General features: G+C 35.9%; 8 protein-coding genes and 1 long non-coding RNA gene across 22 annotated transcripts; 5 read left to right on the top strand and 4 right to left on the bottom strand.

Annotated features, from left to right (window-relative positions):
- The first annotated feature begins 58489 nt into the window (after window positions 1–58489).
- Window positions 58490–125618, top strand: cacna1ha (calcium channel, voltage-dependent, T type, alpha 1H subunit a). Of its 3 annotated transcripts, none has more exons than XM_051103418.1 (33): window positions 58490–58597; window positions 60498–60631; window positions 60978–61075; window positions 67099–67258; window positions 69974–70277; window positions 73650–73742; window positions 74735–75515; window positions 79777–80132; window positions 92521–92672; window positions 93548–93733; window positions 94047–94164; window positions 95025–95180; window positions 97322–97409; window positions 97711–97919; window positions 100882–101259; window positions 103878–103978; window positions 104062–104179; window positions 104274–104342; window positions 104425–104609; window positions 104944–105070; window positions 105154–105279; window positions 107004–107093; window positions 107203–107416; window positions 113662–113813; window positions 114643–114752; window positions 116738–116871; window positions 116965–117035; window positions 119451–119529; window positions 120076–120197; window positions 120287–120592; window positions 122163–122331; window positions 122429–122583; window positions 122665–125618. In XM_051103418.1, exons 1-33 carry the CDS (start codon window positions 58505–58507, stop codon window positions 123628–123630), a joined length of 6600 nt encoding a protein of 2199 aa, XP_050959375.1. In that variant the 5' UTR covers window positions 58490–58504; the 3' UTR covers window positions 123631–125618. The 3 variants fall into 3 exon arrangements, with proteins under 3 accessions (XP_050959375.1, XP_050959361.1, XP_050959368.1); XM_051103404.1 differs by having other exon boundaries at window positions 58491–58597; window positions 107203–107395; XM_051103411.1 differs by lacking the exons at window positions 122163–122331; window positions 122429–122583 and having other exon boundaries at window positions 58491–58597.
- Window positions 125619–128559: 2941 nt separating this feature from the next.
- On the top strand, window positions 128560–133269 carry ccdc97 (coiled-coil domain containing 97). Of its 4 annotated transcripts, none has more exons than XM_051103451.1 (6): window positions 128560–128973; window positions 130668–130820; window positions 130907–131234; window positions 131583–131822; window positions 131907–132030; window positions 132999–133269. In XM_051103451.1, the coding sequence occupies exons 1-6, from the start codon at window positions 128881–128883 to the stop codon at window positions 133114–133116; spliced, it is 1056 nt and encodes a 351-aa protein (XP_050959408.1). In that variant the 5' UTR covers window positions 128560–128880; the 3' UTR covers window positions 133117–133269. The 4 variants fall into 4 exon arrangements, with proteins under 4 accessions (XP_050959408.1, XP_050959401.1, XP_050959392.1 ...); XM_051103444.1 differs by having other exon boundaries at window positions 130665–130820; XM_051103435.1 differs by having other exon boundaries at window positions 128560–128979.
- A 3248-nt stretch (window positions 133270–136517) lies between these two features.
- llgl1 (LLGL scribble cell polarity complex component 1) lies at window positions 136518–187339 on the bottom strand. Of its 2 annotated transcripts, none has more exons than XM_051105649.1 (23): window positions 187100–187339; window positions 185570–185667; window positions 165114–165195; window positions 164866–164996; window positions 164615–164758; window positions 161243–161405; window positions 160777–160912; window positions 157426–157480; window positions 157188–157342; window positions 155580–155797; window positions 154968–155035; window positions 154378–154531; window positions 153470–153574; window positions 151383–151675; window positions 149487–149640; window positions 149218–149359; window positions 144371–144654; window positions 144019–144283; window positions 143826–143940; window positions 141337–141416; window positions 140914–141037; window positions 140733–140834; window positions 136518–138110 (listed from the first exon to the last, which is right to left on the bottom strand). In XM_051105649.1, exons 1-22 carry the CDS (start codon window positions 187178–187180, stop codon window positions 140756–140758), a joined length of 3126 nt encoding a protein of 1041 aa, XP_050961606.1. In that variant the 5' UTR covers window positions 187181–187339; the 3' UTR covers window positions 136518–138110; window positions 140733–140755. The 2 variants fall into 2 exon arrangements, with proteins under 2 accessions (XP_050961606.1, XP_050961607.1); XM_051105650.1 differs by lacking the exons at window positions 185570–185667; window positions 187100–187339 and adding exons at window positions 166486–166579; window positions 166684–169117.
- Window positions 187340–188550: 1211 nt separating this feature from the next.
- On the bottom strand, window positions 188551–251991 carry myo15aa (myosin XVAa). Of its 3 annotated transcripts, XM_051106120.1 has the most exons (64): window positions 251855–251991; window positions 229928–230010; window positions 228948–229011; window positions 228629–228738; window positions 228383–228457; window positions 227734–227824; window positions 226301–226404; window positions 226058–226121; window positions 225860–225973; window positions 225590–225751; window positions 225359–225472; window positions 219959–220017; window positions 217524–217647; window positions 217316–217411; window positions 217088–217219; window positions 216851–216976; window positions 216673–216750; window positions 216444–216598; window positions 216280–216325; window positions 216059–216183; window positions 215860–215977; window positions 214064–214239; window positions 213900–213984; window positions 213759–213812; window positions 213509–213590; window positions 212037–212167; window positions 211852–211947; window positions 211355–211590; window positions 211090–211268; window positions 210060–210132; window positions 209605–209796; window positions 208301–208407; window positions 208113–208201; window positions 205935–206058; window positions 203566–203766; window positions 203383–203447; window positions 203199–203309; window positions 201813–201891; window positions 201297–201438; window positions 201006–201096; window positions 200731–200881; window positions 200535–200650; window positions 200373–200432; window positions 198919–198994; window positions 198702–198817; window positions 198137–198255; window positions 197889–198030; window positions 197701–197812; window positions 196200–196405; window positions 195965–196107; window positions 195788–195860; window positions 194508–194580; window positions 194335–194408; window positions 194145–194227; window positions 193920–194050; window positions 193746–193840; window positions 193203–193280; window positions 193011–193107; window positions 192012–192172; window positions 191722–191855; window positions 190911–191044; window positions 190688–190821; window positions 189292–189432; window positions 188551–189139 (listed from the first exon to the last, which is right to left on the bottom strand). In XM_051106120.1, exons 1-64 carry the CDS (start codon window positions 251978–251980, stop codon window positions 189038–189040), a joined length of 7230 nt encoding a protein of 2409 aa, XP_050962077.1. In that variant the 5' UTR covers window positions 251981–251991; the 3' UTR covers window positions 188551–189037. The 3 variants fall into 3 exon arrangements, with proteins under 3 accessions (XP_050962077.1, XP_050962078.1, XP_050962079.1); XM_051106121.1 differs by lacking the exon at window positions 203566–203766; XM_051106122.1 differs by lacking the exon at window positions 203566–203766 and having other exon boundaries at window positions 203383–203441.
- On the top strand, window positions 245577–250261 carry LOC127163091 (uncharacterized). Of its 6 annotated transcripts, none has more exons than XR_007827447.1 (4): window positions 245577–245685; window positions 245776–245869; window positions 246278–246653; window positions 248283–250261. It is a non-coding gene; the product is annotated as an uncharacterized LOC127163091 (long non-coding RNA). The 6 variants fall into 6 exon arrangements; XR_007827449.1 differs by having other exon boundaries at window positions 245776–246379; window positions 246566–246653; XR_007827448.1 differs by having other exon boundaries at window positions 245776–246386; window positions 246566–246653.
- A 404-nt stretch (window positions 251992–252395) lies between the features above and the next one.
- drg2 (developmentally regulated GTP binding protein 2) lies at window positions 252396–258040 on the bottom strand. Its single transcript, XM_051097603.1, has 13 exons — window positions 257951–258040; window positions 257605–257703; window positions 257347–257507; window positions 256220–256309; window positions 256014–256074; window positions 255837–255927; window positions 255684–255756; window positions 255103–255193; window positions 254927–255024; window positions 254489–254654; window positions 253762–253820; window positions 252785–252838; window positions 252396–252681 (listed from the first exon to the last, which is right to left on the bottom strand). Exons 2-13 carry the CDS (start codon window positions 257666–257668, stop codon window positions 252595–252597), a joined length of 1095 nt encoding a protein of 364 aa, XP_050953560.1. The 5' UTR covers window positions 257669–257703; window positions 257951–258040; the 3' UTR covers window positions 252396–252594.
- A 1159-nt stretch (window positions 258041–259199) lies between these two features.
- Window positions 259200–260899, top strand: gfer (growth factor, augmenter of liver regeneration (ERV1 homolog, S. cerevisiae)). Its single transcript, XM_051100203.1, has 3 exons — window positions 259200–259423; window positions 260053–260261; window positions 260389–260899. The coding sequence occupies exons 1-3, from the start codon at window positions 259214–259216 to the stop codon at window positions 260549–260551; spliced, it is 582 nt and encodes a 193-aa protein (XP_050956160.1). The 5' UTR covers window positions 259200–259213; the 3' UTR covers window positions 260552–260899.
- Window positions 260900–264136: 3237 nt separating this feature from the next.
- On the top strand, window positions 264137–271097 carry syngr3a (synaptogyrin 3a). Its single transcript, XM_051106700.1, has 4 exons — window positions 264137–264362; window positions 266748–266982; window positions 267197–267342; window positions 269010–271097. The coding sequence occupies exons 1-4, from the start codon at window positions 264261–264263 to the stop codon at window positions 269211–269213; spliced, it is 687 nt and encodes a 228-aa protein (XP_050962657.1). The 5' UTR covers window positions 264137–264260; the 3' UTR covers window positions 269214–271097.
- A 2944-nt stretch (window positions 271098–274041) lies between these two features.
- Window positions 274042–286394, bottom strand: znf598 (zinc finger protein 598). The gene is made up of 12 exons (XM_051106299.1): window positions 286066–286394; window positions 285207–285319; window positions 283351–283480; window positions 283047–283258; window positions 282375–282592; window positions 282170–282287; window positions 281921–282096; window positions 281727–281811; window positions 278225–279060; window positions 277982–278150; window positions 276822–276966; window positions 274042–275357 (listed from the first exon to the last, which is right to left on the bottom strand). Exons 1-12 carry the CDS (start codon window positions 286378–286380, stop codon window positions 274998–275000), a joined length of 2877 nt encoding a protein of 958 aa, XP_050962256.1. The 5' UTR covers window positions 286381–286394; the 3' UTR covers window positions 274042–274997.
- Window positions 286395–288358: the final 1964 nt, after the last annotated feature.

Genomic DNA, 288358 nt, shown 5'->3' with positions numbered 1-288358 from the left:
TTCAAGATTACAAATGATACAGCAGGTGGCAGCCTGTTCCCCAAAAGCAGTTTGGACAGGTTTCACATATTGGGGTTAGGATGGCCAATACTGTAGCTTCAGACTATTAAAATGCTGCTCGCTGGAACATCAGTCTCTCGAGTGATTCTAAGCCTCTTTATTTAAAAACAGAGACAGAGTGTGTAAGAAAACGTGTATCTTAGCAACAGTTTTCTGTATTGATATGTGTGCAGAATTTTAATCAAAGTAAAATGCAAAATTGCTCTAATCAGTGCTAATCAGTGCTCGTCAACAAAGACAAAGATGCATGATAATAATTAAAGATTTTAATTAAACTGTATTGATGATGAAACTATAATAGGAAAAATAAGATATTAACAATGCATAGCAGTCAAGAAAAGAAAAATGTATAAAGAACTTTTTTTTTCAAATCATAGTGTGTTGGGAAATAATCTGCTTTAGTTAAAGGGGACGCCGGAGGCAAAATTCACTTTTACATGGTGTTTGCATATAAATGTGTCTTGCATATAAACCACCCTTCAGTGATAAAAATCCATTCACTGCTGTTTTTTTAATCCCCAAACAACCTAACCAGTCTCAAATATAAAGCCGTGTTGATTTTCTAAGCAGTATGATGTCATATTTCTCAGGCTCTGCCCATGATTACTGACAGACTGTCCCATATTAGCATATATCCACCCTCAGCCAGTTGTACACTGTCCGCCATTTTCTCCATGCTCAAGCAGCTGTAGCGTCAATGTCTCGTAAGCAATGCAGGTGTTTTGTAGCTGGATGTAAAAGCGAACACAAGTCTTTATTTTCTCCCAACATCAGAGTTACTAAGGACGCAGTGGATTAGTTTTGTTTTTGATAGTAACGCGTCGCTAAATACACAAAAAAAACGAAGAGATGGGTGGAGTCAGCAGTAGCACATTATCATTTGAGATACGCACTGAAACGGGTCACTGTGAAAAGAGCTGTTTTTGACAAGATAAAAAGGTGGTGTTTTAACCAAAGTATGTTGCAGACATTTCATGAAGTCCCTAATGAATCATACCAACATGTAGAAAGTAGGCGTCTGACATCCCCATTGAGAGCTGGTAAACTGAATTGCTTTGCTAACTGGTTAGCATATTCAAACACATGCTGTAAGAGACAAATAAGATAGCACCCACATACTTGCTTTTCAGCAAATCAGTGCGCTTATCACATCAAATAATTAATATTCTAGTGTTAATTTTAATATTTATGTTCTGGATATTTTATATAATAATTTCTATACTTTATATAAATGTGCTGTATGTTATGCATTTGAGTAAACTAAATAACCAGCTAGCAACCCAGTAGGCACACAATGTCATAAGATTTTAATATTTGGTTACATTTCAGTTGCAAAGTCGGGTGACCAAAATTCAATGGCACGTCTAATGTCAACATTAATTTGATGTCCAATACCGACGTCAGCTGACGTTAATATTTTGTTGTTTTTAGGTTGTGTAACCAAAATCCAACATCAAATTGACGTCAAATACTGATGTCCGGTGGTGAAAAAGTTGCACTAGAACACAACAGACAGACTACAGCCAGCAGCCAACTAGTGTGTGCTTTCTGCGCTTGTTTGAGAGAACATAACTCTTCCATACCAGCAGGTGGCAGTAGTCTGCATTTAGCATTCAAACGGCGAAACCGGAAAAGCTAGAACTGTGGATATACAAAGCAATCAGCCATTACTTTTACCATTTTTTACACCAGCCATGCTTATTACTGACAGATTTGTGTAGCTTTTTGCAATCATGTCTGCTAAGTTGCAAATGGCATTGGTGGTCATCTTGTGGATAAAGAAAGAAACAGAATGTCAATGGTTTGCTTTGGTCAGTTCTGTTTTTTTTTCTTGTGCTCTCGTTTGCTAAGCTGAAAAGCCAATTGGAATTCTCTTTAACCAATTTGACGTGCAAAATCTTCTGAAAACTTCAAAAACGCCCAAAAACCACCCTACATTGGCTTGGTGTGTCCCGGGCTGAGCCTGCTTTCCAGTAAATCCTGGCACCTATCGCATAATTAATATTCATAGTCAATAATGTCCCCCTGCTTTTTGTTCCTCTGCTTCTGATTAAATATGCAATTCCTGTTGACTATGAAAACACATTTAAGTATTTAAAAGGCTGAAGTCCACCTGTGCATTCATTACATTGTAAATGCCCAATTAAGTTCTAATATTATGTTTATGTTGTGGATATTTTATGGAATCTCTTGTGTATAGAATGTGAACTAAATAACAGTCTAGCAAAATGGTATCATTTACTGGAATTTTTCTAAAGTAGATCAATCCCTGCTATGACTAGCATCTACTTACCTGCTTTTTAGCAAATCAAGACGCATGTCACATCACATCATTAATATTTATGAGCAACGTTATAGATTTTACTAAATCCTCTTGATTAACAACATGCAATCCTGATGACTAGGAAAAAAACGTTTGAGTATTTAATAGCCTGTTGCATATTTTATTAACGTATTTATGAGTGAGCTTGAAGCACTGGGGCCAACAGGTCCCACAACAAGACAAAATCCTCTCTACTCACTCGATCAACAACAGCCAATGTATATCCTACGTGTCACAGTCTCCAAGGTGTTGTTGATCTCAGCTGTTATTGATTTGGTCATGTAAGGTGTGGTGCAATAGACTCGTGTGATTTATTCTCAACAGACGGTTATAAACAAAAGGCAGAGAAGCAAAGGGCATAATTGAAAAACTAAGTGGCAATCGATTTTGAAGGCTGCCATGGACGGGTCCCTCTGGTGAACCTCAAATCCACCTGGCTCTGTGAAGTGTTTATACGAGGTGAGAACTGAAAGGATGATATTTGAGTGGCTGGTGGGAGGTGGCTGTTTAGGTCGCAATGGACCTCCCTGGGGAGCGGCGGCCAGCTGGGACCCGCTCCATTTGAGGGGGACGGATATATTCTAGCCTCATGAAAGCATGGAAAAATTTCCCATCTGTGGAAATGAAAAGCGAGTCTTAAAAAGCAAGCAAAACTATCTTTTTCTCAATAGCACTCCTGCTTTTTGTTATCTGATGGCTCGTGTCTGTATTTGAGTTTCTATAAGTCTTGCTTATAATGCCAGTTGTGACAGGAGCCACTTCTGAAGCATTCGTTCCCAAATCCCAGCGTGCTGTCGAGCCGGTCTCCTGTCTCTGACAGAAATGTTTCACTATTGTGTTGATTCAGCTGCCACCTCATACTTTGAATGTAGACCACACACAAATGACAGTGTGTTAAAAGCCGCGGATCAGGTGTTGATGTGAGTTTGAAATGTATATTGAGTGACAATTGGACACAAGGAGGGCAAAGCTCAGTTGATAGAAGATGACAATAAAGCATTGTTTTACATTTCTGGTTCAGCAGATGTTAAATGCACTCTGCCCTAAACATGCCGAGAGTAAATTGTGATGTAAATTGAGTTTTGCGGTTATGTTTTCATCCTTCTCCCTTTTATTTATCTTGGGATTTCTGTGTGGATAATGAATAATGCCCTTTTTATGCAAGATAACTCTTGACTTCTAAATATGCAGTCTTATGGTGTCAAGCTTATGAAAATAATATGAATTTTTAAAGCTGCCTGTGTGTTTTTTGGAGTCGCTTTGTGCGGCATTAAATCTACTGTCAGAGATATCAGAGTTCAAAGTAGTCCATGCTGATCTTTCCTGTTGTGATGAAATATCTGTGCATCTGATATCATTTCCTTTGGCCTTACCCTGAAATTAAATTATTAACGATTACCGCACTGCTTATATGGGAAGGAATGATTTGCTTGGGTGAGCAACATATTAAATCTGCACTTTAGCATCTTTCTTGCATTTGCATCAAAATTACATCAACCTCATGTTGCTCCAAATTTGTGTGAATGTATTTCTTCTATCAAACATAAAAAATATATATATTTTGAAAAATGTCTTAGTTTGGGGGTGTGTGTTAAAAACAAAAATGATGTCCATTTTCTGGAATTTTGTCAATAATGATAATTAGATGATATTTTGCTGAGCATTTCATTTTGGTAGGTTTAGGACTGCCATGGACAGCTGACTCCCAAAGCTTTTGATGTTCTTCATATTGTTGCAGGAGTAATAGAAATAACTTTTCCAATAAGTTTAAACTGATTTTTAACGTTTCCGGGTATTTTACCTTTATCAGGCCAATTTTTTTTCCAATTCAACAAAAAAGAAATTTGTTAAATTCTTAAATTTCATCAATAAATTAAAATAGTAGGACACTATAGGGCTGTTACCAATCAAATGGAATCAGTAACAATACAATTTGAAGCTGCATCTGAAGTGGCATTTAGATGCATTTACTCAGGCTCTTTATTGCAGGGTATGAATAAAGAAAAAAGAGAAAATATACTTTAAATGTAAACCTAAAATCACCATTGCAGTCATTAGTCATTCATTCAACCAATTTGTTCAAACGGCTGATTGATTTAGTAATGAAACACCTTTGTGTGTTGCTCGGAGATGCAAAACAGTTCTGCTGTGGCTTTGTTTGTAACTATTTTTGCTGATGAAATAGAGCAAAAACAGAAAAAAGGAGAAAATATACTTTAAATATTAGGGATGTCACAATACTCAATATAATATTGAACCATTTGGTACGACATCCACGGCTCAGTACACGCTGGTGAATTGTGGTTTTTCGGTTTTGCATTTAAATAATTTCCTTCTTTTCTCTCGAAATTTGCAGTGTGTGTGCCCGTGATTTCACGTGCTGAGAAGAGGAAACACCTCCCTGTTTATACTTGAAAAAGCAACACTTGCAGAGCATCTTCCCTTCTAATGAAATGCAATGATAAGCCTTTCTAAACCTGTTGTCCAACAAAAGAGAACAGTATAACTTATTTTTACTTCACATCAGTCGAGTGTTTGAAATAACTTCCTTTTGTGATCTGATGTGGATTCTTATCGTAGAATGAGGCAGACAATATATTCTACAGTGTCGATTAGCAAAGGCTTACAAATATACTTACTGTGATCATTATGAAAATACCAGAGATGGCTTGAAGAACACAGATAAACCATATATTATTGCAGATTAGTGTTTATTGTCCTTGCATTTCAGCATTCAAAATGTTTAACGTTATATCTTGTTCTTATTCAGTTTCAGCAATAGCGATGCCTTTATCCAGTTTAGAGATTTCCTTGCTGGAACGTCATCAGTGTTATCTCTTTGACACGTATGTGGATTTTCTGCACGAGGGCATCCTCTGGCGTCCAGTATGAATGAAACTCATCCTATTTTGCGTAAAAATTGGAAAAATAATACCTCTCTCAAAATAAATATTAAGCAGACATATAATAATCCACACTTTTTCCAGTGTACAGAGCTTTACAGGAGTATTTTGTTGTTAATTAGATGCAAAAAAAAAAAAAAAACACTGATGTGACAAGCTATCAGAACCGAAACAAAAAACGTGGTTAAAAACCGAGGTGCGTATTGAATCGTGGACTAACTGTATTGTTGCATCCCTATTAAATATAAACCTAAAATCGCCCTTGTGAGTCACTGAGTCATTCATTCAACTGATTTGTACGGGAAAAATATTTGTAGTACTATAGACTGCTAAAAGTTATAACAAATCAAGGAGAAGAGTGCAGTTCGAGGGACAAAATGCATTTGTGGTTGGCCAAACTGAACCAGGATTTCCAGGGCAAGAATCTTGACAACATTCATGTTTGTTCTTATCATTTCCAGTTAGGTAGGTGAAATATTAGGCTAATATCTTAATTAATACTGCTCGTTACCACCTATTACCTTATTTGTCCTACAACAACAAACACGATATCGCAGATATATTTCACGCACCCCTAGTTCTCAGGACCCCACTTGCTTTCACTGTATAGATGAAAACAATTCCTCAAAATATGTACGTTCGTAAATGATGACAGAATGTTCATTTTTGGCTGGAATATCCTTTTAAAATAATTCAAAGATTTAAAAGAAGTGCATTTTCTTGCTTGTATAAGAAGAGGCCCAGTAATTTCGTAGTCAGATATAAACTATGAATAATGTTCTTTGTTGGGCAACGTTCCCCACATCTTCACACCTGCCTCAACCGGTCTTGCTGTTTTATGTAAGCTACAGCTCCTGCTTGGCTGTCAATCATGTGAGTTTGTGCACTGCATTCTCTGTGCACGATGAAAGCAGAAACTGATGAATAAATAAAAACTGCATTGCAAAAACTGGTGCTAACGGCAAGGTCTTTGTCCGCCACACTGAGGTTGTCATGGCAATGTGGACCATTAGTTTATATGGGGCTTATGAGGCATGTTCTCAGCGCAGCTGCGTATTTTGCCGCATGACAGAAAGACAATGTCCGCTCTGTATTTAGATCTATTCTAAAATAGCTTTTATGTGATGACACATTAATATGTGAAATTCCCACGATTCTATTACAGCAAAAAAATTTAGATGGTGCGTACGTGCAGTATTTGCACTGGAAATTAAGTATTAGGTAGTTTCATAAAAGGTAAGTGGGGAGGGGCCTGTGGGCGGCACTTTGGGCTTTCACTGCATTATAGTATGAGGGGATTTCTCTGAGGAGAAGCACTTACTAGGAACTACCTGGTTGCCAGGCAACAGACGAGCTCATGCCTCACACTTCAAGAGAAAGTACAGCACCCCTTCATCCCGAAAGTATGGGCTTTGCTGAGTCAATATTATACATTATTAATGACCTGGGTTATGAGATGGTGTGAAGAGGGGGCAAAGGGGAATTGGGGTGGGAGTGGAAAAGATGGAAAATGAAAATTCCATTTGGTCCAATTTATACCCGCCGTGTTAATTTGTGTCGGTCAAGCAAACAATAAACCGTGGGAGATCCTTCAGATTTGAACTCTTAAGGGCTCACGAAAGGTCTCTAGAGTCGTGTACCTCAGTGTAATCATTGATGGGATAATGTGCTGTCAGGTGTTTTACTCCAAACGCTAGTTATCAGAAATTAGACTTCATACTTTTCAGCAGCCTCGATTCCGGAGGTATTTTTCCTATTCATTTTCTCCATAGGGATATCAGTTAATTTCCTAATAAAGAGTTTAAGTCAAGAATTCTGAAATGAATCACATTACAAATGTTAAACTGGAGCACCTTTATAATACCTTTTATTTGGGAATGAACTATGTATCCCATGAAACATTGCAAATAAAGTAGTTGACTCATGACAGCTGTTGAATATAATATATTTGAAATATATTGCAAAATATTAAAATACATACAAATACAGTATACAGCATTCCACAAAAGGCTCTTAATGGTGGAAAACATTATTAAAATGTTGTTCAAGCTAAGAAAAAAAAGGACTGTTTACTAAAGGTTCTTTCTGAAACCAAAAATGTTATATGGCAATTGCTGCAAAAACACTTTTTTTGGAACCTGTATTTTTAAAGTTTATAGTGAAAGCCAGTGGGACATTTTATGTCAAACTTGACAGTTACGCTCCACAGTCAGACCTTCAGCAGTCTGACATTTCGATGGCTTAGAGATAAAAAAAAAAAAAAAAAAAGCTGAAAAATCTGAGTTCATAACCAAGTTGCAGGTTCAAACCACAAATGAAGTGGTCATTGAGTTGACCTATTTTGACACTGAGCAAGGCACTTGACCCAAGGAGACTCCAGGGAGGAAGTCTTTACATTACTTGACTCCGTCTTAAAAACTCATTCCAGTAGTCATGGTCCTGTTGTAGTAAATACAGTTACATTATAGTTAAATATAGTATTTCTCACAGCGAGTGTCATGGCGGACACCCAAATAATTTTATAATTTAACCCACTATAATTTTAAACATAATACTGTTTTTGTGTCACAGAATGTAGTTTCAAGAGTTTTTTAGGCGGGAATGTACTTGTTTAGACTTTAAATGTGCGGTTTGTTAATAAAGACAATGTCTATTTGAAAAATTGCTTCAATTGCTTCAATTGCTTCAATGCTTTTCGAGCTCCAGGGCATCAGCGGGCATTCAGCGCTCATGAACCCCCCAAGAGCAGCTTTACCTCAGCCAAATCTTCTGGAATTTGCCACTGGCTCTGATGTCTTTATAGTGGCTAAAAGTGAGATATAATTCGTTTTGGGTAAATTTAGCAGGATGTCTTTGTTCTCATTAATCTATAATTTGTTCCAGAACAAATAGTTTTGGGTGAGGGCAAAATATATATCAGAGTATATCAGATGTGCTGCCTTTGTCCTGCTGACTGAATTGCCTAGCAATTTTTATGATGGCTATTGTTGTTTATTAAATATTCCTATTCAATAAGTAATATTTTATATAAATAATAGTAGTACTCAATAGTATTTCGAATTGAGAAACGGTGTGTCTGTTTGTGATTTTAACATTATTTTGCCATTAGATGGTGACAAAAGACAAAAAGTTTTTACGAGTGAGTCAGCAGTAAAGACTTTTATGGTGAAAGAGACTGAAACAGGGTTGTAAACAAAAAAGTTATATTTACTTTCAACAACAGCTTGTAAGACGCACCCAACAAATGCACTGAGCAGTCCTGTCATCAGAAATCACTCTTAACAGATGAAAGGATAGTACGACAAAGATATCGCTTTCCTCAGTGGATATTCAAACTAATGTTTTATTGTGAATATGAGATTGAGCTGAAGAATGAATGCTGTATCAGATGTAGGTAATCAGTCCATCTCTCTCTCATAATACTCTGCATAACACAGTGAACTTTTAATACAATAATACAATAAGCTGTCAGTGATGAAGCTCAGCGATCCTTCGTTACTAGTTCTAAAGTGACATTTTCTAATTAGTAACTGAGGCTTGGGCTCAACTGTCAAACTGAGATTTAAATCCATGGTGGAAAGAAGTAGTTCACGTTTTTTAAAGACACTCCATTGTTGTTTCTTGCCTAAACGCAATATCACACTCGTAGCCGCACGATATAGCTGTATAACGACATGCTGCGATTCAGCCATGCTGATATACAGCCATATCGCACTGATACTCATGCGATATTGCTCTTATTCATTTATGTGAACTTTTAAGTTCAATTTAAAGTGATGTCTTAAAATGATGTTTAATTGTTTTTGACCTTGTGAATTAGCATACTGCTTCAGTGAAGCAAATCCTACGTTTACCCAGAAATCTGTGTGGTTTGGCTCGCTGGATATCTGAAATTATAAAGCAACACTTATGCAGGGTAAGCAGCCCCACAGAGAGACTTGTAATGGCTGGCATTTTGTGGTAATTCGATGGTGTTTAAATTGCCATTTAAAAGCACATTAGCTAATGTCAATGATGTAATGAAAAAAATGTTGATACTCATTAGCCTTCCCACTAGGCCAGATGGAGCTTTATTAGTACTGTATAAAAGAGCTCACATTTGCCAGCTCGGTCTACCATGATCCACTTGTATATGATAAAAAGCTTTTTGAAATGGACCAAAAACAACCAGCGATTGTGCAATAAATGGCTTATTTTAGCTGAAGTGGCTTGTAAGTTGCTGATAGCGATATGTTTGAAGAGGCAGATGCAGTCGTCTTATCTGTGGAAGCGCTTGAGAGAGCTGTGCTGATGTTTCGGGTAGCCATGAGGTACAGCTACACGCCACAGAGCATATATTAGCTTATCTGACAGGACGCCTACGCTTATGCCCTGATCTTGTTTGTTCCATTTCATGGCCCTGAAGTCAGTCCAGTGCTAACACTTCCTGTCTTGACCGTGTGCTGCCCATCTTGTTGTTTAGCAAAGAGAGACGGCCAAAGTTAATGATCTGTCATCATATGCAACAAAGAAACTTCACTATTTCCGTCTGCCCCTCATGACAGTGTGTCTCTGCTTGTTATCATCTAAGGATATCAGATGTTGTATTTTAAAATATAAAATAAGTTCTTCATGGAACTTAAAAATTAAAGCAACAGTTTACATAGCCTTTTTTACGGAAACGTGTTTCTGTCACACGAAAAAAAGCCTGCTTTGGTAAAGTTGAAATTGAGATAAAAAGTCAAAAAGTTGAAACTGAAAGTCATAATTATTGCATAATTAAAATTTATATGTCATAATTATGACTTTTTATGCCAGTTTCAACTTATAAGTATGACTTATCTAATCATTTTGACCTTATATGTCATAATTGTTAGTTTTTTAATAAAATGTATTATTTCTTATCATTTTTATATTATGTGGTTAAAATTATGTGTCAAATTAAAATCCTTAGTAAATTGTTCCCTTTATTTACGTGGTTTTAAATTGTTCAGTATTGTGTTTCATCTCACAAGACAATCATTAACTAAATGTGACAAAATTGTCACAGTTACATAAAAATGTACAGAAAACAGAAAAACAACATTAAGCATACAGTACTTAAATTTTGTTTCAATTTGTTTCAATTTATATTTTTTATTATATTTTATGTTATTTTTTTTTAACTCTGAAAATAAGATTATATATATATATAATATTATAATATATTATAATGAGATACTAAGTTATACTTACATAAAATGTTGAAACTGGCATAATTCATAATTATGATATTAATATTATATTATTAATATTATAATATTATATAATATCGTATTATGACTTTCAATTATAACTTTGTCATAATTTTAACTATTAATCTTATAATTGTGATTTAGAATGTGATATTTTTTGACCTATGTCATAATTTAAACTTTTTATGTCATTATTATGACTTAGTATGTCATAATTAAAACGTTTTGTCCTAATTTTGGACTTTTTATTTCAATTTCAACTTATATATGAAGAGTTCAGATGCAAAAGCCTCTAAATCCATCTGATGTATTTCTTTAAAATTGCCATTTCTTTCTGGCTACTTTGTATAGGTTTCTATATAAGTACTGGCACTTCTGATTGGGCTGAGGCTGGAATTTAGCGAGTTTGAAGTAAAAGTATTTGATTGACGTATGCTATGTGTCATTATTATGATTTTTTTTTTTTAGCTGGTTTTGCATCTGAACCTTTCATATATAGATGACAGTTGTATGTCAGAAAATTTAGTCAAACCAAAAACTACAATTAATATATGTGACCCTGGACCACAAAACCTGTCATAAGGGTCATTTTTTTAAAACTGAGATTTATACATCACCTGAAAGGTGAATAAATAAGCTTTCTATTAATGTATGGTTTGTTTAGGACAGGACAATATTTGGCCGAGATACAACTATTTGAAAATCTGGTATCTGAGGGTGCAAAAAATCAAAATATTGAGAAAATCAAAAGTTGTCCAAATGAAGTTCTTAGCAATGCATATTACTAATCAAAAATTAGGTTTTGATATATTTCATTTGGAAATTTAAAAAATATCTTCATGGAACATGATCTTTACTTAATGTCCTAATGATTTTTGGCATAAAAGAAAAATTGATCATTTTTACCCATACAATGTATTTTTGACTCTTGCTACAAATATACCCACGCTAAGACTGGTTTTGTGGTCCAGGGCCACATATATATTTTTGACATTATATATGTGATCTAAGACTCATGTTTTACAGAATAGAGTGGCTAGATTATATCAGTTACACGTGGGATCGCAGCAGTGGACGTTTGTTAAGATGATTATGAGGGCAGAAAAGAAATACCCTGTGAAGCCATGTCATAATTCATCTTAGTGGTGCGAGTAACAGAAATGTCCTATGGCAGTGAGAGCTATTTTAATACAGCTGTCATATTTGCTCATATTTAACGACATACTTGCTGTGCTTCCTCGTGCTTTACCTTGTTATTAGCAGAACTATCTCTATTCGAGTCTTCCGCACCTCAGTGTGTGCCACAGCCAAATTAGAGCGTATGACCTTAACATTATGTATAAATAGCTCACATTCGGCCTATTCATAATCACAGGTTAATGACGAATGGGAGATACTTTAGAGGGATTGCGACATACTGATTTATAGAGGTTGACTTTAAAATCAGGCCTTTGAGAGGCCACACAGGTGGACGGTCCTTAGTTGGCACCCTTACTATACGGCGCTATAGCGTATCTCGGCCGATTTACAACGAGACCACCCGGGGGGCTTCAGAAAACACAGGCAAACGGCTCAGACTGCTTGTTTTGCAGTTGCTCGGCATCAAGGCTGTATTTACACACGTGTGTTTGTTGTTTTTCATTCGGCGCGGCTGGATGTTTGCATGACGGTCAGGATTCAATTCCTAATTAGGTAAATTATCAGAGCGTGTTAGCGTGTTATAAATGTAAAATGCCAAGGTATCAGAAAATAAATCTTCCCTTACTCTAAACGCCACATTCCTTTGTCTGTGCTGAGTATAGAGTGTTACTGTTTGTAAGCATTCCTCCCCCAAGCGCTCTGGCAGGCTGTCCAAATACAAGCGACCTGCGCCGGGAAGGAAGGATGAGGGCTTTCCATGAAGCCTCGCATACATGCAACTTTCACACAGCTGCTGAAATATGACGTGCCCTCGTGTGTTGTTTATGATTCTCGATTTGAGCCCACCTTATTCACTTACCTTTCAAGAGCTCTCTCAAGTTTAGAGTGCATGTCATGCTCAGTTTAGACTTACATAATGGAGAGGAGTCATCTGAGGGCCAGCGCTCGAAACTTATGAAACTCCATGAGAGAAGACAGAGGAACATTCCCACTGTGTTTATATCCTGTGAAGTACAGATTGTTAATCCTCGCTGTGAAGAATCTCTCCGTTAGGGCCAAATGTTTATGTATTTGTATTGTTTTACACGGACGAATGTGAAAAAGCCATTGACGGATTGGATCGTGTGCTGGGAGGGTTTGCGAAAAATGACAATTAGGATGGAGATTTATCTTTACATACTTTTTGAGTAGCCGCTCTCCACGGTCTGATTACCTTGTAATTGAATCCTGTAAAAATAATGAGGAGCTGGAATGATTGTTCATAGTTGCAGTGATGGCTGGATTGTAGCCCAGACGGGCCCGTGATAGTTCTGGATCACGCTCTTTATGAATTCTTCCCGATACTCCTGTCATTAAAAGAATCTCGGCAGCAGACGCTCTTTCAAGGTAAAGGGAGAAAAAAAGTGTTAGAGACGTTCGCAGAAGGATTCGGCAGGTCGGTCTTTGTGAAAACAGATGTTTTGAAGGTGCGGACTTTCTTTGTGTGCCAAAAAAGACCAAGTTGTATGGAAAAAGCTTGATTACTGTTGTACTGTCTTTCTTTTTAAAATAGGCATAGAGCAATATGTCATTTTTATATATATATATATATATATTTGCTTACTCACCTAAACTGTTTGAACTTCGTCAGTCCACTGCCCTGACATCAGGGTCAGAAATGAAGTAAATTAGTGGCTGAACTCTTTAAAAACTAAATTATATATATATGTGTGTGTGTGTGTGTGTTTCTGTGTGTATGGGATAATAGAATACAGCCCTTTTCCACCACAAAATATAGTAAATATTCATAAATAATATATTTTATTTAAAAAATGACATATAAAGTCAAAATTATGAAATACTAAATCATACTTGTATAAAACGTTGAAACTGACATAAATCATAATTATGACAAACATTTAATTTGTGTAATAATTATGACTTTTCATTTATATTTAATTTCAACTATTAATCTCACAATTATGACTTTTTATCTCAATTTAGATTTCTCTATATAGATGAAAGTTGTATGTTGGAAAACTACTATACATTTAGGTATGTATAGTAACTAAAACTGAGTGACTCACCGATTTGTCAGTCAGTCTGTAACTTTATAAGGACAAAATAGAACATTTATGAATTGTAGAAAAAGGTAAAAAGTACATGGAAAAAACCCACAAAAGATTATTTAAAGATTTTGTGCCAAATGAGAGAGTGTAGGCATAGTAAATTGTACCTTTAAAAAGATATACAGTATTTTTTTTGATTCAACATAAAATTTATTACAAATAAACATTTAGTCTGCAATGGCCTAACATAAACTATGGCGCATAAAAGACGATAATTTGAGAAACATCTCAGGATTTTTTGTTCATGTGATGTAAGTCATTGGTAACCAAAACAGCTTTGTCTTCAAAATACCTTCTTTTATGTTCCACAAAAGAAAGGTTTGAAATGACATGAGGGTGAGTAATTGATGACAAAATGTGAACTATCCCTTCAATGTTATTATTATTATTATTATTATGAAATGAAATGATACTCTAAATCAGGGGTGCCCAACCCTGTTGCTGGAGATTGACCTTTCTGCAGAGTTTAGTTCCAACCCTGATCAAACACACCTGTCTGTAATTATCAAGTGCTCCTTTAGATCCTAATTGAACTCTGAACTCTGCAGAAAGGTCGATCTCCAGGACCAGGGTTGAGCACCCCTGCTCTAAATAAACTAAATCTGCCAGCAGGTGGCAGTAAATGTCTTTGAGTCATTCATTCATTTAATTCCTTCAAAACGCAGATTCATTCAGAAACTAAACACCACTGTGTAGCTCAGAGACTTGCAACAATTCTGCTATGGCTTCAAAAGTAATATGTTCTCTTGAAATTAAGCAAAACCCCATAATATTGTGTTTAAAATACGACACAATATCAACTTCTTATTTACTAAAACCATTGTATAAAATCACATTTAATCTTGTGATAGATTGGGACAAAATCAGCTCTCGTGTCATATTGCGCTTGCTGCCCGTGTGATGGAGCTGTTGACCTGTATCATATTTGTCAACAGTCAACTGTATGAAATATAAGATGACGTACAGGTCTGGGGACAGGGCCAAATATTTTATAAATATTTTTCATAACTAATCAATTAACGCGTTAAACTGAAAAGAACAGCATTTATTTGAAATAGAAATCCCATTATAAATGTCTTTACCTTCACTTTTGATCAATTTAAAGCTGCCATTCTGAATAGCATCAATTTTGAAAAAAAAAAAAAAAAAAAAAGATTTTTTAGTAGTGTAATAATGTAATAACGGCTTGTAAACCATCTTGCTGAAATGTTTATTTTGGCCCTGTAGATATCAGATACCTAATAAACTGACAAAATTAGGATAGGAATACAAAGAGGAGTTGAGAGGGAACAGAATAAGAAAATGTCAAAAGCTGACATAAACTTTTATCACCCATATGAGCACCATGGCTCATTGCTTTACACTTACTTCCAGGCTGTTTCTCCAGCAAAGGTGCTTTGTTTTGTTGATGCTGCTGCCTTTATCTTAAAATACTCCAAATAGTGCCTATCGCTCTGAAGAAGAACCTAGTCTATTCTGGGATGACCTGCGCCTCTAGAGTGAGCCGCTTCTCCACAGACAGCAGCAGACAGCACTTCCTGTTCTTCCAGGTATTAAAAAATGCTGGCATTATGAAGATCCCAATTCTGCCATATAAGGTTCGGTAAGTAATGGAACTCAGAGATGACTTCCAAACTGCTCATAGTACAACCTCAGGATCCGTAATAATGGAAATTCCCTGTGGAGACGGAGCAGAATGCTTTTATCCGTGTTCCGTCCCAAGCATGATGTGCAGTGCTCTGCTCTGTGTCAGCTCACATATCTCAAACGCTGCGTCTTTATATGCAGCCCCTCAGTTATGAGAAGATTTATTCACCCATCAGAAACAAAGCTGTAACTGTGTCAACGCTGAGCGGCGGTCACTTGTGTCACCCTAAGATGACTGTGTTTTATCGCGGCTGCATTTCGCGTTGACTTACACATTGTCGACCAGTAATGGTTGTTGGGGGTGGAAAGATAGGTGCACTTACGGAGCACCGAAATGAACAAAGGAATGGCTGGAAACCCCTAGATACTCCTCATTTAATATAATAATGTGCAGCGCAGTGGAACGTCTGAGCAGCACCATTTCTCCTGCCGCGGAAATGTAATTAAGAGGCCAGACTCCGCTGCCATGGCTTCTCACACACTCACAGCTCTATTTCATGCTCAGGTAGTCAAAAGCATTTGTTTTCTGATGGTTAGGGCCGGTTGGGTAATGAACGCTTCGCATCATTTCCACTCTTGGTGCTGTTTAGGAGGTGTTGTTTATGTTTATGTTGTTGTAATTATCCAGAGGACACAATAAGTTAAATGAAGTACACCAGTTTGTTGTAACTTCCTTGCTCGGAGGGTAATGTATGCATCATTATGTGTTGCAATGGCTTGGAAGAACACTTGGAATGCCTACGTGGATTTTTTTATGGAATATGGCTTGAAAGTCTTTTAGTTTTGTGTGCCACTCCACACAATGTCAGAGGGCCCTTCTGCTCACTACTTCCTGCTGTGCTTTAAAGGGCTTGAGAGGAGTACTCTGTTGGGATTCTCATTTGTCATTTTACTCTCATTTTTGTTGTCCGTCGAGGCGTGGAGTGGAGCGAAATCGCAGGCAGCTCCTAATTTGAGTGTCTTTACTCTCTAAGGACATTAAAGTTGAAGAGTTTTATGAACAGTCACATCCTGAGAATGTTCTGCTCAAGCCCATATTTAGGCACTCGAATAAAACCACAAAATTGTGTAACGGGAATTTATTACAGCACAAAAATCCTGTTCTTAATCCTACGTTTGTGCTGTGTTCTTCCAGTAAAAAAAAAGGAAGTTATACATAAAACAATATTAAAATTTACTTGTAATTTCCACAGAGAAAAATTGCATAAGATATTAAAACTTATTTTTAGAGAGCTTATATTTTTAATTTGATGCACACTAAATATGTGATTTTACTTATTTTATAACAGCCATTTTACAGTGTATAATGAATTCTTATTCATTTTTCAAAATATAGGTTATACTTTTGGAGCATTTTAGTTATTCCCTTGAAGTCCAGTTACTAACACTAATCTTGTTAGTTAAGGTAACCTTTTAGACTCCTGTATCCTGTAGATGGTTTGTTTTGATTAGCTGACCTCCACATAATGTTATATGATTAATATATTATATAATATTCAGTACATGGAGGTGGTTAGCCAGACAAAGCAGAGTCCATTTACATATAGGAACCTGTTTTTGTGCAAGACACCCTGCCATAATGATTAAGATGACTTAGTAATCTTAATATATATATATATATATATATATATATATATATATATATATATATATATATATTAAAAAAATATACAAAATGGACACTGTATTAATTATTTTTCTATGTTAAACAACAGATATTAACCAGAAATGACCATGTCATTTTTCTTATTTATTTTATATTGAATATACATTTATTATTATTATTATTTTAAATGGACACAGCAATAATTATTTTTCCATGTTAAACAGCAACTATTAATCAGGAATTACCATGTTATTTTATTATATTATTTCTATTAAATTTATTATTGTATTGTATTATATTATATTATATTATATTATATTATATTATATTATATTATATTATATTATATTATATTATATTATATTATATTGAATATAAATTAGCACAGCTATCATGGGAATTTAAAACAGATGCTACATCAATTATTTTAAACGTTAAACAACAAAAATTAATCCAAAATTACAATGTCATTTTTTTATGTTATATTAATTTTCATAGCTATTTGCATAGCTAGTATAGATTATTATATTATATTATATTATATTATTGATTATAAATTAGCATAGCTGTATTATATTATATTATTGATTGTAAATTAGCATAGCTTTATTATATTATATTATATTATATTATATTATATTATATTATATTATATTATTGATATAAATTAGCATAGCTGTTATGGGAATTTTAAAAAGCGCTGTTAACGATAATGTTATTGATCAGAAATTAGTATGTTATTTTTCCTATATTATATTATATTATATTATATTATATTGAATATAAATTAGCACAGCTATCATGGGAATTTAAAAACAGATGCTACATCAATTATTTTAAACGTTAAACAACAAAAATTAATCCGAAATTACAATGTCATTTTTTTATATTAATTTTCATAGCTATTTGCATAGCTAGTATAGATTATTATGTTATATTATATTATATTATATTATATTATATTATATTATATTATATTATATTATTGATTATAAATTAGCATAGCTGTATTATATTATATTATTGATTGTAAATTAGCATAGCTTTATTATATTATATTATAGTATATTATATTATATTATATTGAATATATATTAGCATAGCTGTTATGGGAATTTAAAAAAGCGCTGTTAACGATAATGTTATTGATCAGAAATTAGTATGTTATTTTTCCTATATTATATTATATTATATTATATTATATTATATTATATTTTGTATTGTATTGTATTGTATTATATTATATTGTATTATGTTATACTGAATATAAATTAGCACAGCTGTCATGAGAATTTAAAAACAGATGCTGCATTAATTATTTTAAACGTTAAACAAAATATTATATAATATTATTAATATATATAATTATAAAATATATTATATTATATTATATTATATTGTATTATAAAGCTGTTATGCAAAGATGGCTAGTCCTATGTGCTCATGGTTATGAAGTTAATGCCTGTAATAAAAGCTCATTTAAGATTATTTTAGTGTACATCTACGTCATGCATCTTTTATGTCTAAAGTGCAGGGAAATATTTTGTTGTCTGTGATACAGTATGTCAGCTTTGAACAATACAGTAATAGTGTGTAGCAATGAAAATAACGTGTGTATGTGTTGAATGTAGCCTCGGCGCTCTCAGTCCTTTATCTGTGTAGCGCGGGAGGGCGGCGTGTCTTCCAGCTGCTGCTCTGTGCTACTCTCTGACAGGCTTGTCAGGCTACGGACACCAGCAGCTCTAATGGTGACGGGGGAATTCTCCGCTCCCCTGGAACCTTAAAGAAAGCTGCCTTAATTGGACCCTAGGCAAGAGTAGCCAGATCTGCCCTGATTCAAACGCTCCGAATCCGGCACCGCTGCCGCAGTCTGCCGAGCTCGTAACCAAGGCAACGTTGGGATAAAAGTTAGCGACGGAGCTCTCGCACACACAGACTCGGCTTCGGCCACGATAGTAACGAGTTCTGCTGTAGCTGCAGGCCATTTCTGAAGTTTACCTGGGCTCGTGTGCGATTAGTCAGACCGCAGAGAGCTTCTCACAGTACACTAGCGTGTGTCGCCACGTCTGCTGTGGACGCATGCCAGAGAAGAGCCTGTAATGAGTCAACTCGCACTGGATCACAGACTCCAGATCAGCCACATTTTCTTTTACCTCTAATAAAGGGGAAAAAAGCACCAGATCTCAGCCAAGAGGCCTGCCTGTCTCTATTTGTTCTGGAAGCGCTCATGCTCAGATGAAATATGCATAAACAACTTCTCAAGTGCTGTTTCGTTTTGGATCCTGAAGGGACGAGCTTTGGATGAGGAGCTCCTCGCTGCATCCTCCTCAATCTGCCTGTGTCCTTACTTGGAGGGCAACGTGAGCACAGGAAGTGAGAAAATATCACTTTCTGAGAAGTACGGGGGCTGCTCTGAAATGCTTCACCGGGAAGTTAAATCTGGTTGACAGAGGGAGATATATTTGCGGCACCTCTGTGAATGGATCCGGCAGCAAACTATTAACACCCTGCTAGCATAAGGCAGTCCTCCGCTCAGAGACGGGACGAATCTGAGAATGAAGCTTTCTGCAGATGCGTTTTGCACTTGAAAAGGTGCAAGCGACCCCGTGGTTGTGTGAAAGATCCTGACCGTGAGCACACAGCAATCAATGGCGGCCTCGTTTCATAGCATGTTATGTGAAAACACTTTCACAGGCCGTCTTATCATTTTAACGGTGGTTCACATTGTAAGCGTTTGCCTTGTTATTTGATACAAGTGCCATAAAATCAAGTGTGCAGCATTGTGTTGTTGCTCGTATTGAATTACATATTTATGCTTCCATATTTTCAGTAAGCCACTAAAGGGAACAACAAACAAATGCAGTCAAGTGGAAATGATTAGGCCAGCTAAAAGCTGTTGAGTAATGAATGCTGCAGTATACATCTTGCACTGTGAGTATTATGGTGTACACTGTTACCTGTAAAAGAAAAATAAGACATTTCCATTCATCTCAGTGGCGGTTGTGGACCCTTTGGAAGTATTGAATTTGTAATCTCAAAAGTGTCATGTGATTTGGCTGATCAGTAAAAAAATCTTTATTAGCGACAATTTTGAGTGAAATTCCTGAGCTGTGGTGTGAAAGGTAGTAGAAGATGGAATAATGGAATAATAATAAAGTCACTTTTGAAAACCCTCCAAAAATAATTGGACATTGGTAAAATATCTGCTTTAATAAAATTAAATATTTGTTATCCATATCCCCCTTATACTTCAGTGGGAAAGTAAGCCTATGGGAGAGACTTCCGGTTCATTAGTCGCTGTAGGGAAATAACGAGAAGAATAACATAGTGCAGTAAACAGTAAAACAGTTTGCGCTACAAACCAATGTGTCATAATTAAGATAATACATTAAAATAATATGGTAAGACACACCAATTTGCAATATCAAGATAAAAACAAGCTGTTTTGTATAGCTAAAAATAGCTAGATGCTGATGAAACCGGATGCCAGACCCATAAAATGTACAAATGGCCATGCCCGCTCTTATGGCAAAAATAAGTGGGATATTGCTTTCAATACATTTTCATCATAATATACTGTATGGCTATATTTCGAAGAGAAATATGCTTTTTGGAGTCAAATGGTGTATTTGCGAAATCTATCAGGAAGGGCCAACTGTATTCTAACTATACTAACTTCTTGTCAAATGATTTCAGAATGCATCAGTGGTCATTAAAAAATAATACAATCTGCATCTATATAGTATAGTATCTAGCTAACAGTTTTATTATTATTATTATATATATATATATATATTTTTTTTTAGCAAAAGTTCACTAGATGCTACCTGATCTCATGACGAAAACGTACCTGTGGGAACTTTTCACAAGACACAAAATTATCCCTGCTGAAAAAACAGCTGAAACCAGCCTAAGTTGGTTGGCTGGTTTTAGCTGGTCATCCAGCCTGGTCTTAGCTGGTCAGCAGGTTTGTTTTAGAGGGGTTTTAGCCATTTCCTTAGCTGGTCAGACTGGGAGACCAGCTTAAACCAGCTAAGACCAGCCAACCAGCTTAGGCTGGTTTTAGCTGTTTGTTTTTTTTTTCTTTTCAGCTGGGTAAGTGTAGTATCACTGGTAAAACAGTAAGCATTTGTTATCATTTTTGTACACAGTTATGATTACAGCTCCATATGCATAGCTTTCTGTTTTTTTAGGGTTAGATGTCGGAGAGGGGTGTTTGGCAATCATGTAGCGATTTCAATGAGAGGGGGGTAATAATTTGGCAGTGGGTCGAAAGTGGACACAACACCAAAGGTAACAAGCTTGCTCGGTAGCTCAGCTGGCACGGAATTGGATTTAGGATGTAGAATCCTTGGGTATGAATCTTGTGAAAAACATGACTCATGATGAAAGAGCCGAAAGATGAGAGATCAAAAAACAAGCTAAAATGGCATGCTTGCAACTGGGTTTTTACATCACACGCACATTTGTTCATACTCTCTGGTAGGTTTAGGTGTAGGTTATATGGTATGTTATTTTAAAACGTGACGGAGCATTAGAGTTATAGCGCCAACTAATGGACATTTCAAGTCAGAACTGTGGTGACATGTACAAAACCAATGTCACATAAAACAAACCACTCGTGTCTTGCGAAAAAGTTCCTACAGGTACGTTTTCATCATGAGATCAGGTTGACTCAGGTTGAATTCCAGGGATTTTGTTAATCTACAGATCGAACTTGTGCAGTTTTGTATGGGGGTTATGTGCAACAGACTTCCATGTTCTGTAAAACAGGTCTTGTACATGCTTCGTTAAATGTTTTACTGAAGATGCCTTCAAATGAGATACCAAAGACGATCATAACCAATGCCCATCACATATGCAAATTGATATCTTTTCAATAACATTTTGATATTAAAAATAAAACAACGATAAAAACAACTGTCTGGTTAGGTGATTACCTTAAAAATCCATAGATATGGACATTAGTTCATACTGCTTTTACAATACTTTCTTTGACTAGCGAATGCAGAGAGACCTATTCTCACCCACAAATTGTCAGGTCAACAGCAGGGCGGCGCCACAAGCAAAAGCGATTTTTGGCATAAGGGAACACCACAGCACTTTTTTTTGTTTTCTCTATTCATGTAGCACCAATTTTATAAATTGTTTTGCCTTTCTACTGCTTAGACAGCCAAGTTTATTAAAATCTTGTCAAACTTGCCATCTTGCCAGTGTGAATTACCCCTTTAAGCAGGTACTTTAAGCTTAAATTGCTCCTGTGGTGGGAAAATTCATTATTGTGGAAATTACATGCAGGTCAGGGCACATGAAACTTTTTTTTTATCAGATATATTTTTTAAATGTTTAATCACTCTAAATTAGCAGGTTAATTTGACAGTTAAATTATTATGCAATGGCTTGGCCTGCGGACATGTGTTTCATATTTGAAAGGACTTTTTTTTTTTTTTTTTGGAGAGGTGCATAGAGACGTGTCCGCTCTGATTAATCACAAGCAGTTTGGGGCGGTCTGACAGGACTGACCTTTCAGCATACTACACTAATATTTTGCGCCGCAGGGAGCCCATTTGCTGGGGGTTGGGAGATGGGTGCGGTTGAACAGAGAAAACGTAAATGTTGATGTGGTTATTATCTGACAGCTGAAATGGGAGAGGAGTGGGCCGTCTAGGCATCCATCACACAGTGCTCATGCTTGTGTACCTGTGATTAACTGAGAATACCAGTGAGAACTAGCCCAGGGCAGCACACACGCCTTCGGGAGCACATAGACATCGTCTGAGTACGTCACGACAAACTGCACCTGTTCTGGGAACATTAGTGCTCAGTGATGCTACACCTTATGCAATGACCATTACCATTCCAGCACACTGAACAACACAGCTGCCTACAGTACCTCAATGAAATGGATATATCAGACATGCATAATAAGGATCTAGTTAAAGGTATAGTTCACCCAAAAATTATCATTCTATCATTTATTACCTGTAAGACCTTCATTCATCTTCGGAACACAAATTAAGATATTTTTTATGAAATTCTGAGAACTTTCTGACCCTGCATAGACAGCAACACAGCTGACACATTCAAGGCCCAAAAAGTTAGTAAGGACATTGGTAAAATAGTCCATGTGACATCAGTGGTTCAACCTTAATTTTATTGAGCTACGAGAATATGTGCACCGGGAACTTGTTGAATAAAGTCGCTATTTTGTTCAGCAAAACTGAAAAAACGTACCTATATGTACGAATCACTGCAGTTTCCAGTTAAAATGAACACTAGAGGCAGTAAAACTGTCAACTTTTATTCCTCTTCACACGAAGTATGATTTACAGGTACAGAGCTTTGCTTAATAAAGCCTAATTTTTACAAAATTACTTGCAGAATGTTATGTAATGACTTCAAAACAATTTTAACATCCTGTGCATTTTGAAAACTGATACTTTTAAATGTTGTCGTCACATATACAGTAGGGCTGCACGATTAATCGCATGCGATTGTCATGCGTATCTTGTCAGTAAAGCAGGTTCTATAATCAGTAGTAAATCACATGCTTGCTTTCTGATAAAGCAGCATTTACTACACAGAGCAAAACCATGTTCATAATCGCAGATGATATAATGGCACGATTATGAAATCATTCTACAATAATGAAAGTTACCTTCTCTACACAACTATGGCTATGTGTCGCAAATGCTGCTCCTTCTGAAAGCACGTGAAAATACCACATTTAATAACGTTTTTACTCCAAACTCACTTCATGATGTCAGTCGAGTATTTGAATCCTTCTGTGAAGTGATGTTGCTTCTTACACTGAATAAGGCACGCAACATATTTAATAGTATTCTATGCAGTGATAAAGATTATATTGATTAGCATTGCATTATTATATACTTATAAAGAAAATTATAAGAAGAACTCAGATAAATTATTATATTATTATATTGTCGTAGTCGTGTGTTTATTATTAGTCATGTTGAATCAATGAAAGCAGTTAAATTTTCTGTTTATTCAGCTACTGCTATAGTGATTTCCTGGATTTCTTCTGTGGGGAGTTTTCGCACAAGAGCTCCCTCTGGCCTTTGGATGAAGATTTACTACTGACCACAGAACCAGTGCTTCACTGACAAGATGCGCATGACTATCGCGGCTTTTGCCTAAGCATCGAGTGCGATTTCATTGCGATTTATCGCAATTTATCACGCATCCCTAATATACAGCCTCATATGCATGAGCAAGTTTGCTCGATAGCTCACATGATACGGCATTGCACTTGAGTGATAAAGAGCTCCGGTACAAACCCTGTGAAACTATGGTCAAGCAGCATAATAAAAACGCAGCAATACATGCCTGTGCCACCATAATAAAAACGTGCCACTGTGTTTTAGTGCTACTCTCTGGACATTTCACTTTGAAACTGCCGCGAAACGTGCAGTAAGGTACAGAATTATGGTGTTGCAGAAATGTATAGTAGGGTGACCATAAGTCCTCTTTTCCCTGGGCATGTCCTCTTTTTGGACCTACAAAATGCGTCCAGCTGGGATTTCTAAATTGCCCAAAATGTCTGGGATTTGGCTTTTGCTTTCTACAGTTGCCATTCATTGTGTGCGTTTTTGTATTAAAGCCTTGCCCGCAAACTCCCGCAAACATTCTGATATTGAATATAATTTTCACACATCAGGGAGTCGTTATCAATAGGCATAGTATTTCAGTCGCTTTGGATGCAGCTTGTGTTGGATGTAAGGTTGCCAAATGTAAGGCTGATTTTAAACGGTTGTGGTGGTTTGATTTTCTCCCATGGGTTAAAGGTTTGAAATATTAATTACTTTTGACTGAAATGCTTGTATTAAAACATTTAGCATTTTACCTATGATAAAACTTTGGTAGACATACGTTTTGTAAAGGATGGCCATTGTGGTAGGAAGCTTTTTAGCTGTGTTTATGATCAATCTGCATAATGGTGGCTGTAAAATATGTAGGTATGGAAATGACATATTTTGAGTCTTGATATGGGATATGGTCACGGCCCGTCCTCTTTTTTGAAAATTAAATTATGGTCACACAAATATAGAGGCACGTATTTTCATAAGACTGGGTTGAACGTGGTAGTTGCGTTGCTGTCTATGCAGGGTCAGAAAGCTCTCGGATTTCATAAAAAATATCTTAATTCGTGTTTGAAGATACACGAAGGTCTTATGAGTTTTGAACGACGTGAGGGTGAGTAATCAGTGACAGAATTTTAATTTTTGGGTCAACTATCCCTTTAATAGTGAGAATTGGTCCCTAATTTAAAGTGTAACTGCTTTCCAAAACAATTCCGTGTAAAAACTGTCAGCCCGCATTTTTCAGTCGAGGATTATCCCCATTTTTTAAGCAATAGAACATAACACTGGAAAATGTGAAGATTTATACAGACATTTCTTCAGTTTTCCTTTCAGAAATCTGGTCACCTTAATAAAAATATACTGCGCATGAGGCAGACAGTACAGAAAAAGCAGTGCCAGCTTTTGAATGCAAAAGTCAAAGAGCAAAAGAGATTAGCAGGGTTAGCACAGATATACACAGCACATTCACACGCTTTTCTCTGCCCAGACTGAGCTTCTCTGTGTCGGAGCGGTGTTATCTAACCATGCGCCAAATCTCCACAGGTGATCCTCTGTAGATCTCAGGTCCTGCGCATGGTGCCGCTGAGTGTGGAGGTGGCATTGGCACCGTCGCTCTGCCACACACCCATAATTAGCCTTGCAAACTGCATGACCAAACTTGACCACCCATACTATTTTGTGTGGGTTTTGCTGGATGGAATGTCTAGGGGAAAAAAAACAAGGTTTTGTTACACCATCTAACAGGAAGTTCCTAATTGGCTGCAGAAATCATAGTGCTAGCATTGCATAATGTCTGTCACAGTGCTACAGAGAATGACCGAGTCTATCAGAATTCAAGATTACAGCGATGAGCTGCATCACGTTAAACGTATATTGGTTTCATACAGTCATAAATTTGCATAAGCCTTAGAGGAAGACTGCAGGATTTTGTGTATTATGAACTGTTGTACATTGTAGTAGATGAATTTTAATCTGCTCTGTGTGAGTTTATCTGTCTACCTTAAAGGTTTTACACACTGCTAAAATGCAAATGAAAACTCTTGTGTGATTCAGACCGCAGGAATATGTTAATGGTAATCCTTGAGCACCTCTTGTAGGGCGTTTTGCGAGCTTGCTTTGTGACGGCTATAATGAGTTTTAAGATTGTGCGTGGTGCTGGAAAAGTGGTTTTGGTTGCGGGTTAGTCCATCAAGTGGGGTTTGACAATCTGCAGTGACGCACTCTTGGAGTCCTGTCAATAGAGTAATCAGAAAAATAGAGCCCGGGGAAACCCTGTCCATTTGAATGCATGGCAGTGTCTGTCTTGGCTTTGAGCTGCAGGATATGACACCCATGTGTCTTGGCCTCTGTCATAAGAAAGAATGTGACAAAACGCAGACCACTGAACACACCACATACTTAGAGCTAATGCTTTACTTCATCTGTGCCTAAAGGGGGAAATCAAATCATAATCTTGCCCGTTGCTGTCAAATAAAGGATGACAAACAATATTATCAATTAGCGGCTGGGCAAATTCAGTTTGTACAATGTAATCAGTGTCAAGTAATGTTGCCCAGTGCAATGTGTAGCGGTAATACTGCTTAGATTAATAAGTACGTACTGCTACGTTACTGCGTAGCATTTAATAATGTGTTCACAATATAAAACTGTCCTAAAACAATATAAATTGAATGTGAATATTCCATGAAAATAATACTAAAGATTATGTTTTAGTAAAATTAAAAGTATTTGAACAGTAAGATTTTTAATGTTTTTAAAGAAGTCTCTTCTGCTCACCAAGCCTGCATTTATTTGATCCAAAATACAGCAAAAACAGTGACATTTTGGAATATTTTTTTCTATTTCTATTTCTAAAATGTTATTTATTCCTGTGATTTCAAAGCTGACATTTTAGCATCATTACTTCAGTCACATGATCCTTCAGAAATTATTCTAATATTCTGATTTGCTGCTCAAAAACATCTATCTATCATCTATCTATCTATCTATCTATCTATCTATCTATCTATCTATCTATCTATCTATTTATCTATCTATCTATCTATCTATCTATATATCTATCATCTATCTATCTGTCTATATATCTATATATCTATCTATCTATCTATCTATCTATCTATATGTCTATCTATCTATCTATATATCTATATATCTATCATTTATCTATCTGTCTATCTATCTATTTATCATCTATCATCTATCTCTGTCTATCTATCTATCTGTCTATCAGCTATCTGTCTATCTATCTATCATCTATCATCTATCTATCTATCTATCTATCTATCTATCTATCTATCTGTCTGTCTATCTGTCAGCTATCTATCTATCTATCTATCTATCTATCTATCTATCTGTCTATCTATCTATCTATCTATCTATCTATCTATCTGTCTATCTGTCAGCTATCTATATGTCTATCTATCTATCTATCTATCTATCTGTCTATCTATCTGTCTATCTATCTATATATCTATATATCTATCATCTATCTATCTGTCTATCTATCTATCTATCTATCTATCTATCTATCTATCTATCTATCTATCTATATATCTATCATCTATCTATCTGTCTATATATCTATATATCTATCATCTATCTATCTATCTATATGTCTGTCTATCTATCTATCTATCTATCTATCTATCTATATGTCTGTCTATCTATCTATCTATCTATATATCTATCTATCTATCTATCTATCTATCTATCTATCTATCTATCTATCTATCTATCTATCTATCTATCTATCTATCTATCTATCTATCTATATATCTATCATCTATCTATCTGTCTATATATCTATATATCTATCATCTATCTATCTATATGTCTGTCTATCTATCTATCTATCTATCTATCTATATGTCTGTCTATCTATCAGCTATCTATCTATATATCTATATATCTATCTATCTATCTATCTATCTATCTATCTATCTATATGTCTATCTATCTATCTATATATCTATATATCTATCATTTATCTATCTGTCTATCTATCTATTTATCATCTATCATCTATCTCTGTCTATCTATCTATCTATCTATCTATCTATATATCTATATATCTATCATCTATCTATCTGTCTATCTATCTATCTATCTATCTATCTATCTATCTATCTATCTATATATCTATCATCTATCTATCTGTCTATATATCTATATATCTATCATCTATCTATCTATCTATATGTCTGTCTATCTATCTATCTATCTATCTATATATCTATCTATCTATATGTCTGTCTATCTATCTATCTATCTATCTATCTATATATCTATCTATCTATCTATCTATCTATCTATCTGTCTATCTGTCAGCTATCTATCTATGTCTATCTATCTATCTATATATCTATATATCTATCATTTATCTATCTGTCTATCTATCTATCTATCTATCTATCTATATATCTATCATCTATCTATCTGTCTATATATCTATATATCTATCATCTATCTATCTATCTATATGTCTGTCTATCTATCTATCTATCTATCTATATATCTATATATCTATCTATCTATCTATCTATCTATCTGTCTATCTGTCAGCTATCTATCTATCTATATGTCTATCTATCTATCTATCTATCTATATATCTATATATCTATCATTTATCTATCTGTCTATCTATCTATTTATCATCTATCATCTATCTCTGTCTATCTATCTATCTATCTATCTATATATCTATATATCTATCATCTATCTATCTGTCTATATATCTATATATCTATCATCTATCTATCTATCTATCTATATGTCTGTCTATCTATCTATCTATCTATCTATATATCTATCTATCTATCTATCTATATATCTATCATTTATCTATCTGTCTATCTATCTATTTATCATCTATCATCTATCTCTGTCTATCTATCTATCTATCTATCAGCTATCTATCTGTCTATCTATCTATCTATATATCTATCATCTATCTATCTGTCTATCTATCATCTGTCATCTATCTATCTATATATCTATCATCTATCATCTATCTATCTGTCTATCTATCTGTCTATCTATCTATCTATCTATCTATCATCTATCTATCTGTCTATCTGTCTATCATCTATCTATCTATCTATCATCTATCTATCTGTCTATCTATCTATCTATCTATCTATCTATCTATATATCTATCATCTATCTATCTATCATCTATCTATCTATCTATCTATCTATCTATCTATCTATATATATATATATCATCTATATATCTATCTATCTATCTATCTATCTATCTATCTATCTATTTATCTATCTATCAATCTATCAATCTATCAATCTATCTATCTATCTATTAGTGCTGTCAAACGATTAATCGCGATTAATCGCATCCAAAATAAAAGTTTTTGTTTACGTACCATATGCATGTGTACTGTGTATGTTTATTATGTATATATATAAATACACACACATGCATGTATTTATTTAAAAAATATGTTATGTTTTATATTAAATATATGTATATAGAATCTGAATTATATGAATAAAAATATATACATATAAATTAGGGCTGTCAGTCAAATAAAAGTTTTAATCTAATTAGTTACATGATGTTTTCATTAATTAATCTAATTAATCGTAAATTAATCGCATATCAAATTTGGCTGAGAAATTACTCCCAAAAGATCATTTAAAATCACTGTTGTGTAAAGTATCAAACAGACATTACAAAAAGTAGCTTCAGCAAGAAATAATTTATTTAAAAAAAATATTTTATTTGATTCAAAATGGAATTTATTACACATAAACATTTAGGCTGGAACTGCGGCCTTGTATTGAATAGAAACTATGAAAAAGAAGATAAATTGAGAAACATCTCAGTATTTTTTGTTCATATGATGTAAGTCATTGGTAACCAAAACAGCTTTGTTACCAACTGTCTTCAAAATACTTTCCTTTATGTTCCACAAAAGAAAGGTTTGAAATGACATGAGGGTGAGTAAATAATGACAGAATTAATTCACTTTTTTTTTTTTTTTTTTTTGGAGAACTTTCCATTTAATGTTTTTATTTTTATTCTTCTTGTTTTTTAGTTATTTATTATTATTTATTTATTCATTTATTTATTTTTGATACTCTAATTCTGGCGGTAAATGTCTTAATAATGAGTCATTCACGTTTCGTGGATTCATTCAGAAACGTGAAACACAGAGACATGGAACAGTTCTGCTATGGCTTCAAAAGTAATATGTTTTCTAGTAAAAACATGTAATATTGTGTTTAAAATATAACACAGTATCACTTCTTATTTACTAAACTGTTGTATAAAATCACATTTAAGCTTGTGATAGATTGGGACAAAATCAGCACTCGTGTCATATTGCTCTTGCTACCCGTGTGATATCGTGTGATATGCGATATATGAATATGAGACAAAACACATACTGGGCATTTTTTGCACCAGTATCTTGAATTTTAGGGAATAACTGCATTTATATTTGTCAACAGTCAACTTTATGAAATATAAGATGACGTACAGGTCTGGGGGCAGGGCCAACGCGTTAACTGCGTTAAATTATTTTTAATTGCGTTATTTTTTCATAACTAATTAATTAAGTTAATGTGTTAAGCTGACAGCCCTAATATAAATATAAATATATATATGTAAATATTTTTTTAAATATATACTGTATTTGTGTGTATTTAAATATACATAATAAATATGCACAATATACACACATATACTATGTAAACAAAAATGATTATTTTGAAAGCAATTATTCACTATCTATCTATCTATCTATCTATCTATCTATCTATCTATCTATCGATCTATCTATCTCTCTATCTGTCGGTCTATTTGTCTATCTGTCTGTCTATCTATCTATCAGTGCTGTCAAACGATTAATCGCGATTAATCGCATCAAAATAAAAGTTTTTGTTTACATAATATATATGACCCTGGATCACAAAACCAGTCATTTCAAATCATCTGAAAGCTAATTAAATAAGCTTTCCATTGATGTATGGTTTGTTAGGATAGGACAATATTTGGTCGAGATACAACTATTTGAAAACCTCGAATCTGAGGGTGCAAAAAATCAAAATACTGAGAAAATTGCCTTTAAAGTTGTCCAAATAAAGTTCTTAACAATGTATATTACTAATCAAAAATTAAGTTTTGATATATTTACAGTAGGAATTTTGCAAAATATCTTCATGGAACATGATCTTTAGTTAATTTTCTAATGATTTTTGCCATAAAAGAAAAATCTATAGTTTTGATCCATACAATGTATTTTTGGCTATTGCTACAAATATACCCCAGCGACTTAAGACTGGTTTTGTGGTCCAGGGTCACATATGTGTGTACTGTGTATATTTATTATGTATATATAAATACACATGCATGTATATATTTAAGATATTTTTTAGATTATAAATTATATGAATATAAATATAAATATATATGTAAATATTTTCAATATATATACTGTATGTTTGTGTATTTATATACACATAATAAGTATTCACAATACACACGCATATATTATGTAAACAAAAATGTTTATTTTGGATGTGTTAATCATGATTAATTGTTTGACAGCACTACTATCTATCTATCTGTCTATCTATCTATCTAAGTATGTATGTATGTGTATGTTTGTTTGTATAATTATTTTACTTAATAATTTTACTTAACTAATAACTTTCCAAAATTTTAATTTACCCTTTGTTTAAAATCATGTACAACATAATGTCATATAGGTTAAATTATATTGATAAATATTTAGTCACACCAGTAGCCTAATAAAAGATGCAAAACTGACTCACATGGTCACATGCTAAGATCGCATGACTTGATCTGAATATCACTCCGTAACTTCCTGTAACTGGTCACTTTCACACACAGAAAAAATGAATCATGTCTGACAGTAAATAGAAGTAACAATGGAATCGGTAACTGAAAACATTCGTGATGCATCCACTTTTCCAGGTCTCATATGACTACCATATCGACCAACACAACATAAATAAAAACTGCTGAGCGAGCCTTTCAACTAATCATAAACACTTTCAGCGCTTGAACGCAGTGATGAAAGAAGTTTAAAATTTTATTGCAAGCATCAAAGTAAAAGACAGAGACGTGTCTTTGCTGACAAGCTCAGCTTGAGCATGGATTTCGTCTGCTCTGCCTTTTAAGTCTTTACCTCATCAGCATTCTGACAGAGTTAATAATATCAGCGTTTTCCGTTTAGTCTTTGTCTTTGTTTTCTGAGACAGCTTAAAGTGTCTCTTTTAACATCGTGACAAATTATGTAATCATGTTCTAATGGAGTGTATCGCCTCCCCCCAGTCCAACCGAGAACTTCTGTGCCACCGTCAGGAAAACGAGCGTGTTGCTGAACACACACTTGCTCGCATGCCGACAGCATCTTCCAGTCGTGACACATTCGTGACCGGCATGTAACTATGTAATTTGACAGTTTAGGACATGAAAAAAGTAAAAGAGAAAAGTGCTGTGCAGTAGTCACAAGGACGTATCATAGTCACTTGCACACAGATTCCGTATTTTCATATTTGCACCTCGTATTGCTGCTTTGGTGCAATGAACTAATAACCTGAGATAAAGTAGCTAGGCGAAGAGAAGGAGATAAAACACATCTATGATGTGTACTGGAGGCTGTTTGAGCACAAATATTTGATAAAGGCTCTAAGTTATTTATTAACCTTGTTTCATGGTGCCTTGGAACCCACATTATTCTGAGGCTCATTACAGAGCTGTGCTGCGGTAGATTGACTGTCGAGACGGCAGATAGTCCACCCACAGAACCAAACCTGAGACTTTTGTGCAGTTTGACGTCCCTTGTTACAAAGCAGTGCTGCCCTTCTTTTTGTTTAATTTGTTTCACAAGTTTTTAAATAGTAGTGAGTATACAGTTAGCAGAAAGAAGACATCTGAAGACTCTCATGACTGTGTGTTGTCAGAAACTAAACTGATCAGAATTTGACATTTTTTTCATTCAAATTTTTATTCAACTTTATTTCACGTTGTTCAGTGTGATGCATTGTCAATCTCCAAAAACCAGATGATATTAGTACATTTAGAATATATATTTACTAATATATAATTTGTAAAATAATTAACAATTCATAATATTTGTTAAAAAAGTATATAAAAATCTATCCTTTTTAAATAATACAGTTTACTATATTGCCAGCAAGTATTTTTCACTGTAAACATACAAAAAGGATATTATATAGTAAAAAAAAAAATCTTTATTATATTATATATTCCAATAAAAATTATATATTTTTAAAAGTATATCAAAATATTTTCTTTTTCAAATAAATATATCTCTTATACATTTGATATATTTTGGTTTATTCCAACAAGTATTTTATTGAAATATTAGATATTTTCAGACATATTCACATACTCAGAAGAGCCGTTTTTATGATATATCTGTTATATATTATATATTCCAATAAAAAAGGAGATTTTGTTAAACAGTGAATACTGCTGTTCAAAATTTTGGGATCAGTAAAATTTTTAATGTGTTTTAAAATATCTGGTCAAACATACAGAAAAAAATAGTGGGGTTTTTTTTTTTAAGATTTTTTTTTTTTTTTTTTTGGTGTTTTTGCCTTTTTATTGATAGGACAGTAGAAAGACAGGAAATGAAGTGGGAGAGAGAGGGGGACGGGACTGGGAAAAGTCACAGAGCTGGGATTCGAACCTGAGGCGCAACAGCGCCGCATGTCGAAGCACTGCCCACGAGGCCATCGGCGCCAGTTTCAACATCTTTAATAACAACTGTAATTCATAGGAAAAGGTGTGACTGAGTTTGATCACATTTTGAAACATGAATGGTTTATTTCTACCGCAGTGTTGTAGAGAACCATTTCATTTCACTACAATAAGGCAGCTTAATTATCAAAAATAATTCAAAATCCATTCAAAAACTGCATTCAAAATCCACTCAGAAATCGGAGGGGGCACGTACCCTCTCAGCTGGAATGATCATGATGCTTTTGCCCAAGTGGGGTGTCTTTTTTATCAGCTCGGCTTGAAACTCAACCCACTGCGGGCACCGGTCTCCCTCAGCAGTCTCCAGAGCCTGAAAGGGTAGCGCTCAGGGTGATGATGCCTCTATTTGAAAGCCCACGCCGGTTCCTCTGTCCTCTCATCCTCTGGTGTGGCTTACAGCTGGGATTGACCGCAGAAGCCCATTCATCCCGACAGGCATAAAAGGATGAGATCTTGCCTGGAACATCAAGGCAGAACCGTATAGGGAGTGTCAGCTGTGTAACACAGCTGCTCTTAGACACTCGGGAGGGATAAATCCAGCATTTTACCTGCTTAATTTCCTGCGTATGCACGTGTGTATGCATTTTCATGTGAGTGAGTTTCAGAGAGGCTTAACTAAATCTAGGTCTAAAGAAGATGTATCGTCGCTAAGTCAAAGGTTGGGGCAGTACATTAAGGAAAGCAAATCATCGCAAATTACACTCTTAAAATGAAGGAGAAATAAAGGAGAAAGTTTTGGCAGACTCCACAGCTTGGGTTTTATTATCTGCACGAGTGCAATCGTAGATCTGGACACCATTTTGGAGAGTATTTGGAGGAGTGCGAGACGTGACAGCACCTGCCAAACGTCTCTCCTGTGTGATCGACTCATGTGTGCATCCGCTGGAAGAGAAACCCCAAGCCACGCTTCGTGATTAATACAGTCTGAGTCGCCACAAACCGTTATCCTCTCGTCCCTAGAGGGTATATGTGACTGAACAGCCAAAAAAAAAAAAAGTTCTACAGTTGTGAAAATGCAGGAGTTGGACTGCGTCGCATCGCCACAGACTTTGTGGATCTGTCAGGGTGCTAAAATACGCAGGGGAGCTTTCAAACAGCTCAAAAGATACGTGGGCGTTTTAACGGACTGTGGAAACGGAATTTCTCATTCAAGCAGATGCACAGTCACATATCTCCATGGCAACCGGGAGTCGTGCTAATTGCGTGTCTATGTGATTCCCATCCACTGCGCTAGTTCTAGTGGGAGAACTTACTGCTCAAACGTAGCCTCGGACCAATCGGATTCAGAGCTGAAGATGCGCTGGTATTGATCGAGTGCAGCCGTTTAAATATTTATTTACTGAGCAAAACTTGTGATCAAGTTGAAGAAGCTGTTGGGGCACTTAGTTTTAAAGATTAATGGGTGTTTTATTTACATAACCTTTGCATTAAAGCACATGATGGAAGGTAATGGAGTAGTGTTGATGTGAGTCGGAAACATAAGCAGAAGTAGCCTAAACAAAACAAGAGTTGTGAACAGTGAGCCCAAATAAATACATTTGAATTGTTAAAAAATATTCATTTCAATCCCTTATTTACACGTGGTGAGCTATCAGAACTAAATATTTGCAAATTGTGAAAGTTTGTATATCACACCTAAGCCAAAAATGAAAATTTGCCAAAATGTACTGAGGTACTGAGGCCCTGAGGCCATGCAAAATGTTTGTTTCTTTATCACAACAGATTTGGAGAAATGTAGCATTACATCACTTGCTCAGCAATGGATCCTCTGCAGTGAATAGGTGCCGTCAGAATGAGAGTCCAAACATCTGATAAAAACATCATAATAATCCACAAGTAATCCACAAGACTCCAGTCCATCAGTTAGAGAGAAAATCCATAATAATGCTTCCTCAAGTGTTTTCCTCTCACATCAAAATCCACTGATATATGTGTTTAAAACTGTTTGGGACTTCTTTTGCTTATAAATTGTGCTTCATTTGTGCATGTTTCTCTCCTGATTCAGACAGGACAACTTTTTTTAGTGGAGGGAACAATATTATGGATTATGGATTTTAGCTTTTTGGGCTCTCATTCTGACGGCACCCATTCACTGCAGAGGATCCATGGTGAATTAAGAAACAAAATCATCTACACCGTAGACTGCCTGAGTGTGGGTACATTTTCAGCAAATGTTTTCAGCATTTCTAGATGGACTATTTTTTTAATGCTTAAAATACAGATGATTTTATGTAAGATTAAAATAATTTTTATTATATACAAAATCATTCGTTATAATTCACTACAGACTTGCATTGTGTTTACTGATCTCTATATAAAAGGGGCACAGGAGGAACCTTTTTTCATAGTTCCTAGAACTATTGGCGGAATTTCTTGCTTTTTGGTGTGTTCGCACCACAGGATCTAGGAAGGGTTTTACTTCTAGGAACTTCATTTGGAGGAACTAAATTAGCTCCTATTTCAGAGTAGGGTCTAAAACAGTTTTATAGGAACTGCCAGTGATGTAACTGTATGCTGATTTGCCAAACGCATACAGTACGAAACACGGGCTACCCAACATTTTCAAAAAACCCTGTAAACATATTTACTCCACTAACATGGAAAACGGTAATAACGGCATTTAGCTACCTGTTTTCTGCAGCATTGTTTTTTTCTCAGCCTCGATAATACTGCTGAGGTCAAAAGTTTACATACACTTATTTTTTCATTTAATAATTAATTTAATGTTCACGAGTCCCTTGTTTGTCCTGAACAGTTAAACTGCCTGCTGTTCTTCAGAAAGATCCTTCCGCTCCCACAAATTCTTTGGCTTTTCAGCATTTTTGTGTATTTGAACCCTTTCTAACATTTTTTGACACTGAGGACACTTGAGGGACTCATATGCAACCATTACAGAAGATTCAAATGCTCACTGATGCTCCAGACAGAAAAAATAATGCATTAAGAGCTGGTGGGTGTAAACTTTTTGAATTTGAAAATCAGGGTAAACTTATTTTATCTTCTGGGAAGCATGTACGTATCTTCTGTAGCTTCAGAAGGGCAGTGCTAAATGAAAAAAATATGATATTTATGCAAAAATTCTGTTCAAAAGTTTACACCCCTGGCTCTTAATACATATTTTTTCCTTCTGGAGCATATGAGTCCCTCAGTTGTCCTCAGTGTGAAAAGATGGATCTCAAAATCATACAGTCATTGTCAGAAAGGCTTCAAATACACAAAAGATGCTGAAAAACCAAGGAATTTGTGGGACCTAAAGGATGAAGAACAGCGGGCAGTTTAACTGTTCAGGGCAAACAAGGGACCCATGAACAACTATCACTCAACAAGGAAAATTACAAAAGTTACAGTATGTACACTTTTAAAACACTGTCATTTTTATGAATTCAACTATTATTTTTTTCTTGTAGACTGCATGTAAACATCTTGTATGTGAAACATCCTATTCAGTACTAAATACATACAAGGTGTATGTAAACTTTTGAACTCAACAGTATGTAACACTGCAAGTTGTCACAGGAGATTTAATCAGACTTTCATGCTTGTTTAATCACGTAAATTGTGCGTTTACATTACATCTCAGTTATCATGAAACCCACACAACAAAAACAGCTCTGATCACGGCGTTCTCCATTCACTGGCCGTTGACGTTTGTAAAAGCTGTAAAGACGCTGCTGTCGGCTGCTTCAGAGTTCCTGCTGTTGATGGGAATGATCCCGGAAAAACGGCATGGAACCACCACGCTGGCTAGCTGAGTTCCTGGAACTAAGCTGTGATAAAGCCCCTATAGATTATAGATATATTATATAAACCATATATATTATACATCAGTGTTTTTGCCATGTTTCAAATCGACAAGGTACTTCCACAACACTCATTGGTAACTCATGTATTATCTAGAGTTTCCCACTTGAAAATATGACTTCATTTGGTCATTCATGTGCTGAGAATTTGTAGTTATGAATATCCCAACTCCACTTGAGCAGTGCATTTGTTCCTGCTTTGAGTACCCTGGGTTTGGTTTCCCTAAATGTTGCTTGTTTATGGAAAGCTTCAGCTAACAAGAGGTTACTATTTGTGTAATATTTGTGAGTGATATCTGCACCTGCTTCTTTTTTTTATCATTTGTAGTGGCATACTGTATTATGCGAACTGGTCCATGGCACAGCGTTGCTTCTGAAATGCTTGAATTAATGGTGCACAATAATTAGGCTGTCCTTTCCATCTCTGAACCATTTGTAATTATGTTACATAAGTTGCTAATTTCCACACACCAATCAGGCAGGGGACATACGGAAATATTGTTTATCGTCAACAGATGTGGGACAAAATATAGAGAGCGCTTTCATCTCCCACAGACTTTCTACACCGCTGTTGTGCCTGTCCCACTTTTAAAAGACTCTTAAAGTGCACAAGCCAGGATGTGACAAATCTTTTGTCTGGCTAAAATTCAATCTGCTGCGCAAAATGGATCCCACTCTCTTTCAGAGGGGTTACATTTATAGTCACGAAAGTACATTCTGTACATTCTGAGGAATTCATTGTGTGCAAAAAATTTTGATCACTTGCCATAAACATTCAACACTAGAAATTGTTGCTAATCTATTAATCTGTCAAGTCACTTCAAATCCATAGACAGTTGAAGATGTAGATATGAAGTTTGAACTATTTTACAAATTTATTTGACCATTTGAATTGGTCACCAATTCAAAAATATACTAAAATGTATTGAGGTACATTTATTTTGTGCTAAGTATACTACAAATACATTTACATATTTATGCTTAATAAAATACCCTGCAATTGTACTTTTAGTGTACTAAACTGGTATTTTTTAAGTCTGCAACTAATTTTGTACTAAATGAGCTTTAATTCTGTGGAAGTAGTGCTGAGGTTTAACTAAAGATATGTTTGTGCAAAAGTGGAACTGTTGCAAGTATCCTTCATGTACACTTTAGATACTATATCTTGCATTTGAAGGAAAAGTCCACTTCCAGAACAACAATTCACAAATAATTTACTCACCCCCTCATGTCTTTCTATCTTCAGTCGTGAAGAAATTATGGTTTTTGAGGAAAACATTTCAGGGTTTTTCTTTATTTGATGGACTTCATTGGTGCCCCGATTTTGAACTTCCATAATGTAGTTTAAATGCAGCTTCAAAGGGCTCTAAACGATCCCAGCCGAGGAAGAAGGGTCATTTTTTTCTGAAAATATTTTTTTAAATACTTTTTAAGCACAAAAGCTTGTGTAGCACGTGCTCTGGGATGCGGGTTCATGATGCTACGTACTATTAAATCAAGTCGAAAGGTCACACGGAACGTAGGCGGAACTACAGACCCGGTGTTTACAAACCGAACGCACAAAGACTAAGAAAGTGAAGTCAAACGCTGTTTACAAACAAAAAGGTACAACGATGTCCTCCTCTCAAGTTGTAGGAGAAAATAAGATGGAGTTTATCACCATACTCAGTACGCCAATACACAGACGATGAACTTACATGTGATTCGTAATAGTGATGGGAAGTTCGGATCATTTTACCGACTTTTGAGTCTCGTTCAGCAAAATGAACGAATCTTTTTTTTTTGAGTCATTTTGTTAATTTTAGCAAAATATAATTAAAATGTTATGTGTTATTTCCCTAACACATCTACTGCTTACACAACTTTGATCACACTACAAACAAGACAAAACTATAATGCTATAAAAAATAGAAAAGATTAATTCTTTAGTCTTTAGTCTATGATTAGCTCATCTCACTTTTTATCTGACAAGTTTTCGGATTTGAGTCATTCGCTCATCACGTGACAGCCCCATAAGCTCAACCAATGCAGTGTGAGCCGGAAAAAGAAGAATTGATTAGTTCATCTCTCGAGTCTTTGGGTTCGAGTTGTTCGTTCATTACGTGACAGCTCCATATGAACGAACGACTCGAAAACCCGAAGAGTCGAAACAGGTGAACTAATTCCAGTACAGAACCTAATAGGATGTTGTGCATGCGCGACTGAACGAATCACTCCCTGAGACGACTCGTTCTTCCCGAGTGACACTGAAGATTTGTTCAAAATAAAAGAATTGTTCAAGAATGACCCATCACTAATTCGTAGCATCGTGAACGCACATCCCAGAGCCTGTGTTACACAAACTTTTGTACTTGAAAAGTAGTTTTTTTAATAAAATTTTTATTTTTTTATTTTTTTTCGAAAAAAAAAAAAGACCTATCGTTTTGCTAGATAAAACCCTTCTTCCTCAGCTGGGATCGTTTAGAGCCCTCTGAAGCTGCATTTAAACTACATTTTGGAAGTTCAAAATCTGAGCACTAATGTAGTCCATTATATGGAGAAAAATCCTGAAATGCTTTCCTCAAAAACCATAACTTCTTCACGACTGAAGACAGAAAGACATGAACATCTTGGATGACAAGGGGGTGAGTAAATTATTTGTAAATTGTTGTTCTGGAAGTGGACTTCTCCTTTAAAGACTGAAATTATACAGAGATCATGCAACCCTTATTAATAGTGATATCAAAACACATTTCATGCATAATATTAAGAAATGTGCATTGTGCAATAAAGAAATACTCCAAATAAAGCTGAATTATAATTTTATATCAGTAAGTCTTAAGTGATATTTCAATAAATATGTTAATAGATTTGAAGTACACTTAGTATGAAATAAAAGTATTTTAAGTAAATTATGGCATAGTTTTTTTTTTACTAGGGTGTATAATAAAAAATAGATACAGTGTGCTGTTAAAATTGTTTAATTATTAAATATAACATATAACATTATTAAATATAACATAAATATAACATGCTTTTCCATATAATTGAAGTAAATAAACAAAATTTAAATCCGAAAATTTAATCCTTGTGACTTGTGTGTTTAATTCCAAGTCTTATGGTTTATACAATAGATGGTTTTGAGATCTTTGCAGTAAATTAGATGATCCATTTAAAACATGGTCTAAATGATTTGTTCATGAATTATGATCTGAGTTCAACTCAGTGATTCAATGATCTGGTTGCAGAGGTTAACAGCTCACTGGAGAATTATTAGTGATTAACGACTTAAATGTCAGTCTGTTCATCAATCAATGCTATTATATAGCTAGAGGACTTGAAATATCACCTAACGGTGCTTTTGTGTCCTTTTTGAACTTGAACGCTCTAGAGGAGTGGCTGTATGGTTTTCAGAGTGCTCCACTGAAGGCAAGAAAGTCATACAGGTTTTGCTTTTTTGTGTGAACTATCGCTTTAAAATGTTGTGCCAAACCACCCTACGATTTTTTACAAGGTGATGTCTGTGTTGACACCATTATTCAGCCGTGGAGGTTCTTATCTTTGTCTTTATTGTCTTTTTGAATGGAGCACTGACAGATGAACAGTATGAAGGACATTAGACAGGAAAGCGCTCAGGGTGCAGAAGATTATAGGCCTGTTGTGTGAAATTACAGCGTTGGAGATATCACACGCTATTGTTTACACTGTATAGATATAATTTGTTGATTTAATTATTAATACGGGCGAGCTGCAGGGTCTGCGTATGATAATAGAAAAATAACCGCTGAACTTGTTGAATAATGCCAGCGGGGATGAGGTGCCAATAATGGAGGATGGTTCCCTTGTTGAATGCAACAAACAACGTTTACACAGAGCACTGTTTGTAATTATGTGTGTGCAATGGATACCATAATGATAGACACATTAAAGATGAGAGCATTGTAATATCTCTTGAAGGTGTTTAGCTCTCCATCTTAGATTTTTTTTTTTTTTTTTTTGGTCTAGACTGTTAATCCAATATTAGACAGCATAGGTTTGTAGGAAGGGAAGCAGCTGAACACTTATGTGTTGTCCCCGAGGCAGACAAGTGTTCCTGTGGAGACAACCAAAGAGGAAACAAATTTGATTATTTTTCTCTGTGCTCCCTCTCTGTGGCTCCTCCTGATATCTTTTCTTCTCTTGTATGAGAGGGGGGGTAATTTCAGCCATGTTTTTTGCTTGCTGCAAAAAGCTTGAAATTACTAAATCTGAGGCAGTTTTTAAAAGTGCGGATAAGTGAGTTGGATCAAAGGAAATTGTAAATGTTGCAATACTTACTGGCTGTTTACATCTTGTTCGCTACAGTCTGTTTGTGTGGACATCTTTAAAACCACTTCATTATAATCCTGCTTGCTTTTATACAATATTCACAGCTGTATTTAAAAATATATATTTTTAGCTATTTTTAAAGGAATAGTTCACCCATGAATGAAAATTTTGTCATTAATTACTCACCCTCATGTTGTTAAAAAAAAAACAAAACTGTAATACCTTAGTTTATCAACACAAATTAAGATATTTTTGGTTGAACCAAAGTTGAACCACGGTTGAACCACTGATGTCACATGCACTATTTTAATGATGTCCTTACTACCTTTTTGGGTCTTGAACATGGTAGTTGCGTTGTTGTCCATGCAGGGTCAGAAAGCTCTCGGATTTCATCAGAAATATCTTAATTTGTGTTCTGAAGATGAACGAAGGTCTTACGGGTTTGGAGCAACATGAGAGTGAGTAATTAATGACAGAATTTTCATTTTTGGGTAAACTATCCCTTTAAATATATGTTGTATTGGCACATTAGCTGAAATAGCAGATTTTGAATGCTAAATTGGATTAAAACAGACGGTAGAACAGAAATAGATAAATTTGCTTGCTTAAATCTAATTTTAGCTAACAGGGAACTGTCTCAGAACAGTTTTCAACAAACATTCCTCCAGTGGTGTTAATAAAACATTTGTCTTTATTAACCTTTTCAAAACGTTAGCACAAAAATGTAAAAGTTATTTACACATTGTTTATGAAATGTTTTAGTTGGATGTTTGTACTTTTTTCCCTTATTTTTGTGACTACTTCAAAATGTTCAGAGAACATTCAAAAGTAAGGTTCCCATAATGCTTGCAAAATGGTTAAATTGAATATTCAGTGTAAGCAACATGTTTAATGTTTGTATAAACAACAAATGATTTTTACACATTTTAAACAATGGACATTTGGAACGTTGAGAGAAGATTCTGCTTTCATAACTTAAAGAGAACGTTAGAAAAATGTTCTTAGAACATAATTTGTTTGGCACATTATGTTTGGCAAATACTGGGTTAAAAAACCCTGGGTGAAATATGGAGAAACTCAGCAACTGTACGATATATGTTAATTCAGCTGTAAAGTAGTGTACTTACAGTACAATTTTTTTTTTAAAGTTTTTTAATTATTTTTTAAATAATAAAAGTAGGCAGTATTGGATTTGTTATAACAAAGAACTGGATCCAAATGCTCTATATGTTTATTAAAATAGGTTGAGTCAGAAATGCCTTTTGGATTTTGTAACTATAATCACATTAATGCGAGATTAAGCAAATGCTTTTAAAAGGATTGCAAGTGAATGTATATTTCATTTAGCTTATATCAATGAAAGCAAAGCCGCATTTAAGAATTTCCTGGAATTTCCTTTTTTTTAAATGTTAGTAGTGCTATAGTTTTTTGTGCCTGGCACCATCTGCTCCTCGCTGCTTACAGTTTTTATGTCATATATCTCTTGTCAATCAATGTCAGTGATATTCATTTACGCAATAGAGGCGTCTTGCGCAGTAAACATAAAACAACAGCATTGCAGCTTCTCACTCTCTCTAGTGGTAGTAGTCTAGGTGGGCTGGATCTCAGATGCCGATCTAGGACTTTAATGATAAAGTGTCAGTCTGTGATTCCACTCTCTGTTCCTGTATAAATCATTTCTCTGTTGGTGTGTCACACCGCAGATGGCCTGTCCCAGTCAACGGCTGTTCCTGCTGTTACCAGGCAACCAGAAAACTATAAAACGATGTCGTCGAAGAGCCTTTTTCATAAGCAATGTAATCAGTGCAATCAACAAGAAGTATGTTGGCTGTCTCTGTTGTCTCGGTTCCTCATAGCCTTTTTAATTCGCTCCACAAAAAGGGGCATCACACACTTACTTGTTAGGTGGCACAAGCGGAAGTCCTAAAGATAAGACATGTCCAAATGAGAAATTACACTTTTTAAGTACTTAGTAGTCATTTATACAAAATAGCATGTTAACAATAGTATAAGTATTGTACACAATAGTATATTAATACATATTTGTTTAGTGTGAAAAAGGTTCAACACTTTAAAAGAGACAGACATGTAGATGTTTGTGAAAGATTTTTTTTTCTCCATTTTTGAAGGAGGAATGTTAAATTACACCATATTTATTACATCAAAATTTGGTAATACTTTACAATAAGTTAGGGGTGGATAAATTTATCAGTTGTATATTATTCATGAAACAATACATATTACTGTCGGCATATAGCACCATTGCGCTGCAAGCGTCCCGAGTTCGAATTCTGGCTCGTGGACCTTTCCCAATCCCACCCCTTTCTCTCTCTCCCACTTTGCCTCTTATCCACCTACACTGTCCTTTCTAAATAAAGGCGTAAAAACGGCAAAAAAAAAAAAAAAACAATACATATTACTGTTATGGATTTCAATAAAGGGCACCTATTATGCCCCTTTTTACAAGATGTAATATTGGTCTTGTGTGACCCCAGAATGTGTCTGTGAAGTTTCAGCTTAAAATACCCACAGATTGTTTATTATAACATTTGGAAGATGTCATTTTTGGGGCGTGTCTACAAAAGAGCTGTTTTGGTATGTATCACTTTAAATGCAAATGAGCTGCATATTCCCCCCCTCTTCTTCAGAAGAGGTCATAGCACATGTGCAGACATAAACATACTTAGGTTGGTTTTGAGGTGCATTACCTTCAAAAAGTAACATGGAGGACATCCTACAACCGCTGAGGGTGGAAACTATGCCAATGCAGGACTGTCAGTCAGCCACTGTGGGCGGGGCCTAAGCAATGTGATGTCACATTGCTTAGAGAATCAAAACCGCATGCCTAGTGAGACTGATTTGGTTTAATGGAGATTAAAAAACAAGGCGTAGGTGAATTTTTATCATTGTTGGGTGGTTTTGTTCACACACTGCCAACACACATTTATGTCCAAACACCATGTAAAAGTGGATTTTGCATAATAGGTGCTCTTTTAATAACCATTACTATAGAATAGCTTTTGTGTAGTCCTCTTATGAATGTTTTTAGCATAATTTTTTTGCAATAAAAATTTAACTACTATGGTCAATAAAATAGCATAGACTTCTTGATGGCTAGTGTTTGCATATTTCATTTCATTCTCTAACCTGCTTGTTCTACAGAACTGTGTTCTAGTGCTAAATGCTACTGTGTTGGATAGCGTTGATAACATTTCTGTCAGATAACATCATGATGTTTCTTGCGTTTCCCTTTCCGAATGTGATATCCTGTCAGCAATAACCTGTCTGTGGGCTTTTTTTTTTTATTACTGTCAGTTTAATTGCCGGTGATGCAGTGTTGCCAGATATTGCTATGAAACAAATTAAAAACTGAAAAATAAAATAAAATAATAACTAACTGAAATTTGTTCAAATCTTTTGCAAAACAGGTAAGATAAAGTCATTGTTAACTCTAAACTGCAACTTCCCACTTTATTAACTTTCTGTAATGTCAAATTAAGTGGAAAGACGCTTATAATAGCTGGATCTGGCAACACAGCTGAGCCTGCACTTTCTCAAGGCTTGTTCACTCCGCCAGCAACGCAGCGATCATTTTCATACCACGGACGCTAAACATTCTTGCAGACGGTCTAAACTTAATTATACATGCAGACACTCATGTGAGTTTTAAGCAGCAAACAGCAAACATTCATTCTTTTTTTTTTCGAACATGAAAACATTTTCCAGATGTGATGTGTCTATAGTATGTTTTATGCATTAAATTGATCAAAAGTAACATTTTTGTTTACAAAAAAGATAGATGCTGTTTGCTTGAACTTTCTATTCATCAAATAATTCTTAAAAAATGTATCACTGTTTCCACAAAAAATAATAAGCAGCATTTTTATAACATTTTAATAATAATACATCTTTCTTGCGCAGCTAATCAGCATATTATAATGGTTTCCGAAGGATCATGTGACACTGAATATTGCAGTAATGATGCTAAATTGATAAATTATATATATTTAAAAATATAAATACAGTAGAACAGTTGTTTTAATATTTAATATGTTTTAATAATACGGTTTTAATATTACTGTTTATAATATTACTAAAGAAACTTCTTACAAATGCATAAAAAAAAATCAGACTCCAAACTTTTGAAAAGTAGTGTATATACAATTTTATATGATTTTAATACAATAATAAATTGGATGTGCAGTCTGCTTCTCCTACACTGTACAGCTTATTTGTTATCTTAGAACTGTACTTGTGTGCCAGGCGTTGTCCACTTCTAGCCTCCGTGCAGTTTGAAATTTATAAAAACTCAATAACCTTTTATTTAATGTCACCGTTGTGTCTGTTTCTTCTCCCGTTTGGCAGGGGAGTAGTAATCCAGATTACTATGCACACAGCTGGCAGCGACTGCGATGGTTCAGCTGAAATAAACGGCATCTCAGCTCAAGGACACAGTGGAGGGGCACCACACGGGGCTTGTTTAATTGCCGCTGTACGTCCTCTGTAAACAGACTTTGGTTTAGCGGAGAGGACGACCGGCAAGTTAGAGAAGCCAGCGGTCGACTCGGGGGTCTGCTATAATTCCAGATGCTTGACTATTCCTGGATAGCCCAGAGCTCTCGCACACGTCACACATGTGCGTTGAGTGCTCTGACTTTCACCTTGGCCTGCTCTCTAGATCATTCTCACTGATGTGAATCTACACATGATGTATATAGGTGTAGAGAAGCACATGCCCAAAGGGAACGTCATGATAGCTTCAGCACGGAATGTAACGATTTCAATTCTCTATTGGAAAAATGAGAAATGTGAACCTGTCGTGAATAATATTCCCTGTATGCTGCATTCAGCTGAATGCTTTACCATGAAGATGTGAGGGCTTGTCATCTGCTTTGAGATAAATGTTTAAGTTAAAGAAATAGCATCCTTCTTCAGGGACTCAACAAGGTGCTAATTGTCCTGCTTGGTGGAATAAAAACACTTCTTTCAGGGGATGATGGTCTAGACCTTTCTGCGCAACCTTTGAATATAACATGATTTTTTGTAATCCGATATTGTTATGCTGGATAGGAGCCACAGTAATTGATTTTTAAAGACTGAAAATGTTATTCCAAGAATCATGGGCGCTGTGGTAATTGATCTGTTTTTGTCCGAACAAAGTCTTTTATTTAGTTGAAGACATTTTCAAAAGGGTTGCCAGGTTTTGTAATTTACACACCGTGTGGACAGCTGTTTTAAAAAGTGTGTAGTGGGCAGTGCTGGCTAAAATTTGCAATGATTCCTGTAAAGGTTTTAAGGACCTATGCATGGAAATGCAATGCAGATGTGCTGTTAATTGGGAGATATTTTGTTTTTACCATACAATAATCCATCCGAAATAAGTGTAAAACATTAGCAAACTTGCAAAACTTTTGCAAAAACCTGCTAAATTAATATTAATACTTAATTTAAAGGTATAGTTCACCCAAAAATGACAATTCTGTCATTAATTACTCACCCTTATGTCGTTCCAAACACGTAAGATCTTCGTTCATCCTCAGAACACAAATTAAGATATTTTTAATGAAATCCGAGAGCTTTCTGCCCCTGCGTAGACAGCAACATGACTACCACATTTAAGGCCCAGAAAGATAGGAAGAACATAGTTAAAATAGTCCAAGAGAAGAAATTGTTGAACAAAGTCATTATTTTCATTTCCTTTGCACGCAAAAAGTATTCTCGTAGCTTCATAAAATGACGGTTGAAATACAGATGTCACATGGACTATTTTAACAATGTCATTACTACCTTTCTGGGCCTTGAACGAGTCAGTTGCGTTTCTGTCTATGCAGAGTCAGAAAGCTCGAATTTCATCAAAAAAATCTTAATTTGTGTTGCGAAGATGAACGAAGGTCTTACGGGTTTGGAATAATGCTTGAATTGACCTTTTGCCCTTATCACATACTGTGCTGTACAAGTTGTATCAGTGCAGTTTGTTAAGAAACTTTTTTGTGTCACCTTACTATGTTAGGAGCGACTTTGCCTGTCAATCAAACATGGTGACCTCTATTTTCTGCACACAACAGCATTCACGGATTCTGGTTCACCAGTGGCTGATAATTTGAGTTTGTCTTTGCTCCTGGGACCATTTCACCTTATTGTTCCTACGGATGAAAGTATTTAGCAGCATGTTGTGGAGCCTAAGAGGAGTGATGATGGTTTGGATGTGATCAGCAGGTTTTCTTGCAGTACAGCTGGCCTGATGCTGTTCTCAGATCCGTTGGATCTGTCGTGGGAATTCAGCCACCTGACAATGATAAATGCCTTGTCTCTTGCAACTGCATTCTATAAACCCTTTACTTATCCAGGTCTATGATCATTAAAAGCCGCTCAGCTTGTGGAATCCGGTACTTTATCATACTCTATGCTGAAAGGGCAGGCTTAGAAGGAGTTTCCATACTAGTTCATGCTGGTTTGTGAAGGCTTCTACTGGTTACTGCTGACATCTGGCAGTTGGCTAATTCCACCGCTGGAGAAACGGATAATAAAGAGGTCAGACCTTCAGCAGTATTTAATGTAAAGGATTAATGACGTTAAGTGGTGGTGAATGGAGAGCACAGGAAATGAGAATGAGATTATCTTATTTCTAAGAACCCGCTTACAATATCACAGCCTGATACATCCACTGAAGCAGGGTGGCTTTATTGTGTTTCAAGGCCGGGGCCCATTCCCTCCCATCATTATAGTGTCATAGTTCATGAATAGCATGCTGAATCTGTGTTTTTTAAGACATGAGATCTGCTGTCTCCATTAAAGTCTCCCTAAAGTCCCTTTAAAGCAAGTCATTTCACTCAGCAGCCATTTTGCTAATGATCTTGGCAGCTATTTTCTTTGTATGTAATAGACATACATGTACAACTCCTGTCTACTTCAATGGGAGCTGTTGAGTTTTGCAGATTACATACATTCTAATAGGATTTCCACTACCTGATCTCATGACGAAAACGCACCTGTGGGAACTTTTTCGCAAGATGTGAAATGCGTACCAATAAGTACATATCACTGCAGTTTCCAACAGAAATGAACACTTGAGGCAGTAAAACAGCAAGCACTTGTAATCGTTTTCATACATGTCATGTTATGATTACAGCTCCATATGTTTTGGTTAGGATGAAGAATCCTTGGGTACGAATCCCGTGAAAAACATGACTCACAATGAAAGCTGAAAGATGAGAGATTAAAAACAAGCTAAACCAGCATGATTGCGATTGCGTTTTTATGTCACATTTACTTATTTATATTATTGGGAAGGTTTAGGTGTAGTGCAGATGGTGAGTTATTTTAAAATGTCACAGAGCATAGTTATAGTTATAGCGGCACTTAACAGACATTTCGAGTTAGAACTGTGGTGACATGTACAAAACCAACATCACATGTACGTTCATCTGTTCTCGGAGGAAACTAAAACAAACAACACTTTTTTAGCGCCACTCAGTGATGCTGCTGTTGGTTATTGCTATTGTTGTAGATTATTGCTGCTGCTGCAAAGCATTACAAGAACTTGCTACTGCCAATACATACGCCGATATGGTGCTGTATTTAATGGTCCACTTCCAAAGTCCACTTCCAAAACAAAGATTCACGTATAATTTACTCACCCCCTTGTCATCCAAGATATTCATGTCTTTCTTTCTTCAGCCGTAAGGAAATTATGTTTTTTGAGGAAAACATTTCAGCATTTTTTTTCCGTATAATGAACTGATATGATGCCCTGATTTTGACCTTCCAAAATGCAATTTAAATGTGGCTTCAAACGATCCCAAATGCAGTTGTAAACGATCCCAGCTGAGAAAGAAGGGTCTTATCTAGTGTAACGATTGGTTATTTTCATAAAAATAATACAATTTAAATACTTTTTAATGTCAAACGCTCGTCTTGTCTTACTCTGCCTGGACTTTTTTGTTCTGGTTCATGACAGTTAGTGTATGTTGAAAAACTCCCATCTCATGTTCTCCCTCAACTTCGAAATCGTCCTATATCGCTGTTTTACCTTTTTTGTTAAGGGTGTTTGATCTTCTTTGCATGTTCACTTTGCAAAGACTGTGTAGGTACTTCTGCAGCGATGTAGGATGATTTTGAAATGATTTTTGAAGTTGAGGGAGAAAATAGAAAGAAAGACATGAACATCTTGGATGACAAGGGGGTGAGTGCATTATATGTGAATCTTTGTTTTGGAAGTGGACTTCTATATAATAACCCGTAGCAGCTCTATACAGGTGGAGCTGGGGAGGAGGAGGGTTTCAGAGAAACTCTGAAAGCATGGTGTGAACTTCTCTAGTGAATGCTAAACAGCCATTTAAATGAAAAGTAGCAAGCTCATTGGCTGTGTATGCAACATGAACCAATCAGCTTGGGCCAAGTAGTTTAATTCTGTGAAAGTCATCAGTTGTTTGATGGAAAAACAACAGCTCATATTTTAGTAAATATTTAGCAGTGGATTGTAATGTATTCTGCAGTGTTTTGTGGTGTCGTATTTGACAAAACTATTTAAAAAATGGTTTAAAAACAACATTAATTTCAAGTTGTCATCCCCATGTAAGCTACTGTAACTCTCATTCTCTTTGACTTCAGTTCATTATTTACATCCTATTTGGCACCCTGTCAATGTATTTGCTATTGTGTAAATCAAGTTATGCTCAATAAATAATAAGCCTTAAGTGCCTGAGTTTGACCAGAGAATAATTCTGTCTGGTACACACTGCTGAATAAATATGCGTCTCAGAATTACAACACAAGAATATTCTTTGGATTCATATACTGTAAATCACAGAGTTCAAAAGGTACTGCATAACAGGAAGAACACAAGAATATTGTGTCCGTCCCTGGGGTTTAGACCCTCTGACCCTAATGGAGATTGTCATTACAGACTGCCTTGATTGAATTTGCTCTCTGCTAATGAACGCACAGCGGAGGGGAGAGCTGCGTCCCCACTTGCATTGTGATGAGTTGGCTGAATAAGAGGAACCCGGTCACCCTTGTGTCAGTGGGGTCCATTAGTCTAGGTGGCAGGCTGTGACGGTCCTCTCAGCTTAATCAATGTGATGGCTTCATTAATCCTTTTCTCCTAAGATAGCAACAAGCAAATAATCCAATTGTTAGCAGTGACAGTGAATAGTGAGACTTACAGTTTGTGTTGCTCAGAGTCCTTTTTTGACTTCATCTGCCAAGTAAAGGTGAACGCAGCGCCCAGAGAAAGCCCATTTGTCATTTTGAAGGGTTTCACAGAAAGAGAAAACCTTGCTTCAAGCTTTAACATTACAGGATATTTGTGTTAATAAAAAAGGACGTTGTTCTATATGGATTGATATACTTTGTCTTTATGAACGCATTCATCTTTTTGTTTGAGACAATGGTTTTTCAGTTGTGAACAAATCTATTTAGTCATTTTCTCTTCATATTCATTTGTCAGTTTTAAATTGACTGACATTGCATCTAATGTTACTCAACAAAAATGACAAACCAAATATTCAAACGTTTTGATAATTAAAACGTCACTTTTAAAACACATAAACTGAATTCAGAATAACATATGTACAAAGGGATAGTTCACTCAAAAAACATTGACCCTGTGCAAACAGTTTGATTGACAGGTGATCTGACCAATCATAATGCTAAATCCGCCATTCTGTCCGACAAACAAACAGACAGGAGAGTAGATTAACGTCTTTGGTGGACTTAAACTTGAAACATTGTGTGTATTGACGTCTTTTTTTCACGGTTGAAATAAAAGACGTTCTGATGTTCATTCATGTTTTTTTTTCATGCTTTAAGTAAAGAATAAAAGACGATCAGTTCACGTGTCATTGATCTAAAAAGGCAATACGCTGATCTGTCACAACACTTTGAAGAGCCACAAAACGGTATTTATTGTTTGAATTTCTTTCAAAATTTGGCAACATTTTAAAGCTGAGACCTTGTTTCATACCAGAAGTAACCTGCTCTGTCTTGTTGGTTGTGTAATGTCATTTTCCTCTTTGTTCTGCAATGTATTTTTCACTGCGTGTGAACATGATCTGTAGTGTGAGAGCAGCATTGTTTGTCAGACATAGCAACAGTAACAGGGCGGGTTTTTGCGAAGGGTCAGTTTTGTCATTAATTACTCACCCTCATGTCGTTCCAAACCTGAAAGACTTTTGTTCATCTTTCAGAGCACAAATTAAGATATTTTTTATCAAAATGTGAGAGCTTTCTGACCCTGCACAGACAGAAATGCAGCTACCATGTTCAAGGCCCAGAAAGGTAGTAAGGACATCATTAAAATAGTCCATGTGACAGCAGCATTTCAGCTGTAAGTTTATGAAGCTACAAGAATACTTTTTGTGCGCAATGAAAGCAAAAATACCAACTGTATTCAACAATTTCTTCTCTTCCGTGTCAATCTTCGACACGCTCATCAGAGTACCAAAACGCAGCTTGTTTACAAGGAAAGGAATGAACACGTGTGCAAATTGTTGAATAAAACCATTATTTTTGTTTTATTTGCACACGGTTGAACCACATGACATTGAGTACATTTTGGAACGACATGACAGTGAGTAATTAATGACAGAATTGTCATTTTTGGGTGAACTATCCCTTTACGAGTAATGTATCCAACTCAGTCTTTCTTATTGCCACCTATTGGTGCAATGATGCCCCCTCCAAAAGTTTAGAAAAGCCCTAGAAAAGTGGGGTTTTGGACAATATTGGCATGAATCTTTTTTAATTTGTGATAATTTTGCACTGATAAGGGACAACACAAACTACGAAAACATATTTTATTACATAAACAGTTTATACATAGAAAAAAATTAAATTTTCAATTCATCAAAATATCCACCATTAGCAGCTATTACAGCTCTGCATAATCTGGGCCTAAACTCATTGTATTCTAAACTTAATTGTTGAAGCTATTAAGGTGTGCTGACCCAAAAATTTTTTAAAAACCTGGGGCAAGTTTAAACCAGTAACAAGGCATCACAGCTGGCAAAGGGGCGTGTCTGACTCTGAGATGTATATATTGCCATTATTATGTAATCAAAACGAAAATGATTATTGCTGGTCTTCAATGATAATGTCAAGTTACTTTAATGTATTTGCACCAAAAAATGATAAGCATTTATGCTGATATTGTCCAAAACCACACTTTGCCAGGGGTGTTTCCAAACTTTTGGAGGGCAGTGTACTATGCAGAAAAAGTTCACTGAACGAAATCAGCGAATTAAACGGTGAATTAATCAGTAAGTGAATCAGCGAATGAATTAGAATCCATTTTTTGTGAACAGATTCAAAAGATTGAATTAACTGTGAGAAATCAAAAGTGAAGCAAAAATTACACAATTTTTCTGTATTTTTACCAAACTGTCATGCTGTTATAATATCAGCAGCTATCAGAGAAAAGAAATAAAGGAACTGCTGCTGATAATCTGAACAGCAGTGCCAAAAACCCACATTAGCACCTAGAATGTGTAAATGAACACCTCTGTTAATTATGTCTTATTACTATTGCTTTAATTGCCAACTAAATGCCTTATTTATTCAGCGACACGATGCCAACTGCTAGAATAACAGGGATTTAAGCTCAAAGTGTGATTTCCAAACTCAATAGTTTTCCAGTGAGTCATGCATTTGCATGTTAGTGGGTTTCAATCAGGGCGGTAGCTGCGGCTTCCACAGAAAAGCGATGCTGAAGGTTTGTTCTAACACACAGACACATTTTGCAACACAGCCATATGGCAGATGTTCACAAGAGAGCGTGATAAAGGAGCCAGTCTGCCGTGGCTGTGTCCCACTTAGTTGGCATCACGAGTACTTCAAGGACAGACAATCTCTTGCACAAACACCGTTCCCATAGCCATCAAAGCCATGCAACTTTTCTGTGATGTTGCAGAACGCCCAGAAAATTACTGCCATAAGCCCCATTACTAGAGCTGATCTGAAAACAATAACTTGAGGCTTTGAGTTAGAAAAAAAAAAACACTCAGACGAGCCAAGTTTTCTCTGTTGCTGTATAGAGAACGAATAAAAGTAATATAATGCCCCGTTCACAGTGATAGCAGTTTTATCACTGCAGGTCACCAGGTCACTGTATTGTTGGTCGCTAGTAGGCGTTCATGCTGCTGGATGCCCTAATACCCATAGCTTTTGAAAGTATGATCACATAGGACATCTGCTGATGGTAAAAGCTGTTATTGCTGCAAAAATTCAGGGAATGTGTTTGTACAGTATATAGCAGTGAGTAATGCATCATATTAAGAACAAGATGAACGATTATCAATAAATGAATCAGACTCACTTAGAATACAGACAATTAAATCATATTGCTGTATGTGGGCAGAGACCAATCATATAGAAGAGTGTAATCACTCAAAACAACATTATATAAATTGCTAAAATTAACCTTCACCAGAAACACACATTTATTATTTCTCTACCGGACCAGCAATATTGATGACTTATCTTGCACTGCACAAGTTTTTGTCAAATTAAATGCCCTCTAGTATAAGAATGCAACACAGTTGTTTGTTTGTTTGTTTGTTTGTTCAGTAACACTTTACAATAAGGTTCATTAGTTAACATGAAGCAAAAATGAACAAAACTTCTACAGCATTTATTAATGTTGGTTAATGTTAATTTTAACATTTACTAATGCATTATTAAAATCACAAGTTGTGTTTGTCAACATTAGTTAATGCACTGAACTAACATGAACTACCAATGAACGACAATTTTTATTAACTAACATTAACAAAGATGAATAAATAGTGTAATAAATGTATTGTTCATTGTTCGTTCATGTTAATTAATACATTAACTAATGTTAACAAATGACACCATATTGTAAAGTGTTACCATTTTTTATTAAAAAAAAACACATATTTTTAGTAAGCAAGGATGTTTTAAATTGATCCAAAGAAACAATAAAGACTCCTACATTGTTAAAAAAAACAATTTCAAATAAAATTTCTATTCATCCAATAATATTGTAATCTTTACAAAAAGTATTAAGCAGCACAATTGATAATAATAAGAATTTTTTATATAATTTTTTTTATTACTTTTGTCAAATCAGTATATTAAAATGATTTCTGAACAATCATGACACTAAAGACTGGAGTAATGATGCTGAAAATTTAGCTTGGCATCACAAGAATAAAAAATTACATTTACATTTTTTTTTCAAATATAAAACATTTTATCATGTTATTTTAAATTATAATAATATTTTACAATATTGTGTTTTTTACTGTATTTTTGATCAAATAAATGCATAAATGCATGCTTTTGTTTTTTTAAGGACAATCTAATGTCTATGAGCTAATTTAAAAAATCATCTCAAATTTCCAGACCACGTTGTGCAGGGTTGCCAGGTTTTCACAACAAAATCCACCTAATTACTACTCAAAACTAGTCCAAAACTAGCCCAATTGGGATTTTTACTGGTCCCCCAGTAAAAATCCCATTCCGGGGGGTAAAATACACATTTTTTGGAGGGGTTGCCCCGGCACAGTTTATAATCAAGGCGCTAAATATCACGTTATTGGGGTCGCTTCAACCTGCAGACATGAAAAACAACTGTTAAAGTAGCCCACTTGGCAACACTGTTCTTAATTAATTTAAGAAAATAATAGAAAAGAGAGAAGAATGGAAAGTAGATTGATAGAAGTAAAGCAATCTTTTCAGTCTTTACATTGGTTGGGCTTCCATGACATTTAGCCTCCTCCCTTGAGTTGGCTCGACTGGTGGTTGGAAAAATCTTATTTTAGTAGTAATGCATTTCCATTTACCTTTTAAGGGGATGGGTAGACCATAGAGCTGGAAAACTGGCCTGTTCTTTTCATGAGAATAGACCATTATTTATAAAGTGACAGATTATCAATTTAAGCCGCTCGGACTGTACAGCGTAAGTGGGAACTGTACCGTGTCTTTCACCATGAGTTACCCTAACTGCTCTGTGTGCCCTTCAGGTCTCTTAACCTCTGGCATAACTTATTAAAGTCCACTCCATTTCCCGCCTTTCCCTGGAGAGCGTAACCATCTTTGAGCAAGTCAGAAATGGCCTATGAAGTGGGATTTGGGACCTGGATCTGCTTGGAAGCACGACTGAGACTTGATCTTCAGTCCAGCATCTAAGAAACACTAATCAAAGCATTCCGCATCCTGATTTATCACAGCCCCATGGGTGGCCACTGTCCATCCTGGGAAATCATATCCAAGCCTAATTTTCTCCATTGTGTGCCAGTTGAATAGAAACCCTAAAAGAGAGGGTTTTTCTCTCCTTCCAATTTTTCTTTTTTTTGTTGTTTGTGAAGCTCCGACAGAGGCACGATGACTTAAAAATCCTCAGGGTTCATCATGAGCACCTGATTTCGGTCACCGCTTCATTGTGAGGGAACACAACGTTTCGACGCCCACGATCCGAAGCTCTGTGATGGCTTATGGAAATGAGTGTTATTCAAATTTCTCATTTGTGTGTAGCATAGCAAGTGCCCATCATTTGCCCCATTTAGAAGAGCAGACCTGCATAAAACATGAGTTGCGAAGCCCTCGGTGTAACAAGGCTGTCGTTTCAACCCTGAGAAAGCTGATTGTGTCCTTGGAGGGTTTAAGCTCAGATGTTTTAAACATTGTGCATGAGTTGGGCCAGATGATTCGAGATGATCTCGAGAACATGGCATCCGCAAGGGTTTGTGGGTGTTGTTGGACCTGATTTGTGGTGTGCGTGATGTGTGACGGCCGCCGGTCATGATGGACACGTTGGTCGTGATCTTCAGTGTACCGGACAGCGCCAGCGGAGGTGCTAATAGGTCATGCTTGGTGACAGCGGCAGCAGCAGCTTGTTTCGGCCTCGTTGCTGACAGCTCTTATGCCATATGACATCTCAGACAGCGGTGGAACCAATAGTCGTGCCGCTGAAACAGACATAACCCTGTTCCTGTTGTACTCACTAAATATTTCAGCAGATCAGCAGTGAGAAGAACATTTTATGCCTGCTTGGCTGCTATGGTTATATAGTTTATTGATGTCTTAAGCATTAGTCGTCCAATGGTGATAAAATGATGGAAAAGTTTTACTGTTGCTTATTTGAGAATGAGCCTTTTATACACTACTGAATGAGATCAGTATTTTTTTTTTTTTAAATAAAATAATGACTTAATTTAGTAAGGATGCATTTAATTGATATTTGTGACCCCGGACCACAAAAACAGTCTTAAGTAGCATGGGTATATTTGTAGCAATAACCAACAATACATTGTATGATTTTTCTTTTATGCCAAAAATCATTAGGATATTAAGTAAAGATCATGTTCCATAAAGATATTTTGTACATTTCCTACCATAAATATATCAAAACTTACTTTTTGATTAGTAATATGCATTGCTAAGAACTTCATTCGGACAATTTTAAAGGCGATTTTCTCAATATTTAGGGGTTTTTTTGCACCCTCAGATTTCAGATTTTCAAGTAGTTGTATCTCGGACAAATATTGTTCCATAACAAACCATACATCAATGGAAAGCTTATTTATTCAGCTTTCAGGTGATGTATAAGTCTCAGTTTTCAAAAAATTTACCCTTATGACTGGTTTTGTGGTCCAGGGTCAAATTTATAATTTTATAAACATATTTTGAACTTTTTTATTTGTTGAAGAATCTTGAAATAATGCATCACAGTCTTTATACAAATATTTAGCATAACTGTTTTCAACATTGACAATAATAAATATTTCCTGAGCGGAAAATCAGCATATTAGAAGGATTTCTGAAGGATCATGTGACACTGAATGGATGCTAAAAAATCAGCTTCGCAATCACAGGAATAAATTAATTAATAAATTACTTATTTTATACATGACTTATTTTAAAATAAGTAAATATGAATATTAATAATGTTGTAATAATATTTCATAATATTAATGTTTTTAATGAATTTTCGATCAAATAAATGCAGCCTTGGTGAGCATGCAATGCTTCTTTCAAAAAACATGTTTTTTAAAACATGTCTTAGCTTTTACCCTTTCATTAGTGCCTGTTGTTTGTTAAACTTTTAAGACACCTCCAGACCTTCAACAATTTTTACTAATAATTTTAACCTTATTTTCATTTAATTTTGCCTCTGTGTTTGTGTTTTGGCCTTGAGGAAACCAAACAACTAAAAAATTAAAAAGAAAACTTAATTTGTTTAATCTGTGAATAATATGCTTTGCACTTCTTAATCATGCTTCAGAAATGTAATTAAATTCAGTCAGAAGGAAGGAACGTTTTACAAATAATGTCCTTGATTTTGTTTTTATTTATTTATTATTTTTTTGGAAATCCATACCACTCTGGATTGTTAAACATATTTGCTCTAAGTAAGCTAAGCAACAAAATCAATCTTTGTGTTTATTATCTATGTATCTTTATGTTTTATAAAGAAACGGTGCTTTGCAATTGACAGAACACAATGCAAAAACCATGACTTTTCTGATCTCTGTGATATATTCCCTTGACTCTTGTGCACATGGTTTGAGCATGTGAGCATGCTGGTGATTCTGCTGAACTGTGTGACTCTGGGCATGTTCCAGCCATGTGAGGACCTCAAGTGCCAGTCTGAGTGGTGCGTCGTCCTACAGGTAAGTCTCGCTCCATTACGCAATGAGAGAAAGCTTGTAATATGATAATGTTCCTTCAAACATCATTCCAAGATTTAGTGTTCCATAAAAGTATTTGGACACTTAAAACTGTAGGTATTTCATTGCATTAAATAACATCAAACCATTGGTAGAGCTTTTCTCAGTACTAACTTCACTTCTCGAAACCATTGCTTCAAAACTAGCTTTAAGGTGATTTTTAGTAAATTTATTAAGTTCAAGCAGGTGGACTAGCAGAATAATGTTCCATGTTTCTTTTTTTTATCATTTGAAACCTAAAAAATATCTTTTTGTGAAATATTTAGCTTGTTTGCACAGCAATTATGCATTTTAAGAGTGGGTCAAGGTTGTTTTAGTTAAGTAAAAGAATAAAAAAACACAGTTAAATTAAGATGAAAATGGGTAATATAAAAGTAATTAATAAAATTTTTTTAAATAAATAATGGTGTGGATTAAACCTCCAAGAACTTTTTGGGGCCACTGTACATCAGAATTCACATGATCTCCATTGGTCTTAAAATGATTCCTTACCCTTTATTTTATTTGTTTATTTTGTTATTTTTGTGTCCAATGTCTGTTTTAGGACTGTCTCAGCACAGAGTTGGCATTTGGCCCATGTTTCGTGGCATGCACAGGTTTAGGGGTCACTGGAACCTTTGCCAGATATCAGAGACTGAGGCGTTTTTTTCAGTAGTTTTGTAAATCTCTGTAATCCTGCCCACGCTCCCACCAAAGCGAACTGGGTTTTATATATGGTACTGTGGGAAATTTTTATGTCCAGAAGAGCCTGACATCAGCATCAGCAGGATTTAGGAGATCGGGTCAGCTGAGGCCAGAGCTGAAAATACTACACAAAATGAATCATAGCTGATCTTCTCACTCTCTTCCTGTCGACTGTTCAAATGGTGCCCAAATTTATATACGCACATTTAAAGTTCTCTGCCTGTTTTTCATTTTTCCAGCAACAGGAACAGGAATCTGTACAGAGCCCATAAAAGGACATAGTGATGGGAAAAAAATTATATGGGAGGGAAATTATACTTCAATACTCAATATTTTGCATTTCCAAAAAAAACTCAGAACACTTCTGTGATGGAAATAATATGAGGTGGGAGGAAAATCTATATTTCAGTGCTTTTGTGACTGATCTCAAGGTTTCTCGGGGTGCATGCAGTTGTTCACGTTTTAATTTGGGGACCAATTCTTACTATGAACCAACTATTAACTATGACTTTTAATATGTACATTGCCTTTCAAAAGTATTCAAACCCCTTCATTTTATGTTATTTGCCTTCATTATGTTAAACTGTTTAAAATAACTTTTTTCCCACATCAATATACACTCCATACACCATAATGACAAAGTAAAAAACTTTTTTGTAACTTTGCAAATTTATGGAAATCTATCAGAAATAATAATAAAAAAAAAAACCTAAGTAGTACGTTAAGGGTGTGAATACTTATGCAAAGTACTTATTTCACATGCTAATAAGCAACTAGTTAATAGTGTGAATTGGTCCATAAAAGTGTTTTTTTTTTAAGCAAATGCAAGGTTTCTTGAGTGGCATACAATAATTTTAAGAGTAAACTTAAAACTTTAAAGGGGAATGCAATTCTTCTGTGAAAAAATGCAATGTTTTCTGAGGAAATAAAACATTTTATTGAGAAAAGCAATACTTTTTGCAAATAGTTTGCAAGCAAAATCAGTACTTTTGTAAGAAAGAGCGAAAGATTTGTGATTAAATGCAAAGTTTCTTGAGGGAAGCAAATGCAAAAGCATTGATAAATTTTTTCTATTGATAAATCTCATATTTTTCGTCTTATAGTTTGAAAAATGTCTGTCCTACTATATAATAGAAATTAATGTGATCTGTGTTCACAGGCATTTGATGACTGCATCTTCGCCTTCTTTGCTGTGGAAATGGTCATCAAAATGATAGCCCTGGGGATTTTTGGATCAAAGTGTTACCTTGGCGACACATGGAACCGCCTGGACTTCTTCATTGTCATGGCAGGGTAAGAAATCCCGCCTTTTTTCTCACTTGTCACTCATGCATTCAACCATTATCACCACGGGAAGGCTGGTCAAGAGGGACCCGCCGCTCGATTTACAGGCCGTCGGGAACTAGAATTACTGTGAGATTTCCCAGCGCTCTGATTCATTTACCATTTAAAAAAACATTCCCCTTGTTGTTTAAAATGACCTTTAAATTGACAAGAGTGATGAACGCATCAAGACTTCTCTTTTAAAACCTCTTTTCTTTCATTATCTTCATGTAAGATCGACAGAAAGAAAGGTTATAGAGATTGACCTTTAGTGTCTGACGCTTGCAGTATGTTTCCTCCACTCTGCTTTCTTCAGGATGATGGAGTATTCACTGGACGGTCATAACGCCAGCCTGTCAGCCATCCGGACTGTGCGAGTGCTCAGGCCCCTGCGAGCCATCAACAGAGTGCCGAGTAAGTCTGTCATGCTGGAAAATCCAGAAGAAATGGGGTATTTATGGTGATTCATTGGTTTTAGATGGTTTATGTGCTTTAAGCCTCTGGTGGTGTTCAGGTCATTTTGACCCGGAGAGGATTTAATGTAGTTGCGCTGGGCTAAAACTTATGACTTTGTTCACACAGGAACTTCCCAAAATGTTTTGGATCATTTTTGTACTTTTTGGGGATTTTTTCCACCTTGTTACACTTGTGGTTTTTTCCCGTCAAAAATGACTGGCCTACAAAAAAAAAGAAATATTAAATTCTTAAATTATCTTCAAATATTGGATTCAATCTGTCAGCTTGTTACAGGACAGGTTTTGTATTTCTTTTTTGAAATGCCTGATCGTAGGCTTCATTGATCTGTGTTTATATGCACCTCAGTTTTTGAGTGAAAAAAAGCATTGTTTATGTATAATTTTGTCAGTATCCAAAAAAATACTTTTATTTTGTGCAAAATGGAACAGAGTCACATTGGCCTACAAAATGTCTGGCCTACAAAAATAGCTTTTTTTAAAAGGCTGGTCTTTTCTGACCAGGAAAAACAAAAGTGCTATATAGGGGTTTTCAACACAATACAAGGGTTAATCATATTTTTTAACTAGGCTAATAAATATCCGCTGAATTGTCACATGATTAGTCACGTGGCATTTACGTTCAGTCATTTAGCTTAAAACATGGTGCATTTCATATATATGTATTTCCAGGAAAATATTTGTGACCCTGGACCACAAAACCAGTCACAAGGGGTTTTGCTGAATAAATAAGCTTTCCATTGATGTATGGTTTGTTAGGATAAGACAGTATTTGGCCAAGATACAACTATTTGAAAATCTGTAATCTGAGGATGCAGAAAAATCTAAATATTGAGAAAATCACCTTTAAAGTTGTCCAATTAAATTCTTAGTAATGCATACTACTAATCAAAAAAATAAGTTTTGATATATTTACATTAGGAAATGTACAAAATATCTTCATGGAACATGATCTTTACTTAATATCCTAATGATGGCATAAAAGAAAAATGGATAATTTTGACCTATACAATGTATTGTTGGCTATTGCTACAAATATACCCATGCTACTTATGACTGGTTTTGTGGTTCAGGGTCACATTTGTTTCCACTATAATCTTCCAAGGCAGCAACAACGCAAGCTTCTATATTCCCAAAACCAGCTTTAACAACCTAAAGGCTGCTATGACCTGGTTTTTCCAGCAGGGTGATCTTTGGCTGTGGATGCTGCCTGCCACTCAAAGGCATTGTTATGTGTTCTTTCATCTGTGATGAAAGCAGAAAACAGCTGCCTGATCAATGACTTGTGAAGCAGAGATCATCTCAGCCGATCACATGATGAGCCTGTGTGCAGAAAAGACAACTTACAGAACACACTAGTCCATATATTAGCCAACAGAACATGTCCCACAAACTGAGAGAGACATACTTCCAGTAATGAGTCTCTGTGTGGTGGACTGACAGTTATATTTGATCTCTAGATACTTGTTTATAAGAAAAACAATGAGTTAACGTGTCATAAGTCAAAGGCCGTATAAAGTTACCATGAGGTCCCCTCTCATTACTGTTAAAGTCTGTGTAAAGCAATATTAAAGGTGTGTTCTGAGTTTGTTACACCACAGAAAAATGTTACTATCCACCCAGCCAAATTTGAAAGAAAAAAGCCCAGTGAATACAATAAGGTGTCAAAATCTAAAAAAAAAAAAAAAAAAGCAATATTCTCTGCTCTCAAATGCTGTGGGCGAGTCCACTGTCAGCGCTGAAACCACGCCCACTCGCAGAAAAGCTCCCACCCCTCTCAACTGTCAAATACCGCTACAACCTGAATGGATGCTGCCTCTAGCATCTTCATTGCATTTATACAGCCATACTTGCATTTATGTGAAGGAGGCATAGCTAGCTACCATACTATTGGCTGTAGTTACTAGGACTGTAACTCGCAATTGAGTGGGCGAACCACTGATGCTAATGCGCTCTAGTTATTATTGGCCACGTACACACTGCAAGTTTCAGGAGTGACAACCACATTTAAATGAGGGAGTGAGTCCGGTAAGTTATCATTCCATGTGTGATCAGAACAGCAGCCACTTTTGTAACCACAGCAACATTTTGGCATCTTGCAGGAGTGAATAAGAATTTAGTCGTTTGGTATCCGCCATTTTTTTTGGGTAAAGACTCTTTTTGTCCATCGATTTTAAACAAACTACCGCTGATAGACCTGTTGTGTTTTGTTTATGCTCAGGAGGCTGCTTTAAGAGAGCGCTGTCTTGCTGTCTTGCGGTATTTACAATCGCTTTTAGGCATGTTGTTTGGTCTTAGCTCATATTCGATATGATTTTTTTTTTTGGTGTTGTAAACATAAAGCATTTGGGTGTTTTAGTGTTTTATGTGCTTGTCCTTGTTTGTTGTTGTTTTTCTGAAGATCTGGCAACACTGACACTTTACCGCAGGGCTCGGGAGCGCAACTAGCCCCGTGTCAAAATGTGCTAGAGTTAAGACTTATTTCACTTTTATTTTCACGCATCTCACATACAGACGGAGACACATTTCTGATGTGCGTTTAAATGCTTCATTAACAACTAGTTGTTCGGTTCAGTTCCGTATACACTGCGTAGAATTTCTGTAAATGCGGTTGTCACTACCTGTATTTTTCGGGAGTTAACGCGGTTGTCGAATTCGGTTGTCACTCCTGTATTTTAGTGAATTATGTGTACAGAACATGATTAAGGAGTAAAAGGTGCAGTGTGTACGTGGCCATAGTGTTAGGGGAAGGCCCAAGCTCAGTAGCTCGAGACATGATTTCATGCCACCCCAAAAAATCCTGAACAAAAAATTATGAAAAACTATTTAGCGGTCTAACTCCACAATTCAGTACTACGTAGTTCACAGTCTTTGTAACATGTTTTCAGCAATACATTTTCAACATTTATAATGTGTTAAGAACAAATTCTCTGAATTGGTTTTTGTAGCATTTTTGGAGAGCAAACATTGAATTTTGACAGCTGTAGAAATGGCAGGTTTCTTGGGCAGTGCACTTACTACTAAACTAGTAGTTGGATTGAGACGCACCCCTGGAGTGAGTTGTGGATTTAAAGTATGAGTAAGTCTGCTCCACCACATCAGCTTTAATGACTCTGCTGTTGCTTAGATGGAGGACGAGATACCATGATTTATTTGTCTCGGTGGAGTGTTGCCGCCAGCAGAAGTGCTTTTAGTGTGGAATGATATTACGTTTCTCTGGAGTGAACTGTGGATGTTAGTTGGAGTGTATGTGTGCGTCTGTTATTTTGTTATTGCCGACATGCCATTTCACACCTGATGCTGTAATTCAAATACCAAGCTAGAAATGTTTGGCAGAGCGATTTTCTATCTTTAATCTATCTGTTTACACAAGAGTGAGTTTGCATGTTCATCCTCTTCCACTATGTGACCACACGTATCTCTAGGGGGCTCATTAAAGTGTCCGAGCGACGGTCTGGCTCCACGCTGTCTTTGGTGGGAGGGATGCAGGCCATCGAGGGGATATCCACACTCAGACAGGCCCATTTAAGGCCCTCTCCTCCCCATATCATACACTTAAATTACATCAGCCACACACACCCACCTCAAACACATTAGTCACCCGGATCCACCGGATGCATCACTCCTCTCCTGGGGCACTTTTCACAGTGATGTTGCTGATGTTTTTCTGCACTTGCAGTGAGTGTCTTTTTGCTGCTTTCCACCATTGTTGTTTTATCGTCTCAAGAAAGTGATAGACTGATTCATCTGAAATAAGTATAAGTATCTGTAGGTAACAGGGCATTCATTCTGCTTGAGATATCCTGAACGCTGATGCTCTGGGGCTTATCCGTTCTGACAGTTTTAGTGTGTTACTGAACACAGTTCACACCGGTCAGGCTTGATCATTGGGCCATGTGACAGTGACACGGCTGATTTACATAAGCATCCATGGCTGTTCTTTTGTTCTTTGGTTTGTTTTTTAGGACTGTTTATTGATTCAAATATTTTTTGATTCATTGCACATAATCTCACAAAAATGCATAGTGATTCTATAACAGATTCCATTTTCCTTAGTTGTATTCAAAACAAACTGGAAACGCAAATGCTGAATTCAATCAAAGTCTGCATATCTTTAAATAAGAAAATCATAATAATGGATTCTCTCGTCACAAGCTTTATAGAATTTTTTAATAGAAAAATAAATTTTGCCTCTGTCTTCTACTAACATAGGCTCACTGGAAAACATGTTTCTACCTAAGTTTTGGCTAAGTTTCCAGCTAAAACACTAGTGGCAATAAAACACTAACAACTTGTGTTCCTTTTTATACAAATTATGATTACAGGGGCATATTATCAATTAATAAAGACATATTCTTTGCACGATGCTCTGTTGTGACCTCAGACCAATTTATCTATAGTGCATGATTTGTAAATTAATACATTTTGATATTTGCATCACATAGCCAGCTTTATATGTTTGGCATTTCCAATGTAGTAAACTTGCTTGGTAGCCCACCTGGTAACGCATTACAATGGGTGAATTCAGGTAGAAGTCCTGTGAAACACAAGTTAATAAAATAGCTCAATAAAGCATTATTGTGTGATAAAGCATTAACCTTTTAGCGCCACTCACCAGACGTTTCATTTCTGAACTGCCATGATTTGTACAGTTTTCAACTGCCTGAACGTTTTGATGTGAGTTTATATCAGTATGTGAGATACATTCTTTAAGCTTTTCTTAATATGGTAGTTCTTTGTTCTACACTAGAATTCTGCATCTGCACAAAATGCAAGTGTTACTTGCCAGTGCAAACCTCATTTCCACAATGCCACTTTAGGTGTTGGGTACTAGGGACTTGTTTTGTGGTTGATAAAGTGATCTGAGTGATTGTTAGCACATTGCTATGTAATTGCTAGGGTCTTGCTGTATGGTTGCTACAGTGTTCTGAGTGGTAGTTAGCTTTTATCAGTGGTAGTGGAAACCTGCAGTGAGGGATAATGGGAATGGGTATTTGTTCAGTGGTTTAAGTCTTAATTTTCCATTAAAGTCTGACACAGTCCCTTCGGTCCCTCAGCAGTCCATTAAAAATATGCAATTTCTGTGCTCTGTCAAGCATTATTGCAGGACCAATTTAGGTTAAAGGTGCAATTCAGTTTTTTTTTTTTCTCAAAATTGTGAGATATAAACTTGCAATTGCGAGTTATAAAGTCAGAATTGTGAGATATATAAACAAAGAAATTAAGTCTGAGAAATTAAGTGACAATTGTGAGAACTCATGAGAGAAACTCATTCTGACTTTTTTTCTCAGAATTGTGAGATAAACTTGCAATTCTGAAAACATATCTTTTTTCCTTCAAAATAGGATGTTCTAACTTTGGTGAGTTTTATGACAAAATATAAAGTCAGAATTGCGAGAAAAAATGTCAGAAAAGCAAGTTTTTATCCTTTTATCCTATCCCGACTTTAGAACTCCTAATTGTGAGTTTATATCACGCAATTCTGAAAAAAAGTCAGAATTGCGAGTTCATATTACACAATTTTGAGGAAAAAGTCAGAATTGCAAGATGTAAACTCCATAAACTGGAAAACAGTCGCGCACCTCTAGTTAAAATAATTTATAAAAACATAAATGTATCCATTTGGTAATAAGATATAATTTAATAGCAAAATGGCTAATATCAAATGTGCATTTATTTTTCAAAACATTTACTGAAAATTCCTTCAAAAATATTATGAAAAATGTCTATGTCAAGGCAATTGGTGGATTTTTAAACAAATACAATGCTGTTATTGCTGAACAGTTATCAGTCGAGGTTGATAAGCACATAATATTGGCTCATTAATCCATGTACTGGTTTGTCAGCTATTTATACCGGTATTTTCAAAAATTAAGCATGTTATGCAAACCAATATGCAGCATGGAGAAAGCACACAACTAAAACAGTGTTTGCCTCTGTTTCTCTTGTGTCTCTGTATTTCAGGTATGAGGATACTGGTGACTCTGCTTCTTGATACTCTGCCTATGTTAGGCAACGTCCTCCTGCTGTGCTTTTTTGTCTTCTTTATATTCGGCATTGTCGGGGTGCAGCTGTGGGCTGGACTTCTTAGGAATCGGTGTTTCATGCCAGATAACGTGAAAGCGTAAGTACAGTCCTGCTCTTATCTAACCGGCAGCTTTCTTCCCCTCTTCTCCTCCTTTACCCTCTCTCTGCTCGGAGCATGTCAGCGCTGCCGATATGATCCAAAGTGGCAGCCAACTGTTGCCAGAAGCAATGGCATTTCAGCCGCTGACAGTCTCGTAAACTGAACATTGCACCCTGGCATAAAATCAGTGCTGAGCATTGGTCCCCGAGCGCTGGAGGTACACACGCCTCCAGCGTAGGTATGTGGATAAAAGTATATTAAATAAAAATCTTGAGAGCCTTTGATGAGTACAGACTGCATTCGTCAAAATGAGTTGAATTATAAGTCATGTATTTTGATGTAATTGGACAAATTATTGCTCTCTAAATGCAGTGTTTGTGATTCAAACATGCTAGAGCAACAACATTTTCACCTGCCAGGTCTTATTTAGAAATATGAGCCAGTGAAATGCCCTGTTCTGAAGTGTTTTCCTGGAAGTTATTTTATGGAGTATTTATGGAGTTGTGACCTGGTTCAGCCTTTACATACATAAAGTTGATTGCATTTTTGTGTCACCTAGTAGTACCATTTGTGACATGATATTCCCAAACTCTCTATGGCTTCAGAGTATTTGTTATTTAAAGGGGACATCGGATGCCCATTTTCCACATGAAATGTGCGTCTTCATGAAATGTCTACAACATGCTTTTGTTAAAGTGCCCCTATTATGGATTATTGAATGTTCATATTTTGATTTTGGGAGTCCCCAACAACAGGTCGACATGCATGCAAGGTCAAAAAACACTTTAATTGTCTTATAATATGCATTTATTTTTACCTTTTTTGTCCAGCGACTAAACGATTTGCTCAAAGAATCATTTGTCTGAATCCCTCCTTTGCATGACGCTAATCTGCAGTGATTGGTCCGCATGCAGCGCATTTTGGAAACGGAACACCCATCACCATTACTCTAACCAACAGCTTGGTGGTAAACACCGAAACAACCATGGTATATGCGTTAGCCCAATGCAGAGACATATTGATAAAGCACTGCAGATTGTACACCAATGTGTTGATCTACTCTTTAGCAGAACTCCAATAACAACAACAAACATTTACTATTCAACGACACATTTCTAATCAACAAGCAAACAGATATTGCTGTTAGCCAGTTAGCCAGAGACCTACAAGCTGCACGGAGCGACAACAACACACACAACTAAATAAGTATTTTGCATGCTACAGAGTACATAAGAACAACCATTTTTAAAGGATTACTCCACTTTCAGAATAAAAATATCTTGATAATTTACTCACCCCCATGTCATCCAAGATGTTCATGTCTTTCTTTCTTCAGTCGCAAAGAATTTAATGTTTTTGAGGAAAACATTCCAGGATTTTTCCCCAAAAAGTGGACTTCTATAATGCTCAATGGATTGAATGTTAAAAATGTAGTTTCAGTGCAGCTTCAAAGGGCTCTAAAGCCAAGGAATAAGGGTCTTATCTAGTGAAACGATCTGTCATTTTCTTAAAAAAATTAATGTTTATACACTTTTTAATCACAAATGCTCATCTTGTCTAGCTCTGCGATGTGCATGTGTGCTCTGTGCTCTCCGGTTCAAGACATTTAGGGTATGTCAAAAAAACTCCCATCTCATTTTCTCCTCCAACTTCAAAATTTTACCTTTTTTTAGTAAAGGGTGTTTGACCCTCCTTGCACGTTCACCTTGTAAACATTGGGTCGGTACTTCTGCAGCGATGTGGGGTGATTTTGAAATTGGAGGAGAAAACGAGTTGGGAGTTTTTTGACATACCCTAACTGTACCCTAACATTTTTGCCTTCAAAATGCAGAGCACAGCGTCTTCTGCACAGGAATCCGCTATGGTGTTTGAGGGAGGGGGTTCAAGTTTTCCCAGGCAATATGCTAATGTTTCAAGTTGACGTCAACTTGATTTGTTTTAAAAACGACTCGTTTTCATGACTCAGAATCGACTCTTTCTTTTGAAGGTCAGTTACTTTATACACGGAGCACTTTCAGATTTAAAATTTTGCAGGATGTTTTCATTCACTTAGAGCTGTGTTACACAATGCATGAAAGGTAAATTTCAAAAAACCATAATAGGGGCACTTTAAAATTCCTCAATGGTCGTGTAAAACAAGAACAGCTCTCTTCACAGCGACCTGTTTCGGTGCATGTCTCTTTAAATGATAATGAGCTACTGCTGACTCCACCCCTCTCTTCCATTTTTTCTGTATTCGGTAACTATTAAAAAATAAAGCTAATCTACTGCGTCCTCCGTGACTCTGATGTCGGGAGAAAATGAAGACTCTTATGTTCAGTTTTACAGAACTGGCTGAGGGTAGAAATATGCTAATACAGGACAGTCTGTCAGCACTCATGGGCGGGGCCTGAGCAGTATGACATCATAATGCTCAGAACATCCAAACTGTTTGATAATTGAGACCGTTTAGGTTTTTAGGGATTAAAAAAAAGAAGTGAATAGATTTTTATCATTGTAGGGTGGGTGTCCACACACTGCTAAGACGCATTTATATGCAAACACCATGTAAAAAATGAATTTTGCATCCGATGTCCCCTTTAATAAAACCTCATAATGTAAATACCTCAAGTTAAGATAAGGAAGATGCTATGTGGTCTCTGAGCATATAATGTGTCTGTTTTAGTAAGTGAGTGCCATGTATTCAACATTGTTTTCCATGTTTTTCCACAGCCTTTATAATCTGTCACACATGCGTCCGTACTACATGAATGAAGAAGGTGAGGACAACCCCTTCATCTGCTCCTCCAATAAGGAGAACGGCATGCTGCGCTGTAGTCAGGTGCCCCCCTCCAAGGAGGGTGTTGAGTGCACATCTCCACCGGCACATGCCTACTCTGGCCTGAATGGGACAGGCAACAGCAGCTGTGTTAACTGGAACCTGTTTTACAGTGAGTGTAAGCCCGGGGAGTTCAACCCGCACAAAGGGGCAGTGAACTTCGATAATATTGGATACGCCTGGATTGCGATATTCCAGGTAAGCTCCTTTTGGAATGGTGTTTGTAATCCAGATCATTTGCACGTCACTGATGGTCTTTTTGTTGAGCGCTGTGGGAATGCATAAGTAAGCATCATTGTTCTTTTCCCTAAAGTAAAAGGTCATAGTTACAGTATTTCCAAAGATCGATGAGGCTTTTTACAACTTTTTTATTACTCAATTTTCATCTTGACAGGACAAAGTCTTGTTAAGCACGCTCCAACCACACCAAATAATTGAATCTCCTCTGAGCAAATGTCTGTTTTACTCATTTCTGGCCCTTGCTCGGGAGGGGCTCTGCAAAGTGATGAGATTTTTTCGATGGGAATGTGATATCCTATATCGCAGCCTGTGGAAATTAAATCAGAGAAGAAAAAGCTTCCCGTCGCATATTAACTCATCCGTACTTTCAATCCATCCTCATCAGCAGAGTTGAATCACCACAGACGGACTCGTGGCACAAACCCTGTTTAAGAGTATTTAATATGCGCAGTCATGCCCTCGTTGGAGGGCCGCGGTGGGCTCATCGTACGGACACACAATGAGACCTGTGCTCTATTCTGTTGGAAATAAATGTCGGTCTCATTTGTCCAATCGTTACAAGTGGGTCAGCCACGTGGTGTCCCTTTTGGCTGGGCTATAATGACAGTACAGGATATGCAATTATAAAAGAGGGCCTGAAGGGTTTTCACCTGTGTCAACATAAGATCTTAATAGGACCTGGATTGTACTGATAAAATGGCACCTCTGGGAGCAGGTTATTCTAAAACAACGTTTCTTCACCTCTTAGCCCTTTTATGGTCAGATAACCCTTTTTTCTTTTTGTTCTATAGTGGTTACTATAAAATAGATAGGTTGTACCATGCTATCATTTACTTTTAATTACTTTTTAAATACCATTTAGGTATATTTGTTTTAAAGTTGTCCTAGACAATGTTTAGTCTTTCCATTATGAAAATAGCCTTTTACATGTTTAAACAGAGTAAAAAATCATGAGTTGTAATATTGTTAATTATATTTTAGTGTTAAATAGTTTTAACATATTTTGATTATGTAATTTTTAACACAAATTATTGTGATAAAATATATAGGAGATATGAGAAATATGAGATTTTATGTGTGTAGATAATAAATAAGAGTTATAAAGGTGAATTTCACTTGTGAGCAGAATATACACTACCAGTCAATAGTTTTTGAACAGGAAGATTGTAAGTGTTTTTTAAAGAATTCTCTTCTGCTCACCAAGCCTGTATTTATTTGATCCAAAATACAGCAAAATCAGTAATATTGTAAACTATTTTTACTATTTAAAATAACTGCTTTCTATTTTAATATATTTTAAAATGTAATTTATTCCTGTGATCAAAGCTACATTTTCAGCATCATTGCTCCAGTCACATGATCCTTTAGAAATCATTCTAATATGCTCATTTGCTGTTCAAGACACATTTTATTATTATTATTATCAATATTTAAAACAGTTGAGTACTTTTTTCAGGATTCTTTGATGAATAGAAAGAACCAAAGATCAGCATTTAGAGAAATTATAGAAATGAATACTTTTATTTAGCAAAGATGCTTTAAATTGATCAAAAGTAATGATAAAGACATTTATAATGTTACAATTATTCTATTTCAGATAAAGGCTGTTCTTGTGAACTTTCTATTCATCAAAGAAAAATATACTCAGCTGTTTTCAACATAATAATAAATGTTTTTGAGCAGCAAATCAGAATATTACAATGATTTCCGAAGGATTATGTGACTGGAGTAATGATGCTAAAAATGCAGCATTGAAATCACAGGAATATTTTTTTTTTAAATGAATCAAATAGGAAACTATTATTGTAAATAGTAAAAAATATTTCAAAATTTGGATCAATTAAATGCAGGCTTGGTGAGCAGAAGAGTCTTGTTTAAAAAACAATAAATATCTTACTGTTCAAAAACTTTTGACTGGTAGTGTATTTGTGAATTACTTCACGTTTGTTTTTTTTATTATGTAAAAAGATTTGAAATATTGGTTAATTGTGTGTATTTCAGATGCATAAAGTGCTACTGTAACTATGAAATTAACTTTAGCCAGGAGCTGGCCATTCTGAAAATGTTAAATTGTCGTTTCCGTTAAATATTTATAGCAAATATTACAGAAAGCTAAACATGCTATAATGCATTATTTGAAGTTAAGTGAAAATGGCACTGCATGTTCATGGCTTTCAGAAAAAATTACAGAAATGACAGAATTCTCCTGTGATCCAGGTTTGTTGGACATTGTTAGCGGACAAGTTAAACTAGTTAGAGTGTGATTTTATAAAATTCCACAAGGACAAAAGGGCCAGTAGTTGAAGAAACACCCACATAAGGAAATATTTAAGAATATTAGTGCTGTAACCAGCAGAAAACAATCCAACTCACAAGTTTTTGTTACTCTGACATCCATTAAAAACTGAACCCAACTGGACTCTTAAGCGATGTATTAAAATTATGCGTGGTATGTATTTCATTTACATTATGTAAAAATGTGTGTCTAGCAGTAGCTGCGTTTACAAAATGTAAACGTGGCTAAGCTTTGAATCAGCCGTTTTAAAGCCAAGTATGTGGATGCACTGTGGAAATCGAAAAAGAAATGTATTTCTTTAAATACCAAAATGTCTATTTTCTAGAATCAGACAATGAATCTAGTAGACAGCATAGAAAGAACTGGGGTTCAAACACGAGGTCTAATGTTAAATGATACAGCTGGATGAGAATGAAATGCGGTGCTGCAGGCGCAGAGCTTCCAAAACAAATCTCTATGCTAACAGACTTAACCCTGAACTACTACTTTAACTGCGATCAAAGTAACAATCAGACCTCTGGCATCACTCTGTGTCATGAACTGTTAGACTTCGCTGTATTTCTCTCTGATTTATGTGTCCTTAGTACTTTGTGTTCACTGGAGAGTCTTTATCTCCAAAAAAAACATTTCAGTCCCTAGATGATGGGAAGAAGCAGTACAATTACAAAAGCTTTCGTGTCTAACACTTTGTGTTCAAGATAAAAATTAACGACGTCTTTGATCTGAGTGTCTAAGGTAATTTATTAAAACTTTACCTCTGGTCAAGGTGCATTAGCATCGCTCTCCATTTGAATGTTTAACTCATTTAGCATTCAAAAACCTGCAGGAAAACTAAATGCGAGGGTTTTTATTCCCCAGACGAACTCTCACAACTCAGTGTTTGAGCCACCAGCCATCTGCACAGTTGGAAATTTGAGCCAGGCACCTGAGACTGCTATTCTTTCTTGGCCAAGATCAAGATAATGATCATTTGGATCTTCTGTCTCGCTGCATTTCATCTTCATTTGATCTCAATTTCTCTTCTGTTTTTGCAGGTTATTACTTTGGAAGGATGGGTGGACATCATGTACTACGTTATGGATGCCCACTCCTTTTACAATTTTATATATTTTATATTGCTTATTATAGTAAGTATGCTCTTATTGCAAGTATTTAATGTTTCCAGCCTGTTCACACTGCATACACTACCAGTCAAAAGTTTTTGATTTTTAATGTTTTTAAAGTCTCTTCTGCTCACCAAGTCTGCATTTATCTGATCCAAAGTACAGCAAAAACAGAAAAAATGTGAAATATTTTTACTGTTTAAAATAACTGTTTTCTTTTTGAATACATTTTAAACTCATTTATTCCTGTGATTTCAAAGCTACATTTTCAGCAATGAAATGCTTCTCAGGCCTGGTCTATACATTTGTTAAATGTTATGTACTATATATAAATTAAGTAGAAATTTCTATAGGTGACATTACAGATAGATCTATTTGTCAGTGTGCCATATTATTTCAAATTCTGTCATTTGAGTTGAGAATGCCTTTTAAATTACAGTATGGTTTCTGCAGAATATACCAAAATATACACTACCATTTAAACGTTTGGGGTACGTAAGATTTAATTAATTTTAATTAATATTTTTATTCAGCAAGGATGGATTAAATTGATTAAAACTGACAGTAAAAACATTTATATTGTTGCAAAACATTAAATTATGCTGTTTTTTTTAACCTTCTGTTCGTCAAACAGCAGCACAATTGTTTTTAAGATTAATAATAATGAGAAATGTTTCTTAAATACCAAAAGATGCATTAGAATGATTTCTAAAGGATCATGTGACACTGAAGACTGGATTAATGATGCTGAAAATGCATCTTTGCCATCACAGGAATCAATTACTACTAATAAAGTATTTTAAAATGTATTAAAATAGATGTATTAAAATAAAAAATTATATTTCACAGTATTGCGGTTTTTATTGTATTTTTAGTTCAATAAAAGCAGCCTTGGTGAACATAAGAGACTCAAAAATATTTAAATGGTAGTGCATACAGTATGCGTTACTTACATGTATGGTGTAACGCAGGGATAGTTCATGATGGTAAACTAAAATGGCTTTTGTGTTTCTCAGGTGGGTTCCTTCTTCATGATCAACCTGTGCCTGGTTGTAATCGCAACCCAGTTCTCAGAAACAAAGCAGCGCGAGAACCAGCTGATGCAGGAGCAGCGAGCACGTTACCTCTCCAACGACAGCACCCTCGCCAGCTACTCTGAGCCGGGGAGCTGTTACGAGGAGATGCTCAGGTACATCAGCCACCTGTACCGCAAGGTGAAACGCCGCGCTTCCCGCATCTACAACGGCTGGCAGAGCAAGCGCAGAAAGAAGGTGAACCCCAACAGCGGGCTGAGTGGGGGAGGAGGAGGAGGTGGTGGTGGGGCCAATGGTCACAGCAGGCACAGAGGTGGTGGACACTGGGTTCGCTCCATCCACAACCTCATCCAACAGCACCAACGACAGCACTGTCACCTCAGCAATGGCAGCCCCAGTCCTGTGACTGCTACGGGGCCCGGCGAGGCTCTGGAAATGAGGTCCATCACAACGGGGCCGCAACTGACCGTGTCCTCGCAGCCAACCGCCATGCACAATCTTTCTTCCAGGACTCAGTCAGTGCACAGCATTTATCAAGGTGACTTTCAGGAGACCTCGCAAGGGCGAACGAGCTCTGCCGTGGGCGTGCCGGCACTTGGGCGACTAAACGGGGGCATGAATTATCCGACCATCTTGCCCTCGCTCATTTGCAGCTATACAGGCAGCAGTTCTGCAGGGAAAGGAAGGAGGGAGTCGGATGCAAATACAGGATGTGATGCGATTGATCCCTTTGAGAAGCTGCACCAGCTCATGGGAGAACATAGTGAGTTTTTCATAGCCGTCGTTTCCATTTCATATCAGGTCCAGTTGTAGTCACCTCACATAGCCTGTTTCAGGATAATGAAAGGTGTTCTGAGAAGTGATTGTTGGGCAGCCCTTTACCAATGTGACAGAAAATCAATACTTCAAATGTTAAAGTCATTAACACAATCTTTAAAGGAGTGAGGCGACTGCCAGCACTTCACTAGCGGCTGTAGCTATCAAGCCCTTTGAAATGTTGTGCCAACAGTTGATTCCTCCTGTCAGATGGATAGGCAGTACGACTTTGTCGTTGGAGTGAAAAAGCAATAACCAGAAACCCAAACATAAAAATTGTCATTCTAAACCCATATAACTTCATTTTTACCACAGCTCTCATTGAATTCCACCAGTAGCACAAAGTGGCTCACTTTGCCCCATAGCTGGCATTTTGGAAAAAAAAATAGATAGCTTACCATTTCAGGCTAACATTTAGCTAAATGATTTGCATGGTTTTATATGTTGCTAAATCACCTATGCATAATAAATATTTTTAGACCTGGATAAATTCTGCTTTGATGTAACAGCCATTACACCTATTATGCTAAAATTTTACTTTGATAAGCCAAAAACAGTTTTTAAAGTAAATGGTTGCCTTCCACTCCTCCCATGTGTTTCTCCTTTTCACAGTCTGGCAGAAATGATGTGTGATTCCAAAATACATAGTCACATGACAATAAAAGCGTACAGTTGTCAAGATACAAAGGGAGCTGTAGTACTCATTCTTCAGGCCAATATTCAGAAATACGCTTTAAAATTTAATTTTATATGCAGAGGTGCAGATTTTCATTCAAAAATGACTTAAGGGATGGTTTACTTAGAATGTTTTTAATTGATTACTAACCCTCATGTTCTAAATCTTCTATGTAACATAAAATTAGATATTTTGTTTAGAAATGGAATCATGGAATCAGTGGTAATCATTTAGTTTCCAGTGTAATTCAAAATATTTTATTTTGTGTCTACAAAAGAACAAAAGTCATAAGGGTTAAGAATGACATAATCGTGAGTAAATGATGACAGAATTTTATTTTGAAAACCATCACTTTAAAGGGGACATCGGATGGCCATTTCCTAAGTTGGTATGATTCTTTAGGGTCTTCATGAAATGTCTCCAACATACTTTGGTTAAAATTCCTCAATGGCCGTGTAAAACACCTTTTTTACCTTGTCAAAAACAGCTCTGTTCACACCTGACATGTCTCTTTAAATGATAATGAGCTACTGCTAACTCCACCCGTCTTTCAGTTTTTTTGTGTATTTGGTGGCATTTTACCATCAAAAACAAAACTAATCCACTGCGTTCTCAGTGGCTCTGATGTTGGCAGAAAATGAAGACTCTTATGTTATGGGTGGGGCCAGTATGACGTCATACTGCTCAGAAAATCAAAACGGCTTGATAATTGAGACGGTTTAGGTTTTTTAGGGATAAAAAAAGGAGTGAATGGTTTTTTTAATCATTGTAGAGTGGTTGTGTCCACACACTGTTAAGACACATTTATATGCAAACACCATGTAAAAGTGAATTTTGCATCCAATGTCCCCTTTAAAGTATGGCCTGTTCCTCACATAAAGATTTCAGATATCAAGGAAAATAAATGACAGAATATTAATTTTGGGTGAATTATCCCCTTAAATGTGTAACACTTCAAGGAGTTTCAGTGACAAATTTACTGTGGGGTTCCAATTCTGTGTATATTTGGACTGAATGAGCAGAATTTAGTACATTTGGTTTTGCGCTATATTGTTTGTTCAGCCCCAGATAACCAAGGCATCTCTTTCATGCTCAAGCCAGTTTTCATTTCTATATCAGTCTGTTGCAGAATGACTATTTGTGGATTTCTGTCAACAGGAATATGTACTGCATGTTTACTTCAAACTCACTGCCTCTGCCAACAGTAATTTTTGATTGCAGCTTGAGTCACCTCCACTTCAGCTCATTACCACAGGCTAAAGTGGGCCACTGTGTATGATTACGTCCTCAGGAAACACATTAGTATAAGAGTACAGCCACAGACATCCTCTGATTAGGCCGATTAGGTTTATTTAAGATTGCAAGATCATAAGACTAAGAAAGGGTGAAGCACTTGAACAGAATACACCGAGCACTGCTTATTTTTCATGACCGTGGCTAGAGAAGTAATATAGTAGACTAAAAAACTAGCTGAAGTAACTGGTTTTATTGGTTTGCCTGGTAAAATGGAAACAGTTTGGTGTGTAATACGTTAAATATCCAACTTTACAAGCTGGTTGTGGGATCTATTGATGTTTTAGTTAGATGCCAGGTAGAATAAATCATGTGAATGATTTACACATCATGCACGATCAGTCCCTCCTGAAAGAGTCCTCAATCAAGAAGGAAGTAATGTGTAAGAGAAACAGAAAGATCCATGATCATTGTTGGCCAATGTTACTTTTAAAGGGAACCCTGGGTATTAAGGCTTGTATGGTTTAATATAGCATAAATGATGTCTCTTACTGAAATATGTAGTAGAAAACCCATTAAAGACTTACGTTATTTAAGAAATCCACATTGTTTTAAATATATTTTGGACTGTGGGGGATGCCATCATTTCAATGACATGAAATGGTTGCACTCAGTGAGCTACTGGCACTACCTGTTGCTATTTTTACTGCAACACAACTTGGAAAATAAAATGCTCTCCTAGCGATAAGAAAAGAGAAAAGAATGGGAAGATGCCTGTGGACGAATAAAACTTCCTAAAGACCCGCGTCTTTGTTCTCTCCACTTTAGCCCTGATGCCTTTGAGGCTTTTAGTTGACCACAGCTACTGAAAGAGCTTATAAACGGCAGAGACAAGAAACGCTAGATGCCATCCTGGCAGGATGTAAACATGCCGACGACTGTCATGATGCCACAGGCACTGTAGGAGTTTCTCAGCATGGATTTCACTCGATATCCGGGCCGTTTAGACTCCTTGTAGGGAAAATCGCATGGCATTTGTTTTAAGCCTATGCTTTTATCCATCACCACCTGTAAGCTCTTTCAGTAGCTGTGGTCATCGTATCAAGTCGTGTTGCGGTAAAAATAGCAACAGGTAGCACCAGTAGCTCACAGAGTGCAACCATTTCATTGAAAATAATGGCACCCTCCATAGTCCAAAATGTGTATAAAACTAAGTGGAATTTTTAAATAACGTAAATCTTTAATGGTTGGTCTAAAATCTCTGGATTTTTCTCCATATAATGGACTGATATGGTGCCCTGAGTTTGAACTTCCAAAATGCAGTTTAAATGCGGCTTCAAACGATCCCAAATGCGGTTGTAAACAATCCCAGCCGAGGAAGAAGGGTCTTATCTAGCATAACCATCGGTTATTTTCATAAAAATAATACAATTTATATACTTTTTAATGTCAAACGCTCATCTTGTCTTACTCCTCTCGACCTCTGTTTTTTTCTGGTTCATGACAGTTAGGGTATGTCGAAAAACTTCAGTTTCATGTTCTCCCTCAACTTCAAAATCGTCCTATATCGCTGTTTTACCGTTTTTGTTAAGAGTGTTTGATCTTCTTTGCATGTTCAATTTGCAAAGACTGTGTCGGAACTTCTGCAGCGATGTAGGATGATTTTGAAATGATTTTTGAAGTTGAGGGAGAAAATACGATTGGAGTTTTTCAACATACCCTAACTGTCTTGAGCCAGAATACACAGAGCTCAGGGAGAGCATGACAAGATGAACATTTGAGATTAAAAAGTATTTAAATTGTATTTTTTTAATAAAAATAACCAATCGTTTTGCTAGATAAGAGCCTTCTTCCTCAGCTGGGATCGTTTAAAGCTGCATTTAAACTGCATTTTGGGAAGTTAAAACTTGGGGGCACCATATCAGTCCATTATATGGAGAAAAATCTTGAAATGTTTTCCTCAAAAAACACAATTTCTTTCCATCTGAAGAAAGAAGGACATGAACATCTTGGATTACAGACATTATCTGTAAATTGTTGTTCTGAAAGTGGACTTCTCCTTTAAGCCTAAAAGTCTTCACATACTGAGTTCCCTTTAAAAGCACAATGATCACTAATTATATTACATAGTTACCAAAGTACCATCTGGAAAATGCTTCATTACCAGTTTAATTAAAAATAAATCAACACAAGATGCATCTTAGCTTCTTAAAGCAAATGCAATATTTCATTTGTGTTTCCTAATTGCATTAAAATGCATTAAATGCAACTGTTGACTGACTGTTTTTTTTCCATGTAGGCCACAGTCGTGTGCTGCTGCAGATGGCTGGTGTGGTGCCCAGTCCGTTGCTTCTTGAACTCCTGAGTTGCCCGTATTGTGCAAGGGCCCTGGAGACCATGGATGTGGAGCTCAGTGATTCAGATTACTCCAGATCAGAAGGGGACGTGGTGTACGAGTTCTCCCATGGAGCAGAGTTCAAACCCTGCCGTGCACCCCATCATAAAATGCTGGAGGAGCGTAACCGCCTGGCTCAGTATTGGGATGACTTCCGGGACAGATTAATACGCATAGTGGATAGCAAATACTTTAATCGAGGAATTATGATTGCCATCCTCATCAACACCTTGAGTATGGGGATTGAATACCATGAGCAGGTGAGTGCAAGTGCGGGTTCTTTAATGAATAGCCTGATTTTTCATAACAACCCATGTGTGTTTCATCTGCATCTGTCAGACAAGACTTATATTGCTTTAATATTGGTGGTCATGAAAAACAAAAGCATGGTTGTTATAATGACTGTTTGTAGGGAAACAAAGGTCTGTGGTAATAAAACTGACTGTATCATGATATATTACTCATCAGAATTTCATTGGTGGCGTCTACTGGGATTAGCTTGCTATTTATTTTTCATTCATAAACAGTGATGAGGATTCATAGCCTTATTGGGCGAACAGATCTCCTGGTTATGTAACTGTGTTATGCTGCAGTGCCTTCGATTGCATTTCTGTCTCTCCTGGTCGTGTTGTTTCAAGTTGCGATGTTACCACTCTTGGTTTCATACCTACTGTAATCCTGTGGTTTGACATTTAGTCAATCTGATAGAGGTCTCACAGTAAGGAATAGGTTTGAATGCTTGATATCATATAAAGTGGTTACAGTACTGACATTTTCTGCAGCTGGCATTGTGTAGAGGATAATATTAAGAAATTGAGTCTTGTGTATAAACTGAATACTTCTTATGAGGGCGAATTAAACATTTGCTGACATTGTTGTAATATAAATGCAATAAATACTCAATCTTGGATTAGCAGTAAGAATAGCCCGATGGCCTACTTCCAGGGTTTTAGCCAGCTGACTCAAGTGCCAAGAAACATGCATTTTTATGTCTTGCAAACTTGAACATTTGGCGATCTGTGATGTACTGAATGTTAGAAATTCTGCTCATTTAAATATGTCATCACGTTTTTTGATACAAATGAGGTTGTCGAAGGACTTGACAGAGTCTTGGAAGTATCAATTCGGAATAGCTGTCAATTAAAAAAAAATCTACATTTTTAGACCATATGTCATTGTCTTCCAGTAAAAGTGTGTTTATAAATTTCTAGCTGTAGAATTTTTACATATTTTTATTGACTAGAAACCTACTATATTATTCCTTTGTAAATGTTCTTTTGTTATTTATTTATATAATTCAAATTACTATAATTATAGTTCAACTATATTTCTCTAAATTTCTAATAAATGTTTTCAACTGTAATAATTTTCAATCATTTACTGCAGACCGGGTTAATCTTACAGGTAGTACTCAACACTGATTACTGTCAGACTTTCAAAATCCTCAAAATCCTTGAATTAATATTTTAATAATTTAATTTCAGAGCACAGCCATTACAAAATCAGACTTTAGCACCTCTTCTTACTTTGAGATCAATCTGAGGTTAAGTACAGGTTTTAACAAGATATAGTTTAATAGCTATGATGCTGTTTTTAAAATCAAATCTTTGCACAGCTATGACAGGAAACACTGGCATCTAACAAAAAAACTGTTAATCTTAAAACAATAAAGCATATAAACAAACCCAAAATAGAAAATAAGAGTTATCAAAAAAAAAAAAACATGTTCTATTATGTGTCATAAACCCCTGAAATATTGGTGTCTCATATTTTAGAGCATTCGATGCAGTTTGGGAAAGAAAGCAATCAATTCTGTATATGTGTGAAAATATCTAGATTGTAATTGTTAACATTTTCTTAACTAAATTAATTACACATTTGGTTTCTCAGTAGCTGTAACAGATTATAGGTACTTGTTTGTTTTTTTACTCTGTTACATGTATGGTGGCATGCAAAAGTTTGGGAACCCCTTGCAGAATCTGTGTAAATGTGAATAATTTTAACAAAATAAGAGCGATCATACAAAATACATGTTATTTTTTTATTTAGTACTGTCCTAAATAAGATATTTGACATAAAAGATGTTTAAATGTAGTCCACAAGACAATAAAATAGCTGAAATTATTAAACTAACCCCCTTAAAAGTTTGGGAACCCTTAGTTCTTAATACTGTGTGTGTGTGTTTTGTTTTGTTTTGTTTTGTTTTGTTTTGTTTTGTTTTGTTTTGTTTTGTTTTGTTTTGTTTTGTTTTGTTTTGTTTTGGTTTGGTTTGGTTGTTCATGAGTCCATTATTTGTTCTAAACAGTTTAACTGAGGGTCCTGCTTGTGCACATTTGAACCCTTTCCAGCAGTGACTGTATAATTTTGAGATCATCTTTTCACAATGAGGACAACTGAGTGCCTCAAACACAACTATTAAACATTCACTGATACTCCAGAAGGAAACACAATCTATTAAGAGCCAGGGGGTGAAAACTTTTGAACAGGATAAAGATCTCCAGATTTTTCTTATTTTGCTGAAATGTAATTTTTTTCCATATAGTACTGCCCTTCAGAAGCAACAGAAGATACTTGTATGTTTCCTGGAAGACAAATTAAGTACAATTTATCTTGATCTTCAAATTCAAAAAGTTTTCACCCCCCTGGCTCTTAATGCATCGTGTTTCCTTCTGGACAATTGAGTCCCTCAATTGTCCTCAGTGTGAAAAGATGAAACTCAAAATCATACAGTCACTACTGGAAAAGATTCAAATATGCAAAAGATGCTGGAAAACTGATAAATCTTATGGACTTGGAGGAAGTTTAACTGTTCAGGACAAACAAGGGACTCAGCCATCACAAAACAAAAAATTATCGTAGATCATCCAGGTAACTACACTCAGTATTAAGAACCAAGGGTTCCCAAACTTTTGAAGGGGGTTATTTTAATAATTTCAGTTTTTTTTTTTTGTCTTGTGGACAATATCTAAACATCTTTTATGTAAAATATCTTACTCAGGACAGTACTAAATAAAAAAATAACATGCATTTTGTATAACATGCATTCACATTTTCATAGATTCTGCAAGGGATTCCCAAACTTTTGCATGCCACTGTAACTAGTTACTCCCCAACACTGCATACAGATGTATACTTTATGGTGGACCAAGTAAAAATGGGCAGGCAGGTAAAAAACTGGTTCAACAAGGCCAGCAGAAAAAATATCATGCTCAAAGTTAATTGCACTAGATTTGCTGACTGCCTGTGGGTAATACTTTTATGAAATTAAATATTGTAACTTTTCTGAAAGGCAGTTTGGAGAGTGATTATTGTTGAAATAATGTTTAGCAGCTCTGGTTGAAATAAGGTTCAGCTGCACCTTGCGGTGTCACACTTGACTTTACATCACTAAAAGAGCAGTACTCACAATAGGAGGTAAGTATGCTAATAATAGATCTGAATAAACCCTTTTATCCTGCATTTAATTATGTGTGATTATATATGATTGATTTGGTTGCTCTTTGACTAAAGCATAGCTTGTTGAATACCAACTTGGGGCCTAGATAGCACGTCTGCTTCTGAAGTAAAATCTTTAATCGTTATGTTACTTTAAAGAACAGATCATGTTGTCTAATTAAGCCAAGACACGAAATAGGGATCTTTTAATCCTTATTTCACAAGCAGAGGAGGTGAAAATAGTTTGCAGACTATTTGCTAGGGTGATTTGGGGATTAAAGACCTCCTTGCATAGAAATTCTTAGGCCTATTTTAAAAAATTAACATAAATTCTTCAGTAAATTGATGGTTAGTTGAGCTGTAAAGCGCCTTTTGAGGTGAGACTATGTTTATCAGTGATTGTGTTACCACTGTAATTTCTGTGGGTGAGTTATGGTTATTCTTTTTAGTATGTCTGACAGTTTTAAGCATCTATTTGTGATGCTGTTTGCTTCTTGGCTAGTCTTTCATTTTAAGTTTATGTGTTTCCTGATTGAAATTGTTGTCGGCATGTCACAAATATGGTCCATTATGGAAAGCGGTTTCCATTTCAGAGTGAAATAAAAAGGTTATTGCGACTTTATATATCACAACTGAAACTTCATTTATTGTCATTTTGACTTTCTTTCTTGTTATTGCAAAACAAATTATTTCCAAGTGTGGCTTTATATCTCACAATAGTCATGTTTCCATCACCGTTTTTATGCGCATTTTGAAGTATCGCATCAAAAACAAGTGATAGAAACACCACAATTCGAAAAAAAAAAAAAAAAAAAAAAAATCAGTTAATTCGCAAACATGTTTTTGCGCTCGCTGGAGGTGGTTTTTGAATTGTGCGAAAAAAGGTTAATGCTGGCTTAATGATAGAAACGCATTTTGCGAATTAATTACTCCACACACACCAAAAAACTCATGTGACTGTGTTATGGGACGGGATAACTTGACTAACTAGCAGACTGATCTCATTGCATAGCATCTGAAATGTTGTTATAGTCATTCTAAGATGCCTGAGCAAAGTCTGCTGCTAAAGTATTTTTGTGTATTTGCCTTAAAGAACTGTATTACAAGACTGCATTGACAAACAACTGGCATCTGCCTCCAAAAGCAGTGACCTCATGTATTGTTTCGTCTTCTCTCCCTGAATCGCAAGTAGCTTATTATATGTGAAAACTATTATATTCAGTGGCTTCTCCTACTTTTTTTAGTGATATTTAGTGCCAGTTTATCAGGAAGTGACGATTTTGTTCCCTTTGACTCGTTGGATGGAAACAGTGCTTATTCACAAATGTTTTAAGCAATATTCCAGTTTTGCGCACAAAGTAAATTTGCAATTTTGGATAGAAACCCGGCTAATGTCACTTTATCTCAAAATGTAACTTTATATCTCAAAATATAACTTTACATTTCGCAATTTTGATTTTGCGAAAAAACGAATAGTAGCCTAAATTTAAAAAAATTAAAATTAAAAAAACTCAAGGTCATTGAAGACAAGTAAGCAGTTTTTAAATAAGAATAAGAAACTAATTAGCAACAGGACATAAAAAGACAGTATAGCAAATAAATAAGAAATGCTACATACGTTGTATGAAGTAATCAATTGTATAAAAACACTGCATGTTCTTTACTGTGTAAATTAAATATATATTTCTTCTTATTAAAATTCCAAAAGTGATTTAGTCAAGAGCAGTGAGAGATTTTCTCTCTTTTGTTGTTAGATTAACATGAATGACTGACAGCAGGAATATTAGACTGCTGTCACTTTAAGAGCTGCCCAGATCCAATAAACTGTTACACACGTGTTTTCTTTCTCAGCTGTTTGTTTTCACTTAAAGGGGTCATCGGATGCAAAGTTCACTTTTACATGTTGTTTTAACATTAATGTGTGTTGGCAGTGTATGTACACATCTACCCTATAATGAGAAAAATGCAGTGGTTTTTAATTAATCTGTAAAAATATTATCCCCTTTTTCAAATCGAGCCATTCTCAGATGCCTGTCGTTGTGGCGTCACACAGACAGAGGCCGCTCCCACGATAGTTGATTGACATTGTCTTACCTCAGATCAGCTGTAACAGTTGACGTCCATTGTTTTGATGCCGGAGCAGGGATGTACGTTAGTCAAGAATATCTCTGATTGAGCGATTGAGGTGTTGTGTTGCTGGATGTAATAATGAACATAGTGGTCGTCATTTACTCCCGACATCTGAGCCGCTGAAGATGCAGTGGATTATGTTTGTTTGTGAAGGGAATGCACTTCCCCATCTGCATAAATGCACCTATGTTCGCGCGAATCTTTCATGATCTAGCTTCACCTACACTGTAAAAAACAATTTGTTGAGTCAACTTAAAATAATTTGTAACCTGGCTGCCTTAAAATTTTAGGTTCAGTCAACTCAACAACAGTTTATTCAACTTGAAATGTTAAATTATACTAAGTGACAACAGATATTTGAGTTGAATCAACTTAAAATTTTAAGGTTGGGTTACTTACCCATCTGTTAAGTTTAGCAAACACAAATATCTAAGTTGTTACTTAGTACAACTTAATATTTCAAGTTGACTAAACTTATTTTAGTTGACTGAACTTAAAATTTTAAGGCAGCAGGGTAACAAATTATTTTAAGTTGACTCAACAAATTGTGTTTTTTTATTTTTTACAGTGTACTGCAGAAGTGAGTATAAGGGTTTTTTTATGAATCTCTGCAATCACCTTTCCTAATAACGTGCTAGTTAACAAGTTTCACGGCTAAACATGGCTAAATGCGGCTAAAGTAAACAGGCTCGTCACTCCACAAAGAGAAGAGAGGGGCGGGGCGAGCAGAGCTCATTAACATTTAAAGCAACCTCGACCAGAACAGGATGATTTTTGCAGAGCTGATTTTGGCAAGGTAAAAAAGGTGTTATTCACACTACCATTGAGAAATTACCATTAACCAAAGCATGTTATAGACTTTTCAGTAAGACCCTAAAGAATCATATCAACTTGTGGAAAATGGGCATCTGATGACCCCTTTAAGAACTAAATTACTGTGTCAATGAGGATACTTGGAAAGACAGGCATTTTGACACATACAAGTGTGTGTATTTATTTGTTCAAGGCCTATAAAACAGCAATATATAAAATAACTCATCTTGAGCACCATCTTCACCTGTATGCGCCTTTTTGACTGATTGCATTTCAGTGGCTTAAAATCACTTGTTTTTAAGTCCGCAATGCTTAAAAACTCATGCAAACGACACACACAGCAACGTCAGGTGAGCCTGTAACCACGATAGAGGCGATAGTCTGAAATCTCTACCAGTTGACAAATAGTAACAGATTAATCATGCGTACCGGTATATCGCCCACCTCTAACTGTGCACGAAGTGATAGACAGGATGTGTACAGGGTAATTGCCATTTACTTAAAATCAAATGGTTCAAGGCTTCTCCATATAGGTGTTTGTTCAGTATACTGCCAGCTTTTGGAATACATTGTCGCCATAGTAGTTATTGAGGGAGGATTACAGTAATGAGATAAGGCTGGCTGCATTGATCTATGTACTGAATGCTCTTAGCATAGCAGGAGAAAGATCAGCAACTCAGCAGAGTCTCTGCACTCTGGAGTCAATCAGCCACCTAATCGGATTTACATGGGGCCACTGACAGTCTTCATTACTGCATCAGTCAAAGTCACTTCACAGAGCCTATGCCACTGTTCACCCCATCACCGAAGACACGCGCAAGTCTCCACTGCACATACAGTTATTTCACTTTGATAAATGATAGACATGCTCATTACCTCTGAGGCTGAGTAGCTGACATGAAATACTTTTGGGAAGTTGACGCATCCTGTATTGTGATGTGCTGTTCTCCTTCTAAAAGTATTTTAAAGCCGTTTGTAAGGCATTTGTTGGCTGATTCTCCAGGAAGTGTAAACACAGTGACTCTGTGGACTGTATTGACTTTATCAAAACAGTCTTCTGTTTGTTTTTAAACATCCTGAACAGCACAACATAGTAACAGTGGCTCGACCAATGGCATGAGTTTGGGGCAGGGCTATTGGTTTCTGAGACCAATGGCAGAGTTAGGGTTTTTATACTGGAAGCTTTCATATTTTATATTATGCTGAAGTGCTAGCCAAAATGTGCATAGCACTTTTCATTGGTTTGTTAAAGTCTTAGCCCCGCCCTGAGCCAGTCTTGTTATGTCTAATGAATTCGACTGAATAACGTATTCTGTAGAGCTGCTTTACATTGAAATTAAGTTTGTTTCATAATTGATTGATTTTGCATCATTAACACTTTTATTTTTCTGTTTATTATGGTAAAGCTAGTTTGAAACCATCTTTATTGTTTAAAGTGCTATATAAATAAATGTGACATGATTCCAGAACAGTCGGGGTGCTCAAACAAACTGCAGTTCAACTTATAGACATTCATTTATGTTATACATCAAATACCCATTTGCAAAGCACTTCTGCATCTTATGTTCACCCAGATTCTCATCACACGTTTATCTATCAAACACATAATGCTGTTTATCTTCAGATTACGCTGTTCATTGAATAGTTTAGAGCTGTAAAATGATGAAAATTATCTCAAATAGCCATGAAAGTACAGACAGTTGTTTCTTTTCTGAGTTGTTCTGCTTTCAGAGGTTCATAAAGAAGTGGGGGATGTGTGCTATGCATCATGGGATATGATGGAGGAATGTTGCAATAAGGGGTGCAACGGCCGACTCCCTGTGGAAAAAAAAAAACGGACGTCTTCTGCTAACATCACTCTCCTTTAGTCTGCCACGTTGCCATCACTGAAAGCCCAGCGTCCCAACATGCATTTTCACTGTCATTGCTTTTACATTGCTCTGTCCAGCAAATGTGCTTGATGCAGCAGCAGTGGGAATTTGTAGCTTTGCACTCAGACAGACCATGTTCAGGAAAGCCGAGATGGATATTCGATTTGTGTGTAGTGCAAATGGCACAGTTGAAAATAAAAAACGTCATCGTTTACTGACTCTCATGTTGTAAGGACATGAAAAGGGCTTCAAAAAGCCCCAAAAGCACCATAAAGGTATGATAAAAAATAGTCTCTAGACTCTTCTGAACTCATACATTCAATTTGTGTAAGAAACATGTAAAAATGTACATATTTACATATTTAATTTGTTCACAAGAATCTGATTTGTAAACAAATTCTTAAGACAATTTTTGTGAGCTGGATTAAGTAATTCATCAATTTGAATATACACTCTTAAAAATAAAGGTGCTTTAAAAGGTTCTTCACAGCGATACCATAGAAGAGCCATTTCTGGTTCCACAAAAAAACATTCAGTCAAAGGTTTTTTTTAAAGAATCATCTCTTTCTTACCAATTTATAATCTGAAGAACCTTCTTTTGCCACATAGAACCTTTTTTGAAACAGAAAGGTTCTTCCAGACGTTAAAGGTTCTGTATGGCACAGGTTTTCAATTACGAGTAATTTTTCTGTGAAGTGTGTACAAAGTAACATATCTTTAGTGTGAAAGTAGCAGGCAAAATACCGGTATAAAAATGGTTCTGTCATGACAGCTCTCGGAGGGATTAACATGGTAATGTACATGGCAGTGTTAATGTATTTGATCTTGGCGGAATAGATCTGCTACGCTGCTGCTGCTGCTGCGGCAGAGCAAGTACAGAGACATCCACAACATGCTGCTGAGAGCATTTAAGAAATACTGCTGCTGCACATACCTATATAACATATATGAATAACCCCCATATAGCATACATGAATCATAGCCGATCTACAAGTGCAGCTGGGGAAGGTGGAGGGTTTCTGAAACATGCTGCAAACTGCTACGGCAAGCACTAGTCATATATTTGAATGTTAAGCAGTGAGCTTACTGACTACTGATACAGTAGAGAACCAATCAGCTGTGCCATGTGATAATGTTGTCAGAGGTCAAATTGAGTTAGACCTATCGGGATTGCGCTATCTAGAGTTTCATGCCAGAACTCTGTATATATCTATTGGTACAGTATGCATCACGACTAAACATGCATCATCGTTTTCAAAAGCCTACGTTTGCACAGTCCACACTACAATGTAAAAACATCGCAAGCACATTTATCCTCTTTTATTTTCAAAAAATTCTGTATCCTTGACAAAAACCCAGTCTTAATGTGGATGGAAGGCCAAAACGGAGAGAAAAAGATGCGTTTTCAAACAAAAACGCATTAGTACATAACCTCTCATATTTTGGGCACAAAGAACTGTTTTTTTTTTTTTTTTACATTTTCAAAATGATCATTTTTTTATTGTGCATTCCAATTAATCTCAGTCAAACTGCAGTTGGGTTATTTGGATTAAAGGAGAACTCCACTTCCAGGACAACAATTCATAAACAATTTACTCACCCCCTTTTCATCCAAGATGCTCAGGTCTTTCTGTCTTCAGTTGTAAAGAAATTATGGTTTCTGAGGAAAGCATTTCAGGATTTTTCTTCATATATTGGACTTCATTGGTGCCCCGATTTTGAACTTCCAAAATGTAGTTTAAATGCAGCTTCAAAGGGCTCTAAACGATCCCAGCCGAGGAAGAAGGGTCTTATCTAGCGAAACGTTTGGTCATTTTTTTTTGGAAAATAACATTTTTTATACTTTTAAGCACAAAAGCTTGTGTAGCACAGGCTCTGGGAAGCGCGTTCACGACACTACCTACTATTGAATCAAGTTGAAAGGTCACACAGAACATAGGCGGAACAACAGTACACAGATGATAAACTTATATGTGATTAAATAAACAAATCTTAATTTCGTTCATTTTAGCTTTTGTGCTTAAAAATGACTGATCATTTCGCTAGATAAGACACTTCTTCCTCAGCTGGGATCATTTAGAGCCCTTTGAAGCTGCATTTAAACTACATTTTGGAAGTTTAAAATCGAGGGCACCAGTGAAGTCCACTATATGGAGAAAAATCCTGAAATGTTTTCCTCAAAAACCAAAATTTCTTTACGACTGAAGACAGAAAGACATGAACATCTTGGATGACAAGGGGGTGAGTAAATTATTTGTAAATTGTTGTTCTGGAAGTGGACTTCTCCTTTAAGTAAAAATAACTTAAAAAATATACATAACTAACACAATAAAATGCAATAAAAACATGACAACATAATAAACAACATGATTTTTGAGTTATCTGTTTTTGCAAAAAGGTTCCAAAACATTTTGGGTTTCCCAAAGAAACTTTCATAGCACAAAGAATATTTAAATAATCTAAAGAACCTTTTTTTCACTATTAAGAAGCTTTTGTGTAATGAAAAGGTTCCATGAATGATAAAGGAACGATCGGTGCCAATAAAGAATCTTTATATTTAATAGTGTAATGAAGAGTGGTCAGAATACTATTCACATTAGCTTTTGAGGAGGAAAGGAGTCATGATATGAGTGAGTAAATAATGACAGAAGTTTAGTTTTTTGGTTGTGAGGTTGTTTGTGTGTTTATTAGTTTGTGAACTATCTCTACACGGTTTTGTTGAAGAGGGGATAAGCTAGATTGTCTGGTGCGGATGTATCATAGACACAACATTGTTCTGTAATCGAATAATATTCTAAAACACAAATGCACTATTCCTCTGTCTTCACTGAAAAAAGACGCCATTTTGTTGGAAAAATTATGCATAAACTGGAAGATTGTGTTTAGAATTCATCACGACTGAGCTCAGGCTATGGCACTGCATAATGGCGTGTCTCTCACTTCATGAGGGAAATTACACTAAACAATGTCGTTGCACCATGGTATGTTTTTGAATCTGTTGTACTGGCAAATTAGCATCATATTTTTACTTCAAACCATATTAGAGTTAACACACACTAGCTATCTTGGCACCTGAGGTGGTGTCTGCTGCTGGAATAATGATTCACAAACCAACCTGTTGGACCCCACGCGCAAGCACATCTGTTTATGCATATATGTTGTTGCATAAATTGTAAGCTTTAAACGGAAATTTGCCCACTGAAAATGTGATTACCATCTGGTTTGTGTTGACACTGCGAGCACGTTTTTCTGGGTTTTAGTTTATTCATGTTTCCTTCAATACTAGTGTACTAAATTGATGATGCTAAAATTGTTTAGAAGCAAAGATTGATGCCTGTAAGGCCTAAAACGCTCGTCTAATCTAACACTGCAGTCGAAGATGGTATAATGAAGGGTTTTCATTATTCTTTTACTAATCCATTACTAATCTGTTGTTCCTGGGTAACAAGCAGTCTCGGGAAGTGGCATATAAATATTCATGAATTACATTGATTAATGTATGTAGATCAATGCAGGCAGCAGAGGCTGTGGAGCCCCCTAGTGCTGACCTGTTACCGTAGTTTTGTTGGATATGGGTTTGCATTTGCGAAGGTTTGTTTCAATTATGATTTAATGATATCTAATGCAGATTTATGTGTCTTTTAAAGCACTGATAAGACGAGAGTGATATCACAAGTAGTGAAACCTTATCGCCCTTAAATATCTGCGGGTTAAACGGAAGTGTTTTACAGTAACTTTCAGCTTGCTCGTAGCGAGAGTGACGTATTGATTTTATAACACAGTGTTAACGTGAACAGTATCCAGGTGAATGCTGAGGGTGGCTGCTCTTATAACGGCCACCAGAACCAAGAGGCTCATATCGTTTATGTTTCCTTTAGAATGTGTTTATTGATTTGCACTGTGCTGAAGAACTGAAGAGTGCAGTGGTAATTCTTCAGTTCTTTAGCTGGTATAGTCTGCATCAGCAAAGGTACGGAGACTAATTCTCTGGCCCTGAAACTGCTTATGATGGACAGATTTTAGAAGAGTGATCTGCATTGCTTTGCAGAGAGCTTTGGGTTTTATTTTGTTTGTTTAACCTCAGCTCTGGAGGTTTTTGCGTGAAGATGAACAATTGTAATTGCTTCGAAATATCTTTGTCATTTGGCCCGGAGGTATTGTGTTACATAAACTGTTCATTTATCATTTGAATGCGCTGCAGTTCTCCATATTTATATACAGTACTACTCTGACTCACACCCTCAAGCGTTTCATGTTATGTTGTGAGAGTAAAGGTGTGTGAAGGTGCCATTATGAGGGTCAGCGATTAAGGTCACTCATATGTTGTATTCCCAGCAGTATCTTGGCATGACTTTGGCCTGCAGAAGGTAATGAGGTGTGGCTCTGTTTCCTCTCACAGCCTGAGGAGCTGACAAACGTCCTGGAGATTAGCAACATCGTCTTCACTAGCATGTTTGTCCTCGAAATGCTCTTCAAACTGCTGGCCTTTGGCATCTTCGGCTATATCAAGAACCCCTACAACATCTTTGATGGGATTATTGTAGTCATAAGGTAAGATCTGTTATTTATCTGTATGTGTCTATGTCTTATATAATACTTGTTACGCTACACTTACTAAATATACAATGCATTTTAAAAGTTTTTTAATGTTTTTGAAATAAATCAAAGTTGCAATTATTTGGTTAATAATACAGTAAAAACTGTAATATTGTGAAATATTACGGTTTGGCGCTAAACCTTTAGTGTATAATAAGATATTTAGATTAAAAAAATAGAAAATGTATAAAGATTTTGCAATTATGAAATGAAAAAATGTGGAATGTTTAGAATAAATTAAAATGACCTAAAATTATTTTGATTAAAAAAAAAAAAAAAACATGGACAAGTTATGCATCAGATATACAATGCATTTTTAAAACTTTTTTAATGTTTCTGAAATAAATCAAAGTTGCATTTATTTGATTAATACTACAGTAATATTGTGAAATATTACAGTTTGGCCCTAAACATTTAGTGTATAATCAGATATTTTGATTTAAAAAAATAGAAAATGTATAAATAGTTTGCAATTATGAAATGAAAAAAGTGGAATGTTTAGAATAAATTAAAATTACTTAAAATTTTATTGAATAATAAAAAAAAATGTTATGCAAAATCTTTTTACAATTTTTTATGAAACCCTAACCCTATTTATTTGTTAATAATACAGAAAGATAGTATTGTGACATTTTTTTTGGCAAAAAATTAAGGAAAATTTCTTTTTAAAACCCTACATAAAGATGTGAACATTTTTTTGCAGGATTTCTTTTTAAAATACATATTGGATTTTAAGTGCATATAAACATTTGTAAGCAATACTGAAGTCATAATTTTTTTCTTATGTGAACTATTAAGTATAAAATTATAACCATGTGTTTCTGTGACAGTGTGTGGGAGATCATAGGGCAGGCAGATGGGGGTCTTTCAGTGCTGAGGACGTTTCGTCTCCTGCGTGTGCTCAAACTGGTGCGATTCCTCCCTGCGCTGCGCAGACAGCTGGTGGTCCTGATGAAGACCATGGACAATGTGGCAACTTTCTGCATGCTGCTCATGCTTTTCATCTTCACATTCAGGTGCAGACCACACCCACAACTCACTCAGCTGATTAAAACCGGGTTTGGTGCATCGTGCCACCAAAACTATAATCTGAACTTTAGAAAACTCTGTGCATACAGCATGATTAATAACCATCTATGGAAGCCATCTTTGGGAAAAATGTATTTGAAGTGCGATTTGTTTTGTTTTGAAAATTTTTTGGCTTCAGTTTTCACAATTGGCACACTAGGTAGTAATGTGCTGAAAATGTGTTGTCTTGTCATTAACATAATTCTGGACGTACGCGCTCAAATGTTTATACATTTTATTTTTCTTTTACCCTCAATTCAGCATTCTTGGAATGCATCTGTTTGGATGCAAATTCAGCTTGAAGATGGAGAATGGAGACACTATTCCAGACAGGAAAAACTTTGATTCCCTGCTGTGGGCCATTGTCACTGTGTTTCAGGTCAGAACTGAGATGATGCTGACTGTGCTGGGGTCAGGTTATGCATACACTGCAATACACTGCATTATTTTCGCTCAGAAAATTGCTTGTAAATTTCACAATTAATTGCCAAAAAGTAGCATGGAATTAAATCTGACATTTTGAAGTAGAAATGCTGAAATAGTATTTTCTTGTTTTGTTCATAACTTTGAAAAATAGTTTTTCACAATGTAGAGGCCAGTTGCATATACATAGCCACTATGTTTAAAATTAAAAACTAGTTTGATTAACTACAAGTAGCAGTTATCCAAGAGGTAATCAGTCTTACTTTTTCAGATTCACATTAGACCAATCTACCTTTTTGTAACTGAATTTAAAACATTATGACCAGTATTGAAGAAAAAAAAATAGACCAACTTTTTAAGACTAGTCTTAACGGTTTATGCAACCGACCCCTGTGCTTACTTGCCGATGGAAAGCCTTTGTGTGCATTATTTCCTGCATTTCCTTACAATTTCCTGTGATGAAGCTGAGCTGCTGAACTTGCACTGTGTACGTATGCTGTACAGCAGCTATTCTCACTAGAAGATCAGTGTTATTCTGTGGTTAAAAAAGACCTAATTGCTGGACTGGGACAGCCAATTACTTTAACTTCAGTAAGAAGCAGAACTTTGAATGGTTTGTACAGTATCATCACAAAACACTACTCAAATTGGACCTACGGCATCAAATTCTGTATTAATTTCCCCCACTATGTAATTGAGAAATACATGCACAAAAGAGTACTGTATTGCACATTTCATTAATACATCAGAGATTTTCTCTACTCAGCCGTTCTCCATCCTTTTCTGTTTCGTAAACTGCTTGCGTTTGTGTTTCAGATTCTGACCCAGGAAGACTGGAACGTGGTCCTCTATAATGGAATGGCTTCCACCACCCCATGGGCGGCTCTTTATTTTGTGGCTCTGATGACTTTTGGGAATTATGTGCTCTTTAACCTACTGGTGGCCATCTTAGTGGAGGGGTTTCAGGCAGAGGTAACAAAAAAAACCTATTTCAGCTGGCTCAGTTTTAGAGGTGTTTATTTTCTAAAGATCTGTGCACAAAGCAGTTGCTTTCTCCAGATAGTCTGGGGAGATAAACATCACTGCACACAACTGCAGTCAACATAAAAATACCTGACCTGAAAATCATTTATCCTAATAATATTTTGGCAGTGAAAACATGTGTTTTCTATCAGCCGTTGAGAATCAGAACTAAACAGAAACAGAATTTTGCAAAATAATGACCTTTTTGATTTAACCAGACAGACTTTCCCATTGTTTGTGATTCAGTTTGATTCATGTTAACAGTTCATTCATGCATTTAATCATTTGCAGTGGTTTCCCATACCAGATGCTAATGGGATACTTTAAAAGGCAGAAAAAAATGAATCCTGTGGAAGCCTGTTTCCGGCACTAAATTAAAAATGTAATTTAAAAAAAAGTGGAAAAAAAAAGTTAATTTATTTTTTCTCACAATTTTGAGTTTGCATCTCACAATTCTGACTTTTTCTCAGAACTGTGAAATATAAACTCTCAATTCTGACTCTTTTTCTCAGAAATGTGTGATATAAACTCGCAGTTGCGAGTTATAAAGTCAGAATTGCGAGATATAAACTCACTGTTTACTCACAAATTTATATTTTGCAATTCAGAATTTTTCTCAGAATTGTAGGTTTATATCTGCCAATTCCAAGTTACTAAGTCAGAATTGTGAGATATAAACTTGCAATTCTTAGAACATATCAGTCTTTTTTCACCCTCCCAGAATTGGACTTTATAACTCAAAATTGTGAGTTTATACCTCATAATTCTGAGAAACAAAATGTCAATTGCAAATGGCAATTGCTAGAAAAAAAAAAGTCAGGAACGCATATACAATTTCGCAAAATTCCTCAAAAATAAGTCAAAGTTGTGAGTTTGCATCTTGCAATTCTGACTTTCTAACTCTCAGTTATGAGTTTATATCATGCAGTTCTGAGAAAAAGAGTCAGAATTGCAAGTTTACAGTATATCTCACAATTTTGACTTTATAACTCGCAATTGAGAGTTTATATCTCACAATTCTGAGAAAAAAAGTCAGAACTGCGACATAAAAAGTCAAAATTACCTTTTGTTGTTGTTGTTTATTCAGTGGTGGAAACAGGCTTCCGTATAATCTCTAGGAAACAAAACTTGGAAATATCTTCTATTGTTTGTTTGTGACAAAGCAGTTTTTACTGCACATACAATGTTTTGTTGCACATACTGTACCGCAGCCAATTTCTATCTAAATAACCAAAACATTATCAAGAGAGCAGCAAAGTATGGGAACACTTAAATAAATAAATAATCTTTTTTTAAATAATGGATGTTTAAAAATAAGTACATCTTATAAACCAATAAATCAACTCCATGTCTAAATCTACAGTTAAAAAAAGATTTAAATACTTTACAGATAAAGTATTTGTTTTCATTACTTCAGATTTAACTAAACAAGCATAAAGAAGCTTGTGGTGCCCCCCCCCTCTCAACTTTTGGTTTGCACATATAAAGTTTACATTATCTACAAAATAGTAATCACATAAATCTGACATACTGTACAGTATATGTTAATTAAAAATCTAAATATGTAGCTAATATGCAGATTGATCGCTCCTCGAAGAGGGTAAACCTGTGCCACACAAGTTGAACTTGTGCTACAGGGATTTATAGAATTTGGCTTGTTAAGGATGCAGATCTGTGCACAAACAAAGTAGCTGTTTTCTCCATATAGTCCGGGGAGATAAACTGCATTGCTGATACAGTGCTGCAGTGTTTGGCCCATCTGTCATGCTGGGGACTGTGTGAATTGTGAACTTGTTATTAGTAGGTGTAAACCTGCAAAGGCTAAAACAAACACTGACTTCACACAGTCCAAACTGCAATCGAGTTCTAACAGGGTATAGCAGAGTACTGATAATATGGGCACCACAGCTGTCTGTATGCACAGCAGGCTGTGAATGAGTGAAGGGCAGTTTGTTGTTGACGCCAGAGGCCGGCGTCCTCTGAGAGAACGGCTCCTGTTTGGCTTCAGTGCACCCTGAATAACACTTTAGTGGGCTGAGTGCTTACTGAAACACTGTGAGCTGTCCACAGAAATCTCTTGTGCTTTGCAGGGAGATGCTAACAAGTCAGATGCGGATGAGGAAAAGCGGTCAGTGAACTTTGAAGAGGAGGAGAAGATGGGGGAATTACGAGATACAGGTTACTTCCGTTTACACATAAAATGCCTCCTATGCACACTTTTTACACTACATATATTTCTCCTATCCTTAGTATGTTCATTCAGGCTTAAAGTTAAGTTCATTGCAGGCAGTGGTCCTCTAGAGCCACATTAAAGCCATACCCATTTCAAATATATGAATCTTCTGGGAAAAAATGGCCTTTTTATGTGTCCTTCCTCCATTTACCTTTACTACTTTGTCATTCATGGATAATCCTTTTAATTTTAATTACTGAATGGTGATGACTTTCATCGAATAACTCCTGTTATGTCCACCAATAGAGCTGAAGATGTACTCTCTGATGATGTCAGCCAATGGGCACGTGGATCCTCGAGGCACTTTGCCCCCTCCAATCATCATGCGCACTGCTGCCACCCCAATGCCCACTCCGAAGAGCTCGCTCGGCCCCGAGTCAGTGTTTGGTCTGAGTGAGTCCAGACGGGGCAGTGGGATCTCGATAGATCCAAATGCTTTTGATCAAAAATCCCTGGTAAGAAAAAAATCAGATGTCAGATTACAATCAGGTGTCCATTACAGTAACATTACGCACACACACACACAATCTTTAGGCCTTTTTTAAGATTTACACAATTTAATTACACTGTAATTACGTACCTTACTGCATGTTTCGCAACAGCTTCAAAGTGAAATGTCCAGAGAGTTGTGCTAAAACACACGTTAAGTACGTGACCATGGCATGTTTTTATTACGTTGGCATATTACACTGTTTGAGGTACGTATTGCGGCTTTTCAGAATGCAAATATCCTGGTAGTGTCGTAAAGGTTTAGAGGCAGAAGGTAGAACTCATGCATATGAAGGTGTTTATGTGACGACAATGTTCAAAAGTATCAGTTTTCAAATCATGCAGGATGTTAAAATAGTTTTGAAGCCATAATATAATATTCTGAAAGTAACTGTGTGAAAATTAGACTTTATTACTGCCTCTGGTGTTCATTTCAACACTGAAAAAAGAAGTTTTTTCAGTTATGCAGAAATGTATATAGAGGCGCGTATTTCCAATGAGCCTGTGTTGTAATTAATAGTAAAACTGCATCAATTTGAATTGAATAATCCTTACGTATTTTAAATAAATAATTGAACAATCCTTAATTACTTACTCAATTAAGGTATGTAAGGAATATTCAGTTCAATTTGATGGAATTTTACTATTCATTGAATTGCATAAATCTAAAAATCAAAAAATGCTTACTTTTTTTTTAGTGCATAAAGATTGCTTGAGCATACAGTAGTTGGGAAACAGAAAACTGATGTCATCATTTACCTTTTTATGACATAGGTTCAGTTTCTGAAATGTCATGTATAAATGTTATTTATAAATGAATAATTCACAATATTTTACTTTCTGCAGTAATTATTACATTGAAAAATATTGTAGAATATAGTTTAAATATATATAAAACATTTCTGAAAATGATTAACATGTACAGCAGAGGTTGCGCTAGACTTCAACATTGTCCATCATTTTGATGTAAAATAAAAGGTAAAATAAAAAAAATCGATTTTAATAGATTCTCATTTTTAATGAACCAATATCGATTCTTAAATCACAATCGATCTCTCGTTCTATATGGCTTTCAGTTGATGAATGGACAGTCTTCCTTCCAATAAATAGCAATAGGCTAGTCTCTGTGTTACTTTTGATATGAATGAAAGTGTCAGATTTCAAATTCTGTCAATTTCCTTAGGAAATTCAAGCAATAAATTCCGTTTTGGTGCTCTTTAATGTGGCATGATAGATCATTGAAGCTTCTGTGTATTCGCCTGTGCGTAATCAAATGCATAGGAAAACAATTGTGACAGTTTTATTTTTGTTCTGTATCTCATGCTCTGCTGCCACACTGGAGCGCACTCGCCACCAACTGGACAGGGCTGAGAATTACAGCTACAATTTACAGTAGATCACCCTAAGTGTAATCTGTCAAAATGACGGACGCCCTTTAGATTTTTCCGTCACTGATTAAAAATTCTGTCAATGACGGAGAATTTTCGGTTAAGGTGACCTCTGGTGTACAGTGTTAATACTGTGTATTCAAGGTGTATTTACAATGTAATATCACTTTCTATTTGATGGTAACACCATGATTTTTTAATATTCATTCAATTTAAACATTTACTGACAGTGGTATGCTTTTTCAAATCAATATGAAACCAACAAAAATGCAAAAACACTTTTTTTTTTTTACAAACATGGCACATTTTTATAGTATTTTATTCATTGTGGACACACTTGTTTGTTACTGACTCAAACCTTGAAAAGTGTCTGTCAGATGCATAAATGTGATTTTGTGTTTTTTAATTGTTTATTGCTATTTTTTTTACTGTAGTCAGGGGCATCGCTGAGTAAAATACTGCTGTTCCCCATTAAAATATTACTAATAAAAATGTAATTTTTTCTGTCAGCTGTTTAGAATCAGAAAGATACAATTTTTACAAACAAATAACACTTTTAATCTAATCAGGCAAATGTTTCAGTTGTTTGTGATTCACTTTGATTCATTTGGACAGTTCACTCATGCAGTGAATTGTTTGCAGTGGTTTCTCTCACCAAAACAGTAAGGGATTACTTTATAAGACAGAAAACAAACAAACAAAAAATAGATGAGGTGGATATTCACCTTAAATCCACTGTAGGAAGCAAAACTTGCAAATGTCTTCTATTGTTTGTCAGTGACAAAGCAGCTTTTTACTGCATGTACAGCTTGTAAACAACTCTGTACTGCAGGTAAAGCCAATTTATATGCAAAACATCAAAAGGGTATTAAAATATGGGGACACCTGACTGTAGTACTTAAAGTATGCAGTACTGTAGTACTGCGTAAAAGCAATTCAAAGAATTGTTTCTAAACACATTAAAAATGTTAGAAATGTATTGCTAAAAACACATTACAAAGACTGTGAACTATGTAGTACTAAATTGTGGAGTTAGACTATTTTTGTGTTCAACTTTTTTTGGGCGGGCCTAAAATCATGTCTCAATGCAGTGTAGCCACTGAGCTTGGGCCCTCCACTAACATTATAATAACTAGAGCACATTAGCATCAGTGGTTCGCCCGCTCAGTCGCGAGTTACTGTCATTACCGTTAGTTACTACAGACTACAATTTGCAAGTTAGCTATGCCTTCATTGTAAATGCATATTACTTGGTTGCAAGAATTTACAAAACAGCTCCATCTTCTTATTTCAATTTGTATTTGACAGTTGAGAGATGCAGCAACTTTTCCATGCAGACAGTGGACATGCCCTCAGCGTTTGAGATCAGAGAATACTGCTTGTTTTTTCAAGATTTTGATGACTTATTTCATAAACTTGGGCTTTTTTCATTCAAATTGGGCTGGGTGGTTAAAAGCACATTTTTCTGTGGTGCGGCAAACTATTGCTTTAGGCACTGTAACATCTTACTAGGACAATATATATTCCTTTACTTCCCCAGCCCAGCCCAAGAAGATCTCCATGCCACCCCCGTGGCTCAGGCAGTAACTGGGGCAGCCGTAGGTCAAGCTGGAACAGCTTAGGACGGGCGCCGAGTTTGAAAAGGAAGGACACATCTGGGGAGAGGGAGTCTCTGCTGTCTGGGGAAGGCAGGGGCAGCTTTGAGGACGACGACTTGGAGGGTGAAAAGCTGGCCAATATCAGTGGAGGGTCACTGCAACATCCCAGCTCTCTGGATATCCCTGAACTGCCCCAAACCCCCAGCTTCAGCTCACTGGGAGACTACCACGACTGCAATGGAAGAAGCCTGCATCTGCCCACTGACCTGTCCGCCAACCTGAGCAAAGAAGACTCCATTGGAGAGGAGGACATGGATGATGTAAGTTATGGCTTAATGCTGTGTTGTTTGTTACAGTCAGTTGTTGAGTCGAAGATGTCTTCCCAGGGGTTTGTCTTGTGAGGAGACTAATTGTCATGCTGTAATTGATTCAGCACCGTAAGTCTGAAGGCAGTAATTGTTTTTCTTGGTGGGTGAAAAGTGACCTTTATTGGTGTCAGTGTGATGATATCTGCTCACTCAAGAGGCCTCGCCTTGAAATTGAGTTTCAAGTGCTGTGAAATAAACACAAACACAGGGCTAGAATACAGCCTACATACAAACAACACACACAATCAGCCAAAAAGTCTAGACATGCACAACTTATTTTTTTATTTACTAATTTACTAATTTTAGAATAATAGTAATTTAGAAGCCGGTTTCCGCCTTTGAGTAAAAAATTTAAAAAAGGTCATTGCGATTTTTTTTTTTAATCTCAGAATTCCGTGATACAAACTCGCAAACAATTTAGATTTTTTTTCTCAGAATTGAGATAGCAATTGTGAGTTAAAAAGTCAGAATTGTGAGATAGAAACTCGCAAATTAGACTTTTTTTCTAATTGCGTGATATAAACACACTTGCGAGAAAATAGTCCAAATTGCGAGTTGATATGTAATCTGACATCGCAATTCTGACCTTATAATATGCAATTGTGTGTGAGAATTGTGAGATATAAACTTGCAATTCTGAGAAAATATCAATCTTTTTTCCCCCTCAGAACTGGACAATTTAACTCGCAATTGAAAAAAAGTCAGAATTGCAAGATATAAACTCACAATTTCAATAAAAATCAAGTTTTGCAATTCTGACTTTTTTCTTGCAATGGCGATTTAAATCCCACAGTTCCACAATTGTGAGACACACACTTGCAATATTGCAATGTATAGAATTGCATGATATAAACTCGCAATTGTGAGAAAAAAGCCAGAATCGCAAGATATAAACTCACAATTTCAAGAAAAAAACAATTTTTTCCTGAAAATTAATATATCATGATTTCCAAAAAAAGTATTAAGCAGCATAACTTTTTTCAACAATGATAATAAGAAATGTTTCTTGAGCAGCATATTAATCAGAATATATTAGACTGATTTCTGAAGGATGTGACACTGAAGACCGGAGCAATGACCGTTTAAAAAGTACTGTTGAAAAGTAATGTAGAAAATATTTTTTATTTTTTTTAATTGTAATAATATTTCATAGTATAACAGTTTTTAGTATTTGATGAGATCATAAGATACTTAATTTAAAAACATAAAAAATCTTACTAACTCCAAATGTATGAATGATAAGTCTTATTGGAAAAAACATATGCTAAATGAATGAAAGTAAAAAATAAATAAAGTTTTTGTGTTCATAAGTTGTTCCTAAAAATATTTTATTTCTTCACTGTAAAAAAAAAAAAAAAAAAAAAAAAAATCTGTAGTTTTTACAAAATAATTTTGGCAGCTGTTTTTGCCAGAATAATTTTCAGTGTAAAACTAATGCACAAACAAGAAAATTTGAATGTAAACCAGTAAATACAATAATGCACACAGTTTTATACCTTTAACATATGAAGAGTTTATTTGCAAAAACATAACTCAGTTTTTTTTAATTTTCAAAAATCATGTTTTTCATTAGTTATTGTGTTTTTATTCTGTTTTATTGTGTTAGTTAGCTGTATTTTTTAAGTTATTTTTACTTAATCAAAATAAACCAACTGCAGTTTGATTCAGATTAATTGGAATACACAATGAAAAAACACGATTTTTGAAAATTGTTAAAAACGTTAAAGAGTTATCAGGTTTCGCAAATGAACTATTCATATACTGACACCACAATAATAATGCAAAAACTATTAAGAAACTACTAAGAAGTCACACAGGGAATTCTGGGCATGTCAGTTTACAGTTTTTGACTGTAAATTATACGTTGATATGTTCTTTTTTACTTCTAAAAGCTGTACAGTTAACAGCAGTCTACTGTAAAATTACATGAAATGTCTGTTTAGATCTTTTGCAGTTTTTTTTACAGTATTTCACAGTTAAAATTACACTTTTTTTATTTTGTTGTAAAGTAAATTTGATTTTAGTTATGCATCATGGAGTCACTACTGAGCTGTTGAAAAAAAAAAAAACACTTTTAACTGTTTAAAAGGTGCAGCATGGTGTTAACTCAAACTGCGTAATTGAGAACATGAGAAAAGTCCATAAAGTGTAAATGCTTCATATGAACGAGTGGAAGTTATTTGGAAATGTTTTTGTAATGATTTCCCACAGTTGTATCACCATCCGCATAATTACAACTTAATCCATCTTTCTAGCCAAGTACCTGGCACATCAATTAGTTGTTTAGACGAAAAGGATTTTAATTGTGCAAAATGCATATTGCAGAGAACACATTTGCAAAATTAACAGTTAGGGCTATGAAATGGTAATTCATCAAATTTAAACAAGCATCCATTTGAATCCCCCCTTATTGACATATTGAATCGAGACCATTAGCGTAATGTCTACAAGCAGCAGTTCTTACCCACCCCAAACACTTTAAACACTTTAAACTAGTTAGTGTTTAGAGCTCCAGCAATTAGCTGTAGTTCTCATTCGATTTGCTTGTGCCTCTCTCTTGTGTGTTACAGAGCTTCTGTTTCCGTCTCAAGAGGACGTTTGAAGCATATAAACCTAAGTGGTGTAAAGATCATGAAGACTGGTCCCTTTATCTGTTTTCTCCTCAGAACAAGTAAGCATTTGTCATCTCCAAAACAACTACTGACCAACTACTGCTTTTCACATTCAGGTTTCTAATCCACAATTCTGTCCTAGGTTTCGGATGATGTGTCAAAGGTTAATTTCTCACAAGATGTTTGATCATGTAGTCTTGGTATTCATCTTCCTAAACTGCATTACCATTGCTCTGGAAAGACCCTCTATCCCACAATCTGTAAGTTCAGTTAAATGCAGTCATGGCCATTTGCATTGAATATTTCCTGTCAGCATGTATGAATACAACATGTCCTTTCGTTTTTTCATTTCAGGAGCGGAAGTTCCTCATTATCTCCAATTATGTTTTCACTGTGATTTTTGTTGCTGAAATGACTGTGAAGGTATGATTTATGCTTTTTCTCTCTATATCAGAAGTTCATTCCACAAAACTCTCTCACAGACATGATATGGCTTTTGTTAAAGGTGGTGGCCCTCGGTTTTTGCGCCGGGAAGCACAGTTATCTGCAGAGCACCTGGAATGTTCTGGACGGGGTGCTGGTCTTTGTCTCTCTCGTTGACATTTTGGTCTCTCTGGCCTACACTAATGGAAACCGAATCCTTGGCATCCTGAGGGTTCTTCGTCTGCTGAGAACTCTGCGGCCGCTGAGGTGAGCCAGAGCGAAAGGTCACAACACGCCTGTCTGAGGCTCAAGCAATCGATGAAATCCGCTACATGGTCATTGCTCCAGTTAAGGAACAAACTGAATGTTAATTGTGGTTGCATTATCTTCTGAGTCTACACACTAAAAGCCCCTTCTCACTTACCGATTCAACTAAAGCTTTGCAAAATGAAGTCTATTATCCTTGAATTGTTTTAGAGGTAAGACTAAGCAGCGGTTTATCGATCTTAAAGGTCACTCAGACAATTGTACCATTACGTAAATGTTCCTGGGATCCAAACAGTTTGAAATAGGTTGTGTTTTTGTTTTTTCACACAAATAGAGTGATTAGTCGTGCTCCTGGACTGAAGCTGGTGGTGGAAACGCTAATAACGTCCCTGAGGCCCATTGGGAACATTGTGCTGATCTGCTGTGCCTTCTTCATTGTCTTTGGCATTCTTGGAGTTCAGGTAATTACTTCAAATGCTCTATGCTTTTCATCAGAAATCTGAGGGATTTTCAGGTAACGCAGTAGCGGTGTTATCAATTACAGCTCTTCAAAGGAAAGTTTTTCCATTGCGAAGGTGGCGACACCAAAAACATCACCAATAAGTCTGATTGTCTTCAAGCGAACTACAAATGGATTCGGAGAAAGTACAACTTTGACAACTTGGGACAGGTAAGATTTAAGTCTTACAGGTAAAACTTTTCAGAATAAAATTTTTCATATTAGTCGATATCGATAAATAAAATTTGTATTTCTTTCAATTTAAAGGCAGATTTTTGCTCCTAAGTGAAAGTTGTAGAAACCAAATCATTAATTGTGGTTTTAAAATACTCTTTATGGTCAGAACATGACAAACACTTTTCCAGTCTTTTTTCTTAAAGTAAGTATCTTAATATAAAAGCTAATTTCTTAGCTTCTGCAAGTTCTAATGAGTGATATTGTTTCAAATCATGAAACAGGTTTGTGTTGACGAATTTTCAAACATATCTTCAGCACAGTTTGCAGTGCAGGCTTTGTCTCTTAGAAATGCACATTTGATAGTAGCTTGAGTTGACGGTAGTAGTAGCTTGAGTAAGGACACAGGTGTAAATTTACAGTTGAGGTCAAAAGTTTACATACACCTTGCAGAATTTGCAATGTTAATTATTTTACCAAAATAAGAGGGATCATACAAAATGCATGTTATTTTTTATTTAGTCCTGCCTGAATAAGATATTTCACAAAATACGTTTAAATATAGTCCACAAAATAAAATAATAGTTGAATTTATAAAAAAAAAACCCTGTTCAAAAGTTTACATACCCTTGACTGTGTTGTTACCTGAATGATATACAGCAGAGTTTTTATGTTTAGTGATAGTTGTTCATGAATCCCTCGTTTGTCCTGAACAGTTAAACTGCCCGTTGTTCTTCAGAAAAATCCTTCAGGTCACACAAATTCCTTGCTTTTTTAGCTTTTTTGTATATTTGAACACTGAGAACAACACTGAGGGACTATTATAGAAGGGTCAAATGCTCACTGATCCTTCAGAAGGAAACACGATGCATTAAGAGCGGGGGGGGTGAAATCTTTTTAAATTTAAAGATCAGGGTAAATTTAACTTATTTTGTCTTCTGGGAAACATGTAAGTATCTTCTGTAGCTGAAGGGCAGTACTAAATGACAAATAAAAAATATGATATTTAGGCAAAATAAGAAAAATGTACACATCTTCATTCTGTTCAAAAGTTCTGTAAATACATTTAACACATGTCTGCATTAATAATCTAATAAAATCTGATGTGATTATCCTACATTTCTGCCACAATACCATGGTGCAGTTAATGTTACTACGGTAAATCCATGGTAAATGATTTAGCGATTTGTAGATTGAAAAGCCTTCTGACTGTATCGTTATGCACAGTGTTTCTCCTGTTTGTCAGCGCTGTTTCATCTGGCTTTAAACTAGTTTAAATCACAGAGTCATTTGTGTTCTTCGCTAAATTCCAGCACTTCACACTGGATCTCACAGCACTATTTAATGCTCATCAGTGAGTAAATGTTGAATTTAGAGTCAAGAGGATAAACAGTCCGTGTGGCAAGGTTCAAACAAGTAACACTGTTTCATTACACTTTTGGCACAAACAAATTACATCGAACATTTATCAAACTGTTATTGTTTTATTAAGGAAAATTATTATTGTTATCATTTTATCGCTCAGCCCCACATTGAAGCATAATAAAGCAATAGGCTTTAAAGTGTGAAAAAGTGAGGTCATGTGCCTTTCATTTTTATAGGACTTCCAGAAAACGTTTTCCGCTGTAATATGGTTGAAATGATTCCCAGATTGTCATTATGAGCCCTGGAACTGCACTGAATGAGTGATGGTTTTGCCTGCACGTGTCTCTCTTCTGCAGGCTCTCATGTCGCTGTTCGTGCTTTCCTGTAAGGACGGATGGGTCAACATAATGTATGACGGGTTGGACGCTGTCGGGGTGGACATGCAGGTTTGTGTTTTCTGCCTGCTGATGTTCAAGTATACATAAAATCACATGACTTTCCTAATTTGTCATATGATGGATGTGTCCTCTATCTTCCTGTCCTTCACACCGACAGCCTGAGCGCAATCACAACCCCTGGATGCTCCTCTACTTCATCTCTTTCCTGCTGATCGTCAGCTTCTTTGTGCTGAACATGTTTGTGGGAGTGGTGGTGGAGAACTTCCACAAGTGTCGTCAGGACCAGGAGGAAGAGGAGGCGCGCCTGCGCGAGGAGAAGAGGCAGAGGCTGCTGGAGAAAAAGCGCAGGAGTAAGGAGAATTGCGGGTCTGGTCGGTAGTCTGTTTTTCTGAGCACTGCCTGCTTCCAGAGCCTGAGAGAGAAAGCTAGAGAAAGATTTCTTTTAAAAAGACAGAAGCAGTCAAAAGGCTGAGGATATTCAAAAACCATGCACAGTTTGGCACTGATCTGATGTCAGCTTTGGATTGTGATGGACTGCAGCATGTTCCTGCATGAGATGCCCGCAACTCAAAATGCTGCATGACAAGCCAACAGGGGAAGTTTGCACAGTACATATGGGGTCAGCATTACGGCCAAAGCAGCAGAGCATCCTGCTATGAGTACTGTATATAGTGTGGTTAGTTAGTTAAAGGATTAGTTCACTTCTAGAGCAAAAATTTACACATAATGTACTCACCCCATTGTCATCCAAGATGTTCATGCCTTTCTTTTGTCTTTCGTAAAGAAATTATGGTTTTTGAGGAAAACATTTCAGGAATTATCTCCATATAGTGGACTTTAATGGTGTCCATGAGTTTGAACGTCCAAAATGCAGTTTAAATGCAGCTTCAAACGATCCCAGGCGAGTCTTATCTAGCGAAATGATCAGTCATCTTCTAAAAAAATTAAAAATGTATATACTTTTTAACCTCAGATGCTCATCTTGTCTAGCTCTGCGATGCACATGCGTACTCAATACAGTTAGGGTAGGTTGGAAAACCTCCATCTCATTTTCTCCTCCAACTTCAAAGTCATCCTATATCGTTGTTTTACCTTTTTTTGTAAAGGGTGTTTGACCTTCTTTGCACGTTCACTTTGTAAACACTGGGTCGGCACTTCTGCAGTGATGTAGGACAATTTTAAAGTTGGAGGAGAAAATGAGATGGGATTTTTCTGACCTACCCTAACTCTATTGACCTGGATTGCACACAATACGCATGCGCGTGGCAGACCTAGACCAGATGAGCATCTGAGGTTAAAAAGTATGTAAATTTTTATTTTTTTTTAGAAAATGACTGATCGTTTTGCTAGATAAGACACTTATTCCTCGGTTGGGATCGTATAGAGCCCTTTGAAGCTGCTTTTAAATTGCATTTTGGAAGTTCAAACTCGCAGGCACCATTGAAGTCCACTATATGGAGAACATTCCTGAAATGTTTTCCTCAAAAAACATAATTTCTTTGCGACTGAAGAAAGAAAGGCATGAACATCTTGGATGACAACGGGGTGTATACATTATCTGTACATTTTTGTCCTGGAAATGAACTGATCTTTAATATAAGTTGAACTAGTACTCATTAGGACTGTTCTTTTAGTTAAGTGGTCACTGTCATACTAATCGAGCAAGTATCAACATACCTCGTCAAACAACACCTACAGATAACAGGCAGCAAGCAGTTTGCCCATTCTCACATATAAAAATAGGTAATTCCGTGTCAAATCAACCAAATTTCGGCAACTTCCCTGGGTCAAATTTTTGATTTTGTTAATAGTTTTTTTCTGTAGAAAGAGAAACATATGTGACCCTGGACCACAAATCCAGTCATAAGTAGCATGGGTATATTTGTAGCAATTGTCAACAATACATTTTATTGGACAAAATTACCAATTTTTCTTTTATGCCAATATCATTAGGATATTAAGTATCTACCATAAATTTATCAAAACTTGATATGCATTGCTAAGAACTTCATTTGGATAAATTTAAAAGCGATTTTCTCAACATTTTACAGTGGTGTTAAAATGACTTTAGAAAGCTGGCAGCATCATTATTTTATTTTTACACAGAGATTGGTAGGTTTTAAAGGAAAAAAATATCTGCTGTATGCAAAGTGGTTTTTGACCAGTAAGAATGTGTACAATTGTCCAGTTAACTCATGGAGCCACATTAAGATCTCCATATTTCTAGGATTGAAACATCGAGGGCCTTTAAAAGTAAAATGCAGCAAGGATACAACGCTATCAGCCCTTCTACACAATAATGGTATTCTGTAATGGTATTCTGGTATTCATTACTATATGAAAAAATATGAAAAAATAACAACAAAATCCTAAATGTGAGCTGGGGACCTCATTTTGAGCTGAATGACCCCGTTTTCAAAGACTTTTAAACTTGAAAAGTTGCTTTTAATATGTTGTGATCATGGCATGATATGCAGAGCAATGGCCAAAAATGTCAGTCTGCATGTGTATTTAGACCAAGAGTTTAGATGTTTACACTATTGTTCATAAGTCTTCAGTGTCACATGATCCTTCAGAAATCATTCTAATAAGCTGATTTGCTGCTTAGGAAAAATTTTATTATTATCAATGTTGACAGTTGTGTTGTTGAATATTTTTGTGGAAACCATGATAAATTATTTTCTCCTGATTTTTTGGTGAATACAAAGTTAAACAAAAAAACAGCATTCATTTGAAATAGAAATCTTTTGTAAAAAATGTTTTTACTGTTCCATTTTTCACTTTAATGCATCCTTGGTGAATAAAAGTATAAAGTCTTACCAACCCCAAACTTTTGAACAATAGCATATATCAGATGGATACAGTCTGCAAAATGGATTGCTATGGACCGTGATAGGCTTATGATCAGTGACACTGAAATTAAATTAACAATATACTGGCTTCTAAAACCACTTTTTATATTCAAGACTTCAATCCTCTGCCACAATCCTGTCATGTCTCTGATTTATCATCATTTGGGGATTTTCTAAACAAATATCACTAAATGCATTTAATTAATCTGCAAATTTACAATTTTAATCGATTGAAAACCCTAGTAGTCATGCCTCCAAAGATGTAGTAAGAAATCAAAAGGCATTTTGGTGTCCTCACTATGCTGGGAAACAATGATGTAGAGGAGGCCGTTACTCCGCGACAGTTTTTAAGATTGGTTAGGAGTCAGTGTGGATGATATTAATTCTAGAGTGCTGAACTCAAACAAATGTAATATTACATCAAGGAAAGTTACATCATATTATCCAGTTGAGAGATTGAATATGGTTAGTTGCCTGTGGTCTGGCTGTCTGTCTAAATCAGTTTGGTGCACTGAGGGCACTATTAGTGTTTGTCTGGTTGTAAGCATTGAGAAATCTAAGAATGCCAGCCTAGATTTTACTTGACTAAACGAATAAATGTGAAGAAGTGTGTTCTTTGTTTAGGCACCACGCCTGCCAGGGCAAAGCTTCCTGATAAATGATCTTTAGCATAAAAGCTGGCAGTTTTATCTACGTTTGTCACACTTGGCTCCTCCAGCCTTTACTGCAGTCAAGGGATTAATCGTGTATGCGACTGTGACTTATAGTACTCATAGCTGAGTCCATAGCAGTTGAGTTTTATTTTCCTGGATCTATTCAAAGTGCCCCTCGATGCATCCATGTGGGATAGTTCGAAGGACGTCTCACAAAACAGTCCTCAACACAGAGTGCTTTTAGCTGGACAGGGAACAAAAAGAGGTAAAAGCTTGTATAGATAGGTGTTTCTTCAACTGTGGCCAGGTGGACTATAAGAAAATAGGTTCGTAGAAAAGATTTGTTGTACATCACAGGAGAACTGCTCAATTTTTGTATCCTCCTATTTAGTCCTATTCAGACTATGCATCCTATACACAATGAAAACTGTTTACACTTTTTGCATAATCAGTCGAAATTGGGATGAAACATATTATGCTTACAACTGAGATTTACCTTAATTAACAAAAACATTTGGTGGGTGGACACCATAAGTGAGTAGGGCTGGGTTTTGAAACAAATTTCATGATTCGATTCAATTCTGATTCACAAGCTTGTGGTTTCATTCGATTTCTATTCAGTTTGTTTCAATATAGATTATTTTGGATATATCAGGTACAGTACAGTACATGCCAAATTTTCTCGACTAATGCTGTAAAATATACATGAGAGCCAGTTGGTACAGGGCAAATCCAGCATTATGGATGTGACATTTTGCGTTATGGATGTGACATATAAATGCTTAGAGAATGTATGTGTTACCAATATACCAAACCATCTGTTTATATTTTAATAAACCCTTGTTGATAGAGTCTAAACATCAGAAAAATACCAGTCTATGCACAAGTTGTCTATGTTAAAAAAGGGAAATAATCAAGCATTATGGATGTGACAAAAAAGGACACTTTGTAGGATATCTGCGAATTAAAATGCACAAACCAGACACAATAATACCCAACAAATAGAGAGGCAATGGCTCTTCACAGAACATATAATTGTTACTTAATTTTAATTTTGATGTGTCTATTTATGGGTAATATGTAATGTTATGGATGTGACAAGCCTGAAAATAGCACTTACCAGACTATGGAAAATCATGCACTAAAAATGGAAAAAAATGCTTTAAAAACCACCAAATGTTGACATCTGTACTATCAGTATAGTAAAAACCTTTGGTAAAAATTGTATTTTATCATGGTAAGGTTGACTTTTGCATGGAATTACATTACTTTAATATTGAAAGTTAAAATGAACTGATTTGTACACAAATGCTTAAATTACTCAATTAAGTTTTTATAATAATAAAATTATAGTTCCAAAATTATATTTCTACTTCAACTATTTTTTTGAAATATCAACATTTAAATGGTGGCTGTCATAAAAACTTGATAAATTTATTCAAACATAATTAAACATTGAAGAAAAGTAAAAAATTATAATGAATATGTTACATGGTGCACATATTTAGCCAAAAGCGCCCCTCTAGAGTTTTTCTAGCTGACTAAAAAATTTATGGTCACCACATTTGTTTTTTTCTGGGGTAAATAATACCTCAGAAAATAAATGTGACATTGGTTGACATTGTTTACAAGCTGTTATTTTGACATCTTTGCACGGTTGAAACACTGAGCGATTACATGAGACAGGATACAGATTTCGATAAGTTGTACTCTTTTGGGTGTTTATTCATGTTTATTTCGCGCTGAAACTGGTATTAAAGTGGAGGAAACGTTCACGGTTCCCACTTTTTTTTAACTTAGGCACTATAGCGATCTGTCACTCCACAAAACTGCATTTATTGTTTGAATACTGTAAAAAAAAAATGGACCGAATTTGAAATCTGAGACTTTGTTTCATATCAAACATAATAAAGCACAAAGCTTATTCCGATTTATTAGGTGGGAGGAATGCTAAAATGAAAACAGGCTGCACTAATCAGTTCTTGTGATTTAAGAATCAATATTGTTTTGTAAAAATTAGAAATTAAAATCAAGAAATGTATATTTTCTACCCAGCCCTATAAGTGGGGACATCATTATGAACAAAAATCAATCAACTATTTTTACGCAATAAGCATCACAACTGTTCATTTCACATTTGTTTAGATGATCGTAGTTGGGACATAAAGAACATAAACCTCTTTGGACACGAAGGTACCTGAAGTTGAAGAAACATTTCTATATACAATATATCCACATCACCAGTCTGTGGATCTGTTCATTATTCAGACCCACGTGGAATCTGCACTCACAGAAAACTCGGTGGTTTTCCTCAAAATTAAAAATAACAGGCTCTACCCCTGAGCTCATTTTTGAAATATGTGGACTAATCTGTTAATAAAGGTTCCAGCTCTTACTCAAATTACAGAGATTCTGCAGAATTCGTTAGATTTCCCCCAAATTCGGATCAGAAAATGTTGCAAAACATCAACAGATTCCATCTGGGCCTGTCATTATCCCATCATACTGAAAAACAGGCTGTTTCTGTGTGCAACTGTACAAGACTTTCAAGGTGGCCATAAATGTGGTATCTGCTAGGGAGAGATGTTTCATTAAATGGTTATGCTGTACCTGCATGTTTAATATCTCTGTCTGGTATTCATTAGCTCAAAGGCTTCTCTCTTGGCATATGGTATTTACCTGTAAACATGCTTTTATGGCAGACTCAGAAAGATGGATTCAAACTCAAATCAATTTTATGGTTGCTGTCATGTCTGATATATCACACACAGTACAACTAATCGATAAACAGTCACCTCTAAGCTCTCCTTGAGAAACACTCAGTATGTCCCGTAACCTGTGCTAGATTCACAGAAGTCTTTTCGTATGTTCTCCCACATACTGCCATGTTTACAACAGCATGTTCACCAAAGCAGCATGCTTGAAACCCATGAAGGCACAAGTGCTGCATGCGAGGACTTTTAACGAATAATATCACAAGTACTGGTCCTCTCTGCAGCAGTCGTCCCCTCACACCCAGTGCCTTTTTCCTCTGCATCAGTGGTTTGGTTTATCTGTGTTTACCCTGCACTGACTCTTCTGTGCTGTCTGTCTGTATGACTGTATCAACAGAGGCCCAGCAGAGACCGTACTATGCAGATTACTCTCCAGCCCGGCTCTACATCCACACACTGTGTACCAACCACTACCTGGACCTCTTCATCACCTGCATCATTGGCATCAATGTGGTCACTATGTCTATTGAGCACTTCAATCAGCCTCACGTGAGTCTATGAATACTTTGAATCTTAATTTGTCTGACACAAATTTCAAAAAACATTCTTAAGAATAAAACTTCTTAAAGGGGACATCGGATGCAAAATTCACATATAGAATGTTTCTTGTATTCACCCCTTTTTTAATCCTCAAGAAAACCTAGTGTCAAATATCAAAATAATAAGTATGACATCAACTGCTGATCGACTGTGTTCAATATTAGCATATTTCCGCCCTCATCCAGTTGTACGCTGTCCACCATTTTCTCCGTACTCGACCAGCTGTAGCGACAGCAATGTCAGTGTTTTGTAGTTGTTTTGAGTCCTCATTTTCTCCCAATATCAGATTACTGATTAGTGGATTCGTTTTGTTTTTGATGGTAACGTGTCTCTGAATACACCAAAAATGAAAGAGAGTAGCTCATTATCATTTAAAGAGACATGTCACTGTGAACAGAGCTGTTTTTAACAAGGTAAAAAGGGTGTTGTTATACTCAACCATTAAAATTTAAACCAAAATATGTTGTAGACATTTCATGAAGACCCTAAAGAATCATACCACCTTGTGGAAAATGGGTATCCGATGTCCCCTCTAAGTGCTATATTCTAACTTAAGAATAAAGTTAAAAAATATTTTTATTCCAAAAACATCTTAAGAATGTTATCTTTTTTCTTAAATTTTTTTTTCATGAATCTGGCCCCTAGTTTGATATTTTTTTTATAATGCAAAGACATTTATGCATTATTAAATTAAAATACCAATACATTATCAAAATACTACTTTACTGTAAATTGTACTGCACTGAAACTTCTGAAATTATTCTTTCATCTCACACAGTACCTTGAAGAGGCTCTGAAATACTGTAACTACGTCTTTACCATCGTCTTCATAATTGAGGCTTTGCTGAAGCTTGTGGCATTTGGTTTTCGGAGATTCTTCAAAGACAGGTATTGTGACCGATGTGGCTCTGTAGATATCGAATGTGAATGTACAGGGACTCTGGACCACAAAACCACGCAAGGGTCAATTTTTTGAAATAGAGATTTATACATCATCTAAAAGCTAAGTAAAAAAATCATACATCCATTGATGTATAGTTTGTTAGGATAGGACAGTATTTGACTGATTTGAAAATCAGTAATCTGAGGGTGCAAAAAAAAAAAGTTGAGAAAATCGCCTTTAAAGTTGTCCAAATGAAGTTCTTAGCAATGCATATTACAAAAAAATAAAGTTGTGATATATTTACAGTACGAAATTTACAAAATATCTTCACAGAACATGATCTTTACTTTATATCCTAATGATTTTTTGCATAAAAAAAAAATCTATAATTTTGACCCATACAGTGTATTTTTGGCTATTGCTACAAATATACCCATGTGACTTAAGACTGGTTTTGTGGTCCAGGGTAACAAATAGCAATAGATGCATGTATGCAAACCTATTGTACTGAAGAATTGTACATTTTATATTGATATTATGAAATAAAGTGCTAAAATGATTATAGATTCACTTGCAAAACAATTATGGTTTCAAGCAACATTCACAAGTGTTTATTAGTGTGCACTTTAGATGGTATTACGGTATTACACTTGCTATATACATTACATTCTCATTACCAATTTATTTTTAACTAAGCCTTCTTATTGCAATTCTAATCCTGGTACTAAAGTCTCTCTAAGAAGGTCTGTGGGGAGTCTTGTCGGTCCCCAACCCCTCAGTGACCTTGTCCCTTATCTCACACTCTCTTTGTGCATTGGATATACTTGTGTTCTTAGATATCTGTAGTCATGCGGTAATTGGCAAGAGCTTAACCCGATAAAGTTAATTAAAGACCCCATCTGCTTTGTGTACAGCAGAATATATATTTTATCTTCATTCGGAGATGGTGTGCACTGATTATTGATTATTCAAGCCAACAAAGACATGAGATCAAAGCGTGACTGACTATTACTAAGATCAGACAGAAAAGATAATGCGCACTAATTAAAGAAGAAGAACGTACATCAAAAATATGTTTACTTAAGGGATAAAAGAGGGTGTGAGAGATTAGAAGGAGGATTGTGTAAAGCTAAATTACTCTTATGCTTAACTTCAGACTTTTGTTCTTTTGGCAATATAAGTGAAATTAACAAAAGACCATGTCCTAATCAGACATGCTGGTGATATGCAATAAGTGACAGCAGATTCTGTTTTAGAAATGGTTTCTGTTTTTATTTATGACATTGTGGCTACTGGCTAGCACAATACACACAGATGATCAGAGGTACTGATTATGTGCTTTGTTAATGTTAAAAGGGTCTAATTTGAGTACCATTTTGTGTGCCCTTTATTACAATACTTAAAGCGACCATAGATAATTTACCTCGGATCTTGAAAATAAAGGAAACATAAATGTTAAAACTCATATGCTCTTCTGATTGGCTGTTATTGATTGAATGATTTTGTTGCATTGTGTAGCCATGCAACAGATTGCTTGTCACTTGAATCTTTTTCCATTGCGTTTGGTTAGGATGTAATCAAGCATTTGAATCCTTGAATGAATTATAATATTATCACAGGGCAACTTCACTAACCTCTCGAACACATTGTAAAACACTTTTGTAATTAAGCGTGACAGTGTGATTAAGTCATGTTTTAATATGTGGCGTCTGATGTCATGTCATGCGTAGGGACTGGGATGAATCATTTGTTTCAGTTAAATGAAACATGCTAAATTAAACAGAGTCATGATCCCTGTTGTTGATCATTAATCCCACATTAGCACATGTACAGGTGCAATCAACAGTATGCTGTTCTATTTGCAATATGCTCATAAATCTGTGTATGGTTTGTTTGCTCAGCTTGCCTAATGTTCAGAAACCGATTAGCTAAATGGCGCTCGTTGCTGGATGCTGTATTTTAACTGTATGATTTTGTAATGTGCTGGCAGATGGAACCAGCTGGATCTAGCCATAGTCCTGCTCTCTATCATGGGCATCACCCTGGAGGAGATCAAGATGAATGCAGCGTTGCCAATCAACCCCACCATCATCCGCATTATGAGGGTGCTGAGAATAGCCAGAGGTACTTTAATTTTTAAGCTAGTTAACAAAAAGTTATTTGCATGTTTAAATAGCCTGGGATTTAATTTGTGCCACTTTGTGCTTTTGTCCACAGTGTTGAAGCTTTTGAAGATGGCTACAGGCATGAGATCCCTGCTAGACACAGTTATGCAAGCTTTACCACAGGTAACTAATGTTGTGTGTGTTTTCAGTCATTCATTCATTGATGTATTTATTTCATAATAAAAATAATAATAAATATGCACTACCAGTCAAAAGTTTTTGAACAGTAAGATTTTTAATGTTTTTTAAAGAAGTATCTTCTGCTCATTAAGCCTGTATTTGGTCCAAAGTACAGCAAAAACAGTACAAATTTCAAATATTTTTACTATTTAAAATAACTGTTTTCTATTTGAATCTTTTTTAAAATGTAATTTATTCCTGTGATTTTGAAGCTGAATTTTTAGCATCATTACTCCAGTCACATGATCCTTAAGAAATCATTCTAATATTCTGATTTGCTGCTCATTTATTATTATTATTATTAACAGCTGAGTAGGGCAGCATTTATCTGACATAGAAATTTTTTGTTACATTATAACTGTCTTTATCATCACTTTTGATCAATAAAGCATGCTTTTTATTTCAAAAGCTTTTTATTTCAGATAAATGCTGATCTTTGGATCTTTCTATTCATCAAAGAATCCTAAAAAATGTACTTAACTGTTTAAAATATTGATAATTATAAAAAAAATGTTTCTTCTTCAACAAATCAGTGTATTAGAATATATTCTGAAGGATCATGTGACATTGAAGACAGGAGTAATGATGCTGAAAATTTTGATTTGATCACAGGAATAAATTACATTGTAAAATATATTCAAGCAGTTATTTTAAATAGTAAAAATATTTCACAGTATTACTGATTTTGCTCTATTTTGGATCAAATAAATGCAGGCTTGGTGAGCAGAAGAGACTTCTTTAAAAAACATTAAAACTCTTTTGAATTGTAGTGTAGTGTATATTTATTTATTTTTATAAAAATGTTTATATTATTTTTATTTTAGATTGTATATATAAATATATATATATATATATATATATATATATATATATATATATATATATATATTATTATGTTTATACATTTCTTAAGCTTAAAAACTTTTTCAAATATTTTTGACGTTTACTTTTTGTTATATTATTTAACATAGCCAAATACATGTATAACTACAAATACAGTATGATAGAGAATAAGGTTTTTTAACCGATAGTTCACCCAAAAAATTCTCGAATTAATCACTCACCCTTATGTCGTTCCAAACCCGTAAGACATCTTCAAAACACAAATTAAGGTATTTTTGATGAAATCCAAGAGCTTTCTGACCCTGCATAGACAGCAACGCAACTGACACGTTCATGTCCTTCATGTCCTTATTTGTGGGACTTGAACGTGGTAGTTGTCTGTATATGAAGGGTCAGAAAGATCTCAGATTTCATCAGAAGTATCTTGAAGGAGAAGTCCACTTCCAGAACAACAATTTATAGAAAATGTGCTCACTCCCTTGTCATCCAGTCGTAAAGAAATTATGTTTCTTGAGGAAAACATTTTTTAGGATTTTTCTCCATATAATGGACTGATATGGTGCCCCAAGTTTGCACTTCCAAAATGCAGTTTAAATGCTGCTTCAAACGATCCCAAATGTGGTTGTAAACGATCCCAGCCGAGGAAGAAGGGTCTTTTCTTCCTCAACTTCAAAAATCATTTCAAAATCACTCCTACATCGCTGCAGAAGTTCCAACCCAGTCTTTGCAAAGTGAACATGCAAAGAAGATCAAACACCTTTAACAAAAAAGCGACATAGGATGATTTTGAAGTTGAGGGAGAAAATACGATCAGAGTTTTTTGACATACCCTTCCTTGAGTCAGAATACACAGAGTTCAGGGAGAGCAAGACAAGACAAACGTTTGACATTAAAAAGTATATTAATTGTATTATTTTTATGAAAATAACCGATCGTTACGCTAGATAAGACCCTTCTTCCTCAGCTGGGATCATTTACAACCGCATGTGGGATCGTTTGAAGCAGCATTTAAACTGCATTTTGGAAGTTCAAACTCGGGGCGCCATATCAGTCCATTATATGGAGAAAAACCCTGAAATGTTTTCCTCAAAAAACATAATTTCTTCATGACTGAAGAAAGAAAGCCATAAACATCTTGGATGACAAGGGGGTGAGTACATTTTATGTAAATTGTTGTTCTGGAAGTGGACTTCTCCTTTAATTTGTGTTTCAAAGATGAACAAAGGTCTTGTAACAGCTAAACTAGCTTTAATATATACTGTGCAGTATATTAGAGACAAAACATTGCCTGACAAAACATTTTTGTAGTGTATACAGTATGCTGTGTATGTGTGATTTTGCTTTAAAGAGATATAGATGTACTGCACAATTGCATTTGCTGTTGCTTTTGTGTAGATATGCAAGACACGGGGGAGGACAAAGAAAAAGTTGGAGATAAAGTATCTGTAACACAATGCTACTCCCCATGATTGATTGTTTAATAACATACTGTGATAATGCGCTTCTTCTCTTTAGGTGGGAAATCTAGGCTTGCTGTTTATGCTCCTCTTCTTCATTTATGCGGCACTTGGCGTGGAGCTTTTTGGGAAACTAGGTCAGTGCTGCAATCCTGCTCACGGTTCATACTGAGCTCTCCATTTCGCAGTTTTAGCGGCTTTGCTCTACCTTAGCTGCCACTCTCATTTTTGGGTCAGAAATGCTCAAATTTGGTCCCCAAAGGCACGTTTCTCTCACAGTTTTAGAGCTCTCCTTAGAATACAGTGCTGTCATAATGGGAGAAGAAGCTAAATTAGCTCTGTTGATCTTTCAAGCTCTTGTAAGATAGCCACTAGGCTCAAACAGACATTTCTATGCTACTTATATCTCTGCGAGAAGCCGCTGGAACACGAATGACAGGATTATGCTTTCTCTTAAAGGGCAAGCACTCTAATTACTTTCATTAGCCTTCAACTTTAAAATCAATGCTAATTATTGTGTCAGACTTGTCTGGGGGTAACAGCTCATTTGCTCTTTTAATGGTAATACAGGGGGACCCTGTCAGGTTATCTCCACTTCTAGCAACACATTCAGTGATAGTCTAGCTATGCTTTTTCTGTATAAAAAAGTATTTGACTGTTGTCAAACCTTTATTTTCATCTAGAATGCACTGACAACAACCCATGTGAAGGATTAAGCAGACATGCTACGTTTGAAAACTTTGGAATGGCCTTTTTAACACTATTCAGAGTATCGACGGGGGACAACTGGAATGGCATAATGAAGGTATACAGTGCAGAAAGACTTTTCTTGTTCTTGTTCTAATTGCATTGAGTGTGTGACATTTTAGTCATTAACGTGTTACATATGTGCAGGACACTCTGCGAGAGTGCCTTCCAAGTGAACCTAACTGCTTCAGCTATCTGCCCCTGGTTTCCCCCATCTACTTCGTCACCTTTGTGCTAATGGCTCAGTTTGTGCTGGTTAACGTGGTGGTGGCCGTACTGATGAAACACCTGGAGGAAAGCAATAAGGAGGCTAAAGAAGATGCGGAAATGGATGCCGAGATTGAGATGGAGATGGAAATGGCTCGGCGTCTCAGCAACGTCTCGGCGGTGAGCTCCTCAGGACCGGAAGGAAGGGCAACTTATGTAGGACCGCGCCCAGATTCACCTGGACAGGTACACATGCCCCTGTTTGCCTCAGAGACCATTATTAAACGGTGTTGAAAAGAAAGAATGTTTTTACAAGTTAAACCATGTATCTATGGTAAAAGTGGGATCTGGGGAACTCCAGGGGGCTGCAACAGAGTGCTAGGGTTTATAACATATAATATTTGTCTTTATACATGGAAATATATAGCTGCCTTTATATTTTAGTTCTTATATGTGACCCTGACCACAAAACCAGTCATAAGTAGCACGGGCAAAAAAGTAATTAGTTATAGTTAGTAGTTACTTCTCACAAATAGTAACTGAGTTACATCATCATAAAAATAACTAATTACCATAGAAAGTAACTATTGTGTTACTTTTTAAAAGAATGTTCAAATATGTTATATATCTTGGATGCCCCCAATATTAAATACGTTAAATGAATAAAACATTGTACACTAATCAACACTATTTTAATGTTGCTGTGGGACAACGTGAGACCTTCCAGGGGCTAAATATCATGTTATTGGGGTCGCTTCAAACCATGGACATGGAAAAACATCCCACAGATATGAATAAGGTAACGTTTGAAACTGCAAAGGGTCTACTTTTATTTGTGTATAGTTGTAATACCAACAAAATAATGTACTTTTGTAAAATAAAGAGAATAAACAGTATGCACTCTCGGCTGTCTCGGTCTCAAAACCTCTCTTCACAGACACGTAAATAAAACAACCTGAATCTCAGCGAATACTTACTTTACAGACATGAGAAATATACAGTATATAGAAAGCTTGAAATGTCTACTTTTAAATGAAGTCACATTGAAAGCAAATATTCTCTGATGAAGTTATCCATTGATACCAATGCAAGCTCCATTTTTTTTCTGTCTAAACTTATCTAATGTAATTACACCCACGAGTGGCTCCTCTTTTCAAATTTTAAACATCCACGTTGGACGGTTGACATGTAAGTAACCTCCGTAAAAACAAACGTGAACATCAAGTTTATATTGGCTACTTTTCGTTTCTCAGATTCCAGATTTTCAAAATGATGCATCTCGGCCAAATATTGTCCATTCCTAACAAACCATACATCAATGAAAAGTTTATATATCCAGCTTTCAGCTTTCAAATAATTGACCCTTATGACTGGTTTTGTGGTCCAGGGTAACATATTAGGGGATGATCATATTTTTGGCTCCTTGACAACAGTGTAATGAACTAGCTGTAGTGTACGAAACATCGTCCCATTTGTTTTCTTAGTTTAGTTCTGCACTTATAGAGCACCATTAACTCTATAAGGAGCAGCCTGAGTTAGCTGCAGGCAACAGAATTAGATTTGTGTTTTATTGGGTGCTGAGTTGTCACAATACAAAGAAAATGTGCTGAGGGGATGTGGACAGTGAGAAGTGAGGCTCTGCGGGGAGGCCAGGAACATTTGTTACCCCTCATGGGCCGCTCTGGCAAGGAGTATATTTGCTTTGTCAGCTGCAGTGAGCTGGTGAATGAACCTGGCAAGCTTGGCTCTAGGTGTTTATAGGTTTGTGAGTTTATGTGTGAGGGCAAAAGCAGAAGAATACATTTCTCTTCCGCAGGATGAGAGGATGCAAAGAGTGCAGGAGAATTTGCTCTCTCCGCGGAAAATGTCAGTGTCGAGGATGCACTCTTTGCCCAATGACAGCTACATGTTTCGCCCTGTGAGGCCAGCCAGTGCTCCTTATCCACTAGAAGAAGTGGAAACCAGTCAAGGGTACCTTGAATTAGGTATAAAGAATCAGTACATGACTTTGTTGATTAATAAGTACTGATCTTAAACAAAAAAGAAAAACTTATGAAAAGTCTTCGTTGACCTTTCCTGTAGGCTCTATCACCTCAGTCCACTCCCAGCCATGCGAAAGCCATTCCCTGCTCCAGGTCCCCGGTGTTCCTCCCCATTCCCAGTTCAACTACCTCCCCAAGATTCCCCCTCCCATGCCCTCTCCAACCCACAGCATAGGCAGGACTTTACGCAGACAGGTATACTCTCGCTTAAGTGCTTCACTGTTGTTCAGTGCTTGCAGGCCACATGTTCACGTTGTCCTATGTTTGTTCTTTCAGGAGGCAATTAAAAACGACTCCATCGACGTGCAAAGTTTCGACTCCAAAGACAAAGACAGACAGGCAGGGATAACTACGGGCAGCTTCAAGCTGCGTGTTCCTCGGATCGCCGGCCCCAGCATCCCTCAGGGGTCACCCTTGCTGCCCCCACGTGGACATGCACCCAGTGTCTGCACCTTCCAGCAGCACCGCAGCCAGCACAATATCCCGTCCCGACCTCCCAGCCTGGCCAGCAGCAGCAGAAGCACCAGCCCCAGTGGCTCCATGTTTGATTCCGCTGATCCGACCGACGAGGAGGTGCGCCACATCAACAGTACAGCCCGGCTGTGGGTAGGGGTTCAGGCAGAAGCCCGGAGTCACTCCCTGTCTCCTTACACCACCTCAGGGATGCTGCTTCCGGTCCCCGTGAAGAACTGCAGCAGCGCTGCCAACTTAAGCGTCAAGGACCCAAAGAAGTGCTTTAGCGTGGACACGGAGGGTTTTCTGGAAAAACCCTACGGCTCCGATGACCATCGCAGGCACTCAATCGAGATTTGCTCTTCAGTAGATGAAGGGCTGTTTGGGCAAGAACTCAGCGAGAAGAGGCACGTTCCAATGCGGGGACAGTCGTTGCACATTCCCCGGAAGAAAAAGATGAGCCCTCCTTGTATCTCCATCGAGCCACCGTTTGAAACGGAGGCTCCCGGCTCCATGAAAAAGCTGTCGGAGAGCAGCATGTTACTACGGAGGAGGACGCCATCCTATGACCTGGCCCTGCAGGATTTGCCAGAGAACCAGTTGTCTACCCAGCCGCTCATCAAAGTAGAGCGGCACCCCTCTCACTGTGCCGAGTATCTGTCCCTGCCGCACCCCACCCCGATGGGCGGTCTGGCAGGCATTTTGTGCGAAAGCACACAGCCGCCCCCCTTTGATAGCAGATTTGAAGAATCCACAGACTTCGGCTCTGTAAACAGGACAGCCCAATGAGGGATGTCGGCTTTAGCCAAATTTTACCGTCCACACTCAAGGGTGCGGCCACTAGTTGAACGGGGGACGTCGACCTCTTTCTGTAGCCAAAGTTTTCTTTGTTTCTTTTTCAAATGTAATATCGTCATGAAAGCCAGCCAGGAATGGCAACCGATCCTAGCGGGGAACAGCATTTGATCTGACTGTGATCGGGCGAGGTGTTGAACATGGGATATGCAATTTCAGGTTTCCATATGGAACTCTGGTTCTTATTTTATTCCCAGTGCTCAATCACATTGATTTGAGTTCAGGATGTGTAGTGTTATGTATCATCTGTATCATATTTGTCAGTCTTTCCTCTCTTTGTCTTGAGCATTGGTAATGTTTTCTGTAAAGACAGAGTATACAGATTAAAAAGACTAAGAAGAACTGTACATGTTATGTATTTTATTGACTCATAAGGTGTAAATAGAGAACATATTGTATTAGTGGAGAAACAAGCTCTATTCATATGCACATATTTTTTATAGAGATCTATAATGTTTTTGCACATATCAATTTGAATTGTCCTCTGTTGTCTTCTTGTGAATGTACATTTTTTAATCAAATAGCTGTGGGATCAATTCTAGTCTGTTTAGGCCTACTGATATTGAGATGATTTTTATTTTTCTATTGGGAGGACGGGGTGTGTCGTGTTATATAGATCCAATGAGAACCAAACTACAAACGATCTGTAGCCTGAGTGCAATACACTATAAATGTTTCCGTAAGTTTACCCAGTTAGGTTACTCACTTTTTAAACAAACATAGCCAGTAACGTGCATCTCACACACACACACACACAACCCTTTACCATGCTCAGGTTCATCTCAAAGTGTATATTACGATTTCTGCTACACTACACTATAACCTAATTTAACCACAACATAACCTATTTTAACATTCTGTGGCCCTTGGCTGTGGCACAAGTTGCATGTGAAGGACAGAGTAATTCAAATGTAAATGTGACCTTGTTCTGTTTCTCCTGATGTTCAAACTTTATAACTGTCAAAGCAGAAGACTGAGGGAGTTAATATCAGCACACGTCTGATCTATTTTTTGATCTGCTCTGCTTTGAAATGGCACCTCTGGGTTTGTGCCCTTGTGAAACAATGAGACAACTGTTTAATGAAAGGAACACAAAGGTATGTTTTGATTTTTTTTTTTTTGAAAGTGATCAATGTGATTTATGTATAGTTAAACTAAGCCATGACGTTTTGGCAAATCACAGGTAAACGACACCTGCAAATCCTGCTCTTGAAATGATACAACTCACACAACAACATATCCAGTGTCATCAATGCATCACCTGAGATTTAAAATAGTTTTTGCAGCTTTCACGCTGTGCTAATTTACCTTTTTCCTCCATTTATGATTCTCCTCAAAAGATGGAGAGGGAAAATCAGTTGCATGTTATTGAGAGATTTAGAACTACAAACATCTGGATGTTTTTGAAGTTTTTGATATTTCAATTTACAGATATTTTCCATTTGTAGACTTATTATCTAATTGCACTGAGATGTAATTACAAGGTATTCCTCTTTGTAGAAACCTACTTATTGTTGTCTAATGCAATATTTTATGATAGTCTATGTTGAGACGAGTGCAAAAGGTTTAGTTTTAAGCAAAAATCATGGATGATCAGAATTGGTAAAAGTATGTACTCTGACAACATAATCGGACGTCAATTTAACTTTGGACTTTGAGACAAATGTGTGCAGTGTTTCATGTATCTTACGGTACTAGATCCATGTTTTTTTGCAAGAGGATTGTTGAGAGGTTTTTTTAAACTGCTATTGAATAAATGATAGAGCTGTATGGATGGAGTAGTATATTACTGCTTAAAGTGTTTTAATCACTTTGGGCACATGGACATTCTTAGCTGTTTTTTTTTTTTAAATATGAGCTTTTGCCATCAAGCAGCCTAATGTCCTTAACCCTTCAATAAATAATCAAAGCATTTTCCTCAAGCTTTTATGATGATAGTCATTTCTCTGTACTTTTCTCTTGTTATTGCAACTAGGACTTCTTTATTTAATGCAGACTGTCTGAAATTATTATTTTGGTTTTGAAGAAGAAGTGTTAAAAGCTATATACAATCGTATTTTTACATTGTATTACCTTTTATTGTAATGACCACAATTAATCTGAGGGATATTCTCTGTCATCAACAGATAAACATTTTCTAGCAAAAGGAAGATGTGTAATTCTTTTTTTTTCTTTCTTTTTTTTTTTTTTTTTTTTTTAAGTTTACACCTTATTTTTCAGTGCGGAAGTAAGTTGTTTTTTGGTAATGTGTGAGACTTCCGGTTTATAAGCTGCCGTAGGGAAATAAGAATTAGAATAAGTCCAGTAAACGGTAAAACTGTTTGCACTACAAACCATTGTGTTTATAATTAAGATAATACATTGAAATAATATAGTAAGACACCAGTTTGCAATATCAAGCAGCAAAATGAGCCGTTTTGTACAGCTAAAAATAGCTGGACACGGATAAGATCAGAAGCCAGGCCCATAAAATTTACAAATAGCAGTGCCCAGGTGGATAGACAGTTCAATATTATTTTAATATATTAAACTGGCCCTAAAAGTTTTTTCAATCAGATGCAATTTGTCTTTTGTTTATTACGAGGAGAAAACAAGCAAAGATTGAGAGTATAATGTCAGAAGAAGAGCTAGTTCAGACCCAGCAGCTTTAAAATAGTGTAGCTTAAACCAAACTATTCTATACTATATCTCCATAGTGAAATCTCAGATGGCCAGTTAAAATACTGGTGTCCAGGAGGTCGTGAACCTAGGGACCGTAGCATATACAGCTTAGCTTAAATGCGTGATATGAATAAATAGTGTTTTTAAACAGCTTGTGAGATATTATTCTCAAATGAAACAAGTAGAATTGACCTTAAAACTTGAAAAGCAGTATTTCTTACATAATTACATCATGATTTCATCTGTATGCAGACATGCAGTGTCAGGATCCCAAATGTATACCCGGTATTTTTAGATGTTAGCCCCAGCTGGTACATAGTAACTACACCATCTGGCAAAATCATTTGTTCTTTCTTTCTTTCTATTTTTATGCCAATTTTTTTCAAAGGTGTTTGAGTATTCTTATGGAAGTAAACGTAAAATGGAAGTAATCAACATTTTGCAGACTGCAAATATTTTGTATTACAGTGCCCAATTGAAATTAACATACCCTGTCTGTTGCCGTTCATATTTTAGGATAGTCACTAATGAAGGATTTAGTGATCTCAGGTTACTGATTCAAGGGATAGTTCACCCAAAAATGAAAATTGTCATTCATTACTCACCCTCATGTCGTTCCAAAACCTGTAAGACCGCTGTTTGTCTTCAGAAGACAAATTAAGATATTTTTTAGGGTTCAAGGTCCAGAAAGGTACCAAGAATATGCATGCGTTGTTTACGTGCCTATCAAAGCACGTGCATGTATCGGGGTCCTCTCCAAAATGGCGCTGGTGACACGGAGGAGAAGAATTGTTGAATAAAGTTATTTTAGATTTGTTGTGCACAAAAAGTATTCACGTAGCTTCATAAAATTACGGTTGAACCACTGATGTCACATGGATTATTTTGTCAATGTTCTTGGTATCTTTCTAGACCTTGAACGTGGTAACACCCTTGCTGTCTATAGAAGGTCAGAGATCTCTCTATCATAAATATCTTAATTTGTGATCCGAAGACGAACAAATGTCTTACAAGGTTGGAATGACATGAGGGTGAGTAATTAATGACAGAATTTTCATTTTTGGGTGAACTATACCTTTAAAGTTGGCTGCAGAACTGATTCAAGATGGCAGATTATGAATTATGTACTTCTGGGGGATCTTGCGCTAGCCAAACAACCCTGGTGAAAAAACAGCATATGCTGGTAGGTAAGTTTTGATGCTGGTTTAAGATGGTCCTTTGCTGGTTTATGCTGGTCATGTTGCTGGTCAAGGACCAGCATAAACCAGCAAAGGAGCAGCTTAAACCAGCATCAAAACTTACCTAACCACCATCCCAGCATCAAAACCTACCTACCAGCATATGCTGTTTTTTTCACCAGGGTTAACTGCCATTAAAATGAACGAGAATGCAAACAGTAACAGATTGCTGTCAGATATAATAGATCCCTTTGTCATTCACTCACTCGATTCAAATCAGTATGTTTTTAATCTTTATCTGTGAAAAACAAAATTACATTTTGAAGATTTTTTACACTGCTATTCTCCAGTCGTCGAAGGTAAAGTAAGGTCAGTTACAGTGTTAAAGCTGTCAAGCATAACAACGGATAAAAAGTAGCCTACCATCTTAAAAGTCTCATAAACATCGTCCAAAAAGCCTCCTGAAACCACACTAAAGTGCTGTGTGAGGTGACTGAAATTCGCTGCTTATCTTACTAGAGTCTTTTAAAATTATGCTAAAATAATATGAGATAAAGTTATAAGATTTTTTTTAGCAAAACTGGATTTTGGCGGCAAATATGGCTTTTGATGCGTTATTCACTAATTTACCTGCCCTGGTGAAAAAAACAGCATATGCTGGTAGGTATGTTTTTAAACTGGGATGCTGGTTTAAACGGGTCCTGCAGGGACCAGGATAAACCAGCTAAGGACCAGCTTAAACCAGCATCAAAATATACCTACAAGCATATGCTGTTTTTTTCACCAGGGTGACTGGATGTTAAGCAGTGCTCGGTTATAAGACAGGGCTAATTTTAAAAGGATGATTCAGAAAGCTGTGACGCTGTAATTATTTTTGGTTGTAACGTTAGGTTTCTGAGCAGTCAAACGCAGAAGCAGTATAAAGCAGAGTGTTGCCGTATGTCGCCATCGACTGGACAATGGTGAATTTACACACACGTTGGAATAAACGGAACTCAGTTTGTATTGAAAACGTTCCACACGGAACTAATAGTGTGGTTACACTGATGGTTAAAACGTAAAACGCTCTTGTTGTTTTTCTGTGTTGTTGTTTTGAATATTGAACAATTGAAAGGACTAATGTAACATGATTACATTAATTAAGTGGTACGAGTGTGTGTCACATATCCTACTACTACAAATTTAGCCAAGAACAGCAACGTCTTACTATAGTCATAGTTACACATTTAGTATGATTTGTATTATGTTTGGCAGAATAAAACAACGATAGATCGAAACATCACGCTGATATATGAACAGCAGTTCGCGCTAAAACTGCAATCTGAAGTAACGCCAGAAGACAGAAATGTGGGGAGAAATCGAGCCATGTGTCAAACCCCTGGAGGGTGAAGACTCGAGCAGCTGTGGGACACGCCAGAGATGGACAGACTGTGCACAGGTACAGGTGAGATGTGTTCAACTTATTATTGCCATCTACAATAGGGTCGTTAGCGAAATTCATGCTTTATGAGAAGTTTTGCAAAGTCTGATACATGCTGTCTGACAGACGTATTTTTTATACAGTTGCAGAATCTGCAAAATGTTAATTATTTTGACAAAATAAGAGGGTTCATACAAAATGCTTGTTGTTTTTTATTTAGTACTGACCTGAATAAGATGTCATTTTAAAGACGTTTACACGTAGTCCACAAGAGAAAAATAGTTGAATTTATAAAAATGACCCCATTCAACAATTCACATATGCTTGATTCTTAATATTGTGTTGTTACCTGAATGATTAGCTGTGTTGTTCAGAAAAATCCTTCAGGTCCCACGGATTCTTTGGTTTTTCATTATTGTTTTGTGTATTTGAACCCTTTCCAACAATGACTGTATGATTTTGAGATCCATCTTTTCACACTGAGGACAACTGAGGGACTCATGCAACTATTACAGAAGGTTCACTGATGCTCCAGAAGGAAAAACAATGCATTAAGAGCCGGGGTATAAACTTTTGAACAGAAAGATTTATACATTTTTCTTATTTTGCCTAAACTTACATGTTTCTCAGAAAACAAAATAAGTTACATTTACCCTGATATTCAATTCAAAAAGTTTCAAAGTTTAAAGTTTTACAATTCAAGAAGGTACACGTAGTTATGTTCTGTAGCTTCAGAAGGGCAGTACTAAATAAAGAAAATATTAATGCATGGTTTTTCCTTCTTGAGCATTAACGAGCGTTTGAACTTTCTGTAATAGTTGCAAATGAGTCCCACAGTTTTCCTCAGCATGAAAAGATGGATCTCAAAATCATACAGTCATTGTTGGAAAGGGGTTAAAATACACAAAAAAGCTGAAAAACCAAGGAATTTGTGAGACCTGAAGATCTTTTTAAAGAACAGTGTTTAACTGTTTAGGACAAATAAGGGACTCATGAACAACTATCACTAAACAAAAAAAAAAAACACAGCTGTGTATCATTCAGGTAATGACACAGTATTAAGAGTCAAGCGTATGTAAACTAACAGGGTCACTTTTTTAAATCTAACTATTATTTTCTCTTGTGGACTGTATGTAAACATCTTTTATGTAAAGTATCTTATTCAGGTCAGTACTAAATAAAAAAAACAACATGCATTTTGTATGGGCCTTCTTATTTTGGTAAAATAATTAACATTTTGGAGATTCTGCAAGACTAATGTAAACTTTTGACTTCAACTGTTTGTGCTTAAACAGGGTGCACATTTTAAGATCCCTTACTGATGAACAAAAAAAAATTCTCTTACTGATGGACAAAACAAGATTATGTGATTAAAAAAGAGAAAACATTTGTTTGTAATTGAAAAAAAAAGTGTGATGTTAGTATGAATACACAACAAGAACATTATTTATTAAATAAAATAGTAAATAAAAAAGTCTGTTTTCTAAATGTTATTATTAATCACATTTGGAATAATTAATCTCTCTGGTGATGTATGAAGGCTTCTCCAATCATTTACACTTAGTCTGCTTAAACTCCACCTCAAAATCAATCTTACATCACAACTTCAAAAAAATAGAAAGAGAGAGAAACGTGATAGTAAAGATTTTGTACAATGACCAAATGATACTAACCTCTCGAATATCTGTTGACACTTTCTCTCTCTAAAGCAGAAGACAGCATTGTGGGGAGAAATTGAGCCATGCTCTAAACCTAAACCTATCACATCTGACATCTGCGATGAACCTGCTGTTCGAGACAGATGTCCTCCTCAGACTGCTGTCAAGGAGGCCCACAGCACGACAAGCAGCTCTCCAAATCAAAAGGTGAGGTGTCACCTGTGTTCAGCTCATACATGCCATATAATTCTATACATGATTCTAACCATGTGACTCTTGCTTGTTTTCTTCAGGATGAGCCATCTAACTGTCTCAGCTCAATGATAGCGGCTATAGCAGCCAGTGGGAGTCCAGTGAAAAGCCAGCAGCTTGGGGAACCAGACTTAACTCTGGAAGAGAAGAAGGAGGTTTTATTGGATCAGTACAGATCCAAGCCCTTGGTATTTCTGGAGCGCTATCAGGCCCATCTGAAGCCGGAGCACATAGAGGCTTTCTCACACCTGAGCAATGACTGCAGAGCGCAGTACTACTGCAAGGAGATTCAGAAACGGGCATCCAGCGCAGCTGACCGGAAAAGCGTCCGTAACCATCGTTACGCGGCTCTCCGTGCTCTTCAGAAGGGTAAACACGGGGGGGGTTGTTAAAGCTTAATATTCAGCAACATTACTTCAGTCTTCAGTGTCACATGATCCTTTAGAAATCATTCTGACATGTTGAATTGCTGTTCAGAAAACATTACATATCATTACCAGTGTTGAAAATAGTTGTGCTGCTTAATATTTTTGTGGAAACCATGATATATTTTCTATTTCTTGAGGAATAGAAAGTTGTAAAGAACAGCATTTTTTTTAAATAGAAATCCAACATTATAAATGTCTTCACTCTGACTCCATAAAATAACTCCTCTGCCATTTGCAAGAATAGCACTTTGATACTTTTGTCTTACTCAGCAACTCTATCTCTCTGCAGAGGGCCAGTACTTCAGCGAGGAGCAGATGCGTGTGCGAGATCCGCTGCTGTACGAGCAGTACATCGGACAGTACCTCAGCGAAGAGGAGATTCTGCAGCGCTCGGAGGAGGCCATGAGGAACAGCCCAGGGGGACTCGCTGACCTGCTTATCAACTCCTACCAGGAGAAACTGATCCAGAACCGCATGGAAGAGGAGCAGGAGAGAGAGCAGTGTGCAGTGGAGGAGTCTGATGAGGAAGGTGTGAGATCTCACTGACTGACTCATGACTGAGATTCAGTTTAATGGATGAATTGATGGATGAATGTGCTTTTGTGTGTTTTAGAATATGACGAGCCTAGACAGGCAGAGTGGGAGCCGAATGCAGAAGAGAAAGCTATGCTGAGAGAGGAGTTCCTCAGTCAAATGCATCAGCGCTTCCTGGATGGCAAGGATGACTTCAACTACAGGTCAAATCATAGTGCTTGCTCACATAGGTCTCAAATTTTGAGTATAAAAAATAAACATTGCATTACCAGAATGTATCTTCAAATCAGTTGTTTATAAAGATATATATTATGAACTGTGGAGTGTTAATTGCCCTTATTTTAGTTCATATATAATTTTATATCTTAAAGGGATCATGAACTGCCTTTTTATAATTTTGTACTGTTCTCTGAGGTCCATGATGTTTTACATCAAAAAACATCATATTTTAGAAATAATAGGCTATTTTCAGTCCTGTTTTGACCCCCATCAGCAGAACGCTCTGTTTGAACAGGCGTGACAGATTGTAAACTCAGAAGTAAACGCCCACTGCTGTGATTGGCTAACAGTTGTGTATGTTTGACAGCCTACATCCTTCATAGTTTGATGCATAAATACTCATTACATATCAAATGATCTGTAATAACAGACAAAGGTGACCACATAATAAAAAACTCTGTGGTGTGACATCACTGTCACTGTCTTTTAGTTTCAATGTTTCCGAAAATCCTGCATCAAACTGTGACTTGTTTGTAAACAAACCTCTGTAAATTGAAGTAAACAACTGACCAAGTTCATATTGACATGGTCTGGAACTTTATTAAAAATAATGTTCATTCAGTCTTTCCCAACGCTGCGATCAGAAGGAATGCAGTGTGTGAATTGGTGGGCAGGGCTAAACAGGCAGTGATCTTCTGCTGAGGCGGTGTTCAGACACTATTACATCATAAAGTGGCACATTCTACGTTTTGTCGTTTTGGCAGATTGGCTTCAATATAAGCTGTTTTTAGACTAACCAAGTTTCAAGCTCTGAAACTACAGAATGTTTTTATAGTACAATGACCTCTTACATTACACATTAAAAGATCAAGGGAATTTTGATTTCTCAGTTCATGACCCCTTAATACTAAATAATATATTAATTACAATAACATTGATATTTTCATTGCAGTGAGGTGGATGAGAATCCAGATTATGATAACCTGGATATTGTAAGCCGTGATGCGGAGGAACGCTACTTTGATGAAGATGAGGAGGAGGAAGAGGAAGAAGAGGATATGATGCAATAGCCCTTAATGATGTATAGAATCTTCTCACAACAGAAAATTTTGGTTTGATTTGTTGTACATTCTTTGTAATTTCTACTGCTTTAATGTTTGTGTAGGTTAAATGTGATTATCAGGACTTTGTTGTCTTTAATAAAAGAGTACTATTTTTCAAGATGATGTTGTCATGTTTAAAGAATTCTCCTTTGAATAAAAAAAAAATCAAGACTTCAGGGGCCTAATTTATAAAGCGTGCATACACACAAATTTGATCTCAGACTGTGCATACGCTGAAAGCCACGGGAACGTTCATATTTATAAACAATCTTTTGCGTGGAAAAGTGTTTAAAGGCACGTCGGCGTCTGAGCAGATGTATGCATTTTTCCTTGTGTCAAATTGGAGCACTGCAGGTACTTGGAAATATAAGCAGCAGCCATGATGATGATGATACTACTACTACTACTAATAATAATAATTGTTTTAGGGTGTGCATTTCGGTTAGTTTTTTTCTGACAGATATCAAACGCTGGAAAACTGTTAACAGGCAAGATTAGAAAGTTGAATTAAAAAAAAAAAACATATGAATGTCTAAGACATGTTAATAATGCCATGAATGTGCAAATATCACCATAAACAGAACATGAGTTTTGACATGTCATCATGCATCTGCCGCGCTTTTGTGAACGGAGAAACAAAATAAAATTGTATATAATAAATAAGCTTACACAAATATAAGAAATTCCTTTAATGTTGGATCCAGCCTCCATTAAATCAAAATGGCATAAACGTATATCTTGGCACAGCATTTGGATGTTATCATATATGTGTTTCTAATAAAGTAAAAGTACCTTACAAAATTATTCACAGATGCTATCCTGTAAACGTAGATGTTAGCAGGTATCTTTTGTAACATATCTGTTGAAGATATTAAACTTATTTTTCTGTTGCCCTTTTTCTTTCATTTTGGGTTGACTTTAAAATAGACAAAAATAATCAAAATAATTCAAACGAAACCATATATTACCTTTTGTAAAACTGATCTTAAAATATATTGAAACCGTTTCTAATATGAGATCACAAAATGAGAAGCTTATAAAAACAATAAAAGTTCTAAAGCTTTTCAAATGTATGTAACTGCATTTATTTAGGTTGATGTTGTTCTGTTTTGCTAGCTTTGAGATGTGCAACGTTGGCAACGTTTGCCTTGTGCTTTTGTGTGAACATGGAACTGAAAAAAAACGTAGGCTATGATGAATTTTGGTTTGTTTCTGTGATTCGCTCAATAAATTAAAAAGAAACAAGACTGCTAAAAAGGCATCCTGTTTTTCTTGATGCTACAAATTAAAGCACAGTATTTTATTTTCATTGTGAGTGAATGTTTTTCAATTTCGTCCTCACTAAAATTCTTTTTCTTGCCACTCGCCATTCTCAAACAACGGTTTTCGACTGGAAACTAACAATGAAATGAATTGTTCTACCTATTGGATTGTTTCTTAACGTCTACACATACCCCAACCCTAAACTTAGCCCTTACTATAATACAAAAACAAATTTACAAATTTATTGTTGTACAGTGTGACAAAAATAACGCTGACTGATGAGGTCTGTACATTATAAATGAGGCCCCAGGCCTGACCTTAAAGGGGTCATTGGATGCAAAGTTCACTTTTTCATGTTGTTTGAACATTAATGTGTGTTGGCAGTGCATGTACAAATCTACCCTATAATGATACAAATCCATGCAGTGGTTTTTAATTAATCTGTAAAAATAATATCCCCTTTTTCAAATCAAGCCGTTCTCAGGCGCCTGTCGCACCAACAGAGGCCGCTCCCACGATAGTTGATTGACATGAGCATCTTACCTCATACCCGCCTTTAATCAGCTGTAATAGTCCAACCTCCATTGTTTCAATGCCGGAGAAGGCGATGTAAGTTAGACAAATATATCTCAGATTGAGGTGTTGTGTTGCTGGATGTAATAATGAACGTAGTGGTTGTCATTTACTCCCGACATCTGAGCCGCTGAACATGCAGTAGATTATGTTTGTTTATTAATGGAATGCGCTTCCCGATCTATATCTGTCTATGTTTGTGCGAATCATTCATGATCCAGTTTAACTTACAGCAGAAGGGAGTGAAAGGGTATTTTTTATGACTCTTTGTGATCACCTTTCCTAATAACATGCTAGCAGGGGCTCGTAACAGCCGCTAAACGTGGCTAAATGCAGCTAAAGTGAACAGGCTCGTCACGCCACAGAGAGAAGAGAGGGGCGGGGAGAGCAGAGCTCATTAACATTTAAAGCAACCTTGACCAGAACAGGATGATTTTTGCAGAGCTGATTTTGGCAAGGTAAAAAAAGGTGTTATTTACATTACCATTGAGAAATTTTAACCAAAGTATGTTATAGACTTTTCATTAAGACCCTAAAGAATCATATCAACTTGTGGAAAATGGGCATCAGATGACCCCTTTAAAAAATAGCTTTAAAAGGCTTTTGCTGTTTAGCATATTTAAAGTGCATGCAGTATGTAGGAATCATTTTTTCTTATAAGGGTTAAAACAAATTGACTCCCTTTTACAACTTATGTTCTTCTGAAACGATATGCATGTAGTCTTTATTAATCCTAATTATCAAGCTCATATTAAGAAAGACTATATGGACTATTTCTACCATTAACAATTAATTTGATATACTGCAGCAGTTTAACAAACTGCAACATTCCCATATACATTAGATCAAAATCTTTGCTCATGTCAACAACCCAAATTCCGTGAACGCAAGTGTGATAATTGCCACATTAATTCAGATTTAACAGATTTTTAGTGTCATTTTTAGTGTGATTTTTATAAGTACTAAAAGTTTGTTACAAGTGCAAGCATGGTAAGAAAATTTGCATTTCAAATGAAATGCCTTTCCAACAATTTCACCTTAAGACAGCAACTGAACTTAAGTATAACCAGATATAATCAGAAGGTTTTGTCATTTTAGAAACTGTTCTAGTTAAATCTCAGCAGTGGATAATTGATGCTGAAAAGGCATCAGTTTGACATCAAAAAACAGGTAAAATATCCAAATCAAACTGACGTTGTAAAGTGAACGTCAAACATTTTGGTCTACATATACATTCAACCAATTTCAGTGTGAGATCTTCGCCCAGTTACCACTGGAAGAAATTGCTATCTATATTGAATTTAAAATAATGCTATAGCATCTTGATTACATCTTGACTAATATTTGATGTCAAAATGATATCAAAGTGCCCAATGGGTCATATAACTTAAATGGTTTACATGGATTTTTTTTTTTTTTGGCTAACCATATTTTCTAAGATACACAAGTATATTCACTGGCTGGAAATACTGGAAAATGTGGCATTTGGTTTTCAAAGACTAATTTCAATACAGACCACACTGGAGATTCAATAAAATGTGGAGTAAATACTTTATTAACATTCAAGATTTCATTAGCATTGCTATATCTCAAATTAAAATTCTACACAAGAAAAATAAAAATTAAATACATGTTCACAGGATAGGTGCTGGATGGAAAGTAAAGGTTATGTAAGGCAAATATACAAACAAAATTAAACTACAATTAGTGAGGTCCCTTTGACTTGTAACCAACAAAACAAAAAAAACAGAAAATGCAGGGTGAAAACGTGACGACGAGTCGATACCAAGCAAAGTATTTATGTGCAGTTTTCTTTGTAATTACAATGTAAATAGAGCCTTTCACTTTAAAATTCATACTTTACTTCTAAAAGCACACTGACTAATATCTGCATTATCTGACCCAAAGAGCCAGCTGTGTCTCATTCAAATGTCTGTGCAACACTCATCCTATTCCCTCAATTAGCTATGCTAACGTCTATAGTATAGTCATTTTTTGTTATACTACACAACTGTTTATAATTGCCCCACAAAATGCAGTGTTAGAAATGCCTAGTAACCTAAATGCCAGTGAAATATCTATAAAATACAAAGTACCAACCCTTATAAGCCATATAAAATTATTCTAATACTGTAAATAGAAAAAGTCATTAGCTCCTTCATACCGTGTTAATACTGTGGCGAAAACAAACTGGTTAGAATTACTGCGGCGAATACACACCACGTTCCTTCAAATTACACACTTCACAGTTAACTGCCAGAATTACTTACAATGGCAAGTGGTTAAGGGACATTATTTAAAAATAATAATAATTATAACAATAATAATAAAGACGACTGAATGAAAGGAAAATATCTCTATCAAACCCACAGGGTCCATAACTTGAACTTTTCAATAGACTCCTGATTTGTGGTCAGAAACCATCACAGTATCACAGATATTGTTGAAAAGGCTGTCAGGAGGAAAAAAGCAAACGCTTCATACAGAGAGCATATACCTTCATAAATGAGCAGGGCACTTAATTATGAATAGTTAATTTCTGTTGTGCAGTTGGCCGCCCTAAAATACCCTTAGAGATGCATGAACTGTAGCAGCTATGTATACTAGGAAATCAACTAAAAGAGGCAAATTATACACCAGATATCTAAAAATAAGCATTTTGATTTGATTTAGCATTAATTAATGGCACACAGTGAGATGAGAGGTGATGTGACAAAACAGGAATGTTAAAAGACAAACTGAGAAGAAAAACTTGATGGGCTCAGTGCAAGTAGCCCCCCCTACCTGCATACAGACATTGTGCAACATCTCGACTGTTTTATTGCCTGATCCCTTTAAAAGTCACCTCTCAAATGTACCATTTTATGGCCTCTCAAAGGAACCAATGGTTGTCGGGAAAAAAAAAAAAAAAAAAAAAAAAAATTGGAAAGGAAAACTGGAGGAAAGGTGAAGAAAAAGAGCAAAACAGAATAGATCATTCAGTCTTTTGGCACAGGGAAAAAGTGCAACAATCCCATGGCAAAAACTTCATGAACAATGTTTGGTGCAACTTCCGGAGTCACAAACCGCTCGATCAAGATCCAATTAGAAGTAATGAGTTCAGCTGATGAGTCCCAAAACTGCTCCTAAAAAAAACAACAACATCCTCATTAAGGCTTAAATACTGATGCAATTACATTTAAATCATCAAAACAGTTTGATTTAATAATCAAAATCATTCTGCACTGCCAAACATGTCCACAAGGAGGCAAAAAAGCATTTTTTTCCCTGAGGAAAGTGCAAATAAACAATGTAAAATGTCCAAGGCTAAACGAAAGCGCAGGAGAACGTGTGGTCTGTTCTTAATTTTCTGTACATTAGCAGTTCAGATAATAACGCCTTGGGCTAAGAGACAGATGCCGTACTGAGAGTCAACTGCAGAAATCACAGGAGTGCATTCCGTCAAGCTCTGCTTAAAAATGCAGAGATAATAAATTGACTGCAGTCATTAGCAGACTAGAAACTATTTGGGATCTAGAAAGTCATAAAAAGCAGGAGGTAGGGGAAGAATTCACTCAACAAGCAGATTCTGGCAATTAAACACACAAGATGCCTGGTAGCACCATGGTTTGTCTGTCTACCTTAACTATTGTTTACTAAGCCATTTTAAATTTTTTGAAACTCTAGCAATACAAGCTATGTAAGTCACAGTAATGCTACACTTTAGGTACACAAACAGATAGCAGTTAATTACAAAAAGAAAAAGCCACACACACACACACACATCTTTTAAAACACAATTACAGATAATATATTTTTACGAACAGAGCAGACTTTATTGAACTCAAAAATCTTGGCAACCGAATGTACTTGAATACACTAAAGCACAAAAAAACCCACATAAAAACACCCTAATCAAATGGACTTGAAACCAGAAAAAAGCTGAATGGCAGAATTTAATTAATAAATTACTAGATTCACTTGGCTACAATAAATCAGACCACCCATAACTAGAGGAATTTTAACCAAAAACACTGATTCATGTCGATGCCAATAGCCTTGTGGTTAGCATGTCAACATATAGTGCCATTGCGCTGTGGGCGACCCGAGTTCAAATCCCGCTCCCGGACCTTTCCTGATCCCACCCCCTTTTCTCTCCCAGTTTGCTTCCTGTCCATCTACACTGTGCTATCCAAATAAAGGCATAAAAATGGCAAAAAAAAAAAAAAAAAAAAAAAAAAAAACACTGATTCATGTCAGTGGAAGGTTGTAGCCTCTGTCCTAAAAAAAAAAAAAAAAAAAAAAAAAAAAAAGATTTATTTAAAATTATGAAGATATATTTAAAACAAATACCATGATGCTTTCCTTGTGTATAAGTGTTTTTGTATGAATACATGTTATGCATGTTTCCGTAACATGTTATCTTAGTAGTTTATGGTACTTCTGTTTACTGCGTAACTGTCAGATTTGTTTCTTTCTCTTCACAATGTCATTGTTCAGATTTTGGGAGGTTGTATTGTCTTGTAACCGTTTTTGAAATATGTTGTTTATTATTCATTAAAAGGATATTTAACTACCCCATGATTTACTCACCCTCAATTTTCATTTTTTGGGTAAACTATCCCCTTTAATGAATAATTAACAAAAACTTGCCTCTTTCAGACAAATACAAATATAAAAAAAAAAAATGTCCTGGCTTTTCCAAACTTTATAATGGTAGTAAATGGGTGTCAAGATGAAGCCCATGAAAGTGCATCCATCCATCATAAAAAGTATTAATTGAATTGATGTGTTTGTGTAAACGAAATACCCATATTTAAAACTTCATAAACCATAATATCTAGTTTCCGCTAATTGTACGAGAGAGCGGTGTTCCAGCAGATACGTAAGACGTATGCCAATGCAGTGACGAATGCGGAAACGCAGAGGAGAGCGCAAAACAAAACACCGGTCAATTACAAGTACAAAACGAGGATTTGTACGAGGAAACGAGAAATGCAGAGGATTTTGATATAAGCCAAAAGGAGACTGGTTTTCCTCTGCTGCAAACCTGGTTTTTGAGAGACTAGCATATTTTTACTAGAGCTTAAACTACACCTACATCCTACATCATCCGCTGGAACGCCACTCTCTAGTGAATGTGCGTACGACAGTCAGAAGCAGCTAGAGATTATGATTTATAAAGTTTTAAATTTGAATATTTTTCTTACACAAACGCATCGATTCACTTCAGAAGGCATTTATTAACCCCCTGGAGCCATGTGGAGTACTTTTTATGATGCATAGACGCACTTCAAAATCTCAACACCAATTCACTCCCATTAAAGGGGTTGGAAGATCCAGGACATTTTTTTTAATATAACTCAGATTGTATTTTTCTGAACGAGGAAAGTCATATACACCTAGGATGGCTTGAAGGTTAAATCATGTGGTAATTTAAATTATGTAAACTGTAAACTAAAAAAAAAAAAAAAAAAAATCTATTTAAGCTATACTGCTATTTGCTGCTTGTTTGAAAACAACTGAACTTTTGTCACATGATACTGAAAAATGTAGTGTGATATCATCAGTACATATTGTTCCTCTATAACACTACAAAGTGCACATCCCAAATAATTTTTGCAAACAAACGTCTAGCAGGGATCTGCCAGGCTCAGCAGGGTTCACTTCCTCAGACACACTCCATTCTGCATCAAGTGACAAATCCCCCGTCTACTCTTTACAGACCACAGTGTTCACAGCCCGCTTACTCTGTAAATGTTCCTCACCTCCAGCTGTCTGCTAGCTCGCCTCAGTTGATGAGAATTCCAGGAGGCCTCCCATCCTCCTCAGTGATGTTTCTGAAGTTATTCTCAGCTTCATCCACAGTCCTACAGAAGCAAAACATTGAGGGAACCCGAAATAACCTCAACTCTAACAGACCAGAATAGATAAGTAAAGAACGCTCACATTAAGAAATCTTTGACATCCTCAACAGTGAGCTCGCCCGTGGTGTCCAGAGTGATGTCAGCACTGCTGTTTGGAGAATCCAGGACGGGCGAGGATAAGGCGCTCCGCATTTCATCCAAGAACCCTGAGAGAATGACCACACATTATCAGATTTTGTGTTTTTTCAGCCTGAGCAATATTTCATGAAATACAACGTGTTCCTGACAGTGTGATGTGTATTGTCACAAAAGGGGTGAGATCATAGTTTTGGAAAAATTAACTGCTGTATGAGACATTAAACATCAAGAACATAAATTAGACTTCAGTCATAAAAATTCAAATTTCCAGTAAAACGAAACCGCTAAAACGCTAGTAATTTCAGCTAGTTGGGTGAAGAATGACATTTATTTTCCATCTGTCAAGACTTGAGCGCAGAATTGTTACCTTCAGTTTCAACAGACTTGCTCTCTGCTTGTGTCTTGTGTGTTCCATTAGCCTGTGGTGGGAGCGTCGTGCTGGAACCGCTAAAAAAAAGATTGAAATGTGCTGAAAATGCAGAACTATTATTCTCTGAATGTCTGGAACATGATTCATTTCTCCAACATGATCATCCACCAAAATTATCTATCTGAACACTACCATTCAATAACCGAAATTTACTTGTCATATTTTTGAAAGATGTCTCTTCTGCTCAACAAGGCTGCAGTTATTTTGTTCAAGAATATAGTAAAAACAGTAATAATATGTAATATTTTCATAATTTCAAATAAATGTCTTCAGTGTCAAGATCCCTCAGAAATCATTCTAATGTGTTTATTTTATGCTTAGGAAACATTTCTTGTTATAATCATGTTGAAAACCGCTTAATATTTTCATAGAAACCATGATACTTTTTTTCCAGAATTCTTTGATGAATATAAATTTCAAAAGAGCAGCATCTGTTTGAAAGAGAAATCTTTTGTAACATTAAAAATGTCTTTACTGTCACTTTTAATTAATTTAGTGCGTCCTTGCTGAATACAAATATTCTGGAAATTTCTTTTTATACAGTGCTTTGCAAAAGCATTTTTTTTTTCCCCAAGCTGTTTTGTGTTAAATCCTTATGTTAAACTGCTTTTAACTTTTTCTATGTTAATCAACATTCTATACACCATAATCACAAAGCAAAAAAAAAAAAAAAAAAAAAAAAAAAAAAAAAAAAAAGATGTGACAACTTGTCATTTTTTAAAGATGCAAATTTATTAAAAATTTATTAAAAATAAAAAATATTTTTAATTAATTTGCAACAACTTTGCAAATTTATTAAAAATAAGTACATTGCATAAGTATTCATACCCTTAACGCAGTACTTCTTTGAATCACTTTTACAGCCTCAAGAATTTTCAGGTACGATACGACAAGCTTTGCGCATCTGCATTTGGCAATTATCTAATATTCTTCACCTCGCCTCTTCACCTCTCAAGCTCAGCTTGGATGGGGGGGGTTGGGGGTCGCCAGACATTTTCAGCTTTCTCCAGAAATGTTTGATTAGGTTCAACCCCAGGCTGTGGCTGGGCCACTCGCGAACATTCACAGAGTTGTCTATAAGCCACTCTCGCTATGTGCTTAGGGTCATTGTCCTGTTGTAAGGTGAACCTTCTGTCCAGTCTGAGGTTCTGAACGCTCTGGACTGGGTTTTCATTAAGGCTCTCTCTATATTTTGCTGTGTTGAGCTTTTCTTCTACTCTGTCAAGTCCCTCAGTCTCTGCTACGTAAAAACATCCCCACAGCATGAGGCTACTACCAGTATACTTTATTGTTGGGATGGTACTCTGCAGGTGATGTGCAGTGCCTGGTTTCTTCCAAACATGATGCTTGCAATTGAGGTTCTTTAGACCAGAGAATCTTGTTTCTCACAATCTGAGAGTTCTTTAGGTGCTTCGTTGGAGGATGGTTTCCATGTGTCTTCACTGAGGAGAGGACTGATGTTTGGCCACACCACCATTAAGACCGGATTGGTGGAGTGTTGCAGTGATGTTTGTCCTTCTGCAAGTTTCTCCCATCTGCATATATTATCATGGAGCTCAACTAGAGTGACCATCAGTCTCTCACATGTGAACCTTCAGTGAATTTTTCTGAACTCTTCCCCAGATGTGTGGCTTGATGAAATCCTGTTTCTGAGCTCTATATGCAGTTCTTTTGAGCTCAGGGCTTGGTTTTCACTCTGATATGCATTTTCAGCTGCAGACCTTTTGAGGTATCCCAAGAAAAGGGTATGAATACTTATGCAATGGAATCATTTCAGTTTTTTTTTTCTATTAAATTTACAAACTTGCTACAAATCTGTTTTTAGCTTTGCCATCATAATGTATGGAGTGTAGATTGATGTGGAGAAAAAAGTTAAAGCAGTTTAAAATAAGGCTGCAACATAAAACAAGAAAAAAATTAAGAGGTATGAATACTTTTGCAGGCACTGTATAGTGCTTAATAAGAAATATTAATGCCTGACTGCCAAAACCATGTCATTAAATTCAGTGACTTCACCTTTCTGTCAAGACAAGTTAATCTTGACCGTGAATATTAATTTGCTTTCCAACTGTCACTCTTACTTAAATGAAAAAGTTTTCAAATCCATGTAAAAAGCAAATAAACTTCTTCACAACACACATTTCCTATCATCAAAAACCCAAGGAGGAAAAAACCCAATTAAACAAGAAGCAAATTCTAGGTCACAAAATACATTTCACCCATAGGATGTTGAGTAGCTCCACAAACAGTAAAATCTTACTGATCCAAAATCCGGCTCAACATAATTGCATATTGAACATCAAATATCTTCAAGTTGGCTGTGGCTTTGATGTTGCCCAGGAATTTCACATTTAGACTTGACAGGCAATTTTCTGGAAACTTTGGATTGAACACTTAAACTGATTAGTGAAATCTCTCTCATTTACCTGTGAGCAGAGAGATCGTGAGGTCGCTCCACATCCACTCGGCACAGCGGCTCTGTGATCACACGAGCTGACAGCGAGAAGCGCTCGTACTCCGAGGGTGAAATCAGGTAGAATCCTATCAACATAGTTTAATCTCGTTCATGTGGAAAAGCTCAGAAATTATTTACACGCCGTTTGAGAACGAACTACTAACCTTGCCCAGTCTTAGTGAACACGCAGGAAGCAATGCCGCTGATGTCTTCTTTGCGGATGCAGTCGTAGCGTACTTGCGGTCTCAGTGCTGGCACGCTGAACACGTGGATGTCACCCAGATTTGTAAGGCACACTAGAGCGTTCTCAGAGTACTCTTCAGAGCTAACGCTGGTGAAGTTCGACAGCGCCACCTTTCGTACTCGACAGCCTTCATGGGCGGTCAACTTGAACTTGGTCTTCGCGCTTACTTTAGGCAGCATGAAAACCTACACAAAGTAAAACAAAGGTTGTTCCAATCCATTTTTTGATGATCTGGTTTATTTAGTTAAGCTAACTTGAGTAAAAATCCCAACCTTAAACTGCTCCTCAGAAGCAATAAGAACAGAGTGGCTGCCCTGCATATCTGGTGCTTTGGCCAGATCTCTGGAGACTTCGTATGGCTCTGGCAGAGGGTTCCCTCGGCCATCCAGCACAGCGATGGACACCACTGGGGCTCTGTGCATAAGCTGGATCTCCTTACCCAGCAGCGCCTCCACACTCTGCTCAGAGAACTTCTCCTGCGAGGGTACATCCAGAGCGTATGCGTACACGGAGCCAGAGTTCGTGCCGGCCCACATTGTAGGTCCGTGATGTGTTCCTGAGTAACAGCCACAACAATAATAATGAATGTTCAGGTCCTGGAGTCTCATTTACATAAAACATGCATGATGCTAGTTCCACAGAATCCTGATTTGTTTGTCTTTTTAAAAAAAAACAAAAAGTGACATGAGAATACTGTTATATGCAGGGCTGTAATCACCCTATAGCGTGGTACATGTTCATTCAGTTGACAGATTGTAAAGCTTTAAAGAAGTAGTCCACTTCCAGAATAAAGATTTACAGATAATGTACTCACCCCCTTGTCATCCAAGATGTTCATGTCTTTCTTCAGTCGTAAAGAAATTGTGTTTTTTTGAAGAAAACATTTCAGGATTTTTCTACATATAATGGACCGATATGGTGCCCCGAGTTTGAACTTCCAAAATGTAGTTTAAATGCAGCTTTAAACGATCCCAAATGTGTTTGTAAACAATCCCAGCTGAGGAAGAAGGGTCTTATCTAGCGAAACGATCGGTTATTTTCATAATAATACAATTTATATACTTCTTAATGTCAAACGCTCGTATTGACTTACTCTCCCTGAACTCCCATCTCATGTTCTCCCTCAACTTCAAAATCATTTGTTTGATCTTCTTTGCATGTTCACTTCGCAAAGACTGGGTCGGTACTTCTGCAGCGATGTAGGATGATTTTGAAATGATTTTTGAATTTTAGGGAGAAAATACAATTGGAGTTTTTCGACATACCCTAACTGTCTTGAGTCAGAATACACAGAGCTCAGGCAAAGCAAGACAAGACAAGCTTTTGAGATTAAAAAGTATTTAAATTGTTTTTGCTTTTTTTTTAATGAAAATAACTGATCGTTTCTCTAGATAAGACCCTTCTTCCTCAGCTGGGATCGTTTACAACCGCATTTGGGATCGTTTGAAGCCACATTTAAACTGCATTTTGGAAGTTCAAACTTGGGGCACCATATCAGTCCATTATACGGAGAAAAATCCTGAAATGTTTTCCTCAAAAAAACAATTTCTTTTTGACTAAAGAAAGACATGAACATTTTGGATGACAAGGGGGTGAGTACATTATCTGTAAATTGTTGTTCTGGAAGTGGACTTCTCCTTTAACATTTGGTTTAACATCAGGCAAGTGCAAAAAGGTTAACAATTAATAAGAATTATTGGACTATGTTTTATAATTCATCTTTCAGTCACTACTCTTGACTAGGGCAAAAATGAAACTTAATGAATCAAAGTACTAAAATGTCATTAGTATATTACGAGCATTACCATTCAAAAGTTTGAGGTCAGTCTTTTTTTTTTTTTTTAAATTAACACTTATTCATTCAACCGATTAAAAAGGGCATTTAGAGAAAAGACATTTATAATGTTAGAAAAGATTTCCATTTTAACTCAATGACAAATATTTTACAAAAATATTAAGCAGAACAACTATTTAGCACCAAATCAGCATATTAGAATGATTTCTGAAGGACCACGTGGAGTAATGGCTACTGAAAATTCAGCTTTGTCAAAGAAAGAAATAATTTAAAATTAAAATACAAAAATGTTGTTAAACTGATTATTAAACCCTACTGTAACTGTTAGAATGGCCAAGGATCAATATTCTCCACCTAAAAGTGTTTGGACAGACCAAACCTTAAGTCGTAGAGACTTGAAATTTGGAGGGATGGTAGTACTCACAATGCCTACAAAGTCACCAAGGCTCGCCCCAAACGACCTGATGGTGGCGCTACAGTGATCAAAAGTATGAAAGCACTCATTACTCTCAAATCGTTAAAAAGTGTCACATTGTTGGAATCCTTGGCTCACGACTGACAAAACAAAACTGTCAGAAAAAAAAAAAAAAAAAAAAAAAATTTTACAAACTATTCCTATGTTTTTCACCCGATCAGAACCAAACCAGTGGTTTCTTTAAAGATTCTTTGAAGAAAAAAAAACATTATACTTGCTATTCGCCATTGCAACAGGACGCCAAAAACGTTTGTAAGGGGCACCTATAACTCTTGAAAAGAAAGAGATATTTTCGGAATCTCTGAACATCTGTGCAAGAACTCAATCTGAGGTCACAGTGAAAAAACAAAGTGCAGAGTTTGGCCACTTGGTGGCAGTTTGAGTGCGGGTTCGGAGCCAGAGCCTAGTTTCAAATCGGTTCTTTGTTTTTCCACACCCAAAGCACCAGTGCAGAACCAGGAAAAGTGGTTCGTAAGTAGCACCAAAACATTGCTGGTCAAGAAGTAGGAACCGCTTGTGTCAGAGGCTGGGTGAACAGAAACTTTTGACCGGGCTTTTTTTTTTTTTTTTTTAAATAGCAGCTAAATACGAACACATTGGATTAGCTGTGTTTGAATGCTGATGTAGGTTCGCAAAGCCATTGTTGATATTGGGTTTGTTCAGGATGTTTCAGCTCTGCATGGACCGGTCGGCATGTTGCGTCTCTGGCTCTGTGGTCTCTCTCCAGCCCGTGGAATAGGAAACCAGTCAAACCGCGGAAATTGCACTCGGAATCAACACCCGGTTCTTGCTGAAAAACAGCCCTTAGTTGGCGCTAATGCTGCTGTATCCCTCTGTAATCAATAAAACCAATGTAGCACAATTCTCTGGACTCTCTAGATCAATAATTATCAAAAAATGTTTAACTTTACCCTTCAGGAAGCCATATTAGGGTCATTTAGAAAAGAGGCGTGGTCAAGCACACACAAAAGCCTAAATCTTCAAAACGAAAACACAAAATTTAAAGGGGTCATCGGATGCCCATTTTCCACAAGTTGATATGATTCTTTAGGGTCTTAATGAAAAGTCTCTAATATACTTTGATTAAAAATTCTCAATGGTTTTGAACAACACCACCCTTTTTTACCTTGTCAAAATGAGCAAAAATCATCTCATTCTAAGGGGTTGTTTCTTTAAATGCAAATGAGCTCTGCTCACCCCGCCCCTCTCTTCTCTCTGTGGAAAGACAGTCTTGTTTACATTAGCCGCGTTTAGCCACTAAACTTCCTAACTACCACGTTATAAGGAAAGGCGATTGCAAAGATTCATAAAAAAACGCTTATACTCACTTCTGCTGTAAGTGAAGCTGGATAATGAATGATTCACGCGAACATAGACGGATATATGTAGATCGGGAGGCGCATTCCCTTCACAAACGGAATCTACTGCATCTTCAGCGGCTCAGATGTCAGGAGTAAATGACGACCACTATATTCATTATTACATCCAGCAACACAACACCTCAATCGCTCAATCGGAGATATTCTTGTCTAACTTTCATCCCTGCTCTGGCATTAAAACATGGAAAGTTACGGGACTGTGACAGCTGGTCTAAGGTAAGAGCTCATGTCAATCAACTATCATGGGAACGGCCTCTGTGGGTGTGACGGCACAACGACAAGAATATGAGAACGGCTCGATTTGAAAAAGGGGATATTATTTTTACAGATTAATTAAAAACCACTGCATGGATTTTTATCATTATAGGGTAGATTTGTACATACACTGCCAACACACATTAATGGTCAAACAACATGAAAAAGTGAACTTAGCATCCGATGACCCCTTTAAGAACTTCACAAAAATAGGTCAGCACATGCAACATTACTTAAAGTAACTTAAGTAAATTGACTGTAATGGCTGTAAATGGTCCTGGTCCTGTAAGCAAGCATTGTTTTGAAATAAAGGTTTGACGAGAATACAAATCTTGACCTTCTAGCAAGCGTTTCTCAATCCTGCTCCATGTGTCCACCCAAAACTAAAGTTTTGGATCTGTTATCTGACATCTGATTCAACTTATCAGCTTATTAAGTAGCGTTCACCATGACCTGATTTGGTGGCCTAAGTATTTTGTGCAAGAGCATTTTTTAGTTTTCCCTATTCAGTCAGCACAGCTGTTTCAGACAACAGTGACCTAAACTGACCTGTTATTATGTTCCAATAACAAGCCACTCACGCCCATAACTGCACAGTACAAATGCAAAGTTATTCCCCCCATTATTTTGAATCATTTAAATATATTGCGCTAATAAAACAATACTACTTTGTTCATAACTCCCTCATGGAAAATTCAGCTTTCCCCAAACACGATCCAATCATTATTGTGCAAGAGACTGTTTAAGTCAAAGGGTCATATATTTGAAGATGAGGGAAGCGGGGCTGCCTCGTACCGGTGACCCAGAAATCGCAATATAGAGAGACAGCATAAATCACTTCAATATGCAAACGTAGGCGAGTGTTTAGCAGCCTTGATCAGGTTAAACAATATAAACATAAGCCCACACATTTCACACAGGACAGACAAAACTGCTTCTAAAGATTTAGAATTAGATTTCTAGATTAGATCAACAGCAAAACTGCTTATGCTGATCTGATAATCACACTGATAATGGGGCTGTGACTAGACTCAATAATTCAAATGGAATAATTCACAAATAATCACAACTGAAATATGTTCAGTGTGTTTGCACCTTTTTTTAAAACATCCCAATTGGATTTAAATTACAGATGGATCTGATATAGAACTGTAATGTCAAATTCAATTTCAAAAAAAAAAAAAAAAAAAAGCCTGAAAACTGCCAAATTCTCACCATCTCTAAGGAAAGTGTCAGCGAAGCAGAGGCAGCGAACCACTCCAGACAGCGAGTCGTCTGCAGAGCGGGGCTCAATCCGTCTCTGCACTGGTGTCACCTCAGCATCGTGCTCCGCCAACTGGGCGTTAGCCTCCTGAACCTGAAGGAAACAAGATGAGCATCTTAAAGGAAACTAAGAAAATCAACAGGTCAACAGACTGACAAACAATGGCCTCGTTGCCTAGAATCACAAAACCTGCATGTGCGTGAGATTTCCAGACACTCACTTTACTGGTGGGACTATTAACCACAGCACGCTTCTTTCCTGAGACTCTGCTTTTTCGGATTCTTCTGAAGGATTGGCGCAGGGACTTCTTCAGAGACTTCACTCGAGACAGCGGGCCCTCCATAGCCAGAGAGTCATTGGGGTGTAGAGTGCACCTATGGAAAAACACAAAACATTCCATTATAGAAAGACACAGTCACACAAAAGTAAGATTTTCTTAATATCCTATGAGGTTATTTTGCACTGCATTTGCTGAAGGAAAAGCTTATTCAGATTAGGGTTGCATATTGCATATCTACACAAACTGTATTCATTCATTAGGGAATGCAATGGGTAATACATTACTGTTACTAAAAAAACATAAAAGCAGCAATATTCATAAAATTATAATTATTATATAATTATTTTATACAGTTGTTACTTTTAACAATACTTTATCTAATAAAATTGATCACTATATTATTAACTCTAACTTAGTAAATAATTGAATTCTTAATGTAACAGTTAATATAATAATAATAATAACAACAACAACAACAACAACAATAATAGAATCCTTTTAAATTACTTTAATAAAAGTATTATTAATAATAATAAATTAACAATACAAAAATATATCATTTAATTACAATACATTTCTTTAAAAAAATGTTTTGTATTATTTATCAACATATATATATTTATTAATTTAAATGTATTAATTTAATAATTACATAATGATTAATATATTTTACCTTTATTATATTTTACATTATTACTGTGAATAATAATAATAATAATAATAATAATAATAATAATAATAATAATAAATACCAAAAAACGATTTAATACATTTCTTAAAAAAAAATATATATATATATATATATAAGTTTATTTATGTAATATATAGTAGTACTAGTAGTAGTAGTAGTAGTAGTAGTAGTAATAAATAATAATAATAATAATAGAATACATTTAAATTACGTAAGTTATTAATAATAATAATAATAATAATAATAATAATAATAATAATAATAATAAATAATACAAAAATATTTTATAGAAATGTATAATTATTATAAAAAATCTAAATAAATAGTTATTATTATTATTACTATTTTTATAACTGCTATGATTAATATTAACAACATCAAAAATCATTATATAATCATAAGTAATACATTTTAGCATTATATATTATTACTGTTGTTTACAACAACAACAACAACAACAACAACGTTTCTGATAATTAGGCTGGTTATAATAAGCATATTCTAAAAACAGATACAGAGTATGCAAGAATATTTGAAGAGTTTATTTGCAAAAAGAGATAACATTTTAAATGTTTTAAAAATCATGTTTTTTTTTTTTTTTTTTATCTTGTCATGTTTTTATTGAGTTTTGTGTTAGCTGTATTTTTTAGTCATTAGGAAGAATTGGACTCCACAAGGAAAAAAAAAAAACATGATTTTTGAAAATAGTTAAAAACGGAATTATCTGTTTTTGCAAATGACCTCTTCATTTTATAATACCAATTAACTGGATTCACATGCCATAGATTGCTATTTTCTTGTTTATGTTTAATGTTTGCGTCCAGAAATATTTGTAAAATATTTTTGGAAAAGCTGCTTTGGATGAAACATGCTCAAAGAGATAATCATGTGTTTATTAATTTTGTCATTATTAAATAGTTGTTCATTTAAAGACCCTGCTTGATTTGAAAATCTGTTTGCACATGACAGATTTAAATTTTTTTATTTAGTAAGCGTATTTAGTAAATAAATTGAGCCAACCCCAATTTAGATAACTTGAATATGTTCATAGCAAATGAGATCAATCTCTTTCAGCACTGAATAAAAGCTCCTGAACAAGCATTTGGCAAAGTAACACAGCAGCTTTGGATGGCCCCACGAGTTACCTCGCCAGCACTGGATTTCGCCGATGGTAGTCAAAGAGGCCAAAGCCATGACTGGTGCCAAAGGCAATGAGGTTCCACTCTGCGTGCAGGGTAACCGCAGTAACAGCCGCGGGGGGCATGCACTGCACCAGGACAACCGGCTGGAATCCAGGCGCAAACACTACCGAGCCGCTCTTTGGAGGCAGCCGGTCATGACCCTTCCACGTAAAACCCTCTCGGTCCTGGAGCAGGTCCACCGTGGCCACATCAATCATGTGATCAGACTTCTCATCGCTAAGAACCATAACTATAACCTGTGAACAGAATATAGGTTTATAACAGCACTATCATTTATTTTTGTAAAGACAATCTGACAACCTAGAGAGCATCTAGGTAACATTACTAAGCCATATTCAAATGGGACTGGTTTTCCCCAAGGTGGTGAGATAACACAGGGGTTCTGGATTTATAGTAGTGGTTCACTTCCAAAATGACATTTTTTTGAAGAAAACATTGAGGATTTCTCTCCATAAAGTGGACTTCTGTGGTGCCCCCAAGTTTGCGTAGGTCAAAAAACTCCCATTTTCTTCTCCATCTTCAAAAATTGTCCTACATCACTGTTTTACATCACCTTTTTTTGTAAAGAGCATTTGATCTTTGCATGTTTACTTTGTAGACACTGGGTCGGTACTTTGAAGTTGGAGGAGAAAATGAGATGGGAGTTTTTCAACATACCCCATCTTGAACCAGAACACACAGAGTTCACACAGAGCTGGAAAAGATGAGCATTAGAGGTTAAAAAGTATATAAATTGTCAATTTTTTTGAAAATAACCAATTGTTTTGCTAGATAAGAACCTTATTCCTCGTCTGGGATTGTTTAGAGCCCTTTGAAGCGGCATTTAAACTGCATTTTGGATGTTCAAACTCATGGGCACCATAGACGTCAAATATATGGAGAGAAATAAATAAAAAAATGTTTTTCTTCAAAAAACAATTTCTTTTTGACCGAAGAAAGAAAGACATGAACATCTTGGATGACAAGGGGATGAGTACATTATCTGTAAATTTTTGTTCTGGAAAATTAACTTCTCCTTTAAGAATTGTATGGCTTAATATAAAATAAATGATGTCTCTTACGAAATATGTTGTAGAAAACCTATGAATGATTTACGATATTTAAAAAATGCACATCTTTTTATACATATTTTGCACTATAGGGGGCACCATTATTTGATGATGTAAAACGGTTACACTCTGTGAGCTACTGGTGCTACCTGTTGCTATTTTTAAAGCATCACAACTCGGAAAATAAAACACTGATACGATGACCACAGCTACTGAAAGAGGGTATAAGCATAGGCCTAAAACAAATGGTGTACCACTGATTTTTCCCCACAAGGAGTCTAAACGCCCCCGGATATCAAGTGAAATCCACGCTGAGAAACTCCTTCAGTGGCTGCAGCGTCATGACAAGCGTCGACATGTTTACATCCTGCCAGGATGGCATCTAGCGTTTCTTGTCTCTGCCGTTTGTAAGCTGTGGTCGACAAAAACCTTAAAGGCAACTGGGCTGAGGTGGAGAGAACAAAGACGTAGGTCTTTAGGAAGTTTTATTCATCCACAGGCATCTTCCTATTCTTTTCTCCTCTTCTTATTGCCAGGAAAGCAGTGAAAACTTATGTCGCTTCTCTTGTTGCCCTTCAACTGAAAATTACAACAAAAAGCCACACAATGTGTCATCGTATCAGTATTTTTTCGAGTTTTGTTGCAGTAAAAATAGCAACAGGTAGCACCATTAGATCACCGAGTGCAACCATTGGACGTCATCGAAATAATGGCGCCTCCCATAGCCCAAAATAGGTATAAAACAAAGTAGATTTTTATTTTAAATAATGTCAATCTATCATGAGTTTTCTACTACATATTTCAGTACGAGACATCATTTATGTTATATTAAGCCATACAAGTCGTAATACCCGGGGTTCCCTTTAAGAAGACAGTACTATGTATACAGTACACAACAAACCTGCTCAACAAAGCTTTTTGAAACAAAGGTACTGGATTAAACATATATTTGCATAAATCATTAAAAACCAGTGATCCTACTTGTCCAGCAGTTCCAGCCACCACCAGTTTCCCGCTGTATTTACAGAGACTGATCTTCTGGATTCCTAATCTTGGATCGTCACTGTAAGGGTCAAAACATCCTACCTGGAAATAAATGAAAAGTAAACAATGATTGTTATTCTTCTTCACTGATTCTGAAGGTTGAACAAACAGAGCTGCAATATCCCTTTTATGAGGAACATATAGTACAAAAATACACCCGAACCAATCAAGTCCATTCTAACTGTAACAAAATAACTTTCACATGCCAAAGAAAAATCAAAAGCCATCTACAGCCCTAAAAAAAAAAAAAAAAAAAAAAAAGCATCAGCCATACAGCTGAACAATATAATGCAATCGGTAACAATATAAGACTGCATTTCCTTCCCCTCTAGACACATTGACCCTCAACAACATCTGCTCCCGGCCAAACAGCTGTGGACAAAGACTAGAACAAAGAAAAGAGGAATGTGCATGTTATGAGGAGAAAAATAATACAGTAAAACAAAAGCGACGCAGCAGTGCCATCCACAGCAGCAATGTGCTTCATCTTCAGCAAACGTCAGCAAAGCATTTCAGTCATCAGACAGACAGTCTGCTTTTAATTAAGGTGCAAAAGGAATAGACTCCAGTGTGAATCCCATATGTTAAAGTTGGCCACATGCCAGACTGCAGTTGGGTGTTTTATGGAGAAGCTGAAGAAGAGGAAAAGGTGGATTAGGAAAACAAAAAAAGAGAAGGGAGAGGTCAAGAAACTTGCTAAGATAAAGCTGCCCTTGTTGTGAAAGAAAACAGTGAGCAAAGTAAAAAAAAAATAAAATAACACTGTCCCGGTGTTCCGATGAAGTGATTTAAGCTTTGTTTTCAAAGTGAAAAAAAAATAATCAGATCTCCCATAAATCCCCGACCTTTCTGAACGGAGGCCATTCCTCCTCCCCGGCCTGCGTCAGGCTGTCGTTGTGGTCGCAGTCTGTCTGAAAGATGTTGGCTGTGCTCAGTTTGTACAGCGGTTTGAGCGATACTCCTGACGCATCCCAGAAACGCACTGTACCATCCTCATGACTGAAAACAAAAAAAATAAATAAACAAATCATCCTGACAGCGGATCCAAACAAACAGTCATGTTTTCATTAAAGTCTGTGGGACGTTTTAAGAAAACATTGAAGAAAAATCTAAGCAGCTGTTCAAATAACTTAATTTAGATTTTTCATTACACTCTTAAAAATAAAAGTTCTTTATTGGCATTAATGGTTCTATGAAGAACCTTCAACATCCATGGAACCTTTCAAATGCAGAAAAGGTTCTTTATAATCGAAAATGGTTCTTTAGATTTTTAAAATGTTTTTCAAAATGGTTCTTTTAGGAACTGTTCACTGAAAGGTTCTTTTGAGAACCAAAAATGGTTCTTCTATGGCATCACTGCAAAAACACCCGTTTAGAACCTTTATTTTTTAAGAATATAGAGACAGGAAGAGATTAAAATAAAATAAAATCTCACCCAGTTAACAGCAGTTCTTTCTGCTTTGGATCAGGTGCTAAGTTTTTCCCTCCACATATTGGCCAATTCTGTCAAAACACAGAGGAAAGAAAAAGCACAGTCAGGGCGGCCACTTTAACAAAAAAAAAAACATCTGGCAAACTTTAAATTCTCTAATGAAATAACATTAAATAAGAACTTTGATGCTGGTTTGTGTTTTATTGGTGGTTGTTAAATAAAATTCATTTCAGAAAACCTACGCTATTAAATCTAAAAATACTGTATGAGCGTGCCATATTAAATCAATTCTTTTATATAACAGTAACGAAAAAAAATAAGGGTGGTGTTTGTTTTATGATGTTAATGTTATACACATAACAGAAGTTTCAGTTTTCTGCAGAAGTGAAAAAAAAAAAAAAATAAAAAAAATAATACACATGTAAAGGGATGAAAGCCAACTATATGTCAGTTACAGAAATGCCAACACAATTTGATAAATTCTACACATCCTCCAGACGTTGATTTTAAAGCCATTCTGCCAAACTGCCTGTTAAACCAGTGGAGGACATGTGGAAAAAAAAAGTGCTAGTTTAGGATTTTTGTGTGGAGTCTTTATTCACCCCATTAATTCACCTCATAGTTCTGCAGAGGACACTGTTGCTGGCCTGAACTGATCACTCTCTCCCACAGTTTGGGAGGAACATTTGAGATGTGACATGAACAGGTGATGGCAGAGGAGTGCAGAGGAGCCAGATAGGGAGCAGGGACAGTGGGCCAGCCAGCCATCTGAAGATCAATCACTACCAGCTCCTCTTCCAGAAGAACCACAAGTGCTGATGGGTCATCAAATTCTGTGAGGCACAAAAATAACTAAAGTCCATACACAGGAAATAAAAATAACCATTAAGTATACGCATGTATCACCAGTGATTTATAGAACACTTATTACAGGAACAGATCCACAGAACCCAGACTAAGTGCCCTGATTAAAGGTACAATGGTGGTAGTTTAGTAATTGCCCCATGTAAGAGTTTGAACCCGTAACTAAGAGCTGGAAAGTACGATGTATATACAATGGTAGAATTATCAAGTATAGATTCTGCCGGAATTATTTATATGACAGTATATTCATGGTTTCCATCTGTCAAGTAAATAAGCTAACAACGACAACGACGTAAAAAAAATAAATTAGTAGTTATTATTCCTAAATTATTATTATTATTATTATTATTATTATTACTACTACTACTACTACTACTACTACTCCTACTCTTACATTAACTACCACAACACTACTCACCATCCATTAAATAAATAAATAAATAATAAACAATTGCATTATTATTATTATTATTATTATTATTATTATTATTATTAATAATAATAATAATAATAATAAGTTATTATAAAATTATATATTATTCTACAACAACATCACCATACATTATTTAATAAATAATAAAAACAACAACAACAACAACAATTATTATTATTATTATTATTATTATTAATTATTCTCATTATTATTACTACTAATTTAATAATAATAATAATAATAAAGCAGTAGTAAATAAAAGAGATATTTTTCCAAAACCAATCACCATCACTAAAAAAAAAAAAAAAAAAAAAATTCAATCAATCAAATCAATCAACAACAACAACGTAGTAAATAAATATGATACATTATTCCAAAACAACAATCACCATCATTATTAAATAAACATTTAATTGCATGAACAACAAGAACAACGATAATAATAATAATAATAATAATAATAATAATAATAATGTATTAGTAGCAGCAGCACTAAATGATATCCATTATTAAATACTACAAATTATCATGTAATGTAGTAGTTGCAGTAATAATAATAATAATAATAATAAATACATACATAAATAAATATATAATAATAATAATAATAATAATAATAATAATAATAATAATAATAATAATAATAATAATAATCTATTGTATTATTATTATTATTATTATTATTATTAATAATAATAATAATAATAATAATAATAATAATAATAATAATAATAATAATAATAATAAGTTATTATAAAATTCTTATTACTACATTAATTATTATTATTCTTATTCTTATTCTTATTGATAATAATAATAATAATAGCTATGTAATGTATAAAAGTTTGGGGTTTAACTTTCAGCTAAATTCAACCCAAAATCAGTCCAAATCTTTAAGTATTACGCCAGAAGTGTTGCCAGCTCACCCTTATCTTTGCCTGTGCAGTGAATGGTGAAGAAGTCTATGACACGTGAGGTGAAATCCAGGGTGACGTGGTTGCTGTCCTGAAGGATGGTTAAGCAGTGTCTGTCTCCATAGCTGGCTCTGGGCATCCCGCCACTGAACAACACTAGAGCAGCTCTACAGACAACACAGAAGAGCTTCCTGAGAAAACTGAAACATGCCATTATGGGATTTCATTTCTCACACATTACGGCACGCACCCTGATTGTGTTGTTCTCCACAGGATCTTGTTCACGGCTTTGCAGGGAAACGGGCCTGAGATGAATAACACGAAAATGAGGAAAACAAAGACAAACTGAGTTTAAGAGAAACCACCGAAACTACAGAAATCTTGGCAGAGCACATGTTAAAAAAAATGGAAAATATCTGTAGATCCCCCAAGCGGTTTGTGTCAACAAGCCATCAGCTAATAGTGAAGAGTGCATTTGAGGTTTACGATCCCTTTAATAGGTCTGGAGAAGGATTTTAATGGCCTATTACAAAAGTTGAACGGACTCAAAGCTTTGGTATAGAACAACATTTCCTGACATTGTGCAAGTTAAGCAAACATTACAGCATGACGAGCCGTCTATGAGCTTATGGCTACTGGAATTACTATACCAGCACAAAACATGAAGTGCTTTTACATGCATGTTACTACTTAATACTTGATTTCAGTCAAAATAAAACAATAGCTAGTCTTATTTAAAGGGGTTATCGGATGCCCATTTTCCATAAGTTGATATGATTCTTTAGGGTCTTAATGAGAAGTCTATAACATACTATGGTTAAAATTTCTCAAAGGTAGTGTAAAAAAAAACCCACCCTTTTTACACTGTCAAAAACAGCTCTGTTCACAGCAAGCCGTTTTGGTGCATGTCTCTTTAAATGCTAATGCACCCCGCCCCTCTCTTCTGTGGGGTGACGAGCCGTTCTCTTTAGCTGCGGAACTTGCCAACTAGCACATTTTTAGAAAAGGTGACATGCAAAGATACATTTAAAAAAAAAAACCTATACTCACTTCTGCTATAGGTGAAGATGGATCCTGAATGATTTGTGCAAACATAGACACGTTTAAGTAGAACAAGGGGCACATTTCCTCCAAAAACAAAAGTAATCCACTGTGTCTTCAGTGGCTCAGATGTCGGGAGTAAAACAACTGCTTTCTTCATTATGACATCCAACAACAGAATATTTCAATCACTTAGGAGACAGTTCTGTCTACCCAGCTCTGGCGTCGAAACAATGGCAGACTGTTTACAGCTCACTCAGGGTGGGTCTGTGCTAAAACGGCCATGTCAGTCAACAGTCGTGGGAGGGACCTGGGTCTGTGTGACGTCACACAGCCAAGAATCTGAGAATGGCTTGATCTGAGAAAGGAGTGATGATTTATAGCGATTAAAAAAAAAAACACTGGGTGGATTTTTATCTTTATAGGGTGGTTTTGTACACACACTGCCAACACACATGTATGTTCAAACAACATGTAAAAGTGAATTTTGCATCCGATGACCCCTTTAAACACCTTAGTCTGAAATTGTACTAGACCTTGATCGTGTGACTCTAGCTCGGCTTTGTCCAAAACGTATTTACATTAATCTGACAACAATTAGCCTCAAAATTTTGGGTTAGTGAGATTTTTCTTAATGTTTTTGAAAGATATCTCTTACACCAACCAACACTCCATTTGTTTCATCAACAAGCAAAAAAAAAAAACATTGTGAAATATTATTACAATGTAAAAGAAGTGTATTCAAAACTAAATTCTCAGCATCATTACTCCAATCTTTAGCTCCAAATGATCTTTTTAGAAATCTTTCTAATATGTCGATTTTCTGCACGAGAAACATTTCTTATTTCTTATGTCACTTTTGTTCAATTTAAAGGGACAGTTCACCCAAAAATGAAAATTACCCAACAATTTACTCACTCTCAAGCCATTTCAGGTGTATATGACTTTCTTCTTTCAGGCGAATACAATCGGAGTTATATAAAAAAAAACGTATATTGGCAGTGAATGGCTATTGAGATTTTAAAGCAAAATAAAGTGCATCTATCCACCATAAAAAGTGCTCCACACAGCTCCAAAGGGTTAATAAAGGCCTCCTGTAGCAAACCTATGTATTTGTGGAACAAAAATATCCATATTTATGCTTTACAAACCACAATCTCTAGCTCCCACTTACTGTAGTACACACGTTCATGAGAGAGTGGCGTTCCAGCAGATGATGTAGGACGCAGGCGTAGCATAAGCTTTGGTAAGAATATGCTAGTCTCTTGAAAACCAAGTTTTGTTTAGAGAAATACAGTCTCCTCTTGGCTTATATTGAAATCCTCCGTCATTTTTCTTTACAAATCTTCATTTAGTACTTCTAATACATGACCGGTGTTTTGTTTTGCTCTCTCCTGTGCTTATGTGTTCATCAATTCTCACCAGAGCTTACGCTACGCCTACATCACGCCTACATCCTATGTCATCCGCTGGAACTCCAATCTCTCATGAATGCACCTACGACAGTTAGCAGAAGTTAGAGATTACGGTTTATGGAGATGTAAAATTGGATATTTTTCTTGCACAAACGCATCGATTCACTTTAGAAGGCCTTTATTAAAGGGTTACTCCACCCCAAAATGAAAATTGTGTCATTAATCCGACCCCCACGTTGTTCCAAACCCGTAAAAGCTTTGTTCATCTTCGGAACACAATTTAAGATATTTTGGATGAAAACCAAGAGGTTTGTTACTGTCCCAATGACTGCCAGTTAAATACCACTGTCAAGACCCAGAAAACTATGAAAGGTGTAACGCCATTTTGGAGAGTATCCTCTGGACGCAAACTGTGTACGCCGGATACGATGTTTTTGTTCAAATCAAAGCATAAATATACATACAAAATATATCTGTGTGGCGCGGCTGACACAGAATGGAGCATACTCTGGATGAACCACCGATGGCAAATGGACTATTTTGACAAAGTCTTTCATACTATCCTGGGTCTTGACAGTGGTATTTACCTGGCAGTCAATAGGACAGTCACAAACCTAACCTAAAATTGTTTTACGAGTTTGGAACAACATGGGGGTAAGTGATTAATGACAAAATTTTCATTTTGGGGTGGAGTAACCCTTTAACCCCCTGGAGCTGTGTGGAGTACTCTTTATGATGGATGGATGCACTTTATTTTGCTTCAAAATCTCAACAGCCATTCACTGCCATTATAAAGTTTAGAAGAGCCAGGAATTTTTTTTTTAATATAACTCAGATTTTATTTGTCTGAGAGTATAAAGTCATATACACCTAGGATGGCTTGATGGTGAGTAAATCATGGGGTAATTTTAATTTTTGGGTGAACTATCCCTTTAATGCATCCTTGCTGAATAAAATTTGTCAAAAACTCTGACCCCAAACTTTTGAACTATAGTGTACACTCGGACAGACAGATGGAAAGTGTAACTTGACCACTTGACATTATAACTGCACACGTACAAACATAATGCTAACGAACAATCTGTGCGTGTGAGAAACAAAGAGAAAAAGGAAAGCGTGTGTAATCAGCATGTTTTACGGCTCACCATATGGTATGGTGGATGAGATGGGGTCATGAGTGCAGGGATTGCTGCTGCTGACAGCCCACACCATGTATCCGCCATCACTATGGGAACTAACAAAGCTGTTCCCGGACCGTTCCCAGACCAAACTCTCCAGCTGCTGCAAGAGTGACAGTCCCACACAATACACAGCGTCAAAAAAAAAAAAAGAACCAATGAGGATGAAAGGAAGTCAAAAGGTTTGAGCTAAACCATCTGGACATCTTAACATCAAGCACTGATGATTTAAAGATGGAATTAAAAGAGTTTTTTATGAAGATCTCTTGACCTGATTTCTTTGAAAGTCAGCAGTGCAATTATTTGACATTTAAAGAGTTTAAATTAAAATAGAAACATTGACATCAATGTTTTAATGCGGTTCAACCGCACAACCTCATAGAGTGTCAAAAGCCATTCGAGAGACATCAAACAAACTCGCACACAAACCCACCTGCCTTCCCAGGAAGAGGTTGTCTACATGCCGACTGTTGAGGTCCCAGAGTACAACCAGACCTCTGCTGTAACCAATGAGGATTTTATCAGAGTCTTGCGGATGTCCCTGCAGGGACTCCACAGGCCCCAATGATTTTCCACACTTGTACTCCTCTGGAACGCTGAAAAGGGGAATAACCAGACATGTGAATAACTGCACAAAGGAACACTTGGAAGATTTATTCTCTTTGTAGTGCTGCTCAACGGCACTTCTATTTGCTGAAAAACCAAAATCTGCGTACACACTACTTAACTCCCCAAACACAGAGCGCTACTGAAGTACACATCAGGGATAACAGAAAACCTTTAACTGTAAAACTTCACTCAGCACTTTTTTTCCTCAACAGAATCAAACGCAGGCTTGTGTGGAAAAGCATTTTACATGGAAAAATGTGCAGGGCTCAGAGTTCAATGAGCGACGAATAAACCAAGCTCCAAGCTTTGAGAACAATGTATTGAACATTTGGTAACAATTACTCGTGATTCATGTTTGCAAAGTCTAACAGGGGTGAATGGAAGGAAAACACAGTTCGATAAACAACAAAGTATATCGGGGGTTTCAATGCAAAAGTAACACAGCAGAAGCTGACAACATTATCAGACGCTGACATGCTTAAATTCAGTTTGAAAGCCAGACAAATGATGACCAATCAAAAGCCACAGTCCGGGATTCCTCTGTGGCTGTGGCATGGATTCAAGAGCTGGAATGTGTATGGTACACCCACAGAGTCGGGATGAGATGCAGCCATGAAGGGAAAGAGGAAAAGAGGAAGGCGCATGGAAAAGAAGGACTGGAGTAGTTGGCTTTGGATGAGAACAGCCACAAGAAAACAAAATTTCACACAAACAACCAATGGGTTTTACAAGAAAACTGAAGAAACAGAAAAACAGATTTGCACTTCTTGAAAGACATACTGCTATTTATAAGTCACTATGTGATAACGACCAAATTATGAATTAGTACGGCAACACTGAAATTACATTATTGTATTTATGCAGAATGCTGAACCTTGTCAAATTATTGGAAGATCTTTCAATTTTTATATCTTATATTCTAAAATTACAATTTAAAAAAAAACTGAAAATGTGCAGCACAAGGCTATAAGTAACACTAGCTCACTACTTCGTATTGTGCAACTCGTAACATAGGTACGCTGTAGCTGAAATCGTATGCATTTGTACAAGTCGTACGAATTCATACAAATTAGCCACCTTGTAAAACATGTACGAATTTCCGTGAGATTGGGCTGGCTACAAGTTTCCAATGAAGTGTTTCCACATTTTTTGGATCATCAGTCATCACAGCTTGGGGAAAAAATGGTCACAGACATACAGATTTACTTTTAATTTCACCAAGCTGATTACTTACGTCAAAAGTCTTGAAATGTCCTGAAAACCTGATCTGTGGGAGTTTTTAGTAACAAAATGGATATATTCAAGTGTGTGAGTTCGCCTTTTATTGTTAATATATTATACTGTTCATTCAGAATGATTCGCGAACATGCAAAAACACAAGAGGCGGGATTTACCGCATGAACCAATCACAGCCGAACATAACCAGTCATATCCAGTCATATCCAATCATATCACGAAGACTCTCCCACATGACTTGCCCCCATTCTCAATTACCCCCACCAAACTCACAGCACGCTTTAGTCTGTTAAGACTCAATGGGCTCAGGGGAGGCGAGAGACGCGGACTCCGATGCATCACCGTTTTGACAGTGTTTCTTTAGAAAAACTATAATGTTATTTTTTTGTAATACTGGAATTTCTTTTTGTTCCACAGATTTTTCTCATCCATTTGTTGAGAAGACACTGCCTCCCTTGCCTCCTCAGAGGAAATCCCCCGGAGAGAGATGTGCGTGTATAAAAATTAAAATAATTAAAAAAGGTTGTAAAATAAATAAAACCCGATGGCTCCAGGTTTTCCCATGACTATGGGAACCCTTAATTTACATAAACAAAAGAATGATAGGCTTCATGCTTGCAAGCACACCATTTATAATTATAATAAGTAGTATTCATTAAAAGACATTAAAACTCATATACATGTCAGTCTAGACGCCCCCATGTCTTAAAGAAAAATGAATCACCACAAAACACAATCATGTTTTTTTCCTACTGAGCCACAGAGTATATTCTGGCGTCCCAGGTCCTGCTGATTCCCAAAGAGGAGTGTGCAAAGCTCATATGCCCGGTTTTAAACGCCTCCTCAGCTAGGGCCCAAGAGATTTGGCACTTGGTACAAAAGCATTTTGTTCAGTAGTTTCCTGGCTGACACATACTTATTACCAGTGGCTCAGATAGGATGCCCATTAGCCCAAATTGTGCTCAGTTAATGAGCAGTTCAAGGTCTCTCAGAAGCAGATGAGGTCCGCATTTAGACACCCAGGCTATATCTGCAAAAGGGCACGCTGGGAAAGCTGTAATTTATCTCAGAGTTAAATAACGTCTTTAAAGAGTAAGATGAATAGTCAGTGTGATTCCCTGCCTTGTAGCAGACATAATTACAGCCATTAGGAAAAACAGGTTTCTTCTTAACAAACTGTGTATTAAATATTTATAAATATTCTTACAATGATAACCGAATAGCAGCGGCTTAAAGATCTCATCAGATCACACGGATCAAGGCCTTTCTGAACTCCAACGTCTAACTGTGGCGGTGTGAAGTGCGTTCGTTGCCTTGGCAGTGGGATAGGAAAGTTCAAGCTGCATATAACCTCCTGACAGAGAAACAGACAGCCACAGCTGGGGGCACGAAGGGGCAAAGAGCCTTGAGAGAATCAGGAAGTTTGATTCATTCCCAGTTCAAAGTGTGACAAAAGCAGCACGGATCGGGCCAAAGGAGGGAAAGAAAATAAACAAAAGGTCTCGCTGCAGCTTCATTAACCTCATGCACAGTCCTCTCAGATGGGGTGGGAGTCCCCAAATGGTTATTTTATGAGGTAAGCTCTGTGGAATCTGTCTGCATGGCCATTTTTATTAGAGTCCTGTGTAGACGTCCTGAGTCATAGAGGCTTAAATACTCGCAGTCCCCTGAGAGACATTCAGAAAATCCTTTTCAGAGTGGTTGCAGACAGGGTTAGGGTTATAAAAATAAATACTTTTATTCTGCAAGGACGCATTAAATTGATCAAAAATGACAGTAAAGATATTATAAATGTTACGAAATATTTCTATTTCAAATGAATTGGTTTTTTTTAACTTCCTATTCAATGTTTCTTGCATATTAGAATGATTTCTGAAGATCACATGACACTGAAGACTGTAGTAATGCTGCGGAAATGATGGGACAAGGTCAATATGGACACTGGGTGGGCAGTTCTCACCTCTGCATGATTTCATCCTGAAACAGGGACTTGTTTAGTAAGGTGAGGGTGGGCAGTTCCAGGAAGTGCACCCCGCCTCCTTCAGTTCCAAGCGCAAGAAGATCACAGCTCAGCTTCAACAGCATGACGGTCACACGTGTCGCACTACGGAGGAGAAGGAAGCACCGTAAAGGTCATGGTTTGGACATGATAAAGGGCATCACCAAGCAAATTTGGGGAAATGCAACCAGAATCAGGAACAAAACCTTAACCTTGTGCTCTCGATGCCTGGCCTGCCAGGCAGGTTGAAGCTGTGAACCTCCACCAAATGTGAGCGGTTTTCTCTCTGCACAATCTCCCATAGGTGAATGGTGTTGTCATCCAACAAAGAAAGTATCCTTCCCTATAAACAGAAAAAAAAAACAACTGTTCAAATAGCAACTTTTAAAATAAAAAGACCCCTACAACTTCAAAACACACCAGCAACTAATAAGCTACTATGGTTGAAACATGGTCTTACCTGTCCATAGAGGAAGTGTATTTGAGTGACGGCAGCAGTGTCTTTATGAAGTCCAGTCATTTCCACTCCAGGAGCGCCGTATCTTAATGCACAGTCAAGGAACATTTTAAATTTACAGTGTAGCTTTCCAGCATTCACATATGTTTTGGGAACATACTACCTCAAGGGAATATGCTTCAGACTAGGCTGTGATAATCAATTGAGTCGATTATTTCAGTTGATCAAGTATTCGTTCTTACTCTTCTCAAACAATGTGCAAACTTAAGTCTTTATAAATGCTCACTATACACACTGCGCATTAATATTGTTTAAAATCTAAAATGTTACAATATAACGTAACTAATGTGAAAGTAATTTGAAGTAAGGGACTGCCAATTATTTTTAAGTTACAGTTTAAAGGGTTAGTTCACCCAAAAATGAAAATTAACCCATTTACTCACACTTCAGGCATCCTAGGTGCATACGACTTCCTTCTTTCAGATGAATGCAGAGTTATATTACAATTTATCCTGGCTCTGCCAAGCTCTATCATGGCAATGGGTGGGTGTTTCCTTTCATCAGTCCAAAACAAGTCCAATAAAGTGCATCCATCCATAATAAAAAGTGCCTCACACAGCTCCGGGGGGGTGAAGAGAGGCCTCCTGTAGCGAATCAACGCGTATTTCTAAGATACACATAATTATCCATATTTAAAACATAATAATCACTTATTTCTAGCTTGCGCTCACTGTTGTACACAGAAGCAGCTCAGGCGGATGACGTAGGATGTTGCGTTGCACATGCGTGGTAAGAAGTGACGAATGCGGACGCCCCGTGGAGAAATCTAAACAAAACAACGGTCATGAATTTGAAGTACAAAACGAGGATTTGTAAAGAAAAATGTCAGAGGATTTCGATATAAACAAAGAGAGAACTGGTCTTCCTTTGCTAAAGTAAGGAAACTTTGCTTCCTTTGCTCCAGTAAACAAACGTTGGCTTTCACAATACTCCCAGACGCATGAGTGTGCACAGCTTCTGTGCACAACTGTTAGTGCAAGCTAGATTAAAGCGATCATTACATTTTTAAATTTAGATATTTTTCTTACAAAAACGCATCAATTTGCTATACGAAAGCCTTTATTCACACCCCGGAGCCATGTGAGGCACTTTTTATTATGGATGGATGCACTTTATTGGACTTGTTTTAGAATGATGAAGAGAAACACTCGCCCATTGCCATGATAGAGCTTGGAAGTGCCAGGATAATTTTTAAAGGGGTCATCTGATGCCCATTTTCCACAAGCTGATATGATTCTTTAAGGTCTTAATGAAAAGTCTATAATATACTTTGGTTAAAAATTCTTAATGGTAGTGTAACACAACACCCTTTTACCTTGTCAAAATCAGCTCTGCAAAAAACATCTCATTCTGGTTCAAGGCTGCTTTAAATGAAAATGAGCTCTGCTCACTCCGCCCCTCTCTTCTCTCTGTGGAGAGACAAGCCTGTTTACTTTAGACGCTAAACTTGCTAACTAGCACTTTGTTAGGAAAGGCGATCGCAAAGATTCATAAAAAAAACCCTTATACTCACTTCTGCTGTAAGTGAAGCTGGAACACAAATGATTTGTGTGAACAGATGGATATATGTAGATCGGGAGGCACATTCCCTTCACAAACAAACGTAATCCACTGCATCTTCAGCGGTCAGATGTCAGGAGTAAATGACAACCACTATGTTCATTATTACATCCAGCAACACAACACCTCAATCGCGCAATTCTTGTCTAACTTACATCCCTGCTCCAGCATCAAAACATGGAGGTTAGACTGTTACAGCTGATCTGAGGTAAAACGCTCATGTCAATCAACTATTGTGGGAGCGGCCTCTGTGGGTGTGACGCCACAACGTCAGAAAAAGGGGATATTATTTTTACAGATTAATTAATAACCACTGCATGGATTTTTATCATTATAGGGCAGATTTGTACATACACTGCATTATTAACACGCATTAATGTTCAAACAACATGTAAAAGTGAACTTCGCATCCGATGACCCCTTTAATAGACACAACTGACACATTTAAGGCTCAGAAAGATACTAAGAGCATTGTTAAAATAATCCATGTAACATCAGCTGTAGGGTTTTTAAAGTTAATCGCAACATGTGTTGAATCACTTCATGGCTGTTATGACAAGTGTTCTGCAAAATGGCAAGGTTTCTGTAACATGAGATTAATCAAATGTAATTTATTTGATTATTTTCATTACTGATTTCATCAATTACTCGCAGCCCTACTTAAGACACTTTTTGCCAATTAAACTTAGCTCCAATGGATCATAATATCTTGCAGGCCCACTTCTTTCAAAGGGAAAATCAAGCCAATCAAAGCTAAATGTGAACGCTGTGAAAAATTCAAGCAGCAACACTGTAACGACAAACTCATGAAACAGAGGATTCTCTGAGGGAATTAATTACAGTCATATAATGCTCATTAAACAGCCCACTGAACTAAATACTAAGACCTGAGCCAAAATAAAATCAAAACGACTGGCCCACACTCAATCTGATCATAAATGTCTCCAGAATAAGGAGAAATCTCCCACTTCTCTTTTTCAGTTTGACAGCAGCAGCAGTTGGCAAAGCCTATCGTGCTTTTCTTGCAGAGACTGTTGCTTAAATGATTTCTGGACGGCTATTGTAGTCTGCTTTTCATTACAAAACTACACAGCCTTCCACTCTCATAACAAAAGAGTGGATATCTAGGTCAAATCTGATCCGTTTTACGGAAAAAAAGAGACATCCTCAGAATAAATAAATTCAGCAGGCCTCTGTGAAAGACAGCAGCTCTGTAAAAGTAAAATCTTTTTTTCTTTTTAATGAGGGTGTCTAGAATGATACTCTGTGCATATTGCATACTATTTAAGCAGTATTTACCACACAAAGCATGCATTTACCAAGATGACCAACCACACCGGTGAAAATGTGCAGTATACAACCCAACAACACTATGGTAAATACCCTATTTCGCAATGCAATGTCCTAAACCTGATCATCAAATTCCAGCCTGAATAAACAAACCCTTATCAAGTTCCATTTTTGGACTAAATAGAAAAAAGATGAATTTGCACACAAAAGTATGCTGAATCAGTCAAATTTAATGCATCTTTTTTTGTTTATTGAGGGAGCTGCAATGTAGAAAAAAAAAAATAATAACTGACAACTGAAGGTTTCATTTAGTGCATAATATTTTATAATACTTCAATGGACGCATTTGTTGTATGGACACAGCAGTCATTGTTTTTTTGTATTCACTTGGACAGGGTTGGACTGGACATCATGATTCTGAACACAGGCCATTTCTCTCTGTTGAAAGTTGCTCGTGAGGCAGGGTAGGTACATCTGATTCAGACTAATGAGAAGAGATGCAGTCATGGTGCGAGGGGAGCACAGGACACACCGTCAGCTCGACTGAGTCCGGAACAAAAGCTCAGACTGTGTGGCACTGCCGCACGTCACCCTGCCACCTTACACGCAGCGCTCTGAGAGCCACTTCAGCTGCTGCCTAATCAAGCCCATAATGTCTTACACAACCAGGCTCTTGAAACGGCACCCCAGACGAACTGCTCCATTCTGAAGTCCCCTCGGTTGCCATGGCAGCATCTCTATTATGTCACACGGGAACAGGCATACTGTTATTTGCAGAAGGGGCTCATATGCCCCAAAAACGCTACACAATGAAAGGTTCAAAAGCCGGGAAACATGTAACATCTTACGCCAATCTTACACCAATTATTCTTAATAACCAGACAACATGAAAGGTCATGTTAACAGCTCAGACAATGTTTTTTATCAAATAATGGTCATAAATGGTTTATGTAACTTAAACACTTTTGCCTGCAAAAAAAACTTCTTTACCAGAAAAGGTGACATATCATGACATATCGTGAAAACCTGACTCTTTCCATGTTTAAGTGCTATAATCGTGTCCCCAGTGCATCTACAAACCCAGAAAATGTGAAAAAGGACAACCCAATAACTGATTTGGTAAGCTTTTTCACTTTTAAGATTTACATAGACATAGAAAGGGGATCTTTTTATAGTATTACCGCATCTTAATCTGTAAGTTTCCACCCACAGCAACGTCATTTTGTTTTCGCAAGAGACAATGGTCTACCAGTTCTAGCGCCATGGCAAAAGTTCGAGCAAAGCATGCTAACTGTTCTGTCGTTGCCTGCACAGATGAGCACAAAACCCAGCCTCAGAGGAGACAAGAGAGCAGTGGATTTATTGATTTATTTACTGTATATTACGCCGCCGCCACACAGATCTAATATAAACATGCGATTTAAAAAAAATTGTTTCCCAGCTATTTTTATTTCACAGACATTGTTGACTGTTTTTGTAACTCCTGTGTATTTTAACATAAACTTGTGTGTGTTTGACAGTGCAGTAAGACATGAAAGAGAACTTAGAACAGCCGTTTTCTGTTTGCATGCTTCGGATGGTTGCGCTCAGAAATCCCTATATCAGAAGTTTAAACTAATATGGTTTAAAACGCATGATTTCAACATGATAGACATAATAAAAACCAAGCAGATGTTTTTTGGCAGAGTATCTGAAATACGAGCTGTAAAGGCAGAGGTCTATTCTGGAAAAGGGGGCGGCAGCAGCTCATTTGCATTTAAAGAGACATGCACAAAAACAGGCATTTTCAAAATGATATAATAAATGATCTGTGGGGTATTTTGAACTGAAATGTCATATAGATTCTGGGAACACCTCAGACTTATATCACATCTTGTAAAAAGGGGCATAATTGGTCGCCTTTAAATAATGCGCAGATTATCTGATTCTTAATTTTTAAAAAAGTAAGTAAAATAGTAGTAAGATAACATTTTATGAACGTATTCTATAAAATAAATTTAGTATGGATATAACGATGCACAACGTCGGCTAAAAACCAATACAAATGTGTGATTCAAATTGGCTGAGATGGTAAACAAATTGCAATACAATTGGGGTTCGAGGTTCATCTCTGAGGGGAACTGACTGCTTTAGAAACGTTTTAAAAGGTATTTTCTTTTAATCTTGCCTCCGCATAAAGCATATTAAAGCAGTGTTTATAAGGGCACCTTTGCTTTGTTTACAGCGGTAACAGCGTTTCCTTGGTTTTGCCACCTGCTGCCAGAGAGTGAATTTGCGTCTTATTTAGCCCATCTGCTGTTCTTGTTTGGTGTAGAAATGTTTTAAATAATACAAGTTCACAAAAATAAAGATCAGAGCATTCTGTTTTTGCTTCAAATTTTGAAATTATCCAATCAAATTTAGACTAAATGCAGCCACAGTCTCTAATTTTAAATGAAAAGAACACAGGCAAAGCCTTAGTTTGTTTATCTGAAGACATTTCTTTTATCTGTAATATTTATTTATTTGATTTGGGGTTAGTTTTTAAATTTCTGTTTTTTTTTTTTTTTTGAGACATATTTCACTTTCACAAAGTAACGTGCAGCATTTTGTTCAAGCAATAATGAAAAGACACTGTTCAATTTATGATGTCTTAAAGGAGACCAATTTTGCCCCTTTTTACAGTACGTAATAAGTCTCAGGTGCCCCCAAAATGTGTCTTTAAAGTTTCAGTTTAAAGTTTAAAGTTTATTTAAAAAAAAAAAAAAAAAACACATATCCTTTATAATATAATTAAAACAAAACAAAAAAAAAAAGTCCATTTTGGGTGGAAGCAGAAACACACTGTTTTTGTGCATGTCTCTTTAAAACGCAGATAAGCATAGGGTTTTCTGAGCGCACACATCCGAAGTATGCACACAGAAAGCGGCTGTCACACGCATGTGAGTACTAAACCAAACTCTTTCATGTCTTATTGCACTTAAACTGTCAAATATATACACGTTTATGTTAAAAACACAGGAGTTACAAAAACAGTCAGTTATGTCTGTGAAGGTAAACAGCTAGGAAAGAAATCGCAAGTTTATATTAGATCTGTGTGGCATCAGCGTAATATACAGTAAATAAGTAAATAAATCCACTTCTTTCTTGTCCCCTGAGGCTGGGACTATAGTGTTTTGTGCTCGTCTGTGCAGCCAGCGACCGAACAGTTAGCATGCTCTGGTTAAACTTATACCATGGCATTAGAACTAGTACACTGTTGACGACTGCAAAATCAAAATGAATCGTTACATCCCTATACTTCAGTGAATGATTTTTTTTGTACATGCACTCAAAGAGTAAAGCTTGCTTTCCACAGGGCTTTCATTCTCACTGTAATTTTTATTAATGCATTTGGCAAATGCTTTTATCAGTATCACTTGTATTCTGTGGGAATCAAACCCATGACGCTCGAGCTAAAGAAGAACTCAAAAAAATAAATGACACAGGATGCTATGAAAACAACATCTAAAGGATAAAGCAATATACATATGGACCCAAACCACAAAAGACACGAACTGGACTGCATTAGAAAAAAAAACATAAGTAAGATGGGTCCCTTTGATCAGCTCCTCGCCATTCTTAAGGATTACATCATGCTCCTGCACAATAGGCAGAGAAAAAGGAAAGATAGAGAGTGGAGTGGCGGAGATGATCAATAGAGAGAGAGAGAAAAAAAAAAGGACACAATAAGTGAGGTTTAAAAAAAAAAAAAAAACACACATCACCAAAGGAGGGTCCAAGCATAGAGCACAGAAAGGCACATGAAGGATGCTGGGAGTGCAGGGCCTCTGTGCTGAGTGTGGGAACTAAACAGAAGAGCAGAAACATCTGTAAATTTCTCTCACACTCAGATCTGATTACTCCACAGGTCATTAACATGAACAGAGAGGCCCTGTCATTTTTTCCCCATCAAAAACTCCCCCCACAGTCAATATACTAAGAATTAAACCCTACTTTTTGAGCCAACCCATCCACCTCAGTGCATTGCTAATGGTGCGGAGAGATTACAAACCACGAGATGGCTGCAATCTAAGCAGAGCACCGCATGGTTTTGGTTTGTTGACATGGAGAAATAAAAGGATTTCCTGTTTGTGGTGAAGCACTTTTTAAGATTCATCATGACCTATTTGACAGGAAATTTTGTCCTTGTCTTGCAGGCCTTTGTGTGTTAGACAATCTAATTTAAGAGACCTTCACATCCTCACTCAAAGCGTCTTTCAGATACGCTCTGAACTCTGCTTTCAGAATTCATTTCCTTCAGCTACATGTCTCACATGAATACTAGTGTTCCATTGGAAGTAACGCACAGACACTCAAAACAGAACCTGATATTCCCAAGACACAAAAGACACAAAGAACATGAATTTTAAGTTAGTGAAGGCATCCAAATCAGCTAAGAAACATTTCAAAAATCACATTTTTTCCCCCTCAAGTAATCCATGAAGGTCTAACATAGCATAAGATGCCAAAAAGATTCCGCAATGCAAATTAATTTGACCCAGATTATCAATTTTACAGCCAAAGAAGACAAAGTTTACAGTAATGCAAACAGAAACTGATCCTAGTCAACACAAACCTGAAAATGTCCTTTAAATTGCTAATTTGGATGTCCGTTATACCAGAGCAGTTGTTTAGTTAAGAGACATGAGATACTTTTTTTTTTGTATAGAAATAGAAAAGAAAAAGAGATTTTCCAAAACATCTCTTTGTGTTCTACAACATAAAGTCAAGATGTTTAGAATAACATAAGGGTGAGTAAAGGACAAATTTCATTTTGTGTAATGTGAATATGACGCATGTATTACAATGCATCACAGTTTAAATTTATATGGAATGCAATTATCTACCTTTTTGACCCACTTAAGTAGGTTTTAAGTACATTTTATGCAATTTTACAATTCTGCTGTCTTTGAAATATGGTTCAAGTGTACCAAATGTACTGACAAGCATTTATGGTGAACTAAAATATTATTCAATGTCATTTCTGCTGTGGCTTGTATGAAGCTGCAAAACATTAACTTTGTGAGTAGTATTAAAGTAGTGTAAAAAGTGCAGCTCTGCTTTGTTTACAGTGGTAAACAAGGAGACGCTGTATTGCTTTTGTTCCAAAAGTGCCACCTGCTGTCAGAGAAAGAATCTGCTTGCTTATTCAGCCTGTCTGCTGTTTTCGTTGTTTTTAGATGCTTTATAAAGTATAGTTTCGCAAAGCTGAATCTATGTAAAGTTTATTACTGAGACTTCTTATCTCACAGTTCTGACTTTTTTCTCAGAACTGCATAATACAAACTCACAATTGTGAGTTATAAAGTCTGATATGTTCTCAGAATTGCAAGTTTATATCTCACAATTCTGACATGACTCGCAATTGCATGTTACAAAGATATAAACTTAAAATTGAGAAAAAAGTCAGAACTGACTTTATTTCTCAGAATTGCAAGTTCTCGCAAATCTGACTTTATTTCTCAGAATTGCGACTTTATTTCTCAGAATTACACGTTTGTCTCGGAATTACAAGTTCTTGCAAATCTGATTTTATTTCTCAGAATCACAAATGTATTTCTCAAAATTACAAGTCTCTCAGAATTGCAAGTTTCTTTTCAGAATCACATATTCATTACTTTTCAGAAACACGACTACCTTTTCAGAATCGCAACAATTTCTTTTCAGAATTGAGACTTTATTTCTCAGAATTACAAGTCTGTCTCAGAATTGCACGTTTTCTCACAAATCTAACTTTATTTCTCAGAATTACACGTTTGTCTCAGAATTGCAACTATTTCAGAATGACACGTTTGTCTCGGAATTACAAGTTCTTGCAAATCTGATTTTATTTCTCAGAATCATAAATGTATTCTTAAAATTACAAGTCTGTCTCAGAATTGCAAGTTCTGACTATTTCTTTTCAGAATCGTGACTATTTCTCAGAATTGCAACTATTTCTCAGAATTACAAGTTTGTCTCAGAATTGCATGTTTTCTCGCAAATCTGACTTTATTTCTCAATCACATCTTTATTATTTTTCAGAAACACGACTATCTTTTCAGAATCGTGACAATTTCTTTTCAGAATTGAGACTTTATTTCTCAGAATTACAAGTTTGTCTCAGAATCGCAAGTTTTCTTGCAATTCTGACTTTATTTCTCAGAATCGCAACTTTATTTCTTAGAATTGCAAGTTTAGGCCTTGCAATTCTGAAAAAAGTCAGAAGTGTAAATGTAAAACTCTTAATTGCGAGAAAAAAGTCAATTGTGAGTTAAAAAGTCTCAATTACCTTTTTTTACTCAATGGCAAAAATGGCCTTCCATAGAAGTCATAGAAGAACTTTGTTTCTGCTGCAAATTTACAAATGATACAATCTCATTTAAATCAAAAACTGTTCATGCTGCTCATAAGCAGCATCTTTGTTTGGACTGGGATTAAAATGCAATGGTAGCCTCGAATTTTAAATGAAAAGAGCACAAGCAAAGCCTTAGTTTGTTTATATGAAGAGATTTTTTATTTGCACTATTTATTTATTTGATTTGGGTTTTGTTTCAATTTAGTTATGTTATTTCACGTTTCTTTTTTACAAAGAAATGTGCAGCATTTTGCCTGAGAAATAATACAAGGAAATCACGTTTTAAATCTCATTTTGATTGTGATTGAGTAAACCCTTCCTACATTCCTACAATCTGCATGTTCTAAAAATGTACTTGTGTGTTAAAAGACATGGTCAAGACAGAACACTCTTTTTACATATACTTAAATGGAGTTTAATTTCAGTAATATCATTACATTCACATTATCTCATCTGCTTAATACTTAGTAAGTACACTACATGTGCACATTAACTGCAATTAAGCACACTTTTTCACAAGGGAAACTACTTTTAATTGAATTTATCATGACCTAAATAGTATAAATATTTAGCCATACTATAGCTACTCTCCACCCTCTCCATTACCACAAAACAGTTTTAACATGTCAAAGTCATGTAACAATCAGAACTCCCTTCCAGGGCCCCAGACTGCTCTCACAACATAAGCCAAAAACACTCTCGGAGGGCCTATGCTAGCCATCTCCTCTCCACGTACTCCCGACAATGCTCTGCAATTACTCACTCAAGCGCTAACAACAAGTTAGCAAAAGGATAATGCAATTTCACGGTCTGAATAGTGACAAACGGCAGACATTGTTTCCAAAGTCTAATGCAGTAAACATACGTTGTCCTATATTGAAGCGACAAACCTTAGTAACTATGGGGGTTTTCTCTTTAAAAAAAAAAAAAAAAAAGACCTACAAGTGACGCCTGCTGAATGAGTCATTGAATGATGGAAGAAAGCCAGACTGTTTATGCATCCACCATTTTTTCAAAGATACTTGCTAATCTCAGAGTATCATCTGATTTGAGATGCATGAATGCAATTTGAGATTCCTTCTAAAAAGAAGAAGAAAAAAAGCAAGTGACGAAACTCTGACATACAGCAGCTCCAGCTGAACTTTGGCTTGGTAAGCAGTTCTAGAAACTGCAGTTTTAGTAGCAAAGACTGAACCGTGAACTTTGTGTTACCCATAGTGCATGGCCATTTTCAGTTCATGTCACAACTGATTACACCGACTGGAAGGCGATTCCTGTGCCTGTTCTGCTTATTTCCAAAAGAGCTGAACGTCCTTATAAAAGAAGCCACAAGCAAACCCTTTCCCGTCCAGTAACTTGCCACAATTCGTAAATAAACGGAGGCTCTTTAAGTAGAAAGGTTTGCCAGCAATGAGCATACAACCGAATTCAATGAGTCTTCTTCAGTATTCGAGTTTCCAAAGGTCTATAGATTGCTTACCGGCCACAGAAGTGCACTACAGGGGGGGAAGGGGACCGATTTTGAGCTCCCTGTGTGTGTCCGTGAGGCTCACAACAGAATACTAATGGCTTTAGACTGAGACGCATGAGAGAAAAGACATGCAAAGAGATATTTAAACTTCCCTCAGCAGCACCATCTAAAACCATCAGGAAGAAACGGCTCCAAGAAAAGATAGAGCAGTTATGAATGAAGCTATGAAGAGGCGTTGGAGTGTTTCCTCAGCTGTTTTCAATCAGAAGAGAGGACATCCCTGTGTGAGAATGTGAAATGTGAGAGTAGCAGTCTTTCAAGAGGCAATCTGCCAAACTAAAAGTTGTGATAAGGCTATGCCTCTAGACCAGACAAATGTTTGAGTGTTTGCAGTGGCATAGATGCAAACTTCCTGGCTCAGATCAGAGAGCTGCAGTAATGCCGCTGGGAGACGAAAACGGATAGCTAGCGCTGTAGGATAAGACTCCATGCATACAGATCCACTTACACTGAGCTACTGCACATGATTGAGAAGACTGGTTCTACTCTAATTCTTTTGAGCTCTATGATAATGATAATGGAGAATAACTCCACTTTAAAAGTCACAGCACATTAGTGGCATAATTAACACAGGAGAGCAACTTTAGACATTAATGTGTGTGAAGGAGCGAGTACACTTTGTAATATTCTTTTTAGATGATTCATACCGAATACAAAGAAATGTGTTAAATTAGGAGGCAGAGAAAAATTGTAGGGGTTGTGCCGACTAGTCAATTAGTTCTCCCACAAGTGTTGTTTTGGTACTAGTCGTGACCACCCTAGGCTTGTTTCCCATGGGAAAGCAGCTTTTATTTATTTGGCATGCACACAGAATTAATGGTTTACATTATTCACACTGCCCACCTAAGTAGTTGCATAGGGTAAGGGTGAGTAGTTAGCAAATAGTCTACTGTGTAGACTAGACTGTGTTGATAAACAGGTCTATAGTTTATGAGAAAAACGTTTAAAGGATTACTCAGCTTACAAAATATAAAATCCCTGATAATTTACTCACCCCCACACTCTTAAAAATAAAGGTGCTTTAAAAGGTTCTTCACAGTGATGCCATAGAAGAACCATTTTTGCTTCCGGAAAGAACCATTCAGTTGGAGTGCATGTCATCAAAGATGTTCATGCCTTTCTTTTTAAGCAAAGAAATTAAGTTTTTTGAGGAAAACATTCCAGGATTTCTCTCTATATAGTGGACTTCAGTGGTGCTCAACGGATTGAAGGTTAAAAACGCAGTTTCAGTGCAGCTTTTAAGGGCTGTATACGATCCCAGCTGAGGAATAAGGGTCTTATCTAGCAAAACATTCAGTTATTTAAAAAAAAAAAAAAAAAAAGGAAAAAGTAATTTCTATACGTTTTAACTCCAGTTCAATACAGTTAGGGTATGTCGAAAAACTCCCATCTCATTTTCCCCTCCAACTTCAAAATCGTCCTACATCACTGAACTACCGACCCAGTGTTTATAAAGTAAACGTGGAGATCAAATGCTCTTTACAAAAAATGTAAAACAGCAATGTAGGACTATTTTGAAGTTGGAAGAGAAAATGAGACGAGTTTTTCGAAATACCCTAACTGTATTGAACGGGAGTGCACAGAGTATACATGTGCATCACAGAGTTAGACGAGACAAGCATTTGAGGTTAAAAAGTGCATAAATATTAATTTATTTAAGAAAAAAATCCTGGAACGTTTTCCTCAAAAAAAAACTTAATTTCCTTGCGACTGAAGAAAGACAGACATGAATATCTTGGATGATAGTGGGGGTGAGCAAATTATCAGGAAATTTTTATTCTGGAAGTGGAGTAATCCTTTAAATTCCCTTCTGGCACACTAACTATTTAATACTTTTACAGCTGTTATCTGAAGAAATAAACATACTGGCAATTTATTGCCTTTCATAAAAAAAATTGCAATTCTCACATTGAAAAAAGCCATCCATCTATATAATTCATATACATACCCGAATTTATATTAATGTATCTCTGAAGGGAACTCGCTGTCTTGGGAAATTTCCAATTGCATTTTCCTTTCATTCCATCTCTATATAATGACTACGGCATTTATAATTTTGACTGAAAATGGTTTAAATGCTGAAACGTAAGGGTATCATTTTATAAGACTTGTCAAAACTTGTATTATATGAACCATAAAGTTGTTTAAAACATAGTTTTTAAATGGTCATTTTAAAAGGGATAGTTCACCCAGAAATAAACATTCTGTGTCCCGAAGATAAATGAAGATCTTATGGGTTTGAAACGATATGAAGGTGAGTAATTAATGACAGATTTTTCATTTTTTGGTGAACTAAACCTTTAAGGTTTAGCATGTTACCATATACACAGATGTTGTTTCATTCCCACACTGCTTAACATGTAGTTCTATTCCAGTATTAAAATTTCCTGAAATAATTTCAACTGCTAATTCATACAAGCTCTTCTAAAATAATTATTTTACAGTATTAAAGGTGCATTCATTCGTATTTTAGCTAGCATTAGCATTGCTGTTCATTGTGTACTGCAAGTATTGATACCACACTGGAGTCAGACTCTGCACTGCCATCTATCAATGTGGATTTGCACATTTTATGTAAATACCGCTGATACTATTGAGTTTTAAAGAGTGGTTTACACAATAATTACTTCCTTTCCTCTTCCATTACCTGTCTGACAAAAAAAGAAAAAAAAAAAACAACTTGGATATCTTACTTCTGTGTAGGGGTGGGCAATAAGACCAAAATCTTATCAAGAATCAGGATGAAAATACAGTAGAAAAAAAAAATTAAAAAAGAAATGCTACAGACTAAAGTAATCAAAAGTACATGACAGCCAGCAGGAATATTAGACTGCTGTCACTTTAAGAGCCGCCCGGATCCAATATACTGTTACACATGTGCTTTCCTTCTGAGCTGTTTGCTTTTCACACCTAAATTACCGTGTTTATGAGGATACGTGCAAAGACAGGCATTTTGACACGTGTGTGTTTTTAACCAATCAAGGCCTATAAAGCGGCAAAAATAACTCCGTTCAGTATTCCTGCGCTCTATGGGCACCATCTTCACGTGCGTGCGCCTCTCTGACAGCACTCAGAAACAGACTCTCAAACAGCACATACAGCGAAATGGGTTCTCTTTCGCTGCTAATTGCGCTTTAACGGCCTAAAATCACTTGTTTTTGTGCAATGTGTGCAAATGATGTTTCCGTGACCACGTAGCACAGCAACGTCATGTGAGCTTGTAACCGCGCTAGAGACGATAGTCCAAAATCTCTCCCGATTGACAAATTTGTACTGGTAAATTGTGTAATACTGGTATATCGCCCACTCCTACTTTTCTGTCATCATATCTTCCCACCTGTATACTGACAAATGCTTTACTTGACACTTTAGTTGCAGCCAATGATCATTCATATTAGTTGTGATATTTGAGTATAAATGGCGCCTGTTAGATTAGGATAATGAGCTCTAATGTGCACCAAGCAAAGAGGGGGATGCCATAGTAATAACAGAAATTCATTTTGGGACCACACCTCATTTCAGCACAGCCACAACCGACAACAGAAGCAGCATTTCTGACAGTTACATGGCTCAGCCTTCCAGACGCTGTCAATCACGAAAGCTGTCGCTACTAAAATCTGAAGCACATCCTGATTACAAGCCTGCTCCAGCGGTGGCCCGGGAGACCATTTCAAAAGACGTCTTTGAGATGAGGACCGGCAACAAAAGTGCAGAGGAATGTCCTCTTACAGCAGAGGGTGAACTTAGGGCACAGCCACATGCATTCTTTAGGAGTGAACCCGGCACTTCCAACAGCTCCTCTGTCCCAGCAGTCTCATTACTTTCCACTTCGCCTTGCTAAAACCCCCTCATCTGTCCTCCCCTTTAGCTTTAAAATATAGTCCCCACCCCTGCGCCTCAATTTGTGGTGGCAGCGGAGACACATTTATGATCAGACAGGCTCCTATTACATCGAATGCTCACTAAACTGAAGCCATGACACAAAAGGCAACTGTAAACATCTCACTTAGGTCACAAGTCTTCAAAAGGTCAGCAAAATGGCTGGATTTTAAAGTTTGTGTTCAAAATGTCTGTAATTTTTTCCACTTACCCTGACTTCCATAATTTGGTTAAACAGACATTTCTGTCCTAAAATCTACAAATGGCTTACTAATATCTATTTGGACATTTAACAACAACAACAGAAGAAAGAATTTTATTATCAAAAAAAAAACACCCCAGTACTTTAATGGTACGGTTAACGGCTTTGTCACTGAATAAATGAATCCATCAAAGTTTCTGTTAACGGTTTTGCACAGAATGAGCTGGACAAATTCTGATGACAGCACCCTTGATCAGACGCACTTCAGACTGGGCCGTTCTGGCATCTGACATCGGGATGACCGGGGCTGTAGAGCTATGCACATCACAGCAATCTAGCCTTTGATGTGCAAACCACACATCTGGAGCTGAAACCAATCCAGATAAAATGGAGCTTATCAAACCACAGCAGCATTCCAGTTTTCTCCAACTAATAAAGAAAGCACTGACAGCTTAATCAAATAACTCAGCATGAACTGATAAAATACTGGACGATTGTGTGCTGTGTTCAATTTATACTCATGACCCATAGGAAAAGAGTCTGGAATCATTGGGTCTCCACTGCACTTAAAGGAATAGTTTGCCCAAAAATGAAAATTCTGTTATTAATTATTCACCTTCATGTCTTTCCAAACCTGTAAGACCTTTGTTCATCTTCAGAACACAAATTAAGATATTTTTAATGAAATCTGAGAGCCTTTGAGAGCACCACTGATGTCACATTGATTCCAACGATGTCCTTACTATGTTTCTGTTACATTGCCATCTATGCAGGGTCAGAAAGCTCTTAGATTTCATCAAAAATATCTTAATTTGTGTTCTGAAGATGAAGGTCTTAAGGGTTTGGAACGACATGAGGGTGAGTAATTAATGACAGAATTTTCATTTTTGGGTCAACTATCCCTTTAATGAATTAGAGACAGGAGTTTAGTTTGAGAGACATATGCTGAACTGTGTTGATTCCATGTCTGTCTGTTTATTTCCACAGAGCTAGAAAGTCACTCATTTCACAATGTTGTACACATCCCCCACCCATTGCATGAATGTGCACTACACCAGTTTGAAACTGCAGTTAATGCAAAGTGTAAGAATAGTTTATGCGTTCATGTCAAATTATCACTGGCTGCATGCAAAATCTTATAGAACAACTCGTATAGTTCTGCTTTTATGACACGATAGGAGAAAAAAAAAACGATATCACCCTAAATGCATTGTATTGATCTTATTGTGAACAATTCATTCAGTGCATGTTTTATTTATTTTTTTTTTTTGGGCCATCAGAGGATTTAACAAAAATTAGGGATGTAACGTTATTATCAATTTCATGTTATCGCAATAGCAAAACTGTCTTGATATTGTCGTGCTCACTTGGCACAACAGGATATGAAACAACTGGTCTTCTGGGCAAAAAGTGTTAATTTTAAAAATATATTTAAACTACTTATTCTAACATAGAAGGTCTTTAAAGTTGTGTTTTGGGCCATGATTTGACAGTATCTGTCAAACTAAAACCGAAAGAGCAGTATAGCTCCCTTCATCAAGTCTGTTTTCGCTGCACATTTCAAAGCAAAGCGCACACTTCGCTCAGGCGATCAGCTCGTGATCCGGTGTTTTTCGCACCTCAGAACAGCTCCGTTCACAGTGAATGAACGCACTGAACTCATTTATTGCATGTGCTGTGACTAGTGCCTGTCAAAATAAAGCTTAAAAGTGCAGTATGAATTGCTGACAGCTAGTTTTCATTATTATTATTAGAATATTCTAATTTGTTCAGCTTCCCAAAACACCAGTGTGACTGTAATTTAGGCTAAGACAGTATATCACAACTAAAAAGAGGGTTGAGTCCCCTTTAAAGTTCAGGTACAAGTCAATTCACAGATTTTTTTGACTTAAGTTTTCTTAGTTAAGAACATGGGTTGAAGATCTTAATTTTGAACTCTCAAAGTGCATTAGATAGAATAATTGAACTTTATAATGTACAAAATCGTCAATGTTCCAATTCTTTATTTGTCTTTTTTTTTTTTTTTTTTTTTTATAAATCGCAATAAATATCGTACTGCGGACTTCATATCGCAATATTATCATATCATGACATTTTGATATTCTCACATCCCTCAGATTCCACATACTGAAATAGCTGCATCTCGGCCAAATATTGTTCTATCCTGACAAACCATATATTGATGGAAAGCTTATTTATTCAGCTTTCAGATGACACTTATGACTGGTTTTGTGGTCACAAAACCAGTCATATGTTCATTTTTGGTTATCCATTACACTCAGATGTGCATCACAATACCAATAACAACTGAAATTACATTACACTGTTACTTTAATAAAGCAATCAAAATGATTCAGGAGTCACTGGTTTGAATCATTCTGACAAGTCCTTATTTAACTTAAACATATGACTCACTTACCAATCTGCAAGTTTCACGTCAATGATTCATTAGTTTAATATAGTCATAAAGCTCCTCTAACTTGCTGCAACATCAAAAAACAAAAATATTTTTACTTTTTATCTCTATACTTCAAAGTCATGCCTTTTTTCGTGTCTATCCTTATTTTTATAGCTTACTAAAAGCCTTAGGACAAGGGTAATAAAAAAAAAATTAAATAATAATAAAAGTTATTGCAGTTTTCCCCCCTCATATTTCACTCTAAAGATTGAGCATTCCTTTCTAGCTAGGCCCTAAAATAAAAAGTTTTGGTATCCACTGGTTTTTGGAACATTTTGGCTAATTTGATAATGCTTTAATATAATAGTAACAAGTTTAAATCCATTCTGCAGAATTCTGCACAAAACAAACCACCGTTACACCCAGTCATTTAGTTTTCCTCATTAAAAAAAATAATAAGGAAACGTCTGAACAGAACTTCTAAGATTTTCAAAGAGAACTCTTAATGACAGAAGAGAGAAGTTTGCCATCGCTAAACTAATACTATATTCCCAAATGTTATTCAAAGACATCCAGTTTTAAAAAGGATGGAGTCAGGCTGGGTAAACCAAACTTTGATCTCTCCTCACACCCCCTTCAACACCCAATCAGAGGAAATGCTTTCAAAGCCAAACCTCTCATTACTCAACCTCTGAACACCTCATTTATTTACACCGACCGGTCCCTGTCCTCTCTCCATCATGAGTCTTCTTGTCTGATGGATGAGGCATTAGTTTCGAAGTGCTGACAGATATTCGCTCAGATCTGGTGAGTGGCAGGTTGTCAGATCAGGATGTCCCGCAGCTAGCGCCCTCCTCCCCTCCGCCCCGAGTGAGTCAAGGCTGCAGACTGAGCGTCTCTCAGCTGGGCTGTGCCTGACACTACCAGCCTCCTAAAGCTCAAAGACCTGTACTGTACGATCACAATCGCTATAATATCACCGATACTGCTTGAATCTCAGCTTCCATCGCAGAAAAAAAAAAAAAGCAAGCACGACTGTGAAAGAATGTTGGATGCATTCCATAATACTTGGCCTGTCTGACCTGTCCGGTCCAAGAGGACTAGATAATAACAGCTCACCAGAGGAGTCTCCAAAACTTTATTCTGATAGTATCCTCCTAAACATTCCTTCTACCCACTACAGACTCAAACATTCAGGCCTGGACAGCGTCGACTATAATTATGACAATTTAGAAAAGTTTGTTTGCAAAGTACCAAGTTTTAGAGGCCTAGCACAACATGTAATGAGCCACATTGTGTACAAAGACAGATGACTCAAGTCTTCAACACAACAGAGCCATACATCCAGAGTAATTCATCACAATCAGTGAACCATAAACTAGGACATTCACTCGCTGTCTGTCTCATTGATTTAGATAAAAATGACCAGATCTTTCTCAACATTTTACGAAATGTGCTCAGTTTGAAAAAGCTTCCGCAAGGATGTAACGTGCTGAAGAAGCTGGTGTTATTGTAAAATGTCAGTAGTTCTCACAAAAGTTTGGATACATGCTATTATGCAGACAAATACAAACTGTACTTAGAAATTAATTTCTTTAAAAACTTGTTTTAATGAATGATTTGGACTGCAAAGTTTAGAATCATAGTAGCTTACAAAACCAACTTATAGAATCACTGCAATCTACACAAACAGTACTTTCAAAATTGTTATAAAAATAAAAAGAATTTTGATTGACATAATTTATAAACTACTGAGGCGTGCACAAACTTTTGTGTAGATATGGACTCTCGTTCAAGTGTTTAGGGTCAAGATTTTTTAATGTTTTTGAAAGAAGTCTCTTTTGCTCAGCAAGGCTGCCTTTATTTTATGAAAAAACACAGTAAAAACGGACACTGTAAAATATTAATATTAAAATGTAATTTCGAGAAATATTAAACTGTATTTTTTTCCTCTGAGGCAAAACTGGATTTTCAGCATCATTACCCCAGTCTTTAAAGTCACATGACCCTTCAGAAATCATTCTAATTTGCTGATTTGGTGCTTAAGATTATTATTATCACAGTTGAAAACAGTAGTGCTGCTTCATATTTTTGTGAAAACCGTGAGTTTTTTTTTTTTTTTTCCCAAGATTCTTTGATGAATAGAAAATTCTACGGAAGTCCGTTTTCACCACTAAATAATAATAAAATAAAAAAAAAAAAAAAATGAAAAAGTTAATTGTGATTTTTTATCTCAGAATTCATAATTTTTTTGAAATTGCAAGATATAAACTCACAATTGGAAGTTATAAATTGTGAGTTTATATCTTGCAATTCTGACCGTTTCTCAGAACTGTGACTTTATTTCTTAGAATTGTGATTTATTTCTCAGAATTGAATGATACAAACTTGCAATTCTGACTTTTTTTTCTAAGAATTGAGACTTGCCAATTCTGAGAAATTAAGTCAGAATTGCCAGATATAAACTCGCTATTGGAAGTTATAAATTGTGAGTTTATATCATGCAATTCTGACTATTTCTCAGAACTGCGACTTTATATCTCACAAATGCGACCTTTTTCCTCAGAATTGCATGATCAAAACTCGCAATTCTGACTTTTTTCCTCAGAATCAGGATATAAATTTGCAATTTTGAGAAATGAAGTCAGAATTGCGTGACATAAATTTGCAATTCGAAGTTATAAATTGTGAGTTTACATTTTGTAATTCTAACTTTATAACATGCAATTGAGAGTTATTAAGTATGAATTGTGGGATAGAAACTTTGCAATTGCAGGTTTATATTTCACAATTCTAGGAAAAAAAGTATTTCTCTCGCAATTCTGACTTTATAACTCGCAGTTGTGAGTTTATTTCACGCAATTCTGAGAAAAACACCAGAATTGCGAGATTTAAGTCAGATTTGTGAGATAATAAATGGCAATAAACTTTTTTTTTTTTTGGTGGAAATGGGCTTCCATAGAATTCTAAACAGCAATAATTTGAAATCAATTTTTTATAACAATGTAAAAGTTTTGTTACTGTGATGTTTTATTAATTTAATGTACAAGTCCACTTGCTGAATAAACATATTAATATCTTTAAAAAAATATATATATATATTATTTTACTTACCCCAACCATTTGAACGGTAGCGTTACATCATTAATTCCATTTGAGTAAATCGCTCACAAAAGGATACATTTTGATGGCCCCTGATTTAGTTCCAATGGCCATAAGCTGCAGTTTGGGATCATAGGCCAAAGCACTTGGCTGGTTTGGGAATCCATGTTCAACTGTCTGAGTAAAAAAAAAAAAAAAAAGAAGAGGAAAATTACACATTCAAAACTTAAACTCACATGTAACGTACATCATATAGCCTTAAAAAAGGAACCAAATCATACTTCATTGACCTCATGAGCCCTGATGCTACAATTAACAATACAGTAGATCTATTCAGTGCAGTCTTGTCAGGAAGGGGATTTCCTTGTTTTGACAAAAAAAAAAAAAAAAAAAAAAAAAAAACCATAACGCAGAACCAGAAATAGCAAGGACAGAAATCTAGTAGATTTGACAGACAATCTCAAATTCATCTTCACAGGCTATCAAAAGTGATTTACAGAAACATGTTGTTGGGCCATTTTAAAAATGTCATCTTAAATCAACACACAAATTTAAGCAAAACCAGGCTTGAAGTTGGCCGAATCTCTTTTCACAGGTTGACAAAGTGTGACATGATAAATAACAGGACCTTTCTGTACCATTACACACAGTGTCATGACGCTTCATCAGCATGACACACACACACACAAACCTTCATTACACATCGTCTCTCTGTTTTTCCTAAACCATCTGTGGATCATCAGCAGCATTTGAGAGCAAAACAAAAGTGGGGACATTAGTACTTTTAAAACATGCATAATACTGTATCTCTCATTTCCTCCTGTTTTGCTTTACACTGAGGAGGAGGAGGAGGAGGAGGGGTAGAAATGTTTGATGGTGCTGTAACGGTGCCAGAGTTTGGTCATCAGTAAAAAGCCTACAATCAAACTCTTTCAATGTTTTTGGCAGGAAAGCAGTAACATGTTCATTATGATTTAAGAGCAGCCTCATTACAGAGAGCTTAAAATCACGCTGCAACAGCAACTGCCAGCATCATTGCAAGATACATTCAAGGCTCAAGCACAAACATAAATAAACAAACATTATTTATTTAGTTATTTTTAAACTAAATAAAAGACTCACTTTAATACTCATTGCTAAATAAAAAAACACTAAAAATATTTTAGCACGGTTAAAGTTACAAACATGAGAAAACTTTGAGGTCACTTATAATAGACAACACGCCCGATCTGATTTAATGAGCTCCATTGATGAAGATGAATATTACACGCAAACACATTTTTCATTCTTTCAAAGCTATGAAAGTCCAACTGTGCACTAATAAAAAGAAAAGCTTGCTACATATAAAGCACTAACTGTTTCAAACAACTTTCATACGCTTATATTGTCACATCTGGCTATGATAGTTGTAAAACATTGCCATATTAGCAACTGCACGTTATTAAAAATAAAACGACTGAAATAGAACACGCTCACAATATGCAATTTCTGAACACATTTACTTGAATTAGGCTAAATGTTTTTTTAGTCGATTTCAGTGCAACCCGAAACCGCATGCATGCTCGAGAGAGGGAGAGAGAGGAGACCCAACGCTATATATCCCACATACCTTATTGAATGCAAACAGATCCTGCTTGATTTTCTCACGATGAGGGTCGTTTCCCTGCCGTCTGAACCTAAACTTCATCATCCTGAAGCCGAATCAGAGAAATATCGCAGCCCGCGCCGTCTCAGATTGAGATAAATTCCGTTAGGCGTGAATCGGTGCAGAGAAACAATGTGATCCTTCATGCAAGCTCCAGTTTCTTTTGTATCCACTCCTCAAGCCGTGCAAGTTTTCAGCTGTGTGTTTATGCAGTTTGACCACAGGGCAAGTTCACAGGAACCACGTCTTAGGGGAGCCAATCAGAAGGCACGAATCTGTGACCAATTCACCAAACCACGCCCACAGACAGCGTGCGTGTGGAAAACGCGGATCAGGATTTGCCTGGATTAGCTTTACTCACTCACACGTTTGAATTGCCTGGCAGCAATTCAGTTTCACTGCATGGAGAAACCAGCCAATCACATCATGTTATTTTAGTAGTATTTATATACTATTACAGTTTTTATTCATATGTTTGATTAACTTAATTTTAGGTGAATTTTTAAGAATATGTAATTGTCATTTTTATTATTAGTTCCTTTAAATATTACTATTTAGGTTTAAATTATTTTTATGAGTTTTAGTTTTTTTGAATGTTGTTTTATGTTGCTTATATATATTTCCAGTTAATAATTTTAGTGCTTCAGCCTAAACGTATTGCCCATATTGCCTATAGTGTTTTTTTTTAATATAATATTTATTTTTATGTAAATATTTGTTTACATATGCATGATCCTTCAGAAATCATTCTAATATTCTGATTTGCTGCTCAAAAACATTTAATTATTTTAAGTATAATTGTTAAAATTCATTTAAGTATAATTTCTTTAGGTTTCTTTGATGAATAGAACGTTCAGAAGAACAGCATAGAAATATATATATATATGTGTGTGTGTGTGTGTGTGGGTGACCCTGAACCAGTCATAAGGGTCAATTTTTTGAAACTGAGCTTTATACATAATCTGAAAGCTGAATAAATAAGCTTTCCATTGTTGTATGGTTTGTTAGGACAGGACAATATTTGGCCGAGATACAACTATTTTAATATATGGAATCTGAGGGTGCAAAAAAAAATCAAAATATCGAGAAAATCACCTTTAAAGTTGTCCAAATGAAGCTCTTACTAATGCATATTACTAATCAAAAATTAAGTTATATATTTACAGTAGGAATTTTACAAAAAATCTTCATGAAACATGATCTTTACTTGATTTCCTAATGGTTTTTGGCATAAAAGAAAAATCAATAATTTTGACCCATACAATGTATTTTTGGCTATTGCTACAAATATACCCCAGCGACTGGTTTTGTGGTCCAGGGTCACATATATATAATTCAATGTATTAACAATGTTACATGATTCCTCAAATTCTGAATCTAATGTTTAAAAAAAAACACATATGGGGACAACACAGGTCAGTTGTGTTTTTTTATTATAATTTTTTTTAGAATAAAGACTTCATATTAAACCTACATTCATTGTGCATATACTTCCTTTCCCCTTCACATCCACATGACAAATAAATGCAAACAATATGTAAATATTTAAAACATATAATAGTCTCAAGTAGTGCAAATCAGTATTTAAGAGAACTTCAAAAACAGTGGCTAAAAATTGTTTTCCTCTCTCTCTCATACAAAAATAAAGTCTTCCTGATCACACAGTCCAGAACTAGAGGTAGAACTACACTGTTTTAAATTATGGGCCCATATGTTCGACCTAAAGGAATGTTTGCGAATTATTGTGCATGACAAGCTGATCCTGAAACTTGGTTTTAAAATTGCAAACAGGCATATTGCACTATCAATAAAGACAGGTGGCTTTCGAAGTGTAGGAGTTTAATAGTGTCTGATTGCAATTATTGCTATAAAAGTAATAAATAACATCTGTGAGAAGAGGTGCTAGAGCAGAGTGATTTCACTGGGCGGCAGAGTAAGTCTCTTCTCTCGTACTGACAGCAGGTTCTCCATATGCATGGCGATTACACTGCACAGCTCAAGACTCTGTAAAGGCAAACGCACAGGATTAGGCTCCGCCCACACTTTGCCCAACTCAGATTAACAACACACCTTAAAAGGGCATTAAAATGAGCAGATATTAGACGATTAGATTCTGTCATGATTTGCAACCATATATTCCTTCATTTAGTCCATACCTGGTCCAGCTGTAACTGTGTAATGCGTTGAGACATTAGGTCACCCAGCATTATCTCCACGTACGGGTAACTGGAGCCAGCTGTGGGTCTCTGTGTACGGGTGGACTGGACCTCCTTCAGCGGAAACTTCACCATCGGCTCCTGAAGAACATTGAAAACAGCTGTGAAGTCTATATGTGACCGTGTTATAGAATATCATGGGAGGAAATGCAGATAAATTTGCAGTATAATGGACTCTTTAGGAGTGTCAAAGCAGATTACTTATCTAATCACTGAATAACTGCATGCATTTGCTTGTATAAATTAAACAACTTGGAAAAAAATTAACTTATAACCTTGTCATTTAAAGGAGACCTATTATGTCCCTTTTTACTGTCTGTGAAGTTTCAGCTCAAAATACCCCACAGTTCATTTATTGTATCTAAATGTCTAATTTGAGTGGAAGCAGAAACACGTGCATGTTGTGCATGTCTCTTTAAATGCAAATGAGCTGCTGCTCCCGCCCCCTTGTCCAGAATAGGGCAGTGCCTTTACAGCTCATTCCTCAGATACTCTGCCAAAAAACATCCATTTGGTTTTGATTATCATGTCTATCACATTAAAATCATTTTAAAGCCATATCAGTTTAAACTTCTGATATAAGTTTTTCTGAGCACACACATCCGAAGCACACGCACAGAAAGCAGCTGTCACACAGCAACACGTGAGTATTAAACTAAGTTCTCTTTCATGTCTTATTGCGCTTAAACGGTCAAACACACAAGCTTGTGAGTTGTGAGTTACAAAAACAGTCTGTTAGGTCTTTGAATCACATTTATATTAGATCTGTGTGGCAGCGGCGTAATATACAGTAAATAAATCAATAAATCCACTGCTTTTGCCTCACTTGTCTCCTCTGAGGCTGGGACACTAAATAGTTAGCACAGAACAGTTAGCATACTTTGCTCAAACTTTTGCCATGGCGTTAGAAGTGGTACACCTCCGTCGCTTGCGAAAACTAAATGGCGGCAACATGGGTGGAAATGTGTAATAAGATCTCCTTTCTATGTCACAAGGGGAGCTAAATTTAAGCGGCACCAAAAAAACGTACTGGGTTCTTCTTTTTCACATTTTCTGGGTTGGTAGATGCACTGGGGCCCTGATTATAGCACTTAAACACGGAAAAGTCAGATTTTCATGAAATGTCACCTTTGTTTTCAAATAAATGCAGCCTTGATGAGCGTAAGAGACTTATTTACTCACCCTCATGTCATTTCAACCCTATGACTTTCTATATTGTGACTGAATTGTAATTTTTAGGTCAGCTGTTATTTAAAAATATACTGTGGTCTTACAAATACAGCCTAACTTTACACAGGCTGTTAGTTAGCATTTGAAATAAAGGGGTTAAACTTACATGAGTATCTTTTCTTAGAAAGTTCAGACCATTTTGATTGACAGCCAGTATGCATGGGGTGTCGATAGCACTATTGCTGCTGCTCAGTATGTAGAAGAATGACGAGCCAAACATGGGAAAAGCACTCACGAGCCCTTAAACAGAAACACAAGCACAACAATCAGCTATTGATTAAAAGACTGCACACTTTCACATTGGCTGTTCTCCTAAGTCAACACCTCACCCAGAAATTGTGCTTTGGCCTGATGAGGAGTGAGGGGTTGCACCTGCTGCATGTGTTGGGTCACCATGTTTAACCATTGCTGCTGCCGTTGGAGACCAAAAAGCTGGGTGGGAATATACTCCTGAACCTCATGGCTGATGGCAGAGAACAAGAGAAGACTTTACATGACTTATATTACCTCGGGGACATTAGCCAGGTCCTGTTTTCAGTCAGGGGCCAACTGAATTTTACCTATATACAATCATTGGCACTAATCTGAGGACAGATCTCTTCAAAGTTACTAATTTCTCCCTCATACCAAGTAATGCTCCACGGGATTTTATTTCTCGGCAGGCTTCTGCTACAAGACCAGATAGTAACCATGACTGAGGCCCCAAATTTGAATGTATATTATAATAATAATTTCAGTTTGTATCCACATTATTTTTGCTGTAAGAGTGGGCGCTGTCATTTGTAAATTTTATGGGTCTGTCTCAGCTTGTTTTGCTGCTTGATTTTGCAAATTGGTGTATCTTACCATATTATTTTAATGTATTATCTTAATTTTTAACAGACTGGTTTGTAGTGCAAACAGATTTACCGTTTACCGCACATTGTTATTTTTCTCGTTAATAAGCTTACCAACGTTGAAGAATAAGGTGGACAAGGGCTAAAATTCATTGTAATCAATTCACACATATGAAGTGCCTTGGCAATTTGGTTCAGTGGAGTAAACGACTTATTTTAAGCTTTTCACTTGATACATAACACATCAGTTCTTTCTCTAATTGATAAATTCAGTATATGATGTCAGTCAGAGGAACTGCATTACAAGGTGGGCAGGTAGAGCGAGTCCTTGGCACGATGTAGTAGAGCTGCCAGTTTTGACACTTGCTGAAGCTGCTGCTCACTGGCTTTACCCTGCGGGACAACACTGAGCAGCCCTTTCAAATAATCAGGGAACACCTGTAAAATGTGAATGAAGATCAGATTAGTAGCCTGAACAGAAAAAAACTTAGATGAAAGCAAGAACAAATGTCTCAGATCTTTGTAACTTGTGCAATAAGCAGCACAAAACATGAAAGGAAAGTCTGGGAAATTGAATCAGTCTGACTGATGTACCTGATTGTAATGTATAGTGACTCCAAGCTCATTGTCAAATTTCAGTGGCTGCGTCCAGATTACTCTTCGAAACCACAGACTGTAGTTGCTGTCGACACGTTCGGCTTCTGTAGCAACATCCAAGATGTACTCCCTTTTGTTTAGCGGCCGGACATTCTGACCTGGAGAAAGAGTGACAACACATGAGAACACAGCTTTCAATCTTTGCATCACGTGTATCATCTTAAAGGAATAGTTCACCCAGAAATCAAAATTTGCTTAAAATGTACTTACCCTTATGGCATTCAAGATGTAGCTGAGTTTGTTTCTTCATCAGAACAGATTTTGAGAAATTTAACATCACATGACTTGCTCACCAATGAATCTTCTGCATGTTTTTGCCAGCAGCCTCTCATTTTTTACGGCACCCATTCACCGCAGAGGATTCACTGGTGAGCAAGTTATGTAATGCTAAATTTCTCCAAATTTGCTCTCATGAAGAAACAAATTAATCTATATCTTGGATGGCTCGAGAGTGAGTAAATTTTCATCTTTCATGAACTATTCCTTAAATTAAAATGACCCTTTTATTTCCTAAGATAAGTTGACCACCATATGGGACCCTGGACCACAAAAAACAGTCATAAGAGTAAATTTTTACTTTTATAAGTTAAGATTTATACATCATCAAAAAGCTAAATAAATTATCTTTCCAACAATATTTGGCTGAGATACAACTCAAAATATTGAGAAAATCGTCTTAAAAGTGAATGCTAAGTTCTTAGCAATGCATATTACTAATAAAAATTAAGTTTTCGATATATTTACGGTAGGAAATTTACTAAATACTTAAAAAGGAAAAATCATTTTGACTCATACAATGTATTTTTGTCTATTGCTACAAATATACCCGTGTGACTTAAGACTGGTTTTGTGGTCCAGGGTCACATATCACCTACTACAAACAATCTGATTCTAGATTTTATTTTATTCTATGTATTTTCCTTTTTGTCATCTCACCTCTGTTTGTGACCACAAATATAGCATATTCATCCAAGGCCTCAAGTTTATGCAGACCCATCTCATAGCACAGCTCTTCAATGGCATTCAAAGCCACCTTCAAAGTAAAAAAAGTGAATTAGAATCACATTTTTCCTACTATATAATTACATGGCTTATCAAGTCGTAAAAAATATCAAAGAGTCAACATACTGAGCAGGTTCTGATCTTTAGATGGCGTTCAGTTCCACCAGGAAGAAGAAACATCTGACGCTTAGAACTCCTTCCAGCCTTGAAAACATTGGATTGTGCATGATTAAGCAGAAATAGCTGAAAATGTCAATTAAATTAGCATTCAAATTTGTGACCCTGGACCACAAAACCAGTCTTAAGTAGCACAAGTATATTTGTAGCATTAGCCAACAATGGGTCAAAAATCATTAGGATATTAAGTAAAGATCATGTTCCATGAAGATATTTTGTAAATCTCCTACCGTAAATATATCAGGACTTAATTTTTGATTAGTAATATGCATTGCTAAGAACTTCATTTAACAACTTTAAAGGCGATTTTCTCAATATTTGATTTTTTTGCACCCTCAGATTCCAGAGTTTCAAATAGTTCTCAGCCAAACATTGTCCTATCCTAACAAACCATACATTAAAGGAAAGCTTATTTATTCACATATTTCAAAAAAATTACCCTTATGACTGTTTTTTTTGGTACAGGGTCACATTTGTTTATGTGCAACTAACCAGCATAGCTTTCAGTTCCATTCCATTAGGATGTTCAACACGTCCACCATACTGGAATGTCTTCCTTAGGTTCTGTTCACAAGCCTTGGAAATACCTGTCAATATATCATATTTGGGTAATCATCAGTCAGTATCTTCATGTAGCTATGACACATAGTTAAAACAGCAGTATACCTTGAAAGTGCACCCCTGGACTTGCACAGACGTCTTGGAGGTACTTCAGGAGGTAAGGTTTGAGCGCCTCTGAACACTTGTAGTAGGCAGTGAGGATGTACAGCAGCCTCCAGCCCCTCTGACAACTCTCCCTGTGAAATACAGAAGAGCTCATCTGTGACTCTGTCTGGCACATTAAAATGAACCCTCCATGGTTTTCTTATTTAGAAAGAAGCAGGCTCATACGTCTTGGAGCTGGTGTTCCCAGTGATCTGCTTGAGGACTTGGCAGTACGTTTCATCTCTCATTAGTCCATAGTCACCACTCAGCTGCAACAGAGAATATTGCATATTGAAGACATTTAGCACATTCCTGTCTGGTTATCTTAATATTTTATGACGGGAATTCTTGTTGCGCTGTTTGAAGAGCTGCGTACCCTTAGGATGGTGCTCACGACCTCCTGCTCAGCCTGGCCTTTCATAGGGTAGTCTCCCATAAATTTCATTATAGCTGCAAGATAAGAATTATTTAAGTTGTATTACATAGTAAACATTAAGTTATTTGCATTTTATAGTCTTTTAATTAGTTCATATTAAACATTCAGCTTACCAAGAAAAATCTCTGCAGCTACTTTGTTCATGTTTTCATCAGTGAATTCAATCAGGGACTCTTGAATTGGAGACTATACAACCAAAGCAAAAATCAATCAGAATATGTATCAGAAATATGGAGTGTGTACAATCGATGAATGACTCATTCTTTGAGAAGGTTCTTTTCCACTGAATTATCCAATTTTAGTGAATAACAACTTAAAATTCAATTTGTTTCTCACACAAAGCTATCATATGACTTCAGCAGGCTTGGAATATAGTGCACAAGATGTGTAGACCACTTTAATGGTTGTTTTGTGTCCTTTTTAAAGCTTATTGGTAGAGTTCACCCAAAAATGTAAATTCTGTTAATTACTCACCCTCAATGTCGTTCTGTAAGACCTTTGTTCATCTTCAAAACACAAATTAAGATATTTTTTGATGAAATCGACAGCTTTTTGAACCATAGACAGCAACGCAACTGAGAAGTTCAAGGTTCAGAAATTGTAGAATAGAGTTGTTATTTTTGTTTTCATTGTGCAAAAAGTATTCTCGTAGCTTCATAAAATTAGGGTTGAACCACTGATGTCACATGGACCATTTTATTGATGTCTTGACTACCTTTCCGGGCCATGAACGTGGTAGTTGCGGGACACGCAACCTGGGCGGGCTTGTATGATTTTCAGGGGGGCTAATGGGGGGTGGGGGTGGGGTGGCATTATCAGTATTTTATATATAAATCGTTATGATATTGGCTAAAATCACTGAGCACGTCTGTTTGGCTCAGCGTCAGACAAGGCGCAAAAGCAAGCTGGAATTTAGCAGTTAAAGTTTAAATACACTTTGTCCGTATCAAATGGTTGAAAGTATCAAGTTTTGGGGGATTGGAGTGAGTAAAATAGAATCTGAGGTGGTACAAATCAGATCGGAGTGGTACCTCTCGGTTGAAATCACATTCGAATTAGCCTTTTGCGTTTAAAATCGTATTCCAGCGGTCCTTCAGATCATTGCCCCACCAAGCCCCCCCTTGACGCTGGGCCTGGTTGCGTTGCTGTCTATGCAGGGCCAGAAAGCTCTCGGATTTCATCAAAAATATCTTAATTTGTGTTCTAAAGATGAATGAAGAAGGTGGTACGGGTTTGTAACAACATCATGATGTGTAATTAATCAGAATTTTCATTTTTGGGTGAACTATCCCTTTAATTCCCCTAGTCTCTATTCATTCTGATAGAATATTGAGTAATGATGGCAGAACATTGATTTTAAATGAACTGTGATGGTATAATGTGCGTTCTGTACCTTGGAGAATTTCACCATTTCTGATGGCTCCCTAGATTCCTTTGACTTCTTTGACTTTTTCTTATATGAATCACTGCAAAACAAGCACTGTCAATGCTTCAACTACACATTTTCCTAATTCAACTATGTAACTGAGAACAGGAGATAATAATTTCCCTCATGATGTAACCAACTGACCCATTTTGTCTCTGGGCCCCTCTGAAATATTTCTTTGCAAACTCCACCATGTTGTATTGGCTGTCGAGCAAGATTCTCTCATCGATGCCCATATCAGTGTTGTCTGTGTAGGCCTCTGCATACTCACTGACAGGAGACGCCACCTTGAGGTGAGATGCAGCAACACAACAACACTCAGAAGGATGGTACATGTAAATCAGAATTTCAGATTATATGCCTCTTAAACACATAATACCTCAATAGACCGGTCGAGTTCATGGGCTGCGGCAGCGGACCCTACAGCCACAGCCACAGCTGCTGAAGCGGCCACGCGACCCTGCTTATTCTTGGGCTCCTCTTTCTTGTCCACAGGAATGTTAATGAAGTCAGGAGCAGCCACTGGCTGAACAAACTCCACAGGAAAAACCCCAGATCGCCCATGAATGGCCCCAAACTTCCAGCCTTAGTACGGTACAAGACATGGTGTGTGAAAGTGTGTGTGTAACAGTAGTACGACATTTTAAGAGTAGACTGAAGTGCCTGTATAAAAAGCAGCAGTGAAACCATCATGCTTGGGGAAGGAAGACAGGTTCTATACATGCAACTAAGGATACAGGATTTCAGATACTGTCTGAAAAGTCTGCTAAGTGCAGTACAGTAAAACAGCACATCAAGAAACACTCCATACAAGTGTCCACACACGACCCACCAAAATCAGGTGTGTCTCTTTTTAATTCCTCCAGGAGAATCACCTTCTTTTTCACTATGCAACCATAACACTGGCCTGTGAAACAGCCACAGAGCGTAGATGAACAAGTTATTTGCCTTTTACAACATCTTCTGCATTCTCAGTAATATTTGGCTGTATTATATCAATTAACTACTGTTTAAAGTGGCCTGTGTTTTTTTCACCATTCGTTTTTTCAGCAAGAATGCATCAAATTGACCAAAAGTGACATTAAAGACATCTATGAAATTACAAAAGATTTCTATTCAAATAAATGCTGTTCTTTTGAACTTCCTATTCATCAAAGAATCTTGAATAAAATATAAATCACAATTTCCACAAAATATTATGCAGCATTAGAGGTTTCAACACTGACAATAATGAGACATTTTTTTGAGCAGCAAATCAGCATATTAGCATGATTCTGAAAAATCATGTGACACTGAAGACTGGAGTAATGATGCTGAAAATCCAGCTTCATCATCATAGAAATAATAAAATAATTAATTGATGAATTAATTAAATTTTAAAACATATTAAAAATAAAGAACAGCGTTTTTAAAGAGACTTAAAAAAAAACATTAAAAAAAACAAACTTTTACATTACACTATTAAAGGACCCAAACATATAAACGTTTTAAACATTTAAAATTGTATTTTATTTTATTTTATTTTATGCTAAATAGAAAATAGGATGTAGGTATGTGAGTCAATGAAAAGTAAGGATTTTCTAGTAAATCTAGTCAAAATTCTCTAGTAGTAATTATCTAGTAAATGCATGTTCTAATTTATAAATAATGTAATATTTGTATAAAAAAGTAAATAAATATTAGGTTGTGCATCATAATAGATTTTTCAATTTACTTTATGAATGAAATTGACATTTTTTTCCAGTAAATGAACGGATTACATTACTGACGCATGTGTGTCTTTAAATGTGTTATATTTCAAAGCTGCTGTCAATTATTTAGGCACTTTTCCCCCCAAATGTGAAGAGTCACACGTCACTTTCAGTTTAAAGCAATCTCACCTGCATCAAGGCCTTCCATTTTCTGCAAGCGTATGATGTCTCCCTTGTGAAAACTCAACAGCGTTCTGTCATCTGTAATGTAATTACGCACAGCAACGACATAGTCTGAGTCCTAGAGCGAGAGAGAACACTATTAACGCACCGCATCACATCATCTCCGAAGCAAACCAGTGTGAGTGAGAACTGACCTTTTTCAGCTCTGTGATAAAGTAGTCAATCATGGTTTTGACCTGAGGAGCTTTGGCAGAGAACAGAATCAGTTTCTCATTGGTGAGGTTGAACTCCAGCATGTTTTTGGAAGGAATGGTGACGAACATAATGTCTGTGTAGCTGTAAGAGGTGTGATAGTGGTGTCATTAATTGAAGTCATTTAAAATTCAATTTAATTAAAAAACAAAGATAAAACACAGACATTAAAAGTCTCTGTAACTGGTACCTGTAGGGTCGCAGAACTCTGAAGTAGTCTGGGGCTACTGCACTGCTCCTGACCATTTTCAAAAGCTTGATCCCTCTATGAGATACAGACAGCACCTGGACCCCTGTGCCAACACTGCCCTGTTTAGGAAGAATAGCATTGTGATACAACAAATGCCTCCTTAAAACATTAGAATATAGTGTGATGTGTTTTGGATGCCGATATGCAAGATATGACTTTGTTCATTTCAACCAGCTTTACCTGGGCCTTGACATGCTAGTTGCATTCCTGTCTATGCAGGGTCAGAAAGCTCTTTCATCAAAAATATCTTAATTTGTGTTGCGAAGATAAATGAAGGTCTTACGGATTTGGAACGACGTGAGGGTGAGTAATTAATGACAGAATTTTCATTTTTGGGTGAATTATACCATCAAGTAATTTTACTATTTACATTTTGTGAACAGTGTGCTATGCTGGGCCACCTGCTAAACTAGCACTGACCAACATAAACCAGCCTGGACCAGTACTGAAATTCATGCTGGTCTACATAGGTTTTTCCAGTGGTTATCTGAGAGAGATTCCTTACAGATGCTGGGAAGAGGCGTGAGAAGTAGATCTCCCAGGTGTCTCTCGCAGCAACCACAATCTTCTTCTTCACGTTCTCATCCTGGATTGTGGCATTCATGTCAACGTTGTGCTCCGCTGTCACAATACAGAAGACAACATTTTCTTCTCAGTAAGCACTGTTCACATATTACATGAGCCAAATGTGTATGTAAGATAATTATTCAACATAATCATACCAAATAGGGATTTCATCTTCTGCCTTTCTTCTGTTGTAATGCGAATGCAAGCCTCTGAGAATGTATCATGGACAATCTAAGATGAAAGTTTCATTTTAATTATGGTTAACAAAAGTAAAACCAACCACAAATACCTTTACATACACTACACTCTTAAAAATAAAGGTGCTTTAAAGGTTCTTCACAGCGATGCCATAGAAGAACCATTTTTGATTCCACAAAGAACCATTCAGTCAAAGGTTCTTTAAAGAACCATCTCTTTCTTACCTTTTTATCATCTGAAGAACCTTCTTTTGCTACAAAGAACCTTTTGTGAATCAGAAAGGTTCTTCAGATGTTAAAGGTTCTTCATGGAACCATTTAAACAAAAAAGGTTCTTCTATGGCATCGTAAAGCACCTTTATTTTTAAGAGTGTACCGTCAAATAAATTTGAAAAAAATTAAAGTAAATCAATCAAAAATAACAGTGAAGTCCAAGTTCAAATAAATGCTGTTCTTTTGAACTTTCTATTCATCAAAAAAAAAACAAATCTGAAAATGTTTTAATATTGCTGATAAGAAATTTTTCTTAAACCGCAAATCAGCATATTAGAATGCTTTCTGACGGATCATGTGACACTGAAAACTGGAGTAATGATGCTGAAAATTATATTAATATTTTATTATATTAAATATGTTAAAGCAGACGACAGTAATTTAAAATTTTTAGTGTATTTTTGAGCAATGAAAACTTGCTGAGACTTCTTTCAAAAACAAAAACAAATCTTACTGATCCCAATCTTCTTATTAGTAGTGTGCTTACATTATGGCTGTCATAATTAAAAATCTTTATGCAGATTATGTCCATAAAGTGGGTTTTGTTGTTTTATTATGGAATTATTGTTATTTTAATATTTATTTTTGAACTATTGATGGATTATTGATTGGTATAAGACAAGCAAAGAGCACTATTGCATAAATTTATGCCTCGTGTTTCATCCACATTTCATCCGCCAAAACAAGTAGTTACACGTTGACCAATTATTTAATTTTTAGAAAATGAATGTATTACTGTTAATGGTAACACTTTACAATGAGGTGTCATTTATTAACATTAGTTAATGTATTAACTAACATGAACGAGCAATGAACAATATATTTATTACACTATTTATTCATCTTTGTTAATGTTACTTAAAAAAATAGTCGTTCATTGTTAGTCCATGTTAGCTCACAGTGCATTAACTAATGTTGACAAACATAATTTGTGATTTTAATAATGCATTAGTGAATGCTGAAGTTAACATTAAGATTAATAAATGCTGTAGAAGTTTTGTTCATTCTCAGTTCATGTTAACTAATGTAGTTTACCTTATTGTAAAGTGTTACAGTGTTAACTTTAAAATGACAAGATTAAGACTGTTAATTAATAGCCATAATAGTAAAGTGAACTGAAAAAACAAAAAATAGCAAACCTGCTTGAACAAGAGGTCTAGCATCAGTGGGTGGTTGAAGCTGTCTTTTGGATAAAAAACCTAAAGACACATAATACAGATTTAATGTTTCATAATTACTTCCATATTTTAGAGCAAAGGCACTGTGTCCCACTGACCCGTCACAACACAAATGACACTCACCTCTTTCCTCAGGTAGATCTTCCATGGTACATTGGTGTAGGTGTAGTGCTCTTCACTGCTCCTCTTGTGCAGCTGAGTCTGAATGTTCTCCTCTTCCATTGGAAGTTCTCTAGACACTGTAATGCAACACAATAACTTTGCTAATATGGCCTCTATATTAAACTAACATGAAATTACATAGTTGATCTGAGTTTACCAGGTGCAGGGGCTGGGAATCTCTGACTGACAGCTGGCACGGGAGGTGATCGCTTCATCTTTATGCTTTTGGCTGGTTTCAGTGCCCCGCCATCGTAATCATACTCCTTTGCAGTTGATGAGGGAGAGGCTGGAGTGTAGGTTTTCTTCCGCTGGTTGTGTGGGACACCAACATACTAAGCATTAACTGCAATGATAATACTAAAGCCTACTGGTAATACTTTATATGATTTTAACACTGTCAGTTTATCTGTAAAATAACCTTGACTGATCTACCTGTGGAGGCGGAGCACTCATCTGGTCCTTAAGAATCATTATAGCTTCATCATGGGGGTCTGGTTTCTTCGAAAACACTTTAGCTTCCCTCCTGCATTGAAATCCAGAGCATTTAGAGCTGTGGTCTTTGTTCCGTTCTAATTTAAAGATCTCTTTTGATTAATATTTCATCAGTGTTTTGTTCCAAGGTCAAGGAGAACATTGGTTCGCTGTGTATCAGTTTTCAGTTCAGCTCGTGCATTATTAAAGATGTGGAACTGGCTTTTGGATCTAAAAACGTTCATTTCTCACCTGGGAATCTCTGCTGGTTTTACAGGGTTGGCCTGGTACTGCTTGATAATGTCTTTGATGTTGTGACTTGGCTCCAAATGTTCAGAGTTTGAGACAGTGGCTCGCACCACATCTCCCGCTGGTGGATCCCTTCTAGTTGGGCCTTTGAATACATATCAGCATACTAATGAAACAGTCGTTTTAATGAGTGAAATTAAAGGGATAGTTCACCCAAAAATGAAAATTCTGTCATTAATTACTCATGTCCCTCAACCTCATGTTATTCCAAACTTGTAAGACCTTCATTCATGTTCAGAACACAAATGAAGATATTTTTGATGAAATCTGACAGCTTTCTGACCCTGCATAGACAGCAACGCAAATGACACGTTCAAGGCCCAGAAAGGTAGTAAGGACATTGTTAAAACAGTCATCAGTGGTTCATCTGTAATTCTGGGTGAGTAATTAATGACAAAATTTCCATTTTTGTGTGAACTATCCCTTTAAGCATGAATATACTTTGATATAATGACGTACTGTATTGGCGCTGTGAAGATTTCTGTGGTGGAGAAACAGGGGTTGGTTTGTAGGAAACAGGTCCAGTTTCTAGTTTAGTCTTCAAATAAGACACAAATAATGATTAAAAATTATAGCAGCAGCATTTTTTTAATTTATTAACTGTCCATCAGTATGTTTTGAGGAAAAAATGCAGACTACCATTCAAACGTTTGGGGTCAGTAAGTTTTTTTTTATTCTATTTTTAAGAAATTAATACTTTTATTTAGCAAGGATACATTACCTGACCAAAAGTATATAATATTATGAAATTTATTTTAAGTCCAACTCTCACTATTAACTAACTATTAACTTTGACTTTTGCCTCAATAAGCTGCTAATAACTGCTTATTAATAGTTAGTAAGGTCAGCAAATCAGCATATTAGAATGATTTCTGAATGATCATGTGACACTGAAGACTGGAGTAATGATGCTGAAAATTCAGCTTTACCATGACAGGAACAAATTAGATTTTAAAACATAATCAAACATAAAATAGTTATTTTAAATTGTAATAATATTTTACAATATACTATTTTTACTGTTTTTTTATATCTTTATCTTTTAATCTTTAAAAACATTAAAAATCTTACCAACCTCAAACTTTTAAACAGTAGTGTATGTGAGAATTTAAAGTGCTAATATGACTTCTATATTATTATAACATAATCAAAGCATTCTCTTATCTTATAATTTATTTTCTGCAGTTAAACTTATTCAGATACCTTCAACATTTTTCACATTATCACAGTTTATTGGCTATAGTTACAAGAACTCTGGGTTACAATCAACCAAAAATTCAGACAACTGTTAGTATGACAATATTTACACAAATATCAATACTTTGTTGACCAATTACCAAGCAATACTTAATTTCCATCTAAAATTGTCTTTGGTGTAAAAAGGTCACATTAGCAATGAAATAAAAAAAAAAAAAACTCAAGCAAAACATGGTTAGGTGTGTCTAAATAATTTTTTGTCCCTAATTTTTATCAGTTTTACTGGTAGTCCACTGTATGAACATTTTTAGAGTTTACTTTATTTTGCTATCCTCACTTACATAAATGATCTATAGTGTCCTGCACCCACTAGTAAAAAAATATATCAAAAATTATATCTGCTGTCTGAATAATTTTTGGTTTGACTGCATATCAGGGGTGGCGAACTCCAGTCTTGAAGAGCGGCAGTCCTGCAGAGTTCAGCTCCAACCCTAATAAAAACTCACCTGTCTTTAGCTTCTTAGTAGCCCTTTAGACCTTGATTAGCTTGTTCAGGTGTGTTAGGGTTGAAGGGTTGAAGCAAAACTCTGCAGGAGTGACGTTCACCACCCCCGATCTACATTGTAATCAGTGTTCAGAGATACTCACAGGGCTGTACTGGCTGGAGCGGGGAGCTGGCACATGCTCGCTGTGTGTGTGGTGCGCTGAATTATACATCTGCTGCTGGAGGGCCATGGCTTGCATTGTCATCTGCTGAGCCTGTGGTACATCACATTAGCTCAGTACTCAAACGCATTTAACTACAAGTTGAAGTCATGCTGTATGTGCTCACCAATATAATCGCTTGCTGGTTAATGATGGCTTGCTGCTGCTGTGCTAAGACAGCTGGATCTACACCTTTCGAGATAAAGCAGATGTACTGTAATAACTGTGATTAGAACAAAACAGTGCCGTCTTTCACAAATGATCCCAGAGAATAAATCAGCGGAAAGCGTCATTGATGCAGCATTCATACCTGACATATCAGGCATTGGTGGCACATTAGGCATAGCTGGCAAAGGTGGCATAGCAGGCAAAGCTGGCATAGAAGGCATAGCTGGCATTGGGGGTACTGAAGGTACGGCGGTAGGCGCGTGTGCATGAGGCACAGAAGACATAGCTGGCATAGGTATAGGTGGCATCATTGTTCCTCCCATAACAGGTAGAACTGGCACCGCTGAGGACAGTAAAGACGGCTAAGGATCAGTAAGCAGTGACCCCTTTAACATGTCTTAATCAAACCATTTACTGCAAGGCTAGGGTAGAAGGTCAGACAAAACACAATTAGCTGTGCCAAACCTCTATATAAAATAAACATGAACAATACTGCTGAAAGTGAAATAAACACCTTGCAGCTTATATTGTTCATCAGCTGGATGGATGTGCTAAAAATAGGAAAGCAAGATATTATCAGAACGTTATCGGAATCAGCTGATAATGGCTTAAAATGTAAATACCGGCATCAGCCTGATACAGAAAAAGGATGCCAAAATGCCTTACCGATAAGACAAATAACTAGCTCTGAAATTTTTTAACAACTCTTTTGCTTCAGACCATCTACAAACCTTCAAATAAAATGTTAAGGTTAGCAATGCATCTGTCTGATAAAAATGCCGCAATTAATTTATAGTTAATTTATAGTTATTTTCTAAGCTTGTAATGTACTTCATTGTTGTTTATTTAATTCTAACAAGTAAGTTTTTGTTAAAAACTAACCAAAATTAAAAAATAATTTGTTTATAATCTCTATTGGTATTGGTATCGGCTATCAGCCAATATGAGTTAAAAAATATCGGCATATTGGATATTGGCTAGCTAAAAAATAATCTCTATTTTACTATTTTAAAACGTATTAAGTCCAGAAAAAAGTCTAATTAAATTGAGTTGCACAAATTAAATGTATATATATATATATGTATATATGTATAGATAGATAGACTTACATAGAAACCTATACAAAGTAGCCAGAAAGAAATGCTAATTTTAAAGAAATGCGTCAGATGGATTTAGAGGCGTTTGCATCTGAACTCTTCATATATTTACACAAAAAAAAAATCAAAACAGACTCTCAACAATATATATAGTTCTTGAAGTATCACTCATGCACTATTATAGTTTTTAGTTTCTTTATTTTATATAGTTAATATTGTGAATTAGAATTTATTTTCTATTTTCTGTTTTGGGAATTTTGTTGTTTCTTGTCATTTTTATAAGATTTTATAAGGCCTATGTTACTGTTTTTTTGTTTTTTTTTCAGGTTTTAGTTAATTAATTTTTAGTTATTTTGGTACAAGTTAAACTAAGCAAACATGAGAAATGTTGCTGACATAAAATACTTTTTTAAGTTTTCAAATTTTATTTTAGTTAACATTCATTTAATTCCAGTAACAAAAATCGTAAACATATATGTGACCCTGGACCACAAAAGCAGTTATAAAAATCAATTTCATCTGAAAAAGCTAAATAAATAAGCTTTCCATTGATGTATGGTTTATTATGATATGACAATATTTGGTCAAGATACAAATATTTGAATATCTGGAATCTGAAGGTGCAAAAAAATCTAAATATTGAGAAAATCACCATCTTTGCAAGGCATATTACTAATGAAAAATTTATTTTTGATATATTTATGGTAGGAAATGTACAAAATATCTTCATGGAAAATGATATTTACTTAATATTAAATTTATATCAATGATGTTTTATATAAAAGAAAACTCGATAGTTTTGACCCATACAATGTATTGTTGGCTATTGCTACAAATATACTCGTACTACTTAAGACTGGTTTTGTGGTCCAGGGCCACATATATGATCTTCAGAAAAGTAACTGTTTTAACAATTTTACAGTTTTAATTAGTTAAAACAAATGTGCAGACAAACGTTGTTGCACCTTAAGCTAAGATATAATTTTAGAAATAAAATCTAATTATATCTAATTATGTATTATGATAAAATATTTTATCATAAAAATAAAGTTTCTGGATTTTTGATAATTTAAGTACAAAAATGTACATGTAGCGAAAGTTTCCATCAGCTATTGTTTAGTGTTTTTTTCCACATACACATAAGGAACACAAAAGGCACCCATTCTGTAGAATAACCCAAGCAACACCAATCACCAAAGCCACAAAAGTCACTTAAAATCACCAAAGCATTAAATCAGTCTAAGTGGTACATTATCATGCAAAGCATTTGCAAATGTGCAGTTTACAATAATTTGCAAGTCTGAATGTTTATCTGCTAATTGATTGCTTTCAGGTACCAATTGACCCTAGGGTACCCATGCATAATTGATGTGTGGTAAGGAGAGAGCAGAAAGAGAACAGATGCAGAGCTCACCACCAGGCTGCAGTCCGGGGGGATAAGGCCTGCTGGAGAGGGGCTTCTCTATGTCACCATCCTCCCCTCCAATCCCACCGGCTCCCTTCATACGGCTGGACATGCTGGATGACTTCTCGAAATCCTGCAGAAGAGATAAGGCAAAGCAAAACAGGCTCTCAACTCAGGGCTGGACCATTCCCAGCTCAGTCATACGAGAAATCAATCTCCCCATGGGAGTACCTTATACTCTCTAAGAGGAGCATGGCCCATTTACTAGTGCAACTGAGACAGAGCTGTGCTTACCTAGACTGCAGGACCCTGGTTTATCATTATGAGTCTAGGATCTTTAAGTGAGCAAAAAATAATTATTTTTAAACTAACTAGTCCTTTTTGACTGAAAAATTCACATGCTTATATTTTTACAAGTACCCTTATGTTTGCCAAATACATAGAAATATACAAATATTCTCTCAAAATAATAAAGCTATAGGCAAAAATTAAGTACGCACAATGCTGTGAGAAATACGGTAAACCGGTAACTTAATCACCCCCAGTGCAGGGAACCTGGCGCCCATAGAGCACATTTGATACACTCAATCACTTACACTGAGAGGATCAAGTGCCCAATTGTTTTCTTCATGCATTCATGTTATATTTTTAAGCTTCTTTCCATAAATAGTCTCATTTAACCTCCAAACAATATCGTTTTTATTACATTAAAAGGAGTCATGAACTGAGAAATTAATATTCCCTGTTATTTTACATATATGAGGTCATTGTACTATAAAACATCCTAGAAGTTTCAGAACTCAAAACTTTCTCGTTAGCCTAAAAACAGCTTATATAGAAGCTAATCTGCCAAAACGGTTGTGTAATGTGCCACTTTATGATGTAATAGTGTGACTAAACACCGCCTCCACAGAAGAAGATCACCGCCTGCAGTGTCAAGTTGTGGAAATACACAGTCTTTGCATTGCCTTCCTTCTGATCACAACGTCAGGAAAGAGTGGATTAACGTTATTTTTAATGAAGTTCCAGACGGCGTCAGTAACAACATGGTCCTTTGTTCACTTCATTTTGGCGAGGAACTGTTTACAAACAAGGTATAATTTGGCGCTGGATTTTCAGAAAGATTGAAACTAAAAGACGATGTTGTGCCGACTATATTAGATCCGACAGTAATGTCGCACCACACAAGTGTAGGTAACTGTTTTTATTACGTCATCACTATTGCTTTGTCTGCTACTACAGATTGCTTGATATGTACTGAGCATTTATGTGTTTTTGACCTAAATCTATTTAGTAGTTTAGATTTTACAGTCACCCTTGTGCAGATTGATCATAAACACAGCTAAAAGGATTCCTACCAGTGGTCATCACTTGCACAGCTTTATCACAGGTAGAATGCAAGATGTTTCAATACAAGCATTTCAGTCAAATGTAATTAATACAATATTTCAAACACTTAACCCACAGGAGAAAATAAACCCTTCAAAACATTTTAAAATCAGCCCAATTCCATGCAAAAAAAATGTGGAACTTGTAAGATGTGCCCTCTTTATACAGAGTGCATGTGATCGCAAATTGAAAGTGAAAGTGAATAGCTGCTTATTCAGAAGAGATTTAAATACTCTGCATAGGATAGCGGCTCGCTAATGTGCGAAAATTATATTCAATATTAGAATGATATTAGGCCTGAAATTGAGCGGGAGTGGGATCAAGTAAACAGTCCCATGCAGGGCTTTAATACAAAAACCCACACAATGAATGGCAACTGTAGAAAGCAAAAGCCAAATCTCAGATATTTTGGGCAATTTAGAAATCCTAGCCGGATGCATTTTTTTAGGTGCAAAAAGAGGACATGTCCGGGGGGAAAGAGGACGTATGATCACCCTACCTAAATCACAGCAGCATCTATCTGTGAAGGATGTAGGCTGTCAAACATACACAGCCATTAGCCAATCATAGCAGTGGGCGTTTACTTCCGCCATGCCTATTCAAACAGAGCGTTCTGATGAGGAGGTCAAAACAGGACTGAAAATAGCCTATTACATCTGAATTATGATGTTTTTTAATGTAAAGAATCTTGACAACATTAAAAGTGGACCTCAGAGAACAGTATAAAATAATAAAAAGGCTGTTCTCGACCACTTTAAACTTATCTGAATTAGGCATTAATGAATAAAAGACACTTACCCCATTACCATCAGACAGAACTGGGTCAAACAGGCTGTCAAGATATCTGTCCATGCCTTTCTGAGTTGGTGCTTCACTGAAGTCTGATTCTGAGGAAAAAAAGTGGTATAAAAAAACAGAAATCATGCAATTGTCCTGTACAGAATATGTAAAAGCAGCTTAAAAACTAGCCAAAAAAGTTTTCAGACCGTGGCTGTAATATCCATCTGAATCTGGCAAACTGGAGCTGGGCATCGTCTGAGGGAGCAGAAGTGAGCTGTCATCATCAGAATCAAATCCGCTTCCAAACAGAGCCCTGTGAAAGTTGATATTGAGGGCAAAATATTAGATAACAATACAATAACACTGCAAAAATATTTCCCATGAAATTAAAGGAACAGTTCACTCAAAAATAAAAATTCTGTCATTAATTACAATGTCAGTTGTGTTTCTGTCTATGCAGGGTAAGAAGGCTGTCGGATTTCATCAGAAATATCTTAATTTGTGTTCTGAAGATGAACAAAGATCTTACAGGTTTGGACAACATGAGGGTGAGTAATTAATGACAGAATTTTCATTTTTGGGTGAACTATCCATTTAAATGGGAAGTTTGTCATTTCTGTACAACTAGTGGCACTAAACAACATTTTCAAGTGCTCCCATCTTCCATTGTTAGTAAGTAGTTTAGAGCCACTAATGCCACAGAAATTACACACTCCCATTTACCTCACTTTAAAATTACATCCAAAACAGATGTATTAAAATATAATTCATATTTAAGATCATCTATCATTAGGGTGACCACCTGTCCCGTTTTGTGTTGTACCACACAGCATTTTCACCCACTGTCCTGCATGTCACATATTGAGAAATATTTTCATCAGTCTGTTGATTTTTAATTATCATATTAAGAAAACATCCACGCCTTCTTTTGTCTCTTTAAGAAAGCTTTTTATTCAAAGGATGTGCGGACCTCATCAAGTGATGTAGCACCACCGACGAAAATTGTAGAGCGCACACGGAACACCACGATATTCTCCATTCATTTTAACCAATTAAAAAAATCGATGCAGCTTTTAGATGCAACTTTCTTATTATTTTAATAGTTTGTTTGAGGCAGTTTCTATGGCGTTATTTAAATGACAAATGTTTAGAGTGCATTATTGTAATGTGGGGGTGCATCAAAATGTGCAAGCACAAATCTCTTCTCTCGCAGGTGGATTCTCTTTACTCTCATAAAAAAAAGAGACACACTTTCTCTTGCTTGCATGTGCATGCTCAGAAACATAAATCAGCACATATGAAAACAGATGTAATCCATATTTACACAGCATAACAGTAGAAAATCTATCTGTCTCACACATGTCCCGCATCGTCCCGCAAAATCACATTTATGTCCCGCAACAGATCTATTGCCAGGTGGTCACCCTATCTATCATATTAGTGTACATAACCCATTTCCAATGTAAATAAAAGTTCATTTAACATGCAAGATTATCATGTAGATACTGACAGGCTGGCATTGGGCCTAGTTCTGGTGAGACTCTCGGCAGAGATGATGAAGTAGGACTTTTGCTTGGGAAAATTTCTCATCAGCTCCATGTCTGCGATCAAGTCCATGACATAATCATGCCCTGCGAGCTCCGCCCACTGTCCGTGCTCCTTCATGATAACAGAACAGCCCTTCCAGGCCTCCGTTACGCCCCTGCGGATCCAATTAATGGGACTATTCATTTCAGGCAAATTACAGATGGCAGAGATAATGAAGGCCTCATTATAGACTGTACATATCCCGACATGCCCGAAAGAAAGAGCCATGCACTAATGACATACAGCATATTAAAAAGCTCTCTGTGATGAATAGATGGTAACATGACAACACCTACACAGGCTGAAATGGAGCAAAATCAAAAGATGTGTCGGCTGACATTAGAGAGAGAAAAACATGATACATGTACGATTGTGTACCTATGCTGTAGGATATCTCCAGCCAACTCCTCCCCACTCGTCCAGGAGTGCACAGGGCAAAGGAAAGATGTCCCTGTCAATACAACATGATTTTTAACAGCTGTGGTTTGACAGGCATGAATGAGTGAAGACTAAACGCAAATGTCTGTTTCTATTCTGTACAGCATTACAGATCAGGTATCACCTGATATAGATGCGCTTTACACATTGTCTCCAGAGGGTTTTAAGAAACAAAGGAATCTGCCTAGCAGATTTAGGAGATTACGATGATGGAACAGCCTTTCAGGGCTTTATTTAACTGTTTTGCAAGCTATCTATTCTGTTTGTCTTATATAAGTGTGCATATCTCTTTCATTCCAAATAAGGATATCTAAAAATATTCTGGTTTCAGCTGGTTTTAGCTGGTTGGTCAAGTAAAGTAGTGGTCAGTAGTTGTTTCATGTGTTGTTTTTCAACTGGGGTTAGTGCTGAAATGTGTATTTGAAACATAAAACTGAGGGTAGGCTGCACCAAAGGCTAAATTAGGCAAAAATCAGGGAAAATCAAGGATTTGTTCAAGGTTTTATTTTACTTTAAACTAATTTTACTAAATTTTACTATTTTACTAACATTTAAGCTATAGTTCACGCAAAAATGAAAACTCTGTCATTATTTACTCACCCTCATGTCGTTTCAAACCCGTATGAGCTTTTTTCATTTTCTAAACACAAATTAAGATATTTTTGATGAAATCTGAGAGCTTTCTGATCCTTCATAGACAGCAACGCAACTGAAACATTCAAGGCCAAGAAAGGTAGTAATGACATCAATAAAATAGTCCATGTGAAAATAAAACATAACGAGGGTCTTACAGGTTTGGAACGACATGAGGGTGAATAATGAATGACAGAATTTTCATTTTTGGGTGAACTTTCTCTTTAAATCCAACTGAATTAGACCTTGACTGCTTTTTTAAGCCACCCACTCTAACTTTAACTGGCCATCACTGATTCAAGGTTGCAGAAACTCAAACAGTGAAACTGACACACACCATCGAAACAGTGAACTTGCAAAACCATGTTTGCTTTCTTCCTATTGGCTGTCCATTCCAGAAGGGACAATGGGTAAGTCCTCGCTGTCTCCGGTCCATACAAGGACTTCTGCATGGCTTGAATGAGCTTGTGTTGGCCAACAGCTTTGAATCCATTATAGGCATGATCTGAGACAAACCTAAAACATACAAAAGCCAACACATAATGAAGGCTCATATGTAGTTTGTGACATATTCAGTGTAAACATATGTGTGTGTTGCTTACTTCAGAAGGTATTTCTCCATTTTGGCCGATGGTGCGAACGCACTCAGGCAGGCTAGCAGCAGCAACCAGCCTCTCTCTGAGTTATCTGGGTTGGTGTTTCTCCAAACCTGATTGGCAATTTGACATAAGATTTCATCCCGCAAGCCAGGGTTGGTAAGCCCCTTCTGGATGATGTAGTTTCCAAATAAATTCTCCTGAGCACCGTTTAGATGTGGGTCACCCATAAACCGCAAGATCTTCAAAGTGAAAGAAACAGCAATGCTAATAAAGTTTAAATCACACTGACTTATGGCTACAACAGAGGCACATATCTTCACGTAACGATCACATGCTCATAGTAGGTGGTGTGTTGAAAGGTTTATGTGTTATTGTTAAAAATCTGTTTCTCTATGGAGAAAATAAATGGGATTTTCACTTCCAGAACTAACATTTGAGCTCTACCGCATATATAGTAGATGACAATGGCAAAACATTGAACAGAATATAATGCAGTGTACCATGACAAAGACATCTAGAGCGTCATGTGTAAGATCGTCGTCGATGTGGGTTAGTGGTGTCTTCAGAGGTGCAGTTAACATTCCAAACTTTGCTTCCTATTTATTCATCACAAAAAAAAACATACAGTTTAATATAGAGTATATCAATCAGTGATTTTGGAATAAATTACATAAGTTTATCCTACCTTGAAGTGAATTTGGACAAATTTGGAGATAGTGTAGTTGTTGATGTCAAGAGGTAGCGTGAGCTGTGACTCCACCTGAACTGTGGGAGCCTGGACTAAAGCCAAGCAATCAGAATGGAGCTCTCTACCTCCTAAAAACACAGAAGTGAGAAAGGCAGTGTACATTATATACCTTTTAACAGTAGTATATATGATATAGTACTGTTCAAAAGTTTAGGGTGTGATTTTTTTTATCTTTTATGCTCATTTAGACTGTGTTTATTTGATTAAAACTACATTAAAAACAGCAAACAGTTGTGAAATATTATTACAATTTAAAATAACTGTTTCTATTTTCATATATTTTAAAACTTAATTTACTCCTGTGATGGCAAAGCTGAATTTTCAGCATCATTACTCCAGTCTTCAGTGTCACATGATCCTTCAGAAATCATTCTAATATTCTGATTTGATGCTAAAGAAGCCTTTCTTATTATTATCAATGATGAATTTTTAATTATTCTTTAATAAACGGAAAGTTCAATACGTATTTATTTAAATATAGAGTCAAACCAAAATTTATTCAGACACCTTCAACATTTCTCACATTATCACAGTTCATTTGCTATAGTTTAGAAAATGGTAATAAAATATGACAAGAACTCAAGAGTTAAACTGTGTCAGAACAAATTCATCTTGATAATGTCAGATAACTTTGATAGAAAGGTATGTAATGGATTACAATTAATCAAAAATTCAGACACCGGTTAATATGAAAATATTTACACAACAATCAATACTTTGTTGACCAATTACCAAGCAATGCTTAATTTTGTTCAGTCTGTGGTGTACAAAGGTCACATTAGCAATTTTTTAAGCAAAACATGGTCAGGTCAAAGTGTTTAAATAATTTTTGTTCCCAAATTGTTTATCAGTTTTACTGGTAGTCCACTGTATGAAGAAGTTTTGGGTCTCAGTTTACTTTATTTTGTGATCCTCACTTACATAAATGAACTATAATGTCCTGCACCCACTAGTAAAAAAAATACAAAAAATTGTGTCTGTTGTATATTATGTTATATTAAAGGGAATTGTGTCATTAATTACTCACCCTCATGTCTTCCCAAATCCATAAGAACTTCATTCATCTTCAGAACACAAATTAAGATATTTTTGATGAAGTTCGACAAAGAAAATTTTGACAAAGAGGATGACTTGCAAATTTTTCCCAACTTATTTGAATATACAGACGATGAACTAAGACAGATGGACGTTCTGTGTCAGAACATACAGAAAGTATTCTCTTGAACGTGGTAGTGGCGTTGCAGTCTATGCAGGGTCAGAAAGCTCTCAGATTTCCTTAAAAAATATCTTAATTTGTGTTCTGAAGATGAACAAAGGACTTGCTGGTTTGGAAAGAAATGAGTGAGAGTAATTTAAATTTTTGGGTGAACTATCCCTTTAATGTATCATAGCATGAGAAAATGCATTACCAGCAGCTGCCTGCAGCAGTGCTCCGAGTTCAGCTGGAATGACCAGATGAGTGACATTGACCACTTCCCGTTTAGACAGCTCCTGCAAATACAGTATACAGTGTAATATTCAAAACAATATTATTAGTATAGGTTTTGATCAATTTAAGTTTTTCAGTGAACAATATTTCATAATATTTCCCTCTATATACAGTAGGCATAAGAAATACACTAAAATGTAGTCCATTTAGACAGTGAATGCCATTATAACCATTTCTATTCTCTTTTGCTCCTCTTCTGCCTTCCTCCTGGCCTCATATCTCAGCTAAAACAAAAGAAAAGAAGTAAAACTATTAAGTGTGGGACTGTTGCTCAGCCTGATCACTACACGCTGAAACCGCATTGTTCTTACCTTAATGTATCTCTTGCGATCAACGTACATATGGATCAGAGAGCGGAATTTCACCAGGCTGGCTCTCATTTTCACATACCGTTTCCTGCGTGAAGAATGTAAAATAATATTTTACAAAAGGGGTTCTACCAGAAGGATTTTTAGTGATAAATGATAGTTTGTACCTTGCGAGAAAGCCTCGGCAGTGGGCCTGTAGCCGTATGATCTTCATGCGGAAGGCCGTATAGCGTTTTCTCACAAAGAACATCCTGACGTAACGCTGCAGAGTCAGGGCAGCTATGTGCCTTACTCTGTCCCTCTTGCTCTCCAACAGGAAGTATATGTCCTCTTTCATGAACAACTAACAAACAAAATGTGCAATGCTCACATAGATAGACCTTTCACATCATAAATTCTGGTCCACATTGTAAAATGCCTAGTCCAAGAACTACCTGCGGGTGATCTGACAGTCTAAGGCTGCGTCCAAAATCTAATAGTCCCCGAGTAGGTAGTTGTTTTGAATAAGTAATTACTTAACACCCATTAAAAAGTATGTTCTTTATAGTATGAATGCATGTAGCATTAATGAAATTCACACGTATTACATCTGTCATTGTCACGTGACCCACCAATGTCAATTATGTTGCTTCACTGCCATTCATAACTCATCTAATATGGCCTCATGGGATGCTAAAGTGGAAGGAGTAAGTACTTTTCACCCAGGATAATATGAATAATGTGAATTCTGACTTACACTACAGGTCAAAAGTGTTTAAACTGTAAGATTTTTAATGTTTTTTAAGAAGTCTCTTCTGCTCACCAAGCCTGCATTATTTGATCCAAAGTACAGCAAAAACAGTAGCATTTTGAAATGTTTTTGCTATTTAAAATAACATTAAAAAAGCTGAATTTTTGGCATCATTACTCCAGTCACATGATCATTCAGATGTTCTGATTTGCTGCTCTAAAATATTTATTATTAGTATTATGTTGAAAACAGCTGAGTAGAAATTGTTTCAGCTTTCTTTGATGAATAGAAAGTTCAGAAGAACAGCATTTATCTGAAATAGAAATCTTTTGTAACATTATAAATGTCTTTATCATCACTTTAGATCAATTTAAAGCATCCTTGCTGAATAAAAGTATTCATTTCTATAATTTCTTTAAAACAATATATACTGACTCCAAGCTTTTGAACAGTGTAGTGTATAATGTTACAAAAGCTTTTTATTTCAGAAAAATGCTGATCTTTAAATCTTTCTATTCATCAAAGAATCCTGAAAAATGTACTCAACTGTTTTAAATATTGGTAATAATAATATGTTTCTTGAACAGCAAATCAGCATATTAGAATGATTTCTGAAGGATCATGTGACACTGAAGACTTTTTTGCTTTGATCACAGGAATAAATTACATTTTAATATATATTTAAATAGAAAGCAGTCATTTTAAATTGTAAAAATATATCACAATATTACTGCTTTTGCTGTATTTTGGATCAAATAAATGCAGGCTTGGTGAGCAGAAAAGAATGTATTAAAAAACATTAAAAATCTTAGCGTTCAGAAACTTTTGACAAGCAGTGTACTATTCTATTCACGTACTGTTTTTGCATCTTAATGTTAAAAACAGTATATGCTGATTAGGTATGTTTTAAAGCTTGGCAGTTGGTTTAAGCTGGTCATTAGTTGGTTGTGAGCAGGTAGTTAGTTGGTTATAAACTGGTTATAAGCTTGTTTAAGCTGGTCCTGTGTTGGTCCTTAGCTGGTCCTAAGCAACTTGCTCAGGAGCAGCTTAAATCAGCTGATGACCAACTAAGGACCAGTTTAAATCAGCTCAACCAGCTTCATGCTTCAAAACATACCTAACCAGCATATGCTGATTTTTTCAGCAGGGTATATAGTAGTAAAGTATGCAATTTCGGATGCAGCCTGAGACTTGGTGAATAATAACAAGTACACTTATCAGAATCATGTTCACCTTGGTGACACCAACTTGAAACGTTCCTGGTCTAACAGGACAAAGCTTCCTCAACATGATGACACAGTTTTCACCATTGGCAGGAGGAGGCTGTTTGAGGCCTAGCAGGGACTTGTATCTAAAAACAACCAAATAGTTAAATAATCAGTTCAGTTTGTGTCAAACTGCCCCATCCTAGTATGACAACTCTAACTCTTACCTGAAAAGGAAGACATCAAATTGCATTCTGATCGGATAGCCTTCTCTCCTGATTCGAATTGTTTCCAAAATCCCAGAATAGTTAAGTTGGGCACTGACCAGCTCCATGTCAAAAACACCCGGCTCCTGCATGGTTACACACACACTCTCTCAATCAATTTCAATTCTGGCCAAGACGCAAATAACTTAATACCTCTGAACCCAGTGGCTGCTGCTCCTTACCTTGTTTTGGTTTGGCTTTATGCACCTCACAAAATATGGGTTGGCTCTGTCAGTACAAAACAATATAAAGCACTTGATGATAAATAACTTACATGGCTCTGAAGCCAATTAGAGACAACAAGAGATTCATGTAGACAGCGTAATGCGCAATTTAGGTGGTCTACCTCTCCATCTTTTCAATGAGCTCCATGAGGGATTGTTGGAACTTGGCCGCCACCGTTGAGGGCTGATGGCGCCGGGTTATCGTGCTGTTTTTTCCAATGAAGGACTTCTGTTGGTTGAGGGTCTCAGCATGGCTCATAAAGAGATATGCAACCATCTAAAACCACAGTGAGATAAGGTTTATTAGGGTCATTTATTGTTGGCTAATGGTGGCTAAATCAGCTCTCTTACCTTGTTTTTGCTGTGAATAAAAAGGTCAAGAACATCCTGCCGAACTTGATCGTAATTCTTATCCAGAAATTTATGAACCTGGGAAGCATCAAAGAAAGTTCGGTCCATTCCTCAACTAATACTTTATTAGAAAATAATTCAAATATATGACGGTTCAAGGCAAGTCGTTTAAATGCACCTGATAAGTGACCTTCCCAGCATAATGCTTGATCGTAAATTCAGGGAGAGGCATTTTTGGCTTGGAATACAGTGGATTGTTGCCATGGTGATAGTGGCATTTCTGAAGAAAGGTATGGTCTGTAGCCTGGAGGAAATGCATTCAAAAAGAGGTTAATTAAAATGCAAATTACGCTAACTAGCGGCGATGAATAGATAAACGCTAACAAGAACACTGAACATTAAAGCAAAATGACACCTGTGGAAACCCGCTCTGATCATCAAGTATTCGGAGTATCCCATGTGGCTTTGCTGCAATGATGTCGATGCAGGCCTGGTTGTCAGAGAAAGGCACATCTTCCCAGTTGATTTGCTCTCTGTTATATTCATCCTTGGATATTCAAAAGAACATTTTTTTTAGACGCACACCACTGCTATTTACTCATCTACAGTTCTCAGAGGATTAGAGTGAATAAAGACAGCTTACTTGTTCTTCTTTGAAAATGACCCTGTTGAAAAAGAACTGAAGGTACTCATTTGCATAATTTATGCAAAGCTGTTCAAAGCTGTTGAAGGTGAGGTCCTACAAAGCACAAAAAAGTGGGATTCAGTCGAATGAAATCTAAGATTTACAGAAATGTAGAGTATTAGCAAACCCTTGTACTGTGGTGAGCAAACAAGTCACAGCAGCATACCTCAAATCCATAGATATCAAGGATGGAGATAGAAAATGCTTCGTTCCGAGGATAAACCTGCCTATTTATTCTGTCTGTTAGCCAGGTGAACAGAAGGGAATACAGGATCTTGGCAACTGCGTCTCTGTTGTTTGAGAGGGAAAATTACCATAATTTGATTACTTCAGTGCTCAGTAGTTACACAGTAAAATCTGAAGAACCCTACATGTCGTTTTTCCATTTCATGAAGTTCTCTGAATGCCTGCCTGGACCCTTTTTGTTTTTTATTTAAACCCCTTTTGCTCCAAACTGCATTCTTTTTTATTTTTATTGAATTCTTGGAAGCATATCTTGCCACACAATTTAAAGTTGCTTCAAATAATATTATGCAATTTTATGCAGAAAATGATCCTATTTGCTGAAAACTATAACTGACATAAATCACAACGATATCTGTGATAGGCCTATAATCTCTGTAAAAACGGGCGGTAGTCAGAAGGCTTGTAAAGGGAATTCTTCCTGTCAATCATTTTCCACATCCACCGGATGCTGAAAGCCTGACAGATTTAATGTCATGTCTAATTACCGTAATTACAAGATTCCAACTTGTAAAAAGGATTCACGACCTCTTAGAACTTGTAATTACATCCAATAAACTGGGAATGAACATGAGAGCTATGACCTGTATTGCTTATCCACCTTTTTCTTCCCGTAAGAGTGGGCGTGGCCATTTGTAAATTTTATGGGAGTGGCTTCCAGTCTCATCTGTGTCCAGCTAATTTTAGTGGTACAAAACAGCTTGTTTTGCTGCTTGATATTGCACATTGGTGTGACTTGCCATATTATCTTATCTCGCCCATAAGCTTACCTCCGCATTGGAGAATAAGGTGGATTTTAGCATTGATAGTGCTGCCATACAAAAGCATAATTCCGAGTTTGAGGTTGTAGCTAGAGCTGTTGAGAAACTCTGGATGTAGCTAGAAGTAGAATGTGACGTGTTGTCATCTTGAAAATATGATAATTGCAAACTAAGTGTGAATTCGGCATAATTTAAAATAGTTTTCAAGAGTTTGTATAGTGTGAAATGTTAGTGCTAATTATCACAACACAATAACAGCTTACAAAGCCACATGCTGAAAAAGGAATAGGAAGACAGATGAAAAAATGAAGAGACCAAAAACTGCCGAAACCAAAAAACAAGCAAGTGAACATCGGTAAACTTGTCATCCCCAGAGGAAGCTGAGAGCTTCGAAGTGCTTAAAATCAGCCGAACTCACTTTTTTTCTGCTTGACAGGTATGTACACCATGGTTATGCCAAGGCGGGTTATGGAAAGAGAGCCGTGGCTTATTCAGTGAATGTCTGGCACAGTGTTGCCAAGTCAGTGGTTTTGCCATGGAACTGGGCTACTTTAACACTGTTGCCGCCGGTTGTTTTTCATGTCCATGAGTTGATGTGACCCCAATAACGTGATATTTAGCCCTTGGAATGCCCATTTTACCAGGGAAACCCCACCAAAACGTGTATTTTACCCCCCGTAATGTGATTTTTATTGGGATTTTATCCAAAGTACAGCAAAAGCAGTAAAATTCTGAAAATATTTTTACTATTTAATATAACTATAAAATAAATATTTTAAATTTTAAGTTATTCCTGTAATTTCAAAGCTGGATTTAAGCATCATTACTCTAGTCACATAATACTTCAGAAATAATTCATATTATCTGATTTGCTGCTCCAAAAACATTTATTATTATTATTATGTTGAAAACAGCTGAGAAGATTTTTTTCAGGTTTCTCTGATGAACACAAAGTTTAGAAGAACAGCATTTGTCTGATATCTTATGTAACATTATAAATGTATTTATCATCACTTCTGAGCAATTTAAAGCATCCTTGCTAAATAAAAGTATTAATTTCTGTAATTTCTCTCCCTCAAAAAATGTCAGATAAATGCTGATCTTTGAATCTTTTGTTGATCAAAGAATCCTCAAAAAACATTTCACTTGACTGTTTTAAATATTAATAATAAAAAAAAAAAAAACTACAAATGTTTCTCAAACAGCAAATCAGCATATTAGATTGAAGGATCATGTGACACTGAAGATTGGAGTAATGATACTGAAAATGTAGTTTTATCACAGAAATAAATTACATTTCGAAATATATTCAAATATAAAACAGTTATTTTAAATAGTAAAAATATTTCAGAATTTTTGTGTCTTCACTGTACTTTGGAGTTGCTTGGAGAGCAGAAGAGAAAAAAAAATCGTACTGTTCAAAAACTTTTAACTGGTAGTGTATATAGCTCCTTAAAAAACCAACAACAAATTTCTTGTGTATTTGCTCACACTTGGCGAATAAAGCTAACTCTGATTCTAATCAATTTTCACATAAGCACATACATATAGCAGTACTTGCAGCAATTTCTAAGAGAAATGTATTGAGTTTTTCTACCTGGCATCAATTGCACTCTCAACAGTCAAGGGGGTAAAGATCTTTTCCCTCATTGTTTCCTGTAAAAACAAAATTGCAGAATAATCATAAATACTAGCAAAGTTTCAGAAAGGGGTAATCCTAAATGTTCTTTTATATTAAAACGCCACTTTTATGGCAAACCAGCTTTATTCCAATGTTGCTGCTCTCTTTGAGATGAAATGTTAGTAGGCAGGAGAAACTGATATGGCCTTTAAGAGGCCCGGCCTACAGCGTTAGTGTCGGTAGATGTAAACACACCCCGGCATCTGTGGCAAGACAATACTAATCCCTTTCAACTGATGACATTAAGGTCTTTAAATAAAAAATCTTTCCTTAAATAGTTTAACGTCGTGGTGGAAGAATTCCCCTTCTCGTTCACTTTACTTGCATATATCTGTCTCTTAGCGGGATACAATTCTGGTGTCGATGTCTGAAAGCATGGCTTTAATGGTTTCATCAGATAAGAAAAGCCTGGTAGAATGAGCTCACCGTGCAATTCAGTTGGACAAAGCGAAATGACTTTGAGTATGGCCCTCTCCTGTTACATAGGAAGTACCTGATTCTCTAATGAAAAGAATTAGCTAAATTACTTTGAAGAGCCCTCACAGGTGTCACAGCAGCAGCCATGAGTTGTAGTCTAAATGACTTAGCACATTTCAACGTGGCAATGCGACTGTGAACATTGATGAGCACTGGCTCTGTCCAAGACCAACTGAGACAATGGCTGATCTGAAACAAGATGCTGTGTGAAGGATCATATGAAAGGTTTTTCGATGATACATCTGAAATCAGGAACTGATGTGGCTCTGATGTGAGGAAAGATGCTGAAACAGAATACGGATATGTTGATGGTCTCCATCAGAGCAAGGTTAAGGAATCAACTAGATACCTCAGATGGAAAATATGTGGAATGGAAGCAATTGGGAGTTCATAAGGAAACAGCTTGTTCTTTACTCAACAAGGAATGCTGGAACTTTAAAAACGTTTCCTTTTGTTGGTGTGGAAATTTGGATAGTTTCAACATATCTCAGGTTTGAATAGGAACAGTCATTTGAATAAGCTCTCTTTTTATTGACACATCTGAAAGATTTTTCTGTTGGGCCTTGTGTTTTGATGGATTGATATAAATAATTAGACTGAAATAGGAGCATGTATATGTAGCATATAATTGTAGCTGCTACCTATCATTACATTTTGTTATATTATTAATGTGAACAGTTAAAATATTGTCTTCATCCCTCATTCACAGCATCTTTGTCATATCATTGCTTGCTTGAGGATCTCGATCAGCACGACTGTGTAATTGGCTCAACTAGTGGTATGATTTTAAAGCAGGTTTGTCTGATGCAGGTTAAGATTTAGCTAGTTAGCATGGTTGAGTTAGCCCCTGTTGGTTAATACCATTAGTACACCATATACTAGATCTATACTAAGCTTACAGAGTGCAACAGTGGGACTATGGAAGTAAAAATCTCATGTATTTTCTTCATAGGGGAATTGATTTTGATTGATAACTTCTAAACATTTAATAACAGACATACTATGAACAACAAAGTTGTTAATTAACGTCCATATTATTTTAACATAGATTTAAATAATCGTGTTTAAAAGCAGGGTCACAATTTATTTTAAGGTTCAGTTCTTCCTATTAACAAACCACTAAATATGGCTTTTGACTCAATAAACTCCTAATTTACTGCTTATTAATAGTTAGTAAGTTAGGTGTTAAGTTCAGGTATTGGGTAGGGCTGTAGAATATGGTCATGCAGAATAGGTGCTTTATATGTACTAATAAACGGCCAATATATTAATAATATGCATGCTAATAAATAACTAGTTAATAGTGAGAACAGTTTCCTATACTAAAGTGATACCAACAGCAGAATTTCTGGTGTAAAATGACATTACTTATAATTCTTCATGGAAATTTCCAACAATCGGAGACAAGCAAATTGCAATGAGGAGTCAGTGAATGTAAAAAAATAAGTTTGGCATCAGTAAGATTTTTTATGTTTTTAATAGAGTCTCTTATGCTCATAAAGGCTGTATTTATTTGATCAAAAATACAGAAAAAAACTGTAATATTGTGAAATTATTATTGCAGTTTCTAATATTGGTTTCTAATTTTAATATATTTTAAAATATAATTTATTTCTGTGAAGCAAAGCTGAATTTTCATCAGCCATTACTCCAGTCTTCAGTGTCACATGATCCTTCAGAAATCATTCTGATATGCTGATTTATTATCAGTGTTGAAACTGTTTTTTTTTTTTTTTTACCTGTGATACTTTTTTCTTTGATTGTATTCTAATATAACAAAATAACACAAAAGTTTGTTTCTATTTTTTATTTATCAAAAGAATCCTGAAAAAAGTATCACAGCTTCCAAAACATATTCATCAGCACAACTGTTTCCAGCACTGATAATAAATCATCATATTAAAATGATTTCTAAAGGATCAGGTGACAGTGAAGACTTGAGTAATAAAGCTAAAAATACAGCTTTGCTTTACAGGAATAAATTATATTTTAAAGTATATTGAAATAGAAATCTGTTATTTTAAATTGCAATAATATTTCACAAAATTGTTTTTTCTGTAATTTTTATCAATTAGATGCAGCCTTGATGAGCATAAGAAACTTCTTTAAAAACATTAAAAATCATACTCATCTCAAACTTTTGCATAGCAATGTATTCTTTATCATTTTCAGATTGATTATGTCATACGCAATGCTTAGAGGGATTGTAATTTTTCTTCATTAATGCTATTTAGTACACAGTCTTATACTTTTGTCTTTTTGTCCCATTTTAGCACTTTTTAGAAGAGAAGTCCACTTCCAAAACAAACATTCACGTATAATGTACTCACTCCATTGTCATCCAGGATGTTCATGTCTTTCTTTCTTCAGTCGTAAAGAAATTATGTTTTTTGAGGAAAACATTTCTGCATTTTTCTCCATATAATGGACTGATATGGTGCCCCGAGTTTGATCTTTGAAAACGCAGTTTAAATGTGGCTTCAAACAATCCCAAATGCGGTTGTAAACGAAGGGTCTTATTTAGCAGTTATTTTCAAAAAAATAAAATTTAAACACTTTTTAATCTCATCTTGCCTTTCTCTACATGAACTCTGTGTATTCTGTCTCAAGACAGTATGTCGAAAAACTCCAAACGTATTTTATCCCTCAACTTCAAAAATCAATTCAAAATCATCCTACATCACTGCAGAAGTACTGACACAGTCTTTGCAAAGTGAACATGCAAAGAAGACCAAACAACCTTGACAAAAAAGGTAAAACAGCGATACAGGACGATTTTGAAGTCGAGGGAGAACATGAGATTTTCGACATACCCTAACTGTCATGAACCGGAACAAAAACAGTCCAGGCAGAGTAAGACAAGACGAGCGTTTGACATTAAAAAGTATATAAATTGTATTATTCTTATTAAAATAACCAATCGTTACACTAGATAAGACCCTTCTTTCTTAGCTGGGATCATTTACAATCGCATTTGGGATCGTTTGAAGCCACATTTAAACTGCATTTTGGAAGTTCAAAATCGGGGCACCATATCAGTCCATGATATGGACAAAAATCCTGAAATGTTTTCCTCTAAAAGCATAATTTCTTTACGACTGTAGAAAGAAAGACATGAACATCTTGGATGACAAGGGGGTGAGTAAATTATTTGTAAATTGTTGTTCTGGAAGTGGACTTCTTTAAAAACTTTCAACAATGTAACTTATGTAACTTATAACAAAGCCTTATTTAAAGCCCTTGTTGGAGAAAAAAATGAATGGGAAAAACAAGGTTGTTGAAAAAGTGAGCAAGCACTGTTGCAAGGAAAATTTTGTTATGCAGAAGATCAAAGTGTAGTAGAACAGCTTTTTAGGTTTTGAATGCATTTGTGGTTGAGTTGTTAAGCAAGGTTAATACAGCGTCAGACCTCTGGGTGGCACCCCTGCAGAGGGTTGGATGGTATTTGCTACACAGTCTATAATAGGAGGCTGAAATGGCATCAGGGCCCCTTGATGTGTGTTTCTGCCCAGGGTTTTCCCTGACTGGGTTACACCAGTTACCACAGTGACATGGCCTGCTGCCCTGCCATAATCAACTTGGCACGTTATACTATCTGAGGGATTTGGGGCTTATACGCACCATTTGCGACTTTCTTTTGGTGCCTTGTTCTTGATATCAAATAGAACAGTCTTGGCATTTGAATGACTGTTTTCCAAGAAAAATTATTTAGAGAAAATAATGTTATGATAAATCCTTCACTAACAGTTTGTTGATACTTGGCATGGGGCCTTGATGTAAGGTCTGCCTAGAGGTCATGTAAGGTCTAGAGGTGAGTCACTGACTCTTCCTGTTAATATTCGTGAGTCCAGTCTATCTCAAACAGTGTCAAACAGTGTCAGGTTATGTGAAACACAATATGCAGTGGCTGCAAAAATATTTAGACACTCAAGTCTAAAAATGTCACTTAAAAATGTATGAATGTCATTATGACATAGAGAAAGAGAGAGAAAGACAGCATGCTTTGCATTCAAGCCATTAAAAACAAAACATTTGTTCAAAATTTACTCTGTGGTTCTCATATGTTAGTGTACATGTTTAGAGTTAATTTGCTGATTTACAACTGTGTGTACTTGAGGGAAAATGACTTCCTACATTCAGTAAAAATCATCTGTAAATCCGATAAAAGTTATGCATCGTGTTTCTGGAGTATCAGTGAGTGTTTGAACCTTCTGTAATAGTTGCATATGAGTCCCTCAGTTGTATTCAGTGTGAAAAGATGGATCTCAAAATTTCATTGTTGGAAAGGGTACAAATGCACAAAATGCTGAAAAACCAAAGAATTTGTGGGATCCGAAGGATTTTTCTGAAGAACAGCTGGCAGTTGAACTGTTCAGGACAAAACGATGTATTAAGAGCCGGGGGGTGAAAACTTTTGGAATTTGAAGGTCAGGGGAAATTTTGTCTTATTGTAACTTATTTTGTCTTGTGGGAAACATGTAAGTATCTTCATGAACAATTATCACTAAACAAAAAAATACAGCTGTGGATCATTCAGGTAACAACACAGTATTAAGAATGTAAACTTTTGAACAGGGTCATTTTTTTTTAAATAAATTCAACTATTATTTTCTCTTGTGGACTATATGTAAATGTCTTTTAAGTGGAATATGTATGTAAACTTTTGACTTCAAATGTATATCAAATAGTGTTACATCAGTTTTTTAGTGACAAGGATGAATGGATAGCATGCAGAAATTACAATTAAAGCACGTCTAAAAATAGAAACTACATCTGTGTTATAATGTGATAATGTTTTGTTGAAAACATTGAAAACATTATCAAGCATGTTTTTCTTACCGTGACTTTGAAAGTAATGGACTTCTGTAGACCCTCTGGTGAAATCTGTAGAATTTCAGCCACCACTCGGATCTCCTGAGCACTCACAACGTATGCCACTTCCTGAGATTCAGTCTGCCCAAATATGGAGTCAAAAAAATTAAACTTAATTCATGGCATCACTGCAAAAGAGCATCAGAGCAGAGCAACATGAGGGAAATCCAAGCAAGGAGGATGCATTTGATTGAGTACCTCATATCTCTCAAAGAAGACATTTCCTAAGTGAAGGATGGAAGACAGGATCCTAAAGACACTACTCTGGTCTTCGGCACTGAAGTGAAGTATTTCCATGGCGCTGAGGAGCCTGCGGAAGTCCTCCTCATCATTTTTGCCAACAATCTCACAGTCTCCACCCTTGCCATAAAAAAGAGCATCCATGAAAGAGAGAGCAATCTAACAGCAGTGCCTTTGAACTTTTGAGGTTTTTATTGCTATAATGAGATGATTAAACCACGGCCTCACCTGATTGAGGTAATAATATGTCTCTGCATCTTGAAGATATAAAGACTGTTTCTGCTGTGAAGGAAGGCCTGCGAGCATCTCATAAAAAATGTGATAGTTTCTTTCATCTTTGGCCTAAGAGATACAAACGAAGAAAATTAACATTTCAGAATTTGTTCACTAAATGATGAACTTTTAAATGAGCATTATGAAGCATACCTGAAACACAATCCTGGACTTTTCAAGTAGATACTGTGAGGTTATGGCACCGCTGATTACCCCTCTGTTTGGAGCAGGAAAATCAGACAAGCGTTAATATGTAATCTGCAACTTAACCCATGTACGCCAACATACAGGTTTTTTCATGGTAATCTTGACCCTGTTATCCTCTTTCAGTTGGAAAGGTACTCCTATGAAGTGTATCCGTAACACAGTAAAGAAACTTGATATTAATAAGCTTACCCTTCCATAAATATTTCCATGTATTTCCCAAAACGACTGGAGTTATCGTTCCGTACAGTTTTGGCATTTCCAAAAGACTCTAAAAGAGGAGTTGCTTCAAGAATCTGCCAATTAAGACATAAATGTATATTTGTGTGAAGGATGTAGCAATAAACTGCTGTGATTTGTACAACACTCCAAAGTAATATCCTGTTAATTTGTTAAACTATCTAAAATATTTAAAACTAGGGGTGGGCGATATACCGGTAGATACAACTGACCAGAAGAGATTGGTCAACTGGTAGAGATTTTGAACTATCATCTCTATCGCAGTTACATGATCACGTGTAGTTCACAAAAACACGTTTTTAAGCATTATGGTTTAAAAACAAGTCATTTTAAGCCACTGAAACACAATCAGGAAGAAAAGAGAACTTATTTGGCTATATGCCAAGTATTTAAGTTATTTTTGCCGCTTTATAGGCCTTGAACAGTTAAATACACACGTTTATGTGTCAAAATGCCAGTCTTTGCGAGTATCCTTGTAAACAGTAATTTAAGCAACAGCTGAGAAAGAAAACACGTGTGTAACAGTATATTGGATCCAGGCGGCTCTTAAAGTGACAGCGGTCTAATATTCCTGCTGTCTGTCATTCATGTTAACAAAAGAGAGAAAATTTCTCACTTGTTTTGACTAAATCACTTTTGTAACATTAATAAGAAGAAATATATATTTAATTTACACAGTGAAGAATATGCAGTGTTTTTATACATTTGAATACTTTGCAATGCATGTAGCATTTCTTTTTTTAATTTAGACTAGTATTAGTTTTTTGTGATATTAACACAGGTGACAAGAACTATGAAATTTATAGTATCAAAACTGTTGATATCATAAAGACATTATTTAAAGCAAAAATAACCATATTGTGAAATAAAATTACTCCTATTGTGATACAAGATTTTGGTCATATCACCCACCCCTACTTAAAACAAGATAAATTTAGACCTTAATTAAAAAAGCAACACTGTAAGAGACATGCGTTCATAGATTGTATCTTGAATGTGCGTGTATATTGTGTTACTGCACTGGCATATTTTTTTTTCACTTGTTTTGAGCTTGCTTACAACATACAAAAATCTACCATGGCAAAAAGACAAAATTAACTTTTTTTTAAAAGATACAATCTATTACTGTCTTCCATTGCAAAATGTGCAATATGGACAATATGAACAACACACTTTAAAAAAAAAACGAAACATTTGCACATGTTGCATATCACAAAGTGCAACAACTGCAACTTATAGGATATAAAAAAACAAAAGGCCATACAGAAATACAATACCTCAATCTGTATTGTTGCATAAAAGTAAAATAGAAGAAAAAGATAAAAAGTCATAAAATGTACATTAACAGTTTTAACAGTTTTAAAAGAGTTTAACTCATACACTACCTGCTGTGTGATGTTCTGTTTGTGATGTATTGCGGCTAAGTACCGGAGAACTAGCTTTGTAGTCTCTGTTTTACCAGAGCCACTCTCCCCACTGAAATACAATAAGCACATTTAAACCACATGATGACTGTAACCCCCCTAAATTAGCAGTTTAGCTACTTAATTGCACTTTAAATTGGCACAGAATGAGGCTTGGCACGTGAGGAACCGATTTCCTCGTCTTTTGCTGTGCACTTAAGTAATGAGATAGGTGTCTGATCATCAGACAGAAGTGAAATCGAATGCTGGAGTGTGACTGTCGCTCCAGCTACTCTGAAGAGCCATGGGTGCATTTCACAGAGACACGATCTGCTGGTGCAATCATGGCCTAGACATCAGTAGTCTTTCCTTACAGCTATCTCCGTCAGAGCTAGGTTTAAAGTGTTCCAAGCGATCAGTTGTGTCAAGTAGAACTGACACTGATGGTTCCATCAGTGTAAAAGACCACTTGAGGTGACAGGATATAGGCCAGCTATTTGAATTTTGGCAATTCCTTTATTTGATCTTTCCATACCACAATATTATGAGTTAAGTTAGTTGAACAGTGTTTGAATATATTGCAAATATTTCACCTACATTCTGTGAGATCAAATGTGTACTTTAATCCTACCTGATAATAATGCACTGGTTTTCTTTGGCATCCATCATTTTTGTGTATGAGGCATTTGCAATAGCAAATAGATGTCTGCAGACACAATGGAGAAGCACAAAAAAATGAAATTAAAAAGTACAATATGAGGAATTAGCCTTGTATTGATAAGAAAGTTCATTTTGTAACAGTGCCAGTTATAAGTTTTAAGTAAAGAGTGCAAAAACATTTGCTCATTTAATATTGTGAATGAATGAATGAACTTACGGAGGATTCTCTCCAAGAGCATGTCCTTTGTGTTGCAGAACCATGTCTGTTCCATAGATGTTGAACATCTTGTATGGGTTAACAGACACCAGGATACTTCCAATGTAAGTCTGGGAAGAAAACAAAATTATTTGTTCATAATGTGTTTTTGCTAACAGTTCGTTAATTAATGTAATTAGAATTTAATTTATTTTAAAGTTCACACAAAATTCTTAGTAATAAACATTTTAGAGCATAATAGCAATAGAATAGTACAATAGAATGTATTTCTTTATAACTAAGATATGCAAATATGCAGTGGACCTTGCAATGTACTTACATATATCAAATTGCGTTCAAACCTTTTCTTCAAATTCAGTAACACAGCACCTTCGTGCAGTTCCCTGGAAAGAATATTCTTTATGAAAGCATTTTCTTTTAAATGTGAACAGAAAATTTAAGTTTATATATATATACTGTGTGTGTGTATACAGTTGAAGTCAAAAGTGCATTAAGAGCCAGGGGTGAAAATGTTTGAACAGAATGAAGATGTGTTCATTCTTCTTATTTTGCCAAAATATCTTTTTTTTTTTCATTTAGTACTGCCATTCATAAACTACAGAAGATACTTAACATGTTTCCCAGAAGACCAAATAAGTTATAATGTGACAAAATTTACCCTGATCTTCAAATTCCAAAAGTTTTCACTCCCCGACTCTTAATGCATCGTTTTTTCCTTTTGGAGCCTCAGTGAGCATTTGAACCTTCTGTAATAATTGAATATGAGTCCCTCAGTTCTCCTCAGTGTAAAAAGATGGATCTCAAAATCATACGGTCATTGTAGGAAAGGGTTCAAATACACAGAAATGCTGGAAAATCAAAGAATTTGTGGGACCTGAAGGATTTTTCTGAAGAACAGTGGGCAGTTTAACTATTTAGAACAAAACGATGCATTAAGAGCCAGTGGGTGACAACTTTTGGAATTTTGATCAGGGTAAATTTTAACAAACAAAAAACACAGCTGTGAATCATTCAGGTAACAACACAGTATTAAGAATCAAGTGTATGTAAACTTATGAACGGGGTCATTTTTATAAACTCAACTATTATTTTCTCTTGTGGACTATATGTAAATGTCTTTTAAGTTAAATATCTTATTCAGGTCAGTAGTAAATAAAAGAAAAACATGCATTTTGTATGATCCCTATTATTTTGATAAAATAATTAACATTTGCAGATTCTGCAAGGTGTATGTAAACTTTTGACTTCAACTGTATATATATATATATATAGCCTTCATCTTATTCAGTAATTGCATACTCAAGCTGTGTCATGTCCTCGAAGCCATCCTCCTCTGCTCGTTCACGGTACAGCATTGTGGGCAGGCTTCGAACTGAGTACATCTAAAAAGCAAAAAAATACTGTGTAAACAATGTGTAAAACAATTTTGATATAAGGCCAATATCTCACACTATATTTATTTACAGACCTTAATCAGGGTAGACGTCATATTGAATTTTACAAAGATGAAAACAAAGCTGAGGTACAGGCTTACAAGTCTCTGCAAGGGCATGCACTGTTTTATTGAATTTTTGACTACTCAAAGATTTTTGGAACGATACTTCATTAGCAAATGGCATGTGCAGTCAATTGAACACACTGCACTTCTGTCTCTCACAGAATTGTTTTCATTCCTGTCAAAAAATTAAATATGCTGTTACTCTGACTAAGGTCTGTTGAAATGATACCTGTATGCTGTTGTAATATAGCTGGCGCAGCAGGAGTATTTTGGTGCAGTGTGGCTATTGTTCTTGTTTCTGAGTTTAACAAGTCATTTATATTTTAAGTTGATTATTAATATGACAATTATCCATCCATCCAGTCATCCATATTGCCTAATATCTACTAAATAACCAAATCATAATATTTCCATGTGATATTTCCTAGCATTATTTTTGCGTTTTAAACTTTCTAATCTAATTGTTTAATCTGAAGCTTCAGCTCAGTCATTCCACAGCATCATTTTAGAGGCACAAGTAAAGTCTAGATAGCAACAGAAACTAAGCAATGGATTCTTATATAGATTAACTATGTCAGTTATGTTACCTTGTCATACCAGTTCCCTTGAGGTTCACCTTCTCTATCTGGTAGCCATGCAGGTTCTGTGCTATCTGTCTCTTGGCCAGGAAACACAGGGATGACAAAGTTCTCCAGTTCTTCATCCCTATACATGGACCATTTTGTGAGGTTCTGAACAGTATGATGAGGGAGGACTCTTTCTGAAGACCAGACATCATCTGGCTCATGAAGATCTATTATTTGATTTTGAGCCCAGTGTTCACCAGACTGGCCCTGAATCTGAGGGGTCACTACTGCGTACCTTGGGTCCTCTGGAGAACGTCCCAGTGTTGTCGGCAACTTGTAGGATGCTTTGCGTAAGTTAACGTTCGACAAGGCACTTCCCAGAAAGGGCGATGTGGGAGATGCAGTTTGAGCTGGTTGACCTCTTGTCACGATTGATCCGTCAGGCAATCTGTAAGACGCTTTACGAAGGTTTTGGTTCTGAAGGGCACTGGACAGCATTGAAGGGGTAGCTTGCTCTTGTTTTGGTTTACCAAACAGGCCGGAGGTACTAGGTAAGCGATAGTTGGCCTTACCGACATTTTGTAGTGCACTTGACAAATTAGACGAAATTGACTTCTCTGGTTCTTTTTCATTGCCTTTAGTCAAAAGTGTTCCATCAGGAAGTCTGTAGGAAGCTTTACGAAGGTTTGAATTCAGAAGAGCACTTGAAAGAATGGGAGTGGATGGCTCTTCCACAGGTTGGTTTCGAGAAAAGAGAGAGCCATCAGGTAGTTTATAGGATGCTTTGCGCAGGTTAATATTCTGTAGAGCACTTCCCAGGTACGGTGAGGAATTTGTTGCGTCCGCGGTTTGATCAGTGTCGTTGGATACAAGTGTTCCATCGGGAAGCCTGTAACTTGCTTTTCGGATGTTAGGATTCTGAAGAGCATTAGATAGCAGTGAAGAAGACTGAGCTGGTTGTACTGGCTCATTTCTTGATATTAATGTACCATCTGGGAGCCTGTAAGTTGCTTTCCGGAGATTAGGGTTTTGCAAAGCATTTGACAGAACAGATGTAGTAGCCTCCTCTTTTTGGCCTCCAAAATTCCTAGATATTATTGACGTATCAGGTAGTCGAAAGGAGGCACCTTGAAGGTTTCGATTCTTTAATGCATTTGACAAAGGGGAGGAATAATCCTGTGCTTGCTGAAAAGGAGTAGGGTTTCTCTGTAAAGGAGAGGTATAGGATGCATTTCTTAGGTTAGGATTCTTAAGTGCATTTGATAATACTGAGGCTTGCTGTTCAGGTTGTGACATAACTGGAGCATATAAAGAAGTATTCCGCTGAAGAGGTGAGATGTATGAGGCACCTCGTAACTGAGGATTTTTTAGAGCATTGGATAGTGCTGAAGAAGATTGCAAAATGCTTTGTGGTTCCTGCTGAGCAGGTGTGGAAGGATATGGAGATGTGCTTCTTTGCAGTGGGGAAGTGAGAGACGCATTGCGTAGGTAAGGGTTTTGCAATGCATTAGAGAGCATTGGAGAAGAACTCTGACTAATTACCTGAACTTCTTGAGGTGCCACTATAGAATGAGGTGATCCAGACATTTGCAGAGGTGAGCGGTAAGTGGCATTGCAGAGTAGTGGATTTTGCAATGCATTTGTTAAGCCTGGAGAAGAGCTCTGAGATAAACTTTGGTTGATCTGCGACATTGGGGATTTAAACCTTGGAAGCGGTGAAGTGAATGAAGCACCTGCAAGATTTGGGTTCTGTAAAGCATTGGTTAGTAGAGGAGATGACCCTTGTTCAACTGTCTGGGCAAATTCGGTTATTACTTGAGGTTGAGGAGTGCTACTCGGTTGAAATTGTGATCTGAGTGAGGCACGATTGATCAACTCATTATGCAGAGCATTTCTCTGTATAGTGGATTGGAGGATCGGTGATGGAGAACGTATGGACATTGGTGAACCAGCTCTCACTGAAAGCTGAGGTGATGGACATGGGGTTGGAACATGTCTCACAGAGAGTTGTGGTGAAGGTACTCCATGCTGTTTTATTGGAACCTGTTGAGGAAAAGGTACTTGAGCATTCATTACAAGAGGATGGCTCTGGCCTCTTATTGATTGCCTGAGAGGAACAGGACTTATTGGTACTCTCACAACAGGACGCCCTCTCCCAATAGGCCTGTGAAAACCTCTTTGTGGATTTGGTGTTCCCGGTGGAAAGAATCTCTTGGAGTCTTGAAACCCTGCTGGTCTGGAACCTTGTCTTGCCAGCATAATGGGGGAGGATCTAGCACTCTGATTCAAAGCTCCTGAACTGTGAATGGAAGATCTGAATGGAGCGACGTTTTGCATTTGAGGAGTGCCATGATGGCCTTTTCTTTGAAAAATTGGATTGACAGGAGATGGCTTAACTGTTCCCATTGGCACTTTGTTCCCACCAAATCCTCTGAATCTACGCGTGGAAGTACGAGTAGGTAGGTGTTGAGGGTCATGTTGAATTCTGCCAGAAAATGCTGATGGTGATGGTGAAACAGGTCTCGGAGATCTGGAAGCAAAGGGAGATATTGGTCTTGGAGAGACAGGTCTTTGGATGGGAGACGTGGCTCTGCGGCGTGGGTATGGAGAGCTCTCCTCCGGTGGCTGTTGGCCTATTGGTGGAGACAGCGGAGGGCTCCGTCTCCGTAATGATGGTTGTGGTGAAAGAGAGCTTTTCCTCATAGATCTTGATGACATGAAAGACTCCTGATTGCTTCTACCAATTGGCCTGAAACGAGATTTTATTGGAGGGGCAGGACTTTGCCTTAGGGTTGGTCTAGGCGAAGGAGGAGGACTTCTTCTTCTCACTGAGCCTCGTGGAGACATTGGAGGACTCTCTCTTCCATTAACAAGAGGGGACGGTGCTCTAGAACCAAATGGCTTTCTTTGCGGGTTTGGAGATTTTCCCCTTAAAGAAGGTAATGGTGATGGCGCTCGTCTGGATGGTTGAGGAGAAGAGGGAGGGCTAAATTTTCTTCTTTGGATAGGAGAGAACTGCCTCTGTGCATTATTATTGTACGATGGTGGGCCAAACATTCTAGACTGCCTTGGGGAGAACCTCGGACCCATTTCCTCATACATATCAGATCTGCGGCGAGGTATAGGGCTGCTTCGAGTTGAAAAATTGCTTTGTCTTAAGGAAAGCTGTGGCGAGGGCAAATGGTTAAATTGTCTCAGTGTTACTGGTTGGATGCTTTCCTGTGGAAAATCAAGTCTTTGAAACATGGGATCCGGATAGACTAAATGGGGAGATACTGGATCAACAATAGTTGGATCGAATCTCCTTGCAGACAGAACTGGAGATGCTGGTGTTGAGAACGGTATGGGTCCAACGGGTCCGAAAGAATGCCTACTTGGGACAGGTGACACTGGTATTGGAGATGAAAAGGGTCTTGCTTGAAGAACAGGTGAGGATGGTATTTGGGGGGATCGGGTTAAGATGGGACTACCAGGTGGTATAATAGGTGTTGGTGCTTGCTGAATTAATATGGGCGTGGGAGATAATGACATTTGTACAGCCTCCGGCTGCTGTGGAGTATAAAGAGGAAAGCTCATAGGCGAAGAAAGTGGCTGGTTTTCAAACTGGTCTGGAATCATCTCATAATCACTCCTGGGAATCTGAGACACTGGACTTGAAATTTCAAGTTTTTCTTTTCCAAACAATTTCACTTGTGGTCTTGGGAATCTGAATGAATCTTCAGTCAATATTCCTTCTGGTATCTGAACATATTCATTACCATACATTTCTGCGGGTTCTGTCGGTTCCATCACATCCTCCACCGTGTACATAAATGGCTGGCTCGCAACCATCTGAGGGTCAATGTAAACCACACCGGTTTCTCCAGTGTACATGTACTGATTTGGATTGTATGCATTTTGATAACCTGGATACATCATGTAGGCATCTGAAACACCATCATAGTGACTGTAATAATTTTGCTGATCTCCATAATAGTCAAACTGTTCTGGATAGTATCCATAGTCATAATATTCCATATCATTACCAAGGTAGCCAAATTCATCTTCCATAGCATAACCCATTTCATCATAGTATTCCATACCATCAATGGGGTATCCAAATTCATCAGTTCTCTGGTGCCTGTAATCATAGTCCATCCTATCATCATAATAACCATAAGGTTGTCTTCCATCATACTGATACGGATCGTAATAGTCTTCATCAAGATAGCCATACTCATCCTCATACATGGGATCATAGTATTCGTTCTCCTCATCATAGAATCCATACTCATCTTCAGGATAATCATAATACTCCTGGTCATCTTCAAAGTAGTCATACTGATGTGGTCCTCTGTCGCGCCCCTGTCCATAGCTTCTATATCGTCCCCGGGGATTATTTCTGCTATAACTGCTTTGAACATAATCGTCTTCCTCATAGCTGAACTCACCCTCATCATATTCATAACCTCCATTCTGATAGCCGTTGTATTGCCCCACACTTGACCTGTCATAACGAACAGAGCGACCTAGTCGCCGAGATGTTTTGGATGAGATGAATTTGTTAGTTAGCCAGTTTGTTGCTCCGGCTATCTTCCCCAGAGCCCATCCTTTGCTCTTAAACTGTGCGGCTCCAGTTTTCTTTTTACCAAAGAAGCCTTTAAACTTCCCTCCCAGTCCAGAGGTGGCTGCTGCATTTTTATTAGCCTTTCCACCAATACTGAGTAACAAGAGTGTTCTTCCACCTTCCTCTTTTTTATTTTCCTCTGCACCTTTTGACTTTCCAAAACCTGAAAACAACTTTGACGTACTTTGTAATGCCTTTGGTGTCATGCCTTTTTTCTTCTTGCTGCCTGATAGTCCCATGAAAAGTCTAGATGTGCTTTTCAGCTTTTTAGACTGTTTTGGGGCTGGTTTTGAAAAAAACGGGGACTTTCCTGTCAGCCCTGTGAGAACTTTAGAAGCACCTTTTAGATGAGCTTTCACATCCTCTTTCTTTTGAACATTCTGCTGACCCTGAACAGCAAACCCTGTTATAGCGGAAGAGGCCCCTTTCAGGTTTATGTCCTTCATTTTACCTAGTTGAAGTTGTGGCTTCTTCTCTTCAGGTTGGAACCCTGTCACAGCTTTAGATGCAGCTTTAATATTGGCACGCTTACCAGTTTTTGGATCAACGGCTTCCTCTGCTGCCTGGCCACGCTTTGGCTTAGCTCCAGCCTTCACTGCCATTGCTTTGGATGCACCCTTCAGCGCAGCTTTCCCTTTCCCTCGTTTACCGCCATCATCCTCACTTTGCACATCCTCTTCATCCATTGCCTCGCTGTCCTCAATCTCACTCCTGTCCACATCGGAGGCATCCTCGGATTCACTAGGAGCTTGTTTGCCCTTTCCTTTTCCCTTCTTTGGATCCTCTTTTCCTTTGCCTCCCTTCCCACCTTTCTTGTCATCTTTGGCTGCCTTTGCATCTTCTTTCGCTTCCCCCTTTCCTTTGTCACCTTTCTTAGGTGCAGCTTTGTCTGCTTTCTTTGGTGGCATTTTATCCTTCTCCAAAAATCATGCTAGTAAATGTCACTGTGTCAAAAATGGGTGGTCAGTGACAGAAAACTCAAACTGTAATAGAGGTTCAACATCTCTTACATCACTATAAAAGTTATTAATTATATGTCTAATTCAGTCTCTTGAGTGTAAGCCCAATTCAAAAGCATTTCCAGTCAACACAAAAGCCAAAATGCAGATAGCTCCTTTTGTTCAAGACTCTACCTTACAGGTGAATTCCTCACATTTCAGAAAAAGTTGTGTCCTTGGCTGTAGTGCTAATTTTGGCAAGAAATTTTCCACAGACGAAATGTTGTTTATCACAGGCATCCATCCCTTTTGTTATTTTTTCATGCCTTGGGAAAAGTACTCCAGTTACACTGTCCTCTTGAGTTTTGCAGGTAGCGTCCTTCACAAGCTCCAGATGCATGTGTCTGAAAGTATGTGAGGGCTCCCCGTGATAGTTGTGAAGGGCACCTTAAATGTATCAACTACACTGACTTAGGGTAACATTATCTGTTTGGCTCATTCCTATATAAATAATGCACGTTGGCTGAGCTGTTACTAAACTGTGTCTGAGGACATTTCCAAATAGAACCTAAGTATGGTAATGATACCGACCGAAGACGAATGTCTCCTCCATCACATCTGAGGTGGGTTAAATGTTTAATATTATTAGAGTACCAAACGTATTTTTATATCATTGTGCCAGACAGGTTTCATTTTTTTTGTTTTTGATTGAGCAGTGACTTGTGGCAGTTATATTTTGTTTTAAAGCAAAATTGTCAACCACCTAACAGAACTACTGGAGATGGAAATAATAAGAATTAATTGAATTGCTATGACACTTTTTTGGATTGTTTAGACTGATAAAATTGAGCAAAAGTATTTCATGCATGAAGTATCAATATATAGCTTGTAAATGTCTAATGTCATTTTTATTGGCAGGATGACTTTGGACAGTAATTAGCATTTCTATATCTATTAAAATTATTTTTAGGAGCAGGAGAAAATTCAAATGAGTATCAACATACATTATTATGATGCTACCAACATGTTTGCCACATGTAAGCTCTCAGAAAATTCAGTTTTTATAACAGACTATTATCACATATGTACATATTAAGCTGTGTGATTATTTTTCTGTTGACCACTTAATATTCCAAGAGTTCATGACACTGGTAGGAATTAATTCTTAATGGCTGGACTGTATTCAGTTCACTAAGAAATAATGAAATATTAATCGGAAAAGCTCTAAATATAGAGTGACCCCATTCAGTGTTAACTTCAGATATTCACTATCCCTGGCAATTTGTGTGTGATATTACATGTAGGTGATATTTACACTGATCGTATTCATTTTTTTATTTTGTTGTCATTCTCCTTGCTAGATGAAATGTTATCAGTGTAATTTAAGTTGAGTCATTTTGCCCCTACAGTGCATCAGCTATTCAGCTGTTATGCCTTGAAACAAGTCCAAGAAGAGGTTATGAGCTTCTCGTCCAATCCATTTCCAATACACAACAGTTATGATTTCAGCTGTCAATGTAATAACAAAATGCAAAAATAAAGAATCGATATAACAAGTTGGTTTGTTTGTTTCATTACAATACTAAATTGTGCTCTTAAAGTCAGATTATTTTTCAGCAGGATACATACAGCATTACTTTCATTAGGAACTGAATGCATATTAAGCTATGTAAGGGTAAATATAAAGGCATACCCTGGCGAGACGTAATGCATACCACAAACCCTAAATGAACTTGTTTAAATCCTAGCCTAGCTATTCACCTAGGCCAAGTGCTGGGTAAGGTTACAATCAAGAGGCTCAGGGGAGAACTAGATTAAATTTCAGTGCTGTTATAAATGGTTAGAAGCGAGTTATCTAAGCGACCAAATCTATGCATTGTTTCACGCCAAACATATGAATGCCAAACATCATCTTTTCCAAATTAAATATCAAATGCCTCTCTAAACTGTACAGTGCACAAACCATTTTATATTAATATTTCATAATAATGTTCAATTCATTCTTGTTTGTCTTGTGGTAAATGACTCCAGTTTCACTGAAGAAGCTACATTTTTCTTTTTCTCATTCTGTATCAGTAAATGCAACAACAGTAAACCATGACTTGTTAAACTGTCTTGTTATTGTGTAAGTGATTTATCTAAATTAGTACAATTAAGATACACCATACAAGTGCAGTTTTGTCACGCACAAGCAAGCAAAGTGTTTGATTAGTGTAATGAACCTCCTCCTGTTTGGCAATGCCAGCCATTAATCAATAAATAATGAAGGGAAATCCTTAAAAGGGCATCTGGGGTCTATAAAATGGCTGTCTAAGATATGGCCATATAGTAATAAATGGCCATATATTAAAAGAAATAATGAAAGGAATATAAGAGGAATATAAACTACTAGTCAAAAGTTTTTGAATAGTAAGATTTTGAAGACGTTTTTTAAAGAATTTGCTTTTGCTCACAGGCTGCATTTATTTGATAATACAGTAATATTGTGAAATATTTTTACTGTTTAAAATAACTGCTTTCTATTTGAATATATTTTAAAATGTAATTTATTCCTGTGATCAAAGCTAATTTTTCAGCATCATTACTCCAGTCTTCAGTGTCACATGATCCTTCAGAAATCATTCTTATACTTTTTTTCATTTGCTGCTCAAGAAACATTTTATTATTATTATTATTATCAATATTTGAACAGCTGAGTACATTCAGGATTCTTTGATGAAAGATCCAAAGATCAACATTTATCTGAAATAAAATGCTTTTGTAACATTATACACTATACCATTCAAAAGCTTAAGTCGGTAAGAGTCAGTATAATTTTTTTTTTTTGTATAGGAATTATATAAATTAATACTTTTATTTAGCAAGGATTCTTTAAACTGATCAAAAGTGATGATAAAGACATTTATAATGTTACAAAAGATTTCTATTTCTAGACTTTCTATTCATTAAACAAACCTGGAAACATTCTATTCAGCCGTTTTCAACATAATAATAATAAAAATAAATGTTTTTTGAAGGATCATGTGACTGGGTAATGATGCTAAAAGTTCAGCTTTAAAATCACAGGAATAAATTACATTTTAAAATATATTCAAAAAGAAAAATCTTATTTTAAATAGTAAAATATTTCAGAATTGTACTGTTTTTGCTGTACTTTGGATCAAATAAATGCAATAGACTTCTTTAAAAAAACAAAAAAATCTTACTGTTCAAAAACTTTTGACTGGTAGTGTACATAAATATAAAAAATAAAAAGGCTTTAAATAAAAGTACTTCTTTTTAATCTAATCTTGGGATATTTATATAATACCATCAAATTAATCAGCTCAAAATGTAAATGTAATTAGCATTTTACAAGAAATAGCTGTAACACTTACCTTACAAATATCTTTCAAAAATGATTACATCCAAACCCTTTTCCAAAAGAGCTGCTCTGAGTTGTCTGATATACAAGATCCATTCTCAGTACAATCAGTGTGCTGCACTTAACTATGCTTGACTAACTCACTGTATGTTCATATAAGGGCTGATCTATTATGTGGTTCCTCTCCCTAATTGCCCTCACTCAGATACAAAAACTGCCCACGTGCAAACAGTCATCTTCTCGAACTGCTGAGATGGAACAAAAGCAATGATAATCTGGCTTGCATGATTGCTGATTTGGACAATACACATTACATGACACACAGCATCATACTCATCTGAAAAGCTGGTAGGTATACAATTTCTATTATGCTAGAAACCAAAGGTCTGTCTCTGTATGCAAACAAACCACCTCATCCTATTATAAGCTAATTGCTAGCAGGCAGTGGCTGCAGAGACGTTGCTCTTTTCTCCATGTTTTTAGAGGTAAGAGTGCATCATCACAGGCAGTAACCAAGTGTCCATCCACAAAAACGTATGGTCAATCTTTGTAATGCCAATAATTGTTCATTATAGTAGGCTGTCAGTTGCCCCCTGCTGAAATACTGTACTAGTATACTGTCAGAAAATATGCAAAAACTGCAACTTCACAGGCACCATATATGGGTGAGTTTGTTTTTCATGTTGCTCAGCAGTGGATCCTCTGCAGTGAATGGGTGCCGTCAGAATGAGAGTCCAAACAGCTGATAAAAACATCACAATAATGCACAAGTAAACCACACGACTCCAGTCCATCAATTGTCTTGTGAAGTGAAAAGCTGCGTGTGGGGCTGTCGTGATTTCTTGATTCAGTTCAAGTAATCGATTTGACAAAATCCTCGATTGCATTTTGCCCATGTTGCATAATCGTCAAAATACCATCAGTTTGTATATATGTTTTGAGTGTTGCAAATATGAGTCCTTTATGCATATTGCTTTCTCCAGTGAAAAAGTTGTCTGAATCAGGAGAGAAATATGCACAGATCTAGTGTTAACTGTTCTAAACAAATATGTTGGTTGGATTTTGATGTAAGAGGACAACAGGGAACAGACTTTTTCACTGAAATGAGAATTATTATAAATTATGGAGTCATATTTTGGCCAGAAGCAAAGTTTTAAAGTTTAAACAAAAGATTTGTTTCTTACAAGCACATCTTATCACCTCACAAGATGTTAACTGATGGACTGGGGTCATGTGGATTACTTGTGGAATGTTTTTATCAGCTGTTTGCACTCTCATTCTGACAGCACCCATTTATTGCAGAGGATCCACTTGTGAGAAAGAGATGTAATGCTACATTTCTCCAAATATGTTCTAAGAAAGAAACAAACTCATCTACATCTTGGAAGGTCTGGAAGTAAGTACATTTGCAACAGTTTTTCATTATTTAGTGAACTATTCCTTTAAGATGCACTACAGGTACAGTAGGTGTATCTCTGAATGAGTGTTGCTTTCCCACAAGCTGCTGCACCCCTAAAGATATTATTTTTGTACATTTTCCCTGACATTGTACTGGTAACTCAGCAGAGGGCAGCAAAAGGCAGAGAAGAGACCAGAGATAAACCTCACACTTGAAATTCATAGCATCACCTCAAAACTAAAGTCCTGCTCCATGCATTTCACATCACAGTTAAGCAACTGTGTGGACAACGTATTGTATACAATGTAAGTGTACAGACATGATACTGTTTGAGAAACCACACAACCCTGCTGAAAATAACAATCGAAACCATCACAGAAACTCCAATGGTTTCCACTACAAATGCTATTAGAAATATTACAAACCATCAACTTTTAACCATTAAAAAAACATTTTAAAAAGAGTTTTTGTAGAGTGTTTTGGCACCAGTGTTGGGCTAGTTACACAAAGAATGTAATATATTACTCAATAGTTACTCCTTTCAAAAGTAATATTGTTACTTTACTATTACTATTTAGTATTACTTTCTGGCAGCAGTAATTAGTTACACTGTTGGTTACATTACTTTTTCTTCACAAATTTTATCTTCTAGAATGTTACAATATATTTCTTCCTCATCATTCGACCAAAATCCACATTGGATCGCAGTCAGAAGTTATCACAGACACTCAATAGTAATTGATATTTACATGTATTAATCTCATTAAATGTCATGTGTAGCTTAAAGCTAATTGTAATTTCTGTTACCCATATACAATTATATTTCATTATGTATTTTATTAAATCACATAAGTTTGTAAGAAACTGTTTAATTTTCCAAAAAGATTTTTAATTATAGTAATATAATGTACCACATGCTGATCAGAGGGATTTGGGTGGGATGTAAAGTAAAGCCACAACTTGAACACAACACGGTTCAAATCATCTTTTTTTCCTGACAAAATCAGTGCAATGCAATATTTCTATATGCTGAATGTAAGCTTTTCCATATTCCAAGCTTGCCTGCATCAAATGCATATGTGAGTCATGAAAATTATGATCTAGGAATTATTTGATTGTTGGATTTTAAATCAGTTGGGTTAAGGCATCAAAAGAAACTAAGTAATTAAGCTTTTTTTGGACGGTAACTCTAATATTATTACTGAAATCTTATTAGTAATTAGTTACCCTGTTGAAAAAAACAGCATATGCTGATTAGGTAGGTTTTGATGCTGGGATGCTGGTTTAAGATCCTTAGCTGGTTTATACTGGCTCTTTGCTGGTCCTTAGCTGGTTTAAGATGGTCCTGGACCAGCACATGACCAGCAAAGGACCAGCATAAACCAGCTAAAACCAGCATCCCAGCATCAAAGCCTACCTAACCAGCATATGCTGTTTTTTCAACAGGGTACACTATTAGTTACTGCAAAAAGTAATATTATTATAGTAACTAAATTACTAGTAACAAGTGCTGGAGGTAACGCATTACAAGTAACGTGAGTTACGTAATATTATTACTTTTTCCAAGTAACTAGTAAAGTAACGCATTACATTTTAATTGACAAGAAAATATCGGAGTTACTTTCCCCCCATTTATTGATTAAAAGCTCTCTTGTCCCCATGTTGAGGGAAATCTGGAGTAAGATGTTAGTTCTAGAATAAATGTGAACATGCATAAATTCATCTCACTCACAAAAAACAGGTTCAGTATTCCTCAAAATGAATAAAAACTGTGAAATTCAACTGTTAAATAATACAAATGTCCTTTATGCATTTAATCCCATTTTATTAACCAATGTCTTTGCTGCCGACCTTCGATGATCCAATTCAACCATACTAATAAGCAAAAATTACTCAAGATAACCTAACATTTGTTTTCTCTTTTTTTCCTATTTTTGGTTTTCTATTTGCCAAAAACAGCCAAGAACTTTTTATACTAAAAACAAACAAGCAAGCCCTGCCCAGATTTAAAAAGTAAGGCAAAAGTAAAGTAACGCATTACTTTCCATAAAAAAGTAACTAAGTAACGTGATTAGTTACTTTTCTAGAGAGTAACTCAATATTGTAATGCATTACTTTTAAAAGTAACTTTCCCCAACACTGTTTGGGACATACTCCATACACCAGCCACCAGGGAACATTCCTAGAACATTCACTAACATTCTTTAAAAGTTGTGTAAATGTTAGTACAAATGTTATTAAAATAATGATTTTGGAACGTTCTTACAATGTTGTTAACGTTCTCAGAACATAAATTTGTTAGCTGGGACCATTACAAAGTCTGTTTTGTTTAACCTCATTAAAACTATAGCAAGCATACGTTGATCCAACGTCGATTTTTGGTTGTAAAGGTCAGTGTCGGTCGTCAATCAAATTTCGATGTTGAATCAATGCTCATTATTTGGTCGGTACATCAGAACGTTATTACGTTGAAAATAAAACATCGATTCAACGTCGAAATCACGTTGGCTTATCAACCGATACAGCCGACGCATTTGATCGAAATCATAACGTCGGATATAGGTTGAAACTTGGTCAGATGAATCGGAGATCTGGGGATGCACTTATTTAACTCTCAAAGAGTACAACAGGGATTATATATATATATATATATATATATATATATATATATATATATATATATATATATAGGCATATTTGATATAAAGTTTTGATATATATATATATATAGACGTGCTTTAATTTTGTATAAATATTTTACTGCATTACACATCTTGTTTGGTTTTATTTCGTATCACTGCATGTTAAAATTTACTTTGTTATGCAGACACAACACGTGAAACTGCCTTATTTGCAGTCTATTTAGCCTACAGCATTTATCTGAATATTTATAAGATATTATATATTCAACATATTTTCTTAACCTGTATTGAATCTGTTTTTTTTTTTTTTTTTTTTGTTGTTGTTTTTTTAATTCATAAATTAGTGATTAAAACAAGTTTTATAACAGCAGCATCCCTTTAATCTTGATCAGCAACTAACGATAAACGAATTGGAGCAGAATCGGTCCGTTATCATTATGTCAGTAGCCTTCAGTTTTAGGTTATAACTGCATCTGTCACGGATGTAGACTGGTGAAGATTTATTTTAAGAACCTATAGACCTATAAATGTGTTCTATTACTGGCCCATATCGATATGTTTGTGCGGAGTGTGGAATCACTACATGACAGGGAGGCGCCCGCGTGATCGCTTGCATTTTTTCCTGATAATGAAACAACTTGACATAAGTCCCAAACTCATAATAGGCCTAACTCATAATAATAAATATTTAAAATGTCAAATTTTTCCCGACACATTCATAATCATTAGGCGACTTTTGCATGTGCCCTATTAAATACACTTAGACGTCTCTGCTGAAGTTTTTAGCATTTTATTCGCGTTTCCATAGATGTCGGTAACATAGAGATGTCACGTCCGTACAACTGATTTTTCCTCTGAAACACAAAAACGAAAATTGAAATAAAAAATATATTTTATGAATAGATAATCTTTCTACATCCGGCAGACATTGTTGCTTATGGCATGTGCATTGTAAATTGCATAAAGTCTACAAAGTATATTGTCTCCCCAAAAACTCGGTCTTTTTTTGTCATGTCCATCTAAAGTATAAAACACTTTTACTCATGCTTTTTACACGTTTATAGTCTGCATAAAGAAATGTTTCAATATAGTTTACTGGTAGGCATATACATTCTATTTTATGTATCTAATTTATGTTTTAGAATTTGCCTGCGAATGTTGCTGGAATTGCTCTAATGTGATGCTGGTCTTTGAAATAGGCTACTTGCTTTTTTGTCCAAAGCTGTGATGCTAGTTTTTGAAACACTGCAAAAAAAACAAACAAAAAAACAAAATAAAAAAATGTGAACGTTCATAAAATTTTGTGCTCCAAATTTTCGTTTTTTTTTTTTTTTTTTTTTTTTTTTTTTTAAAAAAAAATATATATATATATTGGGCAGAACTGACTTAGGTGTATTAATCCGGCCTTCTACAACTGCAGGCAGGCTCTCTAATGAAATAAGATGGTTGGTTTATTAAAAAAAAAAAAAAAATAAATAAAAAAAAAATAAATAAAATAAAAATAAATAAATAAATAAATAAATAAAAAAACTATAAAAGCTAAAATTCTTAAACGATAAAAGTCCTGCTTTTTTATCCGACTATCACGTGCAGGGGTGGCACAAAACAACAACTTAAATTTAAATTATTTACTTATTTAATGTTGGAAGTTTGTTTATTTATGTAAATTCGGCGTGACTGTGACGTGTGCGTGCGCGCTGAACATTCGTGACGCATTCAAACACTGAAGCGGAGGGAGTTGCCATGGAAACGGGGCGGCAACACAACGACTGACAAGCAGGAAACTGCGTCTCTCGCTACTGTTTTCACTGCTTTCGGTGAGTTTAGTCCCTAAAATCACATAAACATTACATACAGCTGTTCCCGACACAAACTTTATGTGTGTATTTTTTGTAACGGCTGCGTGAGGTGTTTTAATGCGTGCGCGCTGAACATTGACGCATTCAAACACTGAAGCGGAGGGAGTTGCCATGGAAACGGGGCGGCCACACAACGACTGACAAGCACGAAACTCCGTCTGTCGCTGCTGTTTCCATTGCTTTCGGTAAGTTTAGTCCCTAAAATCGCATAAACATTACATACAGCTGTTCCTGACACTAATTTTATGTGTTTATTTTTGTAACGTCTGCGTGAGGTGTTTTAATGCGTGCGCGCTGAACATTGACACATTCAAACACTGAAGTGGAGGGAGTTGTCATGGAAACTCAATGACTGACAAGCTGCTTTCCGTAAGTTTAGTCCCTAAAATCGCACAAATATTACAAATAGCTGTTCCTGACACATGTCTTGCTTGTATTTGGCTTCTGCTGAATATAGTTCATTGAGATGGTGTAGTGTCTTCGAACAAGTCCGTTAGCATCTTAACCGGTTTCAGAGGAGGTAGGCTAATAGACTTAGCTTTTCATGAAAGTTTTGTATTTTAATCACATCTGTATGTGTAGACAAGACGTTTTGACTCGTCTGTAATAGTTTTGCTGGTAATTTTTCAATGGGTGATTAGAAATAGGCTCAGACAACCGAAACATATACACGGTACCGTTCATCGGTGACGTCACTGACGTAACTGAATCCAGTTCAAACGCATTTTGATCACTCATGGTAAACAAATGTTGATAAAAACTCTTCTGTAATTTCAGGAGCAAATAAAAAAAAATCCTGATGGACGCCACAGACGGAGAAGTAAGGGATACAGATGAACTAGGAAAGCCTTTTAAATTGTAGGGCTTTGACATCCAGAAGTAAGAAGTATGAACAATATTAAATTAATAAGTAAACCTAGAAGCAAATTATGTTCTGTATATTTATATATTCTTCTTTCTCTTTTCTACATTTCACCTGTGCTCTAGCATGGTTTCTAGTAATAAACCTGGCATTGTATACAAAATATTGTTGGCTCTGTGACAAATTGCTTCTTATGTTCCTAGATTCTTCCATGATGATGGCCTGCACCCCAGAGCTGGAGTGAACCTCCTGTCGGACAACATCTCCAAGGCACAGTAAACCATATGGCTGGTAAGTTAACCTCAAAAATACTCTACTGTTCAAAATTCAGTAAGATATTTTTTGTTTTTCAAAATAAGTGTCTAATGCTTACCAAGACTGAATTTGTTTAAAAATGCAGAAAAAAAAAAACAGTAATATTGTAAAATATTAGTACCATTTTAACTAGGGCTGTAGCTAGTAATCGTATATTAGTAATCAAGTATTCTACGGATTATTCCATTGATTAATCGAGTAATCAGATAAGTAATTTTCTTTATTAAAAAGCAGTACTAAATATAGAATAGAAAATAGGTCCCTTAAAATAAACGACTAATTTGTAACATTTTTATTGCTGAAATTGCATACACTAATAACCATGAAAACTAAACCCATTTAATGCATGTATATGTCAAATTACATTAAAAATGTGAATTCAAATATATCAATAATATATACATATATATCAAATAAAATTCACCAGTAGGTGGCAGAAAGTCACTGTTAAGTAAGTGTGTCATTGTGATTGAACTGAATAATTTAACAAGTGATTCATTCAACAACGAAACACGGTCATGTTGCTCAAAGACTAAAACAGTGCTGTGGCTGTGTTTGGGATGGTTATTTGTTGGCGAAATAGAGCAAAAACAGGCAATATGCTGTCTAAAATGTAAGTCTCTTAATATTAACTACTTGTTTATTGGTGAACTGTTGCATAAAATCAGTATCTCATTTGTAATCATGCTGAGGCACTCTTCATTTGATATTCACTTTCTGTGTGTCACAGAGAGAGAATAAGACAATCAACATAAATGGCACATAGTCTTTCACAAAATATGGCTAACTTAGGGACATCATAACTAACCACTTTTAATTTACGGTCTTAAATATGTCCAGCGTTTATCGGTTTGTGTGTCAGTAATAATGGTCCGTGGGGAAACAGTGTTCCATGTGTAATTACAGTAAATGGACTAATTTTGCCTTGATGATTTTTTTTTTTTTATCTTAATTTTAAAGAACTGTTTTCTTTGTGAATATATTGTAAAATGTAATTTACTCCTGTGATCAAAGCTGAATTTTCAGCATCATTATTCCAGTCTTCAGTGCCATGTGGTCATTCAGAAATTATTCTAATATGCTGATTTGCTGCTCAAGAAACATTTCTGATTATTGAAAACAGTTGTGCTGCTATTTTTTATCAGGATGCTTTGATGAATAGAAATTTCAAAAGGAACAGCTTTTATTTGAAACTGAAATCTTTACACTCACTTTTGATCAATACATAATTTTTGCTGAATAAAAATATTGATTTCTTTAAAAAAAAAAAAGTCCTGATAAAAATAAATAAATAAACAAACTTTACACCGTTGAAAAGGTTCACACAAAAATATAAGTCAGCACATTAGATCAACACAAAAATCTGCATATTAGACTGATTTCTGAAGGATCATGTGACACTGAAGACTGGAGTAATGCTGAAAATACAGCTTTGATCACAGGAATCAATTACATTACAACAGATATTCACACAGAAAACATCTTGTAACCTTGCACTTCAGTTATATGTTATGAAATAAATCATCTTTTGTCTGAAAAAATATGAACAGTAGCTATGCTAATCTTTCTCCGTTTGCTTTCCTGTTTTTATTTTGGGATGCCCAGTCCTGTTCTTGGAGATCTACCTTCCTGCAAACTTCAGCTCCTCGGGATCAGTTGACATTTACAGACGGGTGTGTTAAATCAGGGTTAGATCAGAATTCTGCAAGTAGGTGGATTTCCAGGCAAAGGAATTGGCAGTCATGTTATATTGGTTATGTATGATGGATTTTGAACTGTACTATTTTTATTGCAGGTTTTATTGGGATCCCAGTAGAAGACATCAGAACACCAGATGCTGGCCTGGACAGATGTACCTACAGTAAACCACACCAATCTCTCTGCTTTTGCATAGATGGCTGACTACTACCATATTCTATGAAGGTATTATTATAGTAAAACTGAGCACCTGTGACAGTGGAATTTGTAGTTATAAAGAATAGTCACACATGCGTATCAGTACATTTGAAGCAACAGAGAATATTTTTTAGGAGTTGCACTTTTTTTGTACTCTCTCTCTTACAAAAATAAAACAACAGTTATACCATTTGAAATTCTCAGGTGCACAAATCCTATTCTGCAATTCACAAATTACAAAATGTATATGCTCACAGTTAGGCTAAAGTTGCTGCAGTGAATGAGGGGCAAAACACTCGCAGTTGAATAAAAAAATCTCAAGTCATAAACAAATTTTGCACATTTGTATGTACAGTTGTAGTCAGAATTATTGGCACCGTTGGTAAATATGAAGCCTGTGAAAATAAAACTGCATTGTTAATCCATTTTGATAAAAGATCATCCTTGCCTTGCATTTAAAAACTATAGAAACACATCTTCAAGGCAGATTTGTGACATTTTAAACTATACAGATTTATTTTTACAGGCTTCTTTGATCATATTTACTAAGGGTGCTAAAAATTCTGACCAAGACCGTAAATGAGAACTGATATCTCACATGACAAATCAGTATGTGACATCCCACTCACACACTTGCGCTTTATCCAGTGATAAACATATCATGTACCCTTTGACCCACTACTACTAGCACAATACACACAGCAAGTTTTTATTTATTTTAATGATTTGGATCACACAGAATAGAACAGAATACAGTGGGTAAATGCTAGACTCTGTTAAATTCTAATAAAGTCTGTAAATATGTATAGTTCTAATTAACACACATTTCAGGAAAAAAAATAAAAAATTAATTATATAATGAAATTAATATTACAGAATATTCTGGAAAAATTAAATATAGCCCTGCATAAATCTGGTTTAACTGGGCCTGTGAATTTCTTAATTTGTGATTTGTGGAACAGGATTTTTGCACCTGCATTTTGAGAAGGTTTTGTTGTGTTTGTGAGAGAAAGAAACAAAATAAAAGTTTGCAACACCTAAAACATTTTCTTGATGACTTCACTGATATGTTCTCTACAAATACAAATTCCACTGTCACAGGTGTTCAGTTTGGCTACAAAAATACCACATACAATAGATTCACTGTATGCAAATATAACAAAGGGACATAAACAATTGAAAATTTAGGGATGTAAGCTATAATCCTAAACTTTTATTTAGGATTATAAATCTAAAAGAAGGGAGTGAAAATTGTGTCTATGACTGATATTAAAATGGTGGGTTACATCATCATCTTTTTTAAACCTGACCTGATTAGTTCTCACCTGATATCACAAGGAAAACTGACTGATCTGCTATGTACCTCTGTCTTGTGTTTTCAAGGGTAAGAATTCTTTATAAATACTCTTTTTACCCATATGTCTTTATTTTGTGGAACACAAAAAGAGAGAGTGGCTTAGTCTCTGTAATTTTATAGAAAAGCAGCAATGACAATGAATGGTGACTGAGGCTGTCAGTCTCTTAATGTTCTGCCTTACATCTCCTTTGTGCCCCACTGAAAATAAGTCAAATACATTTGGTACAAAATAACATGACATTTTTATTCTGAAGTGATTATAGCATTTAATTTGTAACTTGACACTTTTTTATTGGTCTATAATTTACTTTCTTTGTGTGTTTAATTTATTTGTGTGTATTTGATTATTGTGTATTGTTAATGCATTTTCTATGTTAGTCTTGTATAGAAAATGTGCTCTAAACATGTATTTGTGTATTTTGTGTAAATAATAAATAAATTATAACTCAATTTGATGTGTGTTTAATAAATTATTACATATACAGGCTAATTTACCTAGTATTAACTATGCGAGAAACAAGCAGAAGATTGTATAACGTCGTTTTACCGAACTGAAATCAACATCGTTTCAACGTTGGTAAGCCAACCCATTAGATCGATTTTATGTTGAATATGTGTTGATTCTATGACGTCGTTTCAACCATCTGAAAATCAACGTCGATTCAACGTTGGGTAAGTGAACCAATTGCGTCGATTTTACGTTAGTTTTGAATGGCGCGTCTGACGTTGGTTCAACATTACCCCGATGAGCAAAACGACGTACGGACCGACGTCGGAGATCAACGTCGTTTCGACGCCAGGAGAAACGTCGATTCTATGTTGATTTTATGTTAGTTTGCTGTGTGGGTTATTTCTTTGTAGTTGCTCTGACCAGGAATAAATACCGTTTCTAACTTTTTAAAAACTTAAAGAGAAATCGTTCAGTTTATATCACTAGACTGTCCTAGTAGTAAAATACATTTGCTCAGTACTAAAGAGGCTTGAGTAACTTCCTCAGAAGTTAGAAAATGCTAAATAAAAGCTTTGTTTCACAATGTCAGACTGCAATAATCAAACTATTATGTTCACATCTATGATTTTTTATTATGCTATAATAAAACCCTCATGATGAGCAGTAAATGACTCAGAATGGAGTATTTAAAGCTGAAGCACTCGGTTCTCTGAGAGCAACCTTACACACACACACACACACACACACTGCACCATATGGCCCCAGCATCAGGTGTCATCATGTTTACAAGCGTAACGCATCGGCACTGCACTCGTCCTCCTTACCATTATCTTTCCATCCGAACTCATTCAAAGCAACTCCAGCGTAGAAACGTCACTCCTCAAGTTATTCCAAAACAGTTTCTTGCCATCCTGCTCATCATTTTAGCGCTTGGAAATGTAGGCTAATTACACAAAGACCCATCAAGCCTGAAGTGGAACAGCCTTCCAATGGCTTGATAATTCCCCACTCCACACTTGTCCGTTGTGTTGTACAGCCCGAGTGCCTCAGCATGCATTTTTAATGTCGTCTATTATACTAGTTTTCTGTAATGAATAGAGTAGGCTGCTCTAGGCTTTCAGATGAATACAGAAAGCTAACAGTTCACATCTTGTGGAGTGTTTCTGAGTCACCACCCATGTTTAAGATGTGAACTGAAACTAATGGTGTGCTGTATGAGACAAAGTCCTCACCACATAATTGTACTTTATCAAACAATAATGCAGAAACGAACGTTTTATGCTGGAAACGCTACATCAGCAAGGTAAATAGTGGGTTTCATGTCTTTCTTTCTATTAAAGTATGTAGATAACTCTTGGATATGTGCACCAAATCTCCTTAACTCTTCACCCGGGTCATTACTGATGAACCCGACCCTTAATGATTTAAATGATTAACTAAAACACCATAAAACAAGAAAAATAACCAACACACCTGGTGAGAATTGTAGTGTTGAAGTTCAACAGCCTGGGGCTCCTTAGAGGAACATGATGTATCTTCTTGAACTATTCGCAACTGACATGGGTCAACTGGACAAGTGCTCTTAACTATGTGATTCATGTAAGAATGAACTCTGATCTTTTCAGACTATGACATGTTAGCAAAGAGGCTCGTAAAATATACCTCAACCAGGATTGGTGGAATCCATCCGTTTGGTTTTGATCTTTATGATGGCCATTGCATTTTTGTCATCTGACCTTGGTGGTCATATATATTTTTATGTATCCTAAGCTTTCTGGTTACGCTTCACTAAAACATGTACAAAAGAGATTACATGATCGACGTCACAAATTTGGTTAGTACTCTATAAAAGTACAGAATATTAAATGTCTGAAATATGATTCTTTATCGTCAAACCTTCAGTTTATTTAAAGATTCAAACTACTAAATTTTGATTTGTCAGTCTCAACAAACTGTCCATGTCCGATTCAGTTTATTAAGAAAGAGCACTTTTTCATATCATGAAAGGCAAAAATAAAACAAAGATGTGAATATTGTTTATTAGAATGGGTTTTGTCAGGTGGATGATTTTCATAAACAAAATAATCACTTTTTAATTGTTGATCACAGGTTTTTCCATGAGGCTCCATGAAATACTGCAGTTGTCAAAGAAAAAATGTTCTGTTGTGTATGAAATGTTCTATTGGTATTGTAGTGGATCTGAAGACTAGATTTTATTTCTTCACAACCTGAATGACATCCTCATGTTCCATGATGTGTGTCAGTCCTACTCTCTGAGGACTGTACTTTGTGCTTGTTCCCTGTGATGCAAAAAGACAGAAGTAGTTAAAAAAAAAAAAAAAAAAAAAAAAAAAGGACATGGAACAAAATCAACAGTATATTTCAGGTGAAGGAGGATCTTACCCAGACAAGTGCGTATTTGAACTGGCTAGCTAATGTCCTGTGGATTCTGTGACACTGGAAGAAATAAAAACCACAATCATGAATCTGATCAATATGCTATAAACACACAGCCCATCAAATTTTTTTTCGATTTCAATGTTTTTTAAAGAAGTCTCTTCTGCTCACAAAGCTTCATTTATTTGATCCAAAATACAGCAAAAACAGTACAATTTTGAAATATTTTTAAATTATACAATTAAAAGAAATCTTTTGTAACAATATAAATGTCTTTAGCTATACTTCTGATCAATTTAAAGCATCCTTGATAAATAAAATAATTAATTTCTATCATTTCTTTTGAATGGTATAGTGTATAGTGTTACAAATTTATGTTTCTTTTTTTATTTCAGATAAATGCTGATCTTTGGATCTTTATATTCATAAAAGAATCAGTTATATACATCAAATATTTACTTAACTGTTTTAAATATTGATAATAAAAATGTTTCTTGAACAGCAAATCAGCACATCATGTGATCATGTGATACTGAAGACTGGAGTAATGATGCTGAAAATGTAACTTTGATCACAGCAATAAATTACATTTTAAAATATTCAAATATAAATATATATTAATATTCAAATATAAAACAATTATTTTAAAAAGTAAAAATATTTAAAAAAAAAAAACTGACTTTTTACTGTACTTTGGATCAAAAAAGTGCAGACTTTGTGAGCAAAAGAGTCTTATTAAAAAAATAAAAGATTTTACTGTTCAAAAACTTTTGACTGGTAGTGTGTGTGTGTATAAAATAGAAATACACGTTCAGGTGCACATATATTTGTAGACAATACTTACTTTAGCAAATATATATACATATATATATATATATACACACACACACACACATTGTGGGTACATTTGGTCCATATGAGTATCTATACATATGAATCCATGAAAGTTGCAAGTATCACAGGACAATGAAACAGAGACATACCACATGTTCAACTGATGCTCCTCGTCTCATGATTATAGGGTCACCGAAATCTGGGCGTTCTTAACAAAAATAAAAATAAAAAGGAGTAAGAACTAGGAGAATAAAAACACTAAATACAAAAATTCAAACATGCAGTTTTGGGTTTTATTTTTATTTACTTATTTTCAGTTGTTATGAGGAACTCTGAAAGGAAACTTTACAAATTTAAACTATGATTTAAATTTAAAATGGATTCAAACGTGAACCTTATGCTAGACCAGTGGTTTTCAATCCTGGTCCTGTGGACCCACCACTCTGCACATTTTGTATAGGTGAGAGCTCCACGAACTCAGCTGAGTGTGTCAGATATAGGAGACATACAAAATGTGCAGAGCAGTGGGTCCCCAGGACCAGGATTGAAAACCACTGCGCTAGACCACCTGTTCAAGAAGATGAAAACTAAAATGAACCAAAAACTGTTTGACGCCAAACAGACATGGTTTATACTAAAAGATCTAATGAATCAATAACTAATTAAATACTCTAATGTCAATAAAAATGCTTAAAAAAAACTAATGGTTAATTAATTCCATGTATCAACACATCTTGTAAATATATGACCCTTTATGGGGTTTTTTTTATTATTATGCTGAACAACAGGAAATCTTTAAGCCAAAAAGGTTTAGAACCAATGCTTTAGGGTGTAAACACTCCATATTACTATACTCTGAGGAGCAAAATAGCTTACCTCCTCTCTTCTTGGTGTATATGCAGATCAGAGCCAGGTATTCCCATAACTGCTCAAGGAGGTAATCTAGATTCAGCTTCATGCCACAGCTGATCACTACACTGTTAGGTCTATGGGCAAGACGATCCACTTCCTCTATAGAAATCTGATCCACTTTGTTGTACACCTGTGATAAGACAAATTTTTATGTTTTTTTTTTAAACTGTTTTTTGGGCTTTTATGCCTTTTTTAATGACAGTAGAGAGATGACAGGAGAGAGAGGAGCGGGATTGGCAAAGGACCGAGACAGGAATCGAACTCGGGTCGTTGTGAGCGCAGTTGCGACGCACTAACGACAAGGCTATTGGCGCCGACTGAGACCAATTTTAAATTTGCTGACATGTTCAAAACTGAGAAGCTTTGTATTAGGCTGACAGACATATTGAAAAATATACTTACATATAAGCAAGGCATGTACACTCTGTTGCCCACAATGACATCAATAAATTCATCAGGAGTGGAGTCCTCTCTGAACAAAACCTCAGCGTTGAAGATTTCTGCAGTCACGTTAAGTCTGATATGTCGCTTATTATTACAGGAAAATGAAAGAGTGAATAAACAAGGCTAAAGGATACTGTACTCATGAAGAATGAGCTGAACAAGCTTCTCAGAGCAGTGTGTGAGGGGAACCGTTGAATTGTATGACAGGCCACCACCTTTCTTAGGCTGAAAAACAGATATTTCACATGTAAGCAATAAGATATGCAACAGGAGCAACAAAATCTAAATGTAACTAATACTTCTCATTATATGCTGTTATTTCAGGAGGTCATGTTTTTAAATGGGCATTTTCACATATAATGCTTTGTGTTGATTAATCATTGTTTATAACTCTATTAATTGTGGTCGATAAAAGTTCAGTAATATTTATCCAAAGTCTTTTTGTTGATAAAGGTTCATTAATGTTTATCAAAAGTCCCTCATGCTCACTCAGGCTGCATTTATTTGCTTAAAAAAAACAGTAATATTGTGAAACATTATTTCAATTTAAAATAACTGTTTTCTATTTGAATATGTTTTCAAACGTAATTTATTCCTGTGATGGCAAAATTTCATTTTCAGCATCATCACTCCAGTCTTCAGTGTCACATGATCGTTCTGAAATCATCAGAATTGGACAAACTATGACAACAACAAAAAAAAGTGAAACACTGACCTTAAAATAGATATTTGGTTTGGGGCGGTTGAGTCTGATGCCAACAGATTCAAGTTCTTTTTCCAGAAGTTCCCTAAAAAACAAAACAACAATGGTCAAACAAACAGAGCAATAGCCCAAACAGTGCAAACATTCTCCACTGCTCCAGCTCACCTCTGAACCTCTCCTTTAGTTGCATCCAACATCATGATGACCACATCTGCAGTTCTGGCCACAGCGATGACCTGTCGACCTCTGCCCTTACCTTTAAAACAATAATACAGGACAAATTTAGTATGCCAATATACACATGTACAAACTTACATTACTCTTTAAAACAAATAAATATACCTTGTGCAGCTCCCTCAATGATACCAGGCAAATCCAGTAGCTGTATGTTGGCACCTTTGTACTGGAATTGTAAAAAAAAAAAAAAAAAAAAAAAGTTATAATTATAATTATAAAATTATAATTATTAATAATAACAAACATAAATAAGATCTAAATAAAAACAGAGAGAAATAATAATAATTATAATATTTTAGAATAAATAATACCTCAATGACACCAGGAATGCAGGTCAAGGTGGTGAATTCATATGAAGCTGCTTCACTTTCTGTTGATGTCATTAAACTGAGAAATGTAGACTATAAAAACACAATAAATTAGTGAATGTCTCTTTTTTAGTGCAAAAAAACTAAACAAAATTGACATATTAGTAATAGAAAATACACCCATTGTCAACAGAATAGGAGTTAATAATTTTCTAAAGACAGAACAAAGAGGAGAAGAAACAACATGAAGGCAAGAAATTAATTTATACATAAATTAAACTATATGAATTAAAGTCATTGAAGTAATTTTACTTTCTTTATTATTTACTGTAGATTCTTTAAAAAAATGTTGGTTTGTTGCTGGTGAACTTATTTTTGTGGGTATATAATTTGCAGAGGAAATACATCTATAACAACACGTGTCCTTAAAGTAATGTCTTTAAAAGTTATGATTTCTAGCTTCCAGAATATTATCATTATAAAATAGGACAACACTTTTCCAAAGTTGTTCTTATAGTGACAGGCCCAAAATGAAATAAAAAGTTTCTGTGTGAATTCAGATTTATATTTCTTCATGAAATGTGACCCTGGACCACAAAACCAGTCGTAAGTATTACAGGTACATTTGTAGCAATAGCCAACAATACATTATATGGGTCAAAGTTATAGATTTTTCTTTTATATCAATAATCATTAGGATATTAAGTAAACATCATGTTGCATAAAGATATTTTAGAAATTTCCTAAGGTAAATATATCAAAACTTAATTTTTGATCAGTAAAATGCATTACTAAGAACTTCATTTGAACAACTTCAAAGGTGATTTTCTCAATATTTAGATTTTTTTGCACCCTCAGATTCCAGATTTTCAAATAGTTGTATCTCAGCCAGATATTGTTTTATCCTAACAAACCATACATCAATGGAAAGCTCATTTATTCAGCTTTTTCAAATCTCAATTTCAAAAAAATGTACCCGTATGACTGGTTTTGCGTTCCAGGGACACAAATGTTTGACAGGGTAAAACAATTTGAAAGATAATTCTTTTACTTTCATAGCAAGGAGCAAATCTTGTTCCAATTTAGATTTTCAATTAGACCATCAAAAATATTGCACATATGATTTTTACCTTGCCTACAGAGGGGAACCCAATCAGAGCCACTCGAGCATCACCAGATTTCATAACATCAAAGCCTTCACCTTTGGCTCCAGCTGATTTTGAGGGCTCCAGAAGCTGGGCTCTGTATTTGGCTAACTTGGCTTTCAATAAACCCAGATGGTACTCAGTTGCTGCAAAACAAGTTTGGAAGAATAGAATTTAATTGATTAGGAGTAAACACATACAAAGGGCCCATGACGGGACATTTAAGAAAAGATCTTGGCTTACCTTTATTCTTCTGTGTTCGAGAGATTTCTCTCTCTATCTCTGCTATCTTCTCCAGAATCCCCATTGTCAGTCAAGTGTGATATATTCCTTATGGGAAGCCTGTGAACATTACAGCAGTGAGAAATAAAGCATGTCAGTCATATTGCACAGACCATCTGCTCTCTGGCTACGTTGTCAGTAGTAAGCTAAGCTAGCAGGCACTTAATACAAACTTATCAAACACTATTGCAGATTGAGCTGTCATTCAAATATCATGCCAGATGGCTACTTATATAAGTGTAACTCTTCAAAAAGTATCAGATATTGTCATTCGTGTATTTCTAGAAGTGAAGATTTTGATAATTACAGTTTAGGGCAGCCCGAAGTCTGCAGCATGGACTGCTAGTGACGTCACCACCCGCTGGCTGACAGTGCTGCAGAGAAATCGCTCCGAAGTGAAACAAATTCTTTAATATTTAAGTCCTGAACATAGATTTTAATACAGTACTTAAATGTATTGTGACATGCCAGTTATAGTATGTTTACCCGCCGTTGACATACTCTGGGTAACTGACATAACCAACACATAATCAACAACAAACGTTCCTATGATGCATAACAGTAGCTGGACTTCAATTCTCAATCATTTACACGAATCGGTTCAATCGAATAGTCATTTCAAAGAATCGGTTTAATGCTCGGCTTTACGTCCTCAGCACATAATTACGTCGTTATTTTGTCTATGCTGTAAAAAGGCGTTGTGAAGGCACCTATGCTGTTTATGAATAATTCAGATCAGTTTTGTGAACCCTTGAAATAGCATGTTCAAATAGAAGATCCGGCTCAAAAGAACGATTCGATCACCTCGGAAATACAGGGTTGCCAAGTCCGCGGTTTTACCACACAATATGGCTATTCCTAAACTTGCTTGTTTTGAAATATTTCACTTTATCCACCTCTCCCTGAAAAGTGGGCACGGCCATTTGTAAATTTTATGCGTGTGGCTGTCGGTCTCATCTGCGTCCAGCTATTTTTTAGCTAAAATAGCTCGTTTTGCTGCTTGATATTGCGAATTGGTGTGTCTTACCATATTATTTTAATGTATTATCTTAAGTATGAACACACTGGTTTGTTGTGCAAATAGTTTTACTATTTACTGTAAGTTGTTATTCGTCTCGTTTTTCCTTATAGCGGCTAATAAACCGGAAATCTCACCCATAGGCTTACTTCCGCGGTAAAGAAAAAGGTGGATACAGTTTATATTACGCAAAATAAAACTGTGCTAGATGACTAGTAATGTGATTGTGTGCAGAAATATGACAAAAACTAAACGTGGCCTTAGAACAAAACCATAAAACTGTAAATAGTTATTTTCAAGTAGTTTAAAAATTAAGGGTTTTATCTTAAATTAACTTTTATCCACCAACTGTTAATATTAAGGTAAGATGATTTTATGTATGAAAACAGAGTGTGTACGTTGTAAAATGTGTTTAGTGCAAACCGTAAATGGTTTGAGAGTGGCATGCCTTAAGTTTTGATATTTGGGCTTTTTTTCCAAGCTTGATTTGGTGGATTTTCTACGGAGATCTGGCAACCCCTCTGGTACATAACGCATCTTCCGATTTTAAACATGGCAGCTCCCGCGGGGTCGCGATACTCAACACAGAATAACGCGGGTATGGATGGCTTCCCGTTCCCCGTGGCTGGCAAACCACCCGAGGAAAGCCCAAGTAAGGATCAGCCCACTACCGGAGAGCCGAAAAAGAAACCGTGCCGAGCGTGTACGGATTTTAAATCATGGATGAAGTTGCAGAAACAGACGTCCTTAGCCTCAGTGCAGGTGAACAGACTGATCTGACATGCAAAGTATAACTATTACAACAGTTGTAGTTATACTTTGTGAATATCTTAGCTACTATAATAATATACCATGATTTGTTCCAGTGGTTCTCAACCAGGGGGCCTCAGGATGACATTTAAGTATTTACCTTAATACGTCATTAATGTAATAAATTCTTAATATAATAAAATTATATTATATATGAATAAAATTATAATGTAATAAAACCTAATTACAACAGTAAATAATAAAATTAGTAAGCTCTGATATAAATTAAAATGCTAAACAAACACAATATCAGGGTAAACTAAAATCATATGTCTTTATTGTTTTTGTTTTTATTTAAGGACATGCAGTTCTTTAAACTTTTGTAATCACAAAATGAATTGTGGTTAATTATTATAATATCTATCAATACTTTTAGGTTACATTAAGAAAAGTAGTTTGAAAACGAGCAGAATATTGTTTTAACAGAGAAGCCAATCATGATTATGGTTTCTGTTTAAAAACTATAGCTCAGTTACCATAGCATTGCATCAACCCAGAGATATGTTCGATTCCTAGGAAATATGTAAATGGATCTTACACAGTATTGTTGTGCTATATGTGTCATGTGATATGTTGAACAGGAGAGCAGGGCGGTGGAGGAGACTAAGCCCGTTGAATGCCCTTTAGACAGAGAGGAACTGGGCAGAAGCTCATGGTCTTTTCTTCACACTATGGCTGCATATTATCCAGACGCACCGAGCACGGAACAAAAGGGGGAGATGACACAATTCATCAATCTCTTCTCAAAGGTTTTCCCATGTGAGGAGTGTGCAGAGGACCTGAGATCAAGGTTGTCATTTATTGTAATATCATTTATTGTAATATATGGCTTTTATGTTTGTCTTTCAGCATTTCAGCAGAAGCACTGCAGTGTTTACATTAGTGTTTGGTAGCATATGTTTCTTGTTTCTTATCAGATTAAAAACGAATCAACCAGACACTAGCAGTCGGCACAACCTCTCACAGTGGCTGTGTCGCCTCCATAATGACATCAACGTCCGATTAGGCAAGCCAGAGTTTGACTGCAGCAAGGTGGACGAGCGATGGCGAGATGGCTGGAAAGATGGATCTTGTGACTGAAAACCTACAATCATGAACATGGACTAAATGCAGTCACACACTGATTATGTGGATTAGTCTTGTTTGTTGCAAGTGCCATTCAGGAGTCATGCGTAAACATGATACATGTTGACTTTGCACTAATTGATAGAGTGATTTATTGATATACAGTTGTCTGTACTGTGCTTTTAATAGAGAGTACTGCTGTCTACAACACTATGGTGTTATGGCCTATATTTTTTTGTAATTATTGAGCTCTTAGTTATTGTGAATAGCCCAAAGGCAACTGGATGAACTTGTCAAAATGCTTTCTTTAGTGCAGTAGTTGTCAACTTTTAACCACAAGGCCAGTAACTGAATATTCACCAAGATATTTCTGAGGCTTACACTATAAAAACAAAGCAGGTTGTTTTCAAAAATTTTATTTACGGAAACGTGGAGTGGCAATTAAAGGTACTCTCATGCTGTCCAAAATGTAGATGAGCTTGTTTCTTCATTAGAACAGATTTGGAGAAATTGAGCATTGAGCATTACATCACTTACCAATGGATCCTCTGCAGTGAATGGGTGCCGTCAGAATAAGAGTCCAACCAGCTAATAAAAACATCACAATAATCCACAAATAATGACCACAGTCCATCAATTAATGTGTTGTGAAGCAAAAAGATGTTTTTAGGGCTGTGAAATGATTAATCATGATTAATCACATCCAAAATAAAAGTTTGTGTTCATATAATATATGTGTGTGTGTACTGTGTATATTATGTATATATAAATATATACACACATATATATACATGTATAGTATATATAAACAATTTAGATTATATGTGTATATACAAATATTTTATATATAAATATAACATTTTTCTTAATATATACATGTTATTTTTATATACATGTATATATATATATATATATACATACACACACACACATATATATATGATTATATATATAATCATTTGTGTGAATTTATATATACATAATAAATGTACAAAGTACTCAAACAAAAATATTATGTCAACACAAACTTTTATTTTGGATGCAATTAATTGTGATTAATTGTTTAACAGCCCTAGTTTATAATAAACAAATCCATCATTATTTTAAGAACAGATAAAATAGTTTTCTATCCATAATATTTTTTCACTAAAAAAGTGTTAATATTTTTATTATTATTATTGTTATTTTAAATCATTTCAAGCAATCTGTGGTCCCCATGGAAGTGTGCTGTCTTTCCTAGTGGAATACCAATGGTTTAGAGGTCTCAATTCATCAAGAAGGGTTAAAAACAATTAATTGTTGGTCATGTTCAGTTGCATTAAGATTAAGCAGAGGCTCAAAGTCAATTCATTTGCATGATTATTTGCTGTCTATAAATGTGGCAAAGATAGGCTATTATATTACACTACCAGTCAAAAGTTTTTGAACACTAATTTAGTTTAATTTTAAAGAAGTCTCTTCTGCTCACCAAGCCTGCATTTATTTGATCCAAAGTTCAGCAAAAACAGTAACATTTTGAAATATTTTACTGTTTAACATAACTGTTTTCTATTTGAATATATTTTAAAATGTAATTTATTCCAGTGATTTCAAAGTTTACATTTTAGCATCATTACTCCAGTCACATGATCCTTCAGAAATCATTCTAATATTCTGAATTGTTGCTCAAAAACATTTATTATTATTATAATTATGTTGAAAACAGCTGAGTAGATTTTTTTCATGTTTCTTTAATGAATAGAAAGTTCAGAAGAACATTTATCATAAATAAAAATGTTTTGTAACATTATAAATGTCTTTTTTGCTATATAAAAGTAACAATTTCTATAATTTCTTTCCCCAAAAAATAAAAAATAAAATTATACTGACTTCAGGCTTTTGAGCGGTGTAGTGTATAATGTTACAAAAACGTTTTATTTCAGATAAATGCTGATCTTTGGATCTTTCTGTTCATCAAAGAATCCTGAAATAAATATACTTAACTGTTTTAAATATTGATAATAATAATAATCGTAAATCAAAAATCAAATCAAATGTTTCTTGAACAGCAAATCGGCATATTAGTAGGATTTCTGAAGGATAATGTGACACTGAAGACTGGAGTAATGATGCTGAAAATTCAGTAATAAATTACATTTTAAAATAAATTCAAATAGAAAAACAGTTATTTTAAACAGTGAACAAAATTACAGTTTGTGCTGTGCTTTGGATCAAATAAATGCAATGCAGGCTTGGTGAGCAGATGTGACTTCTTTAAAAAAAAAACAATAAAAATCTTACTGTTCAAAAACTGGTAGTGTCTATCCTAAATGCTATACCCTAATCTTCCCACACTGCTTTCCTAATTATGAAAAATCATTTTTATTTGCGTATTATTTATTTGAAGACTCTACCATTGCAGTGGAGAATGATAATGCCAGCATCACTGTCTTAGAATTGCATTCAGCCATGTGAAGAGCTAATGCTTTTAAAGGGGTCATTGGATGCCCATTTTCCACAAGTTGATATGATTCTTTAGGTTCTTAATGAAAAGTCTATAATATACTTTGGTTAAAAATTCTCAATGGTTGTGTAAAACAACACCCTTTTTACCTCGCCAAAATCAGCTCTGCAAAAAATCATCCTGTTCTGGTCGAGGCTGCTTTAAATGCAAATGAGCTCTGCTCGGCCCGCCCCTCTCTTCTCTCTGTGGAGTGACGAGCCTGTTTACTTTAGCTGTATTTAGCCGCTAAACTTGTTAACTAGCACATTATTAGGAAAGGCGATCGCAAAGATTCATAAAAAACCCTTATACTGACTTCTGCTGTAAGTGAAGCTGGATCACAAATGATTCGCGCGAACATAGACGGATATATGTTGATCGGGAGGCGCATTCCCTTCACAAACAAATGTAATCCACTGCATCTTCAGCGGCTCAGATGTCGGGAGTAAATGACGACCACTATGTTCATTATTACATCCAGCAACACAACACCTCAGTAGCTCAATCTGAGATATTGTTGTCTAACTTACATCCCTGCTCCGGCATTGAAACAAAGAGGTCGGACTGTGACAGCTGGTCTGAGGTAAGAGCTCATGTCAATCAACTATGGTGGGCGTGGCCTCTGTGGGTGTGACACCACAACGACAGGCATCTGAGAATGGCTCAATTTGAAAAGGGGATATTATTTTTACAGATTAATTAAAACCCACTGCATGGATTTTTATCATTATAGGGTAGATTTGTACATGCACTGCCAACACACATTAATGTTCAAACAACATGTAAAAGTGAACTTAGGATCGATGACCCCTTTAACATTTTCTTTTGTGTCCCTAATGACTTTTATTATATGCAATTTAAAAAAAAAAATATAGTCCTTTGTGTTCCACTGATTAAAGTAAGTCTCAGATTTGGGGTTAACTAATATTTTTGTGTGATATTGTTTTGGTTATGGAACAGTTATCTTCAAAACAGTACCTTATCCTTCATAAAATATAGGAAATCCTCCATTTGTTGTTAAAGCTGAGAGGCCCTGCTCTATGAAGTTAGCGGTCTCCCAGCTGAGGACGAGCTGTAGTCGGTAGATGTTGCTGTTGAGACAATGTAATACACAGAATCACAGAGAGATTGCGCACGCCTGTGACAGGCAGTGGGGTGTGTGAGCGTGTGTATGTGTGTGTGAGTGTGTGTGTGTGCCTACCTCGACCCACAGCCCAGAGCCTGAATAACAGTAGGAGGAAAATGGACGGAGTGGGTTCATTTGGCGCTGGGAGAGCCGGGGCTGCGTTCGACCCTATTGCCTTTCTCCAACAGCCGCAGACCATCCTTAGAATATTATCCTGGGTAAGACATTTATTTACCTACGAATAACCGTATCAGCCTAGAAGAGACAAATGTGCTCTGTGAGAATAACCCAGAACGTATCATAATCAGAACATTTTCATTACGCGCTCATTTAATAATTAAACGAGGTCACTGGGAAATATGACGCTCATATGGATATGCGTTTATTGCTCGTTTATATTGAAAATATTGACGTATTGATGTCATGAAGCGTATTTGCCTCTGGTGACGAGGTTACTCATGTGATTCCTTCTAGAATAATAAAACGAAAGCATGTATATAAATACTCGCGCTTATTCTTCAATCGTTTTGTTTGTTATGGCAGGAGAATGCATTCGTTTGTAACACCATTATATTATTAGGCTATGTATTATTTTTTATCCATAGGTCTATCTCTAGGCGTGACTCCAAAACAAGAAATAATATTTTTAAATACTGGCTATTTACGTTATTAAACCAATAAACGAGTCATATGTCACGGTTGAACGTTTCTCTATTATGCAATACGGTTTTTCAGTAAGAACATCATTATAGTGTGTCCCAATACATAGCGAGCTGCCTCATTATGAGCTATCGCATGTGTTTGAGCATCATTCTGTGTGTTGCTCAGAAATGCTGTCTACTTAGGCTGCCCACTAGGTTTTGAGCCGCAGCCACAGTCTGCTTCTATATGACCGGCGCCTCGATTCTGATTGGTTGATGCATTACTATACGCGCACGTACTGTTACTTCCATTTGATTTTATTTGCGTCAGACAAACACATCACGTGGACCACAGCTTTGTGCAATACAAGTCAAGGGCTTTTCTTTCTTCTGACAATAGGCTTTAATATCTTCTCAAAAAATAAAATAAATATTAGTACCTTAAAGTTACATTTAAAAGTATAGCCTATCAGTACTATAAAAGTCAATATTAGTACCTTTTGAAAACGTGACAGTTTTTTTTTTCTTGTGTACAGAACAATAGTTGGCCCTGCAGGTGGAAAATGTTGACTTATTGTCAACAGCAATGTTGAGACAATGTTGAGTTATTGTCTATTTAGAAAGCATTATGTTTATTGAATTGCGTTGTTTTGGTCAGACAACGGATCATATGTCTGTGTAAGTTTATATTTCTCTTTCATTTTGTAGCTTAATGAAATATTTCTTTATTTCTAACAACTGATTTGTAATTAAAAGAGCAATGTAATTCTAACATCAATTAACATTACTACATTATATAGCCTAATGCTTTTCTGATTATTAGTTAAGTTTGAAATTGTTAAAAAGTTAAAAAAAATGTCAAGCATACTACCAGTCAAAAGTTTTTGAACAGTAAGATTTGTAATGTTTTTTAAAGAAGTCTCTTCTGCTCACCAAGCCTGCATTTATTTGATCCAATGTACAGCAAAATCAGTAATATTGTGAAATATTTTTGCTATTTAAAATAACTGCTTTCTATTTGAATATATTTTAAAATGCAATTTATTCCTGTGATCAAAGCTACATTTTCAGCATCATTAATCCAGTCTTCATCACACATGATCCTTCAGAAATCATTCTAATTGAAGAAACGTTTTTTTATTAATATTACTAGCAATATTTAAAACAGCTGAGTACATATTTTTGAGGATGAATAGAAAGATCCAAAGATCAGCATTTATCTAAAATAAAATGCTTTTGTAACATTATACACTATACCATTCAAAAGCTTGGAGTCAGTATGATAATTTTTTACTATAATTTTTTTTTTGGAAAACAAATTATACAAATTAATACTTTTATTTAGCAAGGATGCTTTAAATTGATCAAAAGTGATGATGAAGACATTTATAATGTTACAAAAGATTTCTATTTCAGATAAACGCTGTTCTTCTGAATTCTACTTCACTGTTTTCAACATAATTTTAATATTAAATGTTTTTTGAGCAGCAAATCAGAATATTAGAATGATTTTTGAAGGATCGTGTGACTGGAGTAATGATGCTAAAAATTCAACTTTGAAATCACAGAAATAAATAACATTTTAAAATATATTCAAAAAGAAAACAGTTATTTTAAATAGTAAAAATATTTCAAAATTGTACTGTTTTGCTGTATTTTGGATCAAATAAACCCAGGCTTGGTGAGCAGAATTGACTTTTTAAAAACAAAAACCTAAAAAATTTACAGATTTTAGGTTGAAATGTATATATCATATAAAATGAAAATGTGTATATTATTTTTTTTACTATTAAATCAAGTTTTTGCATTTGCTTTTTGTTACAGTATAGGATGCTTCTGTCACTTCATGCCATATAATAATAGTATTTATTGTAATGGTTTTTAATGTCATTTATAATGGCTTTAACAGTGCCATCATGAAGAAAAAAAAAAAACACATCATGCGTATCTTTTCCCCTGCAGATCTTCTCAATGGTCGTGTTTGGATCCATAATAAATGAAGGCTACGTCAACCATGGCAGTGAGAGGCTCTATTGCGTTTTCAACAAGAACAACAATGCCTGCAACTACGGAACCACCATTGGGCTCATAGCATTTCTAGCATGCATTTTCTTCATTATCCTTGATGTGAAGTTCCAACAGATCAGCAGTATTAAAGACAGGAAGAAGGCGGTGATGCTGGACATTGGATTTTCAGGTAAACAATAAGAGCATGCCAAAACAGCCTGAGACTCTCTCTGTGACTGCTATTTTTAAGCGGTGAATTGTTCAAGGGGTCTGGCAATGATTCATGATCTCCAGAGAGAAGACATTTTGTATATTTATGTAAACATGGGGGGGCGGTATAGTAAACTATATTGACACTGCTACTCTAATATATTCTTCTTGTTGTATTTTGTGCATGATTACAGGCTTCTGGGCATTTTTGTGGTTCGTTTGTTTCTGCTTCTTGGCCAACCAATGGCAACGCACCACCCCAGATGAGCTGCCCTTAAATCAGGGCGCGGATGCTGCCAGAGCTGCCATTACCTTCTCCTTCTTCTCCATCTTCACCTGGGTAAATGAGTTTAACTATCTCTACACAGAATTCAAAACACATTTTATTAGTGCAACCGCCATTCTTTTTTAAAACTAAAGCTGAAATGGCAGGATATGCAGAACACAGTCCATGAGTAAGTTGTTATATCATGACCTATCTCATCGACATTAACTTGCTCTACATACTGGTTTCAGCCCTCAGGGGACGTGGGAACATATAATAGAATTACTTCCTTTTCCCTTGCCGCCATGAATGAGGATGAGAATAGTGTTTGGTGGTGTGTCCTGATGTGAATGAAACGGTGAAAAACCTAGGCTGTTTCTTACAGTTACTGAACAAGTGAAATATATATCCTGTCTTGATCTTTAGTAATTGTTAAATTAATATTTCATGTTTAAAAATACACAAACACACACATCTGTTTGTAATAATTTATTAATCTATAATATTTTAGTGGGAACCGTGATACACTACCATTCAAGTGTTTGGGGCAAGTAAGATTTTTTTTTAAGAATTTTTATTTTGTATATTTTTACTTTTATTGAGCAAGAACCCGTTCAAATGATCAAATGCGACAGTAAAGACATTTATAATGTTACAGAAGATTTATGATATAATCCTCCAAAAAAAAAAAAAAAGTTTTAAAAAAAAGTGTAATTTTTTTTGTATAAATATCTTACTAACCGCAAATATTTAAATTATATATACCGTTGAGGTCAAAAGTTTTCATACACCTTGCAGAATTTGCAAAATGTTAATTATTTTACCAAAATAGGAGGGATCATACAAAATGCACGTTATTTTTTATTTAATACTGACCTGAAAAAGATATTTTATTTCTAGTCTATAAGAGAAAATAATAATTTATAAAAATTACCCCATTTAAAGTTTACATACATTTAATTCTTTATACTATGTTGTTACCTGAATGATCCACTGCTGTGTATTTATTTTAATGTTTAGTGATAGTTGTTCATGAATCCCTGGTTTGTTCTGAACAGCTGAACTGCCTGCTGTTCTTCAAAAACATCCTTCAGGTCCCACAAATTCTTTTTCAGCATTTTTACATATTTGAGCCCTTTCCAACAATGACTGTATGATATTGAGATCCATCTTTTCACACTGAGGACAACTGAGGGACTCATATGCAACTATTACGGATAGTAATTATTAATAATTAATAATATTAAGGATATTATGCTCACTGATGCTTCAGAAGAAAACACAATGCATTAGGAGCCGGAGGGTGAAAACTTTTGGAATTTGAAGATCAGGGTAAATGTAACTTATTTTGTCTTCTGGGAAACATGTAAGTATCTTCTGTAGCTTCTAAAGGGCAGTGCTAAATTTAAAAAATATGATATTTAGGCAAAATAAGAAAAATGTACACATCTTCATTCTGTTCAGAAGTTTACACCCCCTGGTTCTTAATGCATCATTTTTCTTTCTGAAGCATCAGTGAGTGTCTGAACCTTCTGTAATACTACTGTAATAGAGCTCGCTCAGTTGTCCTCAGTGTAGGCACTTCATACCGTTTGCATGATTCAAACCCGTTTACCATTTGAACCAGTAGTAAAAAAGCGTTTGGTTTCTTCAGTACAAGTGGTCAGAGTTGGAAGTAGTTATTTTTAATGAGAGTTTGATATTAATGCGTGACTGTCATTTGAATCCTCGTTGTATTTCAGGCTGGTTTGACTGTAAGAGCGGTGCAGAAGTACATGCTAGGAACCGACATGAGCCTCTTCACCACAGAGCACATGGATGGCAACCCGCCCGTCCAGCCCTACCCCACTGGCACGAGCACCGAGCCCAACGACACATACCAGAGCCCACCCTTCACCGAAAACCTGGACTCCAACGCCCCAACCTACCAGGTGCCAATTTACTGAAACGGTGCCTAGCAAGAGTCCACATGCGATGTCATTGGTGTGTCAGAGTCAGTGTGGATGGCTGGCACTGGTCTTCAAACTGAAGTGGTGTGACAATGTTCATAGGTAGTACCGTTCTGTGAACTTCTGTACAAGAATCTGTTGATTGTGATTTCACTTTTGTTTGGAATATTACGTGTTAATTTATCAGCTGGAATGAAACCGTTCAAGGGTTATCAGTGTTGTTTAAAAATGAAAAAGGTTATGTTGCATGTGTTATATTTAGAGAGCTATGAAGTGCCATGCATCACAAACAATACCTTATGTATTCAGTTTCCATAATGCTGTTGGGTACTGTATATAAAGTGCAATATCTGAAACATGGAATCACCAAAACGTTCGACACATTTAAATGTTCTTCAGCTAAAAGCTTACGAGAGGTGGTCTTCCGAAAAGTGGGTGGAGTTTCGCTGTAGATAAGGGTGTCTTATGTATCAAAAGTGTGTAGAAAAGGTGTTGATTCAATGTTTGATTTAGTGAAGCCACTGAACGTGTTAACACATAAAGCCAGATATTATTTTGGAAGGATTTTTTGTAGCGTGAATACTTCTGACCGTATCAAAATATAAAGTTTAAATGAAACCCACTAAAAGGATTTCAAATAAATAATGATTTTTATAAAGGCCACAATCAGTTGGCATTTTAAAATTATAATTTGAAAAAAGATAAATTGGCTTTTAAAATAAATACTGTATGAATACATTTACAAACTTGGACAATGACACCACTTGGTATGTTTTAAACATTAGAAATCATAATTAAGAAAATAAAAGTTTTTTTTAAAGAAATTAATGTTTTTATGCAGCAAGGATACATTAAATTGATCAAAAGTGACAGTAAAGACATTTGAAATGTTACAAAATATTTCTATTTCAAATAAATGCTGTTCTTTTGAACTTTCTATTCAGCCCTGAAAAATATTAAGCAGCACAACTGTTTTCAACATTGATGATAATAAGAAATGTTTATTGAGCATCAAATCAGCATATTAGAATGATTTCTGAAAAATCATGTGACAGAAGACTGGAGTAATGATGCTGAAAATTCAGCTTTGCATCACATGAATAAAATACATTTTAAAATATAGTAATATAGAAAACAGCTATTTTAAATTGTAATAATATTTCACTATTTTTACTGTATTTTTGATCAAATAAATGCAGCCTTGGTAAGCAAAAGAGACTTTTTACAAAAAAAAAAAAAACTTTTAAACGGCAGTGCATATGCCAGTGGTTTGCAAAGTAATTTGTTTGGGACACCCTTCAGATATTCATCAGTTGGCTGTTGTTTAAAAAAAAAGCTGTTTGGTGACCATCATCAGTGCTTTGTCTGATATGTGGTAGATTTTGGTAATGTTTCTGTGTTCAGAGATAGGGCAACATACACAAATGATAGTGATTGTACTTCAATACATGTAAATGGAGTATGTTTGTGAAAGTGGTCAGGGTCTTGTGTTTCCTGTACTTAACTCTGCACTCCTGTTAAAATGCCTCATGGACCATTATTATGGGACAGTTTTGGAGTGACACTCACTGAGGTATGTTTTGCTGGATCAAAATTTGCACCTCTAAAAAGTATTCTAGACATGACGTGAAATTAAAAGCTTATTTAGTTTTTGTATTTGTACCCCATTGAAGGACAACGTGCAAAATTTGCATCAGTAAAAATGCCTTGACCTTGTCCATGACTCTTTTTAAATACATATTACATACTGTATCTGCAGGCAATATATCCCATCTTGTGATTGAAAGACGTACACTAAAGATTTGTCGTTGTCAGTCAGAATGTCTTCAGACTGCAGTTGTCAGACATTATGAAAATAAAGACATGTTTTTCATGAGTGGATCAGCTGTAATGTGTTCTTTTAATGACTCTCACACACCATTATGACACCATTATGTTCGGAAAGCCAGACCTTTCATTTAAAGAAATAAATTATACAAAAAAAAAAAAAAAAAAAAAAAAAAATTGCTGAAAATGTACTCACCCTCCATCCCACCAAGATGTAGATGAGTTTGTCTCTTCATCAGATTTGGAGACATTTAGCATTACATCATTTGCTCACCAATGAATCTTATGCAGTGAATGGGTGCCATCAGAATGAGAGTCCAAACATCTGATAAAAACAACACAATAATCCACAAGTCATCCACACAACCCCCGTCCATCAATTAATGTCTTTTGAAATGAAACGCTGCGTGTAGGGCTGTCACGATTATTCGATTCAGTTCAAGTACTCAATTTGAAAAAATCCTCGATTGAATTTTGTCTGTGCCGCTTAATCATCAAAATACCGGAAGCGGCACTTTCCACATGAAACACATTATTTGGCCGTTTTCCAAGGCTGCATGATTTTTAAACCCATTTAAAGTCAAAACAAAGCTGTTTAAGCTAAAGAGGGTTTGCACTTATGTCAGTTTGGTCAGTTACCTGAATGCGTAACGCAATACTCAGATGTAAACAACAGCATGAATTACATGGTTAATCTACAACTGAATGCGTTGTTCTGCTAATTTATGCTGTCTAAACCACAGAAAAAATGTGTGGAAGCTGCTAAATCATATAGAGAAGGACTTGGTAAACAGGAAAGGGCACAATATTTTGAAGTTTATAGGTGGTAAATATACGTACAAGCAGTATTAATTAAGATATTAGCCTAATATTTTACCTACCTGACCAGAAATGATAAGAACAAACACAAATCTTGTGAAGATTCTTGCACTGGAAATCCTGGTTCTGTTTCAGTTTGGCCGACCACAAACGCTTTTTGTTTCTAAGACTTGTCTCCTTGATTTGTTATAACTTTTGGCAGTCTAGTACTCCAAATGTTTTTTTTTTCGATCCGACCGATTAGTACAACCCAAAACATGACAATAATTCACTATTTTCAGCAGCAATAATCTGCGAGTTTCGTTCGGTTCAGTGGCATTGTTTACATTCAGCGCCGCCAATATGGCTGATTGATGACGCATAGTGAAAACCCTCACAAAGGGGACGATTCAGTTAAATAAATATGCGATGCAGGTTTAATTAATGAGCTTAATTATTTACATGAGTGTAGGTTACTACGTGCGGCTCCCTTCACAGTGAAAAAAAAACTGTTCCACACCAACTGTTATGATTATCATTTACATGTGAACGCAGCGTCCGCCTTGGTAAATCATTTGTAAGGTAAATCATTTATAAAACTACGCAAACACAGGAGAAGACACCATTTATCTTTCTGGATAAGATAACTTTTAACTGTTCATCGCGATTTCAAAATAAAAACTGTTCACAACAAGCCTGTGATGACGCGTTTCAACGGTCATCATCATCATAAATCCTTTAAAGTTTTTTATATTTAGATTTTTAAAAATATATATGTACATTTATAACATTATACTTTCTATTATATCACTTTTTCATCAAGTTACAAAAAAAACTAGTTAACGCTATTTGAGGGTTTCTAGTGCCACGTCTATGGGAGGGGCGGTAAATTTGACATTGCTCTCTCTTCTGACTACCGATATCAGTCTAGCTCATTTTTTTCCTTTGATTGAAAGTCGTGAAAACACTATCGTGTAGTTTTTCTTTTGCTATTTGAACAAATGAGAAAGCAAAAAAATTATTTGTGGTACTCTCCCATTCACTGCTCTCAGATTTTACCCAACTATGATGACTTCCGCTATGAGAAACCCGGAAATGTGAGAAAGGTCCATCGTCGGAATAATGGACAGATTACTAGATTACCAAGATAACTGTTAGTGACAGCCCTAGCTGCGTGTTTAAAGACGTTTTTAACTGCGAAATATTACTCAAAGCTGAAAGTCCTCTATCCATAATACTGTAATTTTTTCCCAATGACAAATCGTCTGAATCAGGAGAGAAATATGCAGAGATCAAGCAACGATTACAAGCAAAAACAGTCCAAAATAATTCTAAAACATTAATGGATTGATGTTGGTGAATAATATGAGAAGACAACAGGGGATGGACTTTCTCACTGGAGGAAGCGTTATTATGGATTATGGACTTGGCCAGAAGCAGTAGTTTAAAGTTAAAACACCTTAATAATAGATTTGTTTATTACAAACACACAGCTTTTCACAACACAAGATGTTAACTGATGGACTAGAGTCGTGTGGATTTATTGTGACGTTTTTATCAGCTGTTTGGACTCATTCTGACGGTACCCATTCACTGCAGAGGATCAATTGGTGAGTAAGTGATGTAATGCTGAATTTCTCCAAATCTGTTCAGATGAAGAAACAAACTCATTTACCTCTTGGATGGCTTGTGGGTAAGTATATTTTCAGCGTATTTTTATTTTTGGGTGAACTATTGCTTTAATTCTTAAAGTAGTTAATTGTACTGATACATCCCAATGTTATTTAGTTTAAAAAGAAAATTTGAAAAGCTATGAAAAGTAACACCCTAAGATCTGTTGAAATTGACATATGTCAGATGAAGCATGTTAAAGGTGTAGCTTTCTCAAACATTACCCTCTCACCCTCATATTGTTCAAACTTGTATGAGTTTCTTTCTCCTGTGGAACATAAAAGGAGATGTTTGGCAGAAAGACTTTCACTTTTACTGAATGAAGAAATGAAAGTGAATGTTCACTAACATCACTCCCTAATAGCTTAATGTCTCCTTTGGCATCCCATGTAATAAAGGGTTACTTTTCATTTTTTAGTGAACATTTACTCTAAATATCTCTGTAGTTAACATTTTTAAGTGTATGTTGCACAAAACAATCAGATGAAGCACAGAGACTGGAGCTGGAATAACTTAATGTAGAGGTTGATGACGTTTGACCAGCATTTATTCTGCAGATATGTCCTGACACATCGCAAATTGTTGACTACAGGGTCGTGGCACAAAGAGCAGTTCCTGAAAGAGAGATGAGAAAAGGTGGCCGTACCGAAGTCTCAACAGTCTCAACTCCGTGGGAGTGTGAAGAAATATTCAAGAGGCACAAGCACAATGGTAATTAAAAATGTAACCAAAAAAAAAAAAAAAAAGAAAGAATGATCAATCTTAGTATTTTAGACAAAACATTCTGTGGTCTGATCCCATCTGCTAACGTTTTAAAACGTCCCTCTGTTTTTCTGTATATTTGAAGGCTTCCTCGCACTGATTTAATTGTGTAAAGACAATCACATATGGCCTAAAAAGTGCCGAGCCGTGCATTTCGTTCCCTGGCTTGATTGTTTAATTGCAAATTATTTACACAAACAAACATTCAAAAATGTCAGTTTGTCAAAAATCAGTTGACAGATCACTGTAGCTTACTGTAAGAAAATGCTATATATTAACCATTTTATTTTTTTGTACTGTAGAGTTTGTAAACAAATGAAAAATTAATAAATTTCAATCCACCGGCAGGAGCATTTGGAAATAAATAGGTTATTTTTCAAAGGCAGCCAACTTTACCAAAAAAAAAAGGACCATGCTAACAGCACTGGAAAAACCTGATGAAAAGATGAACTTGAGGTGTAATAAATGAATCGACGTTAGAACTCAAGCTTTCAAGTAGATTTAACAGTTTCTCTTCAAAACAGTTACAGTTCCACTTGCACAGGTTTGATCATTCCCCTTCGAAAAAAGGTGTCGTCAAAACTTTCCGAACCTAAACAATCCGAGTAAACATTACCACTGCAGCTCAGACAACCCCTCATCCTTTCAAGCATCTTGCCATTATCCTGGTGCAGCACCAGGTCCTGTGTCACAAGAGAGCTCTGGATGTGCATTTGCTGGCAGCTAGCTGATAATCTTGCTTATGGCCTGTAAAGAGGGGAAGTCATCATCGCCGATGTGTAGGGTCTTATGGGTGTTGAAGTCTTTCATATCCAGCACCTGTTTACAGGTGGGACACACTTGGCAGTCCAGCTCCAGGCTGTTGCTGGTGGTGCCTGTCTGCCAGGCTTTCTTTTTGTTTTTTTTGGGCTTGGAGCCTTGCTGCTGTTTCTCCAGAGCTTTAAAGTCTCCGTGGGCAGTGAGAAGCTCCTGTTGCTTACGAGTGTCTGGTAGGAGAACCAGCAGCTCGTTGAAAACCCTGTTGAAATTCTCTCCCAACAGCTCCTGGCAGCTTTTATAGTACTGGACAGCAGGTATTAAACCCTGGTTAAGAGGAAAGAGAGTTTATTATCCAATAAAGGACAAATATTAGAGATCAAGGGATAGATGACCCAAAAATGAAAATTCTGTCATTAATTACTCGCCCTCATTTCGTCCTTTGTTCATTTTCAGAACACAAATTAAGACATTTCTAAAGAAATCCAAGAAGTTTCTGACCCTGCATAGATGGCAACACAACTGACACGTTTAAGGCCCAGAAAGGTAGTAAGGACATCATTAAAATGGTCCATGTGACATCAGTGGTTCAACCTTAAATGTTCTGAAGCTACAAGAATACTTTGTGTGTGAAACAAACTAACAAAAATTTCAACAAGTTCTACACATCGCATTCTGGCGTTCTGAACCATGGTACTGCTGTGAAAGTGTGGCACAGACTGACACAGAAGAGAAGAAATAGTTAAATAAAATGGTTATTTTGTTTTCCTTGCGTACAAAACGTATTCACATAGCTTCATAAAATTAAGGTTGAGCCACTGATGTCACATGGACCATTTTATCGATGTCCTTACTACCTTTCTGGGCCTTGGACGTGTCTTAATTTGTCTGTGTCTTAACATTCATTTGTGTTCTGAAGATGCACGAAGGTCTTACAGGATTGGAACAAAATGAGGCTGAGTAATTAATGATAGAATTTTCATTTTTAGGTGAACTATCCCTTTAATGGGTAATCGACAAGATGTATAAATGGATTTTAAAGGAGTTCACTTCCAGAACAAAAATTTACTCACACCCTTGCCATCCAAGATCATGTCTTTCTTTCTTCAGTCGTAAAGAAATTGTGTTTTTTGAGGAAAACGTTTCAGGATTTCTCGCCATACAGTGGACTTATATAGTGGCTGCGAGTTTCAAAATGTAGTTTAAATGTTTAGTAGTTTAAAATTTAGTAGTTTAAAAATTTCAAAACTTCCAAAATGTAGTTTAAAAGCAGCTTCGAAGGGCTCTAAACAATCCCAGCTGAGGAATAAGGGTTTTATCTAGCAAAACAATCTGTTATTTTCTATTTATATACTTTTTAACCTCAAATGCTTGTCTTGTCTCTGTGTGAACTCTGTGCATTAGAGATAGGCTATGTCAAAAAATCTTATTTTCTCCTCCATCTTCAAATTTTTGTTCTAGAAGTGAACTTCTCCTTCAATGAACAGATTTTAGATCTGTGTAATGTGTAAGGTAGTGTGTTTCATAGGTCTGATATTATTGGGTCACTGGTTTCAACTATTTTTAAACATTTTTTCTTCACTAGTTCATTTTAAAGGGCATATATTTTGGAAATAATGTATATAAAATATTACATGTCTTAACAAGCTTATACAACTACATGGTAATTACAAAAGAAATCTGTTTGAATTAACAGAACTATTATCTAATAATATGCAGGACTAATATGAACTATTGTAATACAATACTGGTTAACAAATGTAATGGAAATGGACTTGGTTTGATAGTTACCTGTCTAAATTGGCCTGAATAGTTTTTGAACTCATTGAACTTTGTTTCATCATTTTGAAGGAAATTTTTAATAGACTGAATAAGGTCCATGTTTCTCTGCTGGAAATTTTCAGGTATGAGGTAGGATCCAATAGCAGGTGTAACTCTGAAAGAAAACACAATGTCTAATGAGATAAAACACTTCATCACTTGATTTTTACATTAAATAATGATAAATTAATACATTTTGGTGAAAAAATTGCTTTCAAATCTAAATATATTTTAAAACGTAATTCATTTCTGTGATGCAAAGCTGAATTTTCAGCATCATTACTCCAGTCTTCAGTGTCACATGATCCTTCAGAAATCATTCTAATATGCTGATTTGCTGTTCAAGAAACATTTCTGATCATCTTGTAAAATCTTGTATTATTCTTATTTAATGAAAGTGTACAGTAAAATAAATGTACATCAAATGTTCACTTTGAGCAGTTTTGTGTATAAAGTGCAATATAGAAAATATTGTTAAAGGGATAGTTCACCCAGAAATGAAAATTACCACATGATTTACTTACCCTCAAGCCATTCTAGGTGTATATGACTTTCTTCTTTCAGACGAATACAATCAGAGTTAACATAAAAAAAAAAAAAAATGTCCTGGCTCTTCCAAGCTTTATAATGGCAGTGAATGGGTTTTGAGATTTTAAAGCCCAAAAAAGTACATCTTTATTGGACTTCTTGGACAAAATCTCAACAGCCATTCACTGCCATTCTAAAGCTTGGAAAAGTCAGGCCATTTTTTAATATAACGGATCATTTTCATCTGAAAGAAGAAAATCATATACACCTAGGATGGCGGGTGATTGAGGAATCATAGAGCAATCTTAATTTTTGGGTGAACTGTCCCATTAAATAATATTTCGACATTTTCTGGTTTTCAAAAAAATCTCCTAATTAATAAGATGAACTATAACTATTGCTAAAGTATTTTATATTCGGGCATTCCATTAACATGCTCTCAGATAATGTAAAAAAAAAATAATAATAATAAATTACTGGTTGACATAAATAGTCAACTGTCATGCACTAAAAATATAACTATGACTCAAACGGGGAACACCACTTCCTCCCCACATCTCACACACCACACATATATAACAGTGCACATCACGTTCACTAACCTGTTAACAGCAGGCATTGACGATTCCACCACATTACTGTTGAGCGGGATGCCGGTGAATCCGGGGGGAGGTTTACTGACAACAGGCCCAAGGCCAGGAGGAGGAGGAGGAGGAGGAGGAGGAGGCGTCGCACTCTGAGTGCTCTTCAACGGAAATGCACTTTTAAAGCCTGAAAACACAAGTAAGCACTTAAAAGCAATGCAAATTTGGGCAATGTCTCTTTTAGGAAAGAAAACCGCTTACCAGGTGGAGGTTTTCTGGAGATAAGAGCTGGAAATTCCTCTTCCTTGGGTGGAGGAGGTTGGTCGTTTACCGGCTGCTTTAAAGGGGAAGGAATATTTTCAGGAAATGATGTACAGGACAGTGCTTCTGCTGGCTTCTCTGAGAGTCCATTTATAAATGAGTTTGTTTTGGAGGGGAGACCGTTGTCTGGTGGCTTCGTCTCAGGAACGTTCTCTTTGTGAGCCATTTTGGACACAGACTCGGGAGTGTGTGACGGAGAACCAAGAGATGAAGTTGTGGCTTGCTTCTTTTTCTTATTGGTTTTGGGGTTGGGCTGAGATGAGCCACCTTTTACCGTCAACAAAGTGGAGATGTCAAGCATAGTTGGCACCGTGCGGATCTCCTGAGCCGTTTTACCGGTGTGGGGGTCCTCGTCATCTGATGATGACGGACATTTGACTTTAGGTGGAGCTTTGTGGGTTTCAGCAGAGGTGAGCTTCTTTTTGCGGCGAGATGAGGAGGCAGTGAGAGGCTGAGGCACACTTCCACTGGGTGGTGGATCACTGGCAGACAGAATGGATGATGAGACCGTAGGAGCCGTTTTGGTAGCCAGAACCACAGGTTTATTGGAAACCACAGAAGGTTTGCTTCCAGCTTGAGACCAGGCTGATGCTGCGTTTGACTGGGGCTTCATTGGTTTGATTTTGGAGACTAGTGCAGGAAAGTCCTCCTCTTGGAAGGATGAATGTTTCTTGGGTTGATTTGTGTATGCAGGCGTCATTGGAGCGGAAACTACTGAGCCAGACAAACTTGGAAAGTCATCTTCCTTCAGGGAGACGGAATTTTGTTTGATCTTGCTGCAACAATACAGAGACAGACATTGTAAAAAACTGATCTGATTAAACTCAGTGTTTAATACCAGATTTATTAATGGTGCTTGCCCATGATGCCAACATGTTTCTTGCTGTTGCTGTTGTATATACCTACCACCATGACTTGCTGATAATCTGACTGGCAAAAATGGCTAACATCATTTCCTGTTTTGTTCGGTCTATTTTTGTTGGTTGCACCATATGACTTTTATTTGGTAGACATAATAAACGATTATGGCAAAGTACTTAAGGATTCATTTTTAAGAAATCAGAGGCCCCTTTCTTTTATGATTTCAGAACAGCTGTATCAGCATGACATTTGTTAATTTATGCCCATTTAAAAAACAATTTAAAACAGAGACACATTATGAAAATAGAAAGCGGTGTATGTTTTGCATGTTGGTTGCACCATGTGACTATGATTTGGAGGAAAAAAAGCTATTTTTATGTAATAATAATAATAATAATAATAATGATTTCAGGTAGTGTTAATTAATATTTATAAAGTATTATATATGCTCACCCATCATTAATCGACCTCAAATATGGGTTTTCATCTGAGAGGTGTATGTAGTAGCGAATTTACATGGCAGCTCAATCCAACTCTAACCTAGAAAAATGTGCACCATTCAAGTGTTTGTGCAGAGTGTGTTAGCTGAACAGTAACCCGGTGCGGTCACTTGCTCTTAAAATTGTCATTTTTGGTCATACAGATAAAATTAATACATCTTTTGAATTTGTAAAAACTCTACATTTATTTGTGTGCACTCACAATAAAAACAAAATGTTGCGCTTTTGTAAAATAATGAAAGCATACAGGATGCGCTTTTTTCCGTCTCGGTCTCTGTGAACTTGAGCGCAAAACTTCAAAACTCTGTATATTCTTGCCTTACAGACATGAAAAATATATCTACAGAGAGTGAAATGTCTACTTTTAAATGAACCAATTCAAATAGAAAAATATTCTCAAATTACGTAATCCGTATGAAACACGTATCACTACCACAGAGATGACGAGTCACTGTCGCCGACTTCATCTCTTAAGCCGAAAACAAAGAAAGCGCTAGTTTATTAATCAGTTATTAAAACGTTAATGCAGTCTCCTAGCTGTTTTTACCCTGACACATTTATAATTATAATATCTGCCGGTGAGCTGTGGCAAGCTTTTTTGTGCGCTTAAGCGCTTATTGGGCTATGTGGGCAATTAAAGGCTCATTATAATGATTTGGTTTATTATACAACATGCAACTAATAGTTGACTAATGCTTAAATTGAACGACTACTAGTCAACCAGAAAAATCTTTAGTCGAGGGCAGCCCTACTGAGATGTTACTTATGTCACCAAATTAAACAATTTTAATTAATTAATACATTTGGACAGGGTACTTGTATGTATGTTCATGAGAGATTGGAGTTTCAGCAGATGATGTAAGACATAGGCGTAGTGTAAGCTCCAGTGGGAAGTGACAAAACAAAAACGGCTGGGTAAAAAAAAAAAAAACTCTCCTCTTGGCTTACATTGAAATTCTCAGATATTTTTCTTTACTAATCCTTGTTTTGTACTTTTAATTTGTTACCTGTGTTTTGTTTTTCTCTGTCCTCCATACTTCTGCATTCATCACCACGTTCACCTACGTCACCCGCTGGAACACCACTCTCTCATGAATGTGTGTACGACAGTTAGCGGAAGCTAGAGATTACGGTTTATAAAGTTGTAAATATGGATATTTTTCTTACACAAACACATTGCTTCTCCTCAGAAGGCCTTTATTAACCCTCTGGAGCTGTGTGGAGTACTTTTTATGATGGATGGATACACTTTATTGGACTTCAAAATCTCAACACCCATTCACTGCCATTATAAAGCTTGGAAGGGTCAGGACATTTTTTAATATAACTCTGATCATTTTCATCTGAAAGAAGAAAATTATATACACCTAGGATGGCTTGAGGGTGAGTAAGTCATGAGGTAATCCTCATTATTGGGTGAACTGTCCTATTAAAGGCTCATTATTATGATTTGGTTTATTATACAATGTGCGACTAATAGTTGACGAATGCTTAAATTGAACGACTACTAGTCAACCAGAAAAATCTTTAGTCGAGGGCAGCCCTACTGAGATGTTATGTCACTGAATGAAAAAAAAAATTGAATTAATGAATACATTTGGACAAAATAGTTAATCAACAAAGCAAGCACCAATAAAAAAAATAAATAATATGTGGCCCTGGACCACAAAACCAGTCTTAAGTCGCTGGGGTATGTTTGTAGCAATAGCCAAAAATACATTGTATTGGTCAAAATTATTGATTTTTCTTTTATGCCAAAAATAAGTAAAGATTAGGTTTCATTAAGATATTTTGTAAAAATAAAATTCCTACTGTAAATACATCAAAACTTAATTTTTGATTAGTAATATGCATTAGTATGAGCTTTTCATTTTTTGCACCCTCAGATTCCATATTTTCAAATAGTTGTATCTCGGCCAAATATTGTCCTGTCCTAACAAAGCTTATTTATTCAGATTTCAGATGATGTATAAAAGCTGGGACCCTTATGACTGGTTTTGTGGTCCAGGGCCACATATTAGCATTCCTACATGGCTAAAATACATAAGTGACCAACCTTACTAAAAACAGGACAAACCTACCTTTGAACTGGGGCTGGAGGTGCAGCTGCCCCTAAAACTGGGAAGTCTTGACCAGCCAAAGAGGGATTATTCTTTACTGATCGAGCTGAAATATATTCAAACATACAATCTCATCAACTTCTCCAAAATTAATAAATGAACAAAAAATACAATAATTTACTATTATTATAATATCATATTTCCGATTGCCATACCTTGCATTTCGTTCGTCTGCTTGGCAGTGCCTCTGTTGTTTCTCATGTCATCAGGCTCCGTTTTTTCTTCTTTGCGTGGCTTCTGAGTGATTCTCTCTTGCACATGGCTTCTCTCTTCCTGGCGGCTGGCCAACGAAGCTCTCAAAGCAGCGGCTATCTCTCGGTCTTCTTCCTCTCTGAGGACGACAACTCTCTCAGTCTTCCACAAGCTCTCTTATATGTCAGAATGCAGCACTGAAGAGGACCTACCGATTATATCTCCAGCTCCTGACATTCTGCGGTCCTCCATGGGCTCGTCCTCTTCCTGGTCTTCCCTGTCTATTGAAGCGATCCACTTCATCATAGTCATCGCCACCAACCATCAGACCTAAAAGATGACATCCAAATAGGCTTGATCAAGGCATGCGGCCTCTAAATTATATCCAACTCACAGAAAGAGCAAATTCAGCTTTACCGTCATTTCTTCGTTGCTGTCTTGGTGCATAGTTGAACTGAATGTCGATTTGGCGATTCTGCCGTGCCTCGGCCCGGTTTTTGCTGTGGGCAGCAGCTTTGTGAGCCTTATAGTCAATCTCCGTGCGGAAAGCATGAGTGAACTGCTCTGTACTGCAGCGGCCCTCCTCGCAGAGATAATGGCTCTCTCTGAAGTGCTCGCTGAGGTACTTGTAGTCACTATAGGACCAAAAAAAGTAAATTAAATCAATTAACATTTACATTCTGTGAAAAGTACAAAAATACTGCTATGAAGTCTGCATGTTCTGCAGGTCTCTGTGTAAATGAGTAACCCAATTAGTACACATACTGAAGCATCAGTGATGCTTGTGTGCGTTTTCAGCATTTTCTGCTGTCTCACTGTATGAGGACATAAAATTAATCTCCAGAGCTGCTCCAAGAGTCACTTTTTAATATTTTTTAAAATTCTCCCTACTTTTTATGATCTGATGATTTGATGTCTACACCACCCCTTTCAATCAGACTGAAATTTCATTAGAAATGAGCTCATTCAGATCAATTGAGGGGTTTATATGAAAAGCTTTTCAGTTCAATTGAGCCCATTTGGGTGTATGTAAACATAGCTATAGTGAGTTGCATCTGGAAATAACCACGTTTCAGCTGCCGTTTTTACCTGTAATACTCCTGAGCTCCATCTGCGTCGCAAAAATGGCAGAAGTAATGATCTCGCCGCAGATGCTTCAATAGCTCATCGTTGTCCAGGTATCGATCATCACAGAATTTACAGAGCGGATGCCCACGATGCGAGGTATCATCCGGGTCCCCTTGCGTTCGATGTCGAGCCAGGTCTTTCCGATTGTACCACTTTCGCTCGTACGAGAATATCTGTACACAGAGCGAACCATTCATTGTAGTAATAAGGAGTGTGCAAACAAACTAAGAATTCATTAAAATGCAAATAAAATGCAATACTCTACCTTCAGGTGCTTTGCACATAACTTGCAGCAGAAGAGTTCATGTTGTTTCCGCATATGTTGCTCTAATTCTTCAAATTTGGAGAACACTTTTGGTTCTGGGCATTGCGGACATTCATGCAACAAAATCTTCCTGCAATTGTTGTAAAAGAAAAAAAAAAAAAAAGAAACTTCAAACACTGTTGATATTAAGATGACAAAGAGGTGAGGGCAAAGTAGTGAAATTAATATTGGTAACACTTTACAATAAGTGTTTGTTAACATTATTTAATGTATTAACTAACATGAACGAACAATGATCAATACATTACACTATTTATTAATCTTTGTTAATGATAGTTAATAAAAATACAGTTGTTCATTGTTTGTTCATGTTAGTTCACAGAGCATTAATGTTAACAAACAACTTGTGATTTTAATAATGTATTAGTAAATGCTGAAATTAACATTAACGAAGATTAATAAATGCTGCAGAAATACTATTCATTCTTAGTTTATGTTAACATGAATCTTACTGTAAAGCGTTACCGTTATATTAATATAGTCAAAGACCTAAATGCACCTTTTATTTAGCATGTAAACTGCCAATGTCAGAGTTGATTAAAAACTTATTCAACTCATGTCATGTCAAATTCTAAAATGTCAAAAAGACTGTCATTTTTTATAGATTTAAATATTCTCACAACATAAGGTAAGGTAGGTAAACATTACAGTTTACTACAGTGAACTGTTACATTATTTTAATAATGCAATATGTTTTGGTATGTATAAGCATAGTTTTAAAATATATCTCCCTTGTGATTCTTCAGAAAAAATGTGGGATTCCAGCCTAGATTATTTATTTTCAACAGAATTTCTTATTTTATTCATACATTAAATATTTTCAATCTACAATGAACATTTAGTTGAAATGATTACTGAGCAAATACATTCATATATAGTCTCTTTTGCTCACCAAGTCTGCATTTATTTGATCCAGAGTACAGCCAAAAAAAAAAAAAAAAAAAAAAAAAAAAAAAGATTTTGGAAATATTTTTGCTATTTTAAATAACTCTTTTTCTATTCAAAACTAAACTTTTAGTTTCATTACCCCAGTCCTCAGTGTCACATGAACCTTCGGAAATGTTTCTAATATGCTGATTTGCTGTTTATGAAACCTTTATTATTATAATTATCAATATTTAAAACAGCTGAGTACATTTTTTTCAGGATTCTTTGATGAATAGAGGGATCCAGAGATCATTTATCTGAAATAAAAAGCTTTTGTAACATTATACACTATACCATTCAAAAGCTTGGAGTCAGTATAATTTCTTTTTCGGGGAAAGAAATTATAGAAATGAATACATTTAATCAGCAAAGATGCTTTAAATTGAGCAAACATGATGATAAAGACATTTATAATCTTACAAAAGATTTCAATTTCAGATAAATGCTGTTCTTCTGAAATTTCCATTCATAATAGAAACCTGAAAAATGTCTACTCAGCTGTTTTCAACATAATAATAATGATTCTTGAGCAGCAAATAAGAATATTAGAAAAAATTCTAAAGGATCATGTGACACTGAAGACTGGAGTAATGATGCTAAAAATTCAGCTTTGAAACCACAGGAATAAGTTACATTTTAAAAATATACTCAAACAGAAAGAGTTATTTTAAATAGTAAAATATTTAACAATTTCACTGTTTTTCAGTACTTCGGATCAAATGAATACAAGCTTGGTGAGACTTTAAAAAAACATTAAAAATCTAACTGTTCAAAACCTTTTGACTGGTAGTGTATTAACTATGTTAAAAGAGCTCAGAAAACACCAAGATATTTTTTCTAATCCATGCTGAAGAAAAAAACCTTCATACCTGAACTGTGCATATATCTTTCCATCTGCAAAATAGATGTCATATTTCTTCTCACACTGATATTGATGAATGTTCAGAGCGACAAAGGGTTCAAGTTTCTTGATGAAGACCACCTGGAAAAATAGAAGAAAAAAAAAACTTCCTTATAGAGCATGAACAACGTTGCCAATTAAGCAAAAAGCACTAAAAGCCTTGCTGATTAATGTATTCGTGCTTAACAGGCAAATTAGAGAGGGGAGACTCGTGACTGATTGTTGAGTGAGTCACTACTGTCAACATGCCGTCGCACTTTGACAGGTTGTCAAAGAAAAGCACACGTCTAGTAGATTCTAAGGGGAGTTATCTGAAGCGGATTACATAACAGCACAATTCAGCTGAGCTGTCCCAAAATCATGTCTTAAACACTAAAAACTACTTTTTGAAAACTTAACTTTGCTCCTGATATACCCTTGCCCGTCACATATGTTAACCCACGTGAAATAAACTACACCGTGAAGGACGTCGCCAACAAGTGCAGGTTGTCACGGGAGACGTCAGGCAATAAATCACAACTGAAAAGCTAAACCAGCTCACCTTTACACTAAACTCTAGTCTTCGAGTTTAACTACAATCAAAAACACAAGTCATAACAACAATTAGTCAAACAACTATTACCTAAGAAGACACAACTGAACAAACGTTAAACTTTTTCTTGACAACTTATCGTCACTCCTAGCGACGCGACAGACACGGCCGCTCCCATGATAAGTCGACACGCTAGTTACTGGGAGCGGTGTAGCTCTGCTCTGCTGTGCTGTGAGTAAATGCGGTGTAAAGCAGCCGAGGCCTGCGCTCGCTGCTGGAGGAGAGGCGGCGGCACCTTGTCGAGCTGTTCCCGGCAGACGGCGCAGTACTTCTGCTCGCACAGCACCCGCATCTTCGTGGAGCAGCGGTAACACACCGGGTGATCGCATTTCCCCACCGCGAACATGTCGATGTCCTGGCAGCACAGCACGCATGTGCTCTCCGTGTCTTTCTTAGGGACGAACTCCATATTGATAGAAGGCACTGGCTGTGTGTGCTGGATTTTTCTCGGTATAATCCGTTTGGATTTCGAGGGCTTGTAAACGACAGTACGGGCAGTGAGGCCGGGTGAAGCGCGCTCCTGTGTGCGTAAGCGCTCAGCGCAATGCATTGTGGGAACCGATCTGCTAGCCGTAGACAGGAAGAGCTTTTATTATGGCACACCGGACTTTTATACCGCATACCTCGCGTGAATTGCATGGTAATAATATGATAATTATATTAAGATGATTGATTATTAGAAAGATGAGTAAACATTAAAATAATAGAAATATATCAATACGAATAATTAGATGAATTAATACAAATAAAATAATGAACAATATGATGTATTATAAATACAAATGTAATAATAAGAATACGTGAACTGTATTAATATTAAAATGTGTAAATTATATTAATATGGTTTCAATTTTAATAAACAAAATAATGTATTAAACAATATTATTAATATGATTATTAGAAAGATTGATAAATATGGAATTATGTTACTATTAAAATAATAGAAATATAGCAATACGAATAATTAGATGAATTAATACAAATAAAATAATGAACAATATGATATATTATAAATACAAATGTAATCATAAGAATCTGTGAATTGTTTTAATATTAAAATATGCTAATTATATTAATATGGTTTCAATTTTAATAAACAACATAATGTATTAAACAATATTATTTATTATACATATTGCCAATGTCATATTTGTTATACAATTAGACTTTTAGCCTATTTCAAGTCATAGAACAATGTATAAAATCATTTTTGAAATTACATATTGATTTGATATTCATTATATAGTAAAAAAAATCACAAGAAAATAAAATATGAATATATCAATACGATTTAATTAGGTGAATTAATAAAAAAGTATATAATGAACAATATGATGCTTTATAAATAAATGTAATAAGAATATGTAAATCGTATTATTATTAACATGATCACTATATTAATATAGTTTAATTAAATTTTAAGAAACAATGTATTAATATTAAAATATGATAATTATATATGGTTTCAATTTTAATAAACAAAATAATGTATTAAACAATATTATTTATTTGACATATTACCAATGTTATAATTATTATACAGTTAGACTTTCAGCCTATTTTAATTCATAGAACAATGTATAAAATCATTTTTGAAATAACATATTGACTTGATATTCATTATATAGTAAAAAAAATAACAAGAAAATAAAATATAAATATATCAATACGATTTAATTAGATGAATTAATAAAGTATGTAATGAACAATATGATGCTGTAATGAATACGTGAATTGTATTATTATTAACATATGATCATTATATTAATATGGTTTAATTTAATTTTAAGAAACCAAAATAATGTATTAATATAATTTATTATACATATTAATAATACAAAATTTGTAACAGAAAAAAAAAAATATATATACAATTTAATTAATGAATTAATAAAAATAATATAATGAACAATATGATGTATTATCAATACAAATGTGATAATAAGAATATGTGAATATAAAATTTTATTTAAAATGTATTAGACAATATAATTTATTATACATAATAATAATACAATTATAATTCAGTTTGACTTCTGGCCTATTTCATCCCACAGAACAGTGTATAAAATCATTTTTTTAAATAATATATTGACTTGATATTCATTATATAGTAAAAAAAATAACTAGAAAATGGATATATCAATACAATTTAATTAGATGAATTAATAAAACATGCATATTCTTATTACAAATGTATTAATATTAAAATATGATAATTATGTTAATATGCATTACATTTTAATAAACAAAAATAATGTACTAATCAATATAAATTATTTCACATAATAAAATTATTATTTAATTTTACTTTTGGCCTCATAGAACAATGTATAAAATCCTTTTTAAATATATTGACTTGATATTCATTATATAGTAAAGTATTTTCACAAATTTTTTTAAACATTTTTAATTACCTATACAATGTTAGTATATATATACACTACCGTTCAAAAGTTTGGGGTCAGTACATTTTTATTGTTTCTTTTTTTTTTTTTTTTTAAGAAATGAATACTTTTGTTCACCAA

Source organism: Labeo rohita, chromosome 3, assembly GCF_022985175.1.
Source record: "Labeo rohita strain BAU-BD-2019 chromosome 3, IGBB_LRoh.1.0, whole genome shotgun sequence".
Lineage (NCBI taxonomy): Eukaryota > Metazoa > Chordata > Actinopteri > Cypriniformes > Cyprinidae > Labeo > Labeo rohita.
Note: the sequence above shows the minus strand (reverse complement) of the source record. Positions and strands in the feature narration are given on the sequence as shown.

Excerpts from the sequence above, each read along its gene's own strand:
- ccdc97 (XM_051103426.1), top strand. The coding sequence starts at position 128,881 with ATGTGGGGAGAAATCGAGCCATGTGTCAAACCCCTGGAGGGTGAAGAC. Across the intron at positions 128,980-130,664 it reads CAGACTGTGCACAGGTACAG|CAGAAGACAGCATTGTGGGG; the intron begins GTGAGATGTGTT and ends CTCTCTCTAAAG. Across the intron at positions 130,821-130,906 it reads GCAGCTCTCCAAATCAAAAG|GATGAGCCATCTAACTGTCT; the intron begins GTGAGGTGTCAC and ends TGTTTTCTTCAG.
- cacna1ha (XM_051103418.1), top strand. The coding sequence starts at position 58,505 with ATGCTGGTGATTCTGCTGAACTGTGTGACTCTGGGCATGTTCCAGCCA. Across the intron at positions 60,632-60,977 it reads TTCTTCATTGTCATGGCAGG|GATGATGGAGTATTCACTGG; the intron begins GTAAGAAATCCC and ends TGCTTTCTTCAG. Across the intron at positions 103,979-104,061 it reads CTGTTTTCTCCTCAGAACAA|GTTTCGGATGATGTGTCAAA; the intron begins GTAAGCATTTGT and ends ATTCTGTCCTAG.
- syngr3a (XM_051106700.1), top strand. The coding sequence starts at position 264,261 with ATGGACGGAGTGGGTTCATTTGGCGCTGGGAGAGCCGGGGCTGCGTTC. Across the intron at positions 266,983-267,196 it reads GCTGGACATTGGATTTTCAG|GCTTCTGGGCATTTTTGTGG; the intron begins GTAAACAATAAG and ends GCATGATTACAG. Across the intron at positions 267,343-269,009 it reads TCTTCTCCATCTTCACCTGG|GCTGGTTTGACTGTAAGAGC; the intron begins GTAAATGAGTTT and ends GTTGTATTTCAG.
- drg2 (XM_051097603.1), bottom strand. The coding sequence starts at position 257,668 with ATGGGGATTCTGGAGAAGATAGCAGAGATAGAGAGAGAAATCTCTCGA. Across the intron at positions 256,075-256,219 it reads GCATTCCTGGTGTCATTGAG|TACAAAGGTGCCAACATACA; the intron begins GTATTATTTATT and ends TTACAATTCCAG. Across the intron at positions 254,655-254,926 it reads TGTACATGCCTTGCTTATAT|GTGTACAACAAAGTGGATCA; the intron begins GTAAGTATATTT and ends GTCTTATCACAG.
- znf598 (XM_051106299.1), bottom strand. The coding sequence starts at position 286,380 with ATGCATTGCGCTGAGCGCTTACGCACACAGGAGCGCGCTTCACCCGGC. Across the intron at positions 282,593-283,046 it reads GGAGCTCAGGAGTATTACAG|TGACTACAAGTACCTCAGCG; the intron begins GTAAAAACGGCA and ends TTGGTCCTATAG. Across the intron at positions 275,358-276,821 it reads ATTCAGGCCAATTTAGACAG|GGTTTAATACCTGCTGTCCA; the intron begins GTAACTATCAAA and ends CCTCTTAACCAG.
- llgl1 (XM_051105649.1), bottom strand. The coding sequence starts at position 187,180 with ATGATGAAGTTTAGGTTCAGACGGCAGGGAAACGACCCTCATCGTGAG. Across the intron at positions 161,406-164,614 it reads CAGGATGAAATCATGCAGAG|CGTTCCAGAGGAGTACAAGT; the intron begins GTGAGAACTGCC and ends TCCCCTTTTCAG. Across the intron at positions 140,835-140,913 it reads GATGTCAAAGATTTCTTAAT|GACTGTGGATGAAGCTGAGA; the intron begins GTGAGCGTTCTT and ends TTGCTTCTGTAG.
- gfer (XM_051100203.1), top strand. The coding sequence starts at position 259,214 with ATGGCAGCTCCCGCGGGGTCGCGATACTCAACACAGAATAACGCGGGT. Across the intron at positions 259,424-260,052 it reads CGTCCTTAGCCTCAGTGCAG|GAGAGCAGGGCGGTGGAGGA; the intron begins GTGAACAGACTG and ends TATGTTGAACAG. Across the intron at positions 260,262-260,388 it reads GCAGAGGACCTGAGATCAAG|ATTAAAAACGAATCAACCAG; the intron begins GTTGTCATTTAT and ends GTTTCTTATCAG.
- myo15aa (XM_051106120.1), bottom strand. The coding sequence starts at position 251,980 with ATGAATCACATAGTTAAGAGCACTTGTCCAGTTGACCCATGTCAGTTG. Across the intron at positions 230,011-251,854 it reads AACACTACAATTCTCACCAG|ATGTACTCAGTTCGAAGCCT; the intron begins GTGTGTTGGTTA and ends TTTGCTTTTTAG. Across the intron at positions 194,228-194,334 it reads TCGTGAGCACCATCCTAAGG|CTGAGTGGTGACTATGGACT; the intron begins GTACGCAGCTCT and ends TCTCTGTTGCAG.